A 258611-nucleotide genomic window follows, 5' to 3' on the forward strand; every position below is an offset into this window, starting at 1 on the left:
ACAAACACCAGAATGTGATAACTATCAATTTTTACGAAGATTATAAACAATCTATTAATATATTCTAAATATTAATTGATCTACTTGCTAACCTTGATTAACTTTTGATTTTCCAGCAAAATGTTAAAAGGCCAGAGCAAATTTAATTTTGATGCTTTTCAATGAATGTTTCAAGTAAAGGTTTTGTTTCATTTTTCATGGTTTCTTCATTTCATTACATTACATCTTCATCTAATGCATGAATCTTTTTGATTTCCCGAAAATTGGGGTTAAAAGAGCTGAAAGTCCACATATAATTAGCAATGTAATTTTTGTAAGCACGCGCTTCTTTTTTAATCAAAAGAAACTCTGCCAAAGGAAAATCGAATCTGATTTCGATAGTAATTTTTCTTTAACAATCGCTGAAATTTCCTGGCTCATCAAGCTATGATGTGCTGCGAAACATGATAATCACATTAGTTTCAACTCATTCTTTTAATGGATGCATCTTATGTCATTAAATTATCTTCTAAGTGATTATTAATCACTGAACTCTATTACTAAAAGTCCAGCATCAAATTATCACAGCACTTTATTAGTGTAATTTACCATTGACAATGAGTGCCAACAAAATGATCGATCCCTAGTATTCAAATAATCAGGCTAATGTTATAAAAGAACTGGCGAAACCTTGAAATTATTCAATATGAAAGTAACGTGAAAGTAACTGTTTTTTGTTCAAAAAATCCAACAAATCAAACAAAAAAGTGACTTTCAATCAGCAATGTTTTTCTGGTTTATTTTATTGTTCATCTTTTACCTATTAATGTAAGAATCTTGCTATTTAAAATGCTTTTCAAATAAAACAATCATTTTATTGTAGTTATTACCGACAAAAACATGGATATTGGAAAAAATTTGGGTTAAAAGGTCCATTACCAGTTCCTTTTCTTGGTACCTCTTACGTTTACCTACGGAGACCATTACATGTTGTTGAGACTGAGCTGATTCAAAAGTATGGCCAAATAGTTGGGTAAGATCAATGTTTCTATTTAAAGTTAATTTCAATTTCCAAGTGAATTTAGACACTTAACATTGTACACTCATTCGAACTTGAAAGACAAAAAACAAATCAGTATAATCATAATTATTAATCATAAAAAACGCGAAGCAATTATTTATTCACTGTTATGTTTCAAGTTATTACATAGTCATTGTTTGACGCTTATTGAAGTTGATTCAAAAGTAAATTCATTGAATAAATTATATTCAGATAACACATTTTCCTTCATTCTTTTTCCATTATTTTTTCTGATGTTCAGCATGTTTGAAGGCGCAAAACCAACATTGCTCGTCAGCGATCCCGAGTTTATCAAAACCATTGCTTTAAAGGAGTTTCATTCGTTCCCTCAGAGCTTCACCTTTTCCAGCTATAAACATCCACTTGAACAACTGTTTCCTGAACTTATTTGGGGTTCCAAATGGAAACATTCTCGTGGCCAGATCACTCAATGTTTCACAGTGGCTAAGTTGAGAAAGGCATTTCCCATGATTGAAAAATGCTCTGACATGTGCGTTAAATCCTTAGCAGATGAGATTCAGAGATGCGATGCAATTGAAATGAAAAGCTTTTGGTTTAAATATTATTGTGATACAATATTTCAATTTTGTTTAAATTTAGATGCTCACGTCTATCAATCACGAGACAATATCATCGTCGAGAAAATGATTGACCTGAGTCGACCTTTTATTCCAGCTTTTATTATGAATATGTTTCTACCTGAATGGATCATGAAAACTTTTCACTTGAGTGCACTTGATAAAAAGGCTTTAGACTACCTGGAAAAGCTTGTGACACACTTGATCGAAACTCGTCGATTGAGAAAAGACGAGAGACAGACTGATGTTTTGAACCGTTTGATAGCCATTAACGAGACCAGTTCTGAACAGTCGACTGAAATTGAATTGGTTGCTGCAATTGTTGATCTCCTTTTCAATGGCTTTGAGACCAGTTCATCTCTTCTTGCTTGGTGCAGTTGGAGGTTAGCCTTTAACCAAGACGTTCAAGATCGCTTAACCAAAGAAATTGATTCCCTCAACAGTCTTGACTACGATAGTTTGCTATCAGCTCAATACTTGGACGCTGTTATAAGCGAGAGTCTTCGCATTGATCCACCAGAAACACACAATGAGCGCGTCTGCCACACAACTTATCACCATCCTGAAACCGGCATTGTAATCCCGGCTGGAAGCAAAGTTTCAATGCCTATCTATGCCATGCATCATAATCCAGATAATTTTCCTGATCCAGAAAAATTCAATCCTGATCGATTTCTCCCCGATAATCGCAATGCCATTAAACCTTTCACTTATATTCCTTTTGGTGTTGGCTATCGAGCATGTCTTGGTACTAAATATGCTTTGTTGGTGTCCAAAATGGCTCTGGCAAAACTGCTTCAATCATATCGTTTTGTAGTCACACCATCGACCACAATTGATTTAGATTACGATTGGGGATCCATTTTACTTTGCGCTGATGAGATCAATGTTGGAATTGAGAAGAGAATGTAAATTTTTGATTGTAAATCTGTTAATACAAATAAACAAGTAAATCCAAAGGATATTTTGAGTTCAATCGAAAGCCTGTTTTCCTTACATTTAATCCGAAGAGTTACAATATTAGTAAAATTTACTTTATAAATTTTCACTAATTTGAAGCTCATTTAATCAAGACAATTTAAATACATGTACATCATAAATGGCTCAAAATAAAGTTAACAATTTCACAAATATATTTTTATTGTGATCGACTATCAGTTCATACTGAAAGATTTCAGCATCTTTCTGAGAAAATATCCGTAAATATAAAAAATTTTATCGTATATTTCATCGGTAATTTATTTAGAAATGGTGAAATACAATAACAATATTGTAAAATAAACATTAACCAGTATTTCAATATCAAGGCTTTTCAATGCAACCTGACTAAATAGAGTTAATTTAATTTTTACTTTCCATTCCAATGTGTGTTCAATGGAATAAGGTAATGAACCAATTTTGAATTCCCTCTTAATACGGTGATAACCAAATCTTTGGACGTTATGGATTCAGCTAAAATAATTGTTTCTCTTCCTTCTCCCCATTCTAATAGTATGAAGATTTTCACCAAAAATTAGATTCTAAATTGATTTTGACATGTGATCTAAATTGTGGTAAATTTTCACTTCTTTTGTTAAACTATTAACCATCTTGTATCCTGATCATTTGGTATTAACAGGTCCTCTTTAACAGTAGTCTAATTGTGATTTTATCATCAATTACAGTTGATTAAATAGTTCCGGTTTAACCGAAATTTAAATAGACATTTGAAGAAGTCAAAGATGATGAGACGGATTGAAAAGGGAAGATAAGGAAATGGGAAAAAGATGAATTAGATGAAGAGAGACTATGAATTTGGGTTTCCATCATTGGTTTGGATTGTCTGTCAAACGGTTGTTGATTTAAAATTTTTGGTCTCAATGAAATCAACTAGGAATGATTGTTTGATTTGGTATAACTGCCAATCTATTATAGCTGGGAATGTGTTGGTGTACCAATAATAAGAATGTCCTCTGAAATGAAGAAGAAAATAAGATTGATTAATTAAGATGATATATAAATGATGAATGAAGTAGAGGAACAAGATGAAAGATAAAAGGATTTTAGTTACAATTAAAGTTGTCTTTCAACTTAGTATATTTTTTTGCATCTAAATTATGAGAAGGTGTATATTGAAGATGAATGAAGGGAAGGGTTGAAGATGAGGATAAAATGAGCAAATTTTATAATCATCATCAGTAGAAAGAAGTAAACAAAGATAGCGTGGGCAATGAGAGGCCTTTTTGGAAATGAAGATTGAGGAAGAAAATGGAATGACAGAGAGAATATATTATTTTAAAGATAAACATAAAAGAATTGAATTTAAGATGAATTATGTTTAAAGATGAATGATGATGAGGAAGAGAGAAGAGTTTGTTCAGACAATCTCACACATTATTTACTTATTCAAGCCTAATTTTACACTTGCAATGAGATTAAAAATACTGCGAAAATGAATGTGCATATAAAACGAAACACACAAATTTAGATTTCAATAGACCATATCAATCAGTTGATGAGAGACAAAGTCACATCTTCTTGGCATTATCAACAATATATAATATCATCTCTACATCTTCATCATTTGATGTGACCAAAAAAATTTCCTTTCGTCTATCAAATATGAAAAACAAAAACATAAAACAAACTCTTTTCCTCTTGTATATCATCATTTATCCAACAGAGAGACATAAGACAAATAGAGAGATTTGGGCTTTTATCCAAAAAGGTTTTGTGATGCTTTTTTGCTGTCTTAATGAAGCCTGAACCAAGGTTTAATTGATGAAAATGTGTATTCAATAATAACCTGAGATCAACAGCAATGGATATGTCAAGCTGACATTTTCCTTCACCATGTGTACCTATCCTCCACCAAGAATCGTAAAGATAACCAGTTTCACGAAGCACGATCCCTTTGAAACTGGCTTTGGCTGGTTTGGGTCTTTTTAATGATGAATAAAATGATCGTGAGGGCGAAGGTGATGAAGATGTTTCGGTAAAGGGTTGGTTCTCGATGAAACTCCACCGACGATCAATGGTAAATGTTTTAAGAGGTAAAAAGAAGCTTGATTGTACTTTATATTCAAAAACGTCACTATTTTCGAAAGGTGATTGTTTAACTATCCTCCATTCAACCACGGTTGGATCGAAGAGATTTTTTTGGTACAAAATACGTTTCAGTATGTCGCTTGGAGCTGCGTTGATAATTATACTTGATTCATAAGTTGAGGGTAACAAATTGCCACCATTAATTAAACTTGAATTGGACGGTGAGCTGTGTAAAAATCCATTGGTATTTACATTGTTATTGTTACTGTTGTTGTTACTGTTACTGCTTTTACTGTGATTATTATAATTAACATCATTTGACAAGGACAATGAAGACATCAACGGATTCAAGTGATTAACTGTATAACTTGAATTATTTTGCTGGCAAGGTTGTTCATCATTGATAGATAATGAACAATCCATGGGATGATCTGAATCTCCTGAATTGTCTCCATTCTTCATTGGTAGAGATGAGGATGACGATGATGAATTTTCATACTTGGTTGCATTTAAAGTAGGTGTAGATAAGGTTGGAGCAACTGGTGAGAATGGTAATGAGCTTAATGAAATCATGGAGATTGATGAACAATTGTCAATTAAATACTGAAGACATCTTTGAGCATCAAATATTATCTCAGTGTCAGCTGATCTGGGTAATGTGGAACCATTAAGAGTAAAATTGGGGTCAGAGTTGGAAACAAAGGGAAGACCATTAATTTGATTGTTGGACATCAGATTATTGTTATTGGGTAGATTGTTGTTAACAATTCCAGGTGCACCAATAAAATCACCTGTTAAATTATCACATTCACAAAGGGATGGAGTAAAACAAATGGCCAAATTTTGAGAATTCATTTGATTAACTTCGGAATTAGCAGCAAAAAGTGATAAAAAGTGTAAAAAAATTTCCAATATGGCTCTTTGGGAATCCGAGAGTAGGACGGTTAATCTAAGACTTAGTTCAATCGGTGAAGGTCCATTGGTTAAATTGTTATTATCATTATCATTATTATTATTAACATTGTTATTATTATGGGCAGGATTGTTGACCATCATTAGCTCTTTGTAGGCCTTAATAACTTCTTTGGTAATTAATGGACGAGGTTTAATTTCCCTTAACCACATTTTAACCATATCTGCAACATCATAGACACAAAAATCGTCTCCAGCAGCATAAGAAGAGGATAGACGATAGTTGATTGTTGATGAACCACTTCCAATTCCAGTTGGACCAAAATTATTGACATTATAATGGCGACCCAATGTTGCCGATCGACCTTTCGGACTTGCATTGTTATTAACTGGTTCAGTAAATTTTTTGTTCCCAGAGGTTGGTGATGGTGTTGTTACTGGTGTTCCTAGGGTTGGCTCTTTTTTAGATCCAGTCATTGATTCAAGTTTTTGTCTTAACGCCATGATTCTTGATTTAACTCCAGATTTACGGAATATGCCAACTGCATTGATTCCATAGCGAGCCAGATAGATCAAGGCATTCTCAATGAAAGGAGGTAAAGTTAATCCACCATAAGCTTTCTCAATATTATTAACATCACAGCCAAATAAATTGTTACTGTAGTTTAAATTGTTGGTGTTACTGGATCCATTGGTTTTTTTGCTTTTCCGATCCCATTTGGTTTCCATTGAATCTCCATTGTTATTGCTAGTGTGCATTAATGGTTTGTAGCAATCAATCTAAAAATGAGGTTGATGATGATGTGCAAAAAAGGGTCATTGTGATATTGGTGGAGGAGGAAGATGATGTGAAAATAAAGGAAATGGTGAGAGGATGGAGAGAGTTGGAAAGGACAAGGAAAGGGTTGGAGAGGAAAAGAAGAGAAAAGTTAAATTAGCAAAGATTTGATATTTATAGATTAAAGCATGAAAATATAACATTTAAAAATGGTTTAAATCTTCCTGGTTTATCATGTTGCTTAGCTCATCTTAATAATTCAACCTTTTCATCCAAATCATATGGATTATTATGCACATTAGTGAGGAAAGAGTTGAATGAGTTGAACAAAAAAAGAGTTACTTCATTAACTGAATTGCGCTCAATTTTGTTTGCACATTTTCTTGACTTTTTTTGGTCTTGCTAATGATTTAATTTGCTCAAATTTGAAGCTGAAAAAGTTAAATTAGTTGATGATTATTTAAATGAAACTGCTTTACAATATGAACAAGCTATTAATTGAAAGTGTTGGCGTACATTTAGGATAAACCTGAAAAGGTGTTATATTTTGTGGTTAACATTTGATTGATTCAAGTTAAAAGGTTCAACTTTTTTTTCGCCTCAAATCAAAACCATTTCAATAATTGTGAAAATATTTTTAGACAAAAACATTAACTCGTCATCATTATCATCACCATCATCAACTTTAACCCATCAAAGCAATCAATTTGTTAATTTTCAATGGAATCAGAGATTTCATCATTTGATGTAAACATGAAAATATATGTTGATGGATGTCATTGAGTTATCAAGTGATAGGAATCATTTTGGATTCATTTTGAGGTATTTTTTGAATAACCTTTAGATTGTGATTGAGAGAGAATGAAAATGATTACAATTTAATGATGAATTAAATGGTTAAACAACAAGCAAATGTAATCATCAAAGATTGTATCAACTTTCAATCAAGTTGATGTAAGAAAGTTAATAAAAAACTGAATTAACTGATTGTATTGATGTATAATTGGAAGCAATTAGGTAAAGCAATCAAACAATGATTTTAAGGTTATTCATTATTTAGAAGGGAAAAACCAATCAATGATTAGTGATGATCACAACCATTTTGAATCATTCAAATTTGCAATTATGAGTCTAATTGTTAGCATTCAAAGTATAGTAATCAATGTAGAATTTAAAATTAAATTAACAATTTGATTAGATCAGTTTGTTTATTTACGTGATAATTGATGGCAATTTCAATGGAAGGTTGAGTGAAAAGTGAATTTAATTTGAATGTTGGTTGATTCAATTGTGTTGACAAACCAGCAAATTGATTAGACAACAGAATTGAATTAATGGTAAAATTGAAGTGCAGACAAGCAAAGGAAAGTTAATTAGTTAGTCTCTATTTTATATACAATTAACCAGCAATTAATTATGAACGTTTTCAACACAAAAAGCAAAACTGAAACAAAATCAATTAATATATAAATATAACTATGAAAATGTTACCAAAAACTAACAAACTTGGCCCTAAGTAATGATGAGAGAAGCAAATTTAGAGAAATTAATTAGGCTAATGATAATTACTGACCAGTAAGATCATTAAGGGTAATAATTCAGTATCATAATAATTCATACTCAATCCTCTTTAATCATTATTTAGATATATTTTATCATTTAATGATGTTGGCTGGAGTTGTAAATAAAATTGTTCATCTTTCATGTTTTGTTGTTTTTTTATTCAGATGTTGGTTTTGATGATGATGGGCAGCAATTTACATTTAGATCTAATGACAAACTTGATAAATCAACCAAATTAGTAAACATTTAGTAGACTATCATATAAAGAGAAGTTGATTTAAGCTTAAAAAACATTTCATTTTCTAGGATAATTATCCATTAAATCATATTGATAAAGTTGATCCATTAAAGTTGATTGTCTTATTTAATAGTGAATATTGTAAGGTTAATTTCATCTGGTTCAACGAATGAACAAAATGCTGTTTGCACTTTGAAGCGATCAAAACCAAAGAGAAATCAAAGAACTCGAAGAATCTTTTCAAAGCCACATTTTTTACACAAAAATTGATGTTTTTAATTTATATGATGTAAAGGATTAGATGATAAAATGTGTCGATAGTGAAGTGAATGATGATAAAAGTATTAAAATAAGTGAATTTTTCCATATGTTGACTTAGTGAAATCATGATAATCGTGATGAAGCAAAATGAGGTTTTTCACCGTCAGATGAATTGATAAAATTGATTGATAAATTGAAACCAGAATTGGCAATAGGTTGGCAACAAATTGCTGCGAAATCAATATCATGTTAGAAATGTTATTAAATTATTTTGATGAAATCAGTTTTGATGGTCATTCAGGTGAATCAAATAGATTAAGATGGTTATTATTATTGGTTGATTATCATGATCATGTCTGTAAGCCAAGTAACACCGGTATGGAAACAGGTTGGCAAGGAAAAGGGTAAAATGTAATTTTTGTTTTGTTCAATTTTTTCAAACAATGTTCACTGTTCAATGTTTATCCAGATAAATTTGGAATGGATTCAATAATTTCGGACTTTTATCAGGAAAAAGCATTCTGGATCAACTCAAAATGTCAACTCATATTTTGATGTTTCTATTTTTTAATAACATTTTGGGCTCTCTGTGTTACTATTGACAAATTGTTGTTGATAGCTTCTTTTTGCACTTCATTTCATTTTATTTGGCTCATAAAGATGATAATATTTGATGGTGATGATAATAATCAAGGTTTGCGTGGTTGTTCTGAATAATAATGAATAATATTAGATGATCATAGACAAGAATCAAGTCAGGCCTAAATGTTTCCCTAATTTGGTTGTCTTTAAATTTTTGATTAACTTTTTTGTTCAATTCTTGATTAAAGCTTTGTTTCGGTTAGCAAAATATTCATTTGCTTTTTCACAGTTTTATCATGAGATTGTTGAATTTAGTTTGAGTAAATATAATGAAACTGACTGATCAAAGTTTATCAAGCTGAATAGTGATGAAAATATGAGGTGAAATTATGATTATTATTATCATTATGATTGTCTCTTGTGATCAACACTTGAGTTGGAGTGTGTATTTAATGGTGAAAATAAAGTTAAATGGCAAAACAGTTCAACATTATTTTTACCGAGAAAAATTATTCAAATAACTAATAGTGATATAATATTTAAAGTGTAAGTGTAATTAAAATTCAACAAACAGACTTAACAATTATATGTTGAGCTATTAACTGTTTAGGTAAGGAAATTAGTGGAGAAGAAAACATTAAAATAGGAAGAATTGTCATAATTAAGTTGATGGACAAGATAGATGTGATGATAATGATGTTGATAATGATAATTATTGTAATTATTGTTGTAATAATAATGGTTTATGGTGATGAATGTTGTTGTAGTTGTTGGTAAGGTACGGTCAAGTAGACACTTGAAATGTCCATAACTTGGTGATCCATTTAATTTTAACAATACAAGTGTATTACCTTACTCGGTCAGTTTGTCTGATTGTGATTAGGACAATCAAAGGGCTAACAATAAAGACTGGGTTACAACAGGAAAATACACATTTCAAAGGGTCCAACATTAACCATCAATTGAAATAGTCATTAATCTCATTTAGTCTAATTTATTTTAATTCAAACTTCACCACTCATATCATTACAACTAAGTAGCATTTATAAATATCCGTCTATCTGTTTTTTTTCATTGTCCCACAATTTTGATTGTACATTCATCACTAAAGCGGGAAAATTTAGCTTCTCCTTTTATGATAGCGATATTATAAGCTAAATCTCTCGATAAGCAAACACTCAATTAATCTAAATCCTTCAGAAATAACAGCAAGATTTTTTTCATTCAACAACAGGAAAGCTTTTGCTATCATCTGTCATCTGACTTTATGGCGTGTCTTGATTTATAAATGCTGTCCCATCAGTGTCTAAACCATTGGTTAAATGTGATAAGTGATGACCAGGGTTAAGGGTGAAAATATTGTTGAAATTATTTGGTTTACTTACAATTCTTTGAATTTGTGATGCAGTTAATAGATTGTAAGATATTTCATCGTTGTTCTCGTAGAATGATGATCGACTGTAATTGCTGAAAGATAATGGTGACTCCCGTTGATTAAATGATTTTGTTGAAGATAATGTCGATGAGTAGCTTTGAGCTGAGGCTGTTGTTGTGGTTGTTTGTGTTGTTGTTTTTGCTGTTGTTGTTGTTGATGATGATGATGGGGTTGATACAATTTGGTTACCACCTTGAAATTGTTGATTACTGGCATCTTTGATTGTACTGTAATGATTTATATGGTCAGTTTCATCGTGACTATCGATTGTAGAGTTGATGTTATGGAGATGATGGTGATTGTAATGATGATTGAAGGGTTGATGGTTATTTACTAGACTATCATGGTTACTACTAGTAATGCTGCCATCACTTATTAGGTTATCTCCGGTACCATTACAAGAACCATGATTACTGTTATTATTGCTATTATTGAGGTTTGAAACAAAGTGACTGGACTCTGGCAAATAGGACAACTCTGATTCTAATTGGTTGAGCAATGAATCGAAGTAATTTTCCAGATAATTTAAATTTATGTGTTGATCATCTTCATCTAAATCTATTGAAGGACACTCAGTGAGGGACGTTGAAGCATTTAAATCCATCAGCATTGACATTTGTAAAAATGATAAATATAAATGTGAAAAAAACCATGTGAAATGTTAGGTCAATATTTGATGTCACGAGTGGCCAAAGATTTTAACATCGGGATAAATTTGAATAGTAAAGATATTGTTTCTTCTTCCTTGACTTGAGAAAAACTTGAGATGGTGTCAAATTGGTAATTAATAAGTTGGTATAGGGTAAACGATTACAGCCAGGAAAGAGTTACACACACAAGATGATGATTGTTCCAATGGGAAGTAACTTCATCTCATCAAAGTCAGTAAACTAATCACCACCATTAACACCAACACTGTTGGAAAAAAGAGAAGGAGAAAAACAGGAAAATTGTTTGCGCAATTGAAATGAAGTGTTGTTGAGATGTAAAAAACAGAGAGACAGAAAGAGATCCGGATAAACGAAGAATCAAAAGTCAAAAGTAAAAAAGATTATTTTCAATGTCAATTAGATTTCAATGATGGTTTCAATATAAATTGAAGTAACAAAAATAATAATCATATAAGTAACTGTAAATAAAATTAATGAAGATGGTCTTATGAACTCAAGTCAAATAAATAAAACAAAAGTCAAGTTTGTAAACAACAATATTTTAAATAAATGGCCGCCAGATGGCGACAATTTGCATACAGCGCCATCCATTGATTTAATTTAGAGCTAATAAAACTAGCGAAATTAATTCGTAACTTAATTGAGCAAATTAAATAAGATGTTTACTGATTAACTCATAGTTTTCCATCAACTAATTGCTACTGAATTTCTTTTGAAAGTTTAAATTTGATATATTACATTACAATCATCAAGTTTTCTGATTATCAATGAACTTCATTGTGTGAGTAACTGTTTTTTTCCGTCGATGTGTGTTGTTATTGATTCAAAGGTTTGATATTTTATTGTTTAAAAAATGCTATAATCATTAGAGGTAATGAATTTTTTGGCAAAAACAGAAAAAAGTACATTTCAATTAAAAGGTAAATGTTATTGTGTATTGATTTTTAATGTCGCTTTTTATCCATCTTTTTGTTTTCTATTGTTGAACACATGCAGGGGCTGTGTTACGGGCATCTTTAGTCAGCCAAAGATACTCTGAATGATTATGGGAATGGTGATGATCTCCATGGTCATCATGACTGCAGCCATTCATATTACCACAGAGTCCACAAAGTTGACTGTAATGCATTTTGGATGATCTAACTAATATACCAACATCATCGTAGTAAATCTTGATGTAATCCTTGACAAGTGAAACCCGCTTATAGATGCCAAAATCTTTAACTTCAAATCCTTTGGATGCTGCGTCTTTTGCAGTTAGATCAACTGGTGCTCCGTTTGACTTGATTATGTTGGTTTTAGGAGAAATTTCCAGTTTTGTAGCCGGTGAGGCCAAATATATTTCGATTGTCTGTGGAAAACAAGAAAACATTGACAGATTACTAAGAGTTATCCAAAGCTTGTTAACAATCAAATTTTCTGTGCCATTTGATGTCAAAGATGAGCTATCCAAAGCTCTAATTGTGTCAACTTACCTCTAATTTTCCTTCAGCATCCTGGGAGAATAATACAGTGAATTTATCCTTTTGAGTACAATCCATAAGTAGTGTTTTGAAGCAATTTGGCTTAACAGTCACATTGGTCGAGGACTCATCGAAAGTTCGGACTCGGGATTTTTGAATGTAACAATAGGGCTCTCTCAAGGTTCGGTGGAAAGCTTGATAGACATGGAAGTCAAACAAGCTAAATGAGTTTGGCCAGCTCAATCCAGTTGATGGAATATTTTCCCAAAACTCTTCGCGATCAACCATTTTGTATGAGACGTTGTATTTGTATGGAGTAAACCATGTTGAATTGGCAGTTATTAAAGTGACCGTTGGATCAGTAACTTCATTGGAAGCTCGATATTTAACTTGGTCAGCATACTTTTGGATACCTTTATTGTGGAACCAGGTTACATACCTCCAGAAGTAAGCGGGAACATCTTTATGTGTAACATGAACCTTGACTGATCGCAGTTCACCAGTATGGTAATGGTAACCAGCACAATAAGGAATCTTGTTTGTTGCTAAGCCATTTTTACCACATGATTGGGAATATAATCGTGAATATTTGGGATCTTTTTGAGCTTCAGAAGGACTGAATTCACCCTTAACGATAATGTCTTTCTTTGAACATGATTGATCAAAGTAGATGCTACCATTGAAGTGGAGTTTGTCTTCAAGATTGGCTGTGTTATCAATTGATGTGTACCGAGCGTAATTTACCTTTGGAGCAAAAATGTCACCCTTGATACAGGTGTGGATATTTTTAAGATAATTGTTGTAATAGAGGCGAAGGTAATGGTTCAAGAAATCAGTTGAATAAGTGTATGATACTCGAGTTGAAATGATGGTTTCACTATTTTTCAGGACAGTCATCTGATATTCACCTGATCGGGCGTCATCAGTTATGTCTAATGACCTGTTAAAGGCAAAAGTTAACTCGCTCACTTTGGGATCAGGCAAGAATGTCAACCTCCAATCAATTGGAACAATAACACCACCATATTCAAATTTCATTCTTACCAACCGAATATCATCATTGTACAATGATTTCTCAAGTAACATGTATCTGTAACCTAAACCATCCATGGGTCGAGGTCTGTTAATTGTTGTAGTCATTCTCAAACCATTTCCAAGAAAACCTTTCCAATAGGTTTTACTTTTCACTAAATCATTTTCTTGTTTTCCACTAAAATCTGTAAACAGGGGTTTCAATGTTGATCGTACTGAACCAATTGGTGTTTTATCATTGAAAGTATAAGCATTCATTCGATAAAACATAAAGTCAGTCGCTTCTGTTGGCATTTTAAACTTGAGATGAGCTGTTTTCTTGGTTACAGCATAGCTGATGTTCAATGGTAATCGGTGGGTTCGTTGGATTGATGTCATAATACCTGCTCTATCTGAGCCAATGGGTGATTTTAATCCAGTTAGAGTGTAAGCTCCAATATCTCGACGAACGGTTGGTGAAAGAGAAGCGCGGAATAAAATTTCTCCATTTTGTTTCTTGTCAATGTCCATTGCTCCAGTTCTGGCAAATAATCCATTACCAGAAACCATCAAGTTAAATAGAGTAAATCCATGTTCACTTGGAATGTAATTGTAAAATTGTTGTCCAATCATGAACTTGTTGATACTTGGAGTCATAGAGGTAAAAATCTCAAGCAATTGCATTGGGTCAATTGAATCAACAACCCTACCATTGATCATGAAGCTTAATCTCATTTTATTGTTTGTAACAGGTGCTGGTTTAGGTGTACCATTCCAGATTGAAGCCATTGTTTGGATGATTGCGGCAGCATTCTCATCATAACCAGTGGTTTTTGGATTTATTGTTACTGAACCATTGGGCTTGGTTTCTGGGAAAGTTTCCCAAAGCATAGCCAAATGACCTCCAGTGTACCCATTGACGACCATCTTTTCCTCAACATAGAAACTGGTGGAAGCTGATTTTTTATTAAGAATGTAACTAATCACCGTTGATCCACCAAAGGCAAACTCTTTATCATACGATTCTAAAACCCTTGCAGTTGACAGTGCTAATGTAGTATGTGCGAATCGACCCTTCCATTGTTTCAGCTCTTTCATTGCGTATCTAGCGAGTAAACTAAAACCTGCATAACATGGATTCTCGGAGTGTTTCATCATTTTCATCAAGCTCAATGTATAATGGGCAACTTGCTCATCTTCACTTGGATCGGAAATGTATCTGATTACTGCTCTGAACTGGCTTAGAGGAGGGTTTGTTTTCATGTAAACCAAAAGAGCGTAAATTCGTACAACATGGTCTTCTTTACGGTCCATAATTTTACCAAACAAAACATTTTGAACATTAACAACTGATTTAGGACCAAATCGATGGCCAAACAAAGCAACAGTAGCTGTTCGTCGGACATGTAACCGAGGGTCAGAAATACGACTAAGAAGCAGTTTAAGTGATTCCTTGTTGTAGACGTTATTTGAAATACCATTTTCAAGCATATCACGGTCATCACTAGCTGGTATAATCTCTCGGATCACAGCAATCATTTTGTTATAGTAAGCAACTGATATTTTGGGATTACAAGATTCAACTGTTTTCATTGGAGAATCACTACAATGAACTTGCAGAATATTGGCCATGGAAAAGAAACAGGTTGCTTCCATTCCAGTACCAAGAGTTTGCTTACATAGGTCAAGATAACCGTCAAGTAAAGCTTTGGAGACTTTGAGTTCACGGAATGGGATTGTTTGGAAGTAAGCTCGAAGGGCATATTTTTCTCGTGCATCTGTACTCTTAACGAATGACTTGACAAACGAGAAGACAGGGTTACTTGGTGTATACCTTAAAGTGTCTAAAAATATCTTTGGTACTGCATCTGATCGGCTCTTTATGGTTGAATATAAAGATTGAAGCTCGGTTAAACTGAGACGACTGATGGACAATTGCAGCTCAATGAAATCCATGGTGAAATTGTCATTTTGTAAAGCTGCTGAGCTCATACCTAAATCAACGGAGCTGCTTAGTGTTTCCATGGTCTTAATAATGTTGGCGACTTCTTGTTTAGGCCACATTACATATTTAGATGGTTCATTAAGGTCAACCACAGCTGAATCGAAAGATTCCTTTGTTTTTGAATCTGACTTCCCAGCTACTTGAACTGTAATCAAATTAGTTTGATCAAAGGCAGAAGCTGCTGCTGCTGTTGAACTTTCCAGATTAAGGTTACCCTTAATTTCAACTGACGATGAAGATTTGTGTCCAAAAAGAGCAAAACTTACACTTTCAATTGATTCACAGCTTTTAATTGCTCCGTCATTGATGCTATAAGTAAAGATTGAGCTTCGACTAACCCAAGGAATTGAATACTCGGGATTCTTTGTGCATTTATGGAACTCAGGGGATGAAAACTTTTTACCCGAAAATTCAATATTCTGAGTACAATTTTCATAATTACGAGTTTTGGTTAAGTTGTATGAGCCTGCTGATGGTCCACGAGTGACTGAGTAAATTGTATTACAGCTGCCAACCGGTGAATCTTCAATCAACGAAGTCTCGCCATTCTTTTGAACATTAAACAACGAAGAAATTGATTTCTTCAAGCCAACGGCACTTCTACCATCATTTGAAGCAACTTTAATCTCAACTTTACCCTTATTATAGTTACCCACAAATTCACTTGTAAGGCCATAATTAGGATCAGTTGCCTCAGTTGGTTCGGTGAAGGGTCCAAGTTGATTTGCGATGGAAGAGATCTAAAGTGTCGTAATTATTAATGTAAAGAAATTAAAATTTCAAAACGGCAAAGAACAATTGAAATAATTTACAATTAAATACAAAGCTCCATTGATTAACCAAAGCAGGAGAAGGCAAAAATGGAAAAGTAAACTCACCTTAAATCTTAGAGACAATTGTTCCTCCGTTGATGTTATTGGTGTAACTTCAAGATTCAATCGAGCCCAAGTTGAAGCTCCACTTCGAGATGACAAGCTTTGCAAAGTGTTTAAACGATAGTTATATACATATTTTTGGCCCACCTTAAAGGTGCTAGAGCTGCACACAAGTGCCAAAAATAATATCAAATACTGTAGATTCATGATTTTCACCGGTCAAACCCGAAAAAATTTGAAAAACAGTTTAAAATTGCTATTAACCTAGGCTTTTGTAGCCAATTGATTCTCACTCATCCGATCTCCCAACAACTCACTCGATATTTTTTTCACCTCTAATCAGATTTTGATCTTCTTCATCTTAGAATCATCTTAGATAACTTATTAACTGCAATTTGTCTAGTTCTACTCCCACTTCAACTCCCTCTTCATGATAAATCTTTTTTTTCTTCTTACCTTTCTAACATAATCCTGAGCGATTCACTTCTTAAGCTATTCAAGAGCTCTTCAAGATCATGAAGTTTTTATCATAAATGGCCATAATTTTCATTGATAGCTTCTCCCTCACCTATCATCATCATCATTGTTGAGTTATCTATGTTTACCTGAAAATCAGAAAAAAACAAAATATATTTATCAGCATTGGAATCATGACCTGAGAACTGAATCTTTTTATATCTTCAGCTATACTTCATTCAAAAGTCTGGTCTTTTGATTGGATTTTGTTTCCTTTGGATTGGTAAATAACAAAATAATTATTGATTTAGAGTAATGATTGTTGGATAAAATTTTCAACCCTTTAGTATGAAAACTTGAGTTGAAAACAGTTTTTATACCAACAAACAAGACAATCAAATAATCTTGTATATCAATCATCAAATCTAAGCATGCTTTTTCAAGTTGATTAACTAACATCTTATTTCAAAACATTGAATACCATTGAATAACCAGCATTTCATTGGTTGACTCTAAATAATCTTAACTACTGTTGTTAAATCAATTTAATTGCTTCAATGGAAATTACGGAATCATAAATTGAACTCTAAGCAATTTAACTTTTATAATGAACAGACTTACTGATTCAGCAGTAATTTTGATTTATCTTATTTGTTTTGACTCGTTAACCATTACAATTGAACAGGAAATCAATTTTGCTGGGTAAATCATATTGTCAGCATTAAAATTTAGTTCTGAAGTACTTAACACTGAACCTATTCAATACTGTTTACATATTAAATCCTTCAAATCTCAATTCATCAGATTTATCTGATAACCTGATCACTTCAATTTCAAATTGTTGTCAAAAACAAAACAACATTTCAAAACCATTTTCTTGATCCATGTTTTTTTACAATTTCATCTCAATTGTAATTTGCTTTTCCTTTTAATTTATTTTTGCTAATCAGCTATTAATTTGTTTTCTTCCATCAAATTAGATACGATTTGGACCCATTATTAACTAATAACTTGAAAAGAATCTCTGGTTTGGGTATTTTTCCATGAAAATGAAAGGCTCTTGACTAAAATTTGCTCAGTTTCCAATCTTTGATTACATTTTCGATTGTTGTTCACTCCTTAATTGTTACATAAACATTTGAGTTTATCTATTTACTTTGCTCTAAATTGTAATCAACCTGATTAACCATGATTATTTGACTCCAAACCTATTGATAAATTGACATATTGAGTTATTAAAACAAATATAATATTAAGACTGTGGGTATTAACCTTTTCTTGATAATACAAATCTCAATGTAAAACAAATCTCTTGATATTCCTCTTGTTAACAAACCAGTTTTGTCTTGTTATTAAACCTAAACTCTACCTAAATCCTATTCAGAAATGCTTAAAAATTTGATTTCATTTCATTAACTCTTTAGCATTTTAATGATGAATTAATTATTTCATATTTACCGGGTTTCATCCATCGGTTAAATGGGTTGACCAATAGTAAGCGTAGAGAAGCGAGGAAGTGTTTCAATGTTTTGATTTTTGTCTTAGGAAGTTGACAATTAACTGGTTAATTAATCTAGATGATAGATTGTTAATTAGTTAATGTCAACTGTAATGTATTGATCGGAAAGTGCAAAGGTAACTCTTAATTTTTAATTTGGTTACAGTTTTTGGATGAAATCTACTTACTAATGAGATTAAAATTTGCCGCTTCATCAGGCTTCTTCTTGTTTATGTGGTGATCCGTTTATTAGCTGGTTGATTGTTTTTGGTGACTTTTGATGGACAATTAACTAATTCTGTCGACTGTAACAATTAATTTTGATTACACTATTTCCAACAACTAATTTTAATCTACTAGTTTAATCTGAATAGGTTGAAAGAGCTATTTAGATTTGTATCCCTCGTTTTATAACAACTGTTTACTATAAGGTTACCATAGGCTAAAGTTCTTATGGTTATTTTGTAAGGTTGATCAGTTGCTTTGATTGTCAGTTAATAAACATTCAATTTTGAGAGATAATGGTTCATCTAAAATGAGAGAGTGAAAGTTCGATTTTAATTATAATTAATTTATTCCATCATGAAGATTTTTATCAAAATGTGAGAAGTCAAGGGATAAGTAATCGTTTCAATTGAAAGGAAGGCTGCTAGATGACTTGAAACCAATAATTAATCCATACTGGATCCTGCTAAAATTAATTTTGTGGGTCTGTTCAATCGTAATCTCAGTACCGTGACGAGTGACAATATCAAATTCATCGATCATGGAATATATCAATCAACAGTTGACCATTTGATGTTTTAAATTCACTTTTCATCTCAATTCACTTTCTACTATTTCTTTTATTTTCCAAACTTGACAATCTTTGCTATGGAGGTAAGAATTGATTTATTTTACTCTTTAACCATTTATTTTACCATTTTTATTGAAGCTTTCAAGGAATTGAATTTACTTAAGATTTTTAATTTAAAAATGTTCTTGCTTTTTTCAACTACGACAATGTTTCAGTACTTAACTCAACTGTCGTTTTTAATGGGCCTGATATCCATGGCATCAGCTGGTGGATTACACTTGGATTTTGGTGTTAATCTTCCTCCATTTGTGCTTCATATGCCTCGATTTAATTTACCACCCATAAAGATAGCTGCCACATTCAAACCGTCAACTGGATCATCACCATTCGCCATAAAATTCCCAGGAATATCAATTGCTACCAATCATGGGCATAAACAAGATTCTTGGTGGTGAGTAGTCAATCAATTTACATTAATTTTACTTTATTTATTTTACTTTAAAGAGCATTTTGCTAAAATTAATTTTGACAATCTTATAGGAATCAAAATCAGGCTTGGCCCGAACCTGAACCAGAAGTAGAACCTTATCCCGAATCTGAGCCTGAACCAGAGCCAGAGCCAGAAAGTGAACCAGAACCAGAACCTGAATATTATCATCACTCTAATCATGGACATCATCATTCATATGATCACTGGGGTAAATCAGCCGTCAAATCATACCAACACGGTAAATCACATAAAGATAGCTGGTCTTCAAGAGCTCGAACGACTGGAAATAAAGCTGAACCTCAACATATTTACATGAAACAATCATCAATGCCCAAAACTTCTGTTTTTACTGGTGCACAACAAGCTAATCACCAAAGGAAAATCGTCAACGCTCACATGGCCGCTATTCGTGGTTCATCATCATCATCACTCTCACCATCATCTTCATCTTCACTACCTTCACAATCTTTGCCATCCTCATCAATCGACCAATCTCCTCCAACAGCTGCTGAAGTTGATTCTTGGTTGAGTCAAATGAAATCAATCAATGCAATACCTAACCAATATGAATTAGACTCCAACTCTAATCCAATGGATTATGAACGTCGTCGATCTTCTAACGCACATGCTGCACCAAGTAAATCACTTTACAATCCACCAATTGATTCACATTCAAAGGTTGACCAAACTTCATCCCCTCAATCATCTTCAATTGAAATTTCAAGTGAGAACAATACTCCAAAAAAACAATCTATGAACAGAGCTCAGCTCAAATCTAATTATTAGCAAACCAATTAATATTAATCAAGATAAAAATCTAAATTTCAACGTATTGATGTAAATAAAAAGTTGTTAGCTTCAAACATCTTGTCAGGCTTTTATTGTTAAAAACTTAGATATAATTATATTAACATATTATAGATTGTTATATTTTTTATGATTATTTATTGTTCTTGAAAATTAAAGTATTGCATCCAAATCAATTCAACCTCTTAGTTCAAATTTCATACAAAATATAAAACATTTACTATCTAAACACTAATTGAATCTAACATTGTCTACAGAGTATCAAGTGTTTCAATGCTTCAAGTAAAATAAACTTCCAAACCGTAAAAGCCGTAAAGCCTGCGTAATTTCATTTCTGAAAATTTCCTGAAATAATAATCGTTGTGTTTATCGGGAATAAATTTACTCTATAAAATGAAACTTGACAATATTGAAACATTTCAAACTAAACTCAGTTTTTTCTTGAGTAAATTGAACCTTCAAAAATATAAGACAATTTTGATTAAAATTATTCAGCTCTTTTCATTTAACCCAAGATGGTTGGATGATGAATCCATTTATTTCAAGATTTGTCAGTTGGAAGCTGTTGAGTCACGCAGAGTTTCATTTTCATGGCTGCAGCACAAGCTTACATGGGATAATTTTCAATAAATGTCGATACAATTGAAAATGTTGACTATCAAATAATTTAACCTACAAGGCATGCAAATGAACATGTAAAAAGGAGGAAGAAGAAAAAGGAAGATGATGAAGGTGGGTGAAAAAGTGTTGGTTGAAAGTGAAATTGGATTCATGATGAGTTGTAAAGAGGTCAAGTATTACATTTGTCAACATAACAAATACTTTGATGAGGATTGACCAGGAACACCAATATGCTGATAGAAACATGAAACAACCATTTTACTACAAAATAATTAAAAACTTGAGTAGCAATTGACAGTTGAGATGATGTTGAACATCTTTAGAAGAGCTTCTTTTCATTGATATTTTCCTAGTCACTCTATTTCCTTATCAATGACTGCTGTTATTGATATGGTTAACAATTAAAGATCATCAATTTGTCTAGCATTGGGATCCAACATAACCCTTGATTGCTGTCTACTGACTCCGTTGACACGATTATTACGCGATGCCGTTTCCGTGCTTATACTTTGGGTTCCATCTGAAGTTGATTTTTTACGCCAATTGTGAGCCGAAGTATTTCTTCCTCTACAAATGTCGCAAAGTGTTCTAGTCATCATTCGGATCGTATGTTCCTATCAACCAGAAATAATAAAGAGTAAATTCACCCAAAATCGTCAGTTAAAAATGATAAACAAATACAACTTACTCTTTCATGACGAGAGACCTTCTTGGCCTTCCAAACAAACTCAATGATTACAAACATCGTACCAATGGCTATGCCACAAAGAAGGACAATGAAAACACCACCAACATTGGCAACGTCCAAAGCACTTGTTTCTTCATCAAGAATCTCTGGTGGACAGGCGGCTTCCTCTGGATTTTCAAGAGCTCTGATCTCGGTTGGATAGTCTTCAAACCAAGTCTTTCTGAGCGCATCAATGCGACCCTGTTCTTGAAGCCTAAGAATCTCATTTGAAAATATTGTCCGAAACGGTGATCCTGGCCTCATGGCAATTCCATATCCTTTTTGGTCAAGTAAATCACCCACTTGGGTTAAATTACAATATCTATTGACATTGTACAAAATGGAAAGTGATTCCATGAGAAAAGCATAGTTTCCTTTGAGAACTCGCCTGACACCATCAGAATTACTTTCCGCATAAACAGGAGGTTCAGCTGATTCCATGTAAGCGTACATTCGCTGGTAAATTGTATAAGTCGAATTCTAGATTTGAAAAATAAACACAAACAAATACAAATTAAGGAGAGTGATTAAAGTTACATTCAACTTGGATTATTTACTTGGAAAAATTTTCTTGTTGATCCTGCTTTGGAGCAACCGTAAGCAACCTTTGACTGCATTGCTAGGCCTTCAGCGTTCTCTATTGGAGCGTCCATTCTAGCGACAGTCAGGAAAGCAGCTAGGTTAGCAGTATAAGATGAGACCATTATCAATGTGAAAAATGACCAAGCTGATGCCATGACTCGAGTTGATATTGATCTAAAATTGAAATGAAACTCATGAAACAAATGAAAACAAAATTGATTTGTGACTTACTTTGGTGCCAAGTCAGAACCTTGCTGCATAATAGACCCCAAACTGAACCATAAACAGTTGCCTATTGAAAATTGGGTTGTCAGTTCTTCTGGTTCATCGTCACATGGATGATCATTGAGCCATTCATAAGGACTGATGCGAGCAACTATGTACATTAGTAGACTAACGCCAATAAATGCGGTTGCTACATACAACCAAACCTCGAGCGAGAAAGGGTCGAGAAAGGCCCATAAATTTAATGGAGCAGCTGCGGGTTTACTGTATAAAATAGAGATGCCCAAAGTGATGAAGGGAATTGTAAAATCAACTCCAGTTTGTCTTTCATGAGTAATTGTAAGATCGGTTGTAGCCAGATCATGATTCTTTTCCAACATTTCACCAATCAATCCAGACCAAGTTCCGTTCTTTTTATCTTTACTTCCATAACTTTTACCAGGATAAATGGTCAAATCATATCCTGAAATACCGAGTTCCTCTTGGATTTGACGTAACAAGTCAATACAGAAACCTTCATACTTATCAAACTCATCGCCCGTCAAATTGGCGTAATCAGGCTTTTTCATTACATAAGGAACATTCTGAAAGAAAAGGCAAAATCTAAATATACATTTAAATGCGTTATAAGCCAATTTACCTCGACAACAATTAACTTCAATTTTGTTGTTTTCAAATAGTCGATTGCACTTTTCTCTTCAGCTTGTACTTCGGATGTTATATTGACTCCTGAATCCGAGTTCCATGAGCCTATCTAAAAATGACAAAAAATAATGAATAAGAGTCGAAATAAAATCACAAGGCAAACTAACCTCAGACCATTGGCCTTCCTTGAGTCGGATTATGGATAAAACAATCTTTTCTCGTAGACCTTCATCATCAAAGATTAGATGACCAGTTAATCCAGTTACACCAACCTATCAATTAATAAAGAAATTAAGTGAATATTTAGAAGTAATTCGGTTTGATATGGAATGAGAAATATTTACCTTTTTCATTTGATTAAGTAAAGGTTTGCCCAAGACCCAAGTATCGTTGAGACTGCAAGAGACTGAAGGACCGTTTAATTGATCGGTTAGTTCAGACAGACCAATAAGAGATCGAGTGAAAAGGGCTACAGCGTCATAAACCAAAGCCAAGTCAAGCTATATTTGAGTAAAAATTAGTGTCAATATTGTTAATTAACACAACTAACTATTGATACTAACTAATAATACTTACTGTTAGTCTAACATTTTCTGATGATGCTTCATATCGACCAGTCTTCCACTCTTGAGCATTATAACGTATTTTGATTCTTTCATCAAAAGGATTGAACATTCTAAATCCAGTTATGTTAAAAGCAATCAAATCAGGAGCACTTAGATTCCAAAATTGTAAATCCTAAAAGAAACGAAACAATTAACAAATTATAGCGCAATGAAAAAGGTACAACGAAAAACTACTCACCAAATCATAAAAAAGATAACTGCAGTAAAAATCGACCAAGGAAAAGGTCCTCAGCTAGAATAGTGTTGGATAGAATCAATTGAATGTTAGATTTAAATAAGTTAAATGTTTGGTTAAAAAATATTGATTATTGAATGTAAATGAAATTATTGAGGGCAAACCTTTTCCAAAATCGTAGGATAATTTTCTTTGTCAACGCTGACAATGAAATTGGAATCGCGTCTTTTCATGATGCTTTTAAACAATGTTTCGGGTGGATCACTGCGAGCGAATTTGAATTCTCGTATTTTTATTTGTAAATCTGTATCATATGTAGACATGGCCAATGAATCTTTAATCTTAATTAAATCTGCATGAAAATTGAAACAAAATAACGTTAGTAAAGTGATATCAAATTTATATAAAGTTACTGCAAAGACACAATTACTGTCAAACCTCCGATAATGTCACACTCTCAAAATGTCACAGACCCATGGCAACGAAATTAAACAATTTAGTTAATTCAGTTTTTTAATTAAATAAATTTTACGAGGACTTCAACAACGATTTTAATTGGGTATATTATAGGAATTTCCCAATTAAACATCAAAAATCACAAAATTAAATTAAAAATTAATTTTTTTGTTAAATAAAATTCGTAAAAAGGCTATTCCACCTAGAAATTATGTAAAAATAGCCAAAACGCTAATCCCACGAAGTGACATTATTGGAGGTTTGACAGTATACACAAAAACAAACATTTTGTAAAACAGATCAGTTCGATTTTCAGTTAAACCGATCGCCTTTTGGGGTTGGTTACTATACCGACCATGGACCGGGGCTGAATCGGACAAATTTACTGACAAAATTAATGAAACTTGAAACCAAACAACTAACAGTAACTGAAATTAGATTTGATCAACTGAACCTGTTTCCTTGATAAAATTGTGCAACAGCTTGGAAATATTATAACATCTAATTTCTGTGAATTTACATCTGAATATAAAATTTATATTACCACCATCAATTTACCTGTGAAGATGGTTGTGACTTTTTAAAGTCAACTGTTTCAGCATTAATAAATGGAGAAATCTGTTTTCCCTGTTAATTTTATTATAGTTTAGACTTCGATTAAGACTCAGATCATTTACAGGATATATTTTTTATCTTGGGAGTATTTAAATCGTAAAAGATGAGTGTTTACAATTTCAACAAAACCGTCATAATGATTTGCTACACAGCTTCGTTGATGTTTTTATATTCACATTTTGTATCATCAACAGACATCGAGGATCCAACAGAACAACTCGAAAGAATTTCTAACAGCCTCTTCGTTCTCGAACCTGGTGCATATCCTTACTTTGTTTCTATTCAAGAGCCAGATCCAGAAGACCCAACGGGATACAGGCAACATTGTGGTGGATCATTGTTGACAAGGAGAATCGTACTAACAGCAGCTCATTGTGTTCAAAAGTAAGCTTTAAATGATTAACCGAATGTATCCTTAAAGATCTTGTTGCATTTCTCAGTGCCTCAATGGTTTTCAAATATCGCGTTATGCCCAACACTCGAAATTTAGGATTCATTGATGTGCACGATGTAACCTACGGAATTGCGTCTTATGTGATCCACCCAGGGTATGGACATAGTGAAGTAAAAATTCAACATGACATCGCTGTTTTACTATTGGACCATCCTGATCCTCGGAGTGGAGCGACTATTGCCCTACCCGTCACTCCACCTCCTTTGTGCGTACCACTTACTATGATTGGCCTCGGTATGACGGAAGTTGGTATATGGCCAGTGACCTTGCGTCAAACAGGTGTGTTTATACTTCCTGATATAGCGTGTGGGGCTGCAAACAATGTTCAAGAATACGTTCCAGGTTTCAATCTTTGTGTTGCTAATGCTATCGTATCATCTGTATGTATTGGTGACTCGGGTGGACCTTTAATTTACACATTAAACAATATAAATTATGTAGTTGGAGTAATAGCTAGTGCATATCCTCCCTGTGGCCGCTATTCAATCTCCAATCTTGTTAATGTTTTTTCGCATTTGCAATTCATTGCTTCATCAATGTTAGCATTGAATCGTGATGAATTGAAATCTGATCAAATTCAATATGTTAAACGTTCAATGGATTCTAAATCGGATTCAAACATGACCAATGGAATGACCGATTTGAATATCATTGTACCATTCAAACATTAAAAATTTTGTTTACCTTTTGAAGATTGAATTCAAGAGAAGAAAATTCAAATGGATTCATAAAATTGTTTCAATTAACAATTTTATGAATCAATTAACAATTTGTTACAATATATGCGTTTTTTTTGTTATTTGTGTCCAAAAATATACTTGAAAGTGTTAACAATATAATTACTTGTTTTGTTGGCGATTAAGCAGCATATTATATCAAATCATTCAATTGACTATGCAGACTTATTAAATGCCATTTTATAATTCACTAAAGTCAACTATTGATCAAAAAAGTTAATCAAGTCTTTAATTTCAATCCAGATTGCACTTTAAGCGAACACAAAAATCCATGAAAATAAATGTTTGTTTTTCAATGATGATGATGTTGTTTTATAATGATCATTATAACTATCCGAATTTCACATCTAAGGCCCAACAGCTTATGATCTCCAAGCATTTATACCGACACTTTCTTCTTATTAACATAGACCAGTACTGAATTGGAAACTGAAATGATGATGACGAACGAAACTTGAGACGAAACAACTAACAGTAACTGAGATTAGATTTGATCAATGAGCTAATTTTCTTGATTAAACTGTTTAACAGCTTGGAAATGTTATATTATATGTCTAATTTCTGTGAATTTACATTTAAATTTTATATTTATATTATCAACTTCAATCAACCTGGGTAAAAATATCGAGGCTCAAAGTTTTTAGATTAATGACCGAAATCAGTAAAACTATCATAAATTGAAAAAAGTATTCAATTCATGATGTGAGACGAATGACAAGTTTCACCTCGCTAACTCTTTCGGACATAGAAAGCGACCGATTCAACTGAAAATCCAACTAATCGGTTTACAGAAAAAGAAAAGTTGTATTTCTCAAAATAAGTACATTTTCTGGTTGATCATCGAAAGTTACATAAGAAAATGAGTTTTCATGAAGAAATCTGCTTCCGTAATTACACGAAAAGCAATCGAAGTTTCAAATTTGACCTCGATTTTCTCGAAAACTGGCCATCATAGAAGTTTTTGAATCGCACAAATGGACTCAGTTCTTATGTCACTACAGACTAACAAACTCTAAATTTGACAGAAATTAATTTTTGTCAATTTGTGTTTCAATGTAAAAATTGCGTCTTTTAGTAACAACCAAAATAAAGTTAATAAAGTGCTATAAAGTTATCATAAAATGAACCTACTTTCATGTGAGTCAAAAATCAGGCTGAACGATCTCCATTCCCGGTTATAGTCAACATAATCAAAGACGGCTTTGTTTATTTTTTTTAGATCTGGATAAAGCGAGATGGTATAGTTGGGCTTGTAAGGCTGATGGACAAATGATTTAATCATGTATGGATAGTCTGGTGCAGTGTGAAGCAAAGGAACCCCAAGTCTATCAGTTATTGATTTGATAATCCAAACATTTACTCCAGAATAGGGATAAACAATGGCCCAAACACCCGAGTCTAATAGACGGCAGGCTAAAATAATAACATTTAAACCAAAATGATTAAATTGACAACATCTCTCGGAAAACAAACAATTTACTTACCTGCATGAGCTGTGCTTAAACTATCACTAAGGTCAACATTTTCAATATGAGCTTCAATCTTTGAGCCTTGAAGAGCAATGTTATTGATCCATACAGCGTGTTTAAACGCCAACTCTAAATCCTCCTCGCCAGGCTTAATAATTGCACCTGTAGTTGAATATAAATCAAGCTGGTTAATAATGATTTAACATAAACTAATGTGATAGTATTACCGATTTTGATAGTTTCTGGTAAACCAGGAATTGTTTGATGAATGACATTTACAAAGATGAAAGCGATGAGTAAAACATTATGCATTTTGTGTGAAAATGAAGCTCAATATGAGAAACACAAACTAAACAAAGAAGTCAGAATGAAATTGATGCACAATCACAGGAAAATTTAATCATTACAAGATTTGACATTTAACTTGATTATTATACATTGAGAGATCTTAATTTCGCACTATTAAAATTAAAAATTTATAGTATCAAGAGGATAAACACTGAATAAATTGATATGCATTTGACCCTGTTTGAGCAAAATGACAAGAAAAAGCAACAGAAGAATGGTAATGATGATTATTTTAGGCTTTAGACTGTTTTTGGCGAATTGCCAGAACCAAATTATCACGAGTTGCTTTTTGCATCAAAAAATCATTAAGTTTTTATTTAGTTTAATTTTGATTCACAAATTGTCGATGGATTTAGTAATAAAATAACCAATAATAAGTTTTACAATTTCACTGAATATTTACAAGATATCGAAATGAAGTGACATAAAAAAGGAATGATATTTGTTAGGATTGGTGGTCGAAAAGACATTGTCAATTTGTCCATTCAGATTAAGTCGTAAAAAGATTGTATGATTAAAGGTAAAAGATCAAATTGTCTAAGATCACAAATACACAATTTAAGATTGCCTGGTAATACTGGTATTGATTGAATCTTGGTTTCAAAAAGATACATTTGGTAATTGCGATCAGGATTTTTCTCAGCGGCAGATATGATACATTCCGTTGAAGTTATTTTTTTACAATAACTTAGATCAATTGTAGTCAAAGATGGACAATTTAATAGCAATGATTGCAAATGTTGATCATCCAAATCGGAATAAGGCAAGGCGAGACTTTGAATGTTTACCATTGAGGTTAAAGCACCAATAGATTTACTAATCTCTATTTTGTTGATGGGATTCAAGCGCTTTTTGAACATATTTGGATAAATATGCAAGTGAGTTAACTTTAAATTATTCTTGGCAATGATTTCCAGTAGTTCATTTGAATACCATTTAAACACACCTAATAAAAGAATGAGAAAATAAAGAATTGTGTTAAAAATGAATAAATTGAAAAATTACAAGGAAACAAGAAAATTACCTGAGACTTTAAATTCCTTTAGTTTATTACAGTTTTCAAATACTGGAGTAAATAAGTCTTCCAAGGTGTCATTGCAAAAGTCCAGTCTTTCAACTTGAAGAGATTCAAGATTTGTTAATTTTGATAAATTTCTTATCTGCATGAAATCAGTCTTACAAGCCTTGAATGTTAATTTACGAAGATTTGTAAGCTCAAAAACTCTGGCAAATGTTTGGTCTACTATCGGAAATAATATCTCTATTTCCTGTACTGAACGGCCATTAGAGTTAAGAAGATTGTGGATAGTTGTTTGATTAATGTTTAAATTTCCGAAGATTAAATGTTTGATATTATTTCCCAAATATTGGAAACATTTTCCGGTGATTCCACGATTAGCATGGCCTTCAGGAGCAAAACAAATCACAAGAGTCTCCAATGATGGACAGTGAGCTAATAAAATTGACAAAACGGATTCTTTTATGTTATGTGGACAAATTAAAATTTTCAACTCGATTAATTTTACAATCAAGTTGTGGTCTTTAAAATAATTATCAGGTTCTAAAGGAAAGGCATCACAAAAATCATCTGAAACACTTTCAAATTGTAGATACTTTAAATGTTGACCACTGTTTAGGATTGCCGTGAACATCGCCGGGGTTAATCTAGAAACGTGAAGATTTTCAGAAGCTAGATTTAATTTTGTTTCATTGATATTTAAATCAGTTATTAGATCACGACATCTTAAATTTTTTATGTGGTTCACACGACTGTCTTTGGGGGGATTATTCTCGAGATCCGAACTGCATGGCCGTTTAATTTTACTCATCTTCAAGTTGGTTATCTAATCAAGGAGTTCAAGGAGGACAACTAATAGTGAATTAAACACCAAATTACAATAAAATTAACACCAGAATAAAACAAAAACACTTTCCTCGTTTTCAACATATGTTTAATAATTTCTGCCATCTATATTCGTCATGAGAAACCTCAATGATTGTTTCAACTCGTTCTAGTCTAGAAAAACTTTTAAGAGTCTTTGTAATTAGTAATTAGTTTATTGCTCTTGAACTTTGAATATTTGAAAAATGTAAGCCTAATAAAATTTTCCTCTATGCAAAAAAAGCTTCGAAATATTCATAAATATCTTTGTATATTTTTTTACTATCATTGAAATTGTTATATTTCAAGTAATCAAATCTTATCTTAAACCATTATTCAAGTCATTTTATCTTGATATAAATCTGATTACTCGAACCATTTTTTGCCTTTCTAAACCGTCAAACAGAAGACCTTGCGTTTATAATCGCATAGAAGATCAGTTAATTGATCAAGATAAACCTCTCTCGGTGCACTCATTTATATTTGAGAAATTCATAAATGACTCTTGGCAAATGTATAGTTGCTCATATCATATCATAATTTTAATTAGCATTATTAATCAGTTGAAACTTGAAGTTCTCCAGTTACTAAGGGAAGATTGAGTAGCAAAATACAAATGAAATCAATCAGTATCGGTATAAATCTGGTTTATAAGGTCCATCCTCAGGAAGACCAAGGTATTCAGCTTGTGCTTTAGTAAGCTTAGTCAATTTAACACCAAGATGTGGCAGGTGCAGAGCAGCTACTTCTTCGTCAAGCTGAAAAAAGAAGATGAAAAAGTTAGTAAAAATGAAAAAATGAGTTCACAAAGACAAAGAAAGTTAATATTACTCACTTTTTTGGGCAAAATATATACACCAACCGGATATTTTCCATCAGGAGCAGTCCATAATTCAATTTGAGCAAGAACCTGATTAGAGAATGAGTTACTCATTACAAAACTAGGGTGTCCGGTAGCACAACCAAGGTTAACAAGTCTTCCAGCGGCAAGCAAAATGATATGGCGACCATTTTTAAGGGTGTAACGATCAACTTGAGGTTTGATATTGACTTTCTCTACAGCATTGGCTTCAAGCCATTTAACATCAATTTCAATATCGAAGTGACCAATATTACAAACGATTGAGTAATCTGGCATAACTTCGAAATGTTCTCCTCTAATGATGTCTTTACAACCAGTAGTTGTAACAAAGATAGACGATCGTGGAGCGGCTTCTTCCATGGTGGTGACTTCGTATCCTTCCATTGCAGCTTGTAAAGCATTGATTGGATCAATTTCAGTAACAATAACTCGTGCACCGAAAGCTCGTAATGATTGGGCTGAACCTTTACCTACATCACCGAAACCTGCGACTACACAAGTTTTACCAGCAATCATAACATCAGTAGCTCTTTTAATTCCATCACTTAAAGATTCACGACATCCGTAAAGATTGTCGAATTTGGATTTAGTAACGGAATCATTAACGTTAAAAGCTGGACATTTGAGAAGACCTTTCTTCAACATTCTGTTCAAGTTATGTACACCTGTGGTTGTCTCCTCAGATATACCCTTAATTCCAGATAAAAGTTGAGGGTATTTCTCATGAATATGATTGGTCAAATCACCTCCATCATCAAGAATCATGTTGAGAGGTTTACCATCAGGCCAGAAAATGGTTTGCTCAATGCACCATAAGTACTCTTCTTCAGTCTCGCCTTTCCAAGCATACACAGCAACACCACGTTTAGCCATGGCAGCTGCAGCATGATCTTGAGTACTGTAAATATTACATGATGACCATTGTACTTCAGCACCTAAATCAATGAGTGTCTCGATTAAAACGGCAGTTTGGATGGTCATGTGAAGACAACCAGCAATTCGAGCTCCTTTTAAAGGTTTGGATGGACCATACTTTTGCCGTAAAGACATCAAACCTGGCATTTCATTTTCGGCCAAAGTGATCTCCTCACGTCCAAAATTGGCAAGATTAATGTCAGCGACTTTATAAGCTGGTTTAGTCATGATTAACGAGGGTAGACAACGGGTGTACTAGAAAACTATGTTGAACAAGTTTTAGATGAGGACGTGGCGAGACCAGGTAATAGACTTAGCTAAATGCTGAAATATTTGTGATATAAATGCAAGAAAAACGGAATTTTTTACTCACATGTAAGCAAAGAGGAGCTTTGATCCAGTGCAAGATAAGTACTCCATCTGTTTGCTCCATCTAGAGGGAGAAACAGTTCATATTTTCACTTAAAAAATCCTAGAAATCTAAACTGTTTCTTGCAATTTATTCTGACAATTATCTAATCATTAGATTTGTCCTTTTTTCAAGTATTCATTCACAAAAATCATACTTTTCGTTCAATAAATCTATAATTGATTTGAAAAAAGATAGTTGACTAAAATAACTGTTCAATTAGCGAGAAAGGAAGTTCACAAATTGGCTCCATGCAATTTACATTGTAATTGACTACATAACTTAACGTATTTGTTAATTAAAATGTGATCACAGAAAGAAAAAACTCAAATTCTTACTATTCGATCTTATTCTCCTTGAAATAAATTGCTTTTACGAATCCATCAAAACACTCGAGAAAACATAGCTGTAAATCTTATCTAAACCAAACTTAAATTGAGAAAGGTTTTCCTGGTATGAAGAGTTAGATTTTTAAGAGTTTTAGATTAGTTAGAAAAAAGATCTGAATTAATTGATTTCATTGATACATATAAATTTTAAAGAAACTGATTTTGGAAATAATTGCTTTTCGTTTAAAATTTTGATTCTCCCATTATGCTGATAGATTCGAATAACCCGCTAAAACTAATAACAAAGGCGTCCATGTGTAAGCTCAAGCAGTTTGGAAAAATAATAAACATTGAATTTCATTGCAATTAATTCAAACAGTCATTCAGTCCGTGTTTTGATTTTTCAATTACTGGATTGTCTTTCATATCTTTTTCATTGTGATATTATTTTGTAACTCTCCGAAATGTCTGTCCTCATTGAAACAAGTGTCGGTGATATCACTATTGATTTGTTGATTCAAGAGCGCCCCAAATGTTGTTACAATTTCTTGAAATTATGCAAAATGAAATTTTATAATTTTTGTGGATTTCATAGATTAGAAAAGGATTTTATTGCTCAAACTGGTGATCCAACTGGTACTGGTGAAGGTGGTCATTCAGTGTTTTACTTTATTAACTATGAAAATGAGAAGTCAAAATTTTTCGCACGTGAAGTTGTTCCTAAAGTTAATCATACTCGACTAGGTACAGTATCAATGGTCAATAATGGTGATGACATGCATGGTTCCCAGTTTTTTATCACATTAAGAGAAGATTTGGACTATCTTGATGGAATACATACAGTTTTTGGGTATGTTGTAGAAGGATTAGATACACTTAATCGAATGAATGAGTTGTTCTTCTCTGACATTATCATCACCCATACTGTGATACTTGAAGATCCCTTTGACGACCCTCCTGATTTGATTGGAAAATATCCTGACAATTCACCTGAACCATCGGAAGAGTTGATAAGCCGAATGTGCATTGCTCATAATATTGATGAGAAACCCGAATTAGACCCGAAAGAGCAAGAAAGTAAAGCTGCCGCAACAATCTTAGAAATGATTGGAGACCTACCTTCTGAAGATGTTAAACCACCTGATAATGTGTTATTTGTTTGCAAATTGAATCCTGTCACAAATGAAGAAGATTTGTCTATGATTTTCCGCCGATTTGGACCAATCAAAGAATGTGAAGTAATAAGAGACTATAAAACTGGTGATTCGTTACAATACGCTTTCATTGAATTTGAAAATGTAAAAGACTGTGAACAAGCATATTTCAAAATGGATAATGTTGTTATCGACGACAGAAGAATTCATGTGGATTTCAGTCAGTCTGTCGCTAAGTTCAAATGGAAACGTAAATCTGATCTTCAAAATGTTCATGAGCCAAGAGCTAAAAGAAGTGATGAATTTCCCAGAAACAGAGGTAGAGACGAGAAAGAAAGAAATAGAGATAGAGACAGAGACGGTGATAGAGACAGAGATAGGGATAGAGAAAGGGATAGGGACAGAGATCGGTATAGAGAAAGAGATCGAGAAAGAGAGAGAGATCGAGATCGCAACCGAAACCGAGACAGAGATACAGATAGAGATAGAGATAGGGGCAGAGAAAGAGAAAGAGAAAAACGCCGGGAAAGAAATGATGATGAAGATCGCCATTCAAAGGATCATTATGGTGAGGATCGACCTACAAAGTATGGTCCTAGAGATGATCGTTATGGTAATGATCACCACGAGAAAGATCGTTCTGGTCACAGAAGTAATGATAAAAGTCGAAAGATGGATTACGATGAAGATAGATACCAAAGAAAAGATCGAAGGGACAAAGATAGGGAAAAGGGAGAACGCCGAGATGAATCAAGGAGCAGAACGAAAAGTCATCGTCACTAAATTTTCCCCATAATTTTGATTTTCAATTTTTTGTACAGAGATTTCATTTGTATTAATGGTGCCATTCATATAAATATTTTGTAAACTAACTTGTACAGTTGTGATCAAATACACACAAATTCAACTAACCAAACTTGTGAAATATAAATGCACCAAACGTGAATGTTGCCAATTCAAGAACCAACCTTTCTAGCAACAACTCATCCTTGAGTGACAGTGGATAAAAACATGGCTGTGACCTGATTGGGAGAAGAAATGACCTAAAAGAAACAACTTGACCAAAATATAAATGTAATTAACCAATAATAATACAATTAAATTCATCCACATAGATGTTAATATTTAAAATTCGCTCGTCGAGCTTTGCCTGGCAACCAGGGGGTGTACACAGTCACTCAGCCATCTTGGCTAAAACACTGGAAACCTGCAATAAACAGAGTTGCTTATGCTTACTAAGCTTAAGCTAATACTCGTCACTTTAAGCTGCTCATTTGACAATTAAGTTAATTGTAATTATTTATATGAAATTGACCTGTTTGTTTAGTTAATCAAATTTTATTTATTTATTGAGTGTCAATCTAGTAAATTTTTGAAATTGTCAAATAATTGCCATGAGGCTAACCTTATCTCCGGAATGGATTCCTGTTATTGTTTTTATATTTGTATTTATTTTTGAATCATTAGCCGGGTAAGTTAACTAAAGAAACATTTTATTGTTTATTTTTTTATCACTTATTTCTCGTTTTTTCAAAGTTTAACAATTAACTTAAATGTTTTTGATGATGTTTGAAATTTCATATCAAACTAAACCCATTCTAATTTGGTTTTGTTTTTGTTTTTGCAGGAGAGATTTTTATCAAATCTTGGGGGTAGCTAAGAATGCTAACCTAAATCAAATTAAAAAAGCTTATCGAAAACTCGCCAAAGAAATGCATCCTGATAGAAATAAAGATGATCCAAAAGCTCAAGAAAAATTCCAAGATTTAGCAGCGGCATATGAGGTAAAAACACAAGCAATACATAATTGTGTATATTGATTTATGAAAACTGAAATTTCATAGTTACTGCCACGCTATTCAAGATTAGAAATTGGCATTAGTGCTCAACATAATTTGTTAATTTAAGTTTTAATGAAAGCCTTTTTTCTTCAGGTTTTATCAGACGCCGATAAACGAAAAACATATGATAGGCATGGAGAAGAAGGTTTAAACAGGGATTCTTTTGGAGGTAGCGATCCATTTTCAAGGTAATTTAATTTTCTTTATCTTTGTTTGGATTCGTAAGATTACGATCATAACAGAATTTCTAATCTAAATTTTATTTATTTTGCATAATGACAGTTTTTTTGGTGATTTCGGTTTTTCATTTTTTGGACAAGACAATAGAGAAGAAAGAGAAACGCCGAAAGGTGGTGATGTTATAATCGATTTATGGGTGACTCTTGAAGAGCTGTATTCTGGTAATTTTGTTGAACTTGTCAGAAACAAAGTTGTCTTCAAACAAACAAGTGGTACCCGTAAATGCAATTGTAGACAAGAAATGGTAACCCGCCAACTGGGACCTGGACGATTCCAAATGATGCAACAATCAGTCTGTGATGAGTGCCCTAACCAAGAATTAGTCAATGAAGAAAAACTTTTAGAAATTGAAATTGAACCTGGTATGAAAGACGGCCAAGAACAACGTATAAGAGGAGAAGGAGAACCTCATATTGATGGTGATCCCGGTGATTTAGTGATAAAAGTGAGAACCTCTCCACATCCGATTTTTGAGAGAAGAGGCGACGATTTGTACACTAATGTTACAATTTCTCTTACTGACGCATTAATTGGTTTTGAAATGACAATACCTCATCTTGATGGTCACAAAATCAACGTAAAACGCGACAAGATAACCTGGCCAGGGGCTAGAATGAGAAAACCTAATGAAGGAATGCCAAATTATGAAAACAATCTTTCCCACGGAACACTTTTTATAACTTTTGATGTTGATTTTCCTAAAGGTGAATTAACTGAAGAACAGAGAAATCAGATCAAAGCATTACTTCAAGAGCCTTCCAAAACCAAAGCTTATAATGGTTTACGAGGATATTAATTTCACACAATTAAAAATTTTACAAAAAAATCTAAAATAATTGCATTTTGATTCTCACTTTAAAGTAAAACTGTGAATATACTCTTAAAATTTTTACAATTTTAACCAATTTTGTATCCAAATAATAACTAGAAAAGTAAGTTTTCGAGGAGAACAATTCAAATTTGATTAACTATTTGTTTATTATTTATTTGAGTTTATAATTAAATCCATTCGATGAATTGCCAGAAAAGTTTAATCCATTAATTTCTAGTAGAAGATAAAAATATTTACAGGTTATTAGCAGATTGTGATCCAATCTAATTTTTAACAGCAAAGCATTTCGAAGACGTAACAAGTTTAAGTGTTGATTTAGATAACAGAGACATTAATACAAGTTTAGGAAATCAGCAGAAATAAAAAGATGTTCAACTGAATCAGTGAAGTAATACAACTGATTTCAATGATTTCAGCATTTAAAGCTTTGTTGGAAGCGCATGTTCATCCTATTTGAATGGGCGTTGAAACAGATTCAATGGCGAATCAAGGAGTAATTCAGTTTACTATTGGTTAACAGTGATATTATCAAGGTGAGACTGAAAAGCTTAACATGTTTGACTGAGTGAACATTTCATTGATCGGAAAAAAATAAGCAGGGGAAAAAAGGATAACGAGGTGAATGATTATGAGGAAGACAGTAAAATATCATCAACTAATAGCTCAATCTTGCAGATAATGATGATGATGGAGGAAGAGATAGAAAGGGAATCGCAATAAGCTCAGAACCACAAGAAAATGAAAGCTTAAATATTAATAAAATGTGAACAAAATAAAAGACATAATCGCTTTATTAAAAGCAATCTCCATCTCGGAAGCAAATGATTAAAAGGCGGAGTCTTTTGGAATCACTTTCATCCTCACCTTCATCTTTATCATCATTCTTCATCATCTTTATCGTCATCTTTTTCAATCTTTAGCTTCATATCAAGCATATATTAATACCAATGTAACCAATGTTTCAAAGGGAAAAACGTTTTACCATTGAGAAGCAAAGCATATGTTAAAGAGGGTGGAAAGGAGGTTGTTAAAGAAGGAGAGAGCCAATGATGATGGGGGTGACGATGAGGATGAAGATAAAGATGGGGATGAGGATGATGGTGAAGAGAGATTTGTGATCTTTGATGGTGAACGGAAATAAACTCCGGTCAACATCACTTGAGATTGATTTTTGTTTAAGGATTGACTTCAACCTTGCAGGATAATCTCACTCCATTTTATCCAGTCTTTCAACAAATTGTTTTCAATTATTTAACTGTGCTTCTAAATACTTATACATCAATATCAATCAATTAGTCAGCTAATTTACTAGCTCATTAGTTAATAAAATAACAAGATCTAAGCTATAGAGTTGAAATTATTTGTTTTCAAATCTTTGCTTGCTGTTACCTTCAGTTTGGTTTATTTGCCAAGACATTCAGTCAAGGTATTTTGCCTCCTTAAATCAACTGTGTGTTAATCAAATCAGTTAATGCTCAACTTGATTCACATCAATTTATATACAGTTTCATAAATGTATGGATTTATTTTATAATGTATCCTCGATTGATATAAATGTGAACAAAAATAATATCCAATTGATGTCAATTTTTGTTTCTCTGTGTATTTTCACGCTTCATTCAACAGTACAAATAGTCAATTAAAATAAAAAGGTAACAAGAAAAGTCAACTAATGTTTAATCAATTTCAGTTTCATTGACTTTTAACTTCATCAATTATAAATATATACATCAATGTACAACATAAGTGATCAAAAAGTGAAGCAAAACTGGAATCATAAGTCACAATAATTATGGTTAAAACTGAACTCTTCAATAATATTCACATTACAGGAAACATGAATTTTATCCTATCATCATCTCCATCATCAACATCAACTTCATCTTCCAACTCTTCATATGCATCAACATCTCCATCATCTTCATCGTCCCATTTGCCTTCTTCACCAACAAATCAAACTGCCCAAAGAAACAACACAAATGTTCGTGTCCGTCAACGTCACCCAACTAAATCAACAGTTATTACAATCAACAGTAAATCACCTTCCTCACCAACATCATCGCTTTCCTCACCTTCATCATCATCTACATCTTCATCACCTTTATCAAGTCGCACTTTATCATCTGCTTCTCCCCAACTTAAACCTTTAGTCCGTTTAATTCCTAAAGTAACATCTCAATTGAACATCACTTCAGATCAATTGTATCAACCATTTACAAATTTACACAACAATGAAATTGTTAGATCACAATCAAATTGTTCTTCCCATCTCTCCAATGGTTACTTTTCGGATTCAATCAACTCCCATTGGAATACAAATGAGCAAATTAACCATCCTCACAATCATCATCGTAACCATTTACAACATTCACAATCCCAACCGCAACAGAATCTGAATCTATCCAATTCATATCCAGTCAGTTCATTCCAAATGGGATTAAATAATAATCTTTACATTCCATATCCACCTAATCATCATTGTTCGTCTTCGTCAGCTTCACCAACAGCTCATCAAGTAACATCATCAACCAATGATTGTCCATCGATGGCACCCTCTTGTCCAAAAAGTAAATGTCCTTGTCTAGTCCCATCACCATCAGCGTCAACTTCATTAACAGGTAACTTTATTCAAATATCTAGTCAACCTGATTCTTCATTATCACCCTCGACGTCTTCATCATCAACAATAACAAATAATTTGTGTCCAGTGAATGCTGTTAATTGTACCAATGAGTGTCCGCCACAATGCGCTTTACCGGTTACAGTTAACTCAAACAGCTCCAGCTCCAATAACACAATAATCAGCGCAAATACTAATAGTAACACTAGTCATAAACCGTCTAAACCCCGTCGTAGGGTTGCCACAATGGCTCAAAGACGAGCAGCAAATATCCGTGAAAGAAGACGAATGTTTCATTTGAATACGGCTTTTGATAGATTAAGGAAAAAGGTTCCAACTTTTGCTTATGAGAAACGATTATCACGAATAGAAACTCTCAGGTTAGCCGTTATGTACATCACTTTTATGACTGAAATTTTAAAAGGTACATCAGCTAAAGATTGTTCACCAAGAATCCCACTTCATCCTTCAACCGGATCATTCCAAAACCACCAAATAATTGATACATCATCTTCATCATCCACTTCATCCTCCTCTTCGACTTCATCATCGCCAATTTGGGAATCCAATCATATCCATACTTAATGTACAATCTACAAAATTACAAATGTAAATACATTAAAGTCACTAAAATTAACAAATAATAACAAACATAAAAGGAGATATTACATCTTACCAAAAAGATATTTTTCCAGATCAATCTTTTGTTTAACCAAATATCAAAGTTAACTTAAATTCACAGTAAATAGACACCAAAGTAATGATTAAATTTAATTATATTTTTAAAGCTAATCAAAGCTAAAAATCGAAACTTAAATCTGAATAATAATAAACTTCAATTTGTATTGTGATTAAACAAACAAAATTATCTAGAGATAAATAAAGCCAAATGAATCGTCCAATCATTTCATTCTTAAAACATCCGCTTTTTTCAAAATTTGTTCAACCAAGTGATTGTCACACACAATGATTAGCTAAACAATTAATATAACGATCTAACAATTATGCTTAGCCTTATTAATGATAAACTAATTAATTGCAATTGTTCTGAATAATCTGAAGGTTGGTACTAGAAACAAAATCTTCAAAATAACAGCAAAATATTCAGCAAAGTGACTAAAGTTACTCTATAAAGAAATGTATATATCAATGATGATATTAAGATTCTGAGCCTATACCTACTGGGAGTTATGATTCTTACCTATAGTATTATCATTCGAAAAGATAATATCAAAAATGATAAATAAAAAAGCAAAATTTGATTAAATAACATTGTGAGTTATTCAGTAATCAAGATGATTCTGAAGATGGAAAGCAAAAAATTGTCACTCATTGAAAGCGTTATAATTTCATGAATTAACTACCAATTGCGATACAATTTAATCAAAATATTATTAATACTACTTGACCTTAGTAGTACATTAGATTTAACCACATCGAGAAGTGTGTCTTAACACGCGGCGGAAAACGCGTGTGGATGTAATCTTTATATTAACTTGATGTTCACTGGATTGTTGTTATTGCTTTTAATAACAATCACGGTTCCATCCTTAATTATTATCTTATTTATTTGCTTATAATAACAATATTAGCATATGATTGTGTTTAAATTGCATTTATATTGATAAATTATGATAAAAATTGAAAGTTAAAATCAATTTAAAAATCGCGGACTAAAAATGAAAATGAATCATTCGTTTTTTCCCACTTATTACTTCTTCGTCTGCTCGATTTGTGTTTGATTTTTTTTGCCATTGATTTTGAATAATGTTCAATTTATTTTGTTTGTGTTTACATTGTTTAACATTATTACCAATTAGTTGATTGTTATTAGCTGTTTGTATCAATCTATAAATCAAGAAAAGAGGATTTCTTACAATTTGTAAACAACATTAGAGTTGATCAACATTATAATGTGGTGATTACTTCTTGTTGCTTTTTTTCTCAATGCTTCTTTGTGATGTTTGCTTTTTTGATATTATAATTTCCAACTTACTAAATCATTTTTATTATAAATGTTTATCACAAATATTATACTGGACAATGTGAGTTAATGTTGATAAATCAATATTTATTTGGTAATTGTTTCCTACCTTTCTTTTATTTCATCAATCAAATTAGGATACATATTTACTCAAAAGCATACAGTTGCCTGTTAATGTCCGTAACTTGGATGGACCATTCAGTGGAAAAATTTGTTACAATCGTAATTAGTATGACCCATACTTTGATTAATACATGGTCCAGATTAATTATCTTGGATAAAGTATAAATTTTCAACTAATTAATTGCCATGAAAAAGGAAAATTTTTTGAAGCTGGCAACAACACAAGAAAATAAGGAACAATTGTAAGTATTAAAAAAGCGTTAAAAGGGAATCCCATCCATAAAAAAGGAGACAAATTGCCATTAAATTCAATATTAACTAAATCAGTGAAGAAACATATTAATTCAAGGTTTGACCGTGTAAAAAGTGAGACATAAAATCAGCTAATCACTCAATAGATGATTTAACAAATGAGCCTTTAACCTAACGGAGGATTATAATTCAAATAAAGTTAATCGGATTGAGATCATTTTCATTTTTTTTCACTTCTTTTTATCCTATCGCTGCCTTTTTCAGCTCTAATATACAGCAACAATTTATCTCCTCTGTAACTAAATTAAGTTATATTCAATGACAACCAAATCTAATTCACCTTGCATATACATTATAAAAGGCTGTTTACCGATTTACCCTTTTTTTATCGATTCGATTCTAATATTTTTAATATTTCTCTTCCTTAATCTAGACTTAATTGTTACCAAAAAGTTCGAAGAGGAATATAATTTACTTTTAATTGGCGATCAATTCCAAAAATAATTCACCCAAAGCAAAGTCTCGAGCATTAAATACAACTGGAGACATGAATCGAAGTCAAAATCTCAACATTCCCATTTTATATATGATTGATTCTCCTACCAAAAAGCCTTTCTGATTGTCAGCTGAACATTTGAACTCGTCCTAATCTTGGCTCTTGTTTTCACCTGATTCAAGAGAACAATCAATCGCATTGACCATCAAACCTGGATGTAGTTATGATTAATGTATACATAAGCCAAAAATCTAAGGACATTGAAGTTAGAGAGTAAAGTCAACTTGTCGATTGATTGGCCTCTTTCACGTTTACTTGGTTTAATGCTTTTATCCTCTTCAAGTGTTGATCATCATAGGGCGATGGAAGGACAAAAAAGTCAAATTATGGATGAAATAAAGATCCTCATCATAATAATAATGAGCCTAATGTTAATGTTATAATAGAAGTGTCAATTTAATAACCAAACTCTGATCCATTTTCATTCCGTTTCTCAATTACTTTTGACTTAGAGTTTCTTTTTCTTTCCCTTTTGTCAACCATAATCTGTTTAAGGGTAAAAATCATAAGCAAAGTTTACCCTCATTTGTATTACATTTAATCCTGTAAGGCACAAAAAAGGCATCATTTTATTATGAAAAATTATTGTTACCGTTTTTCATTTCCACCTACATATTGAACAATTATCTTGATTCTGATACAGATTCATCAGATTAATTTTATTCTTTCATTTCATCGACTCTGATTTTCAATTTCCTTTGACATCTTATTTTTTTGTAAATGTTTTTTGGGTATTTGTTATGACAATTGAATAACTGTTCAAATGTTGATTGACAGTTAAATGCACGGAAAGCATAAAATTATGAATCTTGAATCAGTGCTTAGAAAATATTGACACAAGAGTAAACAATTATAATTGTTGCTATAAGTGTTCATCTATCCGGATAATTATATCAACACTGTTTCATTTGGTTACAATAAAAAGCCTTTTATTTAACCTTTGAAACATTTTTCTTTTGACGTCTATCATTGATTTCAATGTAAAAATGTCAAGATTTGGCAATTTTGCAAGCAAAAACATTTTGACATTTTCAATTTGAGTAACATCTTACTTTATAATGCTTACTTTTGATTTGATAATGTATCACAACAAGATAACCGTTAATTTAAACAACAAATAACACATTGAAGCAACAATATTTAACAGAGCCAAAACAGTTAATGTACTGATGATTAGAAATAATTTGCTGTTGAGAAAAGCTTCACATTGAGATTAAAAAAAGCCACACTTTGATTAGCTGATTAGAAAAGTAAAAAATATTTTGCAACAATTTAAAATCACTATAAATGTAACTAAACTGTTAATCAAAAACAATTGGATAATTTTAAGGTTAACTTGCACTTGACAAATTTTACTTTAGCGCATTCGCTTAGCCAAATGAAAATTGCGCTTTTTTCATTTACCAGAAGGGATTTAGTGCGACAAAATCTGCCATCTAGCATCTTGCAAACAAACTAATCTTGGTGTTAATTTAAGCGATTAACTTAGATTAGATTAAACAGTGGACACATTTAATTATAGCTTATCTGTTTCCCATGAGACGAAAAGTAGAATAAGGAAATGTGATAAAAGGATAATTAGAGAAAAAAAGATTGATGAAATTGGGAGAAGACGCAATTTCGAGGGAAAATTTCATATAAAAACAGAAGAAGGAAAAAACGTTGGAAAGTTGAGATTCAAAATATGCCGCCATTGAACAAGATGTAACAATTATCTCGCTATTTAAGGTGTGCTAACAAGATTCTTGTACAGAAAGTGAGCAACGTTTGATTGTATATTTGAAGGTAAATAGTTGATTTTAATTTATTTAAATAAACGTTTTTCACTGAACAATGTTTAAAGTTAATATTTTTGATGAAATTTTGTTTATTAATTGTAAAATAAAAAGTGAAAAAAGTGATTACAATTTAAGTAAATTTTTTTTTGAATGAAAAAAATTGGAGATAATTTGTAATTTTAACGCAATTGACATGCGTTTCATTTTTTCCAGCCAATCACTGCGCGGAGTATAGCCGAGAAGTCTTAACCGACCAGAAGATGGCGGTTTTATTTCTTTGTCCCTTCTTTTCTTCCTTTCCGGAGTTGTGTTGATTTTCATCTCTAATTGTAATTAATAATTGCTCATCAATTGTGTTAATATTTATTGGCATATTTGGTGTCCAGTGAAAGTGTAACAATCAAGGACCCCTGTGATATCATAATAATTGGGGGGTATTTTAGTGGTGACAATTAAGGAGCATAAAAAAAGTCAACACCATCAAAATTGTTGTATAGTTGCTCTACCTTCCTCTGTGTTCCTATCTTTCTTTCCTTTCCCTCTTCCTTCTTTCCTTTCCTCTCTTTCTCTGAATCACCATTTCCCTTTCTCTTACCTCTCTTTTCCTCTTTCTTTCTTCACCTCTGTGTGAGTGTGTGGGTTATTCAACAACCGTGGGACACATAAAATGTGAGTAAGTCTGTTAACCACAGCACCATCATCATTTAGGCAACCTTTACCTTTATCTATTTGCCTCTTTGGTGAATTTTTTTCTATGTCTGTTCATCATTTCAACCTCTCTCTCACATTCTCTTTCTCCCCCATCTTTTTTTCTCTCTCTCCATCTCTCTCTCTCTCTCTTTGCCTTTCTTACTTTCTATTTCTCCTTTTTCTCCTTCTCTCACTAATTCGTTTGGTATATATAAATGTGTGTGTACTTCTTAGGCTTTCCCCCTGTTTTTAATGTATATATTAATTTTGTATACAAATTCACGCACACATTCGCTTTCACTCTAATAGTGTTGTGTTTCCAAAATTATTGCTTTTCATTCGTGCCCTCTGTGGATAAATTGATGAATGGGGTCTAATGTATTGTTACAATCAATTAGGTCCGAACCGGAGCCGGCTGGTGGTGGTGTAAAAGATAAAGAACAAAATCAAGATGAAGGTACCTCTCAAGACGGTCCAGCTGCCCAGTTAAATAATAATCAGCCGCTTCAGACTCAATCAAATTTAGACAGAATATTGTCAGAAGAAGACAAAAGGGCGTTTGATTCTATGATTGACGAAATGGAAGAAGAGCCTAGATATGAACCTGTTAATGGAATTGTGCAACCTCCATTTATACCTCCACCCGGTAAACCCCACCGAAATACCAATCAGCTCCAATTTATCAACCAAAAAATACTAAAAGCAGTTAACAAGCATCCGTTTGCTTGGCCCTTCAGGACTCCAGTAGACGCTATTAAACTCAAGTTACCAGATTATCATACTATAATAAAACATCCAATGGATTTAGGTACAATTAAGAAAAGGCTAGATAATTTTTGGTATTATTCAGCGAAAGAGTGTATCCATGATTTCCATACGTTATTTCAAAATTGTTATACTTACAACAAACCGGGTGAAGATGTGGTTTACATGGCTCAAACATTAGAGAAAACGTTTAACGCTCAGTTAAGGGACATGCCACAAGAGGAGGTCGAAATCACTATGCCAGCATCAAAGGGTGGTCGAGGTAAAAAAGGTCGCCGAGGAGGTCCTATCAGGGGTAGGGGTGAGTCTTATTACATTTTGCAAAGATAACTGTGTGGCCAACATGTTCTGTTGATAAATTACTTCATCATTATTTGCTAACTACATTGTATTTTACGCAATTTCCTTTTCCTCCACCCTCAAAAGTACTCTCCAACCTTGTAATTACTCATTTAACCTTCAATTTCCACATGTTCAACCTTTAGCCAATGAACATGCTAAATGCTTACAAATGAACCGGTTTGAAATTTATACCGGTTGATGAATAATTACCGCTTCTTCAACACACTTCGTTATGATCGCAATTCTGACTCATTCTTTTATTTCTTTAGGTGCTTCTATCAGCACATCTAATGCATCTATAGTTGGAGGAACAACGCCATCATCTATTGCACCATTAACTCCTTCATGTAAGTATATTCTAGGCATCACTTTACAGACCATCAGTTCATTTGTAAACATTTTATCATATCCTTAACTTTGAATGATAGCTTATTTGTCACGATTCTCATCAACTGTTCAAACATATCATAGCATGCTCTTAGCATAAGTTAGCTAAATTACATTGGCGGGACTCTTAGTTCTGAGTCAAAGATCTTCCCTATTTAACAAATGAGTTACTTCTCTTTTGCCTCATTAGAGTATTTGTGTTTGAACAACTTTGGTCATTAATCCTAATCTATCTTTCTCTTTTTTATTATTTTAGCTTTCACTGACTCTGGAATTGGTTCAGTCCACGGAGTACCCGAGAATGCACTTGCATCACAGAACAGTAAGCTATCTCCAATTAGCTCACCCTCTGCTCCAGGAGCATCTACCATTTCTTCATCAGGCTCATCCGTCCCTTCAATGTTACCATCTCCATCAGCTACACAGACACCAGCAAATCAGAATATTGTACCTCCATTGACTGCCACTGGTTCGTTACCTCCAAATGTCCCCCAAACACTAGTGAACCAAAGTCCTTCATTTAATCAGACACCCCACACCAAACCTCCTAGTGCATATAATTTAAATAAGCCTTCAACGCCAACTACTTCGAATTTATTGGGGCCATCATCAGGTATGATTTAAGACTATCCTTTCAATCTTGTTGACCCAATCTTATGCAAATCTTTATTGTCCTTACAGCACCAGGAGTCACTTATGTACAATTAAATCCATTAAGTCCTTTAACACCGGTACAAACTGTTCCAACCAAGACAAAAGGAGCGAAAGCTGCGAAAGGAGTTAAAAGGAAAGCAGATACAACAACTGGTATCTCATCATTTGATAATAATTTCCCTCCAGTCAATTATGAGCCCTCTAATAAGATGTCTACTAGACGAGAGAGTGGAAGACCTATCAAAAAACCTTCCAAAGATCTACCAGATACCGCACAGCACGTTTCTAAAGCGAGGAAAGGCAAGCTTTCTGAACAAATGAGATATTGCTCTTCTATTCTTAAAGAATTATTCGCAAAGAAACATGCAGGCTATGCCTGGCCATTTTATAAACCAGTTGATGCTGAGTCCTTAGGTTTATCCGATTACCATGATATTATTAAACACCCAATGGATTTGGGAACAGTCAAGGTAATTAAAATGTCTAATAATTTATATTGCAGTTCGGTCTTAAAACAATTGACAAGTTACTTATAAAATTTTATTTACTTACAGACGAAAATGGAAAAAAGAGAGTATAAAAAGCCAGATGATTTCGCTGCTGATGTTAGATTGATATTTACCAACTGTTATAAATATAATCCACCTGATCATGAAATAGTAGCAATGGCCCGTAAACTTCAGGTAAATAGATTATCTTTTTACTTTATTGTTCACCTCAGTCTGGGCAAGAAGTTGACTTATCCGTGTCAAAACTTCTAATAAACAGGTGAGGTAGATTAAGCAGACAAATTTAATCGCCGATGTCTCAAATATTACTTGAATTTCGGTTTCATGCTTTTGTCACAACTGTAATTATTGATTATATTTTCATACGTTAATTTATTTTCTTTAATTCTCTCCTTAGGATGTCTTTGAAATGAGATACGCCAAAATGCCAGATGAACCTATTAGATCCTCTAATGACGGTGGTGATAGCACCGGCTCAAGTTCTAGTGGAAGTTCATCGGGTAGTAGTTCGGGAAGTGATAGTGATTCTGAAAACGAAAACTCAGCAAAATTAAAACAATTACAAGAAGAACTTAAAAGAATAACTGAACAGATTTCTCAATTAACACCAGTCTTAATGAAATCTAGTAAAAAAGAAAAGAAAAGGAAAAAATCTAAAAGTAAATCTAAAAAAGAGAAACACAGTGATAAATTAGATTTTAGGATGGAAGAAGTTGGTGGTGGTTTAGCTCCACCAGCTCCTGGTTTAAATTCTGGTCCGCCAGCTTCAGCTTCTAGTGCTGCTACAGGACTTATAAGAGATGATCCAGTGCCATCTACATCTGCGGGTAAAACTAAGGCCAAAAGTGGTTCTTCTGGGGTTGCTAAAACTCCAGCGAGCCAAAAATCAGCTGGACAACCAGCTAAAAGACAACGGACCAATAGTAAAGCCGGTAAAAAGACTAGTAAAGTTGTACCTGCATTCGATAGTGAAGATGAAGATAATGCTAAACCAATGTCTTATGATGAAAAGAGACAACTTAGCCTTGATATTAATAAATTGCCAGGTAAGTTTTTTTTCTTCGTACTTGTTTACTTTTTCTAACTTATTGTTTTCATTTTCTTTTTAGGTGAAAAACTTGGTAACGTTGTTCATATTATTCAATCTAGAGAACCTTCTTTAAGAGATTCAAATCCAGATGAAATTGAAATAGATTTTGAAACTCTCAAGCCTTCAACGCTTCGTGAATTAGAAGCTTATGTTGCTTCTTGTTTAACGAAAAAACCTAGGAAAAGATACAGTAAGAATATTTAGTTGTCTATTTAACCCCATACATGACTGCAATATTTCTAATCCATTATTTTTTCCTTTTTTGCCTGTCTCACTATTCCCGGGCTTAATTCCATTCTTTCTGTGTCACCTCAAATAGCCACTAAAAATAAAGTAGCTGGGAAAACAAAAGAAGAACAAATGAGAGAAAGAAAACAAGAATTAGAGAAAAAGATGCAAGATCTATCGGGTCAACTTGGTGTTCCAACAAATCCTAAAAAACAACAGAAGAAAGGTGAGGTCTCTTTTCCTTAATTTCCAAGGGTTTGGGTCCCTTATCTCATTTTTAAAGGGATAATATGGTCTTTAACTAATGGAATGTTGATCATTTGAACTCAACCATTAACCATGAATGACCAAAACTTGACCTTCCGCTTATTATTTACAGATCCTTACGCTTTTACAGATTCAGAGAATTCTCACGTGGACATCGTAGCAGGCTCACGGTTAAGCGCAAGCAGCTCAAGTTCAAGTGATAGCGATTCCAGCTCCAGTTCCAGTACAAGTAGCTCATCTGATAGCAGTGATTCTGAATCAGGTTAGAAACATTGAAAAACAAATAAAAACAACCAACCACCACCACACCACCACTCTACCATCTATTGTGAATCAATTCAGTTACCATCAATCCTCTATCACTCTATGTCATCATTGGTCATCTACTCTTCTCCCTGGCATCGCAAGTTCATCTCTTAAATCTTTTTACTGCGAGAATCACAAATATTAAACTCACTATTTAAAAAGAAAAGACGAGAATTGAGTTGCATCTTTGTTCAGCATTTTGATGCTTCCCAATATATCAGTCTCTTTTTATTCTGTCATCCTCTTTGCCCACTTTTTCTTGTTAGTTATTATTGGCCCTTTACCTCTCTTGCCCTCAGATTCCTTAATCCTTCCTTTTTACATTACCATACTTCTCGATTTTGTTTCTGCCTGTAGTTTGAGCTAAATGCTTTCTCTTTTCATCTTTCTCCATTTTTTTTATCAGTGTGCTGATCAATATCAGTAGCAAATCTCCAAAAGAAAGAGTACAGTGTATCTCCTTCTCTTCCAACGAACTGATGCCATGTTATCATCTTTGAAAAAATACCATTAATATTCTAGTGAGGAGCGAATCTTATTGCGAGCTCACTGTTATGAGGAAAGGAGCCAATACCTTATTTTTATGCAGTTCAATTCCTTTAATTTCCTCAGTTATAATTTGACGACTGAAGAGAGTAAAGAGAGTTCACAAAGAGCACAAAACAATGTTGAAACATAATATTCAAATGATCTCTAATAATTTGAGAATGAAACAGAATGAGAATCAGAATGTTTAAGAGAATTAGCAATTTTTTTTGTTATCAGGCACCATTTTACTCAATACAACTTCATCTCTCTCTCTCTCTTTCTGCTTACTAGGATCATGCAATCCCTATTTTCCGTATGATCTTATCCATTTCTTTACCTCTAATCATATTCACTTTTCCTTTTCATCCTTCATCCCTGTCAAATCATACTGTCATGCATATAAATATCATTTAGTTTCATTGTAAATTTTCATTTATCATCTTTGATCGTCTAGCCGAAAGAAGAAATATCTGAGCAATTTAGACGATAATAAACACCTTTTAGTAAGATCTCTGTAGAGGTTGTTGAGCAATATGTTAGCTTTATATTCTCTCGCCTCTATAATTCTCTTTTCTCTTTTTTCTCACACTATCTCTCACTCTCTATCTGTCACCCTTAATTTCCCTCGATTTAAATTCATTCGATGGACAAAGTAGTTTAAATGTTATTACATGTTGACTCAGGCACAGTTTCAATTTTGGGTGCAAGACGTGAGTGAAGAATACTTTTCCCAAAGCCTCTCTCTCTTCTCTAGCATGGTAAAGAATAGGAATGCTTTTTTACACTTTTATACATAATTGTACCTTTTAAAAAAGACTGGAAACTGTATTCTCTTCCAAGCAAAAGAAGTAAAAAGCTTATTTAACAACTATCTGTTTGTATGTTAGTCTTTGAAATAATTTTGACTTTGTCAATATATATATATACATAAAAATATCATAAAAATAGCCAAATTTGGATGCAAATTTTGTTAAATTAAAACTCCATGCTCCTCTTCAGAATCACCCGCGAAGAAGAAACCCATGGTAGCTGCTGGTAAATCTGGTTTAATGAATGACCCCAAAATGGGACCTTTAGCTCCAAATCTCGGTTCGACAAGTACTCTGCCTGGAGCCTATGATGGACTCTATAACTCAACAACATCCATGACTATGAGTCACAACAATTTTGGTCAAACACCTAATGCTGGGGGACTGCCGCAACAACAGGCTAAAATATCACCAGGCCTCAACAATAATACTAACAACTCAGTCAATCCATCCAATGTTCCTTCTCAATCTCATCTTTTTGGTTTTACACCAACTGGGCTTTCTATGAATTATGGACCTCCGTCAGCTTCCGTTAATCCTGTCCATGATCTTGCCCAGTCAACGTTTTCAAGTTTGAATGCAACTAACCCTCCACAGCATCCAAGTGCTGTAGCACCTTTCACCACTTCTAATAAACCTCCTGTTGTAGCGTCACACTCCAGCCTCCCTCAGGTAGGATGATATTGTTGAATTCATAAATCGCCCGAACGAATTAGCTTATTAATGCTAATTTTAATTTGTTAACCTCCGTTCGGATGATCATGTTTTCACAATGTCATATTTATGTTACTATTGGGTCTCTAGAATCAGAAATATCTCAGCTTTATAATATATTATTCGTGTTTTCTAAAAAGATTAATGTTAGATAGGGTTAAACTGTCAAAATTTCATACGATAATTTGATAGATTTTAGATAATTCGTGATCTGATTCGATAGCATTGTGAACATGAAATCGCGCTCTTTTTTATATCAATTTTAACTAATCAATTATAAATGAAATTTACAGATGCCTTCAAGGCCTTCTACAACGGCGTCTTCAGCGGTAGCTAAGAGACCTTCAAGTCAATTACCTCCAACATCGTCTTTCCCAATGACAGGAGCAACTGGACAACCACAAGCACCTTCATTGTCTAGTCCAATGCAAACTCCTCCACCCTTAACATCAACGCCTCAACCAACTTCACATCAACTTCAGCCTCAACCGCCATCAATGCAACAAATACAACCCCAACCCCAAATGACAGCGCCTGTCAGTCAACCATCACTTTTAATCCACGGTGGTCAGTCAACAACACCTAAGATGTCCCAGTCACAGCAATCGATACAACAAGGAGTTGCTCCACCTCCACCACTACCAATTGTAACTCATTCACAGCCTGTACCACAATCAGGTGCAAAGAGTGAGTTAACTTTATTGCCTTCGACTCTTCACTCTCAACCATCTTTACAACGAATATTCACTGCTCATCTTCAACCAACTTAATCCTCAATACATGATAATATAAAAAAAACAAAAGATTTGATAAAATTTATCATATCGGCGAGTGCTTCAAAAATACGCCACAGATTTTGTAAATAAGAAATGACATCGATGAAGCATAACTTTGTTTTTTGTAATCTCTATGAGAAATGACTCATTCTGATGGATTTTCCAAATAGCTTCGTCTTTCAATTCATCTATTAGCTTCCACTTTGTTTTTGTTTTCGTGCTACTTAACTTTTCCAATGTCACCAGTTTCTTCATCATACACTTAGCGTAATCTCATTTGTTTTTGTTCAACTATTGTCATAAATATCAAAACAGCTTCACTCATCTTTATGATTATAACTTCATCCATAACATCATAAATATAATAATTTAATAATCACCATCATCATCTAAGTTGATGCAAATTTCGACAATCAAACAACTCACATGTGCAAGTTGTCTTACTTCATTAACCTGTTATAATCAATATCTAGGTTTTTGCTCAAAAAGTCATATTCGATTGTTTAGTTTTGTATACTTTTTGATATTACCTTTGAAAAATTGTATTTCATTTTTTATCCATCTACGCACATCTCGAGAAAGGTACAAAATGCAAGAAAAAAAAACAATTACTATTTTATTGTCAATCTAATTGAATGGAAAACGCAAAAATCTAGTCGAATTGTATTATATGTTCCATAAAACTTCATTCCTTCTTGATCTCGTTTGGTTCGAATCAGCAATCTCCATATCAGACTTAATTTAATATAATTATTAAAGTTCAAATATCTTTTTTTCTTACTAACGCGATCTATAAAAAAATCTAACTCTGTATAAATTCATTTTCAATCGGCTTTCTCATTACTCTCCATTAGATTTTATTTTTGTTTTCTATTTTCTATTTTGTTTTTAATAATTTTTTATTTTTAATGCTTCATCGATATTATTTCAACTGCAATTTCTGGGGAAATTTGATCAGACGCACAAATCAGTGAATATTTCGTTATTTTTTATTTAATCTATTGAACATTATTCTAATGCACTTTTTGTGTATTTCAGGTCCTTTTGTGAACTCTTCATCTTTAGAAGCTCCATCAATAAATGCTTCTCCAACAATTAATGATAGGAAAGAATTGAATCGACAAGGTCTTCCCCCAACATCAACACCTTCCTCAAGTGCTGCCAATAAGTCCTTACCGGTGAGTTTCCCTCCCCTTCTACCTCTGCCCTTAAACAAATATTATGTAAATTAATGATTATTTTAATCTATTTGATTATGTTTGTTTTTTTCAACTTGCAGCAATCCAATGAGCCTAAGTTGAAAAATTTGAGCCAATGGTCAACATTAGCGCAATCATCAGTTTCTTCAAATGCGTCTTCCGTTGTTAAATTAGCAGATAGTTTTCAGCAATTTAAAAAACAAGCTAAAGAAAAGCAAGATCGCCAAAAACAGATTATGGAACAACAGGAACAACGAAGAAGACAAAAAGAGGCCGCTGATCGTGAACGAGCTCGTCAAGAGAAAGAGAGACAACGAGAAAAAGAGGAGGAAGAAGCCCTTGAACGGGTTCGCCGATCTCAAATACCAGTTGCTCCTGGTTTGCCACAAAAAACTCCTCCAACTCCTCAGTCTCAACATATCGAAGCTCCCATCAGTACTCCTGAGCCTTTACAAATGGGAAGTATTTCACCTTTCTCTGGCTCGTCATCACCTTCATCGAACCAGAGTGCTAAAGAGAGGGAACGTCAAAGGTTAAAAGAACAAGAAAGAAGAAAAAGAGAATTGGTTAGTCTTTTATTTTATTTTCTCTGTTTTTCAATTTACAATCAAAACATTTTCCATTCTAAACTTGATGCATTTTCTTATTTTCATTCTAGCTTGCGGGTCAAATAGATATGAATTTACAAAGTGAAATAATGGCCAGTTTCGAGGAGACGATATGATAGAGCCTAAATTAAAGTGTATTACACTGTAATGTAATTAATTTATGATCGCATGAGCAAGAAGGTGGAAAGGATGTTAACACTTTTACTTATAAACTCAAAAATGTTTCAAAATTCACAAAATGGATCAACACTTACATCAAATCCTCACACTAACACACAAACTCTACATCCAAGGACACAGAGAGAAAAAAAGAAAGAGAAAAAAACGACAAAACAATCAACACAAGTGAAAAAATTAAAAAAAAAACAAAATGTCATGCATTTTTACTTTCATACAACATAATAACATCTTCATCCTGATCATCCACCATTCAATCACTATCATCAATATTTCATGAAACTCATCTCTCATTACTTCATTTAAAGTAACATTCTTCTTTCGTTTCGAACACACTCACGGAACTTCATAAAGTTAAAAAAACTCTATTCTATTTGTGACCTAATCAAATATTTCAAACAAAAAGCCAATAAAAACATCAATCATTTAAAAAACGAATCCAGTCTTGATTTTGGTTATTTCCTCGAATGAGAAAAATGTATTTGCTCAGGTTTTATAAATTGTAATTAATATTAGACAATTTGTTTTTCTATGGTTAATCAAATTGTAGTCTCATAAACTAATTTCACAAGATAGATCGCAAATTTAAAGCTAATTAGTGATATGAATCTAATGGAAATCTATCAATTAATTTGAATGCTACAGATTAGTAAGATTACCTCTGGCCAAGTTGAATGAAGGATCAAATTTCGATGGATAGCAAATTACCTTTAGACAGGACAATTTTTGAATTTACAAGCCTGTCAATCAGTGAGTGATTTAGTGTTAAATTTAAAATAACCATGTAACGAAGTGAATTGTAATCATGGTAAAGGCGTTGCTTGATTCAGGTAAATTGACCACAATGATTCTGATGAAAGCAACCATCCTTTATCAATTATTATAATACAGTAGCGTTATAAAGTACTTTTAATCACTCGTGTTAATTATCTAGCAAACCTGCAACAATCAACATATTGACCAAGTTTATTAGAAGTAAAGTGACCCATTGGTAAAGATGATCAAATCAATTGTATTCTTTTGTATTTTTCTTGCTTTTATCCATCAATGTTGCTCTTTTAATCTTCAAAATGGTATTAATCCAAAATTAAGATTTAAAAGATCCAGTTCATCAAACGCGAATAGCATGGCCACGGCTGAAGCTTCTTCAACCAGTACTGGTAAAGGTTTTTTTGACAGTTTATTGTCTTTAGATGATCTAACCAGCCCTTCCAGTCCAACCAGTTTAACACTTGGACAATTAGGAAATATTGCTAATGCTGAATCAGGTATTTCATCAATGATTGAACAATTTGAATCGCTACTAAACAAAATAAAATCAACAACAAGTGGAGCCATTGGACAATTGGTGAATGATCCATCTAAAGCAATGAAACTCATAACTTCTGGTGGGTTACCTCTTAACTTATCGCCACCTAAAACCACCTCTTCTTCCTCTTCCTCTTCCTCTTCGTCATCTTCTTCCTCTTCTGCCGCTATCCTCGGCCTCAAGAAATAATCAGGGAAGATGCTGAATGTCTGGCTGTTTGGCTAAAAACTCTGAGTAACTCATCTGGTAATGATGACCAACGCTTATCTGCTAATCATTACCACCATTGCATATAACGGACCAAGATAATTATTACATTTCTGTATGCATAAACCTTAATTTGTTTTGTTTGCCAATAAAGACTTTGAAAATGATGTATTAATTTCTTGCTGACTATTTACACAATTTGCTGATTAATAATAGCCATGATAGCCAATAAAGATTGGCTCCTTTATATTTTAGCTTTATCATCTGTCTATGATCAAAAAGAAAGATAATTAAGACGATGATGGACAGATTTCGAGGTTTAAGTCAATGTCCGATTTTTAGTTGAGATCAATAATTATTGCTTTAAATTTACTTGAATGTGAATCAACTTAACGAGTATAATGTTCATTTACAAATTTTTACTTATTTATGCGCTTATTGTGTCACCAGTCAAGTCCATTTTTTCAATTAATTATGATCAACTTGATAAACTTACTTATTCACTTGAGCCCAAATTTTCGTTTAATTTTGAGTTTAACGTTCCTCTTTCATCTTTCTTTGACAAATCTAATGTTTTTGCTACAATCTTGGTTCCTGTCACCATAACAATAAAAGAAGTTGAGGATGATACGCAATCTAATCAATCTGAGCTTCTAAATCTGATTAAATCAAAATTCAAGCCTCAAATTGTTTCCAAAGAAGATGGATTAACTTCAAAAGTACCATATTTTGCTTATCCAGCTTATTTACCAGTTTATTACGATGATCCCGTCTACGAAGATACAGTTTACCAAGAGTCAGCCGAATTGACCAACAATACAATTGATCGATCTGGTTACAACTATAAACAACTGAAGTTTCCATTTCAACGGACTAAGCGCAGTAATAAATGGAGAACTGAATTGAATCAAATGGTGTTGCATCTGCTTAAAAAGTGAGCTCTAATTTTTATTAAAATGTATTGGTATTTTTTCGATTAACTGCTGACCGTTATTGTTTCTCTGTAGCTCTTGGTTAGAGGAAAAAGATTGCCTTGCTAAATTGATCTGTCAAATCTCTCGAAGTCAAATGGTTGAAAATGATCTGATCAAGTCTATCATTACAAATTTAACAAGGTAAGAAGCTAAAAATGATTACAAAGGCAAAGCACAATCGATTATAACTGAGAGAAATTTCAGCAAAATGGACTCATTTTTAAGCAGTTTGCGGTAAAAATTAAAAGAACCTCGTAATTTGTAGTCGACCTCGCCTTTCCTTGACCATTACAGATTAGTTTTATTTCTAGCTTTATTACTCTCATGATATTTCTTTGACAGGCTACATCAGTTGCAGGATGGTAACAAATTGTTAATCGGACCCTATCATGAAGCCCTACAGTTTGGCCAAATTTCAGGAAAATGTGAAGAAAAATATTCCAATTGCCGCTAATCATTTATTCAACTGGTTTACAAACTATGTTTCTTATCAAATACGAGTCAAATTGTCTCTATTAATTCACAGAAGTTAAAGGGAAGAAGGAAATATTAATAAAAATCGTAATTCGAACCATAACTGGATTTTCAAGCATAATTTCAGGATTACAAAGGTTCAGTAAAAGAATCTTGATAATTAGAGAAACAAAGTTGCGTCTGTACAAGATTGTAACCAGCTAACTTAACTTTGCCTTGGACGAGTCTCATTTAGTAAAATTGGTTATAACTTAGTAGATTCAGTGCTTATAAAATAGAGCAAGACATTATTAATTTAATTTAATTACATCAATAACTCAAATTGTGATTTATTTCTAACAGAATAGCATAACTAAGCCTTACATTGTATTATAACCTTTACAAGAAAAAAAATTCACAGGCTGTTGAACTAGTAAATTTTATATGATTTTGACTTTCTTTAACCAACGATGATTTATTTCATGTGATTCTTTTCCCAATCCTCTCGCTCCTTGAGTTCAGCAGTCACTTCTTTTATATAAGGTTGAAGGTATCTTCCATTTTTCAAATCATCTTCATAGCTAGTCCATTGATTTTCTGGAAGGTATTCCTTTTGAATATCAAGCTGCATAGCTTGGATGTGTCGAAAGTTTCGTGCATGATAAATTTCTGATGGTAGTCGCCTTACAGCCTCTCGGGTCACCGCTTCGTGTTCCTCATCAGGATAGACATCATCATGATACAAGCCAAACTTGCAATATTCATTCAATTTGAACATAAGCCTACCAAGGGTTGCCTTGGATGTATCTTCAGCGGTAACTGCATAAGCAAAGAAAGAAAATGATTACATTTCATCATTCTGTAGTCTTAATAAATCAATAAACACATACCTTTGTAAAGAAGGGTTCGGAAAAGACGCATGATGATCCAAAATGGGCAACACAATAGAGATTAAAGTAATATTATTAAACAAAATCTAACTGGATAGACAATTGACCTTAAAAACAAGCAAAGATTTTTCATAGACTCAAAGTAGCAGATAGGGAAGTATCGAATCCAGTATCGATAACATTAATATCTGGAAAATAAAAGTGCTTTTTTCAAAATCATTATTTTCGTTCAATTGTGCTTATAGATATTTAAACCATTAATTATTCGAGAATTTGTTTAAAAGCAATAAATAAGACTGATTATTCCTGAAGGCAATTTATACACGAAAGCTTATCAATCAAAACTAGCGATTTCTTACCTTGAAATGTACATCTCTATAACGTGAAAATGAAGCCAATCACTGTTACATTAAGGAATTGATTGGAAGTTTTATCATCTTTAATCATCGAGAAACCACTGGATTGTTTTTTAATTGAGGTTGTAATAATGTTTATTGTGTTTATTGAAATTTCGACTTCAACAAAACTCAAAATTGGCTTCAAGTAATCTGGAATTTATCAATTTGATTTTCCATTCATTGATACCTCCAGTCAAAGTATTGTGATTTTAATAAATGGTGATTATTTCAATGTGTACTTGCTCTGATTAAAATTGGATATAATTGCTCAATATTGAATAAAAATTTGCGTAAATAGATTGATGGGTTAATCAAATATAATGACGCATTGATATTACCAAGCATTTAATCGCCATAAATTTTGAAACAAGTGAAAAGGTAAAAGTCTATCACAGCAAAAACGTTGCTAAAATGAGATTTAGGTGCCACATTAACCTCTATTGTAGTCAGACCTTGCTTTAGAAACGCAATCGAAGATAAGTAATCACCTTGACTATTACTTGATCCAGTGATAATCCAATTGATTGAATTTTGAATTCCACAGGTTTGATTGAAAGAGATGATCAAATTGAGATTTCATTTCCATGATCAAATAATGATGGAATAATCATTCAATTGAATAACTGAGTCAAACTGACAGTCATGATGAATTGTTTGATATCCAATAACGATCAACATTCAAAGTCTGTGCCTTTTTGTACTTTGAGTGTTAAAACCAAACACAATTAAACTCGCCTTTCCCTTAATAATCAAACAATAAACTTGATTACAGAAACTATACATTTTTTGATGTCAGTTGATGAGAAAATTGTTAATAAATCAGGATTACATTTGCAACTAACCATAAAAATGGTAAAGCTTTTTGGTAATTTAGTAAGTTATTAGCCCGTCAAAAAAAGTAAGACATTGTATAAATGTTTAGTTTTTGTTTCATTCAGATTGAAATAATTGTAATAATAATGATAATGATGATAATAATAGTACAATATAAATGACAATAAACCTGAAACTGGAATTACAATTGCATTATAAATAAACAAAAGTTCTGAAGATAGGTTGAACAATATTTCGCTTGGTAAGTTTTATGAAGTAAAGATGAAATAATAATAACAATGAAAAGCATTTACAATATTGGGATATTGGATGACGAAAGTGATGATCAAATGATTACAATGACGGCACTGGATGAAATATTTAACAACCATTTAGTAATAAACCTTGTTTGTATCTATTTTTTGTTTCCTCAATTTGAACATCATCACCATCATCGGCATCACAATCATTGTAGGCTTTGTCTGAATGATATACTTTTCCTTATTACTTTTTACAGTGCATTTCTCACCATTTCAAATCAAATTAAACTCCATATCGACATATATATTAACAATTTGACAAGAATCAAATAAATTAAGATAGATAAAATCTGTGATTAAAATAAGACAAAGGATAAATTTGAATCCATTTCAAATAAAAACTGAAACTATTTTGTGAAGTTAAAAATCTAATTAAGTAAGAAATGAAGACTATTTTTTTAAGTTCATTTTAAATCTTCATTGGTGAGATTCTTACTCAATTATTGGTAATAAAAACATGTTAAGTTGTCAATCTTATAATAAAAACTCTGGCATTAGTTTCAATTGTAGTTTGAAATGGATTTTACAATGAAAAAAAACACTAGATTTTCTCTATTCACAATTCATTAGTCCACTTAATGTATCCAATATGAGCTGAAAATCTTTCTTTAAAAATCTGACATCTATTATTTATACTATTTATAATTCATAAATATATATATTTTGAATATATATATTCATATCTTTTTTTTACTTCCAGGAACATGGACCACGCAGTTATCTACACTCACAAATATCACTAGTCAATCAAAGGATAAACTAGGTGATATCCATTTGTGCCCATTTTTGATTGATTGTAACAAAATACACATTCTTTTCCATAAATGTTTCTCTCTAAGTTGCTTTAAATCCATCTCCAGATTTCTTTTGGGGTCCAAGTGGTGAAAACAATTTTTGCTTGGACTTTTTCTTCCTTTTGGTTGCTTTAAATCATCAAATTGGTAAAATAGTTGATTACTCTATCACAGACAGCGAAAAAGACGAGCGAGCAAAGACTTATGGACATGTCAGTTTGCCGTAAGATGATTTTTGTTAAAAAAAAGTAGAATTCAGAAAACAGCGAAGATGACTGATGATATTAAATATAGAAATAATGGATGATGATGGGAAGCATAGCTCGGTAATATTGTAGAAAACACTTGAGGTCGTGAAAATTAATCATCTTATAACAATCTTATAATTTTCAAAGTCCTTATTCTTGATGAAATGGAGATGACTTTTGACAACAAGAAGGAGAAGAAAAAAGTAATAAATGAAGAAGCATTTTCATCTGTTTATCCCACATGAAGCCTTTGGTTTGGAAAGTATTTTTCTTTTTGGCTTGTTCGTTGCTTGTACATTTTCCTAACTTGGTAAATTTTATCCTGATCTCGTGTTCCTCTTTTTGATTATGATAACTTTTGAATATATCGTGCTTTGCCGTTTGTTGCGATTTTCTTGAAGAAAATAAAAGTTCTCTCAAATTCTTAATTTTGATGTTAATATATCATTATAAACATTTTCATCAATCCTTATATATTTGTCTTTCGAGAAATCCAAAACATACAACGGATCTTTAACAACTTGTGGATTATATCCTTCACTGCAAAATTTGGTCTTGGTCAATTTAAATGTTCCTGTAGTTTCCATTTGTGAAACAATACGAACTATCACCGGTATTGAAAAAGAGGGCAACACTTTGTGCATTTTGTGTAAGAAATTATCTAAATCAAGGCCTTTCTCAGTCTCCAAAATGGCTACCATTCCAGCTTTACCTTCACAACCAGGAATATCAACACCAAAAACAACACAGTCAACCAATTCCAAAATATTACTAATAACTGCTTCTACCTCACTGGTTGAAACATTTTCACCTTTCCAACGGAAAGTATCACCGGTACGATCTTTAAAATACAGATAACCGTAGGTATCCATGTAAAGAAGGTCGCCTGAAAGAAAGGCTGAATCACCTTTACGAAAAACGTCTCGAACAATTTTCTTTTTAGATGCTTCAGAGTCAACATAGCCGTCAAATGCTCGTGAGGGATCCGATTCAATGATTTTACCAACAAATTCACCGCATTCACCACCTTGACAGAGAACACACATTCCATTTGCATCTCGAACAGGTTCATTAGTGTTTTCATCAATTTTAATCAATGCCACTGGATAGACACTGGGTAATATGCGTGAAATAAAGCCACATGAGCCTTCTTGATTGTCAACATTAACTTTAAGAAAAAAAAGAAGCAAATAAGAAAAGAAAAATTAGTCATACATTCATTGAGAATTTTCATGAATCAATCAATAGAGAAAAACAATTTCAATGTCATCCTAATGAGCTTTCCTTCAAAAAATGACTGGACAGTACAAAAACATGCAGAGTGGCAATTAAAATAATCAAGATAATTAAATTTTGATTGAATGAATTGATAAACAAAATTGGTAACTAAATTAAAACTAGAAATATATTGGAAAGACAAGGCCAAAGTTTTTACAGTGTTAGAGTAGCATTGAAGACGAAGAAAAATATAAATATTGAAACAATTTACTAAAATTTGTTGAATTACAAATAATTTCATGAAAAGTCAACATCGTGATGACAATGAAGATAATTGAACACCTTTAATGGTCAACCGGTTTCAAGAGAAAAACAAAATTAATATTGAATGTTGATGACTATTTGTTGATTCAATTTAAGGTGAACTTTTCCTTCTAGAGTAGTTTAACAACGAGATGATGGTAACCTGTCAATTAATATTTCAATAAACTGACAAAATTAGCTAACAGTTAAGTGGCGAAACAAAATTCATTTTTGCTCAAGTAATTTTCCCAATTTCAGATTTATTTATTACATTACACTTAACCTTCAAGTTAGCCCTGTTATTGACCTAAATTGTGATGGCAAAGACTAAAAGTTAAATGTGAAAATGTTTACTGGTTTTGAGGTTTTTGTTTTACAGCAGAAATGAAAAGGTCCAAAAGATTTAATGAAACAACTTTCCGAGTAAGTTCATGGAAAGTATAAAGGTTGCTTGTGCTAAGTTTGCTCGGTCGAAACCTAATTGTGAACTAAAATGAACCTTTATTTACATTTACGTTTTTGTTCATCCACCTAAATTTCAAAGTTAATCAAAAAAATGTTCATGAAACTTTCAAATGTTACATTAGATGCAAACTAAAAGTGATTGCCTTAAGGCTTGGATTGGCATTAGTTGACCGAGATGATCTTGAAAAACGGAATAAGAGAGAATGAAAGAGAAAGTTAAAGAGCCTGAGGAAAGGTTGATTCATCGAGTTGGAAGAACTTTTATAATGAATGATGAGAAATGATAACAAAAACTCGTAATATTTCAGCAACATTTATAATGTTAATGAAAAGGTGAGAGGGAAAAAGGTCTGCAAAAAACACCTTCACTTTTAACATTTACATTTAACGGTTGACTTATCAATTCTGAAAGAGATTTTCAATGATTTTCGTCATTATCATGATAATTTACTTTTTTCTTCAGCGCTTTTCTTTTTTTCTCGTCTCTCTTTCAAGCACTCCTCTGCCTTCATCAAAGAAGGCCAAGTGTTTAGTTTATTTTCAGTTTTAGTCATTCATTTCAATTTATTTATTTTTTTTGAATCACTTTTCCTCTCTCAATCGATTGAGGCTAATTTTTAAGTGTCTATTGTAAACTTGACTTGAGTGGTCATTTGAATGGTCTTATTGTTCATTTTTCATGAATTTAAAGTTCTCGATTAGAGGGAACATCCCATGAACCAGGTTTAAGTGAGTTTGATTTTTCATGAAATTAAGAAAATTTAGTGGTCAAACAAGCTAACCACTTAACAATTGTAAAGTGTTATTCCTAAAAATTTAAAATTAAATGTTACGTCAATTAAACCATGTAAACATTGAAAATTAATGCTTGAAATAATGATGACGGTACTTACTGACATTGGCATTGCCCTCAGTTGAACCATAAAATTCACCGATTCGAGTAATGTTGAATCGATTGGCAAATTGGGACCAAATTTTAGGCCTTAAACCATTGCCAAACATTAAAGTAACTTTATGCTGAGTATCAGTTGGTTTAGGGTTTTGAGCTAATAGATATCGACATATTTCACCAATATATTGGGCAGCCTGGAAAAAAGAGAGCAAAGAGTTAAAAGATTGGTTAGTACTTGACTTGACAAATTAAGAAGCATAAGGAGCATTAATAAATTATAATAATTTACATAGTTCGTTAACTTATGAAATTAACCTGTTAAACAAGGAAATATTTTTCATTCGTCTCCTTTTCAACTCCTACTTTTACCCCTTAACATCGCTTTCTCTCGCTTTCTCTCTCCTTTTATGGTTCTATCAGGTTTCCTCTTCAAGGTTCTGGTTTAACTTACCGTGCAGTTATATTTGATACAATCAGTCCAAAACTTTGAAGCGGAAAATTTTGCTCGAAGGGCAATGGTATCACCAAAAATTAAACATTGACACGTTCCTAATGAACCGCCAGCTAAATGATAAAGAGGAAGACAATTGTAGATAACTTCATTTGGACGGAATCCAATCAAATTTCGGAGAGCAGCACCCATCCAATAGTAACGATTATGTTTGATGATAGCAGCTTTGGGTAGTCCTGTAGTACCCGATGTGTAAATATAAAACAAACGATCTAGACATGGATAGAGGGAAAAAAGAGAATAAAATATAAATGAAAATTGTTTGCGTGCTTAGTAAATCAAAGTACCACTCTTAAAATATGACAAAGTTGCAATGAATCAAATGACATTGTAGTGATTGATAGTGCAAGTGTTCACAAGACAATGAAAGAAAACATGAAATGAGAAAATTTTGGATTAAATATTAATTTAAAGCAATGAATTTAAATTAAGAAAACATTTTTTTCGTGATATTAGTACTTCTAATGTCATTTTTTTCTACCTCTCCTCCCTCCTTTTTTTCCTACAATTTGAATGTAACTAATCGATAAAATATAGCATTACTAACTACTCTATTATGATGCATGGATATCACCTCATGAAAATATACATAGATATCTAATGTTTCTAGATTGTTTCATTATTTTGTTTGTTACTGATTAACTTTTAACAACTCATGTTCAGTATAACTACTAAATCTTATCCAACATATCAACATAATTATCGTTGATGTTACTCAATGTGTTAAACCCCTTTCTAGTTATTAATACTTGTTCAATTCCCAACCTTCTTTACCTAACTATTTACCAATCAAGTTTCTTCCATCTCTTGCAATATTTATCAGTAAAATGTTGTAGAGAAAATTAAAGTCAAATTACCATTAACGTTGCCTTTCCACACGGTCGATGGAAGTGAGGACGAACTTTCATCAATCAAATTATGCAGTGGTTTAGCTGAAATGATATTGGAGTCGCATTTTCCTAGGCATAAATATTGCATTCCTTCTTGTTTCTTATCCAAGGTTGGAGCTATTTCTTCGATTGCTGTAAAAAAAGAAACAATAGTAAAAAAGAAGAAATTAATTTAAGAAATGAATTTTTTTCACCAACACGCATTTTCAATTTAAATTTATCAATAGCGCCTAGCGGAGCAAGGAGAAGGTTATGAGCGCTAAAAATTCACATTAACGTTAAGTCAAGTGAACCGGATAAACAAAAACAAAACAAGAGTTGGTGAGAAAAAGAGACAACAGTTATACCAATTGTATGCAAAGTAGAGATAGTGATTTTTCAAACTGTTTAACATGACAATTGTGAAAATTAAATCAAAGATTCTCATCTTTAAATACATTTTTATAAGATAAATTTCTTACCTTTAGAAAGTTCACTTGAAAAAATGACAGCTCTACATTTAACAACAGTTATTGAATGGACTAATGTGGCCAAACGAAGATTGGCATTAATGAGAGCTGTAATTATTCCAGCTTTTGAAAGACCCAACCAAAGGGCTATAAATTCTGGACGTGAATCCATGAAAAGGGCAACCTCTTGGCCAGGTTGATAACCTAGGCCGAGAAAAGCATTTGCTACCTTATTTGAATAATCATCAAGATCTTTAAAGGTCCACACTTGATCTTCAAAAAGGATTGCAGCTCGGTTAGGATGTTTTTTGACAGTTTGAAGAAATAGCTGAGGTATGGTGGCATTGCGTTTCTTCATTAGGTACAACGAAACTTTGGTTTTGACTAAACGGTAAAGGCTTTTCAAATCACGAGAAGCTGTACGTACAATAATTCTAAGAAAAGTCCAACCACCGCTGACAATATAAATTGTCAACAGGGCTAAAAGGGTCTTCCAGAGACCAATAAAAACTCCTATGGAACATCCCACTAAAAAGATGATTTTGATGTTGTTAATTTTAGCATACATTTTTAGGCAAAAAAATGATGAGGAGGAGGAAGAGGATAAAGGAAAAGTGTGATGGTTGATACTGTTAGTTAAAGATGTTTTCAGTTATCCACTGGAGGTAGTTGATGATACACTCCAACTATCCAAGCACAATTTCAAACGGACAATGATTCAACGATAATATGTACAAAAAAAATCAAATCAATGAAAAAGTGGAGCAAAAAAAGATAAAATTTACTTTCCATTTAGCCAGATGATTGAAAGGAAAGGCCTATTCGTACAAAAAACTTGTACGAATAGGCTTTTTGCCTATTTGTACAAATGCGAATTTCAACGCCATCTCTTGTGTAATTCAAACACTAAGCTTGATTTAAAAAGGTTAACAATAATTAGAATGAGCTAAACTTGAATATAAAATAAGTTTAGACAGTCCAGTGGTTAAAGAGTAGGTTAGAGCATTAAGATTTTGAAAGGATTGAGGGTTCAAAACTGGTCTGAATATTTTTTATGCCAATGGCTAAATCAAAAGAACGGTCGATAAATTGAAAAGCGCTTAATTTTTTGCTTCGATTGCCTTTCATAAATGAACAAAAGGCAATCGAAGTTCAACTTTGACCTCGATTTCCTCAGAGGAATCTTTAAACTGCACAAATGAACTCAGTTCTCATGTGCCTACAAACCAACAGAGTCTAAATTTCAAAGAAATTAATTTTTACCCGTTTTTTGCCCATTTCTGTCAATTTTTGTGCATAAATGTGGTAATTAGTCCCTACAAATTAACAAAGTCTCAAATCTTAACCTAAATAATCAAGTTTTTGACACTATTTCATAGAGTTTAAACAGACGCGCCGTACTCTTAAGCCAAATAAAAGTCTACTACATATCCAAGGATTAGAATCTTATCAGATATTTTTTTGTACGAATAGGGCTTACCTGATTGAAAGTGAAGAGTGAGCCGAACATCCAATTTGCTATTCTCAATTTTAACAACAACCCTATAGATGACGCTACTAAAAGTACCAACGCCATCTATTGATGTAAAAAATAGAAAAGGAAAATATGATTTAAAAAATTGTTAGCTTTTCCCAAGTTTATTAATTAGTTAATTTATAAGTTTCATTAGTGCCTCAATTTAATCTTTTATAACCTTTAGATCAAATGTTGAATCAGATAATTGGATAATCAAACCATATGCTTATAATCTACCATAAAATACCAGATATAACAATTCGGAGTTGATGTAATTTTGAGTTTTACTTGGCGATCGTGTTAACCAAACCTGTACTGGAAAATAATGCTGATTAACAAAATACTTAAACCTGATTATAAACACTCAACAGTTTTAACCTCTCCAGTTTTCATAATCGTGCAGTATCAGCATGAATGACAATATTAATATACAAATTGAACCGTCTCAATATCGTTCTTCATGTTGTTCAAAGTCATTAGTCTTAAAATTCCTAATGTCTTCTGTTTTTCACAACTCTTGGGATTTCAATATTGCCTGGTATACATTTCACTGATTATTCAATAGGAAAACCCAATTAGTTATTTAGGATGAAACAACCAAAATGAATCTCAAGGTTTGCCAAAGAAATGCTGATGCCAAAATTAGCCACACATTTCGCTTACTTTGTGTATCGACTGAAAAAAATGAGCAATTTTTAGGTTCTTTTTCAAACTCTTGGCTTATTAAAATAACTGATTATTGATTTCAATCATATGTAATGTTAAAAATTGATATTTAAACTTTGGATGCTTCAAATGAAGTGGAAAATGTGAGTTATCAAAGTCATTCACTCTAATCATGGTTTTTTTTCAAAACTGGTTGAATAACTTTTCCTTCAGGGTTACCAAGAGATTATTAAACATCAACCCTAGTCTTACATGAAGCTGATTCCTAACCATCTGATAAATAAGTGACTCTAATCAATTTACCTGATCAAACATAATTAACTTTCCCATTCAGCCATAGTTCAGTAAGTTTACCCTTTGATAATCACCCATTTTATAAAGCTTTTTGTTGTTACCTGTTAAGCCAACATAAAGTATCGTAAATTCAGACTGTCACAATTTAAAAGATAACTGTCTTCTGAATAACTGTTAGCCAACATGATAAGATTGTCAAAAATCATTGATTCACAGATGTTGAGAGATAGGAAAATGTTGGAATGAATTTATCTCCAAAACATGCTTATTGTGTGTTAAGATTCAATGAATATTAAGATGTGTAACAATTACTGTTTTATTTGTAACTCAACTTTCATTAATCACTCAATTTAATAGTAAATCCTATTATAAATATTTGAATTGATCAATGAGCTTCCAAGTAAGATGTTTAGTTGAATTTAAATCAATAATCTTGAGTAGCGTGTGTTGAGTTAAGAGGTAAACATTGATTTAATGGGAGAAAAATTTCTTACCTTTCAATCCATCAATCTATTGAATGTGTTCAATAAGTTAATCATGAAAAGATGGAAGCAAATTAAGATCATTAATTAATTTGAACATTGAACATCACAATAGGAACAATGGAATTACAATTTTTCAACTTTCGTTTAATGCAAACAATCCAACAATCAAGTTAACCTTAACAGTTACAAACTACCGTTTTCATTGACAGTCATGCTAATTATCAATTGGTTAAACTAAAAAAAGGTTAATGATCGTTAATTTCTTAATTTACTTCTTCTTCTCAAATAATGTTAACAATTGTCATCATCAGGAAATAACATCATTTGTCAGTTAAATGAAAGATTGGTCAGAAAAGCAATTTCAATCAATCGTTCCTGGAATCCTGAGAGTGACCCATAAGTCAATTACATTACCTTTAACTGGCTATTCATTGTCAATAGATTCAACTAACCAAACAATCAATTAATCTGGCCTAAATTCATTCAACGTTAAACCATTGTTTTGTTACTCAGCTATTGTTAAAAAAAGGTGAGAGTTGAAAATGTTTAGCTTCAAGTAAATTGTAATTCAGTGTTTTCATCTCTCATCCATTAAGTTAATTTTCAATTTCAATATTAATCAAATTATTACGATTAATGCTAGCCATTGATTTGAAATACAATTTGACCAAAAGTCAGTTGAATATTCAATCTTACAATTGTTAGTCTGAAATCTGGTTTCATTACATTAAATTTGGTACATTGAGTACGAAAGCGATTTTCATTGCGGCGACATAATACTAAGATTAATCAATTAATCTGTGATTAATGGAATGACGTGTTCATCATTGATTTATATGTCATTTAAATTGCGTAATGAACCTATTAAAATTATCATTAAATCTTGGAACTGATGAGCCTTCTGTAAGCTTCAGATTGGTGTCTTACGATTATCATGTGTGTTCAAGATAATGGTAAAAATAGGTGAAAGTATTATTAGATTGGATGGGTAAAAATAATCCAAAAAGCAGGTTATAATACCTTAAATTGATTTATTTCAATTTCTTTGGGTACAAAATAAGGTGTCTCGATGATTACAGATTTGTATTGATAAATTGTTTTGTTTCATCTCATGTCACCTTTCTTGATTCCTTCTTGATTAAATCATTATCAGTCGAAAAAATCTTGTAACAATAAAGTGCTTTCATCTAAAATTGAATGTGACGGTTAACAATTAAGCTGCTTTAAACTCGATTCCAAGAAAGGTTGCACTTGTTGTTTCCTGACTTGTACCAATTGTGTTATTAAATTGCCTATCAGTCATTGGATTGGTATTCAACAATTGTGCGATTATTTCTGGCCATGAGTTATTGTTACAGCAAGATAAGAATTGATTAGAAATTTAGAAATAAAAGAAATTTTTCCTTTTATTTGGATTTCTCAAATAATCGCAATGTAACAGTATTTAGGTATAAAATTTGGTTTTGGCTTCAATTGAGGTGATTTTGGTGGAAAAATTACTTTACAAGGCGTTAGTTGATTGAAATTCTCAAAGGTCTGAGTATATACAATATTGACGGTGACATTTTAATTAGTTCCGTTCATTTTTTCAGTTGTTATCAACAACCAGGTCTGATAAATATTTCCACTGGTTTAGCTTGCTTCAGTCCAGGAATACAATCAGAGATTACCAATATCCTTGGTTTATGAGACATAATTCAATGGGTATAATGTTTAAGAGACTTTGATCCATCTTCATAAGATATTAGAGGGAAGCAAATCAATCACAGCAGAAGTTCATCTTGGCTTTAAGCACTGGTGAACCATTTCAGATAAAATTCATCGAGAGTTTGGCAGATCCTTAGGTTTGCAGGTCAAAATTTGTAGAGATTGGTTGATGCCGAAGATTTCGCATTGTTGGTCTTATGTGTTGCTGAAAATTGAGAGAAAAGAATAGTTAGTTTTAGCTTATTTTCGGGTAATTGCTAGCAAGATTGATATCTATTCAATATTTCTATGATATTGGGATGATTGTTTATTGTATTATATAAATACTTACCATGTACATCGAGTCAGTCAGCTCAATACGATTTTTAAGGTACCCATTCTCAACAGCATGTGATTTTGATCTAGATAAGAAAGAGGAAACAATGTAAGATTTACTCTAAAATTTCACAAACAAATCGAGACTCATTACAATTGATAAGTGATGGTCGCTGACTGCTTGTGCTTGACTGACCTTCGAGCAACAATGATACTCGTCACAATGAAAATCACTATAATCGATGTTAAACATGAGGCAACTACAATAGTCATTGTTCGCCAAAATACAGCAACTTTGTTGATTTTTTCACATTTATCACCAGTATACCAAGGATCACACCTAAATATGTGCACAAATATAAATATTGTGTTAATGACTCTTAAATTTTGTTGTGGTTAAACAAGACAAAAAACAAACAAATCTAAGGACTAAAGAGTTAGCTTAAAAAACAATGACACCTTACCTGCAAAAGGCTGATTGATTTGCCGCAATCACACACTCGCCATGTTGACAAGCTTGGAATTCACATAATTCTATTGATAAAATATAATTAAACATAAGAAATTAAATAATAGCTGACAATTGTGATAATTGTGAGAGCAAACTTGCACAAAACATTTCTTCAAAGCATCAATTGAAAGTAAACACATTGTCTATGATTCACAGGTTCAAGTGAGAACAGAGTTTATAAATCTTTGTTTACTCTCTCATAAAGCTAACTTGTTAGCTAGATTTTTAAGAAGTGTTAAATATATTACCTGTACATTTCCCTAAAACGTCGATATAATTGTCATCGCAGACACAGTTATATGATCCGATAGTGTTAACACACGTCGAATGGCCCTGGCACAGTGTTTCACCAGCAAAACATTCATCAACATCGACACAGTAGTGTTTAGTTAAAGATGGATCTTCCATGTCTAATTTCATAGCAGTTTGTGATGTAAATCCAGGATCACATACGCATTTATATTTGGTTTCATCATGGTCAGGAAGACAGGCTGATTGTTTTGGACAATAATCAATGGAACGTTCTTTACATGGTCTTAAATCAGATTCTTCAAAGGTTCCTTTACGAACTAGTGTTTTTGACGGAATCATGCAATAATCATGCCTTGTATCATTCGGACTAAAGACGTCATAGCAAAACATTGCCAACATTGGCGAAAAACCAATGAATTTACTCTTTAATTGTAATGAAACAGTTATTTTAAAATCACCTACTGCTCGACTATCGTGCTTGGCTGGCATAGTTAATGAATAAGATGGTGTAGCAATATTTGTATCCCTTTTCTCTTTCTTTTTAACCTTTTCATAGGACATCAAGGTGACAGAGTCGATCATTTGGTTGGCAAATTTTTTAACATTAGGAGCCAAGATTGAATCAACGTAACGGGCAACTATACGATCCATGAATGATTCGTGTTCTGTTTGGAACCACTGATTGATAACAGCACGAGTGTATATATTACAATCTCGTAGAAATTTGGAATCAACTTTGTTGCAAAAGGTTTCCACCAAAGTGTCTGCGGATGTATCAAATCTATGCAATTTACTGTCAGATATTTTAACCAAGAATGTCGCTTTAATCGCGTGTTGTGCTAAATAACAATAACCTGACTTCATTACAAAACCTGGTCGACATACACACGTTGCAACATGGCTTCCTTCTGTTTCATCGATGAGTCGGCATACAGCGTTCATTGATTCACATTCAGACTTCATTTTCCTACATTTATCAATACAAAATCCATCTACAAAAGTTTTACCCGGTGGACATAAACAGCGATAAGAAAAAGTGTGCCCGTCCGATCGAGGTTCACACAACGCATTACGTGTATTACATTCAACAAAACCTCTATTTCCTGGGAAGCAAATTTTTTCAAGCTCACAAAGACCATCCATAGTTCGAACCGTTGGCGGATTGCAAATACATGTTAAACGACTGTTGATCAGACTACAACGGGAAGTGCCACCACAAGTATCATGGACATACTTAAGCCACTTTCGATTACCATTATCAGCCAATTTACAAATGTCAACACATTTGCCAGTACCTTCATCCCATTCCCAGCCAGATGAGCATACACATGTTGACATGTTGTTACTATCAAGAACACAGACGGATCCTTCTGGACAAGAGATTGTACAATTGAATAGCGGTTTACAACTTCCATCACTTGCGACGAATTTGTAACCACTATGACAAGCACAGCTAGGAACTCCGTTGGGTACCGTACAATAGTGACTACAGCCCAACTTTTGAGCTATCCAAGGGGAACAACCTTCAGGAAATACACAACTTTGCTTGTTTTCGTCGTACACATGATTATTGTCACAGTAACAATAATAATTGGTACCAAATGGAAAACACTTGGCTGTTCCACATCTTTTGTAGCAAGCGTCCATTTTAACACATTTCCCTTCGTACATGGTAAAGCCTAGATCTTGATTACATACTTGACATGGCCTTTCCAATGACCAGGTATCTTCATCACAAGAATAACCATGCGGACAGATACCAATCATACCAACACATTTAGACACAGGTTCGCAGTTTCCTTTTATCTGAATGAGTTTACTTTTATCCATAGAATATGATTTATTTAAATTCCAATATCTCATTATTTCACATTCACAGGTGTATGAATCTGGACTGTAAGCCATTGGATTACATGTTCCTTCACCTTGGCTACAAAATTGATCCCCTGTAAATCCAGTAAATGGATCAACAGTTTGGCAAAAGTTGATTGCTTCACAATGATATCCAGTCCAGCCTCGATTACAATCGCATTTATATTGATCTGGTTCCAAATTGATACACGTTCCATGGCCCATACAGTTTAATTCACCTTCACGACAACCATCTCCAACATCAGCCTCATTCAAAATTAATTTAGATTCCTGTGTTGAATTATAAGTGACCTTAATCAAAATATAGCAAAATGTTGATTTTTTGAGAGCATTGGTCGCAAAGCTTTCAAATTTAACGTTTAAATGTTTAAACGATCTCATCTCGTCTGGAGAATCATCATCAATTTTGAGTAAATTTCTTGAAAAGACAACGTGACCATTTGATTCATGGAGACTTAACGTTACTGAAAACGCTCCGAAAAGCTGTTGAGCATTCAACACACCACGGAATCTTAGTCCAGGACTGTATTTAAACCATTTTGAAAAAATATATGAATTACCGTCCTTTTGACCGGGAAAAGTTAATTCGATAAAGAAATTTGTCGAGTTATCAGCATAAGTGTCCAAAAAAGAGGGAACGATTGTCCATTCTCCTTTCGCTTCCGGACGACTAAAATGATGAAGAAAATTGTTGACTGTTCGATATTGACTTTGACGGCGTAAACCAAGATACTCAAGTGAAAAGGCCACCAAATCATCTTTATTGAAGATATTTGATGTTAACGTGATTTCTGATTCATTAGCTCCTTGATGCTCTTGGCCCTGAGCAAACCACCGTGGGCATAAAGTGATTGTCTTCCATTTATACTTATTACTTTCAGTTTCAAGGGTTGTATCAAAATCAAGGGTAATCGCACCAATATCGACACGAATACTACTTTTACCAGTTATCCAATATGCAAGATCAACACAAGCCATCATGTCATCTTTCTCGGATAAAATAATTGACGCTGTCTCATGTGTTTCATCTGTATACCAAAAGTCGCCAAATTTTTCACTGCGTTCAGGTATTCGTTCTGATGACCAAAAGCCACCCTTGATTGTAAATGTTGATGGACAATTATCTTTAGTACAAGTAGCATCCACACATCTAACTGGGGATTCAGTATCACTACTACACGATTCATTTGAAAGTAAAGATTGAGCATCTAAATAAACGATGGAAGATACACAATTATGAAAATGATTTGAGATACTTTTCTCTATTTCCTGTCAATTTAACTTTGAACGTACTTTTCGATACACAAATGTATTTCAAGTTAATATCCTTAATTGCTACCAAATAATTATCGGTTGGCTCTATTTTATCCTGGTAATCCTCATTATCGCAAACTTCAATGTCAACTCTTTTATCACATTTAAAGTTGAACTCGTTGTTTCTGGCAGCAGTATAAACAGCATAGTTCCAAGTGGATGGATCAAAATCATCAAAAAGGATAAATTTGGTGGCTGGCATGGATCGATGGCAGGGCATCACAGCCAATCTAAATAATTCAGTTCCCTCTTTAACCACAGAGAATTTAGTTTTATTCCAATTGGCCCAATACATGAAACTGATTTCAATGCCGGTCGTATCACAATTAGGTTGCGGTGGATTCTTATAAACAATATTCATACATGCATTTGGACCAATTACGTAAAGATAATCGTCATCGGTTGGAGGTCTATTTTCACCAAGCATCCTCTTCCATGCACTGGTTACCACCATATCTGGACAGAAAATTAAATATGAATTAATATGATTTAATTTGTTTTTTCCCAACTATGGCAACCCGATAGTTAATTGAATCAAACAAGCCGTGTTAGACCTTGCGTCCATACAGATTTAACATTAAAACCAATCTCTAGTCTAAATGTCATTTTTGTGTGTTGTCTCAATTAAAGCTATTTACATTATGATTACATTTTTTGACTCTCCAAAAACAATTGTATCAAATCGATAATATGAATTACACAATGAAACAATGAACATGTTCAAGTATCACCTCTCATCAATTAAAAATTACTTTATATTATTGTTAAATTCCAAGCTATATCAATTGCTGAATAGATTTATTGATGAAAACAGCAAAAATGGAATTTCGATGTGACAAATTGTTTCACATGCTGATTAAAAGTGATATTAATATACGAGGTATCTGATGTTTCCATTTTCAGTTTGCGTCCAATCTCTTGAATTTTTTCCACCACGCATTTTTAGCTAACTTTTCCTGATTATTCTGAATATTTTATTGATTAAATCTATTTACAAATACAAATGAGATTGTTACATAGATTGTGACTCAATTAAACCCAAAAGCACAGCAATCCAATAGACATACGCTTCACGATTATAAACGCATCTAAATTTCTCAGACCATCTAAACTGATTTAATTTTGTTTACGATTGAATATGGGCTAATCACAAGTAATAACATCTAATAACACATAAAAAATAAACAGAGGAACATAATTGACTTCAGGATTTAACGTACCTGAGGTTCCATTTTCAATTGAGACAATTATTGGACTAGAGGCAAGGATGAAGATGATGAATAATAAAAAATTATATGACTTTGATTTCATTGTTAAGATGGGGTTAATTAAGTAATAAGGATGAGAGATCATTCCAATAAAGATGATTAAATTAAAACAGATGATGAAAATAAGTTATTTGGGAATGGGTTAAAACACAATACACAGTTAGGATGAGTTATGTATTTATCAAAATAGTATGTCAGAGAATCCCATTGGTTATTTGACAATTAGTCGATTGTATGAGTGTAAGTTGATTAACTTGATGGTGTTTTACTTCGATGAACAGTAAGCTCATGATAATTTAATCCTATTAGATTGAACTGAATACAATCTACTAGGATAGAGATGAAAACTAATAGTAAATGAAAATAAAGTCATGAAGAGTCGATGTCAGTTAATCCATCACTATTTTGCTTATCAATAATTACTGAATGAGAGAGAGAAAGAAAAATCATTAAATCAATTAATTGAGGGAGAATCGAAAGACTATTTTTGCTTTCAAGTGTCAATGGTTAATCAGCTAATTGTTCAAGTTTGTAGACAGAGAAGGTCTGAGTAAAGTGAGAAAAGGAGCAAAAAAGCTTAATGATAAAAATTAATATGAATTCCATGCTGATAAAGATATATTGTTGTTGATTAAAATGATCTGGATAATCTATTCCTATCTTTCAATGTTTACAGGATATTCATTGCCATTCAGTTCTCAATAATCTAGATGAACAATTGGAACTCTGCTTCAAAATAAATCCTTTCCCAATCCGTCATCATATTTCTTGAGTTCACTGAGTCCGAGCTGAACCCATCTTGCTCTAAATTAAAAACCAAATTTAATCTTTTTCCATATTTTTAATAAATTCATATTAATTTGAATTGAGTTTGTCTTGATTCTTAAAACAGTAGAGGTGATTACGTTGTGATCTTTAGATTGTGTTAAAAAATGCTTTGATAGTACATCTTTCAATTTGTTGCCAATCTATTACAAATTATTTGGGATTAATAAATTATCCTTGGAAGTGACTTTGGTCAACTTTGGTTTGAATTACGTTAAACATCGGTGGTGAGAACGACCTTTCCTTCACTGAACCCGTTGGTTGACTTTTCAAAGGCTTCCAAGTAATCTACCATCTTGACTGGAACCACTTTTGGAGCTTTCAACTGACCAGATTTAAACATTGATACAAGTTCAGCACTCATTCTTAGGTATTCTTCAGGATTACCTCGGTAAACCTTGGCTAACCAGAATCCAACGAAGCGAAGTTGTTTAAATATGGTTGGTCCGGCAGGAACCTCAATTGGCTTTTTGGTCATGGTTCCGTAAATGACCATTGTAGCTTCATCAGCCAAATGACGAATACAATTGTTAGCATTTTCACCGCCAATACATTCAAAGGCAAGAATAGGTTTTGGAGTTCCACTGGACCAGATTTCATTCATGGCTTCATCATTGGCTATATCCTCTTCAGTAACAACATGATCAGCTCCATACTCAGTTAATTTACTGACTAATTTGGCCATATCATCGGGATTAGGTCGAGCGCGAACAACATTGATTGTTTTGTATCCCCAAGCTTTACAGAGTTGAATTACCAGCAAGCCAACAGCTGAGTTAGCTCCATTCTGCATCACACAATCACCTGTTGATAGAGTAAGAAAATAAATGTTGCTTTTAAAATGACAATTGATTACAATATTTATTGATTGTCTTTTATAATTTAATCACTGTATTGACTAAATTTTTATCTGACAGTAAAAAATGGGTTATTAGACTTACCTGGTTTTAAAGTGACAAAGTCTTTTAGCATACGGTATGCAGTTGGTGGATTAACCATAATCTGAGCGGCAGTATAAATGTCTAAATCTTTGTCAATAGACAATAAATCATTTTCCGAGGCAATGGCGTGAGTTCTCCATGTACCGAAGAGACCTTTACCAGGAATAACATGATCACCAACAGCCAATTTTGAAACGCCTGGACCAACTTTGAGGACTTTGGCTACTCCTTCATTACCAGGCACCAAAGGTAATTCAGCAGCAGAAGGATACCAACCTTCGATCACTCCAACATCAGAAGGGTTAATTGCTGAAGCAATAAATTGAATAAGAACTTCATTATCCTTTAAAGTTGCTTCCAAGTTGACACTGCTTGAAGTATCAACCTTTTCAATAGCCTGAGCTAATGGACCTTTGTTCTTTAAAACCAGGGAAAAAGACATTGTAAAAGGTAGATTATGAAAAATAACGATGAATGGGTTGATTGAAAAAAGTCAGATGTTACAGAGGATAAACACTGAAAGTAAAAGCCTGAAATTGAACCTTATTTATGTGATTATCAAACCTTGATTCACTAAAAAGTAAGCTATCAACTTCTCACTCTTTACTCTCTCTTCTCCCACCCTGCTTATCACCACCTCATCCCCAACCAATCTATGTTAATGTTGAAGAATCAAGGACATAATTGGCAAGAACGATTAAACCGCTTGAAATGATGTAGAAAATAAACTTTATATCGATTATTTTTGAGTACAAAGTGTACTTTATAGTCCTTAATATTATATTTGTAGCTAAATTAACTAATACCACTCAATCCTCTAATAAGTTTCCATTTGTTGGAAATATTGATTAAATATTAAACAAAGTTATCAATCAATTTCTGTTAATATTCTTGGTGCAGTAAAACAAAACAAACAAACCGTATTTGGCTGGAAAATTTCGAACCACTCATAACGGCAATTTCCGAAGTAAATTAATTGGTTAAATTATTAAGCAATTTATTAGAAAATTTATATTTACAGACTCGATTAGTCGAGAAACAAACAAATTAATTGTCAAATTATGGTACATTGATTCTGAGCTTGGAGAGTTGAACACCTCTTAATGCATACATTTTCAGTTACTTTCTTTCTAACTGTATACTGAAACTTTTGCTAATGGAGGGCGACAAGTGCCGTGTTTTTGTTTGCCTATAACCTCTCTTAATAAGCATTGCATGTTTTCACCAATTATATGTGATTTAATTTAATTCAGTATTCATTAATTTCGTGATGGCACTCTAACCTTTCAGGATATCAGTTGGAAAAGGAATGTCGATAGAGATTCTATTCAAAGGAATCGTTTTACCATTTCACCTTAAGGTAAGCTGTATATTAAATTGGCAAAGAAGTTAACCGGTTCAGTTTCTCGAAGCATTCCCAGATGACTGGAATCAAGAAGTTTCAAATAAAACTTGTACTTCTTTGAAGGGAACCAATTAAGGCAACCTAAAGCAGATTCTATATTAACAAATCCATCACCCTGAGAGTAGTTGGTGAATCGATTGGTCTTATCATTATCTGAAAACATCTCAACTTGACGAAGTGTTTTATATCCCACAGCAGGTATACAATAGATGTCCACTTCGGGGTGAACAAAAGGATCCATCAAATCTTTGGTATCCAGGTACATCTGATAACCATTTGGATGATTGAGATGGGCAAAGTATTCTTCCATATTAAAGGCGGTATAATCAGCTGTTGGTGTGGTTAGGAAAATATCATCGGGTCCCCATATACGTTTGTTGGGTAGTAAAAAGGCTAAAGAGGAATAAGTTCGTTCTACTTGGCGAAATTCTGGTATCAAATCAGCAGCAAAATCATCTTCATACAGGTAATCATACATGTGTTTAAAATTACCACCCCATGGAGAAGCAGCAAACACAACGGCTCGAATATAATGGTTTTTCCAGTAAACGTTTTGCTTACGAAGAAATAGATAAGCAAAATTACCTCCCATCGAGTGACCAAAAAGTATGACCCGTTTACCTCCATTTTTCTCGTATATTTCTTGGACCAGGTATCTGAGAGACTCAAAGAAGTCACCTTGTTCATCTAAATAGTCGATTAAAAGGACGAGAAAAATGTGAATGTTAAAAATCTTCTTAACCACTGTGTTGAATCGAAAGACTTACGAGGAGATTTACGCCAATCGTATGGGGCTCCGAATATGTTGTATCCTCTGGAATAACCTAATCGCTCCAAAGAGTTGATGATATTTATATAGTATTCAGCTGATGATTTTTTCAATCAAAGCAAAAAAGAGAGAGAAATGATTTGAAAAGATTGATTAGTTCAAGGTGTCAAAAATAATTCAGAATGAAATTAAGTTAATTATCTCTATATACTACTATCATTTTTGGGGTCAAGTTGTCTGTTATTACTTTGTAGGCTATATTTCGATTCATTTTTATTTATAATTTGATTAGGTTGTGATAGGTAAGAATGTGAAATTAAAACTTGCATGAATGAATAAATCAATCAGAAATGTCAGTCTCTCAATTCAGCTTGGTCAACTTTTTCAAATAAAAGATTTTTCTATTCTCTCTTAATTTAGATTGGTCAAAGTTAATTTAGTTTCCTCTTCTATGATTATCTCTATTAATTCAAGGTTAATTAAAGCTCTTTTCAAAATTTATTTTCTAATCTTTATCGCTTCTTTTTCATCTCTTTACAGCTCATGTCAACGTTGATGGAAATAAGTAACTCATCGTTTGATTGTTTGATACACTCAAGATGGAAACAATCAGATATCATTGTATAACTATTTCAATGCTTACTTGGTCGAACCTGAAAGGGAAAGGGTGAAATGTATTCAATTGATTGTGTGTCGCCCATCGGAGGAACCAAAATTTGCACTCCAGGAGGACTTTTAGTTGATCGGGTCCAAGGATCGTATTCAAGGGACAAATAATGTAACCAGCAGTATTTTTTAACCGGAGAGAAGGCCTGATAAGCATCTAACCATAAACTTCGAGTTGTGTACAAATTTTTTTGACAAAAAAATGGACTCGTGTTTGCTTTGTGCAGTTGATACTTCAATTGGGTTCCCATATAACCAGCAACTATCATGAAAATGAGAGAAATTGTATAAAAAGGTATAAATTGATCAGAAGCAATTTCAATTTGAGATAATAGTTGTGACCTTTTAGCCCATCTTTAAACTTCATTGAGAGGAAGATTGAATAATGAAATGATGAGAAAAAAAGATAAGTCAGGAAGTTGAAGTGTTACTGAATCACTAAAAAAACATCAATTTCATGGTCTTGATTGGTTGTAAACAAAAGTGGTGTGAAAGTGTTGACAATAATCAATGAACCAGAAAAAAGGTATTAGTATCGAAATCATCAAACAATTGATTCAACATAATTATCGAGTAATTGTAGGATCATTTATGGTGAACTTATCTAATGTGAAAAGGCTCAAGGCTGTTCGGATTAATTGATTGGATTTTTTCTACTCATCTTTTGAAATCGCCCGCTAAACCGTCAATATTTACATTGTATATTAGCTAGAGTTACCTAGTTAAGTTTTATACATTTTATATCAGCAGATTTATAATTGAGCTTAAGATGATTATTACTGATCTTATAAAAAATTTGAACTTCAGTATCAATTACTAATCATGGATATGTCAAGCATTAAATTGTCAGTTTGATTTGGACGGTCAATATCACATATATTTGATTATATCACCCAATTAACGATTAATAGTTTATTAAAGCTCAGTAACAATGTTTCAGATTTTGTTTTACAATCTTAAGATTGGTTTAGCTATTGAAGTTCAGTTGTTTTATTAATGATATTCCTAATATTGATAGAATTGATTCGAGATGAACAAGAATTACGAATTCTTAATTACAATCAAACTCTTTTATTCCATAATGTGAAAACTTTAAAGTGGATCTTTAAATTATCGATTTAATAATATGTAAATACCAATGAATAATGATAAAGAATCGTCGATTACTTACGAAAAATCACTGGATGATGAAAATTTTCACTTAGTACGGATGAAATACGACTTAAGATTATTCCAATGGCAATTAATGAGACGACGATGAACCGCTTAAGAGTAAAATAAATTGGCATTCTTGAAGGGAAAATTAAAATTCACAAGTTGTTAAATAACAAAGACAATCAACGTTAACTTGATGGTTTAATTTAATCTAAATGAAGATGGTTGAAAATGAAAACAGTGGGACTTGAACTTGCTTGAAAAGGTTTGATTGTTACACTTGAAGCTTCATCAATTGAACCTGATGAAAGTTTGATCGGAAGAAATTCAATAATAATAGAGAAAAAAGAGATTGGTTCATTTGATTGGGTGGGAGGAAAGGAGATGATGATGATGATGAGAGAAAGGTCTTCTTGATGATAATGATTGACTCAATACCATTGAGTCCAGTTGGCTTAGTTAAATGTGTGTCAAAGGGAAACTCCGTTGATCTACAATACCTATCCACTTGAAAAAAACAATTCACTGATTACAAGGAACCATCCGAATTGATTACCGGTTAGATTCAAACTAATGTGATAAATGTTTTTTTTATTGATAAACCTTGCCATCTTTCAACCTTTATTTTGAAACAAGAATGAGAGAGAAGGGAAATGTTGGCAAAAAAAGAATGAAAAAAAATTAAGTTGATTCCACTCATGATAGATGCTAATAATTAAATGAATAGTTTGATCAACAATTAGTTTTGTGACCTTTGCTTTGTCATTCAAGTTGAAAGATGAACTTTAGATTTTCAACTTATGGACGTCAAGAAAGATTATCCAAACAATTCTTTAAAATATTGTTAAACAATTAAACGATTTATTACCATTAAATTTATTTACATGCTTATTTACTATGCTACTGATCAAGAAGAGTAAATAACACATTTTCTAAGAACGATACCAAGCCTGAGCAGTGGCTTGTCGCTTAATCCTCTTTTGTAATTGAAGCAAACCGTACAATAATGCTTCTGCAGTCGGAGGACATCCGGGAACATAGATATCTACTGGAACGATTCTATCACAACCTCTAACAACAGAATAAGAGTAATGATAATAGCCTCCTCCATTGGCACAGCTTCCCATCGACAAAACCCATTTAGGATCAGGCATTTGATCGTAAACTTTACGAAAAGCTGGAGCCATTTTGTTTGTGAGAGTACCAGCGACAATCATGACATCAGCTTGCCTAGGACTTGCTCTGAATAACATACCAAATCTTTCTAAATCATAACGAGGAGCAGCTATGTGCATCATTTCAACGGCACAACAGGCTAATCCAAAAGTCAAAGGCCATAATGAACCACGTCTGGCCCAATTGGTAAGATCATCCATTCGAGCCATAGCAAACTCTCCAATTGAATGGGTACCAACAAATGGTGAAACGCCTAAACTCTTACCGCTGGAATCAACTGCTGACTTTTGATTCGATTGGCTGACCTGTCCTTGTTGTTGAGATAACTCATTGTTACATCGAGTAGTGGTTGAAATAGAAGCAACGGCTCCACGATCATAAATAACCACTGCCATTTGCGATGGCTTCATCAATGCAAATCTTCCTGCAGCTGTAAAAAATATATCAACACCATTAGTAAATATTTTAGTCCTTTTCAATAGAAGGAAAGATAGAGTTGACTTACCAATTGAATTCATTTTCTCAATGAGTTGGATTCACAAAATAAATATAAATTAATTGATAAATTTATATCAATATAGAGTTACAATTAAATTAAAAGTAAATTCACATAAACAACAACGCATAAAAAATCAGATTACTATTCTTCACAATTGTCCTTGTGAGTTTCACTCATGAGATGGAGCGCGCATCGTATTGTTTACATCTGACTTTAGGCACTAAAGCCCTGAATAAATTCCAATTTTTGATAACTTGCTTTGGTTTTAAGAATTGGAATTGTTAATATTGAATTCATTTCATCAGTTCGTTCAATTGTAATTAATGTGAATGCATTTTTGTCGTAGTCTTATCAAACAAAAGTCAGTGACAGTTCTTGGGTACCATTGTTATCCTAGATATCTGTCATCGTCATCATCAGGAAAACAAAATTATTACGATGTTCTTGGGATCGATAAAAATAGTACCCGAAAAGAAATTAGAAAAGCTTTTCTTGACAAAAGTAAAGAATATCATCCTGACTCGGTAGCAAGAAGTCATTTATCCAGTGTTCAATTGAAAAATAAGTTCCAAGAGATTAATGAAGCCTACCAAGTTCTCAATGATCCCACTGAGCGCCAGGTTTATGATGAAAGTATAAAATATCCTAAAGCTGGGTAAGTTAATTTTTTTGAATCAATTTCTTTAGTATTAATCAATTTATTAATTTCGTTTTGTTTCCTCAGATATTCTCAAAGCAAGTGGGGACACAGTGGTTATGGAAACTATTCTGATTATCAACAATATAGAGCTCACCAAGAGTTTATGAGAAACCAAGGGCATTATTGGGCAAATTACAATCGTGCAACAGCTCAAGATTTTGAAGATTTGACATGGAGAAGTTTTTTTCGTTGGAAAATGGGACAGCCTATTTCTGTGGCCAACTTTCTAGTAATGATTTTCGTCCTTGGGGTATTCGTAGAGATTCTGCACACAGTTTATATATTTCGCTATTTTAATAGTGTCAAAAAAGAAAGAGAAAGAGTTATGTATGGATCTAATTGGTTTCAATCATCTCAATTCGATGAAACACAAGCTGATCGAGATTTCAATAGATTTATCCTTACGCCAGAATTGAAAAAGTCAAAAAATGAAAAATCTTCCACCACACCGCTGTAAATAACTTTCTTGGATCTATTATTTCTCTACATCTGTGATCACGCATTCAAACTATAGTTATCTGTAAAAATCTTCAAAATTCAACTCAATGTATAAAGCGAGATTATAATATATTTATTCAAAGATGAATCGACTGGGAGTAATCAATTTCCAACAGCAATTGGTGATTAACGGACACATGCATGCAATGGATGAACCTCGTTTGAGGGATTTAGTTTGATAAAAAACCAAAAGTCCTATTAGCTGTATCCCGTGTATAGTTTATTCATTTACAGAAAAATGTAAAAATCTCTATCTTCTCTTAACCCAATCATGTTTATGCCTTAAAAATTTTGTTTTAATTGTATTTAAAGCTACGAGAAATTAGAAAAATTATCTATCTGTTTTATTAAATCAACATACAAAACGCTCATTGGTTCAGCGGTAAATTCATCACAGAGGCTTATCAAAAATCAAATTAACCTTCGTTTGTTTTCAATTAATTCAAATGAAGAGAATTTCTTATTATGGGAAGTCATGGAAAAAATTTGATCACTTTAAATTTTAATGAAATTCAGGATAAAAAGAGGATCAAATCTTTGGTAAAAAATCACGAAATTTTCTCATTACTAAGAGATGGCGCTAAAGTTTCGATCGTTAAAATACTTGAAATATGCAAACACAACAAACACAAAACCTAAAAAGTTTTAGTTTTCAATTGTGTTTATTTGTTTTAAATCAAATGGTATAGTCTAATTTTTTATCGTTAAATATTAAAGATTAATCGATAATCATGGTGACATTTGAAAAACTAAGTGAGGAAGCTTTGACTCGTCCACTGGAAGAGGGTTTCAATATGATTTGTAAATTAGGCGAAGGCTCCTATGGATCTGTATTTAAAGCATTACACAAGGAATCCGGCAAATATTAGCAATCAAACAAGTGCCAGTTGAAATTGAATTTAGGAATGGCTGAGGGTAAACCGTCTTGCAGTGATATACATCCCATGAGAGCAACTTTCATGATACCTACCAAACCACCCCCATCCTGGTCAACTGAGTTTAAGGATTTTTTATCTGGCTGTCCTGTCAAAAATCCTGAACACTGAGCTTTAATTGGCAGTCCACTTAAACATGAGTTTATTAATAGAGCTTTACCAGTTAGCACGTTGATTGGCATAATTCAAGAAGCCAAAATGATTCAATCAGAACACTGTAAACAAGAATAGACTGGTGATGATGATGTTGACGCCTCAACAAAAGTTCATAGCTCAAAATGCCAAACACTTGAGCCATCTTCCTTAGATGGAACCAGTGGAACAGCAACGAGTGGAAGTGGTAGTACCAAATCAGGAACTTTCAAAACGATTACAACAGTACCAGATGTAGAATCAGACCTTGGACCGCTCATAACTAATGTTTAGTCTGATGAGGACGGTGATCGAACCTCGAAACCAGCATTTGTGCAACGTTTTGAAAGGATGAAAAGAATATATCAATCAAAGTGACTTTGTCAACAAAAAAGATACCAAAGAACAAGATTTGAATAAAAGATTGACGGAAAAAACTCAGATTCAACAATCTCAATCCGAACAAAACTCACCTTCGACCCATTCAAATCAAACATTACAATCTCAAAAACTCAGTCGCATGCAGTTATGAAAGACACTTTGAATTTCTTCGATTTTTACCGCTTGATGAGATTCGGCTGATTTGGAGAATGGCTAATCTTGACTATGAAAGGGAAAATGGAATTGTTGAATTAAGATAACTCTAGGCAGCCAAAAGACAACCTATTCTCGATGCTATTTACCAAAAGAAAGCGACAACAAAATTGAAAGAAAGCAACAAAAGCGATCATCCACCTGTATCTAATCAAATTACAATTGCAGGCAATTTTGTGCCAACAAATTATATGAAACTCACACTTGTACACAGTTTACTTCCCAATTCGGCAACATCCTCACTTATTTTTTCATTTCTAGTTTAATCAGATGTTTTACTGTATACAATTGAATATACATTGTATTCAGTTTATTCATTGATCAAGAAATTTAAATCTCTATACTCTCTTATCTATTCATCTGTATGCCTTGAAAATTTCATTTTAATCATATTTGAAACAATTAGCAAATAGGAAACTGTCTATTCTTTAAAATCAAATTACTAACGTTTATTGATTCCGCAATACATGCATACTCTTAACGGAGGCTTATCAAAAATGAAATTAACTTTTGTCCATTTTCTAATTAATATAAATGGTGAAACATTTGAAGAACACGAAACAGTATGAACGGTAAAAAATCTAATCAATTTAATTCTCAAGCTGAAATAAGATTGAGGAGCAATATTTAAAGAAATTTCATAGATTAATTAATACTCACGAATTCAAGGAAACGAATTTAGGAAGGTTAATTTGTTTAATTAACAAATTGTAGCCTGGCAAGGGGATATTTAGCTAATAAAGATGGTAACCTAGCTAGATTTGCTTAAATTAATCACAATAGCCTGATTTATTGGTAAAAATGGTCATTAGTAAATGTACAACTAAAATTGTATTTCCCTCGACCAACAAAAGCTAGGGATTCAGGTATAAAAGGATGAGTAGAGTCAAGTGGATGGCTTTATCATAAAGAAAAGGGTAAATATATCGAAATTAATAGTTGTTCCCATTTAATCCGGTTTGTTTGTCCGCCTTGTGACGTGTTTTTATGTTGTTTTCATCCTTAACCTGATGTGCACATTATTTTTCTTGTAGCTTTAAAACATCTTTTTTCATTTTTTTCTCATTCTCATCCAATATTTCACACAGTGCTGAGATTTTATACTAACGTTCACTTTTTGAATATTTTCAAAGGACAATAAGTGGCTGTGTGTTAATTAGCACAGACCATAGAGGAGACAACAGTATTAAAAGCAAGAGTCTTCACCAATCCTGTTCTTTTCTATATCATTTATATGATTGTTGTTTAGTGTTTCATTTCTATGTAAACTCTGTCTCACCGATGATCTATATTACTCTGTGATATTTTTAATATTGCTTATAACTGTAAATCAATTGACTTCACTGAAATTGTCTTTTAGTGACTATCATCATGTCTAATGAACCCGCTACCTTACCCTTTTCACCTGAATCACAAGGTAAGTCAATTTTTTTAACACCAATGACCATCTTGCATATGCTTCATCATTATTATCTATATCAAATTTATTGTCTCTAAATGAATTTGCCACCACTTTCTTGTCATCAGATTATTTAACCTTGTTTATCATTGAAATGAAATAAGAGTATTAATCCTGTCCTTTATCTTTTTATTTTGAATACAGATCAACCATCACTATCAACAGAAATGGATAATGGATCAAAGCAGAAAAAAATTAAGAAAAATGGTGATGGCGAGAATGAGAGTGTTGGAACAGACTCTTCTGAAAATGAATACGATTTCACGACTGCATATTTAGCTCCTACACAAGCACCAAAAGAGTTTAAATTACCTGAAACTGTTACTGTATTAGAAGGACCGCATGGAAGTAAAGTTTACCTGATTGGGACTGCCCATTTCAGCGAAAAGAGTTGGCAAGACGTTGAGCAGGTATACTCATTGAGTTTATCCATTAATAGGAACCTTAGTAATCTGTGTTTATTTTTTTCTTCAGGTCATCCGCCATGTTAGGCCTAACGTTGTTGTATTAGAGTTATGTAAAAGCCGGTTATATATCCTTGAATATGATGAAAAGACTGTTCTCGAAGAAGTTAAAAATATGGGAGTATCGAAAATACGGAGCAACATTAATCAAGTTAGTGAAACCATATGATTTTTAACCTTTTACCTTTCGAAGCAAATTTAAAAATTTGCATCAAATCATTAAATCCAATTAACTATAGCTGTATTGTCATCTTTACTTGGATTGCTTCGTTTCTCATCTCATTTGATTTTGATTGGAACGAGGAACCGATTGACTTTGTCTTTATTTTTTAATTGCATATAATTTTAACGCTTTTATTGTTTTTTACATTTCAGTATGGTTTCGTCCAGGGTATTATTTCAGCTCTTCTGATTAGTTTATCAGCCCAATTGGCTAAACATCTCGGCATGTTGCCTGGTGGCGAATTCAGAACCGCATTTCGCGAGGTAAATCTCCAAATTTTCCAAAATATTTACAAGGGTTAAATTAATATGTGATATATTTCCATTATATCTAGGCTAAACAAATTCCAGGATGTGTAATTCATTTAGGTGATCGACCGGTCCATATAACTCTAACTCGTGGCATATCTTCCCTCAATTTCTGGCAAAAGATGAAATTAATTTATTCAATTTTATCGAATAATGAGTCAATATCTAAAGAAGAAATTGAAAGGTGCAAAGAAAAGAGTTCTCTAGATCAAATGTTAAATGAGATGGCTCAAGAATATCCACCTTTAAGCAAAGTTTTTGTTGATGAACGTAATACTTATTTAACATATTCTCTTCAACTGGCTGCATCGCCGATCCCTTGTCCTCAGACCAAAAAGCTAGTTCCATCCGTTGTTGTTGGTGTTGTAGGAATTGGACACGTTCCGGGTATCAAAGAATGCTGGGGAAAAGTAACCGATGCTGATATTCCACCTTTATTAAAGTAAGGAAACACTCATCATATGGATTTTTTATTGGCATTCATATTAAAATCTTCCTATTCTAACCTTTCATTTTTTTCAATTTTTTTTACAGAATTCCAGAGAAATCGCTAACCTCTAAAATTGTAGAGAAAAGTGTTAAAATTTCCGTTCTAAGTATAATGCTTTGGGCTGGATATCGCTACCTCGCACCTAAGTCTTTAACCAATTTCATCTCTTCCATGCCTAATCGGGTACAGGACCTTTTTATCAAATAATAGTTCAATTTATAGTAACGTTTTTAGATGAAATAACAGAGTAGAAAAACAATCCAAGCCATGATATCTTCATGATAACCTCAGCATGGATCATGTTTATTTCTATCGAGTGTTACCTTTTTCCCAAAGTGATATGTACATACATATCTAAAGACACACATCTAAATAAGATTCAAAATTTTATCATCTATGTATTACAAAATTTAATATGCAAACAATTGAATGTCACCTATTTCATTAAATAGTCATTTTCAAGTTACATTTTCATGTTTTAAGATTAACTAAGACACGTTTATAAGAAAATTAAAGAAAATCATTTTCATTCAAGTTTTTCATCCCAGTTTCTTCTTACGTTAGACTACGTTCCAACCAATGATTTGAATCTATTTCATCAGCTTGATGATCATGAAAATGTTGAACAATTATTAAAGACAACAGTAGATAAAACCGAGATGGTTGATTGCTCTTGGTTTGTCTTCTCATAATTACTTGACTTTCACCTGAAAGTATCAATGTTTCAATTTAGTCTGAATATTGATTACAAACCATTACCAATTCAACTCTTACCTTCAAATTTGCAACCTAATTGAAAACCAGGTATAATTTTTAATCGAGTCAAGGATTTGCGACTCAATTGGACAATTTTTCACCTGAATGTCAATTTGGAGACAAAAAGTAATCAACTTAATGAATCATACATATTGTCACTCGATCAATTTAAATTATTTATATTCGGGTGAGCTGCTGCAAAAACAAAATGCTTACAATCAGAAACTACAGTGAAATGTACCTTCAAAACATGTCTAGCATGACCAACAGCTATCAATTGCCTGGACCAACAAAATTTTAACATCAACAGAAGGATATATTTCGAGACTTCAAGCTATTGGCCGCTTATAAATCAAAAGCTCAGCGATTACATTAAAATTAAAATCCCATTTCTAAAAATGAATTTTCTGAGTAAAATATTGATATAATTGATCTTACATTTTCAGTAACATTACCTTTTCTACAGCAATAAGTATATTTAAACTTATACTTAGCCTGAATCGCATGCGATACTTTATGGACCTCTTACAATTGCGAGGAAAAATTGAATAATTGAAAAATATTGAGAGTAAATTAAACTACCAAAAATACCAGAAAATAGGACCAAAAGAGGAAAAAAAGAGCAAAATTTGGTGGCAAACTTTCTCTTTATGAAATACACTTTTCAATTTACAACACACAAATCAATAAAAGATTGAATGTATTAAATAAATTCACTCATCAGAAATGGGTAATTAGAATGGTTGACTGATTACATGGTAACAATCCGCCAACAACGTTGTACAGTTAACAAGAGCAACAATAAAGACAACAATAACTACCACTACAACTGTTTGCGCGACTACCAACAGCAGTAACAATCATAAGCACCAACCAATGTGTTTGTCAATTATTTTAGCCAACAATTTTTTAAACGTGATTGCTTGTGTACTCGATCAAAAATGTGTCACTGATTTTAATTGTATTACTGACTCACAATCTTTCCTCCCTCTCCGCCTGTAACTCTCGTCATCATCATGATCGCCATCAAATGTTGCTAACAAACTTTCCTTTCATTTGTTTCAATCCTTCAAAAAGGCTAACTTAGCCATTTTTGGTTCTCAATGCAAAACAAAAGAAATATCCAAAGCTGATAAACCAATGAGAAAAAGCTCAAAGTAAACTATTAGTAATATTATAATACCTTCAGCTAAAGATTAACCGTTGAAATGTGTTGTGAGCTAACTATATTATTTTACACTTAACAGTCATCTTTTATTCAAGCTCAACTTAATTTTTCATCATAATCAACATTTTTAGCGTCTCTAACCATCAACTTTCCTAATTAGTAATGGTTTTACATTCAACAATAAACAAAACTCTACCACTTCAGCAAGCTAATTTATTTATAACGATGTTTAGCTTTTCCACCAACAAGTAACTCGCTAAGTATGTATCAGTCGATTTTAATAACTTAATTGTCTATTTGTTCAACCATCATCAGCAACACCGAAAAAGTAATCATATCGAAAAAAATAACATCAACAACAAGAGTTTTCTTCTTTTACCTGTTTTTTTTTGTTCACTCTCCTCTTCAATCATCTTAAGCTTTTTTTGTTGTGATTTGTTAATTATCAGTGCCAAGCACCCTTTAATACATTTATACTATTTATATCAATTATTAAGTGAAACCCTTTTCAGGCCCCCTTTTTCCCCAGTAAAAAATCTTAATCATGATTGTCATTAATGAAATGAGTGATCGTGAGTTTACATCTTTACCAAATATGGATGTTTTGGAAGAGATTAAAACCATTGATCAACCAGTTTTGGCTATTCTTAATCCAAGAAGGCGACTTCTTCTTGACCCAGGAGTTCCTAGTGCTGTTCAAGTTCGTAGTGTCACCTATACTCTTGGAAGTGCTGATAAGATTGTTAATATTCTTAATCGTACCAATATGACAGTTCCTCTTGGGGCAATTTATTCCCTCCTTGGACCCAGTGGTTGTGGTAAAACAACTTTACTTCGATGTGTTATTGGATGTCTTAAACCACAAAAAGGATTGATTCGTGTCTTTGGATATAAACCTGGAACAAAAGGAAGCTTTATTCCAGGTTAGAAAATTATTAAATTGATTTATTGTGATACTCTTCCAACAGAATTATCCAAGTTCATGGTTCAAGTATCCATGTATTCATTGGTTCATTGTAATCAGTAACCATTTGGATTGCAGTGTATTTGATCCTTTCTCGCTAACTGAAATTTCAGTTGATTAATATCTTCTTTATTTTTCAATTTAGGACCAGGAATCGGTTACATGCCACAAGACTTTGCTCTTTATGACGATTTAACTATAGAGGAAACTTTAATCTACTTTGGTCGTGTTTATTTTATGCATAATGATCTACTTCAACAGCGGATAGACTACTTAATTGACATTATGGAATTACCTCAGCGATCATGTTTGATTAAAAATCTTTCAGGAGGACAAAAGCGTAGAGTCTCCTTTGCCTGTTCCCTAGTCCATAAACCTAAATTATTACTATTAGATGAACCTACCGTTGGAGTTGATCCAATCTTGCGTACACGTATTTGGGATGTGCTAATTCATTTGACAGAAAATGAAAAGATGACAGTAATTATTACAACTCATTACATAGAAGAGACAAGGCGATCTCATATGGTTGGATTTATGCGTCGAGGGCACATATTAGCTGAAGACCCGCCATCAACTTTAATCCGTCGTTATCATGCCAAAAGTCTTGAAGATGTGTTTTACAAGTTATGTGCAGCCCAAAAAAGGCAATCAAAATTATGGAAACGAACCTCGTCTCGTAAAAGATCAGGCCTTTTTTCGAAGTATCCTTTAAACCAAAGGGATTGGGATGAAACTCTAGGAGGTCTTGGAGGAGTTGGAAACAATGGAGGTATCGGTGGTGCTAATATGAATGGAGAAGGAGATTCAGATGAAGCAGAACCAGAATCTCCTTTTGGTAGTTCATTAGATATGGCTCCAGACTCTGGTAATGCCCATTGGTATACCAAATTGGATGCTGTTACTCGTAAAATTTTAATCCAATCAATTCGTCAACCATCAGCCATATTTGCTCAATTCATCCTTCCTTTGGTTAGCTTGTTCCTCTTCTGTTGGTGTGTTGGTGGAACCCCAAAATCACTGCCAATTGCACTGGTTAACAATGAAAATCCCGCCTACCTTTCGGAAGTCTATTTATCTCATCTTGATAAATCAATCATTAGTTTAAAAAATTATTCATCTCTAGAAGAAGCCTTGGAAGGAGTTCGAGCCAACAAATTGCTTGCAGCTTTACATTTTGAACCCAATTTTTCCGATTCACTGATACAACGGTCAGATACAAATGAGATTATTTCTGATCGCGTTGTCAACGATTCAACTATAAAAATTTATGCTGATCTCACAAATAAGATTCTAGTTGTAACCCTACTTAGGTCACTTAATATTGCTATTCAAAAATTTCTCCGTGAAGTCTCAAATGATCTTGGATATTCATCTGAACTATTCACTCCACCAATTAAAGTAGAATCAGCCGTTTTTGGTGAATATCGACCAGGAGACTATTTCGCTGTTCGTGATTATGGTATTCCTGGAACTTTAATCATTTTAACTTATAGTTGTGCCTTCGGATTGACTGTGATGGTTCTTACAGGTATGTTTACCAAACCATGAATTTTATGATTCAAATATTATTAAAATTAATGTTAAACTGATCTGATTTACTGAGCGTAACCCAATCATATTTGTATGAAAAATGAAATATTAGACACGATTTAAAGACTTTCAGAGTGATTAGTGGAGACAAGATAAAATTCAAAAAAATTAGCTTAATGGAAATAAAAAGATCGCAATTTTCATCAATAATAGTTTTATGGATAGATCAGAATATAAATATAAATTCAATAACCCAAATGTTGAAATCAAAAACGATTTCAATTAACCTTTCAATTGATTTTCTGGAAATTTTCATTTTTTATACATTTTGTATTAATAGTCTGCAATTGAAATTTGATGAAATCTGAAGATCAAATTGATTGATATTTTCATCTACATGAAAATTGATGATCTAATTAACAAATGAACCATATTTTGATCACCAAGAAAATGTTAATCAAGCTTAAGATTTCAACAATGGATCATAACCATCATCAAATGAATTAAATTTATTTCTGTCGTTTACTATCTTTTTGAATGTATTTTAAAAGGTAACAAGGTTTTCCTTTTGGAATCTCTTTTCAATTGATTAACCAGCAAGTGATATCGTTAACTGTAATCCGTTAATTCCGTGTTCAACTGTAAGGAAATTTACTTCATTATAACTTTACAATAGTAATTATAATAATGATGGCCACCAGAAAAAACAACATTGTTATTTTTCAATATTGATGGAGTGAAGGAGTGTGAAGTAATCCGGAGCTATCACTGGATTACAATTAAGACAATGATCAAGGATTTGAGTTATCACAATTGGTTAATTGTCATGTTGATCAACAAGAATCAAGTGAGCTTTAGTTTATCCTTGCAAAAAGTAAAACTAATTACAATAAGGGTTAAATTGTTCCGCTATCGATAACACAACAGGACGCACAATAACGTAATATTTCAATAATAATAAATCATGCATTAATTCAGCTCAACTTTTGAACCAACCTGGTAATCGAAGAAAGTCATTTTTTTGTTTCAAATAACTGAATCATTTTCTTAATTTCCAACCAATCATAACCATAATTAAACATTAATTACGTTAATCTAATGTAACCGTGTCAAGGTGATTGTGACAGACCTTCATTGGGAAAATTGGATAATTTCAGTCTTGATCTTTTTCCTTCTATCAAACTAAATCCATTGTAATTATAATACTTGATTTACTGGATACATCAATAGTGATTAACTTTGATAACTTGATTGTCTCTTGATTACAGTTCAATCAAAGTTTAAGACAAAAAAATGTAAGATCACAACAACTGTTAACCCGATTCAGGTATAGGCAAAATTATTAATGTGATGATGATATTGATGATGAAAACAAACAGAAACTGTTTTCGAGTTAATTGTTTGCCTATTTTGTCAAGGTCAATTGTTTTTCCAAATTATGATCATACAATAGTTCAACTGTTAATCATTACGATTCTTACTTGCTATCCACAATTAAGTGAAAAGCAAGCGAGAAAATTGTGATTGACTCAATTTTTTGTTTGCTTTGTTGCCTTTAAACCATTTATAACAAATTTGATACTTTTTTCCCCAATTGCTTTGATTGCTTGCAAATTGCTTGTCCTCTTGTCCTTTGTTAACCTTTGATGGTCTGTAAAACTCTCTATCCATTGATTTTATTACCAATTACCAATCTAATTAAACTAATTTTGTTCTTTTTTTCTTCATCTCTCTTTTAATCATAGTTGAACGAGCTCGTCAAATGTTTGAACGTAATTTTGTGGCTGGAGTAACGACGACTCATATAATATTAGGCCATTTGATTGCCAGGATAATATTCATGTCCATCTCAGTGGTTATCCTTTTCCTTGTTGCTCTTTTCATTTTTGATGTTCCTTGTAATGGACCTTTTCTCCAAGGTTTATCACTGCTTTTCCTTCAAAGTGTCTCAGGTAATAATGGGAATCTGGAATGAAAAAAAAGAAATGCAAATTAAACAAATGAAGAAAAAGCTAAACAATTATCTGAGCTGCTGAGAAAACATTACTCAAAATTAAAACAAAATGCCATACAAACAAAAACCATAAGGTATTGAAATGAAAAAGTGCAAATTGTTAGCGTTATTGAAACACGTAAGAGACTGAATAATTTACAACACATGAATACACATTCAACAAGAGATAATTTGAAGAGTTTCAGGAAGAGGTGATATATTTTAAGGACTCAATATAGTGGAGGAAACCTTGAGTAAATAGTTTTCAAGATTGTCAGTTGATAAGAAACGAAAGCAAAACCAAAAATTAGAGATAAGATTTTAAAACTCAGCGCAATAAAAATAATCAGATGGAAAATACTTCCTAAAAATTGTTAGAGTTATGGAAGTCTTATTGATAATTTTTTGTTTCCCGGAAAATATTGAAAAAAGCTTAAATTGAGGCTTACCGTGGATTTATAATCACGAAGATCTTGGATAAATGAAAAATTTGAAACTATTTTGTTCTTGAACCAATTCAGATTGTAGAGTTATAAATATGTTGTACTTTCAAATTTCAATGAATAATTTTGAATCTAAATTTTGATTTATTCTCCTATAACTCGACAGGTTTAACTCATGGAATGATGATCTCTTCAATGTGTTCCGAATTTTTCATGGCTGCCGTCATCAGTAATGGCATGTTATTAACCATGTTTATCCTTTCCGGCGCTCTTTGGCCAGTTCAATCTCTCCCGTTTTGGTTGAAAAAAGTAAGCCTAGCGCTTCCAGTAACCATACCAACTGAAGCATTACGCAGCATACTTTCTCGAGGACTTGATTTAAACCATCAATCAGTAATGTTTGGCTTTGCCATATCAATCGGTTGGTCATTGATTTTCCTCTTCTCAGCTGTAATCCTATTCAGAGAGACACAAAAATTACGAGATTGAAATGAAAACAAGAGTTACAAGGAAAAGATGGCGAAGCGAAAGAAATACAAAAACAACATTTACCAAAGTAAGACAATCCAACCTCGAATGAAATCAAAACCAGCAAAACCAACGTTACCATTCAAGCTACTTTAACAATGAAGATGATGGTTGGATGTTAATTTGAAGATTCAAACCTTGGAATTATCAATGATAGTAACGGTTATTGATGATTACCAAGATGACTTAACCATTAACCCAAAACGAATCAACAGTAAAAGTTTAACCATCTTTTTCGAGAAGAAAAGGTTTTACTTTTTTTAAAAGCATCTTGATTTTTGTTCCACTGGTTTAAATGATGTTATGAATTACACTATCCCTTATTCATTTCAATGATCAGAAATAAATCTGTGGTTCAGCAAAATTCATAATCTTGAGATGAACTAATAACAAAATAATTTCATTCAAAAGTGACAAGAAAATCGCTATAACTACTGCTGTCGCCCTCTATCTATAGCAATCAACATCATAGTAAACATGAGTTGGCAACTGAGAAGCAACTCACACACAAATATAACAATCCGGGCTTCAATCCGGCTTGAAATTGATGGTGTTTCTTTCCCTTTTCTTCTGTTTATTTTGTAAATTTACATTGATCAATTTTAATCGTTACTAGCAGTAAGCATTTTACTGCGTCTTCTATACATCAATGATTGTCTTTACTGTATGTTAATTTAAATGTTATCCAGCATCATAAAGACAACAAACATTAATAGACACAAATACACATCTACCGGGGATCAGTTTCTTCTTTTGGATAAATTTCTATCAAATATCATCCAAACAACGTTATTTTTTATTTAATTGAGTGATATTTATTCATAAAATTACTCTCCATTATCAATTTTTTACCCAATTATTGCACGAAGCATTGTGTTTTGAATATCTCATATATTTATTAAATTACTTTCTACTTTAAACTAAGGTAAGACTACATTTTTACTCTTCTTTCTCTTCATGTTTTCCCTTTAATCTCTCCTGTGAATTTACACATATTGATTCTGTTTTTTTTTGCTTTGATTTACCTTCTATTTTCACCAGTCATGGCACCTGGAACTGGATCAAAATTTCAGTACGATGAAAGTGGCGGTACCTTTTTCTATTTCCTTCTCTCATTTTTGGCTTTAGTTGTTATCCCTTGCACATACTACTTATGGCCTTATGAGAAAAAGAAAGGTAAATTTACATTTAAGCTCATTGCTTATTCCATTTGAATTGTATTGCTAATTTAATTTCTATTTTACAGATAAAGATAAATTGCGAGATATAAACGCTTGTCATTGTGGTCCGTGCGCCATCAAATCAAATTATCTTGAATCACGGGAGCCGTGGAAAAATGTTAAGAATCAAGCTATGTATGTATTCAAATGTGATCAATTTTTTGCTTGAAATCTAATGTTTTAGTATCATTCAATTTTTTAATTTATCTCTAACAGTAAAGCCGTACTCCTTCTTGGTTGGATAGCGATGATTCTCACAGCTTACAAAGTTGTCAATCTTCAGCACGATTATGTTGTTTGGGATCCATTTGAGATACTTGGTATTGATCCTGTATGTTAATTTTCTTGCAATATCAAACAATTTGCAAATTTCTCATTATAATACCTTGATAATTAATATAATTGCTAAAAACCCATTAATTGTATATTATCTCCCCTTTGCCCTTCAATCTTTCTCCCTATCCTTTCAACTCTCAGAATCTTAACAGATTTGACTGCATCCATAATAACTTGTTTTAACTTCTTTTCTCTTCTTTTCTGTTTTTGTTAGAGTTCATCGACCGCAGAAATCAAAAAGGCATATCGTCGATTAAGTCTTATTTATCATCCTGACAAAGAAACTGGGGACGAAAAAAAGTTTCTCCTGTTAACAAAAGCATACGCTGCATTAACAGATGATGAAGCCCGGAAAAATTGGCAGCTCTATGGTAACCCGGATGGACCTGGTGCTACCTCTTTCGGTATTGCCCTGCCTTCTTGGATCGTTGAGAAGGAAAATTCAATCTTGGTTTTAGGGCTTTATGCATTAGTTTTCATGGTTGCTCTGCCAACCGCTGTAGGTATATGGTGGTATCGGTCCGTTAAATATGGAGCAGATCAAGTACTTTTAGACACCACCTCACTTTATTATTATTTCATTCATAAAACTCATCAGATGCCATTGAAAAGAGTATTAATGATTATCGCTGCCTCCTGTGAATTCCATCGTCGGCAGAACAGTGAAATCATTGAAAGGCCTAGTGATAATCTTGAAGTGAACCAATTGATCAAAGAACTGCCGTACATTAATGACAACAACCGTGAAAAACCATTATTCTTCCCATACTCATTGAAGGCTCGAGCATTACTCCATGCACATCTTAGCCGAATGAAATTACCTCCAACCACATTGGAAATTGATAAAATGATCATTGTGAAAAAATGTCCTCTTTTAATTCAAGAATTTGTACAATGTGCTGGACAATTGACTATTCTTGCACTTACTGGACGTATTTCACGTAAACCGCACAAAGATACTCTTGAAAATGCTATGAAGCTGTGCAGATTGGTAGTGCAAGCTCTTTGGGACAATAAAAGCCCACTTCTTCAATTACCCCATATCACTGAAGATATGTTGAGATTCTTTAATACTCGTAAACGTGGAACCATCCGTAGTATCCAACAATTAGCAACCATGAAAGAAGACGAAAGAAGGTCATTATTGCGAAGCCTTACTGATGAGCATTATCATAATATTATCCAAGTAATGAGTCGAATGCCTTTTATTGAATTAGATGTTAAAACAGAAGTTGTGGATGATGAAGATTCCACAACTATAACTGCTGGAGCTATTGTTACTGTCACAGTAACTTTAATAAGGCATGCAATTAAAGTGTTAATTGACAAAAGTCGTGCTGAAGACTATGATCCAGATAAAGCAGAACGAGAAGTGAATGGATCCGAAGATATCGCTAATAGTGACTTACACGCTCCAGAATCTCCTCAAGCTAAAAAGCAAAGTCAATGGGTTAAGAATAGGGGTAAGAAAAAGGTTTCCAAACAACAGAAAAAGAAAACAAAACCTCCAATGAAACCAGCAGCACGTCAGCTTAACGTCCAATCCAATAATAGTGCTGCAGCCGCTGAGAAAATTCTGAAAGAATCAAAGCCTGCTTCTAAGCTTCAAGAACGCAAAGAAGCAGGAGATGTAACTGAGGAAGAGATTTCTCAAAGTGGTGAAGAAACAGATGTCTCTAAAAGTGACGTTGAACCAATAACAAAGAATGAAGTTAAAACAGCCGAAAAAGCAGCCCCCACTATTTCCACTTCACGAGGGGATGATGACGATGATGACGAAGAGTGGAATAAATGTCAACAAAAATTGTTTAAGAGAGAAAAAATTCTCGAAACAAAATCCAAGCGATCACACAGTGTCCATTGTCCATATTTTCCTGAAGATAAACAGGAATATTGGTGGATTTACATGGTCGATAGGAAAAAAATTGATTTAATAGCAACACCGATTTTAGTTACTAATCTTGTTGATGAAGAGCAGATAGAATTTAAGATTACAGCTCCTCATAAACCTGGTATTTACAGTTATTGGATAATTGTCAAAAGTGATTCCTATGTTGATTGTGATGTATCTCAACCTGTCAAGGTAATTATAATTTTACTAATTTTACTTATTTATGAATGAAAATGCACAACTATTGACTTTAAAATGAATATTAATTAATTTCTTTCACCTTTTTTTTCTAGTTGGATGTTAAAGAAGCTAAAATTATTGCTGATAATAATATTTGGGATTTATCAGACGAAGAGGAAGTGACACGGGAGGATGACAGTGCAGTAGAGGATTCCGATTTGGCTGCTTCTTCTGATGAAGAAGAAAGTGATGATTAAAATAAAATTTAAAATAAATTTAAATTGATAATTATATTGCTAAACAATAATATACAATTGGTGATTCTTTTGCAACCGAAAATTATAAAGAAATCTCTTATTCATCTTAATAGCAAAGCATTGTTTTTATTTTCTATTCGCTATCAACCAATATTTCAACACTGAATACGGAAAAATGTTGATTTATTGATAATTCTCTTTGATTTTCTTGTAAATAAGGATAAGAAAGATTATAATATGTTCCTAATTAGCCTTAGCTCAGAATAGATTAAATTAAAACCATTAATGGCTTTTACAGAAAAAAATTGACCAATTGCAAAATAAGCAGGTAATTATCACATCTAGGAGAGCATTTTTAGGAATCAGTAAAAACGGGTTTCAATTATGAAAGTTCAGTGTAATCACGACATGAAATTGAAATCTTGAGTCTGGATGTAATTGCGTAAATTAGTAAATCTAATTAGCCCAGAGGTGTAGAGAGTAATCTGATGACGTAAATTTAATAGGAAGGTGTTCAAGTGTCAGGTACTGGGATTGCCCTAGTTGTTAAAATTAAGTAGTCATCTCATTCAAATCATTGAATTATGCAAAATGAAGACAGACAAAAAAGTCGACAGCAAGACGAAAGTGAGAAAAGACAGAAAGAAGAAATGAAAGGGAGGGATACAAGAGAAAACCATGGCAACGCACGAAATACAAAACCCAAATACAAAAAAAGACTTTTCCCGTTCAAGTGTTTTCCAAGACTCATTCAGTCTACCAGGTAACAAGGAACCAGATTGATTGTTGAGAAGAAAAGAATCATCAAATCTATCTTAACCTTAGTTATCCGTGATCTTCACTTCATCTTCACATTTTCATCACCTTAATCTTCCTTTTTCTACTCCGTTCTCTTAATTGTTGTCTTCTTGACTAACTGTTTTTCAGCTAAATTTACTTCCAATATTCCATTTTTTTGATAATCTCTCCTCGCCTCTCTTTCTGTTCTTCACCCTTTACCTGACATTTGTCTACTAATTAACCAAACCCTTCTTTGTGATCTATTTTAACCGACTAAAGACTGTGATTCAAAATGCGAGAATGTATCAGTGTCCATGTCGGCCAAGCTGGAGTCCAAATGGGCAATGCCTGTTGGGAGCTTTACTGTCTTGAACATGGTATTCAACCCGACGGTCAAATGCCTAGTGATAAAACCGTTGGTGCCGGTGATGATTCATTCAACACTTTTTTCAGTGAAACTTCTGCAGGGAAACATGTCCCAAGAGCTGTTTTCATCGATCTCGAACCCACTGTAGTTGGTAAGTTTTTTCAGTTTTTATTGTGTTAACATTTCATCCTTTCTCTTTTAATATGGATCCAACGCCCAATTAGAACAAAGTTAAAGACAAAAAAGAACAGAAAATTATATTATAATAAACCATTAAATATCCACAAATTAGCCATTAACTTGAAACTCTGCATGCAATTTGAATGTTACCACAGTAAATTCAATTTACCAGACGTGCAATGAATTTACCGGTAAACAATGCTATCTCGACCTGTGAGTCACTCTTTTTTTCCAATCCCATTAAAGCTGTTGCAGTAAAGTATCTTTTTCAATTTGCCTAAAAACCTTTCTTTTCAATATTCCCTTTCCACCGACAGATAAAATGATGTTAAAGTACCGGTGAAACTTAATGCTTTACACCTCAAAGTATCTCAAACTCTTAGTAAGATGTGAAAAAAGATAATCTTTCTAACCCACTCTTTATCTCAAGCCGGCAATCCTATTAAAAGTGATTACAAATTGGTCTGTTTAAATTGAAGCGGCTTTCCTAATGAATCAATTTCATTTCACTTTAACAATTGTTGAAAAAATTCTGATGACAATCAGGTTAAATTATATTTTGTAACAAAAAGTCGTCTAATTGTATTGCTATGTTTTGTCTGTAAGCTTACCCATTAACATGGTTACCATAATATGGATCAGGTTAAATGCACTTTTATACAATTTTCAAATTAACTTGTCTACAAATTTTAATATAACTAACCAATTGTCTACCCAGAAAAGGCTAAAATTCAAATTTAAATCTAATCCTCTCTTTCTTTCTCTCTTTTCTTCTCCGAGCTGACGTTGACGAAATTTTCTCAAGCAAAAAGAAAACTTGAAACTTGATTCAACAACAATGCTCAGGTCATTGCTAAGGTCAGCTTTGAACAACAAGTTTTTTACCTTACTACTTTGCTCTCTTTCATACTCTCTCTCAACAATCCTTATCATCCTCAGCACCATGAAAAAGTCTGAATTACACTGGAAGAAAAAGGAGAAAGATAAATTCCATTCCGGAAAAGAAGTGGTTGAAAGAATAGAGAAGGCACGGTTTTTACAGAACAAGAGGGAACACAAACAAAAAAAGAGAGAGAAAAACGAAGAGAGCATCTTCCAGCAAAAAGAGTGCTCTGCCATCATCATCATCATCATCCTCTTTATCTCTGAATAATGACCGCCCTGTTTCAAAGTCTATCAAAAATTTTTTTAGGTTGAGTCAGGTTTGAGTAAAGTCTGGTGAAGTTTAACTCTAAAAAGTTGATCAGCCCAAATGAATGGATAGACAAGGGTTAGGTTGAAAGATGAAAAAGGCAAAATAAGAAGAAGAAGAAAAACGAAAGAAAAAAGAAAGAAGAGAAAGAATAGAACTGTGATGAGTGTAACTAAATTGACAGGAAGCCTGTAATGATATTGCGTTTTGATGCTTTACCAGTGCACGAGACTGTAACGATCAGCGTTTGACTGTGTATTTGTGTGTGTGATCCACAAAACAACATCAACTGTTTAAAGGCAATCTTGTTGATCAAAAAGCAAGAGACCGTATACAGTGAGATTGTTTTTTTTCTTACCCATCATTATTGTTATTTGTATTCACATTTATCTGTCTGACTTCATGTGCATGTAACTATCTGTTTTCATCCTCAACTACTCAATCTCATCCATTAACCATCACCAGCATCTTTCACTTTGATCATGAATTTTTGTTTCCTTTCACTCTTTAACTTTGTATCTTCCTTGAACAATATTGATTTGCTTTTACAACTCACAGATTATGAATAATTTTGATTGAAGGGTTTGTCTTTTCAGACATTCAGACTGGTCACCAGTTTTTCAGACTAATGACTAATTTCACCATCAACATTATCATCATCATTAAATCATTATCATTAATAAAAATAGCTATTAGTGTTACAGACAACAATTTATGACAAAAATGTCGATCATCATCCGTCTGTCCTTCATCAGCTGTCAACATTGTGAAACTCTAGATTCAAGTGAATAACCAGATAATTGGTTCCCTTCATTTACCTTTACCTTTATTGCAACCATTATTAATATTAATAGTACACCCAACTTAAATGATTTCAACATGAAGAAACAACTAACCAAGAAAAAACAACAAAAGTAAAACAAAAAACAAAACCATGAGAAGAAGAAGAAAAATCAATACAATTTCTTCGATTCCTTCGATTTAATGTTGGGACAATTATGATGATGATTATATGGTTTATATGATGTTTGGTGAATAATTAAGGTAAAAATGTTGACTCCTTGAAAGGTAAAATGTTTCCCTCTCACCAATCTCATAGGAACCACAAAAAAGTGTATTACATCACAACTCCGCCTTACTTGGGTTAACCTTTTATTGGTGAACAGCAAATATTGAAATTTAAAAACAAGACTCTGGTTATGACTTTTATTGAAAAACGTCAATGATTACCTTTCCTTGGGATTGGCCAGAATTAACCTGAAATTGAATTGTGTTCTGATTGATTTTTTATTTGCACTTTTCCATGTTAATGTAAAGATGATAGACGATCAACTCTTTTTATTGATGATAGGACTTTCAAGGATTTTATTCACGTTATCATCACAGACACAATAAAATAGCCAAAATATGCAGACGGACAAGTTGATTGATGATCAGTGATTTAAATTAAAAAATGACCCTGACAAGTGTTTACCAATCAACTGCGATTGTTGAGACTAGAGTCCAATATTGAGTATAAAAAATGATCCTGTTTGTGTTTTCATTTTTCATTAACTGAAACCAGAAACAAGTAAATGAAAAGCAACAATCAAAACCCAGATTCCGCTTGATTAATGGCTAATCAAATTATCCTCTCACTATAATTGACCATTTTTCATCACTGCATTCAAATATTATAATGTTAATCGCTTTCCACTTATTATTTCAAGTCATGGACCATTCAACATGAACATTGAGATGGTTTCATCTATCTATCAGAATTGGCAGATGAAAGTTTCAAAGGCAAATAAATGTTCATCAAATAAAAACATTTATCTGTACATGAAGCGTGTCTCAACAATCATTGTAACCTTATCTTCATTTAATGTTAATCTGTTTATGGTTGTGATTATTTAACCAAAAAAACAGATTCACAATGAATTCCAAATGAATCCATGACAAACCAATCACACCAAACTTGAAACATTCACACAACTCTAATTGCTTGCCAACCAACCGGTCAATTTGTCTGCCAGTCAACAATCATTCAAATTCATTTCTTAATCTTGCCAAATATCAAAATTTCACAATTTGAATATTGTTAACAGTTGACATTTGAAAATCAAAATTCATCATGTTATTCATTATTTCATTTTTTCCTACCAAATTTGCCTCTTTATCTGTCAATTTTGTGTCTTAATGTACAACGTACTCAACATTCAGGTTGAAAATGTATTTTTTTACATCAAATCTCAATGGTTTTCATCCTTTCATTTCATCTTCTTTGTCCAATCTTTTTTATTAAATCGCCTTTTCCCATCTCACTCATCATGCAAGTAAACATTAAACTTGAAACATTTTTCAACCTTCAACTTGTTCCATTCCCTGTTAACTTGTTTGTTTTTTATGGTCAATATAAAAAAAACTTGTGCCTTCAATTTTTTTTGTGTAAAAAACATGAAAAATGATGTAAAACTGGTAACAATTGAAAAGCTTTGTCTGACCCTGAATTGAAGGCTTTTTTTAACAGACATCTTAATATAACCCAATATCAATTTGATTTATGCATTTATAAAAAGTTCATCTGAATATTGCCATCCATTTAGATGCAAGTTCAATGAAAGCTTAAAAGGCCAATGAACAATATTTCATCTAATAGTTTGCATTTCAAATGAAATGTAAATTTTTCCGCAAATATTGTAAATTATTTAATGTCAACAATTTAAGTCTTTAAACATTTGTTCAATCTGGGTTTGGGTTAAGTTTAAAAGAGGAAACAATTTTGTCCTTTCCCGTAAATAGTAAATAAAATATTAATATTTAACTTTATTTTCCTTCAATATGAATGATGAACACAGATGAAGTTCGTACTGGAACTTATCGTCAACTATTTCATCCTGAACAATTAATTACTGGCAAGGAAGATGCTGCTAACAACTATGCTCGTGGTCATTACACCATTGGTAAAGAAATTGTTGATGTTGTACTGGACAAAATTAGGAAATTATCTGAACAAGCCACTGGCCTTCAAGGATTCCTGATATTCCATAGTTTCGGCGGTGGAACCGGCTCAGGATTTACTAGTCTGCTCATGGAAAGATTATCCGTTGATTATGGTAAAAAGAGTAAATTGGAGTTTAGCATTTATCCAGCTCCACAAGTATCCACAGCTGTGGTTGAACCTTACAACTCGGTTTTGACTACTCACACCACCTTGGAACACTCAGATTGTGCCTTCATGGTGGACAATGAAGCTATTTACGATATTTGTCGGCGAAACTTGGACATTGATCGTCCAACCTACACCAATCTCAACCGTCTCATAGGTGAGATGAATTGCCTTTTCCTCAACATTTTCATTTCATTATTTAAAATAGAGTTTACATTTTTTGCCTTTTTGCTTAAATTGACTTCATTTTGTTGAATTTATCATTCCATTTGGCTTAAAGTTAACAGTTTAGTCTTTTTTAGTCTTTTTTTGTGCTTTCAACTTTTCCTTTTTGAATATGGATCTCTTTTAATGTTTTAAATTCCCTGATTCCTTTGAAATTCTTGCTCTGTTCATGGCAATTCAAATTTTCTTTTCCCTCGAGTAACTAAACAGTTTCCTAGTTGACCTTAATTAGCATAAAATGATAAATTCAAATTCCAAACAATCTCAAATATCTTTATTCACAAAAATGTGAATAAAATGGATTCAACAGTTTTTGTTTATATTGGACAGAAATTCCATCCTGAAGTATCCAACAATCAAAATTGAAACTTTTTCAATTTTCAGGCATTTCCATGATATCTTTCTTCTATCAAACTATTTCTATTCATTGCTTCAGTAATTGATAACAGTCAACATGAATATTCAACAATCAACATTTCAAGCAGACAAAATATATTTTTTGTATAAAATCATTCATTCGAATCTCAGTTTCGTTTATTTTTCAATATTTTTCACCCTTCCAGGGATAACTGAATCATGAGATGTTGGTTTTCTTATTAGCTCTGAATTAGTCAATTTACCTTAATTTCTTGTCAATTTAAATTGCCTCTATTATCATTCATTTTTATGGAAAATCTTATTTCTAATATTTTACACGGAAGTCTGTTTTCATTGCCCTTTCATCTCTCATTGAATGAAATTGATTATTTCTTAACGATTGAGACGTAATTATGATTACATGATAAAAGCTCATAATAGTTGCTCCTTGTAAATCACAATTGTTGATTTTTCACTTCATTTTCGTGATTCGCCAATATTTTCCCTGACTTTTCAGTTTCAATTTACGTTGATGATATTTATCTTGTTTTACCCGTTTCCATTACTGCTAATCATATAAACTACAAATCATTTTCAGATCGAAGGTTGATTGAACAATAACCTCGTTTAGTATATAATCGATGGAAGCCCAATCATTGTGATAAAAAATTCAATCACCATTTCTTAGAAATCTATTGATTGTTCCCTGAAATTGTTGCTCAATTTGAATACATTGAAAAGAGAGTCACTGAAAGATCGTTAAATAGGTTAAACAAATTGATTATTTTCATCTAAATATGAACTAATATACAATATTCATTATGTGAAATTAAATTCTCTTCCAATCAAATGATATTCTAAATTTTTAGGTCTCTTTTTAGCTCGGAAATTAAGTGTCATTTATGGTCTAAATTTATTTTTGTTAACATTTCTGACCAATACGATTCCCTCCCTTTATAATTTAAAATTGCCTCGGTTTCTGTCAAAACAGGTCAACAGAGTTTAGTTCAACTGAATTATAAAAAATAATTTACTGGTACTATTTATGGTCAATTTGGTCACTTATTTTCCTCCTTATTCTCATTTTTATTTCCATTCTTATTTTATATTGTAATCAAATGAAAAGGTTGAAAACTAATCATATTGTTTCCATTTATTGTTTACTCCCAACTTGATTTTAGGTCAAATTGTATCTTCAATCACGGCTTCCCTTCGTTTTGATGGTGCTCTCAATGTTGACCTTACCGAATTCCAGACCAACCTTGTACCTTACCCTCGAATCCATTTTCCCCTGGCAACTTATGCTCCGGTTATTTCAGCTGAGAAGGCTTATCATGAACAGTTGACTGTCGGTGAAATTACCAATTCCTGTTTTGAACCACAAAATCAAATGGTCAAGTGTGACCCTCGACATGGCAAATACATGGCAGTTTGCCTGCTCTACCGGGGTGACGTTGTTCCCAAGGATGTTAATGCTGCAATTGCTGCCATTAAAACCAAAAGATCAATCCAATTTGTTGATTGGTGTCCCACTGGATTCAAGGTTGGAATCAACTATCAACCACCAACCGTTGTACCCGGCGGTGATTTGGCCAAAGTTCAACGAGCTGTTTGCATGCTGTCTAATACAACGGCCATTGCTGAGGCTTGGGCTCGACTGGATCACAAGTTTGACCTGATGTACGCCAAACGTGCCTTTGTTCACTGGTATGTGGGGGAAGGTATGGAGGAGGGTGAATTTTCTGAGGCCAGAGAAGATTTAGCTGCACTCGAAAAGGATTACGAAGAAGTTGGTCTTGAATCAACGGATGGTGATGGTGATGATGATACTCATGAATATTAAACAAAGGAAAAGCTAAAAACATAAAAATGACGAAAAAGAAGGAATATCAAGACATTGAATAGGAAAGTCAACATTAAAAGTCGGACAATTTCAATTTTACTGCATTTCACGTCAAATTGGCTTATTAAGATTACCAAAAAATATACACCAAGACGCAAACCTTTAGTTAAAAGCTGACATAGACACCAGAAAAAAAGTCATAAATTGTGTGCAGAATAATAACAATTAAATTGTCAGTCCGGATCAGATGCTAACAATGTTAATTAGATTAATTTAACTCTTTTCTAACCTCGACTCATCATTCTGCCATTTTATGTACTCATCTCTACTTACCTTTCTGGTTCCACATTCAATTGGTACATTGAATTGCCTTCCTAACCAACTTTTGCCTTTTTCATGTTTTATTAACTTAACCTGGTTCTAAATGCTAAACTAATCAGTATCATTTAATATCACTCTCTTATTAGTCTTCAAGCTGGAAAATTCTGACGATAACCCTTTTCAAAGATGACAATTTTGAAACATTTTAAATACTACATTACATTGATATGGCTTATTATTATTGCACTCAACACGGACGCTCCACCGAATCCTCATCATCAAAATTTGAGCCGATTAAAGACTTGCAATCATTTTATTAATATTACCAACCAACCAAACAAAATGTTATCCTCTCATCTTTCACAAATCTTGACAATATTGAATATATTATTAACTTTTTTCTTTAAACATTTTTGTCTGTTTATTCATACATTGCAAGAATGCGAAATCAAATAACATGAAATACTCACAATATTGTCAGTGTAATAAGAATTTTTGACCAACATGAAGCTTGAACAATTTGTCTAGACTTGATTGGAAGGTATAATCAAAGTTTACGAAAAGATTTCCGTAAATCTGTCGTAACACTTAACAATCTTGTTTAATTGATTGTATCGTCAGCAATAACCATTTCTGTTGCTGAATTGACAGTCCTAAGTACAAATATGCTCAACTTGCACAACTTTCACATTCTTCACCTTGTTCTGGCATCTATCATCAGCTATTCTTCATCAAACCTTATTGAACTTCTTTTTTCTTGTTTAATATCATTTTCATCCTAATATAATCATCTCTCGAGTAAAGTCAGTCCTGAGGTCTTGATGAAGATAATAAAAATTCACATTAGATCCATTGATTACTTGGCTGTTTGTTTATCAGAGTAAACAATCAGCATAATAACATTTAAGAGCTCAAACTGACAATTCCAATGGTTATTGGAAAGATGGATTTGAAGAAATTTGATAAATGTTGATTAAAATGGTAAGACGAATCTTTTGATGAAAACATGATTAAAAGAAATGAAAGAAAAGGATAAACAGATGATTGTAACAAAAACTCAACATGATACATTGAACATTACAGATTCCAATTACATTTCCTTTGCAATGGTGAGCTTCAACAATAGAACATGTGAAATAAGAATATATTATTGAAATTCAAGAAACTAAAATAAACTGTAAATTGAGTTAGGATTAGAGTGAATCATGAACTTAATGAAAATCAACTTGTGTTCAACAAAAGCGAAACCAGAGGCACATTATTGGAAGAAAGGAAAAAGACTAACAAAAGATTCACTTATCATGTAATTCAACCAGTGGTTAGTAGGAGATAATTAATGTAAAGAGATGCAAATTATGTGAAGAAAAAGATGAAACCATTTAAAAATAAAATCCGTTGAAATAACTAGATTATAATGGTGAAAGAGTGAGCCAGAAAAGATGAATCACAGAGAAAGTTGGCAGAAAACCAGATTAACCAGATTTTTGAATAAAACGTTGCTAGTAAACAAATTGCTCATCTTTACCAGAAAGGCAAATGTAACCAGGATTTACCAGCAACACGTTGTCACTCTTTTAACTGTTGACTTTGTAATTAAATCGATAATAATTATTGTTCCACTGAATAGCCTGGCTTTTAATTTGGATGAACAAAAGGATCGCCTGTTGATATAGTAACAGTTAAAATTGAAAGTGAAAGCAACAGATTAAGCTTGGTAAGTGTTTACATTTTTTGCCGTTAACGTTAATGATTACCTCTTACTCAAATTTAGACAGAGAAAAAGAAAGAGAAGAAAAATGGGAAGATATAGAAAGATGATAATTGAAAGAAAGTTTAAAGCTCGTCTGTGTAAAGTTATTTTTGAGTCTATTTTGGTGTGAACCAAGTGAACATCCAACATTGTACTTTTCTTCTTCTGCAATTTTTCCCCTGTCTTTTGCTCTTTTTTCTTTCTTTCTGTTGATTTCTTCTTGTCTTTTTTATAAATGTCTCTTCGTAACTTCCATATTTTTATCAATCATTAATATCGTCAACAGCAACCATCGTCATCATCTTCATCATATAACAAAACTCAAGTCTATTTTGTCCTTACCTCTTCATCTTTACAACAATAATAACAATCATCATCAATAATATTATATTTTTATTTCTTTCTTTAGTCATTACCCCTGAAGGTAACAACACTTTCCATCACGAAAAACCATCACAGGAATAAAAACACGGATTTGTGTGTATTTTAACAGTGTATTAGTGTGTTTATTGATCCAAACCACAAAAGGAAACAATTGTTTACACTGGTCACCTCAACATGTTTAGTTTCAACAGCTACATTTTCAGTCAAAGAATGAACCTTTTTTTGATCATTTTTTTCCTCGCAATTACTTTTCAATTGGGTGAGTAGGAATTACATTTCTCTACAGAACGTGAGTTACAACAAAATATCTAGACGAGAAAAATAATTTACAAATCTGTCCAAGGGTCAAAAGAAAGGATAAATAAACCTTTGAGTATCTCTAGTTTTGTATTAAGAGGAGCTATCTGTCTGCCATTTTTTGTTTCTCTATCCAAGTAGTGTTTGATATTAATTTTTGTTGCCATTTCATCAACTAAATCTCATAATCTTTTTTCTTTTTCTTTTTCAGTTCAATGTGACACCAATGGTTCTTCTGAAGCAGCAAATAAGAGTTCTATGAAGTGTTACGTTTGCTCCAGTGTCGAGGATTCAGATTGTGCTAATGACCCAGCTTTGGCTAAGTTCATCATGAACTGTGATGATTATTTCTCTAATAAATCTGAAACTTTTACTGCTACAGACAAGGATTATTTCTGTCGTAAAACAGTTGAAATGGGTCAGTTCAAGTTTAAATAATTACCTGATTGTTGATTCTTGTGAAATTTTTCATCCTCTAACCCATTGACACCTAAACATTGTCAAAGCAAACTAAATTTTTAATGATATTTTCTAAAAATAGTGAAAGCCTTTTGCTTCAAGCTCAACGAAATCCTATTTGAGACTCAAGTCGTCCAATGTTGCCCATTTAACATGAGTGACCTTCGCTTTTGAAGGGAATTGAGTTATATTTGATAATTCTTGAGTTCACTTTTTATTCTCTAATCATATGATGAACAGCCTTTCAAGTCTGGTTTTTTTGATAGATATACCTTGCTTTCAAGGTTACTTTTCTGGTATCTTCATACTAAAGGTTTGCTCTTTTATTTTTCTTGTTAGCCTTTTATTCTTTAATTCATGCTCATGTTCATCGGTGAATTATTATTATCGGAGATTCTGTTTTCTCTCAGAAAAAAAGAGATAATTTAATGATGGTCACTAGCTATTCCTGTGTAAGCTAGTTCTCGGTCAAATTAAATTACTTGACCTTTATCCATTGTTTATTAATGTTTCAACCTTGTCACCATAAATATCATATTTTATCCATTTTCTGTTTCAATTTTCGTTTAGCCTTTCTAATCTGGAATCCATTTTCTGGGTAACTACAGATGAACAGATGAAACAGTAGAAGCAAAACAACCAAAAATATCACTTATCAACTTTAAAAGCACCACTAAACGTTTAATGCGGAGGATGTCAAGAAGAATAGGCAAAATGGACTGCTTTCAGAATTTTTTCTAATCCAGATTTTCATGTTTCTCTAGTGTGTATAATTTTTCAGATATTGAGTGAAAAACGGAAAGAAACAGCCAACAGATTTTTAGGGTAAACATGTTATCATTAAGCACTAATTTTACTTTCTTTCCGTTTTCTGTCTTTTCATCCAACATCTGAAAAATTATGCACCCTAATGAAATTTTTCTGAAAAAAAACATGAAAAATTTGCATCAGAAAAAGTATTATATATCTGAAACAATTCCGAGAGTAGTTTATTTTACATCCTCATTCAATATTTATTAATGTAATCCATCAAACATAAATATCGCCTGAGTGCATTGAGTCTCAATAGATTGATCATTGAATTCATATTTACTTTTGTTGACTGAGTTGTTCCAATCAATTAATACAATGTATCAATCACCCTGAAAATAGTTAAAAGTCACCCAAATAGGCTCTCAAATTGAATTAGACATCAACTTTTAATTGACACGAAAACTTGACACCCATTTTCACCTGTTTTCCTTAGCAAACATCACGAAGTCTGTGAATGACACTTTGATCGTTAACTTTTACTTCTAAAATTAATGAATAGCAAACAAAAATGAAAATATGAACAATCAGGAACAAGTTTATTCACGAAGATAAATTCAACAAGGCCAATTGTTCAAATCTTTTATGAAAAGATCTTCAGTTACGCTTTTTAAAACGCAATTCGTAGTCAAGTCTACATAAAAAGCCAAAAATAGAGTCTATTTGATTATCTTTGTCCCAAAGTTACTCGAGAAATATGAATTGTCACCAATTGTTCCTTCAATTGATAATCTAATTCATCTACTCACATTCATGTCAACCTATCATGTTATCTTGTCTTACACTTATTGTCTTGTTCAGAGTAAAAGCTTCATCTCATCCCATGTAATCTCAACCTTTACCATTTTCATGTTAGTTAACCTTTTCCATTCTGAATTGTCTTAACAAGTCTAGATTTATTCCGGTTTAATTTCAAACTCTTGAAAAATTTACCAAATTCTTATCAATAATTGATTAGTGCTAATTGAATTTCCAATGTTTATTTCTTGACTTATCGACTTTTTCCATGTCTAATGGGAAAGCATTGAAAACTGAATGCTCATTATTTGTTGAATTGTTAGACGATCACTTTTGAATAAGGAAATGAAATGAAACTTTTAATCAAACTAATGATCAACTTTATTTACTATCCAACTCAAGTGTAATTTACCATGTTGATTGGAAAAAATTGGATCCTTGATTGAACATCATTTAGAATCATTCATTTCAACTATTTAAACCCTTTTCTCCCTTCATGTAATACATCTTAAACATAGTCTAGCTTTTCAAACCATTGCTTTCGTTTTTCATTCATGCCTTTCTGAATCTCCAACAAAATTTTAACACCAAGTTACTTTTGATTCAATTACTAATTAGATTTTTTTCCATTCTTCCCTTTAGGAGATACATTTAAACCAGAAGGAATATTACAAAGAGTAATTCGAAGCTGTGGCAGTATTCGTAATCAAAATCGGGAATGCTATCGAACTTCTGATGCTCAAGTTAAAACGGAAACCTGTGAATGCTATGATCCTCTCTGTAACACAGCTGATAGACTGGCATCCTCATCAACTTTCCTAATCATTCTTATTCCCGCAATTTCAGCTATTTTCTTCAATCTTTTGTCATAGACAGAATTTTTTCATTATCTCATGATAAATATTTGTTTTAAGCTTCTTTTAACCCCATCTCTCTATCATCACCCTTTTCCCTCTCCTACGAGTGATCAAAATATTGAATGTTAGATGTTATTACATTTGAAATATAATATAACCCAACCATCATTAATTTAAGATGAGATCATGATATTTGTCTTTTTTACCCTTACAAATTTCATTCTCATCTTTTTAACTTTCCTCCAATCCTTTCAAACATCATACTGCCCAATATTTCCCCTTAAATCACATTATTTTCCAGCCTTAAATGGATAGATCTTTATCAAGATTGGTATTGATTTCCAGTTCGAGATTTATCCACATTTCAACCTCCTCTTTCGATAAACTTTTATCTTCTTTCTCCTTTCTCTTGTTTTCTTTATCCTCTCAAAGATAATGTTAGTTTCCCTTCTTGTCCCACTCTCTACGACTTCCTTTGAAAGTCCCCTTCGTCCAATACATTAACCAGAATTGGTTGTTATCCATCCAACGCACGATGAGAACAATACTTGAGGTTGATTAGTCTAATTGTGCCCTTATTCAACAGACGAGATGAAAACAATCAAGCAAAACTTATCATCTTCAACAGCAACCATAATGATGATCATCTATCAACCTTCTGGCTACACTAGGAAACATTTAACCATTTTTATTCCCTCCTGTTACTTTCATCATTATATCAAAGATACACAAGTTTTCAAAGAGGATTCACAAGATTTGCACAGTTTACAAACATGCAAACAGATGTATAGATGAAACATCAATTAATTGTTGATCAACTTACCCAGGAAGCAGATAAGCCAACACAATTGTGCCTTGACTTGGAATCTAGGAAAACATAAAAAATCAACATTCAAGGAAGGATTGCATTTTAGTTGCCAAAAAGTTCACCAGTGAAAATTATTATTTCTACCTTTATCGCTTTTAATTGTAATCGTAATTGTTTCCACTTCGCAATGTTTTTAAAAAAGCAATTACAGTCAAGTTTATGTATTTAGTGATAATCATACTATTTTTTAGTTAAGCTTACAATATTTCATCAACTTGACTAAATTGTCTAGCCAATCATTTCGAAGTGTTTCAATTTGATTTCATCTAAATCTTCAATTCTGTATTAGAAGGAAAATTTGTACGAAATTGATTATAGGTTGTATCAATTTAAATTGTAAACCATTGCCCGGTATAGTTGCTCAAAGTCATCAAAATCATTAAATTTGACTATTATACAGATCTGAGCAAAAAAGCCAAATAAAAGATTATCAAAAAAATAAGTTGACTGAACAAAATAATTGATGAAAATTGTGCTACAATGAAATAACAATTACTTTCTGAAGACATCATTTATAATGGTTTTCATTGAAGTCAGATTAGATGGAAACTATAAATATAAATGAAACTAATTACCTTTCATTGAAAATGATACATTCAAATGTTCATCTGTAGTTGACATGAATTAACAGAGCTTGTCCCTGTTAAGACACTAACTGATCTAACCTTATATAATTGAGTAATTGAATTAATCTATTTTTCAAGACTAAATTCAATGATAACTTCTTGAAGCAGAAGAAATTGATTTATACATTTCATTGATTCATCACAACTGCAACTTATTGAAACTCGATGTGCCAGATAAATATTGTGGCAACAATTGAATCTATTTTGTTGTATTTACATTTTTATTGTATTTCAATTTTTACACAGACAACAAACATCAAGCAAAGAGGAGGCAAAAATAATTAAATTATCGTACAATTTAGATTGGGTGATCGTTTAATAGAAAATAATTAAACATTTTCTCTATTCTTATTTGAGAGGGATTCAGTAAAATACGCTTAAACTATGCAGTTTACATTACAACTCAGTGTGAACTGAATTTATGATCAACTAAGGTTACATTTATACACATTAAGATGATGGTTAACTCATGTCATGATAAAGATGGACAAAGCTTTTTTTTATTAAATATGCTCATATCACTAGCCATTAATACTTATATTGATATTTTTACCTTTCATTATTTTGTTGATAGTATTTATATTCATATATTAATCTGCTTTTCCTATGTTTGCTTCACTTAATATTTTTGCTAATATCAAATCGCAATCATCTTTTCATAATTGCTGTCTTTTTCATTGCAAAATATTTAGTTTACATTCATGGTTGTTTTTTTGTATATCTGCTTCACTGTGTTCATTGTGTCTGTACATTTACTGAGTTAATAATATATTATTCATCATTATCATAATTTGTATTAACTTCATCAGTACCTTTACACTATTTCAGGGACAATTTTTCCCTTTGGGAGAAGGCTAACAAAAGGTAAACACTTTCAATATTAACAATTATAAACAGGTTGACCATTTGAATGAAATGATGGTCAACAGATGAAGCTTGGATTATGTGTGTAAAGTGATATAGAGTTGGTCTTTGGTTTGCTTTTTCCTGGAGAGAGTTGCTTGTAAAAGTGGTAAATATTAGCCTTTTTTGGTTGATTCTTGGGACGAGGAAAGAGCACATTTGTTCAGCATAGCGTTCAGTAATAGTTGAGTTTATAGTAAATTTAGAGATAACCAGGTATCTGTCATAATTTGTCTATTGGTGTGAGTTGAAAAAAATAGTGTCGATTCTTTGTAGTCTTCATCCATTGATTAAATTATCCCTTGAATTGTGATGGTTCTTTCGTTGATTAGATTAAGCACCAAATCCTGCAGTTGATAATAACATAAATAGTGTACATTAAACGCATATTTCAATATAATGCTCAGAATAAATATAATAATCATTAGCTTATTAAGACCAATCAAAGTAATCAATCTTGTTAATATTTATATAAACATCAATAACTGCTGATGCTGGATGCTCTAAATTACAGCAAAAGGTATAAATAATAAGTTTTGATTGAACCAATTTCATACCTTTTGTTGGCAAATAAATTTCTTTGGTATCAACAAAATTCAGTGAAGAATACAAGTTTCACAGAAAAGGAACAAACAAAAATAGCTTTAAATTTAGTTAATTTATGCTAATAATTCAGTATTTTGAGTAGAGACTTTTGTTTTCATTTGTTTTGTTCCTTGTTGTTCAAAAAAGGTGCAGTTTGCTTGACTTGGTTTATTTTCATGATAATTGACTATTTCAAATAGACATGAATAATTTTTTTCTTTACGTATTCTTCACTATTTCACTGAGCTAGTTGCACTTGCAAGCCTATGATGAAAGGTAACATCATCGATTCTCGTAGTCAGATAATTCAATTTCAGATAAATTACCATCAGATATGTGAACAAATTGTGTTCCCTCTTTTGGGTCACCCAGAGTAACTGTTGATTGGATAACGGTTCGCCGTTCAACGGAAGCTTTATTGGCCACACAGAAGCACAGTTTACGTTTAAGTTCACGTTTAAATCTAGGATTGCCAAGTCCATAAAGGTATGGATTGACAACGGATGAAAGCTTGGCAAAGATAGCAGGAATCATGGATGAGGTTGGAGTAATGTAAGATTGATCGAGAAGACCAAGAAGAGCAATGATAGCATAAGGTGTCCACGAGAGTATCCAAAAAGCAATTAAGGAAAGTACAATTTTCACCAATCTCATCTCCATTTTACCACTTTCCTTGACAGATCGACCTCGAGAGTCACGAAGAGAGGCTCGGTACACTGAGGATGCACGTTCACACAGTCTATCCTGAGTCTTCTGGAACATGGTTTCATTCCTTTCAACGGCAATGATGATACCCACGTACGAGGTCACAATCAGGGTTAAGGGGACAATCCAGGCTGCCGTAAAAAAGGCAAAAATGTAAATTCGGGAAACAAGATCTTTTGAGAGATAGTCAAAGGAACATGAAGTTAAATATCCTTCAGGAACATAACGATTGAAGAGATGGAAAACAGGAGGAGTTGAAAAGATTAATGAATAGATCCAGATCAGCGTTGAAATAACCAATGCTCTACGCATAGAGAGACGTGAATGGGGTGATAAGGGTTTTGAAATTGAATTTAAACGTTCCATTGCCATCATGGCTATTGTCATGATTGCTGATGTTCCGGAAAGGCCACCAAAGAATCCATAAATTTTACAGCCTGCAAAACAGAAGTAAAATTAAAAGATTTATCAAATCATTCTCTAAAAGCAAATTTGCTTTAATTGGCACTAAACATTAACCAAAATCTTGAATTAAAATGTACATTAAAAATATTTTAAAATTATTATTTACAAAATAAAAAATAGGAAAACCTATGACATCGATCTTGTCTATTTGTATAGCAATTGTTAACATTTGCTGTTAGTTTAGCAATTTTCAACACTGTTTGATTGTTTTATCATATTAACATTTTAACGTTTTTGATTATTCTTATATTTCGTTGTTATATTATCCTTATTCATCGAGTTATTGAAAATGAAGTTTACCTAACGAGGGATAAGTTCAGCTGAATACGAACAAGATGTTATCAATTTTAGCTTCATCCATATTTTATTCAGTGTTATTTTCAAGTGGAGACGCTTTCATTGTCTTATGCTCTTGTTGAGAAATGAAAAAGTTGGATGGAAATGCCCTTAAGCAGTCGAGATTTGAGTTACTGAAAGATGGTATTCACAAGGTTAAGGTGATGAAAGGAAGGCTTCTTATCCAAATAAAAAAGGAAACCAACTCTTATTAATAAATGAACACTTCGAGTTGTATTGCCATTCCTTGGCAATAAGGAGAAACCATTTTGAGTCTGGCAAATATTGGAATACAAAATAAAATGAAGGCTGGTTGAAATTGAAAGTTAAACTAGACATTCCAAAGTGAATAAAAAGATAATGACGATAATCACCATTAACACCATGAAAAGGATGATCACTTTTTTACTGGTAAAATCGTTGTACCATATTTATTTCAATTGTACGGTTGAAGGGTTGCAAGGACTTTAATACATCACAATTTTTATACTCTACTGTATACAATGTTGAAAGAATGGAAAAGCAGACCAAATAATCCAATTTATTGGTGAATATTATCATCATTTCGATTCATTTAATCAATTTATTGCCTTTATTTTGCAGACCTATCCCCAACAATTGATCAAATTTATAGCTGGATACACCAGAAATGGATTTGTTAAAGAATTACATGATGGAAAAGAGAAGTCTGATCAGAATTTTGGCTCAATTTAAGACTACTTTGGATTACAGATTGACTTTAATACAAACAAATGGTTCAATTTGGAACAATGTAACTCAAATCATTCCCAAACCCATGTCCACTGGTCAATCAACCCAATTCATCTCATCTAACTGGTCTACCCTAACCAAGAGTCCTTAAACCAATGAAACATCTGACATTCATTGAATTTTACCATCGGTAAACAGTATTTTCGGTCGGTAAAATGTGATTGACTTATTGATTGAGACAAGTGTGGGATGAAATGTTCAAGAATAAAATCAAAGTTATTATTCAACTGTCAACCTTGATGAAAAATTTATTCTCAAGTCTGTAGCTTACCTGTAACCTGTCATCTTTCATTAGTTGGTACATCTTCTAATACGAATTGCAAGTTTCTTTTGTTATCAAAAAGGTGAACAAGAAATCCTTTTTTTCTTGGTTAAAAAGTCAAACTTGCTGTCTCTCGGCGTCTCAACCCAGTGTGCTATTGATTGATATTTTCAGGTTATATGTTAACCATAACGATGTTAATTTAATTCACCTGTAACTTTACAGATTTAATTGTGTTGCCTGGGCTCTTAATTAGTTTACAATCTAATTAAAGACTAGTCGAGTAGAGCATTTAACAATTTCCTCAACAAAAGCTCTGTATTATTGTGTCTCTCTGTGTGTCTAAATGAGGTGGATAATTTGTAATTTGAGGAGTAAATACTAGTGACAAGTTCAGTGAAAGTACTAGGGACTAGTATATTAAATTATCATTATAATTTACCAGTAATAAGAGCTTATTAACTTTGCGAGAAAGTTAACACAAAAATAAGGAAATAATGAAGAAAAGTAAACAAAATTGAAGTTAAATAGAGACTAAATGATGATGGAAATGAAAAGGTTCACATGGAATACAAAAGATGATGAAAGATTTAGGAATGGTGAACATTATTTACAATATGATGCATATTCTGATGTAGGTTGATGGAGAAAAGCAACAATTCTCAATAGATTCTTGTTTGTCTCATTTATGTTGACGGTAGTGTGTTCAGTGTCACTTGTTTATTGAAATAAATCAGCTGTCAGGCTAGATTAATACATCGGCAAAAGTATAACAATTGAAAATGTTTACTCTTTTTAAGTTGCTAAATTATTGTAAATAGAGTATACAAAGAGTTGGTGAATTTTGAATGAAGAGCTGAAATTGTGTTGAATCAAAATTTTCTCAAGTTGAAACGGTGAAACTTGAACACCAATAGTCATGAAGAATGAAATAGTAAACAAAATTATAACAAGTTGAATGTCGAGATTTTTTTTGTGGAAACGCTTCAAGAACAGCAAATAATACTCAGAGACAAATTGAGAAACATCAAAGTGAAATTTTCAATATTTCCCTATTGAATGTGAAAGGTTTCCAGGAAAAGTGTGAGTATTCCAAGATTGATCAGGATATAAATAGCCAAAAGAAGTCTTTGATTAAAATAAAGTGGTTATAGAAGATTAAAAATCAATCTGAGTTCAATTTTGATTGAATAAAGCTTTACAAGGATTCGAAGTTGAATTTTTAGTTTTGAACACAAGAAACAGATTAATTGTGAGATAGCCAGATAGCTTTTGAAAATGTCGAGACAGGAACAAATTGACTAAATTCAATAAGTTAAATCAAATACCTCTTTGGAATCAGTTCATGTTAGTTGTGATTCAAGTGATTTCCCTCCAAAGATTCTCAACTCTTTTAAAACATTCATTGAATTCTTGGTTAACTTTCTGGTAGATGCATCTTCAAATGAAATCTTTTTCCTCAGCTCAGGTAACACTTGAAACTTTTTCTGATAAATAATTGAAGGCTAATCAAACTTTCACCAAAAAACTTGTTTACCACTGAATAAAAACCAAGTAAGGTTTAACAACTCGAGAGCTTTTTTTCTGGTTTGATCTTACCAACCTGGTCTTATCTGATCCGAGTCGAGACTTCATGATTAAAATTTGCATCCTTTTCTTTGGACCTTTTCATTTCAAGTAGGAAACCATGAATTTGATCTTCCATTTCAGCTGACACAAAATTAACGATACATTTACCAAGAGCATGAATATCTGCTAAATCATGGAAGTTAGAGAGAGGGAAAATCTTGACCAAATCCAGTAGCAGAAATGATGTATCTCATGGAATCAGCAATATCAAAATTCTTTTAAATTCCAAGGCAATTTCAAGTTGGATCGTCATAATCAAATTTATGACTAGACAAAAAGATAACCAAATTGTTTGGAATTCTCAATTTAATTTTATAGATGGTACCTTTTTATCTTTGAATCTTTTTCAATAAATAAAGTTATCTCGTTTCCTATGAGATTTTTCATTTTTTCCAGACCAACCAGGATTTTTGACCATAGCATAGCATTGGGTGACAGCTAACTAATGTGAAACTGAAAACGGTTTCATAATGTTTCCTAAGTCGAGACAATGTATCGTTCCAAACAAAGATGGATAGCTGGCAATCGGTTCATCTCATGAGTCAAAAGGAAGAATAGGGTCGTTGAACAAGGCTGAACAGATAAACAACACAACAGGAAACAAAGTTGATAAAAAATAGGTAAAGTTGATGCTTGCATATTCAACAAGTGTTGGCATTTAGACGGAAACAAATCAAAGAGTATAATATTAATTTAAATTAATATTTAGATCAGATAGAATTTTAATCAAAGAATATATACTCTTTGATTTTAATGAGAAAAAGTCTCTTTGACAACATGATCTCATCAATAATTATCAAGTATTAATATCTGATATCGACTAAGTATTTCATTAAATTTGGATACGAATAACAGATCCTTCTTTACTCAATCTTGATCTCAATTTGGCGCCACAGTTTTTAAGATTTTGTTTACATTTCATTTTTAATTGAAATATTTACTGAAATTCAATTTTTTAAACATGTTTAAATTCGATTTAGTTATTTAGTTAGTTTTTCACTTTTTGTCAACATAATTTGAACGATTTTAAATCTACCATCTGAGTGTTGGTCCATTGAGTGTTTAAATCAGTTAAGTATTTCGACTCATTTCTTTGTAAACATTACGGTGATTCAAACAATGTTTTTAAATGTATAATGTATTTTAATGTATTTATATGTTTTTTATTGAAGGATACTGGTTGGATGTCGTTGGTATTGTAACAAGCTTTTTTTTAACGAGACCTGGTTGGCATAAATCCAGATGGAAAGACATCCTCATGGCAATTTCATGAAAAACATATTCAATTATATTATTCTTACGGTCATCTGAAGTTAATAGAGATCCTGTTAAAACAAAGCAACATGATTTTCTGATGGTTAATGATTCTATCCTATTGTTGGTTATTTGCTCCAGGACTTACAGCAGGAAATTATGTAAATTTTCTCAACCAAATGACATTATTTTGAGATTATTTGAATCCTGGCATTTTGTCCTCTTTTGTTATTTCAAGGCACACACAAAGCACTAAATAACAGGAAATTATTTCATTGCCGAGTTTATCTTCTTTACTACTGTTGACTGGTCTACCACGGTTACAGTTTTGTACCTAACCCAATCATGGCACTATCAATGATACAAACTAGCGGGAAACTCAAGACCAACCAGCCTTATTAACCAAAAAGATGATGATTACTGCTTTTGGTAATGCCAATGGCTCTTGTTTATAGATCCAACAATAACGTATAATCCGATTAAAGCGATTGTTGGAAACAAGGTGATGATCAGCATTTTTACAAAACCTGGAGATTTGGCGATCACAATAGTCTTGGAAAATTCAACAAAATTTGGGTTGAAAAGATTGAAAGACGGACGAATGTATCAAGTTTTACCTTTATTGTGCAATAAGCCAGGAAAAACATTTCAACTGTTACCAAGCCATTAATCGTTGAAGCCATTAATCAAACTTTATGTGTAAATTGATTAATGTTGAATTGAAAAACACGTCGATTGCTTGCAAAAAGAAATCTCAACCTGAAAATTGAAAATCGCAACAAATGAAAATCAATTTGCCAATTGTATAAAGTACAGTTAAACCTGAATACAGCCCGCAGTGTACCTCAACAAGACTGTTTATGTCTATCGATACATTTTTACCTTTCATTTTCCTTCATCAATATCATCATCAACCTGATTCAATTGATTCATTAGACTTAACCTGAACATTTATTGGATTCCCTATTGATTTATTGCAATCATAAAGAAAATTCATTTATCATGTTAGCCAGGTGTAAATGTCAAACAAAAAGAGTCGAGAGCTTCAACATGTTGGACATATTAATTTAAAGTGATAATAATGTTATTCTTAAACATTTGGAACAAGGAACATGGAAGATTAAAATCTCTGCTGTTTTAATTCAACTCAGATATCTTTTACTTCATGATGCCAACAATCAATCGCTGGACCTCTTAACTCTACAATAAAATATCCAAAAATAGCTGGAAAATCAAACTACTACAGAAAGTAAATGGCAACAAAAGATTCATTTCAAGACTATGGATGGATGAAATTGAGACAAAACTGACCATATTTTTGATCAACAAGATTACTTAGATGTCAAAATTTTAACCTTAACTCTTTCATCTCGGATGGTTAATTGATTGATTACAAGCCCAATTTATTGCACATTCAACCTTCCATCAAATTCCTCGGTAAAACTAGGTGATTATCATGATGCTGTTGGTAATGGTAAATCACTAATGGACTATTAACACTATTCATTATTAAGAGTTGATATTTTCACCTCTTTTAAATACATTTAGCTCATGCTTGGTTTCTCGAGAGATCATTCATTTTCCCTTTCATCACCATCATTACCATCAAAAGCAACCTTTAGGACTACAAAAATGAAATAAATTGTCGTCTTTTTATCCCTCAACAGTTAATATGAAACGTAAATACTTCAACTTTTCAAGTTCATATTCAAGTCCAATTCATGTTTTATATTAATTTCTGGAAGTAATGACAAATATAACTGTACAAAGGCCTTATTTCAGCCACTTTAGTCTCTGTTAGTCGCAAAATCAAATGAAAATTATTTTAATGGAAGATTTTTAATGAGCAAAAACAAAAAACATTGAACATGTAATTTCAATTGAGTTTCAGTTAAAGTTGCAATTTACCTTAAATGATAAATTTTGCGAAACACTTTCCATGTTTAGGTTGCATTTCATCCTTTTTTGTCCCTATTAGACTTATTAAGATTACAACAGATTGAAAGAGTAAAGTGATTCCAGTCGATTGCCATTTACTCTGCTTTACTCAATCATTGGAAAAATGAATTGAAGTTGATTCAATTTGTCAACCTTTTCTCGTTGCCTTTTAAAAAAGTCTGACATTCACTGTTCACAAGATTATCAAAGTTCACATGATATTTTCAACTTGGACAAGTGCAAGACTGAAACAGTAAAAAAATCAATTCTCATTGAATATTTTCCATTAAGAAAACACAAAGAAAAACAATTGAATAAAAAACATTGTAACATTCATTTTTATTCATTTGTGAATCTGATTACCCTGTTATCTCATCCCAAGCCACAATTTAATCCATGTAATGTCAACACTTAACCGTTAAGTGTTTGCATGTTGCAAAACTGACTCAATAATGATTCAATTGAGCTTGAACAAGATTCATCAGAATTGTTGGCGAAATCAGTTGAACAGTTAAAACTCTAAAGATGAAACTTTCATTCCTTTCATGGTTAATCAACTCATGCAAGTCTCAAATTTAATGATAATTATTTAGTAATTTAGTTAAACATTACAAGCAAATCCAAGAAAAATGTAAATATTACTTTAATGATTTTCAAGCCTTTCAACGAAACAAACTCACTGCATGATAATCTTAGTTCATTTTAATGGCAAAATCAAGGCAAAAATGAACGAGCAAAGAAAATAAAATTTCCCGAAAAATTGAATTCAAAACTGTTTGTGAATAAACCTGAAACTGCTTCTAATCGGAGTAAGAATTCACTTGAAATTTTCTTGATGAACGATTTTTTCAATTTTTAAAAAATAAAAGTTCGATTCATTTTTCTTTCTTATTTTAAAGATTTTTTGATTTCTGTCTTGAAGGCATTTACAAGTGAAGAGACTCTGTAAACCTTTATCATAAATCCTTTCAATAATTTCCGTTTTAATGGAAACCCAACGATTAAAATTATACTGAATTATTATCTTGACTTTGAATTGAATTGGAAAATTGTTAAACTGAAAGGTTACTTCAATCAATCCTCTAAAAGCAAGCTTTTCATTCAGAGATTATTCTCGTTATAAGATTGAAGTTTACGGTAAAAACAAATCCCATTTTACAATAAGCTTTACTTATTGTGATTGAAAAGCATTTCAAGCAATTTTAAATCTAGACAAATCAAGCTTTGATCATTTATTGAAATTTTAATGAAATTTCACACTCATGAATATGAGAAGGCAAAAAACAGAGCTTCTAATTAACTGGTTCAATTTTACAGACAATTACGCTAAAAGTGTCTCTCAATGTTTTCATTGTAATCACTGAAAATAATGAAAGTAAAAAATGTAATGGAAATGAAGGCAAAAAATAACGAGTTTGCATATGAATGAAAACAATGAAACAAAAAATGATCTGCCTTGGGCTTCACATATGAAGAAACCCTGAATAGTTTCAGAACTGAGATAACAATGATTGATGCAAAAGTAAACCTTTGTCTATCCAATAAAAGTGTTCATTATTGGAGAGGAAGAACGAGAAGAAAAGACGATTTTCATGACTTTTTGCCCCTTTTCAATAGCACTTACCATTCTTATCAACATGTTGGGAGTGATATTTTCGCCTGTTTATTGCTAACTTTTATTGGTAAACTATTGAATGTAATAATCAGAAAAGTCAAATGGAAAGCAAAAAAAGCTATTTATCAGTGAATGTACATTGTTATATCATTTTCAGGGGATTTTTTCCTTCTCTCTAACAAAACAAAGAAAAGAGTATTTTTATGCTTCAAATATCCATAATAGCAAAAACTCTCAATAAACATCAATGATGTTCCAAGCCGAATGTTGCCTCAATTGTTCATTGATAAACTCTGCCTAACCTCGGAATGGAAACGTTTCAAAGAGAAAACCAATTCTCTCCAAACTCAGAAACTGGAAATTGATCAGATTAACAATGATATTAATAAGAGTGAAACATTGTAACTTGTTAAATGATGAACCTTTGTTCAATTACAAGCAATCTTTGAATTTACTTTTTCATTAAAAAATCTTTTTTTCTTGTTCATTTTTGTCCAACTTAATGATTGTAATAAAGTAAATGATGAAGTAAAAAAGTTAATGCAAGAAATAATAAGAAACATGTTTTCGTGAAATGAAAAATTCTGAAAGCAATTTCAAGAAAAAAACAATTCAAAGTCGTTTCAATGTCATTTGACTTTCAACAAGTTCACTGTTTTGAATAACTTAATTCACTTTTTAGGTTCTTTGGGTTCTTTTTTGGTTCAATTTTTTCCTCTTCTTTCCCTCTATTCCATTCCTTACACTGAGATTCCTGAAGCAAAGCAACAGTTTACTTTTATCCTGTTAATCCAACTGGATTTAAAGTCTATTATCATTGTATCAATCCCACCATTACTGTACTGTTACTTTGTCCTCCTGATGATCCTTTAAGATGTTGAACCAAGCAAACATAAAAAGTGAATTGGTAAAAACGAAGAAACAAAATGGCAAAAAAAACAAAAGTCAACTCAATGTTTGAGTTCATTTCAGCCAACATCTGTCGTGCTTCACCAACTCCAGTAAACATCAGATTTACCTGTTGTGATGAATCAAAGTTTCAACTGCAAATGGAAAACTCTGACGATATCGAAATTTGATTTTTTCTCATTTCCAATTATTCGTCAGAACGATTCAATAGCTGAACTTTGAATCATTAACAAAATGTTTTCTCAGATTCATTAAATATTCCGAGCAAGTGCTTTGTTTTGTTTCGAAACAATTGATTAGAATTTTTTCTCCAGAAAAAAATTTGAATTTCCAAACAGATTTGAACATTTTTTTGCCAAATTTAAATAATTCAATTTCGACTTTGATTTCCGATTGATTTTGCTCTTTCATTTGTCAACTAATCAAAGTGGAAAACAAGAGTTGAAATGAAATTTGATAAAATTCAATTTCTAATTTCATTCCATCCAGATAATGCTTTATTAATGATGAGCAATTATTGTCCATGTCTCGACTGTAATTCAATATTTGGTTTGGTGAAAAAAATAATTGGAAGAAAAGTTTGAAGGAAAAGTTTGTAAAAAAGGTTAACCAAATGGAATCATATGTTAAGAGGATTTCATGATCATCTTGGAACGAAAATTAATCTTCTTTTCTTCATTTATTGGCATGAAATTGGTGACGAGATGGCGAAATGGATGGAAAAATGAAAAAAAACAAATTTTTCTTCAACTTTCATTAATGAAACTCCATAGAGAGACAAGTGAATTGTGTGTCGAGTGTAAACAAATTAATCAAGTTAATGGATTCAATTTGGTTACAATCAAACAGCTAATCAACATGTTTTCAGATTGATTGGAGATTCACTTGTAAATTGTTGCCTCTCACGAGATTCATCGTCTTGATTGTTTGAAACATGAAGCTTTAAAAGTCATTAATCGACATTTGCTACTTGGTCCAATTATTATTGTAAAATGTGCTGCAAAAAGGTTGACAAGTTTACGCTTTTAATTGACAAGCTTCAACAATAATGTTCAAGTTGAACCTGTAATCAAATGTAATTGTTTACCGTTGAAGTTGGTTACAATTTACTGGGTTTACCTTCAAAATCAATTAGACCATCAATCATGGGAAAAGAAAGTGTTCAATATTCAGTTTGATTCATAAATTGACATTAACATTCATTGTTTCAAATCTGCAATTTAAATGTACTTTGCTGAATAACTTGCACTGAATTGCACTTGCTTCGAGTACAATGTTATCCATCATGCAATCAAGATTTAATATTAAGAAACAATGTAACACAGAGTTGATCGAAGAGATAATGTTTTTGTCGAAAAGAGTTGTTGATCATTAACTAAATTATTCATTTTTACGCCTTCTATTTGTATTAATTGATTTATTAATTAGTCTCTTGAGATGAAATGAGAATCGCAAAAAACTTTTGGAAGGGAAAAACATGGAAAATTGGAAAACTCGAAAGGTTGAGCAAAAGACGATCAGAGACGATTGATGACTCTCGATAGAGCTATAATTTAGATTTCGAGTTATTTATTTCATCGATTATGAACTATTTTGAAACATCAAGCAAGGTAAATATATAAGATTTTTGGATTTCAGTTCTTATATGAACTTTGATTTTGGTTCTTCCCATGAAATTGTATTTTGCAATCAAATCAGATAATCAATCAATCTTCAAGTGCTGTTAGTTTTCTGTCAAATTCATGTTCTTGATGATTTTGTCATTTCTGGATTGTGAAAGATTTGTTCTTGCACAAATAATTTCAACAATTTTGATTGAATTCTGATTGTACAAATAATCGTTGTGATTGAACATTTGGGTTTGAAAAATCAGGAAATTTACTCGTCTTATTGCGATGTTGCAATGAAACCTAAAACCTAACACTTGCTTCATACCAGTTTAGTGCCTTTGCCTTAGAGCTTCTAGCTTCGTCTAAGGTCTAACCTTCTGCCATTAAAGACTGGAGTTTGTTGAAGGAAAGTTGACTTACCCAACTCGCCCGTGGCAGGTCCACATTTAAAGCTATTGTAGATGAAAAGAGGCATCTTTAAGTTTTGTATCAAATCGGCTAGTGCAAGATTCACGACTAAAATGTTTGATGGAGTTCGCAGGTTACGGCAACTGTTAAATAAGATGAAATGTTTCAAAATTAAGTTTTAACTTGAATCTTAGAATAATAAAATTTCATGATAATATATTGAAATAACAATATAATCCAAGTAAAAGTCAAACTTCAATCATGGAAAAGACTTTATAACAAATTATTTATTTTCATTCAGAGCTAAATATTATATTACTAATATAAACATCTTTTTACGTTATTGTGATTTTGACTTATGACTTTTGACAAGAAAGCTAATTCAATTGCATATTTAATACTTGTTTTCAAAGATACTTGGATTGTCTAAAAAAAGATGTAAACGAAATAGGAAATTATAAATTTAAAATGAAAATGTAATCATCGAAGTATCTTGTAACGTCATTTCAATGAATTATCATTAATATTCAAAGGGAATCACTGAAGGAAAATAAAGTTTAATAATGTTGCTGATGAAACTTACCGATAGAAGAGCCATATAATTGCTCCGTTGCCGAAAATGGCCGGAACCAGGATAAGCAGATATGTTACACCAAGTATGTAGTGTTGATATTTTTTGGGAGGTTCAAAGTTTAACCAAAAGTCGGGAATATAGCCAATGAGTGAAGGTTCAATTACATCTCTCCAAGTTGTATTATAACGATGAAATGTTGGGTTGGATGAAACATTGAAACTCGTTTCGATTGGAATCAATTTTGATGTTAAATTGTTATCACTTATCACTGTATTATCCATCATGATCAATAACTTATTCAACAATATCAACTTGAATCAATCTGAGCAAAGTTGATGCTTTCAATGCTTTATCTCCTTATTAATTATTGCTGAGTAAAGGTGAATAAATTGTTCAAAAAGTTTAACCAAAAATAACTTCACCAAAATGAAGAGCATTTCTGAATCGACATTTCAATATCTTTTAATTTCTTACTTTACAAGATAATCATTCTTCGAGTATTGATTTCAGAGATAATTTTGAAGGTTCAACTAAGGCAATTGATTGCTACTTTTGTATCGAGCTTCAATGCATCATGAAAAATTTGGAATAAATTTGTATCTTTTGTTGAACTTTTATTTGCTCAAATTGAATGAAAAAGTTGACTCGATTTTCAACTAATTGGATTCGTTTGCCTAAGGTTTAATTTGCAGAGTTTCAATTCAACTCAAGATATTGAAATGTGATTCAAATTGAACTCAACTATTATTCAAACATTCCCATTTTGAACTGTTTGTTTGACAGCATTGACTGGGAGTGATGAACAAGGATTGATCTTTGATAACTCAAGTTTCTATTTTTAACCGTTAAATGTCAACACGTAACAAGTGAAGGAAGTTTGTAATCAATTTTCAGTCCACTTTTTCACTTTGGCTGCACAATCAACAATCACATTGGCTTGATGAATGATTATTTGGTGAGAGTTATGATACAAACTGTTGAAGTGAATCAACTTTATGATAACTTTAATTTGAAGAAATGAATACTTGGCACTGAAACAAGTTACTGATTCCTGTTTTGTTAGTTGATAAGTGATAAAGAGTCTAAGAAATGGGTCATGATGAACTAATAATATGGAGTACTGATGATAAACTTAAAAGTTATTTACTTTTTCCTGACATCAATTGTTGACCATAACTTGTGCAGCTTTGCATCAACCAGTTGAAACGATGAATTGAGATGAAAGTGGATAAAAAATGAATAGTTTAATAAAAGGGAATGAAGATGCGCACAGAAAATCATTTTCTTGTTTAGCCTTTTCCGCTTTTCAATTTTCTGTTCAACTTGAGTAAACTTCATATCAAATTCAGAATGGTTTTCACTCAGTGTGGTGACATCTTTTGTTAGAAAGTTACGATACTTTTCCAATATAAAGAATCGTTTTAAAAATCATTGTCAAAATATCTTCACTGCCCATTTTTTTGGCAAATTATTGAAAACCTAACTGAACAAACTCAATTAGGAAATTAGAGGGCAAAACACAAGATTTTCCTAATTCTTTTATTCTTTTGTACATTGCTTTTCTTCTGATGATTTTGAATAATGCTTTTAAATTAAACCCAGTTTAAAGGCAGAAATCGTATCTTAATAAATTATTTAATACTTATTTCTACTCAGTCGATGAAATTTGCTGGAACACTATCATTAGAAAAAAGATCTTGAACACTAAAAAATACTGTTCTATGTTATCTCTGAGTGTTATATTTGAATATTTATCAAGGATTGATTACAAAAAAATTAGTTCGATGTAAGGTACAATTGATCGATTGTAAATGGTTAAAATTTAAATGATAATGCTGGCTTTGATTAAGGTAATTAGTCATATAAATACCAAAAAATGCGTAAAGGGAAATATTAAAGTTAACTTGTGAACTTTCAACTCGATGATGGCAACATTTAACCTATCAAACTGTTATTACAGTGAAACTATATTGAATGCGGAAACCTAGATGTTGCATCTGTAAATCAATTTACGGTTAAAATTTCATGATCATGTGATCTCGCTAGACCCGTACATATTTTCCGTCGCTGTGGCCAATCAAGAGAACCATTAAACGATTAAACTAAATGTAAATTTATTTTAATAATAAATTTTTGGGTCATTCGTTCATTTTGGCTAATTGCATAATTTGTGATAAAATGTACTTACGCTAAATGCCAATAAGCCACGCAGTAACTGTTTCATAACTGTACTGTACATACCTAAACCAATTCATTATGGAATCCGAAGTGATTCTTATCTTTAAATTGAGATATACTTGTCTATTAAGAGCTTTGTGAAGCTATAAATATTTATCAAAGGTACCAAGATGTCGTTTTTTACAAGTGACTTTTTCGATTTTAAATAATTAATAGTTATATGGTTAATCCGCTTAGATCGAGTCACAATCGAATGAATTTTAGCACTCGGGATAAAAGAAATTAAACTTGTTATGATTTGCTCGTTTAAAACTCATTAGCTGTTCAAACACTGTCCTATTAAATGGCTTCGTTACTCCTGTCTAACTCAACTCTATTGTTTGAAGTTTTTTACATTATCATTACTCAATGGAAATTAGAAATTGTCCAGGTTTTCATTCATGTTATGTTTTATTATGTATTTAATGCAATTTCTTGCAGATTTGCTCATTCTTATTATACAGAAAAAGATAGCTACAATTCAAACTCACCTGATTATTATAATACAAAACTAAACGAAAAGCTGGGCAAAATTTTTTTTACATATCATGAGTCTTTTATTTCTAGAGGAAAGTCACGCAATAATCAGGAAAACTTTTCGCGAACATACATTTTGTAAATCGATTATTCTTGGAACTGAATCATTTCAGAAATTCTGTCGAAAGAAAATGAACGAAGCAAATCAATCAGAAAAGAATACAAAAGGGCAAAAAATTGAACTAAAAAAACACTTCGTGTTTTACAAAATTCTCACCATCAATGAGTAGCAACAGATGGAAGCACCAAGTTGTATCATGAAATGCTGGTTCAAATGAAGAAGTAAACGAAAGCAACAGAATGAGAAGATTGCACAGCTGTACAAGCCTATTTAGCCTTGCTGAACAAGTTTGCTCGTTTTATATCGATTTATGGTTTCGAGTAAAATCGAGTTTGTTATCCATAAAAGAACAGAAAAGAAAGCGAAGATTCTTTCTCCTTTCTTCTCTTTCTCATCTAAACTGGAAAGATATTTTTGTGCGCATCTTCATTTTGATTAAACTAAACATTCCTTATTCACTTTCATCTCAATTCCCTCTTTTACCCAGTTGATGTCAAGTCAAACAAGTCATGATAACTCATTATTTATAGTGACAAGTAAAACTTTCTCACTTTTACCAAGTTCATCGCATAAATTCATAGTTTAATAATTAAAGAATCCAAATTTCATTTTGTGATTTCCATTTGAAATTCCCAGTAAATTGAAAGCAAAACTTAGAAAGACTTTAGTTTCCTTTTCTGTTGTTCATTTCATATCCGTGTCTTGTGTCTTCAACATTCATATAAGTTGGCTTCGTGTTTAATGTTTAGTGTTTTGGCCTCATTTCCATTAGTAATTTACTCATCCGAATGTGACTGTTGATTGTTAAGTGAAAGTTCACTCTTTGTTATTCATCACTTGTTACATGTCTACATATTCATTGTTTAAAAATTGGTAGTCTTTTGTTGTTATTATAAAATCCCAGTTTCTAACTCCCAGTCAATATTATTCAATTTAATCATCAATCCATTCTCTTTCCATTGGCTATTGGCAGCCTTTTCAGTATCACGCAACAGTGTTTGTTGAATCAATTGCTTTTAGTTTTTGATTTAGGAAATTTTCCATTCATTCTTGTTTCATCATTTGATTACCTTTGATTCAATTTACAGCAACAATGTCTGAATCAGCATCCAACTTGAGACGTGAAAGCGTCGATTTGATCACATCTCAACTTTCCCAATCCCTGGCTGATTCCATTGAAGAAGCTGTCAACAAGTCAAATAATCATTTTGAATTTATACCGGAAATTATTCGTGAATCTCATTCATGCATGTGCAACACTCGAAAATTAATGTCCATTTTGGGTCAAGATTCAGTTTCATCTGAAAGGCAAAATGCAGGTGAACCAATAGTTGCAAGTAGACCTGCTGATGCCAATATACAGTCTTCTTCATCAACACCAGTTGCACCTGGATCATCATCATCTTCCTCATCAATATCGATTGCACATTCCATTGCTTCTGGCTCATCATGCTACACTGACCCTTGTTCACCTTTGGAAACAATTAGACTACTAATGAAAACTGCTTCACAGGAAAAGTCAGTCTTGACTGGACAACGACATCGACCCATTATTGTTGTTGGACCTGCAGGAGTAGGCAAGTCAAGCTTGCTCAGCCAGGTTTACACTTATTGCTCCGAGTGGCTATCTGCAGACTCTCAGGTTATTAAAGTGGTTCGACATATTGGACAAAGTCCATCTTCATCGTACACTTCAGAACTAATCAGATCACTTTGCATTGACATTACCCTTGTCTATGGGTTCGAAATGCGAACCGACATTGTCTACGAGTTATCCTCACTCTCCCTGTGGTTCCATGATTTGCTTAAGCAAATTGAGACAACTTGTCCAACCAACGATCTAGTCATTGTTTTGGACGATCTACACTTACTCAAGTCACTTCAAACATCAACCATTCTCGGTTGGCTACCATGGACTTTACCTCCCTCTGTCCACTTAATTTGCTCTGTAACCGAAGAGTCGGATGCTGTTGTGAGTCTACTTAAATCACGAATCCCAAGTGATAATGTAATCAAATTGACACCATTAGAGTCGACAGCAAAGATACTCTCAATGATTCTGTGTCGTCTTAGAGGTTACACATCCATCGTTGACCAACAAAGTGATACTCTGGATCAACCCTCGTCCAAGCCAAATGAAACACTGTTACCAGAAAAGGTTTGGCACCTTCTAAGTGAGCGTTTCAATGCAATCGTAAAAACAAATCCAGTCACACCGCTATATGTATCACTGTTGACCGACACTTTACTAGTCCCATTGATTTGTACCCCAAACTCAAGTGAACCCTCAACCAGACCAAGCAACCTTCCAGGACAAGAAGTGACTCCTTCAAGTGGGTCCAGCCATGCAACAGACTCCACCAGCCAAACGACTGAAGTCAACCTAAAGATGACTGACATTCCCATCACCATTGATGAGCTAATTGAAAAGACTGTGGATGAGCTACAAAAAAGCTTCCCTTGTTCAACCATTGATCGTCTATTAACTTATTTATCTGGAACACGATATGGATTACGAGAAGAAGAATTGATTGATTTAATTGGTAATGGAGATGAAACTGGAAACAACAACAAACATGACTCTGACCGTAAACAGTCAACTTGTGAAAGTGAAAATGATTCAAGTGATAAAAATAATGAAACTTGTTCCAATGTTAAAGAAGACAATAATCTCTTATCATCATTACATCAATTTGAATCAAACTCCATTTGGCCAGCTATTAAAGCCAAACTAAATCCCTTCCTCAAGGAATACTTTATCCTTGGTCGACCTTATATTCACTGGTCACATCGGATTATCTGTGAAACAATCAAACAACGTTACATTGTTGATACATTTGATTACAAAACAATTCACTCCAAGCTTGCAGACGCATTCCTACTTGGATTCAACGAGGTAAGTCCAACAATCATTACGACCATTTCATGTAAACCAAAAAAAAGGCAAAAAATTTTTATTCCTAAATCATGATTCAGCTCTTGAAGGTGAAAATTTACTCGCAATCTTTTACTTCTGTTTTGCATGCTCCACATGAACATCATGTTTCCAAGAGATTCAAGGTGAAATTTCAGATGGATGGAGGAAAATGTATAAAGAAGAGAGAAAAAAATTCTCTTTTGCTTACAACGAAAATCATATTTTCATTCTGTTTTACTGAATATAACCTGATTATACGTTATTTGCTTCTGTACCAACCAATAATATCAACAAATCTACAGCCTAAAACTGTTAAGGTGAAGGTAAAAAAAGAAACGAATAAAAGTAAAACATGATTTTGTTCTGAATGTTCGGGGATTTGGACTCTTACATTTACCTCCATTTATTGACAGAAGAATGCAAAAGGTAAAAATAGACAGGTAAATGCAGGGAAGAAAATGTTGAATTGTTCATGTAATAAACTTTCAGGAAGTTGAAGGTGAATTTAAAAGAGAAGGAGAAAAAAAGAGAAAGAAAAGAAAAGAAAATTATGAATTTTCATTTATCTCTTTCCTCATCACTTTGCCTGATTGAATTGAAACATCATTTATAAAAATTTGATTGAAATTTAGACAGACAACACTGGGAATGATGAGAATAAATTTTACTGTAAAACTTGTTTTTTTTTGCTTTTTCATGAAAGGTGAACGAAAATGTTGATTCAAAAAGACAGGTTGAAAGAATTGGAATGAATATAATGAATATAATGCATTATCATTTCGTGACTTCAATTCATGAAAGCTGTAATTCACTTGGAATGATCATAATAACTCAAACTGATGAAAACTGTTTACCCATGATGTTGATGATGATGATAATTATTTCACTCGGCAGCTTCAATAGTTTACGTCTAGTTAAAGATAATGATAAACTTTACTCGTTTTCACATTTCTCATTTTAATATCGAAATTTGAGTAAAAATTTTGATGAATTTTTACACTTATTTAGACTGATTAATCTGAACACCTTTTTTTTGCAGACTCAATGTTGAGCTTTGACTCAATGTTGGGCGCAAGTGAATACTTTGAAAGTTAATTAAATCAGCTCAATCATTAATCACGATGAACAGGTTACAGTAAAACATGATGACTTTACATTATTAATGATCTTTTGGTCAACAAATGGTTCAAGTAATTGTAGCAAATTGTTGTCCAGTTTAAAGATCAAACATTTTTTACTTTTATTGGTCAAATGTTCAACTTGCAAGTTTACCTGTAAATGTTATCAATCTTGTCCAAGGTTTCAACAAAGGAGAGACACTTTTAGTTATCAATAAAAAACTTAAACCTGACAGACTTTTATTGCTAGTAAAAATTGATTGGTTTCAACAATTTTATTAATTTTCAGCAAAATTTTACTTGCAATAGTAAACACTAACTGGGAGTGAAAAAAAACTCCCAGAAACAGTTTAAGCGTTTCATTGATATTTTTTGTTATTGAAAGTAAATCAAGTATAAATTTGTTGAAATTTTGAAAAACACATTGAAAGTGGACAAAATAAGTGGAAAGAATTGGATGAAAATTCAAGAAATAACAGGGAGGAATAATTTGATACAAAAAAAAGAGATTCGATTTTTAAGTGCTTTTTGTTTTTCATATTGATTGGATGACCATGAAAGACCGATGAATTAGAAAAAAAGATCATTGAATGTCTTGTTAGAGTAATCAACTTCAAAGTCCTTGACAATTTCAGGCAACGTCTTCTGGAATCGTCTCGTGCAAACAAAAATTGAATGGAACCAAATCAAAAATGTTTTAAGAATCGATTATCGCAGAAAGTGAATCGATTACATTCACTTATTGAATCGATTTAAACGCACAAATAAGGTTTAAATAATTAATAAGGTTCCTAACCTAACTTAACCTAACCTAGCCTAAGGTCGATCACAAGAGATTTAAAGATCGATTCTCATAGATTGATCGATTGGTCGATCATAATCATCGCATCATTCACTATTAATCGAGGATCTCAACCGAAAGATACCAGAAAAAGGAAAATCGAATAAAAAATATGAACATAATCGATTTTTTGAAAAATCCAGACTATTTATCGGAATAAATTGAATTACCTAACGACTTTTTCAGATTCAAAATTTCATAATCTTCATTGATCACGGAGTTTTCATGAACAGAGTGAATGGCGAAAGTAAAAGGTTAAAATCAATTTAAAACATCAATTTATTTCTGTGATTGTTGCTATCATTATTACGGTTACTTGTTAAAGATAAGTCTGTTTTACTTACCATTCCTATTACCACTTTGTTATTTGATCATCTTGAAATTGCATGATTTTCATCATTGATGAATGCGTCAGTTGAATCAGTCGATTTTATGTTTCATCAATTGATGATACAACAATTGGTAAACATTTTAAAATATGAAATTCATGGAATGATAATTTGATGAGAAAAAAATCCATTCAAATGATTAATTTACTTTTCGTTTCCCTGCAGCACAGCCAACATTATCTCACTGAATCAATTAAAAATAAATTATAATTATCCAAATGATTCTCTGTTTGTTTATTTTAACGTTTCACTTTCAATCCTTTCCATCCATTCCAACTCTTTCAACACTTTATTTTCACCTTTTCTCACTCTTTCTGATTAGCATTTCATTGAAGCTGACTAAATAAACATACAATGAAATGTTTATTCAATTCAATTACAGCAATTTGAGTCTACAATACAAGATAAATTATCGGAAAACAAGAAAAATAATAATCATGAAAAGCAACCAAATATCAACCAATAAATGGACAACTTTGAAATTTTGATTCATTTTCCGGTTCTCCTCCAAACTTCATTATTCAAGTTGAAAGTAAAAAACGAAAAATGATTTTCAAGTTTCATTTTGTCAACATTGGTCGAAGCTGATCAATTTGACTGATTGAAATTCGAAGCGATGATTAGCCTTGTTTGTCTGATCAAGTAGTTGCTAATCATGGATAGCAAGTCGATAATGACAGAGTAATATCATTAACTGATTGCCTGGATGATTGGCCACAATTTACAGAGTAAATGTAGAGACAGAAAATTGTGATTCTCTCATTAATATCATCATGATGGGGACAGATTTTGCGCCTTCAAACCTCTTCACCAAGATGAACATTAAAAGGTAAAAGGACAAAAAAAGTAAATGTTGATGCACAAATGATAATGGGATTGTTAATAGAGATGAATAAAAACCTGAATCCACTCATTTAACAAGTCAATTGATCGATGAAAAAAGACAGAATCAAGGATTGAGAGAAGACTCGAGATTGACGAAAAACTCAGAAAAGGAGAAAAAACAGTTTCTTCCTTTTCATCATTTTCATCTTACATTCCAATCCTGTATAATATTGTAATGAACAGCAGTAAAAAAAAGGGTTCTACTTTTATCTACCTTATCTTGTTAACTTGACCCAACAAACCTATTAATGTTTCCATGTCCAGAATAATGAATGAATCACTATTTTTATTTCATTTTTAGCCAGTAAAGTAGCAAGAAGAAGAAGAGAAGAAAAAAGATGTTCGAAGAAAACATCTCATCTTACCTTTTACCAGAACTTTTTTTTCCTTCTTCTCTCTTTGTGTTCCACCTTTTACATGAGGTAAAAGATTCACCCAAATCAACATAATGTCAACTCTTTCAATGTTGTTCTTGTTTGCAGTGACAACCTTTACCTTGGCCAGTTGACAGTTGCAAGTCAATCTAAACTTTACTTTTTTTCCTCCTTTTCTCAGGTAAAAACTTTCTCTCTTCATCTTCTATTAATGTTATTTCATTTTGAAAATTGATGTTTACTTATTTCGCCTTTTCCAACAATCTTGGATTCCCTCTTTTGCATCCTTTTTTTATACACAAATGGTGGCTATAATTAACTAATGGGTTAACAAGGTTATCTGAGATTGTAATTAGTTGAAGAGCAAAGTTTGAACTGTTTTGTGACTAAAATAACTTGTAAAACCAAAGGTTGAAAAGTAAAGAGCAAGACAAAATGCTTACAACTGAAAGGGAATCAAAAAAAGGTCTCATCTTAATCAACATTTACAGACACTATTTAATCCAACCTGGGAAACAAATGAGTTGATTAACTTTTACTTCAACCTTGTTTTGTCTCATTTGAAAAGGTTATTGATTTTGTTTAAACATTCAATCATGATTGAGGTGAAAGCGAACCAATGAAATGTAATTTTCAAAGATTAAACTTCAGTCGCTATTCAAAATGTGGGTTAACCTTTTGGGTCAGTAATGAAGGATAATGTTGCATTGATGGTCAATCATAAATTAAACGTCAAGATTGTTATTACAATGCTGTCTTTCTGGTAAAAGTATAAAAATGAAAAATTGATCAACTTGAAAAGGTCAAGAGAAGAAGCAATATTTCAAGTAAAAAAATTTACTAAAAGAGTCTGGTTTTCATCTGCAAATTCATTTTAACCAGTTTCATGTTGAAACTGTGAGTGAATGGAAGAAGCGCTAGAAATGAACAAAAGTTGTGTCAATTGATGAATGATTTTGTTCAATTTTCACTTTAACTCGGCCAATATTGAGGTTCAATTTATTGGCAAGTAAAGCGATTGATTACGTTTAACTTGTCAAACTGGCCATTGATCAAGTAACAGCCTTTTGTCAATCAAATGCTTTGTAATTAGCATTTCATCAGTATATTAATCGAGTAAAAATAGAGGTAAAAATTATCGATTTTTAGTCCATTTTTTGGTTTGCTTTTCATGTGAAGAACTTATTTTTTCTCCATTTTGCGAGTTATTTTTTTATGGCCAATGGTTATCGATATTTGGTCAGCTTCAGTGTGAACATTTATCTGAATGACGAACAGTTGATTGTTCGAGTTTAGATGTTGTTTCATCTTTAGCTTGATAATTGTTGCATCTTTTGAGCAACACCTTTTGGCTGAAAGAGATCATTGATTTAAATCAATTTTTTCACTTCTCTTGTTTGATCAATCCAACTGTTAACTGAGTTTGTGTTTGCTTCGAGTCTTCACTGTTTATGGTTCAATTTCAATCTTGTTTAACATTCAAATAACGTCTCAATTTATGGCAACGAAATAGCAATTTGATCGATTTTCTTATTCACCTTTTATTCGTTATTTACTTTGTGTTTTCTCGACTAATACATTGATCTGATTGTTCACCAAAACAATGCTTCTATTCATTGAGAACAACTAAAGTATCAAAAGTATCAAACTTGTCAACTGACCTGCTTGATTACCTGATCTAGATTCATCTGAAAACACTTTCCTTTCATAAAACAATTGATGACAGAAGTCAATATCAATTGATAAACTTGTCGAGTCCAAGAATGAAATGGTTTGTAAATGAAGAATCGATTGGTCGAGGCAATCTTTCAAAGTCATTTTCTATGCAAGAATCCAATCGATTTACATGAAAATGACTGAATCGAGATTGACTTCGAGTGTTTAATCCTTTCGAAGGGAAATTTTTCTCACTTTTATTACGTTTATTAAAATGACTCGATTCCATCGTCTGTCAATATTGATTGGATTCTGGGAAAGCTTTGAGTTTCCTTCAAATAATCAAATACAATTGAAATGGTAAACTTTCATGACACAAAATGTTGATGTAACTACACCAAGTGATGCCAATAATCCCTCCCAGTGCATGTTACCAGTTTTACAGAATAATACAGAAAATCATTTGGAAATGAATTAAATTTATTTATCATCATGTTCAACAAGAAGTATCCTGATAAAAGGCAGACGAACAAAAAGAGGGAATAAAAATGAAGAGCAAAAAAAGATGTTGTTTTCCAGGTTATTTAGGTGACCATTACAAGTAGAGAGAAGAAGCAGAAGAAGAGCAAAAAAAATGATGATAAATACACATCACAGGTTCTCAGCATATTTATCATCATTCCTTTGTCATCTCGTTCCCTCTTCTTGACCAAATACTTTCTTGTCATCCTTCATTTTACTCTTTCCTTTTCAATTTCAAACATTCTCTTATCTCCTCCTCATCATCATCTTCATCTTCCGTTGCAATCTTGTAAAACCAACGTTTTCGAGTTTACTTTTCTTTCTCTCTTAACCAACTCTTTACAAAATACTATTCTTGTCTTTTGTTGTCAACAACAATTCTGGTCAATTCTCAGAATGTATCTATCTTAGAAATTCTGGAAACATGTTTTCCTCGAGTTTCTCTCAACTTCTTGCAAAGCAATCGAGTCGCTCAAAAGGGCAAAAACTTGCTTATCCAATTAAATGTCAACCTTTACTGGAATCAATTATTATTGATATTTCAACTTGAAATTTCGAGCCAACTTTGATGACATTTAAAACTCTAATGAAACATTTTCAATCATTTTTTGAGCTTCCAACTTTTCCAGATTCTGGATCCAATTTGACCAGTTGCAACTCACCTGTAAATTAGAGGTTTGATTTATTGCAATTTCACCGACAAACTAGAGAAGTAAAAAAATGCAACTTTACCTTTTTTCACCTTTTTCGAGTTGAACCTTTTTCTCGCCACTTTTTCTCTCTCAATTTTCCTTTCAACTTTTCCCTGAAAAGAAAATTAACCGTCAAGTTTGACATTACATTACATGATTGTTTTCACCCAAAAAACTCAACCAAAAGATGTTTACAATGAACGAGAAAGAAAAGAATTTTTTTCTTCTTTTTTCTCCAACCTTCATTTCTTTCCAATTTCTAATCATTATGAGCCATTTCAATGAGTGAAGTCTGATGAAAGGAAAGAGTCTTTGTGATTGAACAAAAAAAACTAATCATCATGACTATTGAATAAATATTCATTTCAAGTTTACATTGAAAAGTTAATCAAAGAGCAAATTGAAAGTTGACAGTCAAAATGCAGATGAGTTCAATTTTGCATCAAATTAGTTTTGAAATGCATTTATATGTTTGTATCATTTGATACCTGACAAGATTCAGTTTCAATTTCAGGCCAAAAAACAAGCAAACTTCAATTCATAATTCAATATCCAATTGCAAAAACTGTGACTGGAAGAAGAGAAAAAAGTCATCAATAGAAACATCTTTTTCTATCTTCTTCAACATGTCATTTCACTCTTTAATTTAAAGGTAAATATTCAGGTGAACTCGATTGAGCAGAATCGAGAATATGCATAAACATGAGCCTGAATATTGACGCCATTTCTGTTGCATGATAAATTTGGAGAAAATTCATATTCCAATCAAGATCATGAATGTTGAATGTAACTAGTTGAAGAGCATTTAATCATTTGCTGAAGGAAATAGAACAATTGAAAAGGGAAAAAATCAATTTTTTAAATTTACTTTTAAATTGACTTTGAAATTCAATTTTTACTTTCAATTTTCAAGTTTTCATTTCAACTTTAAATTCATAACAATTAGTTGCTTTGTCATCAACTCCCAGTTGACTGGGAGTGAAATCCATCTGCTAACATGAACCAGATTTAAAGTGCATGAGATATTAAGTGAAACTTTTTTTTCGCAAATTTTTTTCTCTCTTCTGTTGAATCCATTTTGTTCATCTTTTTTGCAACCTTAATCATCGTCTTTAAACCTGATGTTAATAAATTATCGCTTCGTAAACACTGAGTTTCATGATAAAAATGAACCATTACCTTGTCATGTACAAAGTCTACCTGTTAACATTTCCTTGCATTATTAAGCTCAGGTAAATAATTATACTTTTATTGCAAATTTTCGCTTCTTAACCTTTTCATGGACTAATCAGTTGTTCAAAGGTAACAAAACCAAAGTCGAGTTGCATAAAGAAGAAGATGCATTTTCATCATCAGCATCATCCATGATTACCCTTGAAACGATTATGCTGAAAATAGCTTTTGACAGAAAAGAAAAAGAATTTCGAAGAAAATTTTTATGAAAAACAAAAAGTTCGCAAAGATTTTCTTCTCACAGTCTTGACCTACTCTTGATAGTTGCTTTTATTGGTGATCTCGATGTCTTGGGTCTTGAATATGATTACATTTATAAGGCAATAAACTTGTATCCAAATGAAATATGGAAATTGTTGGCTACTGTTTTGATGATTTTTGGTAAAGAAATGGTAAAAACTGATTTTCTGTAAACATTTTGCAACCTTTTATCATTGGTTCCATTGTTAATCAACTGTACTTAGACTTTCACTGACCATTGTACTTCGTTTAAATACAATATATCGTTGAGTCAATATTTGATTAATGAGTTTGCTTTACACTTTTCCTCATTGGCGAATGTAAAAAGAAAGGAAATGTTGAAATGAAATATTCTGCCTTGAAACAAAATCACTGTTTTCATGGGCAACCTTTTTATTGATAAATTATTGTCAAGCAAAAGTGAATCTTGCACTTCATCAGATGAAACTTTCATCACAATATTATGTATCAACATCTCGACAATAGATTATGTTAATGTTAAATGGTCTTCACTTGAACGATTTTCATACCAAAATGGCAATAAAGGTGAGAAAATAGATTGAACAAGTTTTTCCTTTTATTTGGTTCGCTTTTAAAATGGATATTGATCGTTAGTCGAAGAGCGAACAAAAAAAGTTGAAGTCAACTTTTTAAATTAATCAACTCTCGATCATAATTATCTTCTTGTTTGACCTTTTCTTGTTTGGATATTTTCAAAGGTAAAATTGTTAATGAAGGTTGACGAAGAGTTGACGTGATGGAAATGCTATTCAAGTAGACAGTTGAATGGTAAGGTTGAGTTTACTCTTTTGTTGGTTTACACTTTAAAGTGATTCCATGTAAATAGAAGATTGAAGTTTGGATAAATCTGAATTTCATCTTGAATTGAGGTTTGTTGGTCTGGTCTTTCAGTTTACTTTCTTGCAGGAACAATGAAGAGTAAATATTCAAGATGACAATTGATGTCTATTGTCAAGATAATGATGCAAGTCAAGTTGATGTCGAACAGAAGGAAAATGTCTTTTCTTTCGTAAACTACACTTGCTTCATGTTGCAAGGGTTGATGATAGTGTTTCTCATCGATGTTGCTTTTTGTTTTTGGCTTTCAACGAAAGAAAGAGTTCACAAGTTGACAGAGTTCATGTTTACTCTACATGCTTGATTAACATGGTAACATTTCAACTAACCAATTGATGAGATAACAAATTGTTACTTTTATTGCTACACTTAATCAGACTTCAGTGTGAACAAATAAATTGTACCTTTCGTTGAAACTTCAAAATGACCAACCAAAACTGTTTCTCACTGAAACACTGACATTTCAACAAAAATATTCAATCAAAGTTTAGTTTATCTTTCGAAACTAATCAACGCAAATTCGAGCTATTTTTATGATCGTCTTCAGTTATTGTCTGTTAGAACATGATGAATTCAGAAAACATTGTTCGACTTTTACCCAAAAGTGAGTTTTCGAGCAACTTCTTTTGAATTTCTTTCGATTAAATGTTTTGGGAATTGGAAACAAATCAACGAAGGTGAAGTCCATGAACACATGACGAAGATCCAAGTAACAAAGATACACAAGACAGCACACTTATCGATTATCGATAATGATGTTTTGAATCATTAGCCTCTGATACGGACGATGAATGTGAGCATAATCATTTCGTTCAAATCGGTGTCTTGAGAAGTTCCTCGAGCGCAGACATCATCAGTTGAATGAACATGGTTAACGAAAATTCACTGTATCAATGCTTCTTACGATTAGTCTGAAACTCGATTTAAGACAAGAAATTTTATTTCTTCCACAGCAATGCATAATGACAAATGATGCAGCTCAAGGTTTTACAGACAACTCATTATTTTCAAAATGTGTTTCAGTATCTTTCAGTTAATCGTGTTTGGTTTTGAGGAAACTCGTGCATCTTTTCATTGATGGATGATAGCAACTTTTGAAGAAACGATTGGTTTTAGAAAAGCGACCTTCGAATGTCAGAGATTTTCTGACGAGTGATTTGAAGCTTAAAGTCAAACAATTCAATCAATATCGAACGAAAATAATGATTAAGAGTTTATTTACTTCGATACAGTTTTGCTCAAAGTGTATCATCGAGTTGTTTTGTCCATATTTAATGAGAAACTTGTCAGGATGAGACAATTGTCTGATGGTGTGATAGAGTTGATTTGGATGCAATAAACATTTCATGAGTCTCGAGGAACAATTTTGACTAAAGATGCGAAAAAATCTCAACATAATTGCCATTAATCTTTATCAGCGATTCTCCATGTTTACCATAAAATAAATAAGCTGAATAGATGGTCTCATCCTTTCATTATTATCATATTTTTTGCACATTGCCTTTTGAATAGCATTACTGAACAACTGGTAAACCCAATATTAACCAGAATAAGAAAGGAAAAGATAAAAACTGTTTACTATTTACATCACTTTTTATCCGTTGATGAACCAATCACTTTTAATAATCATTTTCATCTTCTGTGTTTAGCTTCACTTAATTATTAAAGGGAGGAAAAGATGAAATTGAATGAAGACAATTTAAATAAATTAATTGAGCTAATTATGCAGTAAGCGAGTGAAAAGACAGAAGAAAAAGAATGGAAAAAAAGGTTAATTGGAAGAAGGACATTTTTTTCCTCTTTTCCCTCAGGTATCAATTCCGAATCATTCATGAACATTTTTACCTTGAAGATGATTAAGATGAAAGTTGATCAATCTAATAATTTTGTCACAAATGACTTGACAGAGAAAATTAATTTTAATAATTTCTTCGTTTACTCGATTCAACTCGAAAGGTTATTTCGAGTAATTTTTTCATCAACACTTTCGTCTCACAAGGGAACCTCGTGTGGAAAACGGTGTTTTATTTTTTCGTCATCAATGATGTTCTACACGAAGTGCCATGTTTCATGAAATTGGGCGATTAACAGATTCGCGAGATTCCCTGTGTTTGCTTTTGTGATTTAATTCATGAATAAAAGGAAAATCAGGAGAAAATTAAAGTGAAAATGTAAATGAATGGAGTGAAGAAGGAAAGGAAACTCATGATAAACTTGAAAACATGGAAGGTAAGAGTTTGATGAGGGATGAAAAAAGGCATTACTGTACCGAGCTAATGGTGATGCTGTTGATAATGAAGTTTCACATCATTTAACTGAAATCAGTTTCTTTGTTTTTCATGGGAAATCCTTTTGTTTTCACCAATTTACATACAAATGTTTTATGATGAATTAAGAGGGAACCTTAAAAGTGACTTGAAAAGTTGAAGGCAAGTGAAATGCAACCAAAAGCGGTTGACAATGCAGATATGAAATGGATTCAGTATTCATAATGATGCTTTTAACCAATGATGAACCATTGTAAAGTAACTCTGAACCATAATCATGGAATCACGAAATGGGTCAAATGTCATTGAATTTTATTGCCAGAAAAGCTTATTACAGTAAATGCTTTTGACGAGCAAATTGCACTCGCACCAGTTGACACAAAATTTTACAATTGTTTCAATGGATTGACACGGAATCTAATTAACCAGAAATAATTTTATTGCAAAATTTCTGGTGCAAATGAGAAGTTGAGAAAATTTCGTCTTAAATTGCAATTAATTTGATACAACTAATTACCTAATCAACCATTTTGGGTTTGCATTTCTGTTTCTCGATGCTACGTTTGACTAAACAACTCTTTAATTGGGTTGAGAAATGAAGTGAAATGCTGTTTAATACATTGTTATTTGAAGCAAAAAATGAAACATTGTCCATTGGCATTATGTTTGTCTTCTCGAAGTTGACCTTTGTTTGCTTGGTATAATAATGTTTTGTAAATCTTTTGAGCTTTCGAGCAAATAGAACTGTTAAGAAAAAAGTTAATAAAATTCAAGGGACTGCATTCAAATCGACTTGAAATCAGATTCATTCAATTTTACTGATAGTTATTTCTCATGTTCATGTTTCTTACCTTGTAAGCTTCCATTGTTTGGGCAATATAATGTCCAATGTTCAATATTCCTTCGATTACTTGATGATCGTTGATCATTAATATGGAAAGCGAGCAGAAAATTATTCATTTGATGGACACAAAGAAGGAAAATATCGACTGTTAACCCCAAAAATTTGCTAGCATACAGACTGAGAGTGAGACCATTGATTTTTCTGAATATTTTTCACTTTGAACCGAAATTGTTTGAGTCGAACTCAATTTATTCATCAAAGTGTGTCTTGAGATGTTTTTGCATTTTATTGCAGATTATTGATTCTAATGTTTATTGTAAATATTAATATTTAACGTTGGAAACGTTTCTTGTTTTACCTGAGCTCGCTTATTAACAGATAAGATCACGAATTTGAATAATAGAATTCAGACCATGATTTCGCATTTTTACATCTAATTAGTCGACCTTGTGAAACTTTGCAAGCGACAATTAATTCCAAAGCTTACAACCAGAACTTAACAAACCTGAGCGAATAAATTTCTTTTCTATTGTGAAATTCACTCAATTGCACAGAAAAGTTTCGTTTTCAAAACAATACAATTGAATAAATGATGCTAATGCACTTGTCGGGAAATCGTAAGCCACGAAAACTAAATCAGAATCCAATGTAAAACTAAATGCTAAGAAGTTACTAATAAGTAACTCAGATGCTTTAATTAGTTGATATTAACCGATAAACCAACTAAATAGTCTTGTAACCAGAATATTTTGTGTCAACAACTTGAAAGGATAAAGCTAATTCTTATTAGAATTGTCGTTATTAAACTCAACAAAAGGCAGCATCTCCAGAGTCATGTAATGTTGACAGGTTTCGCTTATTATTGCAATTAATGCAGAAACTCTGACAAAATATTAACTTCCCTTACTTGAATCGTCATAATTGCCTTTCTAAATAAAAGGCAATCCATAATAATCAGCCACATTAACCATGATTCACTCAATTTCATCGAGTTTCAGTTTATGACCAGAAGCTCTTTTCCATTTTTTTCAAATTCTTTCAGTCAACAGATCATTAAAGTTGTAAGTTGAAATTGTAATGAAATGATGGACTGATCAGAATGTTTCAATGAAAGTATAACTTCTGTGGTGCAAATTACATTTACTATTGTCGAGCCAATTGATTTGATGAGAAAAAAGTATTGATCAGAAGAAATTGACAGAAGAATAATGACAAAGTACTCAGCTCAATTGCTTTATTAATATCTAGAACATGGAAGAATAATGTGCTTTTCAATTTTTATGCTCATGATTGTTCAATATTCATGATACTGTATTTATAATTGGCTTTATACAAGCCTCTTGAGATGGATACATCCTTTTGTTTCGAGTGGTCACTATGGAGTTTGAAAAGACTTATAACATTAAACAGATCGTTTGCATTACATGCCTTCAATATTCCCTTGTATTCAGGATAATTAACTTAATATGAGATTCTGAAGAAGAGCATGCTAGAGATGAAGATGATGGTAAAAGAAAACGACTTTGCCTTTTCATGAATTTTCATTACAATTTCCAGTTTCTCATAATGATGTTATTTGATAATAATAACAGCTTGATAACTTTTTTTTACTCCTTTTTACCTTCCATCATCATCAAGGAAAAGAATTTTTTTTCTCTCATGACTTTTTCGTTCCCTGGTTTTTTTCACATTTAACATGATTAAATGATGAATTTGTTGTTGTATTGAAACTTGAAAAAAAAGTGAAGAGCTTTTTGTAAGGAAAAATGCACAAAGAAAAATTATTTTCTTTTCCGCCAATTTCAACATTAATTGGGAACAAGTAATCTTGAAAGAAACATTGCCAATATAATGAGATATCATGATAGCATTATGATATTTTTAGCACAAAAATTAATCCAAATCCCAATGACGGGTGAGTTTATTATGTTATATAAAAATCATCTTAGCAAATGTCAATTTCTTGCTCTAACCGTCAAACTTATTTCACCAAATGATTATCTCAATCCAAGTCAATGAATCTCTAGAATCAAGGCGATTATGAGCATTGAATGAAGTTCAATTTTTTCCAATACTGTGACTCTTAGGCTTAACATAGCAACCAAGCTCGACCGACAAGTCAAGCCTTCTAAGTTGATCCAGACAGGCTAACCAGGCTCAAGCATAGTCGAATGCAAAGTTACATTTATATTTTTCACCGATACTTTTAACTCTTAGGCTTACATGACAAGCAAGTTCAACCGACAAGTCAAGCCTTCTAGGTTGATCTAGACAGGTTAACTAGGTTTAAGCATTTGAAAGTCGAATGCAAAGATAATTCAATTCATATTTTTCAAATTCTTGCTATTCTAAGGCTAAACATGCCATCCAAGCTCAACCGACAAGTCAAGTCTTCTAGGTTGATCTAGACAGGCTATCCAGGCTTAAGCATAGCGCAACATAGCCTCGAATGCAAAGTTAAATTTATAATTTTCCCAATACTCGTGACTCTTAGGCTACATGCCAACCAAGCTTAACCGACAAGTCAAGCCTTCTAGGTTGATCGAGAGGTTAATCAGGTTTAGGTCTCGTGAAATGGTCAACAGTTGATTAAATTAACCATTTTTATTGTTCGATTTCAAGTTGTTCAATCTTTTTTCATCAATTTTATGAGTTTACTTTGTAAACACACTTTTACATCGTTCATTCATCTCAAAGGACAAAAGGTAAACTTGATCATTCCGAAAATAGCATCTGCAAACAAAAGTCTTGAAATTAATTTCACAGGCAATGTTTCTCTCTATTCAGACGAGCAAACATTTGCATGTACTGAGAGTCACGAACCTTACCTTGTGTTTTCCATTGCAAACCATAACTTTAACTTCGAGCTGCAAGCCTCTAAAATGATGTTTCAATTGACCCAAATTAACATGATTACTCAAACTAGTTAACTACTTATTCAGTAATATTACATCGTGTAACATCAACTTGGGAATGCAACAGGTTTTTAGTCGTGTAACCAAACATGGAAGGATGAGACTACATGATAAATCGTAAATAGATTTTTACCTCTTTCCTGGTAATACAATGAAATTTTTCACTCTTATACAAGCTTTATAATCTTTACATGAACAAGAAATTTTCACTCCCAAAACTGAGCCAGAGTTGCGCCTAATGTCAAGATTATCTTGCCTTAATTGGCGTTAAGTTGAAGATTCAACAATTTGATCAATTTTCCTACAACTAAAAAACACTAAACCTGTCAACATTATTTTATGGAGGCAGAAAAAAGCGATAAAAAATAAATTGAATCTCTTTAAGGTTACCCATTTCATCATTGCATACAAATTGAAGCAAGTTTGTTTTATTTAGTTCATTTCCTATTATCATGATTGAATGGAAACAATGAAATTTCATTTGATTGAATATTTAAAGGTGCAATGAGAAAGCAATTTCGATGGCGATTTTTTTTCCTTTTTTATTCCCTTTTTTATTCGTTTCCTATTTCCATCAACTTTACAGTCCATCATGGTAGAGCATTATACTTTGCATACTCAAATATTAATAAGATACAGGATTGAACAATAATCTTTCAACCAACCTCAAGAGTGTGCAAACAGAATGTTGGAAGGAAAGAGAAACAAAAGTAAATACAATATTATTCTTGCAGAATTGTCAGCATTATTTATTCAGTAAATTTTCGTTCTAATTCAATTTCAATTTTTTCCTTTCTCTCCCTGCAAATCAAAGGTTTGCAATAATATTTTTTGCCATCCAGTGAGGAAGGAAGAAGAAGAAGAAGAATTTGGATTTTCTGTTGGTCAACATTTCATCATGTAATGGGAAATTTGTTGCGTTTGTTGAACAATCAAAATGCTGATAACAATAGTTATTGACTTGGGAATGCTGAAGAAGAAGCAAAATGACAAAATTGATATCGTTAACCAGTCTTGGGCCTCTCTCTCTCTTTACCTTGATAAATGTGCAACAAATTATGAGAATAATGATCGATAAAAAAAACAAGAATGAATCAATTATTCTATCGGTTATATACTAATTGAATGAACAGTTGAATGAATTGAATCAGCTGCATGCAATCAAATAATCAATAACAGCCAAATGTAGTAGACAAAAAATGGATAAAGTCAAAAGGCGAATAATAATCACTTTGATGGTAAAGTTTCCAGAATAATTGATTACGATGAGAAAGAAAATCTTTTCTTCTTTTACCTTTTTAAAGGTAAAAATCTTAAGCCGATTTGACAATTGTTTAAGCCAGTTTTTGGAGCAGCCTTTTGCATGATTTAATATCATTGTTGTATTCAATCTTCTCATTGGTATAAATGTTGCTCTCCAATCAATTTTCCTCTTCCAGAGTCTAATCATCAATTCAAATGCTTTTCCCAATATTTAAGCTGGTATAACTTTAAGGCGATTAAAGTTTCAATGTTTCAATGGAACCAAGATAATTATTAAAAAATGAATTGAGCACTTGAGTAAACTCAGTATGTTATGATGGATCTGATGATGACCGTAAATTAACCAGTAAATTGAAACTGGTCGATGAGTGAATGAAAATTGGTTTCGAAAAACTTGCAATGTCCATTGAGTGTCGATATAAAGAAAATGGATAAAATTTACTTTCTAAATGACCTTAGTGAATGAGGAACTAGAGCTCACCAGTGAGAATCGTTATTAGACATTCAACCATTTACCGTCGACACTACTTTGATCGGCGACTAGATGAGTTTGTGGGTTGTTAAGATCATTGAGTTGTAGCCACACGAAGCGAGTTTAAGTTGAAAACTTTGAGGCTTACAATGTCTTGTCTTGAACCCAGGCAACTTATCATACTCGGGCTTTTAATGATTCAAACTATGCTCTATTGGAGTGACGGATTGCTCTATTGTTTAAAAAAACTTTGTTCAATAAATAATGACAATAAAAATGGTAAATAAAATTTGTTGGAATAAATTTCATGAAAAATTTTTCGACTTGAAGAGAGGCAAAAATTCTGGTAACATAATGATGATTCTGCAGTCTAATAATGAACAATGTCTCTGAATGCTGCAACATTGTTGGTCTTTTAACCAATCATTTTACCACTTTATTAACATTGAAGAATGAATTTTGTCGCAAATATCGGAAAAAAGTATTGAAAAGAATTGCAGAGTCAGAATTTTGTTCCCTGTGAAAACAGTTGATTTTACCGTTTCATTTGTTCATTAAAAAGACAATTTTCATCAGGTTGGACCAAAAGTGATTCCTCATTGTTTCATTAGAGTAGCTGACTAAGTGATTATTGAACTTTTAGTTTCTCCCTTTCATTATTGATCAACTAATATCAACCTTTTTCAACATTTCACCAACGAATTATGAATCAACCTTGTCTTCATCTATATTAATGCAGCACATAAACTGTTATCATTTTTGATTATCGTTGGAAAATTCGTTTCATTCGATTCCTTCCCCAACGAAATGCACTTGAAAGAGAAGGAAAAAGCGACTCGAAAAAATCGAGATTGAGACAAAAGAATTACTTGAGCAAAGGTTAATTAGGTATAAAATGAAAGGGATTTATCAAATTGGCTCGGAAGGATAAACATGAACTAAATGAAAATGGTATTAATTTGACAGAGATAATTAGTCGGAGAAACATTGAAACGATAAGTTGAAATGCAAACTCAATAATGGTTGAAGGAAAATTTCATTTTCGTTATTCTGTTGAAGATATTTAAGGTTTGATTAAATGTCTCAATTTTCCTGTTCATATTAAACTTTGTGTTGGTTGAAAATATCAACATTACTTGATTTATTATAACTTGAACTAACCATTCTATCTTTCTAAATGTTCAATTTGACTTATTAGTCATGATTTACCTTTAATCTAAATTCATTTTCAATTTTTGACTTTTTTCACTTTTTCTCGTTTCATCTTCCAACATCACCAATAATGTTTCTGACTAACATTCAACACTTTATTCACTCATAGTTCATCATCATGAACTTAATGATTAATAATTAGTTTTGACCTGATAAGTCATTTAAGTATTAACTATGAAAAACCCTTATTTTGACCTTTTCCCATACATTTCACCATATGAAGCTACTGAATAAAGAACCTCTGGTATTACTCGATATTTTTACATATCGTTAGCTTCCTTTCATTGAGACAAATCTGTCGGTAACATTTGTTTACCTGTACGACTCATAGTTCATGAGAAAACCTCAGTTTCTCCATGAACTATGAACCCTCCAAAGTCCTAGGGAAAGTGTCCACTGTACCTCAACCATTCAACCTAATAACTTGATCCTTTCTTTAATCATTTACTATTCACCTACTCTAACTAACTACAACACCTAATTTCACCCCTTAAACCTAGAAGCTATTTTGACCCTTCAACTTGACCATTTTTACTTGCTTAAGCTATTTTCAACCTCTTGCTATCAACAAACACAAATCCCTAGAGGAACTCACATTCCTTGGTTTTCTTCCACTCATTCATCTTAACCGTCAAACAAACTCTTACTCACCGAGGACTCAAAAGGGCTGTCTTACCTGCCCTACTATAAATACCTAAAATGTCACCTTAACACTCATGGTGTATATTGTATGTCGATGGTGTATCTTTGTCTTGTATTCAGTCTGTTTTTGAGCTTAACTAGATTTTGTATCATTATTGTATTGTCTTCCTTGGTGTTAATTTACATTTAGTTGAATTGTCAATTGCTTCTTCATCATCTTCAACAATTTTGAATAAACTTATTTGAATTGAATATTTTGACTTCATGTCAGTTTGGTCTGAATATTGACCGTGTGTTTTGTTTCATTTAATTCATCTTTAACCTTATTAAATTCACCATCATAACCAACAGGTTATGGGCCCAGTCACGCTTTGCTGACTTGTGTTTGTTTGTCACCAGCATTTTGATACTAAATCTTTGAGCCTGAATATTGGCTATTGTGTTTACATTTGTACATCATCTTTCTGAATATTCATCACCGACAACACCATCATGATTACCAACGACATCCAAGTGATAAAATTAACCAAAACAAATTATTATGTTTGGAAACGATCCATTGAAACCATCTGTAAATCCAAAGGAATACTTCCAGTTCTCGACGGTTCATCATCACGTCCATCTGAATATACTGCTGATGAGATTCTTACTCTCACTCAACGTGACATCACCAGAAGAAACACCGAAATCAATGAATGGGATGTCAAGGATTCCACTGCTCAACAACTAATCATGCTTAGCATTGACTCCGAAGATGTAAGTCTAACAAGTTTATTTATTAACGCTACCACTGCTCATGAAATGTTTACCAATATAATTAATTTTCGAGAAGAGCGAACGAAACAAAGCTCATTTAGTGTTAAAAGAAAAATCATTGAAGTAAAGTTCACTTCGGCTCACACAGTTGCTAGTTATTTCTCCGAACTTGAGACTGCTATTAAGTTAAATAAAGATCGTAAAATTGATGTTGATGAAGAAAATCTTGTAATGAAAGTTTTAGATGATTTACCGATTGTTTATGAAAATTTCCGACAAAATATTGAAATGAGAATTGATACAGGTGATTCAATTACCTTAGCTCAGTTGAAAGCAAATCTCTTACGAACTGAGAAACGTTTGAATGGAGGTAATCCTGGTAAGAAAGGTGAAGCTCTGTTAGTTAAACCTGCGAATAAATTTCATTATAATGTGAAAGATAAGTTTTGTTTCAATTGTGGATTGAAAGGACACCTGAAAAATGATTGTAGACGAAGACCAAACAACAGCAACAACAATAATTTCAATAGAAATAACAATAACTACAATCAAAGAAACAATCTGAATTCTCAATCAAATAACTTCAGAAATAATTCAAACAGATTTACCAATCAAAACAGAAGTAACAACTATTCCAATAATAACAACAACTCTAACAGACATAATTACTCGAGCAATAATAACAATAATTTCAGAGAAAATAGGAATTTCCAGCGTCCTAGCAATGTTAACTTACCGTCCAACAGAAATAATTATTTAAACAGGAATAATGAACAACAAGCTAATTTAGCTTTGAACAATAATGAAAATGAAATGAGTGAACAACATGATATTGCTTATACAGCACATGAAGATAAATCAAAAGAGTTAGTCTGGTATTGGGACTCAGGTTGCTCTTATCACTGTACCAGTGACATTAATAGTTTTAGGGAATTTGTTGAATTGGAAGAGCCAATACCTTTGACTATTGGAGATGGGAATAAAATTACTGGTATAGCTAAAGGTACAGTATTAGCTGAATGTTTTGATGGCAAAAAATGGAACAAATGTAAACTGGAAAATGTATTGTTTACACCTCGTCTTGGTAAGTTTAACCTGTTCTCGTGGATGCAAGCAATGAAAAAAGGTTACAAGTTATTTTCCTCATTAGAAGGAACAGAAATTAGTGATAGTAAGTCGGGCAAAGTATTGATGACTTGTAGACCAGTTGGTAATTCATTTGTTCTAAATTTGAAGACACGAAAAGATGAAAATAATTTTGCTTTAATTGTTAAAGATGCATCACTAAGTGAGTGGCATAAAAGACTTGCACATGTAAACGTCCATAAAATCATAGAAATGTCCAAAGAAGGTTTACTACCTAAAATAAAGATTGATTGTGATCCTAATAAATTTGTTTGTGATGGCTGTATGAAGGGTAAAATGTGTTCAAAGTCATTCAAGACTGCAGTACCAAGAGAAGTAAAGGTTGGTGAAGCTTTCCATTGCGATCTAGTTGGTCCAATGGAAGCGTCATCAATTAGAGGTTCAAATTATGCATTAGTAATAAAAGATGAATTCAGTTCCTTTCGTTCAATTTACTTCATTACCCACAAATCAGACACTTTTGCAAAAATTGATGAACATATTAAGGAGACTGAAAAGGTTACCGGTTCGAAGGTGAAGATAATGAGGTCCGATAATGGATTAGAGTTTATTAATAGTAAAGTTGAAACAATTTTAAAAAACAATGTAATTACTCATGAGTTGAGTTGTCCGTACACTCCTCAACAGAATGGATTGATTGAGAGAGAAAATCGATCAATAGCTGAATTAGCACGATCAATGTTGTTCGGAAGTAAATTACCTAAAAGACTGTGGGCCGAAGCCATGAACACTGCTGTGTATGTAATGAATTTAGTTATTAACAAAAAACATAAAGGTATAACACCATATGAGCTGTGGTACAATAAAAAACCTTGTTATGACCATCTTCGCGTTTTTGGTTGTGTTGTATACGTTAAAATACCTGATCAACAAAGAAAGAAGTGGGACGCAAAGTCCAAGAAATGTATCTTCATCGGTTATACCGAATCAACAAAAAACTATCGTGTTTACGATCCATTTTCCAACAAAATTAGTGTCACCTGTAATGTTAAATTTTCTGAAAATGATGATAATGGTGAAGCTACAATTGATAGTGTTAACAATGATGAAGTTGTTAATTTGAGAAAATTATGTGGAGTCAATGATGAAGATGAAAATGAAGATGATAATGACTCTGATAGTGATGAGACTATCATTTACGATCCACTTGATGAGGATGAACTGACCAACCTAAATTTAAAAGGAAATTCATTTGTTAACATGTGTCTTGCTTCAATTTCTGACAATATATTGGAACCATTAAGTTATGATGAAGCGATGAGTTCAACAGACTCAGTTAATTGGTTAAACGCAATGAAAGATGAAATGAAATCTTTAAATGATAACAATGTTTATGACTTAGTTGAACTTCCAAAAGGTAAACGAGTAATTTCCTGTCGATGGGTTTACCGAATCAAACGAAAAAGTGATGGAACTATTGAGAGGTTCAAAGCTAGATTGGTAGCTAAAGGTTACTCTCAAAAATATGGAGTGGACTACTTCGAGACTTACAGTCCAGTTGCTCGTTACGACTCAATACGAGCAATACTTTCAATTGCTGCCGCTAATAAAATGTATTTGTTACAGTTTGACGTTAAAACTGCATTTCTTTATGGTGATCTCTATGAAGAGATCTTTATGCAGCAACCAGTTGGATTTGACGATAAAAGTGGTAAAGTGTTTAAATTAAAGAAAGGCTTGTATGGCCTGAAACAAGCTCCACGACAGTGGAATGCAAAAATTGTTGAGTTCTTCTCAAACCATAAATTCACTCAATGCAAAGCTGATCAATGTATTTTCGTCAATAATCAAAATTCCCTAACTATTTGTGTCATTTATGTTGACGATGGACTTGTTGTTAGTACTAACAAAAGTGAACTTGAAAAATTAACTAATGTCTTGTCAAAAGCTTTCGATATGAAGTTCCAATCTCCTCAAGTTTTTGTAGGTATGGAGATTATCCAGAGTCCAGATCGTTCATCAATTAAAATCAAGCAATCAGCTTACATTAAATCATTGCTGAAACGTTTCCACATGGAAAATTGCAAACCAATTGGTTCTCCTGGCGATCCTAACATTAAACTGATTGCAACTAATGATCCACCTGATGCATCGATTCCATATCAAGAGGCTGTTGGTGCTCTTCTGTACCTCTCTATCATCTCTCGACCTGATATTACCTTTCAGGTCAACAAAGCAAGTCAATTTAATTCATGTTATAATGACATTCATTGGGGAGCAATAAAGAAAATCTTCCGGTACCTTAAAGGTACAACTGATTATGGCATCATCTACAATTATCCGAATCCTGAACTTCAATTACATGGCTATTGTGATGCTGACTTTGGTGGTGATCTCGTTAAAAGAAAGTCTACAAATGGATTCACTGTCACACTTGGAGATTCACCAGTTTCTTGGGCTTCGAGACTTCAGAAAAGTGTCGCTTTGTCGACCACTGAAGCTGAATATGTTTCAATTTCGGAATGTACTAAAGACGTTTTGTGGTACATTCAACTACTGACCGAATTACATGTTAATTTGACCACTCCAATCACCATTTACAGCGACAATCAAGGAGCGATCCTTTTATCGAAAAATAGTTGCCTGCCTAAACTAACCAAGCATATTGATATGCGGTTTCATTTCATTCGTGATCATCAAGAAAATGGAAAAATACGAATCGAGTATATTCCAACAACTAAACAACCAGCCGATATGTTAACCAAATCGTTAACACCAGCAAATTTAAGCAAATGTATCAATTTGCTCAACATTAGTTAATTGTGTTTGTTCATAGCAAGGGAGGCTGTTGGTTGAAAATATCAACATTACTTGATTTATTATAACTTGAACTAACCATTCTATCTTTCTAAATGTTCAATTTGACTTATTAGTCATGATTTACCTTTAATCTAAATTCATTTTCAATTTTTGACTTTTTTCACTTTTTCTCGTTTCATCTTCCAACATCACCAATAATGTTTCTGACTAACATTCAACACTTTATTCACTCATAGTTCATCATCATGAACTTAATGATTAATAATTAGTTTTGACCTGATAAGTCATTTAAGTATTAACTATGAAAAACCCTTATTTTGACCTTTTCCCATACATTTCACCATATGAAGCTACTGAATAAAGAACCTCTGGTATTACTCGATATTTTTACATATCGTTAGCTTCCTTTCATTGAGACAAATCTGTCGGTAACATTTGTTTACCTGTACGACTCATAGTTCATGAGAAAACCTCAGTTTCTCCATGAACTATGAACCCTCCAAAGTCCTAGGGAAAGTGTCCACTGTACCTCAACCATTCAACCTAATAACTTGATCCTTTCTTTAATCATTTACTATTCACCTACTCTAACTAACTACAACACCTAATTTCACCCCTTAAACCTAGAAGCTATTTTGACCCTTCAACTTGACCATTTTTACTTGCTTAAGCTATTTTCAACCTCTTGCTATCAACAAACACAAATCCCTAGAGGAACTCACATTCCTTGGTTTTCTTCCACTCATTCATCTTAACCGTCAAACAAACTCTTACTCACCGAGGACTCAAAAGGGCTGTCTTACCTGCCCTACTATAAATACCTAAAATGTCACCTTAACACTCATGGTGTATATTGTATGTCGATGGTGTATCTTTGTCTTGTATTCAGTCTGTTTTTGAGCTTAACTAGATTTTGTATCATTATTGTATTGTCTTCCTTGGTGTTAATTTACATTTAGTTGAATTGTCAATTGCTTCTTCATCATCTTCAACAATTTTGAATAAACTTATTTGAATTGAATATTTTGACTTCATGTCAGTTTGGTCTGAATATTGACCGTGTGTTTTGTTTCATTTAATTCATCTTTAACCTTATTAAATTCACCATCATAACCAACACTTTGAATTGTGTTTCAATTTGGAGACTAAATAAAAGCTAATTAATAATTAAGGTTAAACAGAAAACAATTATCCAACTGATCGATATTTTCATTATTAAAGGTGTTGTTTAATGTTTAGCCATTGCTTTTGTTTTCTGTTCAACCTTACAAATAGTTGCAGTGTTATTATAATTATAATGAAGGTGAAGAAAAAAAAGGCTGATAGAAACACTAATAGAATAGAATCGTTAATTAACTCGAACTTTAAATGGTTTTTTATATCTTTTATTTCCATTGCTTTTCATTAGGCTTTTTGCTTTACTCAACAAAGTAGATATAAAATTGAATGAAATGAACAATGAACAAAATTTCGAGATGAAATGAGGGAAGAAAAGAAGACAAAATTTACTATCAACAGTGAAAACCCAAGTGACTGTTTAACTGTTAATTTAACAATTAGCTGGAAACTTGGTTTTTATTGGAGTGTAAAAAGACTGGAATAATTTTGATGTTTGTGATACTTGGTGACATGCAGTCAATCTTGACAGGTACTTGAGCACTTCATTGGCACTTCAAGTGCTAATCAATTTCTTGGTCAAGTTAAACTAACTTCCAGATCATTTCATTCTCATCTTTTGCAACTCGAACAAAATTGCAAGAAAACATGAAACACAAAATCATTAAACTTGGCACAACAGATGGATGCATAAAAAATGAAAACAGAATCCAAACAACAGCTCAGCTTGAGCTCGATATTTATATTTTATTCACATTCGGATCGCCTTGCAATCGATCTGTTCGTTAGTCGGTTAAATTAATTTGCAATGGAACTTATTTCGATTCTCATTCTATTATTATTTTTGAACCTTGCAAAGTCAACTAATAGTTATGCAAAAGTTAGACAAAACAAGCGACTTAAATGAAGTTTCGTGAAAAGATGATAACCAGTGATAAGAGATGCCACTTACTCAAATGGCCAAGTTACGTTGCTCTTTAGGGTCGACAGGAAGGCTCATTATAACATAAGAAATGTTAATGGTCGAAGTCGATTCTGTTGAGATTCTTCTTCGATCATTTTTCTTCGAGAATATTTCAGGTGATCTTTTATGATTAACGTCCAATAATCCATTGGAACGCATTTACAAGCATTTGTTGTTGATTTAAATTTTAATTTGTTTTTTGCGAATCGATTGCAATTTTTTCATTTTCGTTCAACATTTACAATGTAAAAATAATGTTCTTGTTTTTCAAGAGGTTTCAAGAGCCATTTCACTCACTCATTTCGAGTGTCATTTTTTTTTCTCGTTGAAACACAACGAACAATTTGCAGTCTGAAGAACCAGAAAAATAATTGAAAAGTTGAATTTAATTCTTTTATTGAAACATTTTCCTTTCTCCCTTTTCGTTATCTCGAATGATGAACATTTTGTAAATTAAATATTTTCCCTCGAAGTTGTTGCAGCTTTCATTTCATCATTATGTGATTTGTAACCAAACCAAAACATGTAATAAAATTAGCATTACATCGCATAATAGTACAAGTAAATGTGATTAACATTTTCAGAAAAAAATTCTCAATGTTTCATGATTGTTAGTCAGGAGAAAAAAAAATTATGTGAAATTTCGTAGTTTGAAATAGAATTGAAAAAACATGGAAAAAAAGATTAAATTCTCAAATGTTTACAATAATCAATGATGAATGTTATCATAACAGGGAATGAGTTTTTACTCGGAGTTAATATTTGGCTTTCATTACTTCGCAAGTCTTGACTTTTCCATTGCCTGAGCTTTACATGATCACTAATAAAAATTTGCTCATTTATGAAGAAAGAATTGAATAAAGAAGTAAAATGCTTTTTTCACTCTCATTATTATTACGAGCCAAGAGTTTTCAGCTTTTGTTTTTATTCTGTTCGGTTTATACAGAAACAGTGAATTCATGATAATTTCCTAACCTTGTTTACCTTAAATCTATTTCAATTACGGTAAACTTTTGCAACTCATGAAAAATGCTTGAAAGAATCTTAAATGTTGAGATTTTTTCTTACCATTTGAGGAAAAAAACGCTAAATTAACAAGACAATTTGAGTTTATTTTTGCTTTTTTTCATCTTAATATTATCTTAATACAATTCAAATAAACTAACTTCAGTCAAATTACTTTTTGTTACCACCAAAGGGTTAAATAAGGTACGATTAATGAGTGCAAATTTAATGAAACTCGTTTTTTCTTACGTCTTTTGATTGAAATAAATACCAATTGGTTAAAGTTTTTTAAGTGACTGGTTACAGCCAAACGAGATTAATTATGATTAGTTTTGAGAATCTAGATTTCAAATGAAATTAATTTCCTTATACTTTTGCGTTTGAACAAAAGAGGTTCTCTGATTTGCTGATATGAAAAGGTCACAAACTGTTGCATGAGGTAAAACATTTTTTCATAGTCAAAGACTGCCTAAAACTGCCTTTTATCTAAAACTTTAAAAGCGTACCAGCCTCTTATGAGGTGTAAGGTGCTAACCCGATAATAATAACGGTTAATAATCCAGACCTCTGATTTGATCTATGAGCTCCCTACAGGGTGAAGCATCATAATTTTAACCGTTCAATGTCATTGAAGGTTACTTCTTTATTTGACCTCTAAATGACATTTAAAAGCCATTTTTGAGAGTTAATAAAACCTTTTGCTTGACATTTGTTACAGATTGTTTGTTACTATCAGAAATAATTGCGAATTGATAACTAAGGCGAGAAAGAAACGGAACGGCCGATAATTGTGAACAAATTAATTTTTGATGGGTGGTTCGTTATCGGCTAACAATAAGAAAATCGATCTTTGTAAGATCGATTTTCTTTTTATTCAAAGATTTTCATGAAACTCCAATTAATCTGATCCTTTTCATTTTTGATTAATTGAAAATTATGTAATTGTTTTCTTCAAATAATGGGCTAATCAGTTGACTATTATGTAACAAAAGTGATTACACCATGATTCCTCTCCCAGAGTTGTGTTGCATCAATTGAAAGTGTAAATGCAATGAATGTTGATTACGTATTCATAATACAAAAGACTTTTGATTGTTATTTTCAACTGATTAAGATGTAACAATCATTCGATGAAAAGGAAAAAAAACTCTTCTCTTTATCTTCCCTGGAGAGACTTACAGACTTATCAGTGATTGTACAAATGGCAGACTAATGTACCTGCAAGTGTACATCAAATACAAGGTGCAAGTGAACAATGATAATGGACAAAATGGTTTAAATGAAAGGTGCAATTGACACCATTTTTGTGGGCCAAAATGGTAGGCGAAACAATCTTGACTGGAATTGAATCCAATTTCATTGGGAAAAGGATGAAAACGAGAAACGAAAACAGTTGATTCACTTTGAGTCTCATCCATGACTTGATAAGTATACATTTCAGGTTAAACTAAACTGTAATCAAAGGTCATTATTCAGCAATCAAATTGAATGTAAATGAAGACCATTTTCATTAAACCATTGAACCATTCTTTCCGTTTCCTTTTACAAGTGAAAAGTTCCTAGAGATTAGAGCGAGAAAAGAGTGGTGAAAAAAAGCGAAGAGAAACTTTCAATTTGCTTGGCAATCACAAATAATGAATAAAAAGACTCGTCATCTGTAGTTCATTTGATATTGAACATTTAATTAGGTGAACAAGGTGAATGAGAAAAGAGTAGAAAAAAGAGATTCAATGATTGTCAGGGTAGCAAATGAATTTGCTAATTCAATTCAAAGTATAATTAACTTTCATTCTGCTTGTTCATTGAACAAAATTTCCTTTCTCTTTATCCAATCTTTCAGCAAACTCGACTCATTGAAACTCGACATTTGAAACAATCAAACAGAAAAATTTGAAATGCAAAAATTTCGTTTACAATTTTCATTCAAATTCACTAATTTGTCATCATTGACAATCAGGGAAAAAGAGTCCATCTGAGAATAAATTGTTCAACGAATGAAAAATCATTTCCATCATTCATCCATTCATGGTACATATCATTTTTAGGATAAAAAAAGGGGGAAAATTTCATTCCAATTGTCTAGTCTCGAATTGCACTTGAAATTTCATTTTTACTGTCCATTCAACTTGAATGGTCGATGAATTTTTCCTGCTCTTCAACTTCATCATTGAACTCGAGTTTAACAGGAATAATCAAATGATGAATGAAGAGTAAATCTGCTTTTTTATTTATGGTCAGAAATGGTCGCTTTAATCAATTTCATTTCATTCACTTTTTGATTGTTGAACCATTGAAAAGCTTCAATCATTATTTAATCTTTCGCTTTTTTCGCCTTTACCCAACTCTTTGAAACCTTTTATAGTTTAATCTGTTTCTCTTCTTTTTGCATCATGTTCACTTTCATGTTGAACAAACATGTTTAGATAAAGTTGATTATGAATCCCAAAAGGGTTGTTTATTGTAATTGGATTATAGATTTAGCTTTAGCTTTGCATTTCTAATTCTCACTCTTTTTGTTTACTCGCTTTTAATTTTACCTGTTTAACCTTTTCAAGCTTATGTTTCAAAGGAAAACCTAAATCCAAGGAAAAACAAGATTTACATTAAATTAGTAAGAAGAAGAAGAAAAATGCAAAAGTGAAATCGTTAAAAAAAGTTCTAAGGTTATATCGAATTTCGAGAAGCAAAGTTCAGTGCGTATTTGATTTCCATATTCGTTACGAATAGTTTTATCAATACAAAAGTTCATCTTTTAAGCTTCAATGCTTTTGAAATGAAAATCTTATAACATTATAAAATATCATTACACTTGATTGCTCATTTCTTAGCAACAAAAAGGTCCAGTAAGGTCATTTGGTCAAATGATAAAGACCAAAGAATATGGTAAACTGGTCAGGAATTTTTGTGATGAACATAAATGATTTAAAATTTTATGCTAAATTGATTTTTCGAAATGTTTCATTTTCGAGGTATCATGAAAAACTGTTGGAAATGCATGGTAACGAGTATAAAATCACCAGAGATGAAACCACGCTAGGAATGAATTTTTCAATTCTCATTTCCATGAATTGATTTAGCTTGATCTGCCATTCCGCAAAGCTGACCATTTTTGATAAATTGTCCTTTTCTTCGTCATTGAAATATTCATAAAATTTTGGTCAACTTTACAACTGGAATAATCTGGATTCATCAGAGATTTTCAGCATTTACGGAATCTCCAACTACGACTGTCTCTTGATCAACCAACGCGAGTTACTTCAGTTACTTGAGCTTCTATTGTCCAGCTCAAAGTTTGCAAACAAATGTCATTATTGTTTAATTGCTTGACAAATTTTTCGATGCTTATGAATCCTTTTGAGTCAGTTGAACCATTTTCATGAACTTATTCATTTTGTTCACAATTAGGTTTGTATTTATCAATCAGGATGTACAACTTGATGGTTCAACTCTAAACTGAATTCAAGTTCAACAATTGAATCACAGCCAATGAGAGTAAACTTTAAAGTCAATCAGAAGCAGGTTGACAATCAAGTCAAGTTTAAAATGAGAACAAAAAATAACTTTAAATTGCATCCTTTTAATTTCCTTTTCCTCTTCACAAGATAATCATCACCATCATGATGGTTACCTTGATGGAGCTCATCTTGATTCTGTTTACATTCACTACCTTTTTTCCTTTGGTAAAAGTACAGCAAGTTGAAAAGAAAAAGAAGATAATAGATGAAAAAAATGAGGTTGAATTTTTTTCTCTTCCCTTTCCATTTTCTTGTTCATTTCTTTTCTCTGATCGCAAATGGTAACAACAAAGATCCATTAACAAAGATAAATTGTTACTGACTGGTGACAATTTGAAGACAATTTTGTTTCAAACTGAACCAACTTGAACAATCAGTTATATGAATGTGTTGACAAAATCGCATTTTAAGCAACAGTAACTTTATCAACTTTTACCTTTTCTCACTGCTGTCGAGTTAAAATGGAAAAGCATAAAAAAGCTTTGAATAAAGTTGTTGAGTTAATCTTGAACCTTTTTGCAGGTGAAGAGAAAAAGATCTTTCAAACTGGAAACATCTCAGGTATGCAACTTGATGCTGTAAAAACTATTGTTAACAAGTAAACTGTCAACTGATTGTCAGCTTAGACGAGAACAGAATCCAAAAGAATTGAGTTGTTGATGGAAAAAAAGCAAAGATTAAAAAAATTTTTACCAAAAAGTAAAAAACTATTTTCAGGTAAAATGAACTCGATTTAGCGTTGGCTTTAGACTAAGTTTGACTTGAACATTTTTGGCTTACAGAATCATCAATACAATCAGATTAGTTTTGTGAGCTTTTCCAAGTATTGTGAGAGGACAAAAAATTTAACAAGACAGGAGAAGAGAAAAAAACGAGAAGGGAAAATGTTGAAACTAAATTGTTGGGGAGTTGAATAAGGATGAAAAAAGATGCTCAATACTTATGTTACCATTATTGTTGTTATTATTGTTATTGTTATAAGCTGTAAAATGGATAAGACGACAAGGACGATGATGATGATGATGATAGAATAAAGTTGGAAAGGAAAACAAATGATAAGAATAAGATTACCAATGCAAACTAATCTGTTATTATCATGGTAAAAAGTTGAAACTGGAGAAATTCCGACCTTTTTTCCTTTTCTTTTCAATATAAACATAAATGTGGAGCAAACAAGAAAAAATGATATTCGGGATAATAACAAGTGTATAAGAATGAACTTTTCATCTCATTCTTTTGCGTTCAATTCTGTTTATAAATATCTATCAATAAAGCTTATCAATAATCTTAGTTTAGAATAAGATGGAAAATTTGGAAAACTCGAGTTTTACAAGTAAAAATAGAAAATTCTGGGAGTTGGAATGCTGGGAGGGAAGTTGGAGGTGAAAATATCGAGTGATGCTGGGAGTGAAAGTACTGGGAGTTGAATATTGACTGCAAAAGTGTCGAGTGAAATTCTGGGAGAATACTGTTTACAAAATGTTGGGAGTGAAATAACTGGGAGTGAGGATTGGGGCTCGGAGGAAGCTGTCTTCTGAGCATTAACTATCAGTACATCGTTTGCTATTCACTTGGACTAACGTGATAAATATTTTGAATTTGACTTCATATTACACATTTATCTATTTTCCTCTGCTTGGTTGCTATTCACTCGCTTCTTTATTTATCCATGAACTCAATTGGGTTATTGGAAGATTTTATCTCCATTTCAAACGATAAAAAAAGGTTAACAAAAAAGAAAAGGAAAAGAGTTCAATTTTGTCCAATAAAATGATGAAAAGCTCAATTCAATTTTACTATCAAATTTATTCAAAATGTGGTGACTTTTCTTTGTGTGAAACTAGGAAACTGAAAAATGAGATCATCTTTTTTTTGTGTATTTTGCCTTTTTTTGACCTCATTTTTTTTCCTCGTACAAAATTTCAATCTTTTTTACTTTTCTTTTCAGGTTTTATCCAATCGTGATCCTCAAGATAAAATCTACCGCAATGATTCTTCGGACATGCTGCGTGAAATTGATGAACTTTGGTTTCATTTGTTGTCCTGTGAAGACATTTACAAGTTGAAACACAATGCTCTGCTCAATATCGACTTCATGATGTCTGCTGTTCAAAGTTCATCCATTAGTTATTACAGATCAGTCCTTGAATTGGTTCGCGGAAAAATCATTGACTGGGAGGTTGACCTGCTTTACCACATGACCAAACAATCGGTCAACATTGTCTCTCAAAATACCGACCAATTGTCAATAGAGATACTACTCTGGTTAAGACCCTTTGCCGCAGCCATTGCCGATTCAACAAGTGGACTTTGCATCAATCAACTTCAACTCAATTATCCCAATAAAGATTCACTTTTCAGTTCATCTAATAATTGTGATCAAATGGGTGACAAGGAGAGTCACAGCAATGCCATTAACGTTAAAACAAATGCGTCTAAAAATATCAACAATAGCCTTACAAGTTCAACTCTAAGTCCAATCAATCGCTTCGCCGAGTCCAAATATCTTGAAAATTTGGTCCGAGATACGGTCAACTGGTGTGCCAGGTATTCAGGTTCCCTGCTGATTCCCATAAATTCATGGCTTCATCTTCCCCTACCAATGCAAGTCTCTGTGATATCATGTCCTTATGCAATAACTCGTGCAACTTTAACCAATGACCACCAGAATCTCATCTTTTGCAATAAACGATCAATTCATTTTTTCAATTTGGCTTCTAAAACTTTACTCAAATCAGTTCAAGGTGAGAAAATTTCATTTCACAGTCATGCCAACCATCAAGTTTCATTTAACAAACTCAACATTAGTGACCTTCCGATTCGATTCCAAGATCAATCTAATCGATTTTTTTGACTCAAAAATTGATCGATCTCAACCAAGAAAAAATTGATCTCTTAAATCATGTGCTTTCGAGTCGAAAATGTTTTTTAACAATGTTTTATAAAAATTGCAAATCGATCAATTTTTGCGAAAAATCGAGCAAGATAATCGATCAAAGTAAAAATCGAAAATCTGAACATTTCAAACAAAACTAAACCCAGTTTTCATCTTCAATGAAAATGAAATTTGAGTCGACAGAAATGAAGATTTCAAGTTTCTGGTTTTCATATTGACTCATTAAGACATTTCAACTTGTTGAGGAGCACCTAAATTCAAACTGATTCAACTTAATTTGATGATCTTTCTTTTCACACCAACTTTAATCAGGTCACCGAGAAACCATTACGTGCCTTGATATATCCTCTTCTGGTCGTTATCTGGTTACTGGGAGTGAGGATACTTCTGTGATTTTATGGGAAATTGATGCTGATGGAGAAATTGAATGTAACTCGAGATATAGTTTAGGGTAAGTGAAGAAAGTTCAAGAGAAGATAATTTTTCCCTTTTTTCACCAAAAAAATGACCCATCAATTGAAGCAATTTCAAGTCATCATTCTTGCCCACTACAAACACTAAATGGTCAACTTTAAATTTTAGAAAAAAAACTTTTTTCCTTTCATCTTTCTTCTCATTTTTCATCTGCGTTTGCTTTGCAATTGTTTACTTTCAACTCATTTAAATCAGTCTTCTTTACAATTCCTTTAGCATCACGATTATTCACTTGAAATGGTTTCTTTGAGCCTTTAAAAGAAAATCTTTTTTTTCTTGTTTTTACTCTTTCAGTTTTGGCAATAAGGAAAAGAGAAACTAATCTTTTATAATCAAAAGTTTGTTTGTGTTTAAAAATGAACAATTATTAATTCCATGATTTATACATTTTCATGTAAAAATGCAACAAACTTCAACTTGAAACGTTGAACATTTTCTTTTGGTTTACACTCAATTTTGTGATAACTTGCAGTTAACAGTGAAAACATTCATCATGAGTACAGGCAAAAGATGAAGATGAAGAACAAGTAAGTTTACAGAAATGAGGTTGAATAGTTTTGGTTTTATTCCTGACAAATTCATCATTCCTACGGAAATAAAAGTGAAATGGTAAAATTACACTTTCAACTTGTTCCATGATTTTGCTTTGTTTTTTCTTCTTTTCTCTTCTTCTTTTTTCATCTTCATCTTCATCTTTTTACCAACTTCAACATGATTAATTGATTATGTACAAGATTAATGGACTTTTTTGTTGCTACTTTATCATGTATTAACCATGATATGATTTACTTGTAAGCATTGTTTAACGTCCAAATGTTTACTTTACCTTCCATTGATCCAATCAACAAATTTAGTTTGCAGTTTAGTCTTGCCAATTTGTTCATCTTTAAAAGCAATTATCGTAAATTGAACTTTTTTTTAATCAGAAAAGTATTCTTTTGTTGTTACTGCCAGGTAATGGAGTTTCAATTCAACATCACGTGTTTTCATGATCGTTATTTAGTTTTAACCTTTTCACCCTCCTCGTGCTGGGCACTTGACAATATTTTTAGAGTGACCTGCTTTTGCTAATTGAATGGGTCAAAGTGATTGCACATTGAATCACAATTGATTGAAACTGTTGCTTCAAACGTGAATTTTCATCAAAAATTGATATCTAGATGATGCTTGTTACAATGCAGGTTTTGGCAAGTGAAAATATCTCATAAAGAAGTTCAATGAATGATGAAAATTTTGAAAATCGTACGTGCCAATGTACTAATGTTTTCTTTTTTCTCTCTTTTTTAGTCATCACGTTGCGGGTGTTTTGTGTACAGCGATAACTCATAATGAGGAATATATTCTTTCTGGTTCCGAGATTGGAGCCATTTGTGTTGTTCGTCTTGATAGTGGCCTTCTCATTGGCAGATTAGAGCATCATCGAGGTATGATTACTTGTATCAAGGTAAACCTAGAGGATGATATATTTGCCGCTGGATCGACAGACTGTTCGGTATCCATTTGGTCTTTGGATACTTTTTGTGTTCTCAATCAAATATTTTTGCCCAAAGCAATACTTCACATGGACATTTCAATGGATTCAACCTTTCTTATGCTTGCCTTGGAGGACAACAAGGTTCACATACGAGCCTTAACAACAGGTTCAGAGGTTCACATTTTACAAGTAAGTAATTGTCACTTTTATTTTCGAGTTGATAAAAACAAAGTCAGTTCAATTCAATGTTTTCACAATGAAACAACAAATGAAGAATGCATTTGACTAGCAAACAAAAGCTGCAATAACACTCGATATTATGCAAATTGATAAAGATCTATCTCTTCCTTCAACTTGAACACTTTTCCAGCAAGATTTTCGTGCCTTTTCCGCATTCCAAAAAGCTTTGAATATTCAATAATATGTGATCAAGATTTCAAAAAATATTTGTTTCACTGAACTTTTACAAATAATACCGTACTTTTGGCATTTCGAGATTATGTTTTTACATTCCTCACTCGACAATTTTATTCATTGCTTGCGTTTGCAATCATATTTTCATTGCATATTGATGACACGAACAGCTCAACATCGACATCGATATCTCATCAGTTATCGATGTTGCTTTAATGTAAATAAATGAACAAAAAATGTCTTTTTTTATCTTCTTCTTCTTCCTTTGATTATTATTAATATTTTTGTTTGTTCATTTCCATTATCATTTTTTGCTCATCATTTTGTTACCCTCTCTATATATTCATCATCCATTATCTGGAATACAAAATATCATTTCAACTTGAAATGGATAATTAATATTGTTAAATATTAATATAATACTTTTCTCCCCTTTTTTTCTTATACATTTCCATGCTCTTTCCTTGTCCCATGTACATTGATGCTTATCACAATCCCTGTGGTTTTCAGCTTAAAACATGCCATCAAAATTGATAAGCATCCCAAAACATGGAAATATGAAGCAACCAGAGAAAAAAAAGTTCACATCATGTCAATGCATATTCCTCACTCCATTCTTATCCTTTTTCTTGAGCATTTTTTTCTCTCTCCTCTATTCTCTTTTATTCAACAGAATTGCAGATCACATTTACATGATATATTATTGCATTGAATATCACCATTTACGCTGATTATTATCATTACCATTACTATAATTCATGGACAATATTTTTTACTTTTTATTTCTTTATCCAAGTTAATGAAATGTTTTTCATTTCATTTCTCTTTTTGCTTTTATTTCAAGATGAAACTTTGTTTCACTCAAAATCAAATGCATTATTTTCTTACCAAATCCAAGTTTTGTGCTGTGAAATATTGCCACTGAATACCAATCATTGCTCAAAGAACTAAACCCTGAAAACAGTAGTGTTCAACTTGATGAAAGGTTTCCAATTACATAGAGATAATCATGTGAATTATATCGATTTTCTGACTTTCAACCTTTTCTCAACAAATAATTTGTGGCTTGAAATTTTCAACCTTTTTCTTCGCCAGTTTGCTTGTAAACTACTAACTTGTAAACTGCTGCTACAAATTGATGCAACAACTTGACTATGAATCCTAATGTTTTGGACAAAATACATTTAGACAATTTTTGTTGAAATTCTTGCTTACATTTCTATAATTCTTGTCATAAATTACTGATAAGGTCCATTGAAGGTAGCTGCTGAAATTCTGGTCTCTCGAAACAGTCGACACCAAGTCTTTGATTTTTGCACCATTCTCTTACTCAGAGTAGGGAAATGATTCGCTGGCCAAATCATTCTCATAAACTTTGACATTGAGATGAGATCAGAACCTCTCAACTGAGCTTTTGAGGTAAATTGGGCGGTTCCATTTTAATGTCGGATGATTGTTATGTTGCAGAAGCGTAATGACTAGATGAACCATTGCACAAAATATGTAGAGATTTTAGGAGTAATTTTTTCTAACGAATTGTATCAATTTTGTACTGAATAAGGTTTGAGTATTTATTGCCTAATTGGCAGGCACGAAAAAATGCCTCAGAGCATCCTTCCCTTGCAATTTTGATTCAAACGCACATTCTTTTTTCGTATTTTCACCTGTGCTTCAGGGTAATTCTAGTGTCGAGCTGAGCGGGATCACTTTCTAGAAAAACTTATTTAGTTTATCAGATGATGGAAAGTAGGATTCATCGTCCTCAATCAGATCTTTTCTACCCGAAACAGGCATCAAATTTTTTTCAATTGTTAGTCTTTTTTCGACACTCTTGCTGTCCAGAGGGGACTTATTATGATCTTTTTTATAAGTTTTGACTCAAAAATCAAATCTATCATCTTCTTCCATCAACAACTTAAATTTTTGTAGAAAGTGAAGTACATAAGAGTAGTGCTAAGCGGAACCCGCTTGTGGAAAATATATATGCACTTTTGAAAATAATTCAACAAACAATTAGAACTTAAACTAATAGCTAAGCTGAATTTAATCGAATTTCTAACTAAAGTAACTAACTGTGATATTCTAAAAAAAATTAAATTGTTCTAACAATTAAGTAAGTATGAAAGAAAAAGATTGTGAGTAAGAGAGTTAATTGTTGCAATCATGTCCAACATAGCTGTTGAAGTTTATCGAAAGTATTACCGAGGTAATAAACCCGACCTAAATGCTTATGAGCGAAGAGGAGCTGAATATAAAGATCATATACGAGGTGTTAGTAGTAGAAAAACATACGTTTCAAGCACAGGAAGTCGGAAATAGGGAGACTTCCGGTTTCAGTACCAAATCACCGATTTTCAAAAATTGGTACAGATATATTTCAGTTAACTTTTTTGTGTTTGTGTTGGCTTAGAAACCTAAAAATTTGTGAATAAGCATAGAGTTGATGTTTTACTGACTCACAAACTCTAGCACACACACACACTGAATCGAAATAAAGAAACAAGCAATGAGTTGTGAGTTAAAAGTGATTCAGGAAAAACGCGCGCGCGTGCTGAACTAGCGAGATTATTGTTATCGTTGATCTCCGTGAACCCGAGATAACAAGGATATCATTGAACTCGTGAGATTAAGGATTTCCATGTTTACGCGAGATCAGAGAAATCAGTTTTTAATGTTTAACTATTTTTATTATGTTTGCTTGATCGTGTTTATGAGTTTTAATTGCATGCTTTCTTCATTCTTTTCAATTCCTTTTTATCCGTTTAATAATCTTCAATTCGGAAAAAGAGATGTTTTTGTTTTTCATGTTAGGATTTATTGTATTGATCGCTACTGCCAGAACAAAACGTAGAATAGAGAAGATCAACCGCAAGCCACTAGACTTCCTTTGACTAAAGTGTCAGACATGTTTCAGCTCGACGGTGAAGATGATCACATCATGGATTTAGATGAGCATAATAACGATTTTGATGAGGCCGGACCAAATCATGAAGAAATGAACGAAAGTGATGAAGAAAATGATGCAACCACAATTATCAGAATGAACATGAACATGAATCTGAATCTGGATCAGAACATGAGTATCCAGACCCTTTCATCTGTTGTATTTTCACATGGATGAAAGATTCTTATTTTTGAACAATCAACAAGTAAAAACTTTGCAAATAGAAACAAAAATCGATTGCAGTCAACTCAAAATTCAATAATGAATTTCACTAGAGGTATAGGAGTTATTTATACTAAGAAATAATTAAGGAAATTTGTATGCGGAAATATACGTATGACTTATTTTTTACTCAAAACTCCTTCGATTGTACCAATAAACTGGACATGGTTAACAATCTGTAAATTGTTAATGATCACTGGATATTTCAAATACAATTTGCCTTAACAATGCTTATGCAAAAATTATTCCTTTAGAGCTTTCAATAACCGCAAATGGCTTTCAAAAGTCAATCCCAATATTTCTATCGACTACTTCTATTCATATGAACACAATCGAGTGTGAAAAAGAGGGTCCAGTTGTTTAAAGTGGTTATGTGAATAAAAGGACAAACATTTTGAATTTATGTTGAAAACGTTGAGCTTCAAGTTGAAAGATACTTTTTTTAAGGAAACTGAATCTTCTCTAATATCCGGAGTTCCTGGAAGTCAATCGAAACTTATTTTTTAGAGTGAAAAACGTAAAAAATGAATCATCCTCTCTGACTAGAAATTAAGTTTAAAATGAATTGACTATAAACATCAAATTCACAAGTCCAAGTTGATGAGGACATTAAACATTGAATTGGATTGAATAGGTAATCTCTAAATAAAGTTAGGAAATCGTGTCTCAGAAGTTTAAGCTATAGATTCAGTGCTTCGTGAAGCGCAACCACATACGGGCAAGAAATCATGCGTGTTGAATTAACTGAATTTGGGATTTGACTTTGTTTTGAGCAAATGAATGTTGATTTGTGAATTTTCCTGAGATCGTTTCAATCGAAGATATTTCCATTTCTTTTCTGGTGAACAATAATTCCTAATTCCTTCTTAACCGGTAATTAAGCGGAATTTGTCAATCAATAATTGAATTTAATCCTTTCGATTGTACTGTCAATTGAGATAATTAACCACATATAACACCTTTTCTCATAAAATTCGACTACTATTAAAAAGAACATTACCGTTTTTTCGCTTTCTTTTCCCAACCATAGCTTAACATAGGAAACTTTTAACTAAGTTTACCGAACTTATTTCTCTTTCTTTTCTCTATCTTTTTCGTTTAACTTAGTTAAGCTTGCTTATTGGGCTTTCTTTTCTGTTTTTAGAATAGATATTAGATACAATATTGACATTATATAACAAATATTATCTATTCTTGAGATTAAATAAAACTTATTGAATACTATACAATATTGTGTCATTTGGCAGTTTACCACTGCGCTATGTCGTGCTTTTTATTACTACTGATTGTGCCAAAATAATGCAATTATAACATTAGAAGCACCTAGCTCGCTCAAATCCTGGAAAAAAGTACAATAGATTCAAAAACAATGAGAGGAAGATAAAACTTGACCGATTTTGACGATAAACTTACCGTAATTTCATCCATTTTCAATGCTGTATATCTTACTTTGCTAATAGGAGAATTTAAGCAAATATTTCCCAGTAATTGTCCCAAACATTGAAGGAAACAAATGCACAAGAGAAGTGAAGGTTTTCTGAGACAAGTTCCTTCTACCCGGCCAGAGCGGTCGGATGTCTAACGTATCACGTCAAATGAATGTTTTAATGCTTTTAATGGTCCTGCCCAAAGTGCAGCAAGAGAAACTACTGTATTAACATTGTTCTGTGTAAGTTCAGCTTCCATTCTTACCATGATAGCATGAAAATCATTGACCGCCTCCGAGGCCTCTAGTGACTACCCTATCCACTCATCTGTAATAAGATATGCGGCAAATGTAGAAGGTGCATCGAACAATGTTCGTGTATGGTCATCCTGCAATATTTAGGTTGAATTTTTTCGAATTAATATATTCAAAAGAAACCTTGAATGCTTGATTTTCTTCTTTTCTCTTAATAGATCATTTCTCAAAGTAGTCTTTTCTCATATTCAATTTTTTTCTTATATTGTGCTGATTTCACATCAAGATTTAGTTCTTTTTCTTTTTAGTTGACCTTGTCAAATTATTGGCATTTGTCTTTATATATTTGCTAAACGTGTATTATCGCCAATTCTGGTGCTTATGTATAGTTCGACTGAAAAAATAGTACAAAATTGCAATCACAGTCCGTTCAAAAAAGATCTTTCGGTTTCATTGTCTTTCACTCTCACTGTCACTTGTGAAACTTTTTTCCTTATACTTTTTGCTATTCTTGATGCTTTTTCATGGAAGTTTTTTGCTTGATCGTTTTTGTCTATTTTTGCAATCATGAAATTTATCGATTCGAAAGTTTTGTTTAACAGTGCAGTGCGGTTTTGTGCAAGGTCCAGGAGGAGTTTAAGGTGGACAGAGAAGGGGAATTCTTACACAATCCGAAGATAGCATCAATGAAGTTTGCTTTTTGGTCAACTCAATAGATGCTTATTCCTCACTGAATGCCCCACATCAACACTTGCAATTTTCTTTGCTATCCTCGACAATGGGAAATTTCGAGTGAAAAAGTTGATGAGGATGTAATTAAGATCCTTAATTGAAAGTTGCTGCAAATATGACAATCACATTTTTCACGACACATCTGAGAATCAAACTTTATTCCAGTCCATGCTGATGATTAAGATGAATCTCTGTTCTGTCCACAAGAAATTTTTAGAGATGCACATAAAGTTGTTGAAAACAAATTATGGTATTGCATTGCTACTTATATTCAATGAATACTGAATAACTCACAATTTCAAAAAACAACTTTTTTATGCTTGATTAAGTTTTCTCTCTCTCAACTAACTCAATTCATCTCTGCTCATCATTTGAGATAAAAAATAATTCAAAATGATTGAAAATTATTCTTGCAAAACCTTTTTGTGTGGATGAAGAACAATGGAAAATTCTGTTAATGAAAAGGTCAACGAAATAATCAGATAAAAATTCAAGAAAAAGTGTGCTGGACAAAAGGAAACTGAAAAATAGAGAAAATCAAAGAAAGTTGTGAGTTACAAACTGCAAGTAAAAAGAAAAAGGATTTAGAGTCGATTCCTCACAAGGGGTCAAGTTGAGCTGAGACAATGTTGATCATTGGTTTGATTAGAATTATTATTGTGACAAGACTGATGAGATGAGAGCTAAAATAATTGCATTATATTGGCTCATTTGTCACGGTTATTGTTTTGATTAAAGTTGATTACATTCTAATATAATTCTGTGTGAATCACTCAAGAGTCAAGTTGGAGTTGATTTGTATCAAATTTATCCATTGTAAAGGATAATTGATTGGATTGGCAGAAGCAAAGGAAAGACTGATTTAAGTTTATTTGATTTGAATGGATATATTGCGATATTTTGCTATTCTTAGATCAGTCAAAATGATTTGTTTCAATTCAATATCAATCATTTCAAGGCAAGTTGAAAAGCTTTGTAATAACAGTTTTGCACATTTTCATCAAAATTTGCTGCATTTCTCTTTAAACAAAACATAAACAGATTTTCAAATCGCGAATAAACGTAATGGTATAAAGAAAAAAATTTCACCCACTTTGAGTGAACAAAAATAGTTGAAAAACTTTCAAGTTGCAGTTTATCACTTTGACATTTCCATGAACATTAAAATCTTTGGGTTAACCATTGCATTACCAGTGAAAGAAAAGGTGAAAAAAATGTAATTTCAAATGTATCAGCATTTCAAAAATACTTGAGCTTGAGTTGAAATGAAATTTTGCAAATAAAAAAAAGAATGAATCGAATGAAGAAAAAAGTTATTCCAAGCTTAGTGAGTGAAGTGAAATTGAAGGAAGGAAAAAAAGTCTCGATAAGCTGATGAAAATTGTCATCAAATTGCTGGATAAAGTTATAGTTGTTCAAGTGAATTGTAAATGCAACTTTTGTGTCAAATGCGCCAATGTGCCAATTACTAATTGACTTTTCCATTGACATTATTTTCTAGGAACATCAAAGTAATTCAATTGTAAGTTATGTCAAGTTTGCTGAAGACAGTAGTCGAGCTATTCTTGGAACTGGCGATGGTAAACTTCACATTTACGATGTCCATTCAGCTCATCTTATACAAACGTTAACCTCCCATCAAGACATGATTACATCCATCATTAGTCAACCTTGTGATAAATATTTAGTTACCTGTGGCACATGTAAAGTAATTATCTGGAACTTTTATCCAAGGAAAAAGGTTGACTCTTCTTTGGGTGCCTCCTCGGGTCCAGTCACCAATCTATATGCAACTCTCGGCAATCCCAACAACTATTCATCAAGTACAAATAATTTAACCTCATCAGCTAATAATGTTTCAAATGTACTGGTAAACTCGAGTAATGAGACGAGCAACACTGTCATTAACAGCTCAACTAATAATGTCAATAATGTGAGTAACATTGTTATGAGCAACAATAACAGCACAACAGCAACCAACATGAACAATAATAACAATAATTCCAACAATTTTACCAACAATACAAGTAATAATGACAACATTATGAATACTGCAACTTCAACAGTCAACAATAATGGTATAAATAGCAATTACAATGTCACCAGCATCAGCAGCAACAACAACACGGTTAATGTTATTAGTGTTTCAAATGGTTCCAACATGGGAGTAAACAGTGTTTGTAGATCATCAGTTTCACGGACAACATCTAATCGCACGGATCATGAGTCGTCCAACAAATCATCTCGATCATCATCATTAAGGGTGAAAAAATTTGACCAACACAAAGATCCAATTACTTGCCTTGCAGTCTCAAGAGATGGAACTTATGCTGTTACAGGTAAATGATCATAATTTTCCCTTTTCCGTTTCTTTGTTTCATTCATGCATCATTTCATATCAAATCAAAAATTTAATCTTTCAAATCATTAAACAAAATGTTGATGGACAGATTTCATATTGAAAAGTACGATCACCTGTTACGCACAATCTAGCACAGCGCTAATAACCAAGTGTCTCCACTTATAAACTTTTTTCTTGCTCGCTCTTGAGCATTGAGCTAACAATTGAATCAAAAGATTTGTTTTTCTTATAAGGGAACATATTTACTTAAGACTCACCGATTTTGATGGGACATAGCGCAATCGGTAGGGCAAAGCTTCATAAAACGTACTGGTGTCTGTTTACCGGAGATTTAGTGGTTCCTTAAAGGACAGTGACAGATTCTGCCTGTTTTTGAGCTCGAGATTTTTCAATGTCAATCGCTAGTGGACACCCGATTCTTTAAAGAAGCCTCTTGGATTTGAGTTGAGTGGTTCCTAAGATATTTGGGTTTTAAATTTGGGCATTTTCATCAAAATCGTTTTTTAAAAGCTTTAAAATTGTCTTAAAAGGTATAGCCTAGTAGATGCAGTAGTTTAAGATTTTCTTGTTACAGTCAACCTTGTTAGTCAACTGTTGAAGTTTGATGTTTCGCGTTCATCATCTAGTGAATCATTTGGGCATTTTGCATTGTTATTGTAACAACAAATTGATACGATTTGCTTCGACTTTATTTACTCACAGAGGTGATTAGTTTAACGACATGAGTTGATGGCAATAAATTTTCATTTTATTCAACTTTTAGTCATATTTTTAAACAGAGTTTCAATTGTTGAGTAGCCGAGGAAACAAATAAATGCTTTCTTTATCACCTTTACCTTTACACTTCAGATTGACTTTATTCAAAGTTCATCTAATTTTGAGTTCAAAGTGTTGACAAAATTTATCGACCTTTTTGCAAGTTGAAAGAGCTTTCTGTTTCAATACATCAGATTATTTTGCATCATTATTGTAACAACAAATGATATAATCTTTAAAGTCAACCTTAGCGATTCAAGATTCATTTTATTCTAGTTGGACATTTATGTCGACCAAAAGACAACAGTTGAACTGCTAATTTGTTACAAACAAGAATTAAAATTCATTACACGAACAAGTTTGAATATAGAGATTAGTTTTGATGAAAAGTAACGAGTTGATGAGAGGAGTAAATGATCATAAAAAGGAGTAAATAGTGTACAATTAAAATGTTAATCAATGAGGAAAAGAATGATATCAAGTTAATCAACACGTAATAATTAACACAATCTTTTTGTTACATGTTCATTGAGTGTAAAATGAGTCGTAAAAGGTTGCCTGGAATAGACCTGGAATGGTTTAAAAACAGTTTAAAGGTTTAATATGCTTGTGACATTAACATTAATGCTATTTTTTGGCAACAATCATCATTATACTCATGAGCTTTTTTTTCATTATTTTCATCCCATGAAAGGTAAAACTGTTGAGATTCTCTATCATGCTGATGTTTCAGTTTTGACTTTTATTCTCATTTCCTTTGGCACCATGAATTTTAATAACTGCTGATATCTGTGAGATGTAAATCGAGTCAACTTGTTCAATTGAGCAAATCAAAGTTTCACCATTCATCAATAAAAACTAATGATTGTTGTGATGAAGTTAATGAGAAAGTTTTCCACTTGATTTACTAATGAAACTTTTATTGATGTTCACTTTGATTACAGGATCTCGTGACTCACTGGTCAAAGTTTGGAATCTTTCATCGGGTGAAACTCATGCAACTCTGTCCGGCCATTCTGCACCAATTACCTGTGTAAGCTTTTCTCCCAATGGATTTTTCTGTGTCTCTGGTTCAGAGGATAAAACTGTTCGTGTTTGGTCACTCACACTGGGACTAAAAGTGTTTGTCTATCCTGACCATTCAGCTGCAATTGATTCCGTGTTTGTTAGCACCGACTCTCGTCGCATCTTGTCCATTGACTCTCAAGGCTTTCATCGCCTATGGCAAGCTGATTCAGGCAATACTCTGGTTAATGTTGCCAAGTTGACAAACAAGGTAACCATGTTTGGTAATACAGTTTTTGCTGTTGGAGGTAAAAATGATAACAGGTGAGAATGAAAATCCAATTACATTTTGCCAGCTGATAAAAGTTATCAACAACGTAATGAGCTAAAACTAGCTCAAACTAGAAGATGATGAGCTTTTGTCATTAACTTGACTCCAAGTAAATCGTTGAGTTATTTTGCATTATTATTGTAACAAAAGGTTGATAAGATTATCATTCAACTTATCACTCGTTAAGAAGCCTTAACAGTACAATGAGACTTCATTTACCAACACATTATCTTTCCTCATTCAGTGTTGCCTTGTTTACCTTCATCTTAAATATTGATTCAATCTTAATAAACTTTCTGTTTACCGAGTTCAGCTTCAACACACACAACTATCAGATTTTTTGTCGAAACTTCCAATCGAAATTTTCGCAAAAAAATCCAATCTCAAACAGCTACTAACTATTAATAATAGTCATTTTTCACGAATGGCTTCTAATCACGTCTAAACATGAAGCGGACCTTTAATTGAAATGATTCGCCAACGCTCCGATTTCGGCATGCGATCGTCTGACCTAGTTTTAATCACCAGTTTCGATGCTTTAAAAACAAATGGAAATGGACTTTTCTTGAACTTTTTTGTCTCGAGTTCAATAGATAACACTACTAACCATTTCCATGTTTGCCAACATTTCCTTTTTACTATCATTATCATGGAAATCATTGTTTTTGAAGGTTGAAACAAGAGCTGGAAACAGACTATTTTAAGCAAAATGTTGCCTTTGTATTTAAACAATCAATTTAAGGTTGAAATAATAAATGACAGAAAAGACAGAAAGGCAAGGAGAAAGCATTACAGAAAATTGAGAAACAAAAAAAAACACAAGAAAAGGGTTAAGCAAAGATAAACCTCAATTAATTATATTGAATTGAACAAATTTTCTAAGTGATAAAGCTATTCTCTGCTTCTTGTTACAAAATAACAAACACAATAATAATGATAATAATAATACTACAAGTAATAACTTTTAACTCCCTGTCAGTTTTATCATGTTGTTAAAAGTAACTTTACATTAAACAGGAAGACACAAAAGAGAAAAAAAAGAAAGATGAAAATTTTCTTTTCCATTGACGTTAATTAGATTTGAATTTAAATTGGATTCTCGCCTTTAGGCTGTCAACAAGAGGAAACAAAGTTGGGCGAAATGTTATCTTATCATTTCTACGTTGTACAAGGTTTACTTTAACTTGAATGTTGCCATTGTTTTTCAGATTTTGTTTTCATCTTTTCAATGAAACAAAAAAAAATGACAAAATTGTGAGAAATGATTGAGTTACAAGTTGTTAGCCAGCAATCATGATAAAGGAAATGAAAGTTAGACTTGATCTGTTCAAGTGCAACACTGAAACCTCTATTTTTTCAAGTTTTATCCTCAATCATGAGAAGCGAAACAAATTTGATCGTTGATAACATTTTTCACTCCCAATTGCACTCCCAGTTTGCAACAGTCACTTGCAACTTTCCCTTGAGCTATTAAAAATGATTATTGTAAAGGTGAGATAAAATGTTGATCAATTGAACCTGAAAGAGAGTCGCAAGAGAAAGGAAAGTTTGCAAAAATATTCTCAACAAAAATTACAATATCAATGAGAAGAAAAAATATTCAATTTCAAGTGCTTACAAATGCTTGTTGGAGCAAAGAAAATGCATGGAAATTGGAAAAGTCGAAATAATTGAATAAAAGTGTTTATTAAAAAATGAAAGTGCACATGAATTTAGAAAATTGTTATCAACTTGATTATATGCTCATGACAAAAGTAGCAACAAGACATGATTTGCATCATGATTTGCGGAATTTAAATTCTTTTTCTCAAAATTCTTTCCATTCATGCAAACAGAATTAGCGTTTTGTTTCACAACTGATTGTGGTTACAACTCGAGAGATATTGAAACGCTATCTTTTCTGGGTTGGTTGATATTCACAAGTTGGCTACATTATCAGGAAGTTACTCAGAACTTTTCATGATAATAATCATCAAACCTCAGGCTGCTCTGACATTCATTTTGATCAGAATGAGTTATCGACTCGAAACATTAACCAGTGAAGAAAAGATTTCAATTTTAGAAACAAACTTTAAAAGTCAGTCAAAAGGCAACAATCGAAGGAACTTGAATGAGCCCGAAAATTTGAACTTAAGCTTCAATTCAACGAAGTTTAAACATCAGAGTAGATTCTGAGTCATGATTCGTGGTCACAAACAGAACATTTTATTGCTAAGTTTTCTCCTTGATTCGAGGCATTTTTACATTAATTTATTTTTGCTCCGCCTCAAATCATTGTAGTCATCAAAGTTGATCATAATCACATTTTGTCATCTTTTGCCTCTTGAAAAGGAAAGAAAATGTTGGTGAAGAAGAAGAAAAAAAGTGAATGCTTCAGGCTAAACAAGAGCTAAACAAGAGCATTATTCTTGTTGCAAAGAAACCAAATTCTGGTTCTCAACCTTGAAGCTATTCTTGAAACCTCAATCTTATCCCAATGAGATTCTTATAATCATATCAGTTACATTGATTTGTTGTTACCTCTGATATGGAAAAGATTTTCATCACAAATTGATTTTCTCTTATCATCGCCCTCATCATCATCATTATTATTTTTATTCCATTCTGATAGCATTTACCTTGTTCATTAGGAATGAAATTTTGGTTGGAAAAATCGATTGAAATTTAGTTTCTTTTTGCAACCTTTCATCTTCATACTTTTCATATTAAATGAATTGTTGAAACAAAAGAATTGAAAATTTCTTTTTGTGTTCTCTCAACCTTTTCCGAATTTCCGTTTCTCTCAATTGATTCCAAGAATTGCCTTTTAACAGAGTCATTATTTGCACATGATAATGCAACTTTATCAATGAACATTTGCAACGATCTCAATGTTTCATTTGAATTCACTACCAATTTCCGTTCATTCCAATTGCCGGTAACTCATGAGTCAGGAAATTTTCCAACAAATCATGTTATCAGTCAGAGTATTGATTTTTTCTCTGTTTATTTGAAAATAATAGTTTGCGCTACTGGTCAGTTTACGAACCTGATTTGGAGAAGTCAGTCTCTCACAGCGAACCCATTACATGTTACACTTGCACGTACGACTGTTCAACCATTATCACCGGATCACAGGACATGTCTTTGAAGGTGTGGGAAGTGTCGACTGGCAAACTCACTCAAGTCTTGGTCGGTCATGAAGAGCCAATCTCTTGTGTCTCCTCGGCTCCTATGGTTCAGTCAATGGTGGTCTCGGGTTCACAGGATTGCAACCTGATTGTCTGGGACACGACAACGGGCAATGTAACCTTTACTTTGACGGGTCATACAGCAACCATTCTTTCAGTTCAACTTTCCATTGATGGTCGAGTTGCTGTATCTGCTTCCGAGGATAATACAATAATGGCTTGGAATGCATTAGAAACGGGTCAGCGAATTGCATTGGTTGACATTCATCATACAATATCTTCCATTGGGTTAAGTTTAAGCCTTAATCAGATTGTGGTTCAATTGAAGAACAATAATCTTCTTCCAATCATTAAATTTCATAATAATCCAGCTAAAACACTTGACCTTCCACCTCCAGGAACACCAAGTAATGAGGATAAGTTTTCATCTCATTTAAAAGGTTTCCTAACAGGTAAGAAGATAATGATGATGGAACGAAAAAAAGAGCAAATTTATTTTTTATTTTCCTCTCATTTTGCTTCTCTCAATGAAACAAAAATAGATTGAAGTGAAACAAAATTGCTTTCCAATGAAATTACGTCGACAAGAAAACAACTTTTTTTCCAGTTTTTCGTTTGTTTACTTTTGTCTCTCCTCTTTTTTTCATGGTGATTACCAGATGAAACTTATACTGACCATTGAATAAACAGTTGCTATTCCTTTAGTTCATTTAATTTGTTGGTCAGATTAAAGGTAGATAAAGATTCATCTTGATGTGGTTATAGTTGATATTTAGAGTAAATAGCAGGGAGTTTATGCTTAAAGTGGTTCATTTTCACCTCTCTTTTTAGTTTCCTCTCTTACCAGTGAATAAATGTGTACTTTGATTGGAAAGTTGTTGATCACTTGACAAAAATTAATTAAAGTTCAATTTTTTATTTTCCAGGCTCGAATCGACGTCTTATTGGACGTGGCAATTTAAAAAGAGAACAATCGTTCGATTCGTTCTGTTGGGATCAACTACACCGTGGTGTTAGTATTGATGATTTTCGCAAAATTTCCGCCCTACAGCAAACAACAGGATCACCTTTGGGTTCACGTGAACATTTGGCAACAACAGGCATCATCTGGGATGGTGCCTCTGGATCTAGTGTTGCATCGGGAGTAACAAGTGTAACTGATCGTAACATCAACCGACTACTAAGGTTGAGCAACAAACCAGCCGGGCCAAAGCAAAAAATGTTGAAAAAACAGCAAAGCATGTTTGCCTTTTTCCCTGAACATTCACCTCCTCCAGTAACCGCAAGCACTCTAGTCTCTGGGCCAGCAATAGGACCAGTTGCAGCCTCTTTACGTGGACCGTCACCACTTGTCTCATCAACAGTCTCATCTGGTTCATCAAACCCTCACACCTCAGGAACACTTTCAGGCTTGCCTGATAGCCTAAGTCGATCCCTGATTAAGCAAGCATCTCCCATCAAAGTGACAACATCAAGAGGGCCTCCATCGCGAAGTCAAAGCCTTGAAGACACACAAACAGGACCAGTCAACACAGCCTCAACCTTGGCCCATCAAACAGAGCCAGCAACCAGTAAAGCACAAGACAAATGAAAACTTACCCAAACTCACCCAACTGGTTCAAAATGTTTACATTACCTGTTCATCGAGTAGTAAACTCATCAACAGCTCCAAGCCAATAGAAATAATCAACTCTGCAGGGAGTGAAAATTGTTTCCAGTGAAAATTGATTCACAAGAGTAGAAAAGCAAACAAAAACAATTGCAATTCAATTTATTAATCGTCAAAAACACCTGTAAATACAACTATCCATATCCTTAACCATCATCATCATAATCAGCCACTGGTGATAAACAATGTCAAAAATGCATCTAAGCAAATAATTGGTTCAATTATTTGGAATAAAATTGGATGCAATTTCCATTAAAAAAATTTTCTCCCACATAAATGTTGTATCGTTATTCACCCTTACCTGGAACAACTTTTGTCCAATCATTCCCATTGTCATTTACCTGATCAATTGCCATCATTTTTACCAATGTAAACACTCGATGTACATTATTACCATTCGTGTCTCCCAAATGTAATATTATTGTTAAATATTATCATTATCATCGTTAGAAACTCGTTATTTGTTAGAAAAGCCAATTAACGTTGTAAATCAACATTGTCAACTAATTAGTTGTTTTAAAACAAACGATTGTTTCAATCAACTTTAATGTATAAAAGAAACACACTCAAGTCCAAACGCAAACTGAATATGCACAATGAAAGAAATAAAAATGTCGAAAAAATGGAAAATAAAATTTTATCTTTTAATATCTTTCAACTTTTTTCTTTCCATTTGTTAAGGTCTTTCATTCAAATTGTTGATGCAATTTAATCATGAAGCCTTTACTGTTTACCTTTCATTACATTTCATTGTCTGTCATTTAACATTTCACTTTGAAGGTTAAACTCATCATTCAGATCTTTTCTAATGAATTATTCTGTCTATCAAGAGTCCACTTTTATTTTTGTGTTGCCTTCAACTTTTCATGGAAACAGACTTGAATGTCAATCCATTGATATTGATATGAATAAACATGGCCAATCTTAATCTTGCAGTTGGCTCTGAGCAAATGAGAAATGAGAATGGCAAAGAAAAGGAAAAAATTGTTATCATAATTGTGTCTGGAAATGATGGAAAACATTTGAATTGTGATTTCAACGATAAATTGTTGTTCTTGTTTGCATGTTGATGAAATGGGAAGAAATGAAACAGGAAAAAGTTGATAAAAAAAAGGAAAAGAGAAAAAGGTTGGAATAAAATGAAAGATAAAAAAATAGTTTATGTATATATAAGTATTTTCATCTGCATCATGTATTCAGAGTGAAATGAAAATGAGGAAAAATGTAGATAAGATTATTACTGAACATTTGAATCATTTATGAATGATAGAGAGACAGAGAAAAAAAACTCTACTTTTTTTGCTCTCCTTTTCCATTCTCTTTCTACTGAACAAGAAAATGAAGAATGAGAAAACAAAACATGGAAATATTTGTTGTTTTATAGTCAAAGTTTGTTTTCTTGTTGCTTACTTTGTCTATGTCTGTTGTGAAAGGGTTGAAGACATGAAATGAGAAAAATTGTGAATAATGAAAAGAGATAAACTGAAAAGGTTTACATAAAGGTTGAACAAGAAGACAATAGATGGGAAACTGAATGAAATTGTATTATATTGTAGCAATTTTTGTGGCAATCTCTTCGAATGAGCCAAAATAGTAAACAAAGCAAAAGTTATCAAGCTGGCCAATCAGGTGCGAAAATGTGCCATCAAGGAAATCGTTGGTCTTCATTTATTGATTAACTGTAAAATCTTACAGTTAAATGTGATTAGGTTACATAATGGTACAAAATAAAACATTGTCTTAATCTTGATTGAAAACTTTTTTAAACTCTTCGAAATCTTTTCCAAACGTTCAGCTATTTAATTCAAACTCGATTGACACTTTTTTCTAGCTAATTTGCTACAATGAAAGTAAATTTGTGAAATTTTTTCACAATTTACCTACGAATTAACACATTTTGACAATCATGAAAATAACTGAGTCGCAATAAAGATAGTATAGTACACTTTTATTAGACATTGTCGATTCGTTGAATAAATTAATTTGTTAAACATCCATATTCAACAAAAATTCATGTTACCCTTTATTTCATGCAGTACATAAGCTTAGTATTGCATGTTATTTCCAGTACTTAAGCTGCAGCCAACTTCTGAATAATGAAATGAAAATTAATCACACAAAATTAGTCAAACTTCAAACTAAAATTACATTAGTTTCAAATTAGTTATGCATGATAAGCCACTACGTGTTAGAGATTGGAATTGGCCACTTAAAGACTATGTAAGATTTAGAAAATTTCGGAGACAATTTTGAGTGATAATTGAAAGCGAATAATCAATAGATGATGTGCATCGATGAGTTTTCTATGCATTTATTGAATAAAATTTCAGGTTTAATCTCTTGGTTTTTGTTTATGATATCTCTTTAAAATTTTTTTTGGTGTTGTATGCAATAATTCTTCATCCAGCAAAAATTTGGGGAAAATAATTAAGGAATCCATGAGCTTGTTTTCTAGCATTGCGTACTTGTCTTCTATATTATATACACCAGAAATCGTCATGAATTGTCTGAGAATATAATATTTAAGTAATGCTGACGAGAGGTAAGAAGCTCATGAATCTGATCGTAACAATATGTACTTATACTTTGGCCAAAATCACCCATACAGAATTCACAATGCGTGGTCTGCAAGCATGTAACCGAAATTAGATGCATTCATTATGATGCTAGCTATCTTTCTTTGCTGCTACATTTTCCCATACTTTTGTTTCAACTGCAATTAAAAAATCTTGTTTCTATCAAATACTATTGGCGATGGAATAAGTGGACTAACGATGTTAGAGTTTTCTGAATTTCTTTCATCATTTTAATATCTATGTAATTTATGTCAAAGTTGTCGCCTGACAAAAAAGCTTTAAGGGACTTAACGGATCCGCTCCAAGGAGTTACTAATGTTATTATAGCGTTAATATTAGCTTGCGACCAACCTTTTCCTTTTCTAATCAAAAAGGCAGCCATATTGATGCACCCATGCAAGGAAATCAAGAATCACAATATTGCCATCAGATTCCATCACCCTAACCAACATACAATTTTTGAAATGGTTAAAAGCATAAACCGAAATTAGATGCATTCATTATGATTGACTGTTGTCAGAAAATCAACCTTCTCATGAGTCAAACCATCACAGTATTTTAAGGATATTTCATTCACCGAGTCATCGCCATTACCAAAAACAGGGTCCAGCGTAGATGAATGCACTCTGTCTCGATACACCAACTTTTCGACTGTGTGAGTTCGACCAACACTGTATAAACAGTATTTTTTATACCATCGGTGGTTTCAATAAGTTTATCAAAATAATCAGTTATGTTCCGTCGTCCTTCCATTATTTTTGGATCTCTCACACTTTCACGCAATATGCGTTCAATAATTGGTAACTGCAAGCGGAAAAACATAAGCTGTAAATTAATTTTCTGCATAATTTATTTATTTTTTCCACTGACACATTCGAATGCTGGCAGCGATTTTTATAACAGCCCGCGATGAGGATAGTTTTGTCTTCCTCTCATTATTTTTGAATCTATTATACTTTTTTACAGGTTTTACTCGAGTTCGTTAGCAATCAGTTGCGCCAGTTACGTGCTTCTGATGTTATAATTGCATTACGTCTTATTTTCCATCACGGTATTTTAATGATACTCGATTCACTTAATCAGTTATAATATAGAAGTAAGAGGAATAAGGACTAACTCAAGAGTTCACCCTTGGTATATTAAACATCAACCAGTAATAGTATTTTATCATCACACCAATAAAACAGTAATAGATCACAGACTCTTATGTTTCGAAACGAACGACGCTGAAATTAGACAGCTCTAAATCAGTATGATGGTTAGAACCTAGTTTTATGTTCTAACTCAATATAATGGATGTTTTTACGGTTGTTTATCATTACGCTTATAGATCGCAGCACTTTATTTATTGTATAAATTTAGGCAAATATCTGCAAGGATTATAGACGGTAAAGAGGGCACAAAATATCTTTCGTTAGCGCGGTCTTTTGTAATATGTTAGATATCCACGTTTATAATATTATTTATCTTCTACGTTGGATTTATAAACACAATATCTAAGTGAATTATCTGTTACCGTACTATCTACGCGTACGAACTCCAATCTTAAGTTGTCATCATCAATTACATTTTCGTAATGTAAAACTTTAGTTGTATTTATGTCGCTTTCATATAAACAATATTTGGTGTTGTTAGGAGTTAACTTTACCATTTCGTCAAAATAATCCGTGATGTTTGTTTGGACCCTGCAACATAAGATTTTCTTGCAGACTCTTTTTAATATTTTATCCATTTTCCATGCTGTATAGCTTTCGTTGCTAATAGATAAATTATAAGAAAATATTTTCCCAGTAATTGTCCCAAACTTTTGATGAAGGAAACAAATGAACAAATCAAAGACAACGGGCTTTTTCGTTGCCACCATTCTAATTTTCTTCTCTTTGCAACAAGTTCAGCTCTCTTCTCAAGATGTGTCTTTACATTGAATTTCAAATACTGAAACAACCTGGTCTAAACTTTACAAGAAATTTTAGAATTGGGTCGACAAAGACGATTTTACTCAATATCAGCGTCTGCATGTTTTTTTTATTTGAATCAAGGTGGCAATCCACCACTTTTTTCATCATGATCCAATTTAACTGTGTTTTCTTTTCTTTCCAACTAGTCACAGCAAAACATTTTCTCAAAATATGGTATCGATGAACAAAATTTTTTTGAGACAATGTGAGTCTTTGATCTATTAAAGATCGTCAATTTATTACCAGACTCAGAAACTTCAGGTATTTGATCAGAGAATTTATTTGAAATCAGTTATCTCGAATCAAAATTATAGTTTATCGCGTTCAATTTTTGGTATGAACAATTATGATCAGAATAAACAACAGTTCAGCAAAGAACCAGAATATTTAAGCAAGTCTGTTTAGAAAACTACAATGAAACAAACTAACTTGAGCGTTACAATACTGTGACTAGACGCTGAAGACGTAATTTCACTCAATATCAACCGCTTCATGTTTTTTTATATTTGAATCAAGGGGCAATCCACCACTTTTTCGCACAATGCATTCTTGAACCTCTTGGTCTTTTGCAATCTGTTAATGGCTTATAATATTGTTTATCTTATACGTTGGATTTTCCAACACAATATCTAAGTGACTTATCCGTTACCACACCATCTTCGCGTATCAACTTAAATCTTGGGTGGTCATTATCAAAACTTTAGTTGTATTTATGTCGCTTTCATATAAACAATATTTGGTGTTGTTAGGAGTTAACTTTACCATTTCGTCAAAATAATCTAAGATGTTTGTTTCGACCCTGCAGCATAAGATTTTCTTGCAGACACTTTTCTAAATTTTATCCCTTTTTCATGCTGTATAGCTATCTTTCTTTGCTGCTACATTTTCCCATACTTTTGTTTCAACTGCAATTAAAAAATCTTGTTTCTATCAAATACTATTGGCGATGGAATAAGTGGACTAACGATGTTAGAGTTTTCTGAATTTCTTTCATCATTTTAATATCTATGTAATTTATGTCAAAGTTGTCGCCTGACAAAAAAGCTTTAAGGGACTTAACGGATCCGCTCCAAGGAGTTACTAATGTTATTATAGCGTTAATATTAGCTTGCGACCAACCTTTTCCTTTTCTAATCAAAAAGGCAGCCATATTGATGCACCCATGCAAGGAAATCAAGAATCACAATATTGCCATCAGATTCCATCACCCTAACCAACATACAATTTTTGAAATGGTTAAAAGCATAAACCGAAATTAGATGCATTCATTATGATTGACTGTTGTCAGAAAATCAACCTTCTCATGAGTCAAACCATCACAGTATTTTAAGGATATTTCATTCACCGAGTCATCGCCATTACCAAAAACAGGGTCCAGCGTAGATGAATGCACTCTGTCTCGATACACCAACTTTTCGACTGTGTGAGTTCGACCAACACTGTATAAACAGTATTTTTTATACCATCGGTGGTTTCAATAAGTTTATCAAAATAATCAGTTATGTTCCGTCGTCCTTCCATTATTTTTGGATCTCTCACACTTTCACGCAATATGCGTTCAATAATTGGTAACTGCAAGCGAAAAAACATAAGCTGTAAATTAATTTTCTGCATAATTTATTTATTTTTTCCACTGACACATTCGAATGCTGGCAGCGATTTTTATAACAGCCCGCGATGAGGATAGTTTTGTCTTCCTCTCATTATTTTTGAATCTATTATACTTTTTTACAGGTTTTACTCGAGTTCGTTAGCAATCAGTTGCGCCAGTTACGTGCTTCTGATGTTATAATTGCATTACGTCTTATTTTCCATCACGGTATTTTAATGATACTCGATTCACTTAATCATCACCATTATCACAATTTCTTATAGCATAGATGCATTGACTGTATCTCTATACAACAACTTTTCAACCGTTCTTGTTTTGCCAATACTGTACAAATCGTGTTTTGTATCCCATCAGTTTTTCTCAAACTTTTGGTGAAATAAATCAAAGGCAAGGGGCATTTTTATTGTCACCAGTCTAATTTTGTTTCTCTTTGCAACAAGTTCAGCTCCTCTCAAGATGTGTCTTTATATTGAATTTTGACATCTGCAAAAGAAAAAAACAAGAATAGATAAATAATATGGAATGAAAAAACATGAGAGGAGAGTCTGATTGCAAATAGGTTGGCATCATCAATTTTCGAAAGTAATGCTTTGCAACACAATTATCCATATCTGTGGCAGTATTCAATTGAACACTTTTCACATTTATAGAAGCCATGAGTAAGTGTATTTGATTTGCTATTCGTTGTCCTCTTTGTTCGGTAACAGCAAACGAGAAAACACAGCTGAAAATCAATTTCCCGCATAATTCAAATCCTTTTTTCACTTATACATTCGAATGTTGGCAACAATTTTCATAACGTCCCGGAATGGAGATATTTGACGTTCGCTAAAATGCTCTCATTATCTCGATACAATGAGAATAAATAATTAATCGTAAGCCACTCATGTTTTCATAAAAAAACATAACATATAAAAAGGACAGTTGAATTTAGTTATACATGATAAGATCTATATTTACAATTTTTCATAAACACAATCTGAAATAGAATTACATAAAGATTTCGCCAGGGCACCAAAGTATCGACAAAACTACAAGAAACAGTCTATTTTGACAGTATCATTAATTTTATCAAAAGTATCAAGCAAACTAGCAATTAAACTTCGGGATTTCATTCAATTTTGTTTAGATTGGCTTTTTCAAAAATGGTTCCCATTTGGTCAATATTGTAATGGATGGCATTAATCCAAACAACGGAATTTTGTATCCCACCAGTTTTTGGATAAGTTTATCGAAATAATCGGTCGAGTTTTGTCTTCCTCTCATTATTTTTGAATATATTATTTTTTTTGCAGGATTTGATCTAGTTCGTTAGAAATCAGTTGAGCATCTTTTTGTTTTCAATTGAAATTCGAAAATCTTGTTCCCAGCAAATACCTTTGGCGAAGATAATAAGTTGACATACGAATGTAGAATCTCCTGAATTTCTATCACTTTGTCAATACTAAGCAAAATCAAATCAAAGTGAATCAAAGTTATAATTGAATTATTTTGGCAGAATCAAATCTGCAGTCGCAATGAACAAAATAAAGGTCAATCTTGTACAATCTTGTAGTATTCTCCCTATGTTATAACGACATCATAATGGCTTCACCCGTGAAAAAGAGAAGTGATTGGTCAAATTTGCATATATTACATAATTTGCATATAATACTTGGTTTTTGATAACATGGGAACATTTTGACACCATTCACACATTTTTTTGGAAATTTCTTTGTTTTCATGGTTTTGTAGATCATATGAGCTTAATGATTAAGAGTTTGCGAAAGTTCTCGAAGATTTTCTCAGAAACCTATTCGATTTTTTCTATGAATGAATTTGATTTGATTAAGGTCTTAATCTTTTTTTGCGAACAAGTTTGAAATTAAAAAAGATTGTGCTAGGAAAGTTTCTTTATCTCTAATTAGCACGCACTCAGCCGCACATTCTATTGCTTTTTCATTCAACTCCGTGCATTTTTCTCTTTCGAGTGATGAAATGAATTATGCCTTGATGGTTTCACCAATGTACACTACAACATTATTACTAACAAGAGTCAATCAATTTGCAACACCAACAATTACTGAATTGAAAACTTGACTCAACATGAGTTTAACAAGATGAATGCAATAACTAGAAGTGCACAGTAAAAAAACTGATTCAACTACAAAGTAGATTTTATTGCACTTATTTCACTCCAAGCTCAATTAAACCGTTGAATGCATTTCGTTGCATTTTTTTTAACCTTTTACCTACTCTTGTTACATAAAAGTAATAAGCTTGATTGGACAGAGTAAAATTTGATTTTTCCTCCTCGAAACCCTTTTTCGTCTTTTTATTCATTCAGCCAATATAATAATAATAATGGTACTTTCAATGTCTCTGATAGTTTATTGAAAATTATGCAATGAAAAATGCTGAAGTTGCTTTATGCCAATAATTTGATCAATAGCAACAATACGAGAGTGCCTAAAGAGTCATCAAAAGGTTTACTCAAAGGTAAAGGTAGGTAAAAATATGACGATAAAAAGCATGATGATGATGAACCAAAAAGTTCATCTTCAATGATAGTTACTGGAGGCCTCGATAGGGTCAATATAGTCAATTATGAGGTTTACTTTTAGTGGATCAATATATGGATTGTTAAAGGTTATCTGTTGCTTTTAGATAATGACGATTGAAGAGAGAGAGATAGAGAAAGTTGAAGGAAAAAAGAAAAATAGAAATAATAAAGGATGATGAAAAGTGAGAGTAAAAGTGAAGATAAAAGATTGTCTCATCAGGTAAAGTAATAATAATCATGATATTAATGTGAAACTAATGAACAGAAGCGAGTTCAAATTTCAAGTGAAAAGAGTGACTTTGCAAGTTTCAAGATGATCTTTGATTATCTTGAACAGTCGACTTTTGCTTGCTCTTAATGTCACCAATAAAGTAATTTCAACAATCAGTAGTTTCAGAAGCTGTGCTTGTCAATACTTGAAATTTTATTGCCTTGAATATTCTCTTTCCATGCAAAAAGTCTCAATCAGCCAAATTGGAAAAAACAAGTTTTTCTGATTTACACTTTGAGCGCCCTTTTGTGCCTCAATCGAGTCAATGAGAAGTCAATTCATTAGACTGTAGTACATTGTATTATCGAGCAAAACTTGTCTCATGTTGATCAAGTTGTCAAGCATCATCATGTAAAGCTTGCAACTCAGCACTAATTAACCTTCAAAACTTGTCTCACCTTATTAAGTATAAATTGTTAGCAGGTCCAAGCACTCATCTTTCATTTTATGTTAATCAATTTATTCGCATCATTACATCAATACTTTTTGTAAAGAAAGAGTTTAATTAATGATGGAAGAAAAGGTTGCAAAAGAATCGAAAAAATTTCTGGATTATTTTCTCTTCACTCCCTGGAACTGACTGGGAATCAATGATGAATCAGATGAAAAGTGGAGAGAAAAAATGATTTTTTTCCGTCAACAAGTTAAACGTTTCAAAGACATTGACTCTTTATTGATCAAGAAAAAAACATCTCTGAGCAAAATAAATAAAAAAGCAAGTAGGGAACATTTATTATTGTTAAATAATGAAAAGGAAAAAACAATCTTGCGTTTGCCACAACAAAACGATATTAAATGAGGAGACAAAGGAAAATGTGAAACTGACAAATGTTGGCAAGAGTGACCAGCTATTGTCCAGTCACACAAAAAGGATTGCAGCATTGAAAGTAAACGGTATTCAATTTGCTTTTGTCTTTTTGTTAATTCCTTTTCCTTCTTTTTCTTTGTTGCTTTTAAAGGGCTTTACTCACGGCTTTTTACAAGTTACAAAGTCTAGAGCTTGATTAATGATTGTCTCATGTCAATAGGCAAGTAAGATAGTATTAGTTTCAATATCGATTCATTCATTTCAAGTATAATGTCTTTCATGGGGAATGGGTGAATAAGAGCAGCAACGATCAATTTTTTAATTTTTTTAAATCTTCGTTGATGCTGTGATGAATGAGCTTCAGGATTCCATTATATAATAAATGTTTACTTTGTTAGTCTCGAGTTACAATACTTCCTCTTCAACCTTCAAACGTTTTCTGGTTTGTGATATTATCTCTAATAACATTCAGAGCTCGATGAAAAATATTAATTATATGTTATCAAAGATAATAAGGTAAAGTTAACCTTTGGATGTTCGATTCTGGTCATTACTTGTGACCATTTCTTATCAGTTCAATTATGTGCTCTTGATTAGAATAAGAAACTGATTTTCCTTGAATTTATCTGAAAATGAAAAGGAAATAGTTCTGTGACCGAAAATAGTTTGCAAAAAACTTTAAAATCCTCTTATTAACTCAGCATTTTTCTGCATTCAGAGCCATGTACATGCAATAATGAATCCAAATTTGCTGCGTGTTTCGGATGCACTGTTTGAATGGGAACTTGTTTAATGCATTAATATTTGACCAATTTAAAATCGGGTTCCATCTAGAATTTGCTAAAATGTCATTAGTAAATCATTAGAAATGATATAAAACGATTGATTTGCAGATGGAAACCTGTTAACATGAACATTATTTGCCATTAAAGTTTTGATCCATATTCAGTTTCATTAAACAGAGTTCATTACAAACTTTAAATATTGATTCGGTTCAACGGTTGACAGACTAATGTGATAAAAGATGAAACCCAAAATACATTTATTCAATAATGATCTCATGATGCAAGTTAATGAAGAGCAAAAATGAAATGTAAGCACCTTTTTTTCGTTGATTCCAATAGATTCATTTTTATCATGACTTTTCAACTTTTCTCTTTTCTTTCCACCCAAAACTTATTCACTCCGCTTTGTCAACTTTTCTTCCCTATTTGGGCTCCATTTCATTACTTCGACTATCCTTGTGCTCCAGGCTGTTACCATCATGAAAAACCTCCGACCGTTTTCTTTACTCAATTCAGGTAAAAAAAAGATTTCTCATTTTCTTTGATTCCTTGGAGAGAATTCATTTTCTTTTCATTCTTTTCAGACTTTCTTTCTCAGCTCATTCGTTGTCAAGCTTTATGCCCTACAAGTGTTGAGATTTGAAAGATGCTCATGTAAAGATATAAGTTTGTATAATATTAGTTAATAGTTTTTCACATTTTACTTGCTTTTGTGTAGCAAAGTTAAAATGGTAATAATGATGATATAAATTGAAAATGGTTCCTTATTGAGAAAAGTAACTCAAAGGTATTGACTTTTTTTCCTCTTCTTTTGGTACCTTTTGTGTGAAAAAGTTTTCCAGGTAAAAAGTGGAATAAGAAAAGAGTAAATTTGATACAATTTGGATTCAAGAAAATATTTTCTTTCTCTTTCTCCATAATTTTTATCAATATCATCCATACTATAAGTTGTTCAATATTTTACTAATATTGCAAGCTAACTCAATCCGAGTAATTTACACTTTCAGTTTTTCCAATTTGTTCAATAATGACGATAATTCAAGGTTAAAACATGAGACCCAGTTTTAGTAACATACCTTTGCTTTTTTGGTTCAGCACTATATTGCAATAGTCTTAAAAGTTTAGAGCATGCAGCATTTTTGAGCACTACCGAAATTTATAAACGGTTAAGAAAAGTTCATTGACTGTAAAGTTGCGCCATCTAGTCTTGTGCATAATCACTGTCAGTTATAAATTCACCTACTGGATAATGATAATGTGGCAGCTTTGGACGAATTCACTGCAAACTCGAATCTTGAATCGTTTAATTAGTGTTAACTAAACCCAGTGGTTTCTAACTGAACTCAATTTACTCGGCAACCAATGATTAAAAGGTTTTTTAGGTTGCTGAACATGCTATGAATCGCCCATCGACCTCTAGGAACCCAGTTCCTCTCTTTATTGATCTAGATTTAATTCAACTTCTAAATAGATGTGACGATTTTGCAGTTTCTGCTCCTGTTACAGACTCATTTGATTACGATAATAAAATTCCTCCACCTTATCCAAATATTTTAAGGATATTGGAAACATGCTCCAGAATTAGATCCTCACCAGTTAATATCAGATTAATTCATTGATACGCAAGCTTTCAAGGATTTTAATTGTATCATTTTTGTGAACATAGTTTTTGAACATAATAGATCCCAAACATGCAGCCATTGCCTTAAGTCCTCATGATCGAACACCTGTCTTCGTGCATACAAAGTAAGTAGCCCATCTTATTCAAGGAAATATCCAGCATGTAGGTCATCTTTGCGTTTTAGAAATAGACAGAGAACAGGTTTGAACAAATCAATATTTTATCCCTAAATGATCCTGGTTATGTTCTCAGGTCTGAAATTGAGAACCAAATTAGGAGGCAAGGTTGAAGCAGTCTTCGAGCCGATCACGCAATGATAAATGATGACAGCCTTTTTAAACAACATCAGTTTTGCTATAAGTCAACAATTTTAACAGTGTTACCAACTGAATTACTCTAAATGAAGAGTCAAGGAATTTTTTTTCGTTTTTATAAAAAAACAAAATTGATAAAAAATAAATTTTTTTATTGAATAAACGATGTTTCAAACAAACCATCTAGAATTTTTTCAAACTCTTTATCACACATACTCATTGAATCCGTTGCAATCTAATTAAAAAATATTTTCCAACTCTTCCAATGACATGCTCTTAAAGTATAAACAATTTTTTGTATTCTGATTCATAATATTTGCATTCGAAAAGAATGATGTGATCACTGATTTCTTTTATAGCATTTTGTTTCTGCAGGTCAATTTGATGATTTTCCCTTCCAACCCATTTATATAATTCATCCATAAAAAACTTGTTTTCTATCCGATAGCTCGACCATATCACAACATCTGTCATCAAGGATGATTTTCCTATCTTACCACTTTAAAATCAGAACATCTTTCCGAGTTTTAAATGAAGTAATTAACATAAAACGATTAATAAATTTAATAGGAAATTTGAGCTAATTTATATTGACAACATGAAAGTGAAATCCTCTCGACATTCATTGAAAATAACATTCAACATTTATAAGACTGACAAATTAGAAAACATGATCTTATGAAGCACTTGAATTCATCATATATTCAATATTAAATGTCTGTCTTGTGAATCGTTTAGTTTTAACTATACAAATGTATAAATAATGTATAAATCATACCCAATTATATCATTCATCCATAGAAAACTTGCTTAATATCCGATAGCTCGACCAGATCACACCATCTGTCATTAAGAATGATTGACCTATCTCATCTCCAACCCTTAGGAACTTGAACATCATCATCAACGGCGTAAATCGGTGTTGTGATGGGAAAATGAACCATCGCAGAAGAAACATCAACCAGTGCTTTTCTTTGTTTCAGATGAAAATCTGTTTATTGCTTTTTCGTTTGCTTTTTATTTCCCTATTTGATATGTTTATCAGAACCATTTGCATCGGTTTGCTTTGTTTTTTCTTCATTAAATTTCTTTTATTAGGAACGCAGATAGAACTCGAGATGTGCTGATTTCGTAAATCGGTAATTTATGTAGTGTTTATACTATACTATTCATACTATTGTTTAAGGTAATACAATGAACGTGAACTTTCAGAAACTGTTGTCGCCCTTTCCGTTCTTATCTTTTCTAATATCAAGATGTCCTACCACAGATCTTTATAGAATATGTGATGCTGTATTAAATTTCTTGGGTCTAAATTCTATGCTTGGCATAAGTATGTATTAATTTATCAAACGCCAAAGGATATTTTCAATACGGTCTCTGCCATTTGTAATCTTAGTATCGAAACCAAATTCTGCCAACAATATTAGGGGCAGATAAATATTTTTTTAGGTTTGCTGTGTACTCCTGCAACCATTATTAAGGGCTTTCCTTCAAGTTGTCTTCTTTGCGTCAGAGTGAACAAGTGAAGTGAAGTGAAGGTTGATGAACATCGTGTAAATATTTAGGGCTATTCAACATGACATCCAAATTATTCTGAGAGAGAAGGATTTGGAAAGCTTTCTGGGAGCCTCAGCATCTTTCATCTAACCAAAGATTGTCGGTTTTTCATTAAACCTTGCTAAATTTGCACAGCAGCTATGACAAACTAATATTGCAGGTTTAAAAACGAGTCAGACTAATAGACTAATGAATCTAAATTGTTTCGGATGCGCTGAATAAATACAGACCTGTATATTGGATTAATATTTTACTAAATTGAAAATCGGGGTTTAACAAGATCACAGTTAAATGCATTTAAAATCGTTTGAAAGTATCAATCTTAACGCGATGCAATATTAAAATATTTAATGCGCCAGTATGCCATACGAAGCATTTAAGCTGTTTGAGGTGATGGAAAAAAATTGATCTTTGAGGGTCAGAAGAGGGAACTCGGTTTCCTACAGCTGGTTCGAATCCAACACCATTCTGAATGAAGTCTCCAGTTTGTTAAAGAGGTTCAGAAGGATCTTTGACTCGTTTATAATTGTTCCAAAAGTTCAGACGAAGGTTTGCTAGGGAATGAATAGCAATTGGGTTAAGGAAAGGATCACTTGGATCAGAATCTTTTAAATCAGATAGACAAGCCCAAACTTATCGAAACATTTGTTTTCATAGTTATTTTGATTCTTATTTAAATAAGTTTTTCGTTAAGTCGAAAGTTTCATCAAAATCTCAAGTGCGTGAGATAGACTTTGGGTCTCATCAAATTAACTTTGACTCGACAAGCTTTTATAAGCTAACTGGTGACTTGTGTGATCCTTTGAAATCAACTCCATCAAATCCATTTGAATCAATTTGAATCAAGCTGCTGAACCTTCTCAGAAACAGAAGACAATTGACAATACAATTAGAATGAGAAATCACTTGCAAAACGTCCAAAGGCTAACATTCCACCAATGATGGAAGACCAGCTCAAAGTAATTGAGGAACTTTCTGCTAATTGTTTGGACAAACATTTAATTTTCTCAATCAACATGTTCTTCTGTGGAATCAAAGAAGATAAACCAGTTCGTCCAAGACCTTGTTGGATTACGATTGTTGATGGGAATTGCGAAGTCGTTTATGAGACTTTCGTTAGATACAAAAAGATCGAGTTTGCTGACACGAGATTTCATGGTTTGAAAGTTTGGGATTTGAAGTTTGCAAGAAACTTAGCTGTCGTTCGAGATCAAGTCTTGAAATATCTGGCTTGTGCTAAGGTTATCATTGGATATGGTCTCATCAATCAACTAATTAATTTAGGCCTTACTCGAATGGAGATTAAACAATTGCACTAAAAAATGAGAAAAATTACTAATTTCTATGCGCCGTATTTAGAGCATCCAATGAACTTGCATGCAATTTCATTCTTGTGGTTCTCTGGTTATACCTTGAATGCGATTCCTCACTCTCCAGTTGTTGAAGCCATAACGGCTCTTAGATTATATTTGCTACAATGGATCGAGATTGAAAAAGTTGCCAATGAATTTGAGGGATTGATTTCATTTGATTTAACAGAGGCTCATCCTGCCCAGTTTTCAAATGAGTTGCCAAAAAGTTAACTGCCCTTTTTGGGGCTTTGAATAGCTCTTTTCTAACCTGAGTTGAAACGAAAGGTAACTTGATATTGAAATCAAATTCTTCAAGGAATAAACCTGACCTGCATTTCTTTTCATGTTAGCATTAGGTGGAAAAGATTCTGAACAACTTCGCGTGTGTACACAAACAACAACAACAAGTGTACAAAAACTTAATGTAGGATTAAGTTAATTGTTTGGAAGAAGTGGGTTGACAGAATGGGTAATCGTCTTTGAATGCAAAGTTTTGAACGCATTCAGGAAGTAAGCAGAGGAATGGATGAGGATGAAAAAGATTTCCGGCGAAAGCGAAATTTAAAGCGAAACTAAGTCTCAAAAAACTCTCAAGATTTAAGTATCATCCTTCCAAAAAGACGTAGAGGTGGTGCAAGGCTTTGGTAAACAAGATTCCAATAATAAAATACACAAAAAAGTTCAAATACAAATCAGTTTGCGAGTTGAGCACGGTTGCACTTATGAACAGGGTAGTCAGAATGGAACCGTTGTTAAAATTTAACCAATGATAGGACTCAATACATTGTAAATGATTAATAGCTGAGATTCACAGGTTAGGTAGACAGAACAGTTGATATTCACGGGTTAGGTAAAACGAAACAGTTAAGATTACACATATCGTAAATATAAACCAATAGTCATAATGGAGTTTTGACTTTAAATCAACAAGGGCTTCCGCAGGTGGTTAATTCGCACCGCAAACAAAGAAATGTCGGCCATTTTATGCAACATGAGGGAGAAAATCTTGCCCTCGCAAAATGTCGGAGCCATCAAAATTTCACCAATTGTAGCCTTTCCCTACATTCAAAAGGTAGGGAAAGGTGGAAGCACAAAAAACCATAAGGATTGCAAGTCAATCTAGATAATCTTGTTATCCATCAGGTCAATTGAAGTAAATTTTAACGATCTTAAATCACCATCTCCTTGAATGATAACTCGTTTAGCTCTTGTTATGTTAAGGACAGTGGAACGGACGTGATGCAAAGGTAGCCAGTTTGCAATATCGATAGGTTGTAGTCCTGTAATTTTGGTGTTTGAGTAAAATGAATTTTCTCACTTTACTCCGGCAAAATAAATTGTATGAATTCTAATTATATTTCCAAACCATTTAGTGGATGTTTTCAACTCCTGTACTACCATTTGCTTCCATATCTAGCGATAAAGTAGGTGAGCAAGGGGAACAGATTGGTTCTATTTTTGTACTAATTACTATTTCACTAATTTGCAGCATGTTTGAGTCATATTTCCCAGGTATTTTATACCAGATATTACCAGTGAATTCTTCTCATAATTTTCGTCGATATTGTTTTCTTTCTTCTCTCCGTGCAACAACAGGTCTGATAACAGGCTGGATTTATAGAGTAACCTGTCCTACTCTTTTAATTAGTTCTGGACAGTTTTTCCTAGGGTGTGTGTTTTTGAAGCAAAAGGAACAGTTTTCACACTTAGTCTTATGGTTGTCTAGTTTAAAGCATAAACTGCAATGGAGTAAGGGAATAGAACAGGTTCGTACAGTATTTGAGACAACGGAAAGAAAAATTTAAAGAGTTAAATATAAAGTTTGAATAATTGAAAAGCGGAATGAAACTTGCATTGAAATTGAATTGAGAATTAAGATTGAATTTGAAATTGAAATCAGAAAAACGATTTGGGGAGAACTCTTGGGAGTTAAGAAAATTTGAAGAAAATTTGAAAAGTAACTGTTCCACAAGAAAGGACAATGTGGAGTGCTAGGTGTTAAGGGGTGAGATAAGTAAGTCCAGCGAGGGAGAAACTAGTGCTTTGCGGTTAATTGTTAACGAACGGTTCTCGAGGAAAACTTTTTCCGTTGTCTCTAATGAGAGTGAAAAAGGGTTAAGCTTACTCGTACTTTCACTCTTATTTTTCTTTCCCCTTGTGGATAAGACTAAACGCTATTGTCGAGAAAGCAAAAGATTTGTTAAGCGTTGAACTTTTGATGTTTTCAATTTTTCTTATCTCTGTAAAATCTTCAATTAGATTACAATAGAAAACCACAGAAGTGTTAGAAGTTAAATTTTTAGCTAATTTGGCTTGATTTGAGATTAACCTTTTTTCTTTAACTAAATTTGGATTCAGCTGACAAATAGCTCTATCTATAATTTAAATTCGCTGCGTGTTTCGGATGCGCTAATTAAATGGGTACCTGTATAATGTATTAATATTTGGCTAAATTACTAATCGACGTTTACCTAGATCACAGTTAAATGCATTTGAAATCGTTTGAAAGCATCAATTCTTTATGCGATGCAATATTGTAATATTGGGTATTAAATAGTCAAAGTTCTAAAAAGGTTGAAAATGGATTCAGTATTAAGAGGTTGAATCTCAAACAATTTCAAACTGCCAAAATTCATGACCCCAGTATTTTTCAATCTAGCCAACATGACTAATAGCTGGATAGTGAATGGTTCACCACAAGAGGAAAGTTGAGATAAGTATGTAAAGTAATGAAATCATACAAACAGAAATGTTGTCTAAGATTCAGAATAGCTCACATGCTTTGTCATTCATTTTCGGTGCTTCATCATGCAATCAATGAGAATTTTCCAAAAATTTTTCTTTTCTAAACAAACCTTTTCTCATTTTTGTCTGAATGAAACACAAAGAATTAGTCATTTTGAATTTGATAAAATGTCATTAATTAATCATTTAAAATGATATAAAACGATTGATTTGCAGATGGAAACCTGTTAACATGAACATTATTTGCCATTAAAGTTTTGATTCATATTCAGTTTCATTAAACAGAGTTCATTAAAAACTTTAAAAGATGAAACCCAAAATACATTCATTCAATAATGATCTCATGATGCAAGTTGATGAAGAGCAAAAATGAAATGTAAGCACCTTTTTTCATCCATGTCAAGTTGTTCAATATTTTGCAAATATTGCAAGCTAACTCAATCCGAGTAATTTACACTTTCAGTTTTTCCAATTTATTCAATTATGACGATAATTCAAGGTTAAAACATTCAATAATTTTACCAATTTTTTTTCCTTAATTCTTGAGTTCCAGGTTTTAATATACCTTTGATTTTTTGGTTGAGTGCAATTGCAGTAGTCTTAAAAGTTTAGATAATTCTGATTTCAACTAATTTCCTGCTTGCTTATTTTTTTCATCTCCAGCATGAAGCATTTTTGAGCACTACCGAAATTTTAAAACGGTTAAGAAAAGTTCATTGACTGTAAAGTTGCGCCATCTAGTCTTGTGCATAATCACTGTCAGTTATAAATTCATCTACTGGATGGAGATAGTTTGGCAGTTTGGGACAAACTTACTGGAAGCTCAAATCTTGAATCGTTCAATTAGTGTTAACTGAACTCAGTTTACTCAGAAACCAGCAATAAAAAGGGTGATCGTTACTAAAATTTTAGTAAACTTTCTATGATTTAATCTGATCACACTCACCCATCAGCCCATCATTCGAGCTGCAGTGTAGCGAAAAACTTAGAATTTTAAGCGAAGAAAAAAATTCCAATTCAAATTAGCTGATTTCCGACCAACTAAAAGATGAAATCGATGAAAACATTTGAATATTAAATTGGGCACTTTACTTCAATTAGCCCAATAATGGCGAAATTTGAATGCAACTTGAAACTTGTTGATATCCTAATAATGAAAATATGTAAATGGTGATTGGAAAAGTACTTTTAAAATTGGGCAAAATTTGCTTTACACAGGCAAACAAAAAGAGTTCAAACAATAAATTTACCTTCAATAATCAGATTAATTGTTTATGAGATACTCTTGACTTCATTGATAAACTCAACATCTAATGTAATGTAAAGCAAAAAGAGAGGCAAAATTTTAAATTCACTTTGTAAATTTCATCAAGACAATAACAAGAGCGACAAAAAACTTTCAAACTAATTGAATAACTAGCATGATTACCATTACATTTCAATATCATTCAACCTTTTCCCACTTTTGTAAACTCTTTTGATCCTACAAGTCATAAAAGTACACACAAAGTATACTAAGACTAACACCCCTTTAAGAGTCTACATAATAATATTATTCACTCCCAGTGCCTTATGAAGATATAAAAAAACTCACTCCTTACTTGCTTCTCTCCCTTTGCTCTGCTCATTACAATAATCATCAACTTGAACCTTTGCTCTGTCAAGATGATGATGTACAATAAATAAATCAAATGCTAAATAAAAAGCAATTTTATTAGCCTAATGTGTCATCAAGAAATGAAGACAGAGTGAGCGATGAATAAAAAAATGAGGGAAACTGGGAGTAAAAAAACTGTTGAAGAAAAGAGTTGAAAGATGAAGTCGATTTTTTGCCTTTCATCCTCTTCCATAAAGGGGTTAAATTGAGTGTCCTGTAAGATGCCACTGAACTCGAGGCAGAACCAGGAAAGGTTGAAAAAAAGGGTTTCAACAGCATCAAAGAGTAAATTAAGTTTAGCCCATTAACAGTGTAAATGGTTCAATGGAAATGATAAGTAAATGTTTTAACCTTTTTTGTTGTATTCATACTTTCGTCTTTATGAAGAGGTTTCAATATTTTTTACAATTTAATTTCAATCATTTAAATTAAGCAGTTTTGCATTTCAATTTAAAGGACAATTCAATTGAAATACTTTTTTACCGCTTTTCAATTCAAATGATTTTGTAAAGGAAAATGAAATTTGAAAAATTTTCCAAATCTCAATATGTTCATTTCTCAGATTAATGTTGGGATTTTTGATCGGATTTAGCTTTTTAATGTTGGATTTTTGGAGATTATTTAGGTCTCCAACATTTCGATGTACTTTTCGAGTTTTCAAGGTAAAGTCACTTGAAGTTAACAAGTGCTTGAAAACCTCAAAGGTAATATTGGCTCGGTGCCGTGTGCCGTCGAGTGTTGACAAGCCTGTATTTATTATTGGCTAGAGTGAGCACACGCGTCGATGGTCAATGATGCACGGCAGCAATGATCAATGTTTTTTCATTTTCACTTTATTATTATTCAATCTTGTTCATGCAAATATTTTGGCATGAAAAGTTGAAACTTTTGCTTCTTTGTTTTACAAACAAAACGGGAAACTGGAAAAGACAAAAAAGGTTTAAAATTAACTTGGACTCAACCTTTTGCTGATTTATTTGTTTACTCAAAATATTTAGCTTTATCCAAGTTGACAAAATAAATAATCATTTTGATGATATTAATGATGATAATGATGATAAGCATGGTGAATGAGAGATGAAAGTTGAACAAAAGTAAATTTTCCAATGTAAATAGAGTCTAGTCTAAAATATGTTATTTACTATTAGAGGGTCAAATATTTGACCATATTGAACGGTATTCTGGTTCAAATAAAAGTGTTCATATTTTTATTAATAAGATAAACAAATAAATAATTGTATTCTGCCAATTACCTTTTCATGTTGAAAAATTTCAAATTACGACTCAAGCTACTTTCATGAACAAAAGACTTTTTTTGCTACAAAGTTTATACTCCATGATTACATTAATAATAAAGTTAATCTTTGTTTTCATCAGTTCTAAAATAATGCTCATGTTGACAAAAAAGTTTGACTTTTGCACAGATTTGTTACCATTTATTTTGTGACATTAAAAAGAGCAAAACAAATCTTTCAGGTTCCATCAAAGTAAACATAGTTTTTGAACAGTTTCAAGACAAAAAACTCAAAGTACAAACTAAGACTAAATTTATTCGTTTACAGTTCAGAACCGTTTTGACTCGAAACATCCATCAAAACTCTGTCCTCATCATCCGTCAACATCCGATTGCAAATCTTTGTTTTCAAACTTTCATTCTCTCTAAACAATATTTAAAAATCGCAACATCGAATCGGGATTTTCAAAGTTTTTCCTTCCTTATAATCACTTCTGAAAATCATAAAAGTTGATCCGAACCCATTGAAATCGAATCGTCTCTAACTCTAAAAAAACTTTCTATTTCATTCGGTTGTCCGAATAAATCACTAAAGAAATTTTTTGATAATCAAATGCACGACTCTTTTCAAATCCATCGTTCTTTTGATGAATTTCAAACAATTAATATGCTTGTTACTTCAACAGATCCAAGTTTATCCAATGATGAAAAGAGTGATTTTTTTTCGCTTAAAAGAAGCGTCGAAAAGAATTATGGAAATTGACGAAAATTTCGATAAATTGGACCGAATGTTTTGTTTATAATCTCTCGCTACTTTGCGCCCAATATTTATATTCAATTGTTGATGGTAATTCATAAATTTATGAAAACAAGTGGAGCCCACGATCATGACTGATCGTAAATTTCTTGTCTCTGCATACAACAAACTCAACTCAATATTTAAAGACTCAAATTCTTTATTAAAACATCGTCAAAAAATCAAACAAAATTATGTTTTATAGCTAAATCAAATAGTTTGCCCTTTGAATTTGCATTTCATCAAAAACCTTCGATCAGAGAAATTTTTTGTTAACACGAAGCGTGCTAATCTGCTTAATAACTCAAACTCTTATGGCATCAAATTTAATCAAACCGCAACTCTAAACTCGAATTTAAAAGTTGAGACACTGTTTTTTCACTGCCACCTTGAACAGGATTTTCTTAGAAATCTGAGTTTCCTAGAAAGTTTACATTTTAAAGGGATTTCATCAAAAACTTTCGATCAGAGAAATTTTTTAATAACACGAAGCGTGCTAATCTGCTTAATAACTCAAACTCTTATGGCATCAAATTAAATCAAACCGCAACTCCAAACTCGAATTTAATTCTTTTATTACACGAAGCGTGCTAATTCGTGTGATAACTCTAACTCTTATTGTACCGAAAGTTTATCAAATCACAACTTTCAATTCGAAATTCAAAGTTAAGAAACTTATTTATAATTATTCATGGAATAGTGTTGCTTTTCAGACCACCTGAACATGAGTTTTTCGCCATTCTGAGTTCCTATGAAGATCAAGTTTAAACTTTGATCTCTTTTTGTACTTACTGTAATTTTCCCATCACTTTTTCCACCGTTTCTCACCGTCTCACCGTACCGACACAACCATTCAAGTTTGACCTTTGAGAACAGTAACACCAAATATCTTAACAAACTCCCGAATTCATGACATAGCCCCAATGCTTACAGTTTTTGTGCTAAAATAACGTAAAATCTCAGCTTTTAAATTGAAATTCAAGGTTTATAAACTTATTAATCAGCCATCATATGAAGTTACATGATGAAGTCACGTGATTTTTTGCACCATCAGGACATAATTTTCTCATGAATTTGAGCTCCTATAAAGACCAAGTTTGATCGTTGGTATCGATTACATCAAATGGCTTAATACAATCAGAGAAATCTATAATTAATTACCCGAATGGTTACGGCTTGCATGCTAAAAGTTCATCAAGCCGCAGCTCTTAACTCAAAATGCAAAGTTGAGGCACTTATACATCAACCATCAGTAAACCATAACTTCATGAAATAAACTATGTCTGCTGTCCTTCATAATATTTCTGAAATGGATTGTTTTTCACATCTGCTGAACATGATTTTCCAATGAATCTGAGTCGCAACAAAGATCAAGTATTTTTGTTTCTATAATCAAACCATAATCAGCATTTGGTGATAAACTTATTCTAAGCACCGTTTCTGTTTCAACTAATATTGTAGACAATACGTTGAAAAAATTGGTGGAAAAAGCTTGCCAATTCTTTAACTACAGCTGAAAAATTTTCGTTCATGTGGAGAGTTGAACATTTGTTGATTCCATTTGCTTACTTAAAATGTTTTTTTGATCTAATTCTTCACTCAAAAAAATCACATATCCTTATAATCCAACATTGAACCATCAACCTAAATACCCGAAAGTTTTGTCTCCAAATTCAATGTTAAGAAACACGAATTCTTAATAGAAAACCATTGTGAGAATACGAAATTTTCGAAATTTGAATTGAATGATGAATTTTGGTTGATTCCATTTGTTCAATTAAGTATTTTCTCTGATGGACAGTCATAGACAAAATTGGATCCGTAGTTGGTACTTTGATATCTTTTTGTACGTACTGTAATTTTCGAAGCAATAGCACCAAATATCTCAAGACAATCATCGAAATCATTGGTTTACCCCTATGGTGACAGTTTGTATGCTAAAAGCTCAATAAATTACAACTTTTAACTCGAAACTTTAGACACTTACAAATCATCCAACAGTAAAGTATAATTTTATGAAATTAAGAAATATTTGCTGTCTCAACAATTTTTCTGATTAGAATTTATTTATACACTACCTGAACATAACTTTTTATGAATTTTAGTTTCTAGAAAGACCAAATGAAAGCGATTACATCAAATGCCTTAATATAATCAGAGAAATCTTTTAAATACCCGAATATTTACGGCTTGCATGCTAAAAGTTCATCGAGCCGCAACTCTTAACTCAAAATTCAAAGTTGAGGCACTTATAAATCAACCATCAGTAAACAGTAACTTCATCAAATTGAAAAATATTTGCTGTCTTCAACAATGGCTTTGTACACTGCTACCCTAAACAGTATTTTCCTAGTATTCTTAGTTTCTAGAAAGCTTAAGTTTTAACTTTTAAAGAGATTCCTTCGATCAGATGAGTTTTACACATCTATTTTACCGTTTTGTATGGTTTTGGTGGTGGATAATCTTACAAAAGTTGTTTTTTATTGTGGTGAAAAAATATAGTGGAAAAGGCCCCTTTAAAGTGGTGGCTGGAAGTGTTGGACAATTTTTTTGTGAAAGGTCTCTTAAAAAAATGATGTTTGATTTAGTTATTGTGGTTGTGTTAGATTGCGAAATAGACAATACGGTGAAAAACGGTAAAAAAGTGGTGGATAAAGTGATGAATGTGGTTAAAAAAGCCGGTCCCACTGAATACAATAAATTCAACCAATATTCAAAGACTCGAATTCCAGCTTTTTCCCCCACATTTTTCAGTTTTTTCCACCGCCCAATCTATCACGTCCACCCAAATAAATTAAATTAAACATCATCACTTTTTAAAGAGAATTTTCTAAACAAAATTTTCCCCCACTTTTGAATGGCTTTTTTCCACCAAATTTTCAAACAATTTTTCATAAGATTATCCACCGCCTGAATTGTCAAATTTTTTGACCACTTTTACACCATCTGACACATCGGTAAAGGCCCAAAACAGCCAAAGTCAAAACAGACAAATACAAAGCTGTTTAAATGATATCAATTCAAATTTCAAAAAAGTTCATAAAAAACCTTTCTATGGATATTGATAAGCTAATTAATTATAGTTAATTAACTCCGATCGGGTCAAAAAATGGTCTACATGCACCTATATCCACGCTCTTGTGTCCTTAAAATTATTGAGTCAATTGATTAAGTCAAACCTATTCAAAATTGAAGCAAAAGTCAGTGATAAAAAATAAAAGTACATTTTGATACCCCTAATAAAGTTGGTCATTTAAGTAGTCTGATTTGATTTAAGCAGCTTTGTATTTTGCTGTTTTGACTTTGGCTCTATCAGTGTTCTTGAAAATCTGTTTGAGTCGTCAGTTTTCGATAAAATTGAGGTCAAAGTTGCAGCTTCGATCGCCTTTATTTCAATAATTAAATCAGATTTTTCACGAAACTCATTTTCCTGGTGTAACTTTTTTCTGATTAACCAGAAAATGCAGTTATTTTCAATGAAAAATTCTCTGTTCAGATCAAACAGATCACTTCAATTTTTAGTTAAATTCGAAAAAATTGGCTGGCTCAACATGTTTTCCCATGAGTTTTGCCAGTAAAAATTGAGTTTCAGATCTCACAACTCAAGCGGTTACAGAAAGCGGTCAATTTAACTAAAAATTGAAGTGATCTGTTTGATCTGAACAGAGAATTTTTCATTGAAAATAACTGCATTTTCTGCTTAATCAGAAAAAAGTTACACCAGGAAAATGAGTTTCGTGAAGAATCTGATTTAATTATTGAAATAAAGGCGATCGAAGCTGCAACTTTGACCTCAATTTTATCGAAAACTGGCGACTCAAACAAATTTTCAATAGCACTGATAGACTCAGTTTTTATACCCCTAAAAACTAACTAAGTCCCAACTCTTAACGGTGAGATCAAAGTTTTTGGACATTGTCCTTATTGATGGTAACCATTATCGAGAAAAAATGAAATAAAATTTGGTTCAACATTTAGGGCAACATATTATTTACCTAAATCTTTACTCGAAAAATGGTTTTACATATCCTTCTAATTTTAACAATAAACCATCAACCTGAACCAAAAATTTTTCCCCCAAAGTCAATGGTAAAAGATACGGATTCTGCATTTTTTCCCCCACCCTGTTTAAACGCTAATTTCTCAGGTACCTGAATTCCGATGAAGTTCAGACTATTTTTCGTGGATGTAGTTTAATCATGTCTTTCAATCTGTGAAAAAATTTTCTTTAGAATCCTTTTAGTTTGGCCACAATCTTTACGCAAAAATTTCATGTTTTGACTTTATATATTGTATAGATGTCAAACTCTTTTCCCTGGAAACTGGGCACAAAAATGTAACAATTTTTATGGTAAAGTAAATAAAAGGGAAAAAAGGTAAATCAAATGTTGATCTTAATGATGAGCAAAAACGCAAAATATTGTAAAACAAATGATCATTTATTTTTACCTCTCTTCAATCATGACCATTTAATAGGTGCTTCCTAATTCATTTTCCTCTCCTTTTCCATCCTCTATCCTCCCTCTATTAGCTGCTCAAATTTTCAAGTGACACAAAAGATGAAAATTATGCATAAAGTTCAATTAGTTTATCTTTCGCTTCATTGAATTTTATGCTAATCCATTGGAAGAAAAGTCACATTTCTCTAAACCGTTCTAGCCAAATAGATACATATTCACCCATCTTGTACCCTCCTTTACCACCATCATAACCATCATCATCATCATCATCATCATCATCAAAGTCATCATCTTTACTCTTTACTTTATCCTGTTATTTGTAACTTTATTTTTTGACACTTTACAGGACCACAATATTATTATAATGCATTTACACATGGACAAAGTAAAAGTCCAATAAAAAAGGGATGAAAAATATGGCAAAGTTGAAAGATAAAGGAAGAGAGAAAAATTTTGCTTTTTAAATTTACTTCCCCATTCGATGCCCCAAACCAATGTAATAATTCAAATCAAGTGAACCATTTACAGGTTAAACTCATGGCTTTTTAGGTGGCAAAGAGAAACGCTGAACTATTTAAACAGCTAATCTGATGTGACAAGTCAAGTGAACCTGGTTAAAGTTATATCTCTATATATGGCATTGGAAAGGCAAAATTAATAACAATATCGGGTTATAATAATATTAATAAGCTTTAAAAGCGAACCTTTTCTTTACAATTGAATCGAGTTAAACACGCCATTTACACCCTTTCATTTTCTCGATTGACTTTCATCTTTTTGGCCAACTTTTCCTCAACTTGGCCTCAACAAAACAACCTTAAAACTAGCAAAATAAAAGGCAAAAGTATCAATCAGCTTTTCTCAATTTCACCTCATCTCCACCCCTCTACTATTATTATCATTTCATTTTATCCTTCCCTTTTATTCCCTCCCAGCCCATTCCCTAGATAACCTCAAATATCCAGTCAACTAGCCCTATACAGTGATCATGATTAAAATGATGATAAAAATACTTTATAAGAGCATTTTTGTTGATGCACATTGTTCACTGACGGGCTTGATCAGCTTTTATCATTTACTTTTTGGTCCCGTTTTTCACTTTAAAATGGTCCAGCCTTTTTGCTAACCATTAAACAGTCCACATTTTTTCATTGCCAAGTTTAACTTTTAAAGTGTTGAAAAGATTTATACATTTTTCAATTTTCGCCTTCACTTGCTAAATGACACCTTACTTTTGGTCTTTTAAAATGCAAAATTTACCATTTTATCCTTCACTTCATCTTCCATTAGCTTCTTTTAAAGTCAAAAATTTAAATGTGAAATAAAATGTGATCGACATTTGGCAAGATAAACTGAAGCAACTCGATTGTAAACTTTTAAGGATGAAATGGATAAAATTTTAAATTTTAATATTCGATTGGTGAATGAAATTCTATTTTTAATCATAAGAAAGTCTTTGCAAAATGAACATCAAATGAAGAACTTTGATTTTGAATTTGATCGAATCGCCAAAGTCATGCAAAGCGATACTCTTTTGGTAAATTCATTTCTCAATGAAGTGCATTTGCAATTCTGAATTTGATATTGGAAATCCTTGAACATGTTCCTGAAGATAACAAATGATGAGATCAGAGGAGAAAAGTTTCTGACAGATTCAGAAAAGGCAAAGCTACGATTTTTTGGTACTTTTGAGTTCTTTGGACAGAGCGAAACTTTTGTTGGAAAATTCAAGTTTGAAAAGCTTGAAAATTGCAGTTCGAATCATTAGCATTATTGTTTGTCTGTCCAATCAGATTGCTCATTTTAATAGTCAATTTGTACCATTTAATGAATTTTGTGTTTCGATCAACAAATACATTTGTAAACAACTAAACAACTATTGAAGCAAATCGTTTGGCCCTCATCTTTCATCATCATCACCTTAAGCATCGCTTGTTATTGTTTGTCCATCAACCTTGTGTTTTTACCTTTTCATTGATGAACCCATTTGCTACTATTGATTATGTTGATGATCATTATTGGCGATGCTTCCCAATGCGCTGTTCAAGTGTTTAAAATGGTAACTATTGACCATTAAAAGTCAGTCAAGTGTCAAAAAACTATTAATGTAAAAAGGCTGAGGAAAAGCGGAAAAAAAGTTTAACCGCAAATCGTAATCAATCTTAATTTGTAGTTACATCGAAATGGCCAAATTGAAATGAATCGACAAAAACTGTTATTATGTAAGAACAACAATTGGAATAGTGAATGAAAAACTTAATCAAATGTGAACATTTTCATGATTAACTTGAAATGTTAATGCAATAAACATTTGCATCTTTCAACATTGAGGGCCGCTCAAGCGCCAACTCCAAGATTACAATAATCGTGTCAAGAATCGAATTAGCTTCAAGAAGAAAGCTCAGAACATATTGTCCTGAAACTAGATAATTCGCTCAACTTTTGAGGTGATGAGAAAGTCGAGGACAACTCGAGACTTTCGACTTTTGATTGGATATTTTTGAGCTTTTAAAACTTCGATGCAAACAAGAAATTAAACTTTAAAAGGTTTTTTTTCAGTCAAATTTTGAAAGATGGACAAAGAATAGAAATTTTGGTGAAATTTTTTCTAAACTGATTTTTGAAAACACTTTCAAATTGGTCAAACAAGTGCATCTGTTATTGATAAGGTTTGATGTTACAAGAAATGGATAACAATGAGTTTAATGAAGTGCAAGTCTTATGAATGATTATTGTGAGCGGAAAAAGATGACAAAAAAGGAAGAGAGAAGAGAGTGGAAAGAGAATGAAAAGAGAGTTAAAAATTGACTAAATGATGAGCAGCCTTTTTCAGCCTCTTGTACTTTAATTTTGAACAGAAGAGATTTTGATGATTGATGATGAAAATCATTTTTCAGTGTAAATTGATTCAACTTTTCACTTTTATCCTGTTGGAATTAGAAAAAAAAAGATGAAAAATTTACTTTTCGCATTCATTTTCATCTCTATCTTCAGTTCGACTAAAATTGTTTGCTTAGTTGTTGACTTTGTCGATTGAAGGACAAGAAAATGTTGTCCAATGTTCAAATGATGAATGAGTTCAAATGGAAATGAAAATCTTGAATAAATCATCAAAATCTATTCATAAACATTTACAATATACAATATTTAAAGTCAAAGCATGAAATTTTTGCAGCAAAATTTTGTCCAAACTGAAGAAATTTTGATTGCAGAATCGAGCCGTAGATTTTCAAAAAGCTCAGCACTTGAATTTTGTCGCTGATTGTCCATCAGAGAAACTTTTTCATTCAACAAATGGAAGTTTTATACCCCTACAATCCGCAAAGGCTCAACTCTCCACTCGAATGAAAAATTTTCTTGTTCACTTGAAGAAAAGCAAATTGAACGACCTGATGATGGGCATGATTTGACTTTACTCAAAAAACCTGAATGCACTCATATAAGTCAATTGAAAAAAGACAGAATCAAGAATCGAGATTGAGAAAGCTCAATAGTGAAGTAATGAAACTAGGATTAATCAAAAATAAATCAGAGAAGGTGAAACCAACATTTTGCCAGAGCATTCGATTGAGAAAAAGTTTGTTCTGTAAAAGACAAAAGATTTCGATTTAGGTTTGAAATGATTAACTAATCATTTAGTTATCTCATTTCGAAGATTGTAACATTTCAATTCGTATGAGATCTCGTACAGATCCATGCCTGAAGTGGAAGCTTTGTTAACAGCAACTAGTTTCATTGTTAAATAGCCTGTTTTGATGACATCCACTACCATGAACAAGAAGAAGATTATGCTTTTTTCATTTCTAGGTCCTAAGAGATCAACGATGTTGGCGATGTTGAATAAAATGAACTGACCATAAAACCAAGCGATAAAATGACGGTAATGCTCCAATGGCACAGCTGTACATCGAGCGTATGTGTCTTAATTCAGACAACATTAGATTGAGTGAAGTTATCTGAAAGTGTTTCAAATGATGGTTAATGTATTGAAAAGCGACCTCCCAAGAAAATGCAAAGATCTATGATCAAATAAATGAGGAAAAATTGGCTGATGAATAAAACAATATCAACAATGAGTATCAAAACTGAATAACTTGTTAGTAAAGTCACAAAGTGGGCAATATTTAAAGTTGTGTATGAAAGTAGAGCAACAAAGCAAAACCAATTTTTAACTCTTCGTTCTCGGTTAATTTGTTTGACACTTTCTTCATCCTTTTCCAGCTCCACTCGACTCAATTGTTCAATGTAGAGATGTTCCGATATGATTGATCGATCGAAAAGATCGATAATCGGAGAGAAAAGTTTGATCGTGATCAATTTTAAAGGAGATTGATCATATCGAAACATCCTCTGCTCGATAACAGAAGTTTATTTTGATTAAAATTGTCTTTTAAAGTGTTTTTTGTGTAAAAAAATAGTGAAAATAGCTCAAATATCGAAAAATTTCAGATCGATATTTATCGCTTGTTTAAGAGATCGATCGACTTAGCAAAAAGATCGATCGAAAAGATCGATCACCACTGTGATCGAAAATCGCTCATCTCTAGTTCAATGTAACTGCAAATGCTTTCCAGTTCAGAGTAAAAGTTGCAATCACACAGCGAGACAAAAAAACAACATCGTAAATCGTGAATCGTATAGTTTCGAATTCTCGAGGTCTCGAAACACTTGAAATAGATTGAACAATCCAAAGAATGTCTTTAATGAATCCACAAAACCCAAGAGTAAATATCATGAACCATCGAGGGATTAACCATCAAATTTCGACTTTGTTTCTTCCAACACAAAATGTTTCATTTGCAAAGAGTTTTGAAATTTTCCAGTTTTGCCCATTTTGCATTTAATTTAAATGTACAATTCATAAACTTGAAAGGTTCAGCTTTACTGTTGTTGCATTCATCATGTCAGTTACATTTATGCTGGAAAGGGTTAAAATGATGATTACTATTTGTTGATGTAGTTTGAATGAAATTGTCACTGAATCAAGCGATCCATCATAATCGACTGAAAATGGGTTACACTGCATTTTTGGACAAACATTCTGCCTTCTTTTCTGAAAAGTCAATGAAATTGAACGAGAAAACCTTTTCAATCAATTATCATCTTTTATCATCTTTGGGTCCTTGTCACCGTCATGTTGATGATATTTTACATTTACATCTTGTTTCGACTCTCTTTTACCTCTTCTTTTACCATCTTCATGTAATCATCCACAGGAAAAGGATATTCAATCTCAATGATTGAACCATTTCGTGACTGATTAAAACTCGACTAATATACAAGCCTCATCCAGTGTAAATCTAGTATTACAAACAAATGGTTCGTTCGATTAGGGAAAAGACAACAACAAAAAGAGTGAGAAGGGAAAGCAAAAAATATTTTATTCCAAGGCCAAAGTACGCAGGACAATGAAGGTGGAGGAGGATGCAGATGATGAGGAGGAGGATGAAGCAGGGAATGATATAAATAAATAGTGTCACTAGTTGCTTTTGCATTCACTTTGTGACTAACAAGGAAAGTAAAACATTGAAAAATGGCAATTGCTATTGACACCAACAAGATTGTTTACGTTAAAAAGTTATCTTCTCGTTCAAGTCATCTTAACTCTTCAAGTTCATCTGCAAGTTCATCATCACTTTCACCTTCACCTTTACTCTCGACGAGTGTTTCTTCATATTCATCATCAATCAGCTCAACTGGGTTCATCAAAGACGAAACTCGTTCAATCCCTTCAATGTTATTCAACTTGCCTTCAGTTTTGGTTAAAAATATGATCCAAGGAACAATGTATTTGGTCAACAATTGGCTCAACAACTTGATCAACTATTTACCTTATTCAATCCTCAATCATCATCATGGAATCACAATCAACTTTTGGTTTCAATTTCAATCGCTTTTGTGTCCATTCAAATCGAGGTTCATCATGAAAAAGATGAACATTTCTTCAACTTGTTCACCATGCTCATCATGTTCAAATGGACAGACAAACAATATCAATTTACCCGATGTTGTTCCCATCAATGATTCCAAGAGACGATCAAATGTTACATTTAAATCCTCATCAACACTGATTATCGCTGTTGGCTCAACACTTCGAGATGTAAGCAATAAGTTCAACTCGAATCACCTGAGAACCACATAAACAGTTCTCGACTCAATTATCATTCCATATTTTACTCTAACTTGTCTAGTCCATTGTTTATTTTGTATCAACCTTTCATACTCGATATTGTAAAATAAATTTCATTTCAAACAAAAACATTTCATGAAATGCATTCTTCACTTGTCAAAGCTTCAAACAGTTTCAAATGAGCAGCTCAGTCGAACTCGATTTGCACTAAAATCTTAGGCGTAAATTACTGATTACTCAGATGAGATGTTAGTTTCAATGTTCGTTCAATTTTCTGCTTTTCTCTTTTTCGATGTGCATCAAAGTTTCCATTAGAGTTGTGAGCAGTTCCCATGATCAGATTGGGCAAACCGTTTGACTTAATTTGCGAATATTCAAGGTTGACTTGACCGTTTTTCTGGTAATTAGCAAATGATGAAGTAATCGATTTCTTGACATTAAATCATCACGACCTCATGTTGATCTTGCATTGTTACTCTTGCCTTTGTCGAGCATTGTTTAATCAAAAAAAAAGGTTTTCCTTTTTCTGCGGTTTTGTCTTTTCTCCTCTTTCCTTCGCCCTCATTTAATAATTTGTCAGTCTTAATTAATGATCACACTTTCACTTCTCATACTGGCAGACAATCATTTATCAATCAGTTTCCAGTTAAATTAACATTCGTCTCTTGTCATTTGAGCTTTAAAGGCGCATTTTGCTTGATATTAATGATTTGCTAAAAGACAAAACTAAATAGACATTTAACTTTTCTTCAGCCTTTTTACAATATTTGATTCAATGGCAATGAAACAAAAGCACACAGCAATAAAAAAAAGTTTGAAACATTAATGGATTAATATGATCAAACAAAAAGAGAGTAAAATATAAAGCTAATTATTAAAGTTGAATTAATTGTGAGAAGACAAAATGAAGTTTAATAATGATTAAAATGATTGATTGATTAAAGTTCCAAGTGATTTTGTCCTTCTCATTATACAATCATTTGTAAACCGTCAAGCAAACAGGAGCACCTAAAAGACAAAATAGAGACAATTTTTTCTTCCCTTCAGCAAACAATCGAAGCAAAAGTTCATAAAATGGATTAACCAAGAGTTTACCATTAGACTTGAGAATGAACTCAAAGGTTAAACGCAATTTCAAGGTAAAAGTATCCTTACAGTCTTCGGTTGAACTTGACTATTTTACAACTGAAAATATCTTCAAACACAAGCGTCTGCTATCTTTGATGAGGTATCGAGATGATCGATTGAAATCAATGTTCTTAGAAAATCGAGAAAACCTTTTTCTGTTTGCATATTGAAAGTGCAAATGTTTTCATTGCTTCAATTGAATGTTGAAGCGAAAAGCAAAACATTTTGAATGATTATGGGCAGACAATCGGCAAATCTTAAATGACCCTTAACGATATCAACATTACTGATGAAGAAAGGTAAAAGACCAAGAAATGGACAAATTAATGAATGCCTTTCAAATGATATTCAAAAGCTTTTAACTGGTGTTTGGTTACACGGTTGATCGCGAAATGCTTGTATAAAGAAAGATGAAATTGATGAAGGAAGAGTAAAGAAGCGAAAAATTGTTACTTTAAATTTGGTGGCAAAAAAAAGAAGAAGTGAAAGAGTAAAAATGATGATGATGGTTATAATGAGCATAAAGGCCACAATGTGTTGTTTTTCCCCTTCTCTTCTCTTCTTTCAACTGTTCTGTTGGTGAGATGAAAATTGTTGAGGTTCTTTAATGAGCATTAACAAGTACACCATACTCTTGTATCCCATTGTCACCTCAGTGTTTATCATTATCATTGCTCATTAATCAAGCAACTGCAGGCTTGTTCATCGGCCTTTCACTGTAGCCTTTTTTGTCACCCACAAATAGCAGCCCAACAAGTCAAGACAATAACCCAAACTTGGCCACCTTTTACTGTGTTATCAATGGGCATACAATGGTGCCCATTATGTTCAACACATTAGCTTTGTCCTACTCCTTTAACTTTATATCACTATTATCCATATTAATAGCCATTTGTTAACAACATTCAAAGTAAATTGCAAGCAAACTCATTTTTCATCTCGATAATTATCATCATTATAATCAACTTAATCCAATCAAATTGTAATTGCTATTTAATTTATTGTCCTTCATTTTGCTCGTTTCAACACGAGCCAAAAGAGTAAAGGAAAAGACTCAACTCAAACGGAATTTCATTGTCTAACTAACCCTTGAATCACGCAAGTCCAAGCTTAGTAGGTAAGGAGGTATAGAAGCTAAGGAGTCACCTTTCCGGTCTCAAACTCAGTCCAGGTAAGGAGAGTGATTCGGTGAAGGTGCTATTGGCTTATCGACACTTAAAATGATATAGTGTCTTAAGAGGTGAAGATACGAGTCTGGATGTCCGAGGTCGGTGGTTGAAACTAGATTAGATGATTTTGATAGGCAGAAGAATCAAAGAAAAACAAAAAAGTTTTACCTTTTCTCTGGATTTACCATCGAATGGAGCAAAAAATTTCAGATATTTGCTGTTCTTGCTGAGTATTTAGTTTACTTCATTTTATGTAACTTAAAACTCAATCTGAGCTGAGCTGTCGACAGGACACCTGAAAGGTGTCTCCTTACCTTCCAATGGACTTGCGTAATGCAAGGGTTAAATGAACAGTAAAATGCCTTTTGATTGTAATCTCTTCCTACTTTACTTGTTGAGCCACCTTCAACATCATTAAATGGCTAACTTGATGTTCGAGTTATTAAATGTCTACTTTTATTTTGCTTTTAAATCGCTATTAATACTGATTATTATTGTTATTGATCATTAACTGTGAGTGTATGTACAGATGTTTCCATTGAGTTCGAAACCCTTTTTAATGAACCGGTTTAGCTAATCTTGTATTGATTAGGTTGGGCATTATGGTTACTGGTTAATGGTTATGCACATTATCCAAAGCCATTAGACAGTTATTCAATGTAAACATCAACATGTTCAGTTCCTGGTCAAGTTGTCTCCACTTTCATCTAATCAGTTACCTTAATCTAATCATAGGGAATTAGATGCGTACCAAACTCGATGGAAACATCTGTATGTGTGTAACCTTTTTTTCGGTGTCATTCCTGGTCGGTGTAATTACCTTTTTGGTTCTACCTTGTTTACTTGTTTACCTTTAGTTTTGACTCTTTTATTGTACACTCGTTGGACCAAATGTAAATATTGATTGTTAATTGATATCATCAACAAATGTATAATTTGTACACATTGCACACTGTCCATACTTGATCGATACAGACTGACCAAAAATTAAAGACTTTCCAACCATGAAGTAGTGCAAGAGAGTGGCATTGCAGACGCGCTTGATTAAGACTGATGATTGATATTGATAAATATGTCAATATCATTATCGAGAAAAGAGAAATGACGATTTTTTCAATTAATTGCATCAAATCAAGTGAATCGATCTAAATGAATTTTGAAACACCTATTTTCGCATAAAAAGCTTAAGAAAAGTTTTTCATTTTTTGAACTTCTTGTTACATCAATTGTTTAGATGGCGTCAAATATTAATACGATCTGAAAGCCTATTGATGAAGCAAAGAGAAATCAAATCGAAACAGAAAACTAATTGACCTCTATCGGTGACAATCGAGTTGCAAAATTCATGGAAATGCTCAGTATAAAAAAGAATCAGCAAACTTTGTTCCATCGATGGAAATTGAAAGAAAACAAAAAGAAAAGATTCGAGATCAACTTTTCTGAACACTTTCTAAGAGACGAGGTGAATAGGAAAGTCATAAGGTGATCGATATCAATACACTGAAACAGACAGATTAGAATCTATTAGTTCATTCAGAATATGGAAAATAAGCAAATTTATTTCTGCCGATCTTTAGGATTTCCCTACTTTTTACTCGATAGCTAAAAAGCTAAACATGATACTGAAAATGTCATCGATCCTTGAGTTGAGTACAAAAGTTTGCAGCAAGCTAAATATAATAACTTCTGATAAAATCTTATACAGATTCGGTGTTTCAATTGCTCAGTTCAAGAGGACAAGATTGCGAATCGAACTGACCAAGAAGACCTTTTTGACAATTTCAAAGTCCAATTATGTCAACTTTAAACATTGCACATTGGAAGTGAAGAGCAAATTTACATTTCTAACCTAAAATTAAATGAATCATCGTGGCTAATGTTTCGCAGCTACAATTATAAGTACCTTTGGCGTTACCTTTAAAGTGTGCAAATTTTTCATGCAAATGACCATGGCAAGCCTTCTCAATCGAATTTAACTTTTTCAATTATCAAACTTAATCATAAATAGCCTTTGATGATGGTACCGAGTGAATCCTGATAATGATGGGCTTTGATGGATCCGTTTCAACTGTAAAAGAGGCGGAATAAATTGTCATGTTCAAGAGTCAAAAGTTTTTTTTATATCGAGTTTACACTTTGAAAGACAAAAGGAAAACAATGAAAACCTAAATTGTTTAATTGATTTAAATTGGTAAATGGCAATTTTATATGATAATGAATTAAATTTAACTTTCAACATTTATGTAACAAAAGTTGGATAACAGGCGATAACAAAGTTGCATTGCAATTCATTGAAGCATAATTAAATCAATTTTACCAAATGAATAATAAAAAAAAGAGAAGCGCAAAGAAGAAGAAAAGTTATCCAAACTTGAATAATGATAATATCTTTACATATTGAGCATATCATATGGTTTATAGTGAAGGAATCAAGTCAACTAATCAAAAATTCATTTCCATTGAAAGTGGAATAAAAAAGCAAAATTAAATTAATAAAGGCCAACAAAGTTATATCATCATCCCAACCATCATCAACTCCCAGTGACTATAAAAAGATGATAGAAGAAGAGAAAGAGAGAAAAGAGAGAAAAAAATGTCATCTTTTTCCAATCTTCTTACACTCTATTTCATCTTCCATTATAGGTTGGATGATGATCAAGGTGAATGGATAAGAGAGAGAGAGAGAGAGAGAGAGAGAGAGAGAGAGAGAGAGAGAGAGAGAGAGAGAGAGAAGATAATCTTTTTCTTTTCAACTTTTCCTTTTCTTGTTTCCTTCCTTTCACTGCATTTGCGATACATTGAAAGCTTGTAATTAGAGGTTAACCAATAAAGTTAAACAAATTTTCCTTCCTTTTCTTAAATGGTAATCGAAGAGCCAAAAGTTCAAAATCATTTCATGGAAAATTTTCATATTTGGAATTGTTGATTTCTAAATAAAGGTTCAAGTCAATGAAATGTTCTGAATATTCATGATAACAAAGCAATATTAAGCTAACTTTGGGTTTAATTTTTACCAAATCGAAGTGACCTGTTGTACAGAAACAGAAATTTTTATTCGTCGAAATAAGTGTATTTTCTTGTTGGACATTAAAAGTTACATCAGAAAAATGAGTTTCATGAAAAAGTGAGTTTCAAAGAGGAAGTTTCAAAGTTTGCTTCGCCTAAGTAATACCTTACAAGACGTTCAAAGCACAACCTAGATGGTCCACCCTTGCTGCATGGAAAAGTGTGTTCCATAACTGAATAGAAAGCGAAAGCGAGCAAGAGAAATGCCAACTTTTAATCGAAAACTATCGACCAGAGAAATTTTCTTTGTCACTTTAACTAGCCAAGACGACGCACCTCTCCAATTAGAAAATCGATATCGAGATATCATTGATAGCTATCGGTGCATTCGACCTTTTCAAAGACAGAATTTCGGAATTAGATGGCACCTTTTCGATTTAGACATTTTTGCAACTTTTTTTCTAGAAAATCAATGATTCAAATGTTCAGATATTAATCGCCCAACATCCAGCATTTCCAACGGCGGACCTTTCGGATCGTCTCATTTCACTTGATCGGATTTAATTGCTCAATCTGAATTTACTTTTTAGTCTCGGCTTAATCGTCTTTTGCTTTGCAGTTTTTACTCAAATGACTGTAGACCTTCAATTGATGCCGAAGTTTTTCGACCTTGATCAGTCAACACGGCAAGTTATCAATTCAACTGTTGATCAACTCAAGTGTTGAAATTAACCTTTACTTCATCATCCAAATCATCATCTTCCTCCTTCCTAGACCAACAATGAAAAAACACAATGTTGATAAGGCGTTGCTTCAGTATTACCTTTTGCAAGCAAAAAAAAAGAGTTTGATATTACCTTTTGTTTGTTTACAGTTTTCACTTGAGTTGATGTCTATTGTTATCAAATTAAACTTTTATTTGCATTATTATTATATCTTTTTTTTCCTTCTCCTCTTTACTATTATACCTTATAGATTAGCCAAGAATTGACCTTTTTTTGTGTTACTTTCAACCTTTTGTTTATGGGTAAAGGTTTAAGGTTTAAGGTAAATTGATGGAAGCAATAATTATTGTAATAATAATGTTCAACTTTTCATCATTATATTTTGTATTTAATGCTCCGATAACTTTTATACATTCACTCACCATCCAGAGTCAAATGCTGTGCAGGTTTCTTTCATTCCGTCTCTATCAAGTTACCTATTGTTGTCTTTGCTCCAAATGAAAGGTTTACTCTTTGTTTATCTGGACTCTTTTATTGTATTACCTCAACTTGCCTTTGCAATGGATATCCATGTATTGTTACAAGACTTTTCTTGACTTGTTAAAGGCTTTCAACTTCAGACTGGGCAGTGTTTATAAATGCGCAGGGAAAATGAAAATCTGGACAAAAAAAAGTTGTATCCAATAACTTTGATGAAACAAATTTTGTATCAATAATGAAAATGTATCCACTTGTTTGACTAAAAATTGCAAAGACTGAATTTGCAAATTTCGAATGTGAAAAGTATTGCAATGGTGCAAAATGAAACAATGATTAGCCATCAATTTGAAAAGCCTTTAAAGTCAATTTTGACTCGACTTGTCTTCATGTCAACTGATATGATAAGTCGTAAAGCAGAGAAACCTTGAAGCCCTTTCAGCTCTAATCAACTAGAATTGCCGCTTTAAGAAACTTCTTGTTACATTAGTAATGCAAAATAACCTCATGATTGATAAACAGCGAACATTTGTAAAGACAAAAGTCTGGAAAACAAAAGTTAACTTTTACTCAAGTTGCTCATGAGTTCGAAACAACTAAATTATCCAAGAATTTTTACGAATAGTTAAATCTTTATTTCTCGCAAAAAGTCGAAAATCGCGATTTCTGAACTCAAAAAATTTCTTCGCGAAAAAGAATCAAAAATCAACATCAATCGAAAGCTTGAAATCTAAATAATTTTCTGCAAAAAGTTTATGCTTTTAATGATTGACATTATTTATGTTTGATGTTAAATTGGATTTTGATTGTCTCCAAATACCTTGATGGGGACAGTTTGAAAACTAAGGAAATGTAAAGCAAATTTTGAGTGAATGTGAAGGAAAATGTCAGGATCTTCACTGGACCAAGGAGTTTGTGCACATCGACAAGTCATCATTAGGTTAAAACTAAACTGTCTCACGATTGTCCAATTATATCATGATTTTATTGGAAACTGTTGTGCTCTTTAAGGAACAGATTTAAACATAAACTTGAACACTCAATGAACTTTTCTGTTTATACCCACAATTTGAGGTAAAAGTTTTGCTTTAATCCAATCTATTGAACCATTTTGTTGCTCTTTTCCCTTTCCTTTTCCAGAGTAAATATATTTTCGCGTTCATCTCATTGTTATCCAGTTTGCTCTTCAATTGTTTATTCAAGTCACGAACTAATCACATCACAACGAATGTGTTTATATCGTGCTAATAGATGCATCCAATAATATTGTCCTTTTCTTTATGAGCAAATTAAATGATATTTTTATCACAATTATATAGATAATGTCAACATTTGAAATGGAGAGAAGACAAATTCATTTCATGAAAAAGTATAGAACAAAAATCGAATGTCAAAATTGAACATTTTGCCCATTCAGCTAATCACGTTTTTCAAATCGTACCATTTTGTTGATCAAATTGCAAGACAACAAGACTAAGAAAAGCAAAAAAAAAGTTATCCAACAACATCATTATTCATAGACATTACTTCAACTGATCCAAAAGTGTCAAACAAAAGTGAAACAAAAAGACAATTTTCAATGTAAATCCAAACAAGTTTCACCAATTTGATTGGTTAACAAACAAGCTTTAAATGGACAACAATTAATGGTAAACAATACGTGATTCAATTAATGATCAAATTGTTAATCCATTCAATTTGAAAATTTCAACTTCGATTACTAGTCAAATATGATAGCGATTTTCAATTAAAGAAAATTTGTTTTGACCATTTTTGCAGAAAAAATAAAGTCTTTTTAATGAGTTCAATTCTGCTTATCATGAAACAATTCAATGATGGTAATGATAAGAATTCAAGTTTTGATCAGTTATTCAGTGGACTTCAAGCTTTCGATCGATGTTAATATATTTTTTGCAACTCTTTATTGTTAATCATTTTCAATCATCAATCGAATCTAAAAAGTCAATATTTTCGACCATGAAATTAGGAGCAAAATAAAGTTCAAGCTTGCTAAATTATGATATTCTCATGATTTCGTGTTTAAGATTTAAAGTTTCATTTGCCTCTTTTCGTAACAACTTAATTGCTTCTCATGAATCTTATGTACTGAATCTCGCCGTTATGAACTTTATCTTTTGGAAATTCATTCAAAAAAATTCTTAGAAACGAGGTCGAAAAGAATTTTCGATTTTTTCGCTGTGCATTTTGAACAGGTACAAAATGGTATCAACTCTTTGGAGTCGAAATTAAAACTTTTATGGTCGATTCTAATCTTGAAATTTATATCGAGCAATCATCTTTTACATTTCAATTGTAACCCAAAAGATCGAAAACATTTTTTTCTCGATTCTGTATTTTTGAATAAAAAGACGAGCAAATGAAAATGATGAAAGTGGTCAATATGATATTGTCTAGTTGATGTCCATTTATGGTAATAAATTGTTGATTATGATTGTTGTCGTTGGCAGATTAAATGTACGGCAACTTGTTAAATGGCTCATTTGATTGTTTTTGTGCAATTATTTGAACTGGAAAAGCAAGTTTACTCGAAGCCAGAAAACGGTAAAAGATGAATAAATATGGAGAACAATTTGCACACAAAATCAAGATTTATCTTCATTTTAAATGGTTCCAATTTGCTGGCTCATTCATAATTTACCATTAATAAAAACAATTTGAAAAGTCGATGAATGGGGTAAAAGGTAAAAGGGTATTTACAATGATTTGGCTCAACATCTTTCTTGATGCTTCTCTTTTCCCTGTCATCATTGATGATTTACAACCCTTTGCACGCCATTGTCTGTCCATTCTCATCACCCGGACAACTCATTACCCTTTCTATCTGGGTCATCAGTGTTATTGCTTTGGTCATGCAGTTTGCTTCTCCGTCATTTGATCCCAAAAATAATTTAATGGTCAATTATTGAAATTGATTCTGTTCCATCTACAAGCCTTGTTTCATCCTTCAACTCTTTTTGTCCATTGCTTGTAACAACATTGGAAATTGGACAAAACTCGAAATGTTTAAAAATTATCTTGGAATCAATTTTTCGAAGTGTTTCAATCGTTGAAGCGGCAATCTTTTGCTTTCAACTTTTCAACTTTTCCACCTGATGAAGCATCAAAAGTCGAACCAAATTGTTACATGAAATTGTCCAAGAATTGATTAAAGTCAAAGTTGACTAAACAATTTGTGTTTACATTGATTTATGTTGATCCAATAAAAGCTCAACCATTCACTTGATTGACCGATTTGTGAGACTAAAAAACTTGTACAAAAAGTGCAACAATATTTACATAAAATGTGTTGAATACAATGAAGTAGTAATGTTGATGATATCAACTATCATTATGATTACACAAGGTTTAAGATACTTGGAAAGATAATCCCATTTTCATTGATAAACAGATTAAGGGTAAGATCAACTTTTGTGTTAGTCTATAAATGATGATTAGAGAGGGAATAAAGTGAGAAAAGATTATTTTCTGTTTTCATCTTTCATCCATAGCGTGTAAGTCACCATTGATAGAGACAAGGTAAGGAAGACTAAACACACATCAACACTGATAGTGAACCTTAGATAACCTGTACTGTCGATGATTGGCCTCTATAAAATTGATCAATTCATCAGGGAATTTGAGAGTAAAAGTGTGAAAGGTTGCATGATAACATCTTGATTTGAAAGTGCATTTGAAAGCGATGAGAAAAAACAAGAGTCAAAGTTGATTTTATCGGCGAAAAAAAAGATTGAGGTGAAAACATTTTGCTTTGACAATCGACTGATGAAACTTTTTAGCATTAACTATGCGCAAGTTTCGAGTTTTGCGTAACGCTTCAGCAAGCGCTGAGATAATGAGACTTGAAATGATTCATTTAAGTATTTTCGTCATTTCAATCTTCCTTGATCGAATGCTAAAATTTTATTGTCGAATTAAGTTGATTGCCAAGTTAATAGAAATGAAATTTGATCATTTCCTCTTTGGGACCGATCATGTAATTTGTCTCATCGTTTATAAGATCAGCCCTTGCGACTTGTATTGTTGACTTTGGTAATGGAAAAAGCGATCACTGATTGTGCAAATTTGGGCAGTTCTTTGAGACACTTTTATCTCCATTAAATGAGTTTCGAGTTTTCGACTCAACAATTCGTGAACGATCTACTCACGAAAGAAACATTGCGAGTTGTGCTCGTTTAAAGATTGCAATGTTGAACAGTTTCGTTTGGTTGTTGAATTTAGCTGATCATGTTTCATCTTTATTTGATTAAAAACTGTAAGTTGATCTTGAAATAAATTGGTAAGAAATGAAAAACACTTCTCTTAACCCATTACAATATTGAATGGAACAATAATTCAATAATGAAATGTAATGAAAAGTGCAAGTCAATAATGATTCAGAACTTGTCTTCTTTCTACTTTTCATGAAATTTTACCTCATTATCTTGATTGATTGAGAAGAGTTTCATTTGAATCAGTTGCAATGAATGAAATGTGCCTAAAGGTAGTTGAAATTCAAAGTATTAAGTTTTCTTTGCAAATTAATTTTAAAAAGTTTACTACTTTATGTTTTCCCAATTTGAACCAATAAGCAATAAGATTGTCAACTCTTTAACTCTATCCATTTTCATGATGAAAATTGAACACAATGAGTACTACTTAACGGTTTCATCTTGATTCAATTTAAATCTTTACAATCCAAGTACAAAAACTCGTCTCAATTCAATCAACCCTTAAAGCTATTCTTTTACTTTTCATCTTAACCCTGATACACTTGATAAACATTGTTGCACAGAAATGAATAAATGCTTTAAATGGAGTGAAAAAAGGCAAGAAATGTAAAAATCTTGTGATAAACAAATGAAACAATTTCAAGACTATTCAATTTGAAATGAAATGCAAAAATAAAGACTTTTATTTTTACCCCAAAATTGGTAAACTTGGATTCCCTTTGGAGTGAAACTTCAACTTGAATGTGGTACAAAAGTGGAAATTAAAAAGCACTTTATTCAGCCAATATTTTACTCCAGGCAATAATGATTAGAATAATATAAGATGTCAAACATTTCTAACTGTTGAGGATAAAGTATCAATAATGGTTAGTCAGGGTCAGCTTAGCTCATCAGTTGGCTAAAGTCAGAAATGAATTAGAATATAAAACTCAATCAAAGTGAACAAAATCATCATTACATCATCAAGTAATTAATATTTGAAAGCAATACTTGCAAGTTAGTTCTTCCCTTGATTGTGCTAATAAAGTATTTCTCATTGAATATTGATTAACCATCATTTTGTGAACGCTACAACCTTAAACATCTATAAATGAATATCTTTGTTCTAAAATTTTTTAAAGGTAACTCTGCTGAGTGAGCTGCTAAGACTTTTATGTTACTTTTCGGAAAATCAGAGTTTTAGTGGAATCAGTGAAAATTCAGAAAATGACCTTCAAATGTCCAGTATAACTCGAATAACCGAATGACCTTGAAACTTAAAATTGAAGTTTTATTTCGCTCTAACACAGAAGGTATCTTACTGATGTTTTGATGCCATTAATAGAGATATCAATGCTTCTTGAAGAGCAATGATGAGTTGTGTTACATCCAATGTCAAAGAGCTCTTTATTGTCTATGAAGCTCAAATTGTTCAGCTCAAGTCTATTGCTCAAATAACTTCGAGTTATTCTAAAAATAAGAGAAAAATTTCTTGTGTCAATCAATCTCCAATCACCTTAAAAACGGATTGAACTTGAACCAAAAAACAGTCTTGAATGGGTTTACCAACTTGACAACTTAGCTATCAGTCTTGAGAATCTTATTCTCACCCTTTCTTTATCAAAACTCGCAATTCTTCCAAATTACATGGACAATTACCAGCATATTGACTGATTATCAAAAAGTGCAATTGATTAATAAAATGAGCAACAATCTGTAATCGTTTTAATTTGAAAAGTTGAAGAAACCAGGAAAACAAAAACTAGGTGTTGATGAATGAGTCTTAAACTGGATTAGCAGAGAGAAGGAAATGTTCACTCAATTGAATACAAGTGTAGCATTTGAGATGAATATTTGAAGTAATCAGAAAACACGAGTGAATCAGAAAAGATGAAGCAAACAAGAGTAAACAGGAAAAGTGATCAAAATCACTAAAGCCTTTCTTTTTTTTCCTACTCTTTTAATGTAATAATATCATTGCCTTTGTTCCCATTGACATTTCCTGAGCTTGCACATTCACAACTTCCTGAGCTTGAAGGCAAATAAGTCAAGAATGCAATTGCAATTTTCATTTCACCTCAACTTTACTCGGCCTAATATTCACACAAACACAGAACATTATTTTTTCCATTGTTTTTTCGCCTCTTTTCCAACAATCTTTTTTTTTGTTTCTTGTGTGTAAATTAAACTTATCCGTCTTCTTGTGACATGCAAACCAAGCAAACCTTTTGTTGGAAGCAAAGTCAACCTCTAGGTTTGCCTTTACTAGTTGTTGGGCAAAAAAAGTTGAGGGAACAGCAAAGGAACAATAATGTTGTTTTTACTCCATGTTAATGTCACCCAGTAAATCAACTAATCTTTTAATAGGTTAAAGTTAATTGCATTCATATATTATAATGTTCATGTAACTGATAACTGGAAAGGCAGTAAAAGATGAAACTAAAGGATTGGGCTCTTCATGATAAACAGGTTCAATGAGGTATAAAACAAGGATAAAAATGTGAAGAGAAAAAAACAATTAGAATGAAATGAGATTATCAGCTTTTCCAAAGAGCTTCTTCTGAAGCTGTTCAAGAATTGCTAATCACCAAAATTGAAACAAAATGTTGCAAGTTTCTGTCGATTAAAAAGACATCAAAATTGCAAATGGAAACTTAATGATTCTCTAATCGTAATGATTAACAAATGAGAAATGATTTATTGAAAGATAATTATCGAAAAGTTGTGCGTGTTCAACTGACCAATTGACCAACATAAGAAGTAAAAACTTTTTCAAAAGGCAACCTTTGAATAGCAAAGAGAAGAAGAAAAAAATGGAAATGAAAATGATGATTATGAGGATGATGATGGAAATAAAAATGCAATCAATTATCTGAATGGAAAAAGTTTCTCAACATGATCATCACTCATACTATTGACACACATTTAATAATCTTGGTGAATGAGTGGTTTTCGGCCGTATCAAGAGTAGAAACTCATTCAACTGAATCTTGCAGATTCATCTTCATCTTTATCATCTTTCAGTGGACCACAAGTTGCCATTATTATGATTAACATTGAGCTTTACAAATGTTAATCATTTACCATTATTGTTATTGTAAAAGGCTGTAAAGGCAAAGAAGACAAACTTTTAACTCTAAATGTAAAGATGAACAGTTTCTCTCTCTCTCTCTCTCTGCCTTTTTGCCCTCGACTTGTCAAGGCAAACTTTCCGTTTTTCCAGTAATATCTTTACTCGTCAACTCGAAGCATTTAAATTGAACAATCATTTTCAATTATCTTTCTGTGGTTTCCTATCTTTAACATTGAACTTTAAACATTTTTCAAATGCAATCATTAGCTTACATTTCTGCCTGATTTGGTCTACTCAATGAAACAACAAACCTGAACCAGTCAATAGGGGACAAACGCGCTCTACATTCATACAAGTTGAACCATATGATTTTACAAGGAAAAGATGAATCTCTTCTTTTTTTGGCCGCCAATTGAAGAAAAAAAAGTTTTCCTTTTTTTCCGACTCTACATCCAATTCATCATTCCATAAGTGTCATCATTTACCGTCATCTTTTATACTCTTGATACTCACTTTCACCGTCATCATTAACCTTCCACTTATGCAAATATTTAATTTGCGCCATTCTTTTCCTTCTCATTCTCATTCATTATTCAACTTATGAATCTTTATTAATTGCCTCATTTACTCTAAATTAATACAAAGTTCCCTTTAAACACTTTCTAATTAGAGTTAAATTGTAATTTGATTCGAAGGCGAAAGAAAGTCACAAGATGAAACTTTTGTCGCGGCAAAAGTGGAAAACATTTTCTTCTCAAAATTCAATTCGAGGTTGAGTTTTATCAAAATTTGGAGCCTTTTTGATTTCAAATTTTGATCGACTTTTCAATTGAAAAAATTTAAAGTTTTTGCTCAGAGTTTAATTGTGATTTGAATCGAGTTCGAGAAATAAGTTGATGTGAAACGAAAAATTTTGTTGCGGCAAAAGTCGAATTCGCTTCTTGAAATCCAATTCGAAGTTGAGTTTTTTTATCCCAATTTGATTTCAAATTTCGATTGCTTTGCATTTCAATTCAACTGATAAACGTTTTTAATCAGAGTTGAATTGCAATTTGAATCGAATCGACGAGGTTAATGCGAAAGGAAGAAAGATGATCAGAAGATGAAAATCTCAAGATTCGAAGTCGAGTTTAAATTTTGCCATTCTTTGAACTTTGATTTCAAATTTTCCTTTCAATTGAACTGATAATTCTTTTGTCGATAACTGGCCAAAAAGCCTCTTTTTATTCAAACTTTTTTTCCTCTTCTTCAACTCTGTTTGAGGTTTGACAAATTTGCGGCTAAAAAAAGGTTTTCTTGCAAACCATTTTCTTGACCTTCAAAAACAAGCTTGCTTTATGATTGATGATTATGAAAACTCAAAAATTCAGACAATAGTTTTTAAAGGAACATTTTTTTCACCAATTTTTATCTCTTTTTTACTCAACTGCCAATTGCCAAATCTGAGCTGCTCTTGAGTCAATATCGACTCCCAGTCAAACCTTGAAACTCGAGGGTCTCTCAACAGTAAATTTGTCAAAACTCAATCTTAACATGAAAAGGCATAAATGGCAACATTGTTGCTTCAACATTTTCTGTTCATTGTTCATAATGATAATCAAGTGATTTCATTTTCTGTTGACAGATTTGATGACATGAAAATGATGATATTTGGATTGAATCGAGAGGAGAAACAGGCAAACACATGATGAATAAAAAACACAAATTTTTCTCTTTTCTCTCTTTTCCAACCATTTTCTTGCACTTTTTTAATGGTAAATTGGTTCGCGCCTTTGTTGTCTTTTGTAAACAGCTACTTTCAATGGACACACACATAGACAATGTTATAAAAAAAGTATATTTCAATAAAACATTAACTTTTACTTTTCCTCGAAAATGAAAAGAAAAAAAAATTGTTGCAAATTTGTGTCAAAAATGTTTGCTTTTTACATCTTTTCATCTTTTCATTTCTTCTTCTTCTTCTTCTTTTGCCATCTTCTTGTGTCAACAATTTGATTAACTTGATTCACCTAATTTCATTCAATGTTTCATCTTCAGTCTATTTTGTGTCATAACTTTATTCCTCCTTCCCTTTAAATGTCCATTATTGTTGAACATTATTTGCATTGGCCTGACTTTGATTGTCGAGGGCAACTCATAAGATTCATTTCCAGGCAATTAAATTTACCATTTTAATGGTCATTCCAGGAACTTTTGTTGACTGTAAATCTCAGTTTGTGCGTGTCAATTATTACCCTTAACTGTGCCTTTTAATTACTCGATGAAACCATTTAAGGTAAAAATGTTCAATCGAGAGAAAGGACGAAAAGTCCATTTTCGATGTTTTCCATTCACTTTTTCTTCTCGCCAGTCTAAACCAAATGTCAATACCAGTCAAGACCAAAATTATTACCTAACCAGTTGACTGTGCAAGACCAATTACCATTGCAACAAATCATCAACTCGACTGGTTCAACAATCAAATTTGCCTTCATTTTTGGCCTCATTTATTTCAATTAATTACTCTGGTCAAAGTGCCACTAAATTTACTTTCGTCGCAAAATCAATGATTGCCTTTTTGGAATCAAATTTTCATGAAACATTTGCTTTCATATTAACCTATCAGCTTCATTAATCATATCAAGTTGATCATCAGTGTTAATAATTGAACAGAGAAACCCAAATGTGTTCACAATTGAACATCACTTACTTAGCTTATCAAGTTTATCAACTGTGCTGGGAGTTTTTCCTACTCCCTGTTGTGATTATGATTAAGGTAATCTAAATGAGTTGTTGTTGAGATTAAATTTAATTATAAGATCGTAAAGGTTAAAAATGAATGTTGAGTACAAGTTGACTTGAAGTTTCATGGTTTACGAGCAGAAGCTGATATCGATGATAAAATTGATGATAATCGATAAAATGTTGAACAAGGTTGACAATGTTTTGCATCCTTTTCGTGTCAACTTGTTATTAAGTGGTTAAACATGATCAAAAGATGATTAAAAGCGTTTGTTTTTTTAAACCAGAAAAAAATGAGAAATAAAAGCTTCTCACGATTACAACAGATTTAATCTAATTTAATGTTCAACTCGATTCAATTTTCGTATTGAACCTTTTGTCCATTTCAATTGGGTTTCAAGTGTGACTCAATGTTTACTCCAAACGTTGGCTAATGAATAATGATAACAATGGTAATGATTGATAATGAAGGAATCAGATTGTTGGTAGATCACATTATTGATCAGGTAACGAAGGTGGATGGAAAAGTTTTTTTTTCGCGAAAAAAAAATCAATTTTTCCTTTTCGAGTTTCCAGCTTTTCTTGTCAGTTATGATTAACTATTTGGCTTGTCTAATGTATTCAATGATAATATGAATAAACAACTGAGATATGTATACATTGTAATAATGTTGGATAGTTTTTACTTTTCATATTTGTTGTGATTATTATTTGTTGTTATTGCTTTTCCTTATTACTCTGCTTGATTAGAAGTGGAAATAAGTTGGTTGAAAGTCGAGAAACGGTCGACCGACACGTGCCCAGATACGTGTTCTTTGTTAGTCTTTTTCGCCCTTTCAGTCGAGCTTTGCTTCTTCGAACCTTCTTTTTCCCCCTCATAACAGGTTTACCTTATAAAAATATTATCTTTCACTAGTTTTTATTACCATTATTGTGATAAGTGTTGCATTCATATTCAAATTGTAACCAAACTTGTATTTAATTTTGACACTTTCCACTCTTTTTTTTATTGAAAATCATTTCCTTCGATAACTTGCCTCGGAAACGGAAACCAATTGTGTCAAAATATTTAGAGTGCAAAAGCAGATGAGTTGCAAAGGTACTTGTGGTTTCACTTTTCCTATGAATATGTAATAAAAGGCATTTTAATTTGTTTAAATTGTGATAAATTGCTAATTTTAAAGTCAACTTTTCTCGTAAATTTAATCTTTATTTTAAATCTGTTTTTCCTGGGTTGTTCAGTTTGCTGAGGCAAAGTTTTAAAGCCATCATCAGGTTGGTTTGTGTTATCACTGTTGTATGTAAATTGATGAAAATCACCGCCAATGGCTAATGATTTTTATTTTCATGAGTTTTTATTTACTCGACAGACAGTTAAAACTTTCATTGCTAAAAAGTTGAGTCAAAGTGCGAGTTTAATCGAGCAAATTGATTCATAGTCTAAAAATTGTCATCAGGCTATTTTGCATTATTCTTGTAACATATTGATTAATGTTATCAGCTAAACTTTTCAACTTTGACAGTTTATGCCTTTGAATGAGTCAAAGTTTAAGACTCGTATTAACCAACGAGATTAAAACTTGTTGAAGTTAACTACTAACAATGAACAGTATTGTTGTGTATCATTCAATAGTTCATGATAAATTCATTACAGTCTAAACAAATTATTTAACAAAACTGAAGTCAATTTTATCTTAAAATCAACTGGTCTTGAGTTTAAATTAAACTTTTGATTCCCCAATCATGCAGTCTTGTGTTCACCAATAAGTTTTATCGGTAAAAAGTGAGTTTCAATTCATTCTCTATTATCCTCGATAAAACAAATAGCTTGTCCGTAAATCGAAGTGATCTCTTGTACAGAAACAGAAAATTTTATTTCCATAAATAAGTGCATTTTCTGATTGCTCATTGAAAGTTACACCAGAAAAATGAGTTTGCTGAAAAAGTGAGTTACAAAGAGGAATCGCTTCACCTTACAAGACGTTCAAAGCACAACCTAGATGGTCCACCCTTGCTGCATGACTTGAGCCATGACCTGCCTAATGGAAACTGATGACATAATTAAGCAACTTTATTGATCCCAATGGCGACAACTTTTTTCAACTTTTTGACAAACTCGATTCAATCCCAGTAAATGCTCAATTTCACTCATTTAACAAAAAAAAACAAGATTGATTATTAGCCAATTATATTTGATACATTTTTGCTTTATAAAAGTGCAACCAAGTTCAATGGCTTTTTTATTGTTACTGACCAAAAATGCACATCCATTGTAATGATAAACTATAAAAGATGAATGTATGTTCAGTTTCACCTCATTAGTAAATAATTGTGTCATTTGGTTGAAATTATTCTGAATACAAATTAGTAATAAACTTGATTCACTTGTAACTTTTTATTACATTAGTATTCATAAATATTGATCACATTAATGATACCAATAATTATGATTGAATGATTGAAGATTTTCTTGCTTTTCTCTATTCCATTGTTTCTCAAGTATAACCCAGCCTAACCAAGTGCTACCAACAGCCGACTAAACAAAAGCGTGAGCTGAATATTGTTATTATTAATAACAATATCAAAACTATCATTATGATTATTATGGACGGAAGCAAAAAAAGGTAAAAGTGAAAATAAGATGAACACTGAAAAGCCAAACATGAAGCAGCATGATTGATACGGATGATGAAATTTTAATCATCAAAGTGTGACTTATTAGTTTACTAATTATATACCTTGTATTTGACACCTGGACTGAGTAAAAGCGCAGTCTCAATATTTCCATCTATTCATTGATTGAAACCAATAATTGATAACAATTTTCACTCAACAATTGATGTTATCAAAAGGCAAAAATTGATAGCAAAAGCTAAAAACAAATGAATGACTTGGAAAGCTGAAAAGCTTCATTTCAGATGAAACATCGAAAAAGAAATTCAATTTTCATGATGAACAGTTTTATAATTGGAAACCTTTTGCGATTAATAAAGAGTTTTGATAAAGCAAATGCTTTTCACTTGGGATTTGTTTAAATGTAATAATAATGATTTAATGTATTTATGGGTAAACGAATGAATAAAACATGTAAAAAAGGCTGTAATGCAACATTGATCAAATGATAAAGTTTCCGTTAATGGAATAATCTGGATTCAATCTTGTTCATTCATGGACTGAACACACTTTGACTACACTTGATCACTCTTTGCTTGTTTATCGCTTGTACAGTGAATGGAGAAAAGAGAAGAAACGAAAAGATGACAAACATGAAGATAAAGTACAAAAGAATTGAGATGAAGGCGAGAAAAAAAATAGGAATAAGAAGCGCAAAAAAGTGGACAAAAAAAAAGAGTGTCACAAAGACTCGTGTCTTGCTTGTAGGCTTTAAGATCCTTATGGTTGATTAAGTTGATCCCAAGCTGTAAATGGTCTTATTCAAAGTGGGTGGGTTGAGGGATACTTTTAGTGGTCACCTTCACTAGTCGCGTGGCCTTTTCTCTTCTTCACTCTTCTTCTTCTTCTGATCACTTTGTCTTGCTTTTTTTGTCGAGTCTCTTCTTTTATCTGCAAACACCCCGTTATGTGCTCAAAATCAACTTGTTTTGTTGTCCCTTTTTGTATTCATATTTATACACAATGTCCACCTTTGATCCCAAAGAAGCACAACAAACATTCATTTTTTTTTCTTCTTCTTCTTCTTCTCAATCCATTGCCATCATCATCATCATTTTTTGTCATCCTTTCACACTCTTTCTTTTCAGACAAGTCAAGTTTCTTTTCAAGTTTGTTTCTTTTTCTTCCTTTAGCCATTCATTATCTTCACTAACATGCAATGTTAACCCATGTAAACAACCATGTTTTTATGGATCCAGTTTTTGTTGTTGCGTCGCAGCTTAACTTCATGTCTTTTTGGGTTCCTTTTAGTACTTTTTTTCCTGCTCAACTTTCACTTTGCCTCATCAACTTGTTCATTAAGAGCTCAATCAAGATAACCTTTTTTGCCACTTTATTGCGCACTCATCATCTTCACTATTCAAATATTGCCCTTTCACATCCTCAAGTATTATTAATGAGTACGGAATGACAATAGTAATGATGAATTGAACAACTTGCAGATTCAATGAGTTATTTGGTTTTAAATGGTTGGTCTCTAGATTAGTATTTGTATCAAGGCAACAGATTTTTCAAGCAATAAATTTGTTCGAGAAACAACCTTCAAAATCCAAGTCGCGAATAAAATTTTATGGAATTTTCAGTTTCCTCTCTCCAAAAGTCTCAATATATTGCGTCAAAATTCAGGAAAAATCTTCAAAAGCAACAAGAACTTTGAAATTTCTTAGCTTGACTTCGAATTTTCATGTGCAACCTGAAATTCCTGAAAAACGACTCTTTTAGTTTGGAACTTTTGCAGAATTTTTTGTTGGAGAAATTTTTCGATGGAAAATTTTTTCTCCTCTTATTTTAATGAGTAATCATTCATCTGATCATGTTATTGATAAACAGACGATACTCATCTCTATATCATCCCTTTGCTTATCTGTGCCATCTTGTAATTTTATCATCAACAATGAAATGGTTCAATAAATTTTCATCATTAAATATTGTTATTCAGCATTTATCAATTCAATCGCAAGGTTGATGCAAAAAAAAGAAACATTGCAATTTGTTTTTACTTGCTTCATTTAATATTTTTACTGTACTTTATTAGAGATGATCAAAACAAATAACACGCAATAATGTTTTGTCTTTCATTATTGAATCAAGATGATTATCACAATAAAAAGTTATGAGGGTTACCATTATTATCAGATGATGACAATTAATTGAAAGACAAATTTGATCGATAAAAGAGAAACAATTGTCTCGAGTTAATCGAAAAAGAATGAAAATAATTTTCCAAAATGCAAATGTCACTCCCTGTTATTTTCACTCCCAATGATAAATTAATATAGTCAAGTTGATAAAGTAAAATATAAAGCAATAAAAGATAAAAAAGTTTCAACTTGTGTTAACCATTATCAATATGTCATTCTAGTTTCAGAAAATGATTCTTTCCATGAACTTTTTTTCTCTTCTTCTTGAACATTGCAACATTGTCTCATCAATAATTCAATGCAAATTCCCATGCCGATTGTTAGCCAAACAAGTGTCAGGTTCATGTTTTATTATTGATAACAATGTTTGCCTTGACAAACTGGGAAACCTTGTAAAGTTAATCTGATAATTAAATTTAAAGAGTTTAAATTATATTTAATAAACTCTGATTAAAGTCAATTAGTGTCATAATCAAGTTAATCATTCGAGTACAATAAAAGCGAAATTCTCTAACTGGGAGTAAAAGTATATCGATAATAACCTGAAATGGCAAGGTTTATATTGGCTTATCACTTTAAAGATGATGCACAAGACTGGGAGTGAAAAATTGACTTTAGATGAAATTATCTGTTAGTAACTTTTTTGCATGAAAAATGGCGAGAGAAAAGTTTAAGCTTTGTTTCATCCTATTAATAATGTATATTAATATTAAATGTTGAATCAAAGCTGGGAGTGAATCTTGAAATTTATTTGCTGATAAAAAGTTATTTACGATAGAACAAGAACATTGGCAACTTTTGAAAGATGGTCAAGTTGCATTTGGTAATCCGTTTGATGAGTCTCATTAGAAGAGAGAAAAGTCTGGGTAAATAAAGTGGACATTGATGATGGACAATTTGAGGTTAACTTGTCAAATCGTCAACACGAAGTAAGCGTGTCCATGTAAACCGATCAACTCTTTTGTTCGATCAACATAATCATTTTCATCATTTTCTTTTTTCATCCAAAATTCTTATCACTTTTGATGACTTTTCACTCTCTCTCTCTCAATTAGAAGTCCGTCATGTCAAACTGACCCTTGTTCACCCTGTTATCCCTGTCAATTATAACTCGTTCTCGGTTGATTGGCAACTTGCACTCAACAAGCCATCGAACAGCACAGAACAGTTCAACTCTTTATTGTCCCAATCCCTTAACCATGTACAGCTCCCAACTTTATCCCTACTCATGACTTGTGTGGCCCTTTGACTGGCCCTCTACTTCACCCCCGACTCTATCCATCCACTAAACCCAACATTTCAATATTTTTACAGTCCACTTAATTGACCTTTAACCTCAACATTCTTTTTCCATCCCAACTTGACCCAACCCCTGGGTCAAAATTTCCTTTTCTTTTTTTCTTCTCTTCTTCGTTCTTTTGTTTCTCTTGTTTCAATTGTCCCTTTATGGTCACTTTGGTCAAACATGACCAAGCCCAATGTTGCACTTACCTTCCCTTATCTTGCCTCAGCTTTGACTTTCAATTCTTTTTATTTTTCTTCCTCCTTCACTCTCGCTTGTCCATTGTCCATTTATGGTGAAACTCATTTGATACGCCACTCAACCCGCCAAACCATTTATGCTCATCAACCATGGTTCAACTTTCAATGATAAACAAATAATGCAAGGAAACATTTTTTTAAGTTTTTCAAGGAAAAAAAAGTTCGACAATTGACTTGATCATGTCAAAAGTCAAAGCAATTTTGACATTTATTAACATTATTACAAGCTTATCAGCATTATCAAACCTATCAAGAGCATTATCAATGTCAAACCAATGATATGTCCAGAAAGCTTCAACAAAAACATGACAATGAAACAAAAAGAAAACAAAAATGTAAAGACAATTTAAATCAAGTGCAATCTAAAAACATTGACATTGTGCACCAAGACGCTAATAAAAATGGCAATAAAAAGGTTGAAATTTAAAGGCATGAAAGGGTTTAAAGGCAATTTTAGCAACAAAAAAACATCGAAAATTGTGAGCCAATAAAAGGTCAATTATTTCAATTTGAAAATGGTTCATTAAAAGTTTCACTTTTTTCATTCTCTTCCCTCTTCCTTAAAGGCTTTAATTTGTTTAAATAAAGTCGATAGGCTATTAAAATGGTCATAATAGTGAATCATTTGTAGTTAAAGGCATTAGTAATAACAATAATGATAACGATAATGATGATAATAATAGTTGGACAAATGATTGGGAGTTTTTTTATCCTCTTTTTAACGCTCATGTATTATTGCTTTTACTCAACTTATTGCTCTTTTTTTTGTGCTACTCGTGCTTTCACTTTGCCTTTTGGAGGGAAAATTTTTGTTGATTTAAAAGGATGAAACTGACAATGACACATTTTATGGTTTTAAAGAGTTGAACATTTAAACATTTAATTGTTGACTGTTGATTCCAGCGATTCTATTAACTCTATTAAATTGCCTGTAATTCACACTAAACCCTTTCCTTCCCTTTTACCTTTCATCTTATTTCTTCTTCTTCTTTTTCCTCTGTCTAATTATCGTTTATTTTTAATGTCCTCATTTAACTCTTTTGGCTCTTATATTTTTGTTTCACTCGACTTATCGAATAACCATTTCCATCAAATCAACATTTAATTTTTTCACTCTCTTCACTTTTATAATGTACTTTTTTTGCAAAAGGATTAAGTTTAATTTATTGAAAAATCTCTTTTTTCCAACTCTCTTCTTAGCTAACGTTTACCTAATTTATCATCATCACTGGGAATGGATTAATGAGATTAGAAATGATGAATTTCTTGTTATTATTAGCAGTAGGCTTGATATTGGTTTAAGGAAAAGTTAATTTTCATAAACTGATTAGCTTGGTGTGTGATGAAAATGGCAATTAGTTTTAAAGTTGATTAAAATGTTTGAAATGAGAGGAAAATTTTGTTATTTTATTTGGTGATCAAGTTATTGTAAGTCATTATCAGTGTTCAACAGCAACCGATTAAGAGAGAGTCTGTAGGTTGACAAGTGATGATCCAAGAGACTGTTGAGTGACTTTCAAGTGACTGATTCATTTTGATGAAACACTCGACTTGATGGACTCCTTGAGCATAACTTTGACCGAGTTGGGCTTGATATTGCCCTTTGCTTAGCACACCACCATAGGGTCAGCATCAGTGTTTCTAGCATTTGATTAAATCGATTTTAATTATGTCGAATGATCGATGGACATCGTTTTCAGGGTTCGTATTAGCATTAAAAATCTGGATCAAATAGGCTTTTGGCTCTTCCTCCTGTTGTTTTGTGATGTTTCTGTCCTCATGTTCTTGTCTTTGTTCTTCTGCGATTTTTCGTCAATTTTATGGGCTTATCTTGAAGACGACAAAAATAAAGAGAGACTTTTCTTTTTTCGCTGATGTGCTGTTTACGATACATCAATATTTCAGTGAATAATTGTCACTGAAAAGTGCACGAGAAGATTTGAATCGAGTGCCTGAATGGAAAAGGAAAATGGATTTAGATCGATCTTTTTCGATGTATTTCATGGTCAAATCGAGAGACTCGCACCAGTCTTTTGGCAAGAGCCTTGTCAGTCTTTTTCATTGACATTGACATTTCAATTTTCATGGGAATTTGAAAGATTTGCTGTTTTTGGTGAGCAACGTTTTCCAAGAAAAATAATTCATTGGATTGCTTTTTTTCATTCATTTTTTCTTACAACTTTTCAAGAGAATTGAACAAAAAAAGTAACTTTTTCTTCTTTCCTCAGAGTTCATTTAAAGATTTCATAATGATTGGTGAATTAATTTAATGAAAAACATTTTTCCCGCAACATCATCATAACCATCATTGATTTGATACTTTGTGTGTGTTCCATCATTTTGATTAGACTAATCATTATTAAACCATGATGAGTAACGAGAGGAAAATTTGATTTTACGGCGAAAGAAGAAGAAGAAAAAAAATTGAATCAAAATTGTGTGATCATGAAAGCTAATTAAAATGATTAATGATCTCGATGAATGGAAGCGGCAAAAAGAGGAAAAAACAAAGTCCCTGAATAATGCAGCAACTGAGGGATAAAAAAATGTCGACCAGAAAAAGGATTGAATATTGAATGAAAAGTTTAATGACAAACAAATGGTAAACAATTGAATTTTGTTGGTAAACTGCATTCATCAACTGGTCAGTATAGCTCTGGTCAAACAGTTTAAACTGTAAACATTTCTGTTGACTTTTCCTCGACTATTCAGTCAACTGTTGCCGTAATCAAAATGATAAATTACCTTTTTATAAAGACATTTATTGACTCAAGGGTTTGTTGATCATTATTGTTGCTACAAATCAGAAATGGATAAATCATTTATTTGATGATACATTAGGTGAAAGGGTAAAGTGTTGTTGCTGTTGAAATGAAAAGGGTAAAGGGAAGCAAATGGGCCAAGATTAGATCTCTCCTTTTCACTGCCAATTATCAACCCTTTCAACTGCCCTACACTTGTTTGATTACCATTCCGTTCATCTTGCACGTTTACTGTTGGTCTAGAACCAAGAACCGGAAAAACTTTGAAAACTCAAATAATGAGAATATTGTAATTCAATTCAACTTAAAATTGGCCTTCTTTTCATTCAACGTCAATCTTGATCCTTGCACACGCTTGTTGTGCGGTGTAATTGGTAGGATCGTGTTGTACTTGTAAACCGATAACATCATCACTCATTAACACGATTCTCGAATAATGCTATTTTCATTTCCATTTAAATGCTTAAACGATTAAAAGCAAAGTTTGGAAACAAAAACTTGGAAAGGAATCGAATGAAAAGCTGATAAATTCAAAATAGAAACACTTTATCATGTGAAAAAAATTGTTTAGAAAATCATGAAAATTCTTTTGTACCAAAAAAAAAGAGTTGAAATTCAACTGCGGTTGATTTCCATCTACAGACAACGAGCAATTCCAGAATGATATCAAGGACAGCATTCGATGAAAGTACAACAGAGAATGATATCGAATAGGAGTTTGAGTAAAGACTTTGAGTTTGGAATAAGATCAAAAAATGAATTTACAAAAGGCAAAAGTTGAACCTTTGAACATGGAAGAATAAATAAGAAAATTTTTGAAATTCGGTCGAACATAAATTTTCAATGAAAATTCGATTTGACAATCAGAACACAGAAATTTCTGAGCCTGAAAAAACCTGAGAAAATATCGAAAAGTGAAAAGATATTAGTTTTGTTCCAACTCAAATGACTCTTGATTTGTTCAATATCTCATTTTGTTCTGTTCTTTTCGGATCAAAGAATAATTCAGTGAAAAAATCTGTTAAATTTACAGCGAATCGAAGTCGAAAAAAATTCTCTTTTCATTTGTTTTCGAACGAAGAATTTTAAAGAAGAAAAATGTTGAATCAAGAATCACCTTTACTGCAACAGTTTAACTGGTCTTAAGATGAATAATCAGTGTGACAGAAAGCAATTTGTCTTAAGTTTCTCTAAATGATTAAACGCTTTGATCAATATGAAGTTATTAGAAATGTGTATTAATTTGTAAAGCGTAATAAATGTTGATATTTTCCGGGTTTTCTGTTTATATTTGTATTTTACTTGGAGATTGATGAAGGCGAAGGAATGAAAAAAAATAATTTATTACAAGAAAAGAAAAAGTTGGATAAAACAAACAATCTCAACAAATATTGAATGGGAGTTGAAAATGTTAAGTGAATAAAGATGATCAAGTAAACAGTTGACACAGATAGGCGTTAGACTTACATGGCAAACCATTATTATCCTTGCAAGTAGTTGCTACTCGGATATATTGCTCTTGATAGGTTAGTTCAAAAGGTGTCAACAAGCATGATAATGAAGCTTCTTAATGATTTTTATTGGCCTTCACTTTGAATAAACAGTTTTCCGATCAAAATCATTTATCATCTTGCAATGATTATAACACTCTTAATGATAACTTTCACTCCAAGTTGAAGGGAGTAAAAAATGTTAGTAAGACAAGATAATAGATTTAAACTGATAATCACTTGTGAATGGAAAGAGAAAAGTCGATGAAATTGTTGAAGGAAAGATGGGCCAATGTTAATGATGATGAAGATGGTGAAGATGGCGAAATTTTGTTGCAGTTTGTTTAGGGAGTGAAAATGATGAGAGAATCAATTCGCAAGTAAAATGATTATCAACAATTCAGATTTACTGTTCAGTTTTATAGACTGTCTTTTTGGTTGAACCTTTCAAAAAGACTTACAATTTTTACTCGTTGACATTGATAGATTTGATTTTATTAGTTAACCTAAATGGCTTTTATCAATTTTATTTATAAGCTCTTGTTATTCCAGTTGGACTGTAATGAATAACATGATGAAAAATAATGATAATAATAATCTTTTTCTGTCTGTCACTGGAAATGCAATTTTAATCAAGAAAATTTTTCCTCTTCAAATTGACTTGTAACCAAACAGAAACTTTTTTTTTCTTCTACTTTTCATTCTTTTCATGGTCATCATCATGTCGTTTTGCTCACAATGCTTTGGATCTATAAAATTTCTACCATGATTGAGTCTGAGCAAGTTTCATGATGATTAGAAGTTTTCTTCTCTTTCTTTTTCAACCAATGTTTGGATGATGTTGCGGTTTCTACGGTTGCGATAAGTGGGTTGATTGATGAGTTCTTGACCAGTCAAATGATGAACCAGATAATGGTGAGATTGATGATCAACATGAACAATGTTGTCACCATTTTCAGGCCAATAATTATGATAAATTGTTCTGTAAGTTATAATGTTGCACAAAAGTTTTGCACCTTTCACTGTTTCTAATTACTCTTTGTTTGCTTTAATGGACTTTGATTAACATTTTCATCAACTACTTTGGTCCGTGCAAAAAAGTCTTCTCAAAGTTGAAAAGCTTTTTAAAGTTTTCCACTTCAAAGCGAATTTAACTTTTCAAAAAAAATAAAATCAAATATTTTTCTGTTAGATGACCGCTAGTTCAACAGACTTTTCATGTCTTGCCTTTGGAGAGTGATGAGCTCAGAATATGATTGATCTGAAAAGTTGTTGCTAAGTCTGTTCGAGCTGTATTTGAATATTCTTGCATGAATGGTTTAACAAATTACTTGACTTTCCCGATCTGCTGAAACTGAAGATTATCGCAATCGCAAGATGAATTGTTTGAACTCGAATGAGCCAAGTTTACTTGACTATCTGAGTTGGATGAGCTTCCATGAGACGAAGTTGAGAATTGAGAAAACCAAAGAACTTAAAGTTCTGAATCTCATTGAAACAAAATCAGTAAACTTATTGTACAAATGTCCAACTGCTATTCATTTTCATGAACATTAAAATACAAAAATGTATCGATACAGAAACATTGGTCAGTTTAATACAAATAAAGTTACAATTGGAAATAAATCGACAAGTCGATGGATGCCGATCAATATGTTTATTTTATTAATAATACCAATGGTAACTGATAATTATCTCACTTTGTTATTAGTCAATATTCATTACAATAATGGCCAATCAAATGAAACTGTGTAAAGATCACAGAAAATGAAACAAAAAATTCATTCACTATTGACTCACAGTCAATCAACTCAAGTTTTTTGGACATTTTTTAACATCGAATCACTTCAATCAATACTTTGATATCAAAAGTTTGAGCTGACCAAATGAAACTATTTACTCCGACAAACAACAACCACAAACTAACCTTCAACTCTTTCTTTATACTAACATTGAATAATTGAATTTCAAACCTCAAAACTTGCATGTCAACCTAAACTTTGAAACTTTAATTCACTCAAATTATTGACTAACATTTACAAATGAAGTCGAGTTGAAACAACAAATTGAACATAAATTAACTCTACAAAACTGTTCGACTTGAAAATGAAAGGCAATGTCGATGCATTCCGTCATTGTTTATTGACCATTATTTGCATAACATTGATAACATTGAGAGCAAACAAAAAGATATATAATAAATAAATATTTAATTTTTCATGGTTTATAAAACTTTCGTTTTTACTCTTTCAACATTATTCAAGTTTTCATTTGTTAAATCAGATACAGATGCAAGATGAATACAAAAGTTTACAAAATATTTTAGTAAAGGGCAAAAAAGATGCAAATTTAAACAACAAAAATGAGCAAAAATGATAATTGAATTTTAGTCTCTTATTGATGTGAAAATAGGAAAACATAAAATGCAGAAAAGGTTATTAGCTTGATAACACTTTGATAATAGTTGAAGAAAAGGAAGCCAAAAAAACTCAATTTTTATTATTCTCATAACATTATTATTAGGTCGATAAATTTTGCGACTTTAAAATTTAAATTTTGTTCGCTTCTCTCATTTGACCAAAAGTTGTAACAAGAAGATGCAATAAACTCAATGTTATCAAAAGCTTTCCAACTCCCAGTCAATGTTTATTGCTCCATTCCCAGGCATTCTGTTGTATTATGAGCAACATTAGGAGCAGAATTCAATTCTTAAATGAGATTAATGAGCAATGATAAGCAAAATTTTAAAAAATAGCAAAATTTGAATTCCATCCAAAGGTTTACTTTCTTCATCAAGATAACTAAATGTTTATCTGTCAACTTTATGTTCAATATTTTTTTATGTTATTTAAAACCACAAAACTTTCTCACTCCTTCACTGCATCCAAGTGTGATCATGAAAATCTGATAAACAATGAATAGTTGCCTTTTTTATGGTCAATTGTTGGCCAATGCGATACGACTATTAAATGTTGAAATGTGAAAATTGTGAGAATAGAAAAAAAAAATTTCTTCCTTTCGATTTTTTTTTCAGTTCTTTTGCAGCCCATTTGGGCAATTCATTAATTTTGCAACAAAATTCAAGTCGAGTTCAATGGAAAAGTTTTATTGTCGTTATTTATCGTATCTTGGATTGTTCATGGTAAAGCTTGATAATTGTAAAATATGATTCACATTTGAAAAGATTAACTTTGAATCTTTCAACATTCAATGTTGCTTATTAAGTTATCATCTTGATGCAAGGTTGATTCACCTTAAATGCTGAAATGAATGCTCAGTTTTATTGCTCTGAGAGTCTTTATTTTTTCAGCTTTTCTGTTAATTTGCTTAATCTGTTTTTTTCATGAATATTTGCAACTTTTTTTCTCTCTTTAAGTTGAGCTTTTTCAGGGTTTTTCCTCTCCATTGAACTTATTTTTTTACTCTCGTTTACCTTTCATTTGGCTGTTGATTAATTTTCAACTTTGATGATTGAGAGAGGAAAAGGGTTGAGATTTTTTTTCAGAATCAAATGAGCCTTGAAATGGCATTTAATTGTTAACAATTTTAATGTTTATTTTTTTCATTTAAATTTGTTTTTTTAGATTGAAATGTGTTGATCAACTTGATGTTGTTTAAAATGTTGTTGGTTTACTGTGCAAGTCCGTTGGCACTTCGGGTTCGTGTTGAAGATGATGATGAAGATGGGTTGATTCGAGCTGATTGAAAGTTGTCGTTGAGCTCGTAATAGGTTGGAGCGGCGTTACAGTCAACTTGGTACCACCATTGGCATGAAAATTTTTGCTGATTGAAAATGGTTCCGTTTGGACATAAAAAGCTATCTTGATTTTCACCAGATTGGCATAAATGGACAACCTGACATTGAGCCTCGGTATCGGCGTAATAACCATTATTGGGTACATTGGCACATGAGAATGATGTTTTAGGTATGGTTACATGGGTTGGGTAGTCTTTGCCTGCTTCACCTGGAACACCATCGCCGTCTGTATCAGCGGGAAGATTGGAATTACTCTTTACTCGATCATTTGATGGCAAGTCTTGTGTTGAGGGTTGACTTTGTGTTGTTGGTGGTGCAACTGTGCTGCTTGGTGAGGGTTGTGATGGTACAATACGAGCGATGCGGTAGCTTGTGGGTTGGGATTGGTTTGGTGCTACTGGGAATGATGAAGAGGATGAAGAGGATGAAGATGGTGCCAAGGGTGAACCGGCTGTTGATCGTAATATTGTGTTGGTTCGTACACCATTTGGTCCTCTTCTTACTGCCACCACTCGTCGTACATTGGATCGGAAATTGTTGGCCTGAAGATATGAGCGTACAGAGTTTGATCGAACGGAAGGTTGTCGGGCGTTTGAGTGAACCACTGGACGACTTGAGTCTTCTGGGTTGTCGCCATTGATGTTGTTGTTGTTGTTGTAATCGGATGAACTGAAAGATGGCGCTACTTCTGGTGTGAAAGTTGTAGGTAAAGGCGTTGTTGTTGTGGTTATAACTGTTGTTGGATTTGATTGTGGTGTAACCAATTCGTCTACATGTTTGTAAAAATTGATTGGATAAATAACTGGACTAGCTGTTGATGGCGATGATGGTGGTGGAAAGGCTGCCGATGATGACCTTGGTGATGATTGTCTACCATTGGCGTATCGAGTACGAGCTATTTGATTTGCTCCTCCACGTACATTACCATATCCTGAGCTTTGAATGTTCAACACTCTGTTTGCTGGTTCACTTGGATAGTTGGATGACCTTAGGTCATATGAAGCTGCAGCCCTATTTAAACTGGTTCCGTAAGGTGGTTCAGTTACTACCGGTAATGAGGATGGTAAAGAGGATGAAGTTGCTACTCGTATGTACTCATTTGGATATGGTGTTGTTGTTGGTACTTCTGCTCTTGTTACTGTTGCTGCCGGTAAACTGGTTATTGGATAGTTTCCCACGTTGTAGTTGGATGAGAGTGATGGAGAGGAAGATGCTGATGAAGATGATGAAACTGAAACTGAGTACGATGTTGATGTTCTATTAACTGGCTTTATTCGCTGTAAATCGGGGAAATAGTTGGTTGATCGTAAATTTGCTAGACCTTCATCATCGTTTTCAGGCTCGGACAGGTCAAAGTTGGCTTCAAAGGCTGATTCCGTGTTGGGTGAAGGAGTTGTTGTTGGTCGTGGTGGCTGGTAGGGTGTCTGAGTTGGTTGGGCGTATGTTCGTCGAGGCAGTTGAGGACCAAGATATTGACCTGAAACGGCAATGGTTCTTGAAGGTTGATTTGAGGTTCGGACAACGTCTGGCTGGTAGTTGGGTAATGCTTGTGTTGGTCGTGGAGCTGCGGTTGGGGCTGGTAAGGGTGCTGATGTTGATGGGAAAGAGGAAGTGCCATGTGAAGTGTTTGAATCAAATTGATTACTGGTTCTGGGTTGGTGTCGTGTGAACTCGTCTGAATAGACTAATGAATCACGAAGAGAACCAAAATTAAATGCATTTGATGTGTTTAATGATGGTGATGGTGTTGATGTTGTTGGTGCAGTTGTTATCCGGATTAATGGTGTTGGTGAAGGTGTTGAAAAGGAAAATGTTTCACCGGACGTTCTTATTGGTGTATCGGACTCTACCTTTCGAAGATTATAGAGTGGTGTGTGTTGATGGACCCGGATATTGTTTGCTTCCATAAAAGATCGGAGTAAAGGAAGATCAACGTTGAAATTTACATTACTATTTCCATTAGCATTAGCATTATTATCATTATCATTATTATTATCTCGAGAAAGAGTAGGTGCTGATAAAGGTTGAGAATAAGTTGGTTGCGGTGCTGGACGATATGTTGGTGGTGATGTACGATTTGCTTCGAGACCATAAAGAGCAATCAATAAATTGTCGTCATTTACTGGAAAAGGAGCAATAGGTTGTGATTGAGTTGGTCTAGGTGCTGGTCTAGGGGCTGGAACAGGACGATTTTGTGGTAAAGGTTGAGACTGAGGTTGAGGTTGAGTTTGTGGTTGAACTTGAGGTTGAGGTCGGGGCTGTCGTTGTGGTTGGGGTTGTCTTTGAGCTTCTTGAGGTGGAGGCAATGAGATGAATTGCAGTGCAGGTTGAGGTGATGGGTTAGGTTGTCTTACAGAATCAGAGGGAGTAAACTGTTGTGGATTAGGTTGAGGTTGAGGACGAGACTGTGGATTGAATTGAATCTCGGGCTGAAGTTGTGGTTGAGCCTGTGGTTGAGTCTGTGGTTGAAGTTGAGGAGGAGTGAATTGGAAATTTGACTGAAACTGTGGTTGAGGTTGTAGTTGTGGTTGTGGCTGTGGCTGGGGTTGTGACTGGGGTTGAGGTTGAGGTTGAGGCTGGGATTGTGGTTGAAACTGAGATGAGAATTGAAATTGTGGGTTTGATGGAGGCTGAGGAGGAAATTGAAGTTCTGGCTGTGTTTGTGGTTGAGGTATGTGAGGTTGAGGTTGGGGTTGAGGTTGAGGTTGAGGTTGATGCTGATGTTGATGTTGAAACTGTGGTTGAGCTGAAAACTGTGGCTGAGGTTGGACAGCTAATTGTGGTGACTGAGGCTGAGATGTTTGAGGTTGGGGTTGGAATTGAGTTTCAGGTGAGAGTTGTGGCTGATTGTTTGCTTCGAGTTGTGGGTTCAACTGTGGCTGGGGTACTTGAGGTGGTGCAAACTGTGATCTAGGCTGCTCTTGGGGTTGGAATAGCTGAGACTGAGGTTGAGGTTGAGGTTGCTCTTGAGGCTGTGGTATTGGCAACTGAGGTCGAGCTTGTTCACCAGAGGTGGGTGGACGTTGCTGATTGCCAAAGCCGAAAAATTCTGGGTTCACAAAAGGTTGAGATGAATGTTGCTGTCTAAATTGAGGTCTAAATTGTGGTTGACCTTGCGATGAAAGTTCAGCCTGTAAATGAAATTTATACAAGAAAATAAAGATCAGAATCAAGATGAACTAAGCAAATTGACCAAAGTTAATTGAAAGGTGGTAAAATTGATGAGAAAAAGATGATTCCATTTTGATAGCAAACATTATTATTATTCAAATTTTGTTTCAGGAAACTTGACCATTTACAATGAATGAATAGATGAGAATCAAGACTAATCAGTTGAATCTAAGAAACTTTCTTATCAAATGGTAAACAATCAAAAACCGTCAACAAGTAAAGGGCAATAACATTAATGGAAACAACAATTGACCATCAAGTGAAACAATTTGTTTTCTTGCAATCAAATTGATCAACTCTTTCCATCCAATAATTTTATTAAACTATTGATTAAACAGTCAGAAAGAGGTGAACAATGAAGAAGCTTGATAACAATTAATGATTACTATTCAACTGAATTGAATAAATAAATTATCCTTTCTTGTTTCACTGCTGATGATCTTATTTGATAACTTGAAAAGTTATTGAAATCAAGAAATGAAAGTTTACCAAAAAAGAAATGTTTTTTTTGTTGTATTTTAAAACACTTTAAAGGTTATTTGAATACAGTTAAATGTTATCTAAATCACGATAATTTAGCTACCAACTACTGTGATAATTTATCACCTTAATTTTCCTGAATTCATGTTCATGATTGTTATCAGGAGATTTTAATTTTTACCTGCAAAAATACAATTCAATAATGAAAAAAATAAATCATTTTGTTTGAACAAATTGAAACAGAAGCAACCTTTTGTTTTGCTGTTGCTTTCAATTCAAACAAAACGTGATCAACTTGATTGTTTCATTCAATGTCATTGAGTATCATTAAATTTTCATCAGTAAATAATTAGTCTGATTAACATTGAATTTGATCAATTAACTTTTTAAATTATCTTTTACACTTCTTTCAAGCGAGTAAATTTCAACAAATTAAGACTTACATTTTCATTTTCCTCATAAACTACCCCGGGTTCACCGTTGAAGCGTCTCTCCTCATTGGGTTGAGGCAACCCTAATGGTGAGGCTGGTTGAGGTGAAGGTAAACCCAATGGTGAGGGTTGACTGTTGAAGTTGCCAGGCCCAGTAAAGGCAGAGTCTGATGGGGGTTGACTGGGTCTTGGGTTGAGTTGAGGCAATGACTGGGCTTGAGGTTGTGTGAATGGATTGATGAACCGAGAGTTTGCTTCGTTAAGAGCTGAAATTTCATCGGCTGGTAAACCTTCTGGTGCTGAGGTTAAAGGCCTTGAGAAGGATCCGAATCGAGTGAAACTTGGGTTTGAAGGGTCACCTGATTGGATTGTTTGAAGGTTTGAAGATGAGGGTGATGAGGGTGAGTGGAAAAAACGAAAAGGTGAAGATGATTGTGAACCAAATAATCCACGGTCAAATGAAGGGAAGTGTTGAGGTGAGTTTGACGGTAAAGGTGATTGACGTGGGTCACTATTGGTAAACTGTGAGGGATCAAAAAATTGACTTGAAACAGTTTGGCTGCACAAAAAGGTGATGAGCAAGCAACTTGATAATTTTAATAACTTCATGGTTAACGATTGTGTTCAATTCAGTTCAACTGGGAAACACTATGAATTTATGACGAGAAAAAAAGCCAAGCTAAGCTTGGATCAACCAATCAACACACTTGAGCAAAACTGATCAACTATGTTTTAACATTCAACATAAATAACTGACCAACAAAGTATAAATGGTAAACTCGAAATAATTATCTAAGTTACTTAGGCACTTTGGCACTTTGCTCAAAATCAAGTGAGACTGGACGATGATGAAAAAGGAGGCAAAGTGAAAGTGAAATGAAAGAAACTTTTTTTTCCTTTCTTTGTTTTTCTTTCTAATCTGCTTTCGTTTCGATTTTCGTAGACGATGGTTACGCCTAACGAAAAGTTGAAAGTGAAAATGAATGGACAGTAAACAAGAAAGAGAAGGTAAGAGAGAAAAGAAGGTAAAAAAATGCCGAATCAAAGCCCATCCCTATAACGTGTGGAAACGCGTGTTTAAACCTCAATATTATTACCTTTTTGGGGTGAGGTTCAGATGAAAATATTTTGCCAGTTTTTGCTTTTATCATCCTCATCATCATGGAAGGGAGAATGAAGATGAAAATTATCGTATAATGTATCGATCTTTTTTTCTTCTTCATCATCATTCTTTATCTGGACATTAGTTCGAATTGAAGTTGAGACAGTTCAATAATATTGAGTTCAATTTCAAATTTGCTTTTCTTCGTCTTCTTTCCTCATCACCTTCATCTTTCATCATGAGCCTGTTTTATGTGCTACTTGATGCTATTATTTATAGCCGTAAGGTAAACATTTTACATTCAAAATGATGATGTTGATGATGATGATGATGATGGTAAGTGGACTTATTGCTTGAAAATTGGAGACAGACAAAAGTGAAAGTTGAAACAAGTTTCAATTTTTCAAAGTTAATCCTCATTGCTGTTGCCCTTAACTTTTATGTCTTTACCTGTTGCCTGACCAAGGCCAACTATATTTGCGTTTACCAATCGTATTAATGGTCAATTCTGGGTTTGTAGGTCAAAAATTGATGATAAAATTATTCAAACTCAAATTTTTTCACTTTTCAAATTATAAGCTTCAGTAATTATTGTTATTATCATTGTCTATTAATGTCCAGGTAAAAGTGAAAATTTCATCAGAAATCAGATAAACTTTGGTAAAGAAAAAATATTCGCCTAAAAATGTTTATTCACAACATAAATTCAATAATTGAAAATGATCCGATGAAAATTTATTCAAATGAAACAATCAAGTTAACCTGATGCTGGTTCAACCAATTTTAACCTAAAAATATATTGAAATCTCAACTTCAACTCTTCATTAAAAAAGATAAGGCAAGATCAGATTCTAGGCAAAATCCAATTCTTACCTTTGATACTTCTGATTTGTTTCTCCATCATGACCATTGGTCATTAGCTTAACTTTTTCAATTCTATCTCAGTTCAGATATCTGCATGAATGCTGTTTCCTTTTCCTTTAAAATCGACGGTTGATCAATAATGTTGCATCAACACTTGTTAAAATCTTAAAGTTATTAAACTGTTGCAAGTCAATTATTTGAACCCTTCAGTACAACAATAGTGTGACCCAGGTCGATCTCCTTTACCGTCAAGCTCATCCCAACAGTTCCCTTCGTTTGCTCGTAGTTTACTTGACTTACCATTTGAGCTTTAATTATCTTCAAGACGTTCATCTGACGACTTTTCATCATGCTTATCTGCTTAACTGTTTAATATTAATATTTATCAATTCAGTTACTTTTGTTTTCACTCGGAAATCTCTCTGTAATATTTTAAATTAATCAGCTACTCGATATCAATTTCAAACATTTTACTACAAACTACTCTTTTGAATGAAAAGAGTTACAATCATGTTGTTACACCAGCCTTTTCAATCTGAAGCCTAAAGCCTCAAACGTTTCCGTAAGCAATCAGCCATTGATTACCTCAAGTGATTGAATTGGTCGAGTCAGTTAGCCATAGATCTGCAACTCAATTAACTATGAGTTTATCAGTCATGAGTTGGACAACTTCGAGTTACAATTTGTTTCACTATCAATGCTTTAGTTACATTAAAAAACAAATAAAGGAAAAGCTTAAAGGCCTGAGAACGGACATTTGGTAAGGAAAAGATTTGAGGGAAAAGTTGATGAATCTAAAATATTAATGGTTTAATTTGATTAAATTGTGGTTCATCGATTGATTAAAGGTGAGTAAATCAAGTTCGTGATTAAAAGTTTGAAAAATTGGTCAAATTTTTTACACTCTTTAACTTTTGATTAATTGTGTAGGACGATGTTGGTTAATTGTTGTTGTTATAACAAAATGGTCAGTTAGCCAAAATAGTAAACGCGAGAAGAAGAAAAATTTGATTATTCAAAACCAGCAAATCTAATCTGATTTATTTTAATAGTTAACAAGATGTTAATGATACTGCAACCTTATTGTGATCGGGAAACAGTTGAAAGTTGATCTGAAAATTGCGTTGGTTTTAAATACATGCAACAGACTCGCCATTTCATGAAACATTTAATTTGCCAAACTTGAGATTCCTTGACTGATTGCTTATCAATTTAATCATAAATAACAAAGATTTTCCTTTGATGACAGTCCATTAGATTGGAACGCGAACTTATCAAAATTGAGAAAATAATCTGATTGAGCTTTTACCCTGCTATTGTTGAAACACTGAATATTCATGATTGTCATCAAATTCAGGTGAGAAGAGGTTAACGAGAAATTATTTTTTCATTATAATTCTGTTAATCAATACACCTACCTATCAATGTTAATCATGTTAAGAAGCTGTTGATAAACAGACAAAATACAGCAATTCATCGGGCAAGAGCAAGGCCTAAATGTTATCTTGATTTAATCACAGTTGATTAAATTTGACGTTTACTTTGAAATCAGTCAATCATTTTGTTCAAGTGTTGTGATAAACTCAATTTGATCATCTGCATCAGATTCATTCATGAGTCTTCCGGAACTTGGTTAAAATGTGTTTCAATTAAAACATTTCATAGTTTGATTAAAAATCAATTCTGTTGGTTTACATTGATCGGTCAAAGATTTTGCTTTTGTTTTGATTCGTTTAATGGCCTACAATTTGACTTTACTTTTGGTTAATCAATTTTAATTTCTTGATTCAACTATTAATATTTCATATTTGCACTCACCTTTATTTCAAGGTTGTCATTTTGATTGTAATTTGGTCTGATTTTTAGGGTTTAACCATTTTTGTGTTGCTTATTCAAAGTGATATTGAATACATTTAAATGTGTAATATTTTTACACCTTACAACCAGATTCAGGTCATTTGGGGTTAGTGAAATGGGAGGAAATTTGAATTGCAATTAACTTGCCTATTGTCAAATAATATATTGTTAATCTTGATTTAATTAATTTTCAAAAATCATCGAGAGTATCAATTGATTTACACTAAGGAGGTGAATCTATTTGATCAAGCCAAACCTAAGACTTGACTTTTTGTAGGTTGACTTTGTTAATATGGTTGGCCTTGTCTTTGTTTCTTGACTTACCTTTGACTTGTCAGCTTGGCCTTTAATTTTTGACACTTGGTTTTATTCAATATCTACATTTGAGGTAAAATTTAGTGAACTAATTATTGGAACAGATAATTAATTAATCAATGAAGGTTGATTTCATTTAAAACCTTGAAAATTGTCATCATTCAATTCAAGCAATTTAGACCTTCGTTTTTTTGTTCAACTCTGCCCTCTATTGGGTTTTTATTGCCACTCTAATGTAATCGACCAATATTGTCTTGTCTTTTTTTAATGTTTCAATAGTCCTTCTGCTTTTTGCTTTAATGACAATTAACATGTTTTAATTATGATTTACAAGGATTTACAATTTTACTGGTGATACAATTTAACCATTTTATTGGTAATTGTTTAATAATTAATGTTTGTTTTTAAAAAATTTAAAATTCTTGGACGCTCCAAGCTAAACAAAAGTGTTACCCTTCTGTTGTGTTAAGCTGTTCTGTATACCTTTCTATACTGGTGTTGTTGCTGTTGTTTTTACAATCAAATTGTGATTAACCGATGAAATTGGATAATTTGATGGCGTTGATTTTTCAATGTTTAAATGGTCAAACTCAGCATTGACTAAAGATCGAACAAATAAATTAGGAAAAATTAGCTGGATAAACCATTTTATACGTTTCCTTATGATGGCTTGGACTTGACCAATTGAACAGAAAGATTTACGCTTAAAACCTTATATTCAACCTTACATCGATCAAGATAATGGATAATTATTAATTCCTGTAATCAATATTAATCGATGAGAAACAAATGTAAATGAAAAATAATGTAACATCAAGATGGTTTACCCTGAAAGCAAATCATCTCTTTTTGCCTGTTGATTGTTTCATGATTTTTGAATGTTTATCTTTGGTATTTTTTGATGTCTCAATTTTTCAGTTTTGATCATTCCAATCAATCTTGATTTGAATCGTTGATTCCTCTCATTTTGGACTCGTAATTTCATTTAAGATGTTAGTTAACTTAATGCTGTACTCATTATCATTTCATTTATTTTATTATTATTGACATAATCATGCTTAAAGGATTGTATAAAACGTAATTCATTTCCTTAATTATTTATAATCGATAGATTTTTTTGTTTAATCTTGATTTCTTGATTCACTTCACCTTCATTTTTAATTCAACTCTCTTCCACTCGCGCGATTAGATTTAAATTTTTACTCTTATTTAATGATGCAATTGATAGCAGTAAAACGTTGTTAGGTTAAAAATCAAATCAATTGGGATCAATAAATTGTGTATAAATTAAATTGAAATGATGATCTTGATTTTTTCTTGGTTTAAATAACAAAAATCGGGAAAAAATTTATCTATTAAAAAATCAAATTACGCTCCACTTGAAAATTGAAATACAAAGGCGACATTTTTAAGACTATTGGTAACAATTTTAGGTGTAACTTGAAAATCAACACTTTTTTTAATTATGCATTGCAAATTGAAATCTTTAACCACCTTAATAATGGTTAATAATGGTTAATCAAGGTTTTCATTTTTCTCAAATCATCAACAATTTCATCTTATTGTATCAACAGTGAAATTCAACAATCAGTATTATGCTCATTTCAATTCAATTGTCATCTAAAAAATGGTTTTACTTACCGTTTATCTTATTCAGCTTGTGTTTCCAGTTTGTTTGTTTGTTTGTCCAGTTAATAGCTGTAATTTAATCTAAATTGATTGTGATTTTTCAAGGTTCGACTTTCACCTTAACTAAATTAAACTGTAAATGTAACCTTAATTGGATCAGCTTGATATTGTTATAATTTACATTGTAACTGGACAAAAAAAACATTGTGCTTTATAAGACCTTTCTAGACTGTTTCCTTCAACCGCGCTTTCTCACACTTTTAACGGTAAGTTTGTGATTGATTAATCGATAATTTCAATGTTATTTTGGTGTTTAAAAATGGCATTTTATTTAATTAAAATCACTCAATAATCAATTCTCAATGAACAATATTTTAAATTATTCTCCATTTGATGTCTTTTTAGATTGCGATTTCACTTTAAAAGCTGGATTACCTTGCTCTTCAACATAGATTGATGGTAACTAAAGATGGAAGGTCAATCAAGAATGGTAAAGGATTAGGATCAAGTTGATTCGATATTACTTCACACCAATTTGACCATTTATGTACCGTCAGCCGTCAAATATTTATTGGTTCAAAGTTTTCTTTTCGAGCTAATTCAATAGACTGTACACGGTTACGTTAATCAATTTTAACTTTTGATTGTAAAACTTGGATTCCTAACAATTGCCTTTGCTGGTTGGTCTTGTATCCATGTTATGGCAAAATATTTTGATGTTTAATTCACCGATTTCCGTGATAACTCGATTATTGATTGATTATTGAATTTGATTTGTTTTTGTTTTCTTGTTTTTCCCGAATCAGTTTTGAGCTTCTATTACTGGAACGCTTCCGTCCTTTGTAAAACAGTTTAAAATCAAGTTTGCTCAGGGTTTTGATTGATTATTGCATTAACTGTTG

The 258611-nt window shown here is 32.4% G+C and overlaps 27 protein-coding genes and 7 long non-coding RNA genes across 85 annotated transcripts in view; 20 read left to right on the forward strand and 14 right to left on the reverse strand.

The window, feature by feature from the left end:
* The first annotated feature begins 586 nt into the window (after positions 1-586).
* Positions 587-2614, forward strand: LOC107361644 (cytochrome P450 3A28-like). Its single transcript, XM_015928491.3, has 3 exons — positions 587-807; positions 863-1012; positions 1302-2614. Exons 1-3 carry the CDS (start codon positions 764-766, stop codon positions 2548-2550), a joined length of 1443 nt encoding a protein of 480 aa, XP_015783977.2. The 5' UTR covers positions 587-763; the 3' UTR covers positions 2551-2614.
* Positions 2615-2851: 237 nt separating this feature from the next.
* LOC107361638 (uncharacterized) lies at positions 2852-11603 on the reverse strand. The gene is made up of 3 exons (XM_015928483.3): positions 10385-11603; positions 4424-6357; positions 2852-3590 (listed from the first exon to the last, which is right to left on the reverse strand). Exons 1-3 carry the CDS (start codon positions 11048-11050, stop codon positions 3464-3466), a joined length of 2727 nt encoding a protein of 908 aa, XP_015783969.1. The 5' UTR covers positions 11051-11603; the 3' UTR covers positions 2852-3463.
* A 314-nt stretch (positions 11604-11917) lies between these two features.
* Positions 11918-16703, reverse strand: LOC107361636 (uncharacterized). Its single transcript, XM_015928480.3, has 3 exons — positions 16463-16703; positions 12581-16324; positions 11918-12456 (listed from the first exon to the last, which is right to left on the reverse strand). Exons 1-3 carry the CDS (start codon positions 16664-16666, stop codon positions 12082-12084), a joined length of 4323 nt encoding a protein of 1440 aa, XP_015783966.2. The 5' UTR covers positions 16667-16703; the 3' UTR covers positions 11918-12081.
* Positions 16704-18448: 1745 nt separating this feature from the next.
* LOC107361642 (uncharacterized) lies at positions 18449-20687 on the forward strand. Of its 2 annotated transcripts, XM_015928489.3 has the most exons (4): positions 18449-18550; positions 18632-19292; positions 19425-19660; positions 19750-20687. In XM_015928489.3, the coding sequence occupies exons 2-4, from the start codon at positions 19287-19289 to the stop codon at positions 20483-20485; spliced, it is 978 nt and encodes a 325-aa protein (XP_015783975.1). In that variant the 5' UTR covers positions 18449-18550; positions 18632-19286; the 3' UTR covers positions 20486-20687. The 2 variants fall into 2 exon arrangements, with proteins under 2 accessions (XP_015783975.1, XP_089126159.1); XM_089270033.1 differs by having other exon boundaries at positions 18449-19292.
* Positions 20688-21004: 317 nt separating this feature from the next.
* Positions 21005-28393, reverse strand: LOC107361637 (glutamate receptor ionotropic, kainate 2). Its single transcript, XM_089270031.1, has 13 exons — positions 28066-28393; positions 27854-28000; positions 27501-27782; positions 24272-24459; positions 24111-24164; positions 23883-24044; positions 23651-23806; positions 23474-23578; positions 23302-23415; positions 22668-23245; positions 22412-22610; positions 21816-22334; positions 21005-21741 (listed from the first exon to the last, which is right to left on the reverse strand). The coding sequence occupies exons 1-13, from the start codon at positions 28148-28150 to the stop codon at positions 21529-21531; spliced, it is 2802 nt and encodes a 933-aa protein (XP_089126157.1). The 5' UTR covers positions 28151-28393; the 3' UTR covers positions 21005-21528.
* LOC107361643 (brachyurin-like) lies at positions 25073-26494 on the forward strand. Its single transcript, XM_015928490.3, has 2 exons — positions 25073-25562; positions 25619-26494. The coding sequence occupies exons 1-2, from the start codon at positions 25282-25284 to the stop codon at positions 26301-26303; spliced, it is 966 nt and encodes a 321-aa protein (XP_015783976.1). The 5' UTR covers positions 25073-25281; the 3' UTR covers positions 26304-26494.
* Positions 28394-28472: 79 nt separating the features above from the next.
* LOC149094937 (uncharacterized) lies at positions 28473-30172 on the reverse strand. Its single transcript, XM_089270032.1, has 2 exons — positions 29211-30172; positions 28473-29132 (listed from the first exon to the last, which is right to left on the reverse strand). The coding sequence occupies exons 1-2, from the start codon at positions 30013-30015 to the stop codon at positions 28672-28674; spliced, it is 1266 nt and encodes a 421-aa protein (XP_089126158.1). The 5' UTR covers positions 30016-30172; the 3' UTR covers positions 28473-28671.
* Positions 30173-30588: 416 nt separating this feature from the next.
* On the reverse strand, positions 30589-32172 carry Ahcy (adenosylhomocysteinase). The gene is made up of 2 exons (XM_015928484.3): positions 30904-32172; positions 30589-30826 (listed from the first exon to the last, which is right to left on the reverse strand). The coding sequence occupies exons 1-2, from the start codon at positions 32071-32073 to the stop codon at positions 30695-30697; spliced, it is 1302 nt and encodes a 433-aa protein (XP_015783970.1). The 5' UTR covers positions 32074-32172; the 3' UTR covers positions 30589-30694.
* Positions 32173-32906: 734 nt separating this feature from the next.
* Positions 32907-39980, forward strand: LOC149094938 (uncharacterized). The gene is made up of 2 exons (XM_089266152.1): positions 32907-34518; positions 38432-39980. The coding sequence occupies exons 1-2, from the start codon at positions 33048-33050 to the stop codon at positions 39853-39855; spliced, it is 2895 nt and encodes a 964-aa protein (XP_089122278.1). The 5' UTR covers positions 32907-33047; the 3' UTR covers positions 39856-39980.
* On the forward strand, positions 34961-36846 carry shv (DnaJ heat shock protein family member shriveled). Its single transcript, XM_015928911.3, has 4 exons — positions 34961-35208; positions 35365-35521; positions 35672-35766; positions 35861-36846. The coding sequence occupies exons 1-4, from the start codon at positions 35132-35134 to the stop codon at positions 36612-36614; spliced, it is 1083 nt and encodes a 360-aa protein (XP_015784397.1). The 5' UTR covers positions 34961-35131; the 3' UTR covers positions 36615-36846.
* Positions 39981-40982: 1002 nt separating the features above from the next.
* Positions 40983-42855, forward strand: LOC149094939 (uncharacterized). The gene is made up of 3 exons (XR_016200863.1): positions 40983-41315; positions 41392-41619; positions 42063-42855. It is a non-coding gene; the product is annotated as an uncharacterized LOC149094939 (long non-coding RNA).
* Positions 42856-43659: 804 nt separating this feature from the next.
* LOC107361753 (bromodomain-containing protein 3) lies at positions 43660-55703 on the forward strand. Of its 43 annotated transcripts, none has more exons than XM_089270023.1 (16): positions 43660-43970; positions 45052-45713; positions 46030-46107; positions 46404-46469; positions 46566-46760; positions 46829-47271; positions 47356-47484; positions 47708-48356; positions 48420-48590; positions 48720-48854; positions 49026-49157; positions 50729-51210; positions 51546-51939; positions 53067-53206; positions 53308-53793; positions 53886-55703. In XM_089270023.1, exons 2-16 carry the CDS (start codon positions 45221-45223, stop codon positions 53949-53951), a joined length of 4059 nt encoding a protein of 1352 aa, XP_089126149.1. In that variant the 5' UTR covers positions 43660-43970; positions 45052-45220; the 3' UTR covers positions 53952-55703. The 43 variants fall into 43 exon arrangements, with proteins under 43 accessions (XP_089126149.1, XP_089126147.1, XP_089126148.1 ...); XM_089270021.1 differs by having other exon boundaries at positions 43831-43970; positions 45052-45719; positions 49008-49157; XM_089270022.1 differs by having other exon boundaries at positions 43831-43970; positions 45052-45719.
* On the forward strand, positions 54950-57070 carry LOC112538813 (uncharacterized). Its single transcript, XM_089270034.1, has 3 exons — positions 54950-56462; positions 56536-56643; positions 56845-57070. Exons 1-3 carry the CDS (start codon positions 55930-55932, stop codon positions 56954-56956), a joined length of 753 nt encoding a protein of 250 aa, XP_089126160.1. The 5' UTR covers positions 54950-55929; the 3' UTR covers positions 56957-57070.
* Positions 57071-57270: 200 nt separating this feature from the next.
* On the reverse strand, positions 57271-57968 carry LOC107362136 (cytochrome b-c1 complex subunit 7). The gene is made up of 2 exons (XM_015929151.3): positions 57846-57968; positions 57271-57774 (listed from the first exon to the last, which is right to left on the reverse strand). Exons 1-2 carry the CDS (start codon positions 57874-57876, stop codon positions 57431-57433), a joined length of 375 nt encoding a protein of 124 aa, XP_015784637.1. The 5' UTR covers positions 57877-57968; the 3' UTR covers positions 57271-57430.
* A 1186-nt stretch (positions 57969-59154) lies between these two features.
* LOC107361996 (long-chain fatty acid transport protein 4) lies at positions 59155-65945 on the reverse strand. The gene is made up of 5 exons (XM_015928969.3): positions 65159-65945; positions 64665-64829; positions 63748-64019; positions 63298-63490; positions 59155-61586 (listed from the first exon to the last, which is right to left on the reverse strand). The coding sequence occupies exons 1-5, from the start codon at positions 65712-65714 to the stop codon at positions 60835-60837; spliced, it is 1938 nt and encodes a 645-aa protein (XP_015784455.1). The 5' UTR covers positions 65715-65945; the 3' UTR covers positions 59155-60834.
* A 3550-nt stretch (positions 65946-69495) lies between these two features.
* LOC107361727 (uncharacterized) lies at positions 69496-75756 on the reverse strand. 2 transcript variants are annotated; one of them, XM_015928599.3, is made up of 7 exons: positions 75299-75756; positions 74058-74534; positions 70889-73972; positions 70594-70663; positions 70326-70469; positions 70146-70215; positions 69496-70019 (listed from the first exon to the last, which is right to left on the reverse strand). In XM_015928599.3, the coding sequence occupies exons 1-7, from the start codon at positions 75429-75431 to the stop codon at positions 69948-69950; spliced, it is 4050 nt and encodes a 1349-aa protein (XP_015784085.2). In that variant the 5' UTR covers positions 75432-75756; the 3' UTR covers positions 69496-69947. The 2 variants fall into 2 exon arrangements, with proteins under 2 accessions (XP_015784085.2, XP_089126156.1); XM_089270030.1 differs by having other exon boundaries at positions 70284-70469; positions 75299-75746.
* Positions 75757-76167: 411 nt separating this feature from the next.
* On the reverse strand, positions 76168-77617 carry LOC107361729 (enoyl-[acyl-carrier-protein] reductase, mitochondrial). Its single transcript, XM_015928601.3, has 2 exons — positions 77113-77617; positions 76168-76975 (listed from the first exon to the last, which is right to left on the reverse strand). Exons 1-2 carry the CDS (start codon positions 77552-77554, stop codon positions 76386-76388), a joined length of 1032 nt encoding a protein of 343 aa, XP_015784087.2. The 5' UTR covers positions 77555-77617; the 3' UTR covers positions 76168-76385.
* A 708-nt stretch (positions 77618-78325) lies between these two features.
* Positions 78326-81018, forward strand: LOC149094940 (uncharacterized). 2 transcript variants are annotated; one of them, XR_016200867.1, is made up of 3 exons: positions 78326-78472; positions 78713-79123; positions 79827-81018. It is a non-coding gene; the product is annotated as an uncharacterized LOC149094940 (long non-coding RNA). The 2 variants fall into 2 exon arrangements; XR_016200866.1 differs by lacking the exon at positions 79827-81018 and having other exon boundaries at positions 78713-79787.
* Positions 78468-81416, reverse strand: LOC107361515 (lysosomal phospholipase A and acyltransferase-like). Its single transcript, XM_025160712.2, has 4 exons — positions 81124-81416; positions 79930-80214; positions 79285-79383; positions 78468-79204 (listed from the first exon to the last, which is right to left on the reverse strand). Exons 1-4 carry the CDS (start codon positions 81239-81241, stop codon positions 78468-78470), a joined length of 1239 nt encoding a protein of 412 aa, XP_025016480.1. The 5' UTR covers positions 81242-81416.
* Positions 81417-81936: 520 nt separating this feature from the next.
* On the reverse strand, positions 81937-82912 carry LOC107361732 (uncharacterized). Its single transcript, XM_015928603.3, has 2 exons — positions 82789-82912; positions 81937-82713 (listed from the first exon to the last, which is right to left on the reverse strand). Exons 1-2 carry the CDS (start codon positions 82799-82801, stop codon positions 82040-82042), a joined length of 687 nt encoding a protein of 228 aa, XP_015784089.1. The 5' UTR covers positions 82802-82912; the 3' UTR covers positions 81937-82039.
* Positions 82913-82995: 83 nt separating this feature from the next.
* On the forward strand, positions 82996-84351 carry LOC107361731 (uncharacterized). The gene is made up of 2 exons (XM_015928602.3): positions 82996-83437; positions 83507-84351. The coding sequence occupies exons 1-2, from the start codon at positions 83112-83114 to the stop codon at positions 83937-83939; spliced, it is 759 nt and encodes a 252-aa protein (XP_015784088.1). The 5' UTR covers positions 82996-83111; the 3' UTR covers positions 83940-84351.
* Positions 84352-86912: 2561 nt separating this feature from the next.
* On the forward strand, positions 86913-89119 carry LOC107361728 (traB domain-containing protein). Its single transcript, XM_015928600.2, has 6 exons — positions 86913-87058; positions 87245-87510; positions 87575-87715; positions 87940-88050; positions 88122-88537; positions 88630-89119. Exons 1-6 carry the CDS (start codon positions 87013-87015, stop codon positions 88790-88792), a joined length of 1143 nt encoding a protein of 380 aa, XP_015784086.1. The 5' UTR covers positions 86913-87012; the 3' UTR covers positions 88793-89119.
* A 1295-nt stretch (positions 89120-90414) lies between these two features.
* LOC107361514 (ABC transporter G family member 20) lies at positions 90415-96345 on the forward strand. Of its 2 annotated transcripts, XM_015928352.3 has the most exons (4): positions 90415-91432; positions 91619-93004; positions 94752-94958; positions 95609-96345. In XM_015928352.3, exons 1-4 carry the CDS (start codon positions 91054-91056, stop codon positions 95929-95931), a joined length of 2295 nt encoding a protein of 764 aa, XP_015783838.1. In that variant the 5' UTR covers positions 90415-91053; the 3' UTR covers positions 95932-96345. The 2 variants fall into 2 exon arrangements, with proteins under 2 accessions (XP_015783838.1, XP_089126161.1); XM_089270035.1 differs by lacking the exons at positions 94752-94958; positions 95609-96345 and adding an exon at positions 93558-93743 and having other exon boundaries at positions 90929-91432.
* Positions 94204-96139, reverse strand: LOC112538789 (uncharacterized). The gene is made up of 3 exons (XR_003082143.2): positions 95995-96139; positions 95449-95898; positions 94204-94972 (listed from the first exon to the last, which is right to left on the reverse strand). It is a non-coding gene; the product is annotated as an uncharacterized LOC112538789 (long non-coding RNA).
* Positions 96346-96488: 143 nt separating the features above from the next.
* On the forward strand, positions 96489-99964 carry Sec63 (translocation protein Sec63). Its single transcript, XM_015928880.3, has 6 exons — positions 96489-96895; positions 97012-97146; positions 97217-97325; positions 97407-97521; positions 97741-99609; positions 99711-99964. The coding sequence occupies exons 2-6, from the start codon at positions 97014-97016 to the stop codon at positions 99852-99854; spliced, it is 2370 nt and encodes a 789-aa protein (XP_015784366.1). The 5' UTR covers positions 96489-96895; positions 97012-97013; the 3' UTR covers positions 99855-99964.
* A 649-nt stretch (positions 99965-100613) lies between these two features.
* LOC107361826 (tubulin alpha-1A chain) lies at positions 100614-108675 on the forward strand. Its single transcript, XM_015928747.3, has 3 exons — positions 100614-101152; positions 105211-105678; positions 107285-108675. The coding sequence occupies exons 1-3, from the start codon at positions 100927-100929 to the stop codon at positions 107944-107946; spliced, it is 1356 nt and encodes a 451-aa protein (XP_015784233.1). The 5' UTR covers positions 100614-100926; the 3' UTR covers positions 107947-108675.
* Positions 101162-105059, forward strand: LOC112538828 (uncharacterized). Its single transcript, XR_003082197.2, has 2 exons — positions 101162-102039; positions 102121-105059. It is a non-coding gene; the product is annotated as an uncharacterized LOC112538828 (long non-coding RNA).
* A 1120-nt stretch (positions 108676-109795) lies between the features above and the next one.
* LOC107361827 (uncharacterized) lies at positions 109796-113964 on the forward strand. The gene is made up of 4 exons (XM_015928748.2): positions 109796-109981; positions 110427-110660; positions 110910-111116; positions 113348-113964. The coding sequence occupies exons 2-4, from the start codon at positions 110576-110578 to the stop codon at positions 113575-113577; spliced, it is 522 nt and encodes a 173-aa protein (XP_015784234.1). The 5' UTR covers positions 109796-109981; positions 110427-110575; the 3' UTR covers positions 113578-113964.
* A 1389-nt stretch (positions 113965-115353) lies between these two features.
* Positions 115354-130235, reverse strand: LOC107361958 (opsin, ultraviolet-sensitive). Of its 2 annotated transcripts, none has more exons than XR_001568597.3 (4): positions 129030-130235; positions 128459-128589; positions 116517-117686; positions 115354-116306 (listed from the first exon to the last, which is right to left on the reverse strand). XR_001568597.3 is itself a non-coding variant. In XM_015928919.3 (4 exons), exons 1-4 carry the CDS (start codon positions 129302-129304, stop codon positions 116293-116295), a joined length of 1236 nt encoding a protein of 411 aa, XP_015784405.2. In that variant the 5' UTR covers positions 129305-130235; the 3' UTR covers positions 115354-116292. The 2 variants fall into 2 exon arrangements, 1 of the variants encoding a protein (XP_015784405.2); XM_015928919.3 differs by having other exon boundaries at positions 116871-117686.
* On the forward strand, positions 117841-119055 carry LOC112538826 (uncharacterized). The gene is made up of 2 exons (XR_003082195.2): positions 117841-118597; positions 118654-119055. It is a non-coding gene; the product is annotated as an uncharacterized LOC112538826 (long non-coding RNA).
* Positions 121589-124240, forward strand: LOC112538825 (uncharacterized). 2 transcript variants are annotated; one of them, XR_003082193.2, is made up of 2 exons: positions 121589-121782; positions 121885-124240. It is a non-coding gene; the product is annotated as an uncharacterized LOC112538825 (long non-coding RNA). The 2 variants fall into 2 exon arrangements; XR_003082194.2 differs by having other exon boundaries at positions 121767-121807.
* Positions 130236-132322: 2087 nt separating the features above from the next.
* On the forward strand, positions 132323-185225 carry LOC107362041 (uncharacterized). The gene is made up of 8 exons (XM_015929035.3): positions 132323-134731; positions 166386-167181; positions 167646-167784; positions 169095-169470; positions 176776-177613; positions 179337-179721; positions 182731-183350; positions 183825-185225. Exons 1-8 carry the CDS (start codon positions 132929-132931, stop codon positions 184487-184489), a joined length of 5622 nt encoding a protein of 1873 aa, XP_015784521.2. The 5' UTR covers positions 132323-132928; the 3' UTR covers positions 184490-185225.
* Positions 185226-247632: 62407 nt separating this feature from the next.
* LOC107362144 (uncharacterized) lies at positions 247633-252946 on the reverse strand. Its single transcript, XM_015929159.3, has 2 exons — positions 251955-252946; positions 247633-250991 (listed from the first exon to the last, which is right to left on the reverse strand). The coding sequence occupies exons 1-2, from the start codon at positions 252549-252551 to the stop codon at positions 247734-247736; spliced, it is 3855 nt and encodes a 1284-aa protein (XP_015784645.2). The 5' UTR covers positions 252552-252946; the 3' UTR covers positions 247633-247733.
* Positions 252947-257514: 4568 nt separating this feature from the next.
* Positions 257515-258611, forward strand: part of LOC149094941 (uncharacterized) — a 5891-nt gene continuing 4794 nt past the window's right edge. For all 4 annotated transcript variants that reach the window (XR_016197950.1, XR_016197951.1, XR_016197952.1 and 1 more), the window contains exons 1-2: positions 257515-257975; positions 258115-258611. The exon at positions 258115-258611 is cut by the window's right edge. This is a non-coding gene — a long non-coding RNA (uncharacterized LOC149094941). The remainder of the gene's footprint in view (positions 257976-258114) is intronic.

The sequence above is a fragment of the Tetranychus urticae genome, chromosome 1, assembly GCF_039701765.1.
Source record: "Tetranychus urticae isolate SD_2017Ah chromosome 1, NJAU_TeUrti_SD_1.0, whole genome shotgun sequence".
NCBI lineage: Eukaryota > Metazoa > Arthropoda > Arachnida > Trombidiformes > Tetranychidae > Tetranychus > Tetranychus urticae.

What these genes read in the sequence shown, in the direction of transcription:
- LOC107361644 (XM_015928491.3), top strand. Translation starts at nt 764, where the DNA reads ATGTTTTTCTGGTTTATTTTATTGTTCATCTTTTACCTATTAAT. An exon ending in TTCATCTTTTACCTATTAAT is followed by an intron (nt 808 to 862) that starts GTAAGAATCTTG and finishes ATTTTATTGTAG; the next exon opens with TTATTACCGACAAAAACATG. An exon ending in AAGTATGGCCAAATAGTTGG is followed by an intron (nt 1,013 to 1,301) that starts GTAAGATCAATG and finishes TCTGATGTTCAG; the next exon opens with CATGTTTGAAGGCGCAAAAC.
- LOC107361638 (XM_015928483.3), bottom strand. Translation starts at nt 11,050, where the DNA reads ATGTCAATGCTGATGGATTTAAATGCTTCAACGTCCCTCACTGAGTGT. An exon ending in CATCACAAATTCAAAGAATT is followed by an intron (nt 6,358 to 10,384) that starts GTAAGTAAACCA and finishes CCTCATTTTTAG; the next exon opens with ATTGATTGCTACAAACCATT. An exon ending in TCCATTGCTGTTGATCTCAG is followed by an intron (nt 3,591 to 4,423) that starts GTTATTATTGAA and finishes TCTTCATTTCAG; the next exon opens with AGGACATTCTTATTATTGGT.
- LOC107361636 (XM_015928480.3), bottom strand. Translation starts at nt 16,666, where the DNA reads ATGAATCTACAGTATTTGATATTATTTTTGGCACTTGTGTGCAGCTCT. An exon ending in AATTGTCTCTAAGATTTAAG is followed by an intron (nt 16,325 to 16,462) that starts GTGAGTTTACTT and finishes ACGACACTTTAG; the next exon opens with ATCTCTTCCATCGCAAATCA. An exon ending in ATGCTGAAGGAAAATTAGAG is followed by an intron (nt 12,457 to 12,580) that starts GTAAGTTGACAC and finishes TGTTTTCCACAG; the next exon opens with ACAATCGAAATATATTTGGC.
- LOC107361642 (XM_089270033.1), top strand. An exon ending in CATAAACAAGATTCTTGGTG is followed by an intron (nt 19,661 to 19,749) that starts GTGAGTAGTCAA and finishes ACAATCTTATAG; the next exon opens with GAATCAAAATCAGGCTTGGC.
- LOC107361643 (XM_015928490.3), top strand. Translation starts at nt 25,282, where the DNA reads ATGAGTGTTTACAATTTCAACAAAACCGTCATAATGATTTGCTACACA. An exon ending in GCAGCTCATTGTGTTCAAAA is followed by an intron (nt 25,563 to 25,618) that starts GTAAGCTTTAAA and finishes TGCATTTCTCAG; the next exon opens with TGCCTCAATGGTTTTCAAAT.
- LOC107361637 (XM_089270031.1), bottom strand. Translation starts at nt 28,150, where the DNA reads ATGCATAATGTTTTACTCATCGCTTTCATCTTTGTAAATGTCATTCAT. An exon ending in GGTTCTGACTTGGCACCAAA is followed by an intron (nt 22,611 to 22,667) that starts GTAAGTCACAAA and finishes TTTCAATTTTAG; the next exon opens with ATCAATATCAACTCGAGTCA. An exon ending in AGGTCTCTCGTCATGAAAGA is followed by an intron (nt 21,742 to 21,815) that starts GTAAGTTGTATT and finishes TCTGGTTGATAG; the next exon opens with GAACATACGATCCGAATGAT.
- LOC149094937 (XM_089270032.1), bottom strand. Translation starts at nt 30,015, where the DNA reads ATGAGTAAAATTAAACGGCCATGCAGTTCGGATCTCGAGAATAATCCC. An exon ending in AAAGGAATTTAAAGTCTCAG is followed by an intron (nt 29,133 to 29,210) that starts GTAATTTTCTTG and finishes TTCTTTTATTAG; the next exon opens with GTGTGTTTAAATGGTATTCA.
- Ahcy (XM_015928484.3), bottom strand. Translation starts at nt 32,073, where the DNA reads ATGACTAAACCAGCTTATAAAGTCGCTGACATTAATCTTGCCAATTTT. An exon ending in TATATATTTTGCCCAAAAAA is followed by an intron (nt 30,827 to 30,903) that starts GTGAGTAATATT and finishes TTCTTTTTTCAG; the next exon opens with CTTGACGAAGAAGTAGCTGC.
- LOC149094938 (XM_089266152.1), top strand. Translation starts at nt 33,048, where the DNA reads ATGTCTGTCCTCATTGAAACAAGTGTCGGTGATATCACTATTGATTTG. An exon ending in AACGAAAAGTCATCGTCACT is followed by an intron (nt 34,519 to 38,431) that starts AAATTTTCCCCA and finishes TGGAATCATAAG; the next exon opens with TCACAATAATTATGGTTAAA.
- shv (XM_015928911.3), top strand. Translation starts at nt 35,132, where the DNA reads ATGAGGCTAACCTTATCTCCGGAATGGATTCCTGTTATTGTTTTTATA. An exon ending in ATTTTTGAATCATTAGCCGG is followed by an intron (nt 35,209 to 35,364) that starts GTAAGTTAACTA and finishes TTGTTTTTGCAG; the next exon opens with GAGAGATTTTTATCAAATCT. An exon ending in GGTAGCGATCCATTTTCAAG is followed by an intron (nt 35,767 to 35,860) that starts GTAATTTAATTT and finishes GCATAATGACAG; the next exon opens with TTTTTTTGGTGATTTCGGTT.
- LOC107361753 (XM_015928629.3), top strand. Translation starts at nt 45,020, where the DNA reads ATGGGGTCTAATGTATTGTTACAATCAATTAGGTCCGAACCGGAGCCG. An exon ending in CAATGGCCCGTAAACTTCAG is followed by an intron (nt 47,485 to 47,707) that starts GTAAATAGATTA and finishes TTCTCTCCTTAG; the next exon opens with GATGTCTTTGAAATGAGATA. An exon ending in AAAGAAGAAAAAGAGAATTG is followed by an intron (nt 53,794 to 53,885) that starts GTTAGTCTTTTA and finishes TTTTCATTCTAG; the next exon opens with CTTGCGGGTCAAATAGATAT.
- LOC112538813 (XM_089270034.1), top strand. Translation starts at nt 55,930, where the DNA reads ATGTTCATTTACAAATTTTTACTTATTTATGCGCTTATTGTGTCACCA. An exon ending in GTGTTGCATCTGCTTAAAAA is followed by an intron (nt 56,463 to 56,535) that starts GTGAGCTCTAAT and finishes GTTTCTCTGTAG; the next exon opens with CTCTTGGTTAGAGGAAAAAG. An exon ending in ATCATTACAAATTTAACAAG is followed by an intron (nt 56,644 to 56,844) that starts GTAAGAAGCTAA and finishes TTTCTTTGACAG; the next exon opens with GCTACATCAGTTGCAGGATG.
- LOC107362136 (XM_015929151.3), bottom strand. Translation starts at nt 57,876, where the DNA reads ATGCGTCTTTTCCGAACCCTTCTTTACAAAG. An exon ending in CCGAACCCTTCTTTACAAAG is followed by an intron (nt 57,775 to 57,845) that starts GTATGTGTTTAT and finishes TTGCTTATGCAG; the next exon opens with TTACCGCTGAAGATACATCC.
- LOC107361996 (XM_015928969.3), bottom strand. Translation starts at nt 65,714, where the DNA reads ATGTATGCTAAAATTAACAACATCAAAATCATCTTTTTAGTGGGATGT. An exon ending in TTCAAGTGAACTTTCTAAAG is followed by an intron (nt 64,830 to 65,158) that starts GTAAGAAATTTA and finishes CTTTTTTTACAG; the next exon opens with CAATCGAAGAAATAGCTCCA. An exon ending in GTGGAAAGGCAACGTTAATG is followed by an intron (nt 64,020 to 64,664) that starts GTAATTTGACTT and finishes ATCCATGTCTAG; the next exon opens with ATCGTTTGTTTTATATTTAC.
- LOC107361727 (XM_089270030.1), bottom strand. Translation starts at nt 75,431, where the DNA reads ATGATCTCTCATCCTTATTACTTAATTAACCCCATCTTAACAATGAAA. An exon ending in AATCAATCAGCCTTTTGCAG is followed by an intron (nt 70,470 to 70,593) that starts GTAAGGTGTCAT and finishes GCACATATTTAG; the next exon opens with GTGTGATCCTTGGTATACTG. An exon ending in GCGACCATCACTTATCAATT is followed by an intron (nt 70,216 to 70,283) that starts GTAATGAGTCTC and finishes TTTCTTATCTAG; the next exon opens with ATCAAAATCACATGCTGTTG.
- LOC107361729 (XM_015928601.3), bottom strand. Translation starts at nt 77,554, where the DNA reads ATGTCTTTTTCCCTGGTTTTAAAGAACAAAGGTCCATTAGCTCAGGCT. An exon ending in CTTTGTCACTTTAAAACCAG is followed by an intron (nt 76,976 to 77,112) that starts GTAAGTCTAATA and finishes CTCTATCAACAG; the next exon opens with GTGATTGTGTGATGCAGAAT.
- LOC107361515 (XM_025160712.2), bottom strand. Translation starts at nt 81,241, where the DNA reads ATGCCAATTTATTTTACTCTTAAGCGGTTCATCGTCGTCTCATTAATT. An exon ending in TCATCATCCAGTGATTTTTC is followed by an intron (nt 80,215 to 81,123) that starts GTAAGTAATCGA and finishes TTTTCATGATAG; the next exon opens with TTGCTGGTTATATGGGAACC. An exon ending in CGATTGGCGTAAATCTCCTC is followed by an intron (nt 79,205 to 79,284) that starts GTAAGTCTTTCG and finishes TCGACTATTTAG; the next exon opens with ATGAACAAGGTGACTTCTTT.
- LOC107361731 (XM_015928602.3), top strand. Translation starts at nt 83,112, where the DNA reads ATGCATTTTTGTCGTAGTCTTATCAAACAAAAGTCAGTGACAGTTCTT. An exon ending in ATAAAATATCCTAAAGCTGG is followed by an intron (nt 83,438 to 83,506) that starts GTAAGTTAATTT and finishes TTGTTTCCTCAG; the next exon opens with ATATTCTCAAAGCAAGTGGG.
- LOC107361728 (XM_015928600.2), top strand. Translation starts at nt 87,013, where the DNA reads ATGTCTAATGAACCCGCTACCTTACCCTTTTCACCTGAATCACAAG. An exon ending in CTTTTCACCTGAATCACAAG is followed by an intron (nt 87,059 to 87,244) that starts GTAAGTCAATTT and finishes TTTTGAATACAG; the next exon opens with ATCAACCATCACTATCAACA. An exon ending in GATATTCCACCTTTATTAAA is followed by an intron (nt 88,538 to 88,629) that starts GTAAGGAAACAC and finishes TTTTTTTTACAG; the next exon opens with AATTCCAGAGAAATCGCTAA.
- LOC107361514 (XM_015928352.3), top strand. Translation starts at nt 91,054, where the DNA reads ATGATTGTCATTAATGAAATGAGTGATCGTGAGTTTACATCTTTACCA. An exon ending in AAAAGGAAGCTTTATTCCAG is followed by an intron (nt 91,433 to 91,618) that starts GTTAGAAAATTA and finishes TTTTCAATTTAG; the next exon opens with GACCAGGAATCGGTTACATG. An exon ending in TTTCCTTCAAAGTGTCTCAG is followed by an intron (nt 94,959 to 95,608) that starts GTAATAATGGGA and finishes ATAACTCGACAG; the next exon opens with GTTTAACTCATGGAATGATG.
- Sec63 (XM_015928880.3), top strand. Translation starts at nt 97,014, where the DNA reads ATGGCACCTGGAACTGGATCAAAATTTCAGTACGATGAAAGTGGCGGT. An exon ending in GCCTTATGAGAAAAAGAAAG is followed by an intron (nt 97,147 to 97,216) that starts GTAAATTTACAT and finishes TCTATTTTACAG; the next exon opens with ATAAAGATAAATTGCGAGAT. An exon ending in AGATACTTGGTATTGATCCT is followed by an intron (nt 97,522 to 97,740) that starts GTATGTTAATTT and finishes TGTTTTTGTTAG; the next exon opens with AGTTCATCGACCGCAGAAAT.
- LOC107361826 (XM_015928747.3), top strand. Translation starts at nt 100,927, where the DNA reads ATGCGAGAATGTATCAGTGTCCATGTCGGCCAAGCTGGAGTCCAAATG. An exon ending in TCTCGAACCCACTGTAGTTG is followed by an intron (nt 101,153 to 105,210) that starts GTAAGTTTTTTC and finishes TGATGAACACAG; the next exon opens with ATGAAGTTCGTACTGGAACT. An exon ending in CAATCTCAACCGTCTCATAG is followed by an intron (nt 105,679 to 107,284) that starts GTGAGATGAATT and finishes ACTTGATTTTAG; the next exon opens with GTCAAATTGTATCTTCAATC.
- LOC107361827 (XM_015928748.2), top strand. Translation starts at nt 110,576, where the DNA reads ATGTTTAGTTTCAACAGCTACATTTTCAGTCAAAGAATGAACCTTTTT. An exon ending in CGCAATTACTTTTCAATTGG is followed by an intron (nt 110,661 to 110,909) that starts GTGAGTAGGAAT and finishes TTTCTTTTTCAG; the next exon opens with TTCAATGTGACACCAATGGT. An exon ending in TCGTAAAACAGTTGAAATGG is followed by an intron (nt 111,117 to 113,347) that starts GTCAGTTCAAGT and finishes TCTTCCCTTTAG; the next exon opens with GAGATACATTTAAACCAGAA.
- LOC107361958 (XM_015928919.3), bottom strand. Translation starts at nt 129,304, where the DNA reads ATGATGGATAATACAGTGATAAGTGATAACAATTTAACATCAAAATTG. An exon ending in ATTATATGGCTCTTCTATCG is followed by an intron (nt 128,590 to 129,029) that starts GTAAGTTTCATC and finishes CTTATTTAACAG; the next exon opens with TTGCCGTAACCTGCGAACTC. An exon ending in ACCTGCCACGGGCGAGTTGG is followed by an intron (nt 117,687 to 128,458) that starts GTAAGTCAACTT and finishes TCTGTTTTGCAG; the next exon opens with GCTGTAAAATTTATGGATTC.
- LOC107362041 (XM_015929035.3), top strand. Translation starts at nt 132,929, where the DNA reads ATGTCTGAATCAGCATCCAACTTGAGACGTGAAAGCGTCGATTTGATC. An exon ending in AACTCGAGATATAGTTTAGG is followed by an intron (nt 167,785 to 169,094) that starts GTAAGTGAAGAA and finishes TCTCTTTTTTAG; the next exon opens with TCATCACGTTGCGGGTGTTT. An exon ending in TTTAAAAGGTTTCCTAACAG is followed by an intron (nt 183,351 to 183,824) that starts GTAAGAAGATAA and finishes TTTATTTTCCAG; the next exon opens with GCTCGAATCGACGTCTTATT.
- LOC107362144 (XM_015929159.3), bottom strand. Translation starts at nt 252,551, where the DNA reads ATGAAGTTATTAAAATTATCAAGTTGCTTGCTCATCACCTTTTTGTGC. An exon ending in TTTATGAGGAAAATGAAAAT is followed by an intron (nt 250,992 to 251,954) that starts GTAAGTCTTAAT and finishes TTTCATTTACAG; the next exon opens with GCTGAACTTTCATCGCAAGG.